The sequence below is a fragment of the Schistocerca gregaria genome, chromosome 3 (assembly GCF_023897955.1).
Source record: "Schistocerca gregaria isolate iqSchGreg1 chromosome 3, iqSchGreg1.2, whole genome shotgun sequence".
Lineage (NCBI taxonomy): Eukaryota > Metazoa > Arthropoda > Insecta > Orthoptera > Acrididae > Schistocerca > Schistocerca gregaria.
Genome location: NC_064922.1, coordinates 613,911,847 through 614,200,204, shown reverse-complemented (window position 1 = coordinate 614,200,204; position 288,358 = coordinate 613,911,847). Strand labels below are relative to the sequence as shown.

The 288,358-nt window shown below is 43.2% G+C and overlaps 1 protein-coding gene across 1 annotated transcript; it reads left to right on the top strand.

Annotated features, from left to right (window-relative positions):
• The first annotated feature begins 74,141 nt into the window (after positions 1-74,141).
• Positions 74,142-276,485, top strand: LOC126354390 (proton-coupled folate transporter). The gene is made up of 10 exons (XM_050003993.1): positions 74,142-74,279; positions 156,525-156,749; positions 172,451-172,625; positions 193,642-193,830; positions 205,517-205,804; positions 214,588-214,689; positions 253,475-253,612; positions 257,904-257,987; positions 269,427-269,583; positions 275,993-276,485. The coding sequence occupies exons 1-10, from the start codon at positions 74,223-74,225 to the stop codon at positions 276,069-276,071; spliced, it is 1,494 nt and encodes a 497-aa protein (XP_049859950.1). The 5' UTR covers positions 74,142-74,222; the 3' UTR covers positions 276,072-276,485.
• The last annotated feature ends 11,873 nt before the right edge of the window (positions 276,486-288,358 follow it).

The following is a 288,358-nucleotide window of genomic DNA, read 5'->3' as shown; positions in this document are numbered from 1 at the left end:
ATTTAATGAACTTCATTCCGTGGTGGCTAATCAGTCAACGTTTAATGACACACAGGGGGAATATCATCTACTACGATCAGCTTTTGCACGCTTACAAGCTCAGTTGCGGCAAATTGCAGGGTTAATCCCGCACGTCCGTAGGAAAAGAGGATGGTTAGACGCAAGTCGCCGTATCCCAAAAACTGTTTTTGGGACCGCTGACGCGGAAGATATTAAAACATTAATGAAACGCTACGGCAGGTACAGGATAATGTGAATAGCAACCAGGGAATGCCAGATCTTCACACAACCCAATTAGAGAGTTTGGAGAAAGATGTAGTTAATAATACGCGCCAATTGCGAGCTTTGACCCTGACCTTGATGTCCCACATTAAGGCCACAGCCGCTCAACCAATCACAATTTGGGTATAATAAAGTACCGGTTGGATAACTTAGATTCACAGCTGATAATCGCTAAGCTGCCCCGTTTTCTTGCTGATAGTATTACGGAAGCACGCATAGAAGCCACGGAACTAGAGGAGGCTTTGTTGCATACAATGCGTGGGCTCCTAACCCCAGCACTGTTACCTTCGGAACAACTTCGGGAAGGATTACGGGAAGTTCAATCGGAATTTCCCGCCTCCCTGGAGCTACTGACGACATTAACAGACGAACACTTATCTCTGTACTACAGAATGGCCACTGTTACCAGTACGTAGGCGGGTGCCCTGCTGAGAATTCAAATTATAATACCATTAACATGTAAGTATTGTAAATTTGAACGTTACTTCTTGCATACATACGCAGTGAAGTGGGAAATTTTGCAGAAATTCGTACAATTAACCGTAGGCAAATACTGTTAGTGGCACGTAACAGACAAGCTCATGCGTTCCTCACTGGACAAGACTTGCTGCATTGTTGAACAGGACCAGGTACCATCTTCCCCGCGAAATTGTTACACACTGTTCCCAAATCTTGTGAGTATTCTCTATTCCGCTCTCAAGAACCAGTCGCGGAGTGCCCTAAGGAAATTATAGCAGGCACGGTGCAATTCTTTCAGCAAGTGGGTCCACATTGGGTATTTTCAGTAATGGAAAACACAGTCGTTATTTGCGTTTCTTACGAGCAGGATAAGCAAGGGAGTACGCAAAGAATAGAACTGCAGGGGCAGGGACTGTTAATTAATGGCACAAGGTGTGACATTTCAGGGCCAACTTTCCGTTTACCAGCTGTAATTACTGGAGCTACAATCACGAACAAAACACGCACATTGATCTATGTACCCAACCAACCGATGCAATTCGTCACAAAAGAAAATCTCACTCTTTTGAATAGCACATTAGACCCGACTTTGATCGCCTCTTTGGACAGGATGTTAGCAGCTCAGAATAGACGTATAACAAAGGAACATCTTTTTCAACGAGTGCATGAGTACCATAATGGTCAAAAGAACGCTTACTGTTCACTGGATCATCAACCACCGCCACCTGTAGTTTTATCTTTGTCATAGGATTAGTGTACTATCGGCTCAAGAGGAAGGTAGCCCGAATCCCACCCCTTCCAACCTTTAACCTAAGGTTCCAGACAAAATCACTGAACAGTTATGAGGCACTGCAGTAGAACGCTGAGTAATCTTTATGAACAAGGATCAGACTGAGGATAGAAGTGAATGAACACAGTGTAAATAGTGAATCAATCGCATTTTGTGGAGTTTGTGAAGGGAACTGTAGTTGTTTTGACTTTTTGGTTGAATTCGGGGACGAATTCTTTTCATACGAGGGAGGAATAGTAGAGGACAAGGGGATATATTTAGGAAATATGGTGCGAAATTGTGATTTAATGTGTTTCAGTGCGCGATGCACCAGCCTCACGGCAAAGGGCAGACGAGGCTGGCCAGCGCGTTATGCAAGTGACACAGTTTTGCAACGAGCGACGGTAAGTGTGTATGTGCGCGGTAGCCATCAACAGCCAGAACACAGCATTAGCAGAATTACACAGGCGGGGGCCACGTGTGGCGCGGTTTCGTTAGCCAACTCATCGAGAACATTCTAATAAACACGGCGCCGCGTAACCGGCGGATTCAGCAGCGGTCTGCACTATTTAAGGGCATCAGAGGTGGGCGTCGCCATCGGTTCGACCTTATGGGCGTTCGGTCGCTGTTACTTCGTCATCAGTGACGCTGTCCCCGAGGACCGGCCCACAGAGGGTGTTGCCCGCTGCTGCGCCGGCGACTCCCGGCGTTGTCAAGAGCTGCAGCATTTGCAGGAGGCGAGCTAGGCCAGGCCTCGTGCTGCTAACCTCCTGCCGCCTGAGCAGCCTCTGACCTAGCGTCACGTTTACTGGGGCTGCGCACATCAGCACACCTCCATCACAACACGAGCGGTGGGGCTGAGCTACCGGAAAATGTATTGGAAGAACCAACAATAAAGAGGAAGATTGTTAAAAACAGCCCCGACTATGTCACCCTCTCCGGTCATCCTATTACAATATGTCCACGCACTTGTGGTAGTGAAAAATGCTTAGAGCCACTTATTTCAAAGAAACATTTGTTCAATTGGTTGTGGTAATGGAAAATGTTTAGAGCCACCCACTTCAAAGAAATATATGTTCAATTGCTTGGTGTTGTGAAAAATGTTTAGATCCACCGACTTCAAAGAAATAGATTTGCCTTTACTTAAAAGTCTTTTCTTTTTCGGGTGGAACTTCACTGGTGATAGTATTTACCATGTAAGATAGTGTAATTAGCTTTTAGCAGTAGTACCTCTGCATTAGTTGTAAACTGATATATGATGTAAATTTGAATCATTTATCTGAGCATGATGTTCATTTTTTGTCAAAAAATGCAATTGTGAATAATTTATTAGGAAACTGGTGTAATGTAAAATCTGAATCACATATCTGCAAACAGCATAACGTTGATATTTTTCGTCAAAAAATCTAAATTTCAGTCATGTATCTGTAAACTTATATAGTATAAAATTTGATTGGCATATTTGTAAAATCATATTTCACAAACACTGTTAAAATGTGAATTTAATAATAAATTATCTTATTTTATTGTAAAAATGTCGAATGTTATTATTTCAACCCTCAATCAGCATTCTTTTTATTAAAACTCACCTGCGCTCACTTTCAGAGCCTTTCCTTCACGTGAGGTGAAAACGTGTCTATGAATGGTGCACGTGGCGTTACTCATCAGGTGAAAGTGCTCTCAACAGCTGCGATAGGTGGCTCAGACAGTCCAGTAGAATGCGCTTCAGGTAGAGTATCGCCGATAAACTTACTCGCTAAGGACGTGAGTGTCAAAGAAAAAAAAATACAAACATTTATATCGAATTATTTATTTCTCATCCAATTTCAAAGTAATTTTACATTCTCATAAGCAGATACAATAGCACTTTTTTTGATAAATGTTCTTGAGTTGATGGATTGATGGACAGCTGTAGAATTCCAGGTCTTGAATAGAAGCAAATTTAAACATTCGTCGCATCCAGGAGATTTTGTCCATTCCCTTGATGTAGACTATGGTGTCCATGTGATTGAATAATTTAAGCGCAGTCACCATATCTTTATAGGGTATGCCAGGATCATCCCAGTGAATTCCATGGAGAAATGAGTTAACCACTTTGCGCTCTTCCTCGTCTTAGCGCACATCGCTTGCTTGAAGGGTCTTGGTGACGAAATACCTGTACACTCCTGGAAATGGAAAAAAGAACACATTGACACCGGTGTGTCAGACCCACCATACTTGCTCTGGACACTGCGAGAGGGCTGTACAAGCAATGATCACACGCACGGCACAGCGGACACACCAGGAACCTCGGTGTTGGCCGTCGAATGGCGCTAGCTGCGCAGCATTTGTGCACCGCCGCCGTCAGTGTCAGCCAGTTTGCCGTGGCATACGGAGCTCCATCGCAGTCTTTAACACTGGTAGCATGCCGCGACAGCGTGGACGTGAACCGTATGTGCAGTTGACGGACTTTGAGCGAGGGCGTATAGTGGGCATGCGGGAGGCCGGGCTCAACACGTGGGGCGTGAGGTCTCCACAGTACATCGATGTTGTCGCCAGTGGTCGGCGGAAGGTGCACGTGCCCGTCGACCTGGGACCGGACCGCAGCTACGCACGGATGCACGCCAAGACCGTAGGATCCTACGCAGTGCCGTAGGGGACCGCACCGCCACTTCCCAGCAAATTAGGGACACTGTTGCTACTGGAGTATCGGCGAGGACCATTCGCAACCGTCTCCATGAAGCTGGGCTACGGTCCCGCACACCGTTAGGCCGTCTTCCGCTCACGACCCAACATCGTGCAGCCCGCCTCCAGTGGTGTCGCGACAGGCGTGAATGGAGGGACGAATGGAGACGTGTCGTCTTCAGCGATGAGAGTCGCTTCTGCCTTGGTGCCAATGATGGTCGTATGCGTGTTTGTCGCCGTGCAGGTGAGCGCCACAATCAGGACTGCATACGACCGAGGCACACAGGGCCAACACCCGGCATCATGGTGTGGGGAGCGATCTCCTACACTGGCCGTACACCTCTGGTGATCGTCGAGGGGACACTGAATAGTGCACGGTACATCCAAACCGTCATCGAACCCATCGTTCTACCATTCCTAGACCGGCAAGGGAACTTGCTGTTCCAACAGGAGAATGCACGTCCGCATGTATCCCGTGCCACCCAACGTGCTCTAGAAGGTGTAAGTCAACTACCCTGGCCAGCAAGATCTCCGGATCTGTCCCCCATTGAGCATATTTGGGACTGGATGAAGCGTCGTCTCACGCGGCTTGCACGTCCAGCACGAACGCTGGTCTAACTGAGGCGCCAGGTGGAAATGGCATGGCAAGCCGTTCCACAGGACTACATCCAGCATGTCTACGATCGTCTCCATGGGAGAATAGCAGCCTGCATTGCTGCGAAAGGTGGATAGACACTGTACTAGTGCCGACATTGTGCATGCTCTGTTGCCTGTGTCTATGTGCCTGTGGTTCTGTCAGTGTGATCATGTGATGTATCTGACCCCAGGAATGTGTCAATAAAGTTTCCCCTTCCTGGGACAATGAATTCAGGGTGTTCTTATTTCAATTTCCAGGAGTGTATTTGCAGCAAATTTCTCTATTATTCCACCATCTTGTGTGTACGCTACAAACACAACGTCTTTAAACACGAACTGTGTACGCTCTCCGTCATAGAATCCTTGAGCATCTGCAGTGATGTGCACTTGGTGTCACTCCATCGTCAAATGACCTGTGTGTGGGGCAGTACTTAATCACTTATACAGCTCGCTGCACAACACCTGTGAGCGGACAGTAGTTGATTACACTACCACGTAGAACTAAAGCATACATGGCAGTGTGTTGTGGGAAATTTGTCGATGATTCAGATTCGATTTGCACATCTGTAGATCCAGACTTAATTATCTCATTCTGTTTAGAGCAGTCTATTACAATGATTGGTGAAAGCTCTTTGAATTTACTTGGGCCGAGTACACATCCCACTCCCTCTCCTTCACCAACTTCATAGTAAGAAGGGCGAAACCTTGCACACATGTCATACGCTAAGCTGAATACATTTTGATTCGACTGCAGTTGTAGATTGTCATATGGGTAGAATTCTGAATTGAGGTAGACTTCGGTATTAGTCAACTTGCAGTTACTGAACACGGTCGAACCATTTGCTATATTACCTCTTCCAGCAGTCTCAAACGTAAGTATGATGAATCTTGGTGTCTCTAGATGGCTTGATGTTTTAATAGCCTATGTTTGTCTGCTCGCTGTCGGTAACACTGGGTACTCGAAAACGTCCCATGTCAGTAATAGAAATGTACCTGAATTCAGGGCTTTTAAAAGCTTCAAACGCTCCTCGTCGGATACACTGATGCGAGGCATTTTCCATATTATCTTGTTGATTGTGGTCATATTCTCCTCTTGAGCTCCTTTATTATTTACTTATTGTCTGTCGCACTCCGCATCAGAATGAATTCTTGTTTAGCGTTCATAATAATCTGCCTCGTGTCCTCAAAGTATCCCATAAGCATTTTTAGAGGTATGCATGCAGTACAACGCTTGTACTCTTCAACTGCTCTATCCTCTGGCTTGTCTATGAACCATCCTGCATTTTCTAAACTATGCAAATCTGCTGGTGATGCCGAGACTTATGTGTTAAGGTTGGATGTTATGCCTACAATGCGTATACGGTCGATCTCAGAGCCATTGAGCTCATAGCGTATCTCTTGGAAGAGGAATGCTAAAGGGTTACGCATCAGCTTGGATCCCACTGTATCGCTACCGTCAGTTTTCTTGAATGACCCCTCCAGATATACGAAACTCTTGGACCGAAGTGCGTGTGCGTCTTGGTGCTAGATGACAATCCTGATTTCATCATTCTTGTTAAACGTGGTTGAAGCGTAAGGTTCATGAGAGAAGTATTCCTGACGAATAATTCTCTCATCATACTCTACTGGATTCGTTATATTGAGTGATGACGTCTTTGCGCGGCTTCAGACCAACCGATTTATGAAACTCGTAGTTCGCAGGTGTTATCACTTTGCTGTTCATAGTGAAGTGGCGCGCTGTGGACTGCGTGTGCTTGTTTTATACCGTACGACCATCCTGTCGTAGATGTAATCGTACAATGATTTCCTCACAGCGAAAGTCAACAAGTTGATTCTTTTGGTCCACAATACGCAGCTCCAAATAGGCCAATGTCTGAGCTGTCACTGTAAGATATATTGCATTGGCAGGGGTCTCAACAATCTTATACCCCGTTTCAACTGAGAGGAAGAATCCGTAAATAGTGTGAATTAGACTGTCGTTGAGATAGGAGTTCGTTGCAATGTTATACTCGACAAGTACTGTGCTGACTTGAAGTATGTCCATTGTCTTATCCGACTTGTAAAATATACTTGGATCCTTCTTCAAAATCTGTCCTTTTGTGAATCCCAGCAGACGCCCTATTGAACCTTTCTGCTTAAAGTCAATAGTTGCATTTACAGTCCTTATTTCAGATTTAAGTGTATTGATGTTTGCACGTAGTTCAGTGTTCAATACCTTTTCCAGACTGTTTTAAGACTTCGTTTAAATCGTCGATATCGTATGCACCCGGTTCTATTTCCAGAATATCTTTTTGACCATTAATATCGAGATGAAGTTTATTGTTAGTCTCGGGATGTTGTTGTACGTCTCCAGTCCAATCAATGCAATACTCCATTCACCAGGGCTCAAATCAATTGGCAGGAAGTAATTTGCATGCAGTACAGATGATTTTCCTGTCAACGTCAAAGTGTACGACATTGCATCTGAGCCTCAACTGATGAGTGAATGTTTAAACGTCCTCCTTATGTAGTGTGCTTCTTCCGTGTGAAAGTCAAGAGAAACATGATGCATAGATGTCCGCAGAGGTGTGTATTAAAGTCCTGATAATGTCGGTAATTGTAGGGTACATGTCTTCTGTGAGTGAAGTATTATTGTAATTGAAACTTCCTGGCAGATTAAAACTGTGTGCCCGACTGAGACTCGAACTCGGGACCTTTGCCTTTCGCGGACAAGTGCTCTACCAACTGAGCTACCGAAGCACGACTCACCCCCCCCCCCCCCCCCCCCCCCACCTCCGTACTTACTTCTGCCAGTATCTCGTCTCAGGACGCTTCTGTAAAGTTGGGAAGGTAGGAGACGAGATACTGGCAGAAGTAACGGTGTGAGTACCGGGCGTGAGGCGTGCTTCGGTAGCTCAGTTGGTAGAGTACTTGCCTGCGAAAGGCAAAGGTCTCGAGTTCGAGTCTCGGTCGGGCACAGAGTTTTAATCTGTCAGGAAGTTTCAAATCAGCGCACACTCCGCTGCAGAGTGAAAATCTCACTCTGGATTGTTGTAATTGTTCTGGAGGCTGCAGTTCGCCAAATGAGACGAAATAGTAGACAGTATCCACGTCTTTCATGAAGTATGCCACCCAGTGGGTGTCGGGGCCTCCATCTAAATTCACAATACCGCATTCACCCGTTTTCCACATAGTCTTCGGTAACGTATCCCGCATAAACACATCATGAAATCTTGGTATCTTGAATTTATCTCTAACAAACTTAAGAAGGTCTGTATTTGTGACTGGTCGATCTGGTAGGACCGCTAATGGGCTTTGTTTTATTTATGAACAGACCAAGGGTTTTCCTGTAGGTTTCAAGTATAATCCTTTTCCGATGGCTGCGGATTCCATCATGCGGTTATGTCTTCTCGTCACTTCTAACTGCACTTTGGAGTTTTGTGGGTTCTTGACTGTTCGAGCAATAGCTGCAGCACCACCGACGAGGGAACCTACCGCCGAGAGCGCAGAGAGAGCCGGGATGAGAAAAGGAAAAAAACCGCCGGATGTCATGGGTATTAGTAGAACATGAGGTGCTTTAACCGATCCTCTTCTTCTTCCCGCATGTTTCTGTTTGATCGCGTTTATAGCTGCATACATCGTTATCAGGATACCGTTGTTCAAACAGTCTTTCTTATTCTTGTTCTTCTTAATATTTAGTGCGCAACGTGTAGCGTTCATAACTCGTTTGAAACTCTTCACCCTTAATCCCAACTTGATTTTTCCACGCATGGTTTTATCAACTGCAAATGCTGTGATGCGTTGACCTATCCCAATATCCTTTCTTCTCCGTATTGCCTTAGCCTTATCGGCTAAAATCCTATCTGCAATGTGACGACTTGATTGATCTTTATTTGCTGCGTATGTAATGTCGTGTTCCATACACGCTTCGTCGAGCAGATTAACTCCCTTATCGCCTCGCGCCAAGCGTTTCTGAAGCCTTGTCCCAGGCCCACAGTATTTATACCCAGGGATGTGTAATTCCACAGGTAGTTTGTCTAGAACACCAGTGCCTCCTCTAATGTGTCTTCTAGAGCGCATGTTACGCTACTGTGGTGGTTGTGGGCAATGCACGACCATTGTATAGCAAATCGCCTGCATCATTACAACTGTTTTGTGTAGCAGGAAATCCAAGCCATTTGACTAGTGCCTTATTTCCCCGACGTTTTATGCCTCTCTCCACGAAAAAACATTTGGTTCTGAGCTTTTCTGCATCTCCTCAGTGTAGAAGGAGCCTTCAATTTCTTCACCTTTACTGTCCTTCAATATGTAAGTTCTAGGATTGGTTGGTTGCACCTTTGAAACTGTAAATATCTCAGTTGACCAGTTCGGTAGGTATGATTTCTCAAATGTCGCCTTGTGTTTTGAGATACGCACCAAATCACCTACATTAAATTTCTGTTTACGTGGATCCAGCATCTTAATGCGAAAGTTCACGGAATCCATGAGTCCATTATCGCGAACATCGATTGGTCTCATTTTTATTGTGCTATGTTTGGTTCTATTATAATGAGCAATTATTTCTGGGAGGATATCTGTCCATTTGTATGAGCCGCGAAGGTTAACACGCATCCACATTCGACCTTTTATTGTTCTGTTCAGGCGCTCCACGATACTCGCCTTCAGGTGAGTGAATGTCGAGTAGTGATGTATTCCGTACCACTGCATCACTCTCTTGAAATACCTATTGTAGAACTCCCCACCATGATCGGTTTGGAGATTGTCTGGGCATCGATTCGTTCCTGTCTGAAGCAAATGCTCAAAAACATCAGCGACATTTCGACCGGTTTTTATTTTGACAAATTTGGAGTATGCATCAATAACCATTCAAATGTATTTCAAATCATTATTCTTATGTGAATATTGCCACATATCTACAAGATCAGCTTGCGACAAGTTATCCAACCCTTTAGTCATAACGTGCCTGCGAGGGTATGTTTTGCGTACGAACTACCGTCTCCACACTTATTCGATGATACCTCTCTCTCTAAGCTCCGAGATTATTGAAACAACCTCATTCGAATGAGCTGTATTACCAGCAGCGGCTGATGCCATGAGCAGCCGTAGTCGATCTGTTAGTTCGTTGGGGTCGTCATAATATATATACTGAGGGATTCGATTGTTCACGGCTTTATGCTCAATGTCCAAACCATCACCGCTGCTGCCGCCGTTGTTGTTGCTTTCGCCTTCAAGTATTGGCTTTATAATGGTTTTATATTTCTTGTTGCTCAGACTTTTCTTGAACTCGTGTGCACCAGTCATGTGCAGTATTTCACCGTACGTGTCCCTATCATTAACTGAACAATTTATAAGTTTTTTGGTTGGTCTTAGGAAAATAAGATTCATTAAGCCGGGAGTTCTGTCAAATCGTCTATTACAGATCTGTATTTTGTCTTCAGTTATAGTTATGGGATGCGCACCCAACATGTACTGTCTTCCCCTGCTAACGGCGAATGATCTATCTATCTGACCTGGAGTGTGACGAATAATGAATTCATCAATTGCAACATCCTCACCATCGTGTGTTTTTGTTTTTGCTGAGAGCTGTCGGAGAGATTCAGTGACCAGGTTGAAGGTCTCTCTTACTGTTTGCTGCCGATCCATATGCCATAACCTCAGCAGCCGTAATTTCTCACGAAACTGTTTTAAGCGCCTGAATCACTTTCTGCTTCGTCGATATCTCGCTGTATACTAATCAGATATCTCTGCGGGTTGAGGCTTTGTATATCCAGTCATTTTCTTCTTCCTCTTACTATGATCCTGATCACCCTTCTCAACATGAAAAAAGTCTACATCTATTTTCCCCCGAATAGCATCGACCTTTTCAGTTAAGTCGGTTACATTCTTACTGACTTGATTAACTAGCTCATTTAACGCATTCACCATTCTCAGAAGAGTCTGGTAATACATCTCTAGTTCTCTGCACATACCTGCAACTTTATGCGCCATAGCTTTAATTTTCGCATCCAAGTACAAGCGAATGTTCCGTTGTGTACACCCGTCTTCTCGGATTGAGATGTGGACATACGCATGAGTTTGTCCATGGTGTAGCGTAAACTGATGTACTAACCTCTCCTACCGTGCTATATATGCAAAAACTCTTGAAAGTTTCGTCTGTACCTACCATCACTCAGCTTTCTTGTTTTATCAATAACTAGAAACCCATACTGTGAATGATTCCAGCAATCTGCACTTATCTTTACAGAATCATTGAACGACATGTCCGTTCCGACATGTGCTTCGTAAATGTGTTTTAAATTCAGGTTGTCTAGTTTGAAGGCTATAATGAGGTTTGCGTTATCACTAACAAGCTGTTTGGGGATTCTGGATTATGTTTGACTTAGATAAAATACATCGGCAACCATATGACGACCGAAACAGAAATATTTTCGAATTTGGTCTTAGTTTTCCACGGCAATATCGTCAAATATGAAGACTGTGTTTGGTTTTACTTTTTCTGGTGGAGGGATATCACCGCTTTCATTGAATGTCGTGTATGAATTCCATCTACACCACGCAGTATCTCTTGCAGTAGCTGATACTTGGGTTGAAAGAGTGTTTTTGAGAATACACATATATGTTCAAATCGGACCCCATCTACACGCGTTAGCAGAGACATGAGGACATTAGTCTTCCTGCAATTGGATGGGCCTACAATAATTGCTGATATATTATCTCGAAGGAGAATTCCATTCGTCTACTTCTTCTTCAGGTCCTCATTTGAATCTACAAAGACCAGTCACTGACAACAAAATCCTTGCGGCAAGTGTGTTTCACCCAGCCCTCTACGATACTAAATGCACCAGGTACAGACATGTAGTTGACCTAAATATATAGAAAATACACTTGAAAGGGTAATAATAGTATGTGTGTTGGCATTATAGTTTGATCAGTTAACCGATTGAGCTATATTGACTACACAGAGAAAACAGCTATATATTTTACTCATGAAGAGTAAGATGATCATCATTTCCGTAAGTCGTATAGCATCGAAAAAAAATAATTGTATTAATTTTAATTATAATGAGAAAGTGGAATGAAATAAAAAACAAACATGGTTTGAGATTAGAAATACATTATTTATTTAAAAGTCATACATTAGATGTAGTATTTCAGGACTATCAGTAGAATATGTATGTATCTTCTTCGCACCTGTACAATATTTACCAAATAATACTTTTTGGTGGGCAATACATTCAGGGTGTTTCTCAATCAAACCAAAAGGTGACCCACAGTAATGTGGTTTTTGACACACGCATTTTATCTGCTTGTCTTTAGATTTAGCGGTCATATACGAACAAAGGTGTTGCTTAAGATCGTCAATATGTATGCTATGCGCACGTAGGGAGTTTAGATCATTGTATGCCGAGTTTATGCTAGGCAACCAACGATTCAGTCTCTCCGGCGCAAGACGTATGGCAGTGTCTAGATCGTATAACTTCATAACTGATGGATGTCTTAGATAAACGCAGTTGTCACCTGATTTCAGGCATGCGGTGCAGTCATCATAGACAGTTGTAATAGAAAGTGTCGCATCAGTAAGACGAATGTCTGGCGAAGAATGAGTTGGATAATATTCGGTGGTTCTCTGCTGATTGATGTAGCACTCTGCACCACATATGTGATCCCAGTCGAACTCGGAAATTGGCAATTTCACATATTCGTATACATTTTCAAGTCCATTCTAGCATGCAATCCCCAGACGTGATGCACCTCTATAGCAATGTTCATATGTTTGGATCTACTGGGAGTTAAATTGTATGTTGAGGTGAAAAGCGTGGTTGCACTCGACGTTTTCTTCTTATCTACAGTATCTGCACTCTGTGGGTGTACTATCACAGGAATGTTCAGCTGGGATGAGCCAAATGTTGGCCCCCAGCACTGACCTCCATCTTGTAGTTGTTTAACACTGCTAGCAGCAGCATTCGATGTGTCATGTACTGGTCGTGTATCCTCATCACACAAGTCGACTGGGACGGAGAGGTGCAACTCCTTGTCCTGCTCCAACAAGTGGTCCATGTGCGCTACAGGATCCCACGATTCTGCTACTGGTTCAGATGCGGTGGGGACTGTGCCTCGATGAGATGGCGGGCGAGGCTGATGAGTGTCCAAACATGTCAGTGTAGCTAGACATGTTGACGCTCGACCCTGTTGAACAAAGATGACGAAGCATTAGATAAGGGTCAATATAGTAATAAAGCTCACCTGAGAGAGAATAATGTGATGTGTGATACTTACTTTTCTATTTAATCCAGTTCTGCATGACTGTGCTGGAGTTCGACTGCTGTTGGCACTTCATGGTTCTTCTTCTCCGCCTGACTGACTGAACAAGACTGAGGCCCTAGAGCTGATGAGCTTCACAATGACGTCATCAGATACTTCAATCCTATTGGCTGAAGTCGAACACATGATTCAATTAAGAGCTCCTGTTGGCTCCTGCCATTTTCCCCACCCTAGAACGTCATCAGCTGACGTCAGGCCGCGCCCTCCGGTGGTGGCGATATGAACTAGATCCACACCATGTGTAGGACACACACTGTATATGGCCATCTTGAATAATGGTTCTTGCATAATCACCCGACATCACGGTAGCGCCCCCTGGTGGCGACGATATGAACTAAGCCAGTTGGGCTCTGGACCTCTTGGTGGACACACTGGGTTCCGCCATCTTGGATAGCGGTACTTGCATCATCACTCGACATCACGGTAGCGCCCTCTGGTGGCGACGAACTGAACTAAGACAGTTGGAGTCCAGACCCAGTGGTAAACACATCTGCTTGAAATTGGTTAAATAATAAAGACAAGTCCTTTTTCCCCACGAATCATTAGGTGGAGGGGTCGACTGAGATTAGTACAAGTGTCATTTCTTTTGCATTAGCAGCGAAACGTCAAGTGACCTATTCTCCCACCAAAATTCAAACTTGGCTCCAGTTCGTAGGAGGAATTGGCGGCCGGTTGACTTGGGTTAGTGGAGGTAGCCCAAGTGATATATCTTCTTGCGATTTTCTTTGCTTAGTAGAGATAACAGAGGTGTGGTGCATTATCCTGTTGGAATTTGAACTTTGGCCAGTTTTCTGGGGGAGGGAGGGGGTGTGGCACTCTCAAACTTTATCTTGGATGACGTCACGCGCTCTTTCCAAGTCTACACGACGTCATCGTCGCCATTTTGGATACATCTGGCGACAATGCAGAGTGGACTGAAATATACGTTGTCCCAATACTGGCGCATGTCATTATGCTGGAGCAATTAGCCTCAAGCCATAGAGAATAACAGCAATACATGTGACAACGCCAGGACAACTGATGTTGGCTGCACTCTGTGGCATTAGACACAGACAGTACTGACCTTGTCCTGCACTTGTTGGTGGTGCACAAGACCCAAGATCTGTAGTTAATTTGTATTGTCTCTTGCCCAGATGCTACCACAGAATTTATCTTTATCGCTGCACATGCAATAGAACCTCTTTTCACTATAAGGAAATTCCTCTAACCAATAGTGAACACTCACGAAAATAATAAAGCCAAGGAGCTTGCAGTGACAGCAATGATGCAACCAAATGCAAGCTGCACACAACTCTCAACTTCGCCGACTGGATCGAGTTTACAGAAAGTTACCATGAACTATGGCAACGATAAAAAATGGCTCTTAGCACTATGGGACTCAACTTCTGAGGTCATTAGTCCCCTAGAACTTAGAACTAGTTAAACCTAACTAACCTGAGGACATCACACACATCCATGCCCGAAGCAGGATTCGAACCTGCGACCGTAGCGGTCTCACGGTTCCAGACTGCAGCGCCTAGAACCGCACGGCCACTTCGGTCGGCCTGGCAATGATACTGCACTAAAACACTTACGAGCAGATCCGTGGTATGACAGTCAGTCAACATAAAAGAACCATCGCCATTCATTAAGTGGGTATATGTCTTTTGCATCAACGACACCGCACACTATTTTAATACCCTCCTATCAAACCGACAAATCACCAAATCGTGTGCAATCCATATTGCATAAGCTGCAGAGCAACGTTGTGGCTATGGACACGAGCCCTTAACACTTCGCTGGCCAGTCTATGTATGAAGATGGCACTAGAATTCTGCCACAGATTCAAATCGGCCCCACAAATATGCTGAGAAACACTGTCCAGACTCCGTGGCCGAGACGCTTACTCGCTGGGTGGACCTCTCACACTGTCCTCTTCGCTCTTAAGCACACGCCAAATCGTCACGCCACAACTCACCTCATACCCATCAACAACCTCGAGCAAAGATTTTAGTAGCCTCAAACCAGAGGGACAGATCGAACTAGTGGCTCCAGGAATTCGAAAGTCGACGTCAGCTAACCACCTCGTCTCAACACATCATCACTGACGTACAATGAAAAGAACAAACCCTGTGGGATGCATGATACTACCTGCCTTCATTGTGACTTTATAGTGCCGGACTTGATTCACTGATGGCGAGACGTTGGGTATGAAGTACACCATTTCACTGCACTTGGTAAGAAATATAGGGTTCTAAGTTTGGCAAGCGTCAAAGGCTTTGCTGAAGTCTAACAAGCACATGGTAGTTGCTCTTGTACATCCATGCTAAGCTTCAGGTCATCTGTTACCTTTATTAAGCAGTTGTTGTGCTGCAATATTTATGGAATCATGAATGGTATTGAGCTAGTGGGTTGTTGTAACTACGTACTTCATTAGGGGGCATGCACTTTATAATCAAGCCCTCAGACAGTGCAGTAAAGAACGTAAATAGATCAATAATTAGAGATGATGTTGCAATGTCCTTTTTAAGTAGCTGCTTAGCTAGTTCCCAAATCTACGCCTCAGGGAAAACACTTGTGGTTAAGAAGTGGCTGATTTTATCTGTTACAATGGGTAGTAGTCAGCCAATAACAATATACAAAGAGTTTTAAAATCTGTCATTCTTCCTTATGTTTGACAAGGAAAAATTCTTTACATTATTGATTCGTGGGAGGACAGATTGATCAAGGCACTTGACAATAGAATCTTTGTAGATGAAAAAAAAGCACCCATCTGCAGCATAAAAATTATCACACCGAATTGTATTCCACTTTTACAACACTGTGATGTTCATTTTTACCGGCAGATAAAAAAATTCACGATAAAAATTCAAAATGTTCCCTGCTTACTAAATACTAATAGGGCAACAGCTTCGAGGGATTATTCCGTAACAATACATTCTTTAATTCCTCATTAGTTTAACCTTAGAAGTTTACACCAGAATCACTCTGACACTAGAATTTTTTGTTTGTTACTATGTATGCGCCATTGCACGTAGCCAGCCCACTGCCACCAATGTAAAATCAACATTGAGTGAGACCTAGCAGAGGACAGACGTTCAAAGTAGTGAGACACTGTTGCTTAACTAATTTGGCAGAAGCAGTTTTTGAAGGGTCACTGTGATGTTGGAGTACTCATTGTGTAACTGTTCTGTTGCCGAGTGTGAAGCACATTTATGTGAAATGGCACGTACAAACGACATTTTTCTAACGGAAGATGTTATATGGAAATCACTTTTAGAAAAACTCAGTTGTGAAAGTGAAGTAAGTGATTTTCCTGATGAAAGTGATTCTAAAGCTCTTACATATACAGCAGTTACGAATAATACCAAAACGGATCGGTCTATCCAATCTTCAGACAGTGAAGTAGAAAATAGTGTCACCCACATTAAGAATGGTCACTGTTGCACTGCAGCCATCCACAATAGAAGGGCTGTGCAGTTGCCTATAACACTGTAGTCCGCATTCTAAGATTGTGGAAATAATGAATGAATGGTTTTGTTAAGAATATAGAAAAATCTCAAAAGATTTGTGTAATATGTACATTTCGTTAAATGAATAGTACAAGGGTAATTTGGAAAGTAAGTTCCATTTGGTAATGAAAAAGGAATCGAATACAGATAAAGAAAGCAATTTATTTCACAAAAATCTATAACACACTACTCTTCATCAGAGCCCTCTTAATTTTCCAGGCTTTTCTCATGGTGTGATATAAGCATGTTGTCGCCTGTTACCCTAAGAAGTTTAGGCACTCAGCGTGTGCAAAGTTTATGAAAACCTAATTTTTCAGTAAGAATCTCGTAAATTACTGTTCGTGAAATTTTTGGAAGAGCAACAGCATTAATTGTGAACCAGCGGTTTTTCTTAATCGTTTCTTCGACCGCTCTAACCAGTTCATCAGTGGACGTCCACTTTGTTCTTGATCATGAGCTTGATCGTGCACTTCCTTGTCACCAATGAAGCACTCATTGCTCCTTCTCCGTAAATGTCACAGATTTGTCAATGAAGGTCACTTGGTTTAACATTATTAGCATTCAGAAAACGAATTACAGATCTCATTTCAGGTGGGGAGAGATTTCGATAAACGGTGCCATTGTAAACTGTCACTACGAACGAGCCCAAAATGGGGACATTTCGTTCTACTTGAACGAGAGATACAACTGCGCAAGAGCAGAACAGCGATCATAACAGTGCTGTCGAGAAAAATTGAAACGACACTTTCCGAAATACCCTCGTATGTTCAGCTAATTAAAGTGTAAATAAAACTTTCAAATTTCATGATTGAAAAGCGTCTGTGGCATCTTTTTCTTTGTCTCGAATTTTGGTGGCATTAATACTCATATTGACTGAAAACGTACATGACAGTTTTGAAATGAAACTATGGCAGTTTTTCTTTTGCCTCGAATTTTGCTCGCATTAATGCTGATATTGACTGAAAAGCAAACAAGAAGTTTTAAATAAAATATGTTTAGTACACGAGCGTTAAATTTCATTGTAATATATTCTACATTGATGCTATTTCTCCAGCAATAACTGAGGGTCACTGTGACCCCTGTACAGTTCATGTGGCAATTTGAGGTGTAGGCTGCTAGAATTAGTGTTCATGTTTTCAGAGGAATGACCAAACATGCACGGATCACATCGAAACTGATCGAAGATAGAACACTCATTTTTAATGTCTACAAACTGTGCTTTCCAGTACTGCTTCTGAAAAATTCGTGTTCCTGAAAGACAGTAGCTTCCATTAAATGTGCATGGTTCTCTACCAATTTGTGCTTCAATAGCTTCAGTGGCAAATACTATCCATAATTCTGTTTTAGCACAGAGGCGATGCAACCAATAGTGAATAAGAGATTCTTTTAGAAACGGAATACAATTTTGAAGAAAGTTTGCTGTAATGATTGATTTTTTTTGTGTGTCATCACTCTTCTGACTGGTTTGGTGTGGCCTGCCATGAATTATTCTCCTGAGCCAACCTCTTCATTTCACAGTAGCACTTGCAGCCTATGTCATCATTTATTTGCAGGATGTGTTCCAACCTCTGTCTTCCTTTACAGTTTTTACCCTCTACAGTTTCCTCTAGTACCATGGAAGTTATTCCTTGATGTTTTAGCAGAATTGCTATGATCCTTTCCCTTCTTCTTGTCAATATTTTCCATATATTCCTTTTCGTTTCTATTCTACACAGAATCTCCTCATTTCTTACATTATCTGTCCACCCAATTTTCGACATTCGTGTATAGCATTACAACCTCAAATGCCTCTATTCTCTTCTGTCCCAGTTTTCCCATAGTCTATATTTCACTACCATACAATGCTCTGTTCCAAACGTATATTCTCAGACATTTGTTCCTCAAACTAAGACATTTGTTTGATACTAGCAGACCGATGCATGAGAATTAAATTTCATTATAAAATGAGAAAATAACAGGATTCTTGTAAGCTTCTTATTTCTGTTGAGGAAATATGGAGAAAGGAAGAGTTGCCATATTTGTCAGAAACTGTTTTGATTGGAAGAATATTGATATTAATAAATTTTGCTCAGAGCAACACTTAGAAGCTTGTGCAACAGAAGTAGTATTTCATAATAAGTCCTTTATAATAGTAGGTATATACAGAACTCCTTCAGGAAATTTTAAGCTCTTCATAAAAAATCTGGAAGCTCTGCTGTCCCACCTCATAGGAAAAAAAACAAGGAAATAGTGGTTGCTGGAAATTTTAATGTGGATTTATTGAAAATCTCTGTCATGAACAATTATTGCACTCAGTAAAACTATCATTCAGTTTAGCTCCTACTGTGAACTTTACTGCTAGAATTTGTAAATGCTCTAAGACTGCTATTGACAATATCTTTGCAGACAAATCTAGGGAAAAAAGTTATATCACAAAACCAATAGTAAATGGGGTATCTGATCACGACATGCATCATCTTGTGTTGAATGTTGAAACTTTTCAGTATAAAAACTATTAAAACTGAGTACAGGAGGGCAATAAATAAGTCAAAAATTGATAAATTCAGGAAATTCCTCAAAGACATGGACTGGATAGTTGTTTACAATACATCTGTATCAAATGGAAAATACAAAGCATTCAATAATAAAGTTGCCTCCACTGTTGAGAATTGTTTTCCCCTAAAGGTAACTCAACTCACACACAAGTCAAAAAATAAACTGTGGATTACACAAGGAATAAAGATATCATGTGGGACAAAAAGGAACAGCTCTGAGGTTAGAATTGTAATGCATTACAAAGAATACTGCAAGATATTGAAGCAAGTACTCCAGAAATCGAAGCAGCTTTATTATGAGAAAAAGGTAACAAAATAAAAACTGTATGGGATATTGTGAAAAGGAAGTGGAACAGAAAGCTCTAAAAATAAATAAAACTTCGGTAACAAGTACAGTTACTCTTAAACAACTACTTCGTTTCTTTACTGATAGGTTGGGGTTATCAGGTTCGGTGAACAGTGCAATGGAGTATCTGAGATAAGTCTTTAAAAATAATTTCAGTAAAATGGAAATAACACTCATATCTCCCAAAGAAGTAGCATCCATCAGAAAATCCTTAAAATCTGAGTACTGCAGTGGGTATGACAACAAGCAACAAAGTTAATCAAAGAGTGCTCACACAAGTTAACTTCTATCTTAAGTTATTTGTGTTATCAATCTCTTATCATCGGAACATTTCCAGACTGGGTAAAATATTCTGAACTTAAGCCTCTTTACAAGAAGGGGGATAAAGAGATAATATCAAACTATCGACCAATTTCACTTTTGCCAGCTTTCTCAAAAATATTTGAAAAGGTTGTGTTCAAGCATTTCCTTAAGCATCTGACTGCAAATGATATATTGTCCAAGTCACAGTTAGGATTTCTGAAGGGTTCTGATATAGAGAAAGCTATTTACACTTACAGTGAGAATGTACTTAATTCATTAGATAATAAATTAGAGGCTACTGGCATTTTCTGTGACCTGTCAAAAGCCTTTTACTGTGTGAACCACAGCATTCTCCTAAGTAAATTAGAGTATTATGATGTCACCAGCAATCCTGCAAAATGGTTTGAGTCATATCTATCTAACAGGAAACAAAGTGTGTCTTTGAGAAATACCTATGCAGTAAGCAGTCAGTCTTCATCTGGCTGGGAATTAATTACATGTGGTGCTTCTCAAGGCTCCATTTTGGGTCCACTGCTTTTTCTTATGTATATTAATGACCTCTCATCTGTTCCATTGCCAGATGCTAAGTTTGTTTTGTTTGCTGATGATACAAACATTGCAATATGTAGCAAGTCAAGTACAGCTTTAGAAATAGCTGCTGATTAAATTTTGAATAAGTGGTTTAAAACTAATTCTTTGTCATTAAACTTTGAGAAGACCCACTATATGCAGTTCAGAACCTGTAAGAGATTTCCTTCCAGCATGAGTATAACGTATGAACACATGCAGATTGAAGAGGTTAACAGTGTTAAACTTCTGGGATTACAACTCGATAATAAATTCAGTTGGGAAGGGCATACCACAGAATTACTTAAGCGCCTAAACAAGTCTGTATTTGCTGTGAGAATGATGTTAGATACAAGAGATATAAATACAAAAAACTTGCATACTTTGCTTTTTTCCTTTCTATTATGTCATATGGGATCATCTTCTGGGGCAACTCATCAAACGGAGCAAAAGTTTTTAGGGTGCAAAAGCATGTGATATGAATCATTTGTGGTGTAAATTCAAGAATATCTTGTAAAAATCTTTTCAAGGAACTTTGAATTCTAAGCACTGCTTCTCAGTGTATTTATTCCTTAATGAAATTTGTTGCAAGTAATACATCTCTATTTCCAACCAATAGCTCAGAAGACAATATCAATACTAGGAATAAGAAGAATCTACATAAAGGCCTAAAATTACTTACCTTGGTCTAAAAAGGAGTCCAATATTCAGGAACACACATTTTTAATAAATTTCCAGCAACCATTAAAAACTTGGTTGCAGATAAAGCACGGTTTAAACAGAGTTTGAAGGATATTTTGATAGGCAACTACTTCTACTCAACAGATGAATATGTTAACAGAGACTGTTAAGTCAGCTTGAGTAAAAATATCTGTTATATTTCAGTTCTGACAACACTTCATCACAACAGTCAAGATGAGGTATTTTGCATATGATTAATTTATTAAAAGTGGATAACAGTGTTTCATTCTGACAGTGTATTAATTCTGTAAATATTAGCTGTCCCAGTTTACTGTATTCTACATCTATATCTACATCCATACTCTGAAAGCCACCTGACGGAGTGTGGCGGAGGGTACTTTGAGTACCTCTATCGCTTCTCCCTTCTATTCCAGTCTCATATGGTTTGTGGAAAGAAAGATTGTCAGTATGCCTCTGTGTGGCCTCTAATCTCTCTGATTTTATCCTCATGGTTTCTTTGCGAGATATACGTAGGATGGAGCAAAATACTGCTTGACTCCTCGGTGAAGGTATGTTCTCGAAAATTCAACAAAAGCCTGTACCGAGCTACTGAGCGTCTCTCTTGCTGAGTCTTCCACTGGAGTTTATCTATCATCTCCATAAATCTTTTGCGATTACTAAATGATCCTGTAACGAAGCGTGCTGCTCTCCGTTGGATCTTCTCTATCTCTTCTATCAACCCCATCTGGTATGGTTCCCACACTGGTGAGCAGTATACAAGCAGTGGGCTAACAAGTGTACTGTAACCTACTTCCTCTGTTTTCGGACTGCATTTCCTTAGGATTCTTCCAATGAATTTTAGTCTGGCATCTGCTTTACCGACGATTAATTTTATATGGTCATTCCACTTTAAATCACTCCTAATGCATACTCCCAGATAATTTATGGAATTAACTGCTTCCAGTTGCTGACCTGCTACATTGTAGCTAAATGATGTGGGATCTTTCTTTCTATGTGTTCGCAGCACATTACACTTGTCTACATTGAGATTAAATTGCCATTCCCTGCACCATGCGTCAATTCGTTACAGATCCTCCTGCATTTCAATACAATTTTCCATTGTTACAATCTCTCGATATACTACAGTATCATCCGCAAAAATCGGATTGTGTTAGCTCGTTTTCGACTGTCTCCTGACAAATGATCAGGGTAGTAAGTATTATATTCAAACGTTTTATATTTGTATGTCATACTATCTGATATGTTCCACACCCACGAGCATCATCTCATTTTTTGAGTCTACAGAACGAAAACGGAATCTAATATAATCTGATCTTCTCTTGGCCAGGAATGCTGTTTTTTTGGCAGTGCTAGTCTGCTTTTAATGTCCTCCTTGCTCCGCTTATCGTTGGTTATTTGCGTCTTAGATAGCAGAATTCCTTAACTTCCGCTGCTTCGTAATCATCAATTCTGATGTTAAATTTCTCACTGTTCTCATTTCTACTACTTCCCATTACTTTCGTCTTTCTTTGATTTACTCTCAGTCAATATACTGTGCTCATTAGACTGTTCATTTCATTCAGCAGATCCTGTAATTATTCTTCACTTTCACGGATGTTGGCAATGTCATCAGCGAATTTTATCATTGATATCATTTGTCTTTGGATTTTAATTCCACCCTTGAACCTTGCTTTTATTTCCATCATTGCTTCTTCAATGTACAGATTCAACAGTAGGGGTGAAAGACGACATCCTTGTCTTACACCCTTTTCAATCCGAGCACTTCGTTCTTGGTCTTCCACTCTTATTGTTCCCTCTTGGCTCTTGTATGTGTTGTATATTACCTGTCTCTCCCTATAGCTTACCCCTATTTCCTTCAGAAATTCGATCATCTTGCACCATTTGACACTGTCAAATGCTTTTTCCAGGTCAACAAATCCTATGAAAATGTCTTTATTTTCTTTAGTCTTATTTCCGTGGTCAAGTGCAACAACAGAATTGCATCTCTGGTACCCTTACCTTTCCTAAAGCCAAACTGATCATCATCTAACACATCCTTAACTTTCTTTTCCGTTCGTATATTTGCTATTCTTGTCAGCAACTTGGATTCATGTGCTGCTAATCTGATTGTGCGATAATGCTTGCACTTGTCAGCTCTTGCAGTCTTTGGAATTGTGTGGATGATATTTTCCTGGAAATCAGATGGTATATGTCCAGACTCATACATTTTGCACATCAGTGTGAATAGTCGTTTCCCCAATGATTTTAGAAATTCTGATCGAATGTTATCTATCCCTTGTGACTTAATTGATCTTAAATTTTCTAAAGCTCTTTCAAATTCTGATTCTAATACGGGATACCTTACCTCTCTAAATCGACTGCTGTTTCTTGTATCACATCAGATAAATCTTCCCCCTCATGGAGGACTTCAGTGTGCTGTTTCCAACCATCCACTCTCTCCTCTGCATTCAACAGCGAAATTCCCATTGTGCTGTTAATGTTACCACCCCTGCTTTTAATTTCACCGAAACTTGCTTTGACTTTTCTGTCTGCTGAGTCTGTCCTTCTGACAATCATTTCTTTTTCGATTTCTTCACATTTTTCATGGAGCAATTTCGTCTTAGCTTCCTTACACTTCCACTTTGTTTCATTTCTCAGCGACATGTATGCCTGTATTCCTGAATTTCCCTGAATATTTTTGTACTTCCTTCTTTCATCAATTAACTGAGGTATTTTTCTGTTACCCACGGTTTCTATGCAGTTACCTTCTTTGTACCTATGTTTTTATTTGCAAATTCTGTGATTGCCCTTTTTAGAGATGTCCATTCCTCTTCAGTGGTACTGTCTACTGAGCTATTCCTCATAGCCATGTCAATAGCGTTAGAGAACTTCAAACGTATCTCGTCATTCTTTAGTACTTCCGAATCCCACTTCTTTGCATACTGATTCTTCCTGACTAATCTCTTAAACTTCAGCCTACTCTTCATCACTACTACATTGTGATCCGAGTCTAAATCTGCTCCTGCATAAGCCTTGCAATCTAGTATCTGATTTCGGAATCCCTGCCTGACGATGTTGTAATGTAACTGAAATCTTCCCGCAACACCCAGCCTTTTCCAAGTATAGTCCTTCCTCTTCTGATTCTTGAACAGAGTGTTCTCTATTACTAGCTGAAATTTATTGCAGAACCCAGCTAATCTTTCTCCTCTCTCATTCCTAGTACCAAGCCCATATGCTCCCACATCCCTTTCTCCGGTTCCTGTCCGCGGCTCGTGGTCTCGCGGTCGCGTTCTCGCTTCCCGAACGCAGGGTCCCAGGTTCGGTTCCCGGCGGCGTCAGGGATTTTTAACCTGCCTCGAGATGAATAGGAATTTGTATTTATCACATGGTTTTATCATCATTCATGAACGCGGCGGGAATGGACTGAGTAAAAGTAGGGAATTTGTATGGGCACTGATAACCGCGCAGTTGAGTGCCCTGCGATTCGAAACATCACCATCATCTTCTGTTCCTTCCCCTTCCAGTCCTCCATGACTATTAGACTTTCATATCCCTTTTCCTGCTGAATTACCTGTTCAATATCCTCACATAATTTCTCAGTCTCTCCATCTTCAGCCTGCGACGTTGGCGCGTATATCTGACTCTTTTGACACAGTACTACACAAGCGACTCGTAGTGAAATTGCATGCTTATGGAATATCCGCGATGCAGAGTGCCTCTCTTGCAGAGTCTGCCACTTGAGTTTGCTAAACATCTCCGTAACACTATCACGCTTACCAAATAACCCTGTGACGAAACGCGCTGCTCTTCTTTCGATCTTCTCTATCTCCTCTGTGAACCCGACCTGGCACGGATCCCACACTGATGAGTAATACTCAAGTATAGGTCGAACGAGTGTTTTGTAAGCTACCTCCTTTGTTGATGTATTACATTTTCTAAGGATTGTCCCAATGAATCTCAACCTGGCACGCGCCTTACCAACAATTAATTTTATATGATCATTCCACTTCAAATCGTTCTGCACGCATACTCCCAGGTGTTTTACAGAAGTAACTGCTACCAGTGTTTGTTCCGCTATCATATAATCATACAATAAAGGGTCCTTCTTTCCATGTATTCGCAATACATTGCATTTATCTATGTTAAGGGTCAGTTGCCACTCCCTGCACCAAGTGCCTATCCGCTGCAGATCTTTCTGCATTTCGCTACAATTTTCTAATGATGCAACTTCTCTGAATGCTACAGCATCATTCGCGATAAGCCGCATGGAACTTCCGACACAATCTACTAGGTCATTTATATATATTGTGAAAAGCAATGGTTCCATAACACTCCCCTGTGGCACACCCGAGGTTACTTTAACGTCTGTACACGTTCCTCCATTGATAACAACAAGCTGTGTTCTGTTTGCTAAAAACTCTTCAAAATATTCTGTAGGCTCTTACTTCGTTTATCAGGCGACAGTGCGGAACTGTATCGAACGCCTTCCGGAAGTCAAGGAAAATAGCATCTACCTGGGAGCCTGTATCTAATATTTTCAGGGTCTCATGAAGAAATAAAGCGAGTTGGGTCTCAGACGATCGCTGTTTCCGGAATCCATGTTGATTCCTACATAGTAGATTCAGGGTTTCCAGAAATGACATGGTACCCGAGGAAAAAACATGTTCTAAAATTCCACAACAGATCAATGTCAGATGTCGTTTACAGGCCACATGTCCTGTGAACAAACATTTGGTCTTTCATGCAGTGGTTTCCATTGCCTTCTGGATCCTTATGCCATTGGTCATTGTTGACTCTTCCATCCTTCGGGGCGGTTTCCCACCCCAAGGGCAAGAGAGTGCCCTAAATCTCTGAACTCTCCTCCGACCTCTTCAACAAGGCCTCTGGGCGAATGAGGGTGACTTCTTTATAAGCGAAGTTAACACGAGCTCCTCGCCAGGCGTGAAGGCTCCACAGTCGCTGTGTGATCTTACACCTTGCGGTATGTGATCGCCACACCACGCACCTGGCCGTTTTGCAAACTTTTCTGACCGTGGAGCCGCCTCTGCTCTATCAAGCAGCCTTTCAGTTAGCATCACGAAGCTGGCTGCACCCCATAGCAGTCATCTCACAAAGGAAAAATTGTTTCGCTTGAGATATACTACTCGATGATATTCTGTACGTTGAAATTGAAAATAAGAAAGGAAGTGCATGGGCAGAATTTGAACCAGTACCAACAGCATGGTACACGCGAATTCTTTTTCTTTTTTTTCCGAATGGTATCTTCCTGGCTTTCAAATGGAGGGGTGGGGGCAAACTAGGAGTAGGCAGGGGCTACATCCCGAGACCTGACCAACACGTCTTGTTCCCTCGCCCAGGAAACAAGGGAAGTGTAGGGAAGTTGGAGTTGAGGCACCAGCACATGAGTGAGACAAGTATTTTCATTTATTTTGTTTACTATTATTTTTCAATTTTTTAAATATACAGCAGAGCGCAGCAGAAACCGACGTCGCGAGGGAGAAGGAGCGGCACCCTGGTCGCTTTGCTACACTCACTTGGTCGAAGCACCACTAACTTCACGTGTATGGGAGGTACGCATAAGACTTCAGCATCGATTTTCTTCAAAAGTAGCGGCTGTCGCATAAAAAGCTGCTAGCCACATACTCAGGACACGTCCCTCTAGAACCTAGAGCATACATAAGACTCTTCAAAATGCGTGATTGACAGGTATAATGATCCTTGTGCCTCGGCAGTAGGTCACATATGTCTGCTGCCGGTCCCACGTTTCTGCTGCGCGGAGTTGCCTATCTGTCACCCGCAAGTGTATCTCCTCCGGCGATCGTGTAATCTTTGTTTTCAGTAATGACACTGTGCATTTACCACAACCGCCACGGGAGGCCATGTACAATAATATGGCGGTATGGTAATACAGGTTGGGGCAAATAAAAGTTGCTGAGAAGAGTGGGTACGATTGGTAAGATTGGATGGGAGAGGAAAAGACCTACAATTACTTCCAATAGGATAGAGCAACTGCCCATACAACCAGCCGCACCTTGGAACATATGTTACACAGTCATCACGGTTGACAGATTTGTTAGCAGAGGTCAGTCCTGTTGCGGCTCCATCTGGCCTCCTGGGTTACCTGATTTGTCAGCGTGCAATTACTTTGTATGGGGAGCCCTCAAGTCCAAGGTGTATCACAACACTCATAGTCTTCAAAAACTGCAGCAAAAATCCCAGCAACTTCGCTTCGATTTGCCTAAGCAACTTGTTGACCAGCATCCAAAAGTGCCAAGAGATGAATGGTTGTCAGTTTCAACATCTTTCTATAGTCAGATTAGTATTGCATTGTCTTCCCTCTGCTTGTTTCTTTGTATCCTGGAAGCCTGTTCTCTGGTACACTTTTATTTGCCCCTCCCTGTGCAACACAGGTGTCACATCTCACGACACTGTGCTTTATACAAACAATACGTTTACAGGCCGTTTGTTCCAGACATCACCAGAGGGCAGAGCTTCACAGAAGAGTGCGCACCAGAATAACTGCGGCCCTGCTAGTGCAGTACAAACAGCCCTCCAAATCCTCGAACGCCATGTGCTCCGCCTCGCCTTCCGCATCCGACTTCCATCCCCACGTGCATGCTCTACGACCTCATCCCTTACCCCCACCTTCTTTTTTTCTTGAACACATCCGCACTCTATATATTGTCCTCTGCCTTGATTCCCCTCACCCCCTGGTTTCTCCCATCCTCTCCACCCCCAACCAGTTGCCGCGTCTTTACCGTTTTGTCCCACCCCCTCTCCATCTCCACACCCTCCATCTCCTTTCCCAACACAACTTCCACCGTCTACCCCTCCCGGGCGATGAGCTTCTCCCTGCCATCTACCCTTCCTACCAACTCTAACCCCTTCTTCCTGCCTCCTTCTCTGGGCTCCCTTTCCTCCCCCTCCCTCCTCCTGAGCGGCTTCCCCCTCCTACTCCCCCTCCATCTCTTGTGCCTCCTTCCAGTGTCTCTGCGCTCCCTCCTGCCCTGCCTTAACTCTTCCTCTCCCACCCCACGTGTCTCCTGCTTCTTCGTGAACCCACTGATGCCCCTCCTCTCTTCATCCCGCCACTTCCCCAGCTGCCTCATGCTCTCCCCTCCTTTTCCATACTCTCTGACCTTTTCTCTCAGCAGGTCCCACCTGGCAGTTTTATTGTTCGTTGTGTGTTCTCCAAGTGGGTTTTAAGTGTGTTACTACTGTGGCCGGCTTTTAACCTGTGCCTGCGCATTCAGTGTCTTCTCTGTGTTTTAAGAATCTCCAACTGTGTTTTTTAACTTTCTGGTGACTTTTTTTAACTGTCTCCCATGAACGTCTCCATGTCAGTATATATTTTACCTCCATTTTCTCCCCTTACTCTGTTTTATGTTCCCCTTTTTTTATCTCCTTATGTATGTATCATTTTATTCTTGTTTTAGTTGTAGTGTCACTCGGCTAAAGAGCAGCGGATTGTGCCGCTGACAGCCCTCCCCTGCCCATATGGGGACAGGGGAATGAAATCACAATAAAGAAAAAAATAGAAACTCCAGAAAGCCAGTTCCAACTCTAGTTACAGTTCGAGTAGCGGTTCGAGTTACAGTACAATACAGCACAGTGCAATCTCCGAGACAAGCCAGAGTGCTTCGCTCTACTTGGCACTGTCATCGTGGCTATTCTACTCCATGCTGCGCAGTCTCTCATCGGACGCCGTCCTACAGCTACACGGAATGACGAATCCAGCTGATCTGCCACCACAACAGTAAACTTTACATTTAATTCTAGGGATCACGTATGATCTTTCAGTTGCAGTTTTTGAGACAAGTCGTTGTGAATTAGAGTCGTCAATAAAGTGTTCGTATTGTAACTTGAGAATTACCTTTTACCACAGCAAGCAACCACACATACACTGAGGTGACAAAAGCCATGGGACAGCGATACATGCATACACAGATGGCATTTAGTATTGCACATGTTGTTGTTGTGGTCTTCAGTACTGAGACTGGTTTGATGCAGCTCTCCATGCTACTCTATCCTGTGCAAGCTTCTTCATCTCCCAGTACCTACTGCAGCCTTCATCCCTCTCAATCTGCTTAGTGCATTCTCTCTTGGTCTCCCTCTACGATTTTTATCCTCCACGCTGCCATCCAGTACTAAATTAGTGATCCCTTGTTGCCTCAGAACATGTCCTACCAACCGATCCCTTCTTCTAGTCAAGTTGTGCCACAAACTCCTCTTCTCCCCAATGCTATACAATATCTCCTCATTAATTACGTGATCTACCCATCTAATCTTCAGCATTCTTCTGTAGCACCACATTTCGAAAGCTTCTATTTTCTTCTTGTCCAAACTGTTTATCGTCCATGTTTCACTTCCATACATGACTACACTCCATAAAATACTTTCAGAAACGACTTCCTGAGACTTAAATCTATACTCAATGTTAACAAATTTCTCTTCTTCAGCAACGCTTTCCTTGCCATTGTCAGTGTACATTTTATACCCTCTCTACTTCAACCATCATCAGTTATTTTGCTTCTCAAGTAGAAAAACTCCTTTACTACTTTAAGCATATTATTTCCTAATCTAATTCGCTCTGCATCACCTGATTTAATTCGACTACATTCCATTATCCTCATTTTGCACATACAGTGTATAAAAGGGCAGTGCATTGAATTCAGGTGATTCATTTGGAAAGGTTTCCGACGTGATTGTGGCCCCATGACGGGAATGAACAGACTATGCACGAACAATGGTAGTTGGAACTAGATGCATGGGAAATCGTAAGGAATTCAATACTCTGAGACTCACACTGTCAAGAGTGTTCCGCGAATACCTAATTTCAGGCGTTACCTCTCACCCCAGACAATGCAGTGACTGGCGGCCCTCACTTAATGACTGAGAGCAACGGCGTTTGTGTAGAGTTGTCAGTGTTAACAGACAAACAACACTGAGTAAAATAACAGCAGAAATCAATGTGGGACGTATGGCAAAACTATCTGTTAGGACAGTGCGGTGAAATTTGGCGTTAATGGGCTATGGCAGCACACTACCGACGCGAGTGACTTTGCTAATAGCACGGCATCACCCGATGCGTCTCTCCTGGGCTCGTGAGCATATTGGTTGGATCCCAGGCGACTGAAAAACCGTGCTCTGGTCAGATGAGTCTCGATTTCAATTGGTAAGAGCCGTGCTACAGTTCGGTTGTGGCGCAGACACCACGATACCATGGACCCATGTTGTCGACAAAGTACTTTGCAACCTGGTGGTGGCTCCATAATGGTGTGGACTGTGTTTACTTGGAATGGACTGGGTCGTCTTTTATGCTTGTCCACTTGGACACCATTTTAAACCGTTCATGGACTTCACGTTCCCGAACAACGATGGAATTTTTATTGATGCCAATGTGCCATGTTATTGGGCAATAGATGTTATGAAATGCTTGAAAAACATTCTGGACAACTTGAGTAAATGATTGGCCACATAGATCGCTCGCCGTGAGTCCCATCGAACATTTATGGAGCATAATTGAGAGGTCAGTTCGACACAAAATACTGCACTGGCAACACATTCGCTGTAGAGGGCAACATGGCTCAATATTTTTCCAGGGGACTTCCAACGATTTGTTGGGTTCTTGATATGTCGAGGTGCTGCACTACACTGGGCAAAAGGGGTTCGACACGACACTAGCAGGTATCCTATGACTTTCGTCACCTTAGTGTAAAGCACAGAATAGAAAATTGCCCTTGTTAACCGCCGTTGTGCTTTTGTCTGCTTAAAAGAAACTTGTCGAAAACTGTGTGCTGGCTCCATGATTTGGGGCTTCCTCCTCCATAATAAAGTGTGCTCACAGGTTTTATGACATTCAGACCCTTTCATAGACTAGTTACTTAAAATAGCTCAGTCTTCTGAATTCACACAGAATACTGGCAGCTCGCGGGAGACTCAGTCAGCAGTGTCTGCCGTCACTAATGGTGTGATGGTAAATACTTCCTGTAAGCACAAAAGGAAATCTAATGTGCCCAGGCTGCTCAGATAAACATGCTATGACACGCCAACGCATGATGGACCAGCTCGCTTCAAAACCTGGACAGAATAGAAAAAAGCAGTGCACGTCCAACTTAAGCCCCATGAAATCTTGTACAATACTGTGATGTCATTCCAGTCTCATGACAATATGATACGTGCTGTGACAGTTGATGGTAAACAATGAATCAGACAATGACACATTTTTCAGACATTGTTTATGTGACCTGTTTAATAAATGACAGCGATCCTGCCTAATAGTCAGGATGAAATAAGACCAGTAGTACTTCAGAAGATATGTTTGATATTTTTAACCATCCTAATGACGTGTATCAACTTACAGCTAAACTGCTACCGATATTATACAAAATCGTTGGCTATAAAATTTCCTCTGTGTGGTTTCACTTTTGTAAATGATTCTCCTTTCTGAATCGTATTGTTAATGAGTTCAAATGAATTTGTGTGCACATATTTGAACTTTTGTAGAGGATGGCCATTATTCAATGTTGCAGTAGTGACACAGCGTAAAAATGGGTCACTCATTAGTGCAATTATCTCATAAGCTATAACACAGAACAACATATTTCACTTTCAGGACTTGTGCGTTAATATATCTCAGGTGTGCTGAGTCTGAGTCTACAGACTGTTTCCAAGCATCAAATCAAGATTTTTTGCAAAACAGAGTTTATTGTAATCTCAATACACAAATAAAATGGTTTTAAGACAAATGTCTTTTACATATTTTCAGTGAACTAATAATGTATTCACTTCATATGTGATTGATTATTGCAATACTGTGAATTTCACTCTCTCTTACAAGCTATTGGTTAATAAACAAAAATTAACATGTTGTAAATTAGAAACTTGTACATCAAACCATCATGGCATACTTGTCACAGAAGTACACTGAGGTTTTAGAGACAACTTATTTTTCACAAAGCATGCAAATTATAGAAGCAAAGAAATACTAGTACTTTTTCCAATGTGAAACTTAATTCATTTTATTTTCAAAAATATAGTTGCATAGCAGCTTCCTGATATCTGTGCCTGTAAATATACCTTCTGTCAAGTTTGCAGTGCTTAAACCTAGAAACGTTTCACTAATGTACAAGAAGCAATCCCATTCCTTATCCAAGGCCTTGACAAATTCTTTCATGAGCCTGGAGAGGAGGTAAGACAACATCAGACATCTCGATAATACTTTTCTACTTAATGTTTTTTGAACCAATGTTCCATTCTCTCTGGGCTGTTCTTTCTTAATCCAGTGGTGTGCCCTTGCTGGGCTGTTCACTCGCAAATGAAACATGGATATTTGGTACAAACTAGCTGTTCACCCAAAAACAGTGAGATATGTTTAAAATCTCCACACACTTGTCATTTACATTCTTCATATTTTGTCTTAGTCAACAGTGGTTCCAGATTTTGATAAGACCCTGTGAATCACTGAGTAACAAACTGGAAGTTAACCATAAGTACTTTCTTCAGGAGGGTTCTGGCTTAAGGAGCATTTACGAGTAAAAATTCCAGGATGAAAACCAAGAACCTAGTTTCACAGTTTTCCCCATCCAAAAAATCTCATTTTCCTATATCGAAAAAATAAATTCGACATAAATTCAACGAAAACAAAATGACAAGAAAGTTGAACTATTTAAAAACCTAGAAAATTATAGTTAAGAGAATATTAATTTAATTAAAAGAAAACACAAAATTTATTTAACATCAATAAATGAATTGGACGATCTTTATTTCTTTATTTAGCTCAGTAAAGAAAATCTAAATTTACAATTTTATCTAATTTATCATCATCATTTGTGAAGATGTTAGTATATCAATCTGGAAGAGTGATTTTATGTTTATCATCTAAAAGTAATAAGACTTAATCACCAAATTTGTTTGATAAAGTCTCAAATTTAGAAATAACATAAGATATGTGTTTATTGAGTGCTAATAATTTAGTTCTTCTGAACAACCATTACTATAATTGTTAAGTTCAGATAATAAACTCTCAATGCTATCATTAATGTTCCTTTTTATTTATATAGATAAAATATACAGAATGAAAAATTAAAACATTTCAAACAGTTTGCAGAACGTTTAAATTTTTGAGAAACTTAAGTTCTGTCTGACTGGAAATATTTCAAAAGGAAATGAAAACAAGAAGTGAAAAGTTCTTTAATTTTTTAAATCTTTTATGTAGTTAGAAGCTTTCAGTAAGTATGCTATGTTTCAAATGGGAAGTTAATTGGTTTTACCATATATAATAACTTATGAAATTGCACCACTGGATGATTTTTATTAAAATGCACATGATTCCATTGTTGTTTCGTAAGTAGTTAAAACGATCATTCTTCTAGACATATTAACTACATGAACTGGCTAATTTTGAATAATATTGGATGCACTTGCACTTGCGTCATTATTTAATTGAGGTTTTCTTTTAAAATCTCTAAAAGAATCGTACGTTTTTAAGAAGTTATATGGTGGTTTCAGATTCCATCATTCTTAAAGAAAAACTTCATTTCTTTCATTTTTAACATAGATATTATGTAATTTAACACGATCAAATAAAGAGGAATCAAATAATTGATAAAGTGAGGTATATCAAATACTGTGTAATTATAATAATTATTAAGATGTAGTACAACATTTTTTTCCCCTTAAACCAGAAAATTCAATTGCTGTGAGATTAAAGAAAGAATTTTGTGATTTTTAAGTCTTTCCTGTTCTATTTCAAATCAATATTCAAGTTCATACTTAACAATAGGAACATGCATTTCCAAGATTTTAAAAACAAATGTACTTTCTCTTTGAAGTGTAGAAGTATGATTTTCACGATTCCAACAAAGAATACAATCTTCTTCAACTTTTCTCGAACTCCAAGTAAAAATGACAGTTAAATCACCTTCAAACATAATTTATTTACAATCTATAAAAAATACAACAAATAACTTCGTTTTGTTCAGTTTTAATTTTTCCATTGTTAAGAATATGTCCTTCTATATTTTATTAATTGTAAAGGGAAGAAGTTGATCGAATAAGAGTTCAGGAAGAACAGAATCATGTTCGGTTCTAGATAAATATTATTTCCTATTTTAACTGCAATAACACCAAACAATTTTAAACCATGATTATCAATTAGTTTCACATTGGGTTTTCCATAACTTGCTAAAAAGTCAGTCCCATCTGTCATGAATAACATCGAAAGTCATATAAAATTGTACAAAATTAGGACGAATCCATCCCTCATCTATATTCATATTAATTTCAGTTTCCTATTTAGGAAGATTTTAAGTTTTTGTTTTCTCACTAACAGGAAATGAGTAAAATCTATAACTTCCTATTGGGTTCATCATTCATTATGGAAAAAATGATTAATTCATTTCTAAAACAACTGTTACATGAGAACCATTAAAGTCAATTAAATTATCATTTTCATCAGTTATATTAAATTATAAATTCTAAATTTTGAATAGTATCAAAAATTGGGAATTTATATATGGGAGTTTGGTTCATAAATTTCGGTAAATCCAAATAGAAAATTAGGTTTAAATGGAGCAACAATATTAGTTTCTTGTTGAAAATGATCATTATTTTTAACAAACATTCCATCAGCCAAATTCAAATTTAGATTAATTAAATCACATAGGCTGATATTCGGAAATCTTCAGCAACAGTTTTTTATTAGGTCCAATATTTTGATTATTAAATCCTAATACACTCTCAGCATTATCTTCTTTTATATTCAGGTATAATTATGATAAGTTTTGATGACAATTCTATATAGAAGTTTATCTGCTGTGATATGAGTATTTTGATTTTCTAAATTTTTCAAATTATATTGACCAACAGGAATTTATATTTTTTCTCCATCACAGAAAGATTTTAATATTTATCGATGTAATGTTTGGAGTTAAAAAAGTTGAATAAAAAATACTAGTCAAATGTTTTTATTAGTTTCTCTGGTTAGAACAATTAATTGTTTTTATGAACAGAAAAATTATCACTCATCTGAAATAATAGACTCACTTATATTAGTAATGTAAAAATGAGAGATTGGGAAACAAACATGAGAATTCCAGACAATAAAAATAAAAACAACATCGAAAACACATACCAAAAATCTATTTTATGTGCTGTCATTGGACCAAGTGGTTGGGGAAAAACAACATTATTGAATGATGATTAACATTTAGATGTGGATGTTTAAATTGGAAAAATTCCATCATTTGTTCATTTATTACAATCGTTTACATCAACCAAAATATCAGAAATTTATGAAAATATATAAAAGAATTGAAGATAAAATTAATGAAAAATAGTTCCTCAGTTACTTAGTTACTTTTATTAAAAGTTATGATCAAATTATTTCGTTAGATGAATGTGAAGATAATACAGACATAGTTTTTTATAATTTACTTCATTAAAATCATGATATGCTTAGAGAAATATTACTGGAGGAAGACATAAAAGAATAGGTTTTTTATTTAGCTCAAACTTATTCAAAGATACCAAAACAACTAATTAGAGACAATAATAATTTTCTAAATAATTTTAGATGAGTTGATAAAGATTAAATATTTATCATTAATTTGTTGCTGGTGATTTAGAATTTGATGAATTTAAAGAAATATGTAGTAAATATTGGAATAAAGATAAATTTTATTTTATAACAATAGATACGAAAACATTATTGAAGGTAAGTACAGAGAAAAAATTTAGGGTTTTTTTTAAACGCTGAACATTTATATTGAATATAAAAATTAAACATAAAAGTTGGTATTAAAAACGATTATCTTATTTTATTTTTAATATATGTTTGGAAACTATGATCTAGAAATACTTAAAAATGCCAATGAAACAAAAAAGGAAGGAACAATTTAAAAAAACAAGAGTTTAGGAAATGGAAAAAACAACCAAGAACTGAACATGATAATTTGCTACAGAATTAGCAAAGCAGCTGAAAAATGAGGTGAAAAAGTTTCAAAAGCAATAGAATAAACCAATTGAAAAACAAATGATTTTTTATAAACAACATTATTTCAAGAATTTAATTATTGTCCAACAATTATACATTGTGAAAGTGATAAAAGAGATTTTACATTATGTGAATCAGAAATAAATAATCTGACACAGAATTACCAAAAAGTAGGAAAATTAAAAGAAAAAGAAATGAAATATAAGTGGAAGAATCTTAGACGTTACCAATCATAGTGAAGACAATGTTTGTTGTTAAGACTTGTTGATACTTTTAAATATATCAGAAAAATGCCAACAGAAATCAATGACTCCAAATTAAAAACCAGTAACGAAGAATATGAAGGAACAGATGAATTAATTAATTATTAACTAGAAAATAATAACTATGCATAATTTTAGTACCAAATTATGTTTTCTCAGTTTACAAAATTGTGCAAAAATGTTTTCCTATTCAAATAATTATATTTGATTCAAATGTTGTATATAACGAAAGTAATTCAAATACCTTGGAAATTTTCAAAAACTATTTAATTTTTTACTTTTTAATTCATCTAGAATGCAATTCTTTTATTCTCGAAAGAATTATTTCTCATAATTTTTCATTTCATTTTGATTTAATTATTAAAGGCCAAATGATATGAATTAATTATATTGTCAATAATCGACAGATGTTAAAACAATATTATTACAATCAACTTTATATAATTTGTGTTTAAATGATCTAATGAAATGAATTTTTCTTTACTTTGTCAGTGAATATTTTTTATAATCATTGAAAGTGATTTCATGTTTCACAACTGATTTCTTAACTTCTTTAGATTTTTCTCCTTTTTTGACCAAGTTTAAAAGCATACAGCTTTGATCTTAAGCTACTGTTTCTACCATAATTTTTCTATAGTTTTCATCTTTCATTTTTCCTAAAACATTTCTATTTACTTGAGGCAGTTAATAAATATTAACAACTAGATAATCACTTGCATCAAATTCGTTTATCATTGATTTCATATGTATATAATAATCTTTGGTTCTTTTATTGTAAATGAAAGAACTAGTAACCATGTAACATAAAATCAACATTTTCACCATGTTTTAGTTTCATAACATTGTAATGAAAATAATACATTTTTATTTCAGTATTTTCTAGCATATTCACTACAACATAAATTGGTTTACTGAACATTTTTTTAATTTTCTTCATATTAACTCAACCTAAATTTTCTGAAATAACTGTAGTACATTTGTATTTTTGATTTGAAATATAATTCACATGTTGTCTTTGATCTGCTATGATTTTAAGATGTTGTCTATTAGTAATATTTTTAATTGTTTTTCCAATTTCTGAATTATTAATTAACTTGTAGAAATCTTATCAAAGTCGTTATTTGCGTTTGTTCTTTTTCTGTATTAAGATCAGTATTTCTTCTCCGAATGATAAGTTTCTACGAATTTTCTTTAATATTAATCCAAGATTTATAAATTGTTTAAGATTTCTGTAAAGAATCACATATTTTTCTTTATTATTTGAAGTTGTCAATAATTTATTTCCCACTTGATGTGCTAAAGGATGATCTTTATTTACTTCTGCAATATAACCATATTTATGATCATCTAATATTCCAAGTATTTTTTAGAATTCAAATTTTCTGATTCTACCCAACTAAAAAATTTTAAATGGTAAAAATTTGCACAAACAAAATATATTTATGTTTAAATAAGCAATATAATTTTAAGGTTTTTTGGGTCCAATTTTTTCACATATTTGATATTTCACTTTGCGTAACTTCTAATACTTTTGAGAAATTCCACCTCGGATTTCTTTTTCAAAAAATAAAATCATACCATAATGAAAAAATAAATTTAATTCTACTTTTGCAATTTTTGACATAGAATCCCAAGATAACGCAGGAGTGGTAAAATACTGACATGAATTTAATTTATAAGTTTTAAAACTTATACTTCTAATACTTTCGAAATATGTGCTAAATTTAAAACATCAGATTTATTTTATAATTTTGTATATTCGTCTAAATTTTTAATATTGAATTTTTTCCAAACTGTTTTTGTAGTTTTATAATCTTCATGAGAAATAAAATCGTTGTGGAGTTTTGAAATAAACATCCTTTTCCTGTAATTTTTCTAAAGAATTCGTTTTTTGTAAGTGTAAACTTTTTTTTGATAATTAAATCTAATTGTTCATCTCAAAATATTTTGCTGTTTCTCTAAATTTTTCTTTTGTAAGATTTATCAATACTTGAAACCATAAATTTAATATATCCTAAAGTCTTAAAGTTAATCCATCTTCAACACATTAACTAAAAGAAGAATATTTTTTTTTATTATTTGGATTTGCATCAATATCTTTATTGTGTATTGCTAATTGTTTGATAAATAATTGAACATTATAATTTCTTAAATAATGAATATAAACAGAAATATATTTTGGTAGTTAAGATAGCAATCTTCATATGCAACTCCACGATATTTACCTGTTAAATGATATTGCTCTTTTACCTACCTTTCAACAACAGTAAATTCTTTTTCACAAATTTTTCAGTTGAGTACATCTCTTTAGTCTTTTTCATTGGAATATTTCGTGTATATATTGTAGCAATTTCTCTTAATTCTCCTTTTATCGCTGCAAGCAATTCTTTACTTGTATAAATAACTAGTTTTATTAAGATCTGTTAGAATATTTAACATAATATCTGGATGAAATTGGTGAATGTTTTTGATATTTGTTAATATTAATTTTTCAGGATTTAGGTGACAAGTTTGAATACTTTTTAGCACACATAATGATTTTGTAATGAATTATTATAATTTTTAAATTCTGTTTTATGAGATTTAAAAGGCATATTTATTTTTACTTCTCTATGTTCTTTACAGTAGCTTTCATAAATGTCTAACTTTTCTTGTGAATAAAACTATGTCAAACATCTATCATGAAGAAAATTTATTGCGTAGCATATGTTTGTTAAAGTACTAATTAATCTAGAAAGATCTTTGATCCAGTAACAATGTGAATTATTTTTATCTCGAATTAAAAGAAGTTTACATGTTTCTCTTGTTTATTTTGTGAATGGATATACAACAATTCCTTCTTCTTCTTTGTCATTGCTTTCATATACGTGATAAATAATTGAAACATTTGATTTCTTTTCAAATTTTGGAATATCTGTTAGTTGAACAGCAAAATTAATATTCCTTTTTTCAAAAATTTAATGCATTTCTTATCCAATATTTTTATAACTTTTAGTTCTTTCGGAATTTTATCTAAATGATATAATGCAGATCTTATTGCTCACAGTAAACATTTTTGATCTGTGTTTTGTACATTAAGTACAGATTTTTTATCTTTAATTACTTTTGGTAAATCAGTATAAGAGTAGCTATTAACATTTAATTCTCATGTATCTATATAAAAGAAAGACCAAGCAGATTTTTTCCTTTTGTTTCCTTCCACATGAGTTAATAGTTTATTCATTGATTTTGACAATAATCTCCTAAATCAATTATTGTTAATAAAACATGATTGGTTGTTTTAAAATTTAACTTTTGTATGCCCCCCAACTTTAAAATTTGAATAAAATGTAATGTTAACTTTGTTCTTCTTTGAGTTAAAATATTCATTAATTTAGTGATCATTCATTCTTTAATTTGATTACAAAGTTATTGTCATTAGACAATATTGTCTTATTTTTAATTCCATAAGTTATTATTCTTGATTTGAAAGCAGAAACTTTTCATTAATGTGTTACCTGATTTTATAAGAATCTTCATCATCTAGGAAGCTGAAACATTGTAAATTTCTCTGTTAATTTTTTGTTTAATTTCTTGTTATTTATCTAATACAAGTTATTGAAAATAATTCTCATTATCTTTTTTTCATTATCATTATTTGTATTTTTCTCAGATGTTTTGATAAGATAGATTAATTTTTGTTTTTTAACACTGTAACAATTTTTTTAGTTTCTGTTTTACAGATTTTGCAAAAATTGGTAAAGTTTTTATATCAAATCATTGTCATTATTAAATTTACCTAGAGATTTTTGATAAGGTCAATTAATAGACTTTTTCTAAGTTTAGAATAACTTTATATTTTTTCATTGTACAGATTATGATGATGTTTTTATTTATTTTACTAAATTCAATATTGTTGTCACTGTTATTAATATTGTCAACAGTATTTATAATAAGACTGATTAAATTTTCTTGATTATATTGGTAACAATTTTTTACATTTTCTGTTTTAGCAATTGAGTGAAGTTCTTCTAAAGTATTGTATTTAGTTCTATCTTCTTTGTTCCTTTATTCATTTCTTTCCTACTAAAATTATCAACAAATTCCAATACATCTTCTCAATGACAATTAAAAAACAGTCTTGATCGCAAATTTCTTTTAATCAGAGTGCCCAGTTTCAGTCCTTAAGGATCATCGTCAGATTCTGAAATAACACTCGTACGATAGAGGAATCCTTAGAGTAATGTATATATACTGAAATAAGATTACAAACTACATATACCAGGAACAGCAGGTGGACATCCATAGAGCAGGCTGCACTGATCCACAATGCTGAACTGACTGCTAAATGGATTGCCAGGGTTGGTCTTAAATAGTGCTAGTCCCACTCACTGATCTTATCTATTTACACTTGAATAACTATTTTCTTTACAGTAATTTTCTTAATCTTTATAACTCAATTTATACTTTCCTTTACTATAATTTTCTATGTTCTTAAACAGTTGAACTTTGTTTGCCATTTTGTTTTTGTTCTATGTATATAGAACGAAATTTTATTTTTAGTAATATTAAAATGTTTTCAGTTAAATGTACCTTTGAGATTTTAAATTTAATGGTTCTTACTTATAAAGAATAAAATTTATTAGATATGAGAATGTTAAGTTGGGGAAAATGAGAATTTTTTTATATAGACAAATGAGATTTTTTAATCTTATTTATAAAGATTAAAATTTGTTAGATTTGAAAATTTTTATATGAGAAATTGCTTTTTCTGATAGAGGAAAACGAGATTTTTTTTGGTTGGGGAAAATTGCAAATTAGATTCTTGGTTTGCATCCTGTAATTTTACTCAAAAATGCTATTTGAGCCCAAACTCATATTAATATACTTCTACCATATAAATGCCCATGACTAGGAGGACATTCTTTGAATTGTGTTTTGATTATCAATAAAAAGTATTCAATCAGTTGATCTATAATTAGATGGGCCTACCCTAAGCATCACTTGCTGGATGCTACTACAAACTACTGATTCATTTTCTTCTGAATAATATGGAGTAAATAGTAATTCTTGTTTTTGGAATCTATTGTGTTAAGTCTCTGCAATAAACAAATTTTCTTCTTGAAGCCTGGAACCCAAGACTCCTATAGATTTCTTTGAGAGCCGAAGATCACAAACCGGATCCTTCAGTTTTGCTTGCATTAAGATGTGGGGAAGTTTGAAGTATCATCTGGTTCACAGTCACTACCTACTTAACTGTTGCAGACTTCTGATTAAAATATACCCTCCATGCGGCAAAATTGCCTGTCCTTTCTCAGACAGGGACATCTGGACAATGGGATGAGGGGAAAATAACAGATAGAATGTTTGGGTATGTCATGTTGTGCCTGTTTCTGGCTTTATAACCTGTCAGACAGCAGTAACAAGAATGTTTGAAGGTTACTTTGTTCACGCCATATCATGGGTACTCCAGAGAGGAATGTATTTCTTGTTTTGTTACACATTGTTGAAGTTATTAGGTACAAGACCTGCATACTTCATGTGAAGCCCACAATTTGACCTTGTCCCCAAGCTGCACATCTAAATAAGCACAATAGGCTTTCTTAAAAAATGCAATGTTCTGTCACTGCTTCACAGGAGTACAATTGTCTGCACACATAATAGAAAATATTTGTAATATTTTTGCACCCTCTATGTGAGATATTGAATTAATATCTGGAACTCACTATTTCAAGATCGAACAATGCTGTCACACCAAGGCAAAAGAACGATTTAAGAAAAACATAAATTTGCAGGTATTGTAAAACAAGAATTTTCAGAAAATTGTACATGAAATTCGTAAACTGTAATTTCTTAGGAAACATGATGTGATAGGATTTTTCTTAGTTAAAATATGGATTCTATCCGGAAGTTTCACTCTAGAAACGTTCAGAAGTTCTATAGTGTGAAAACAGTGTTGCCCAATGTTATCTAACAACAAAATGTCCTGAATGTTTTCTGTAGAATTCTTGGGGAACTATTCGAAATAAGGATCATAATTTTTTTTCAAAAAGTGCCAAATAACTTTTTTACAAGATTAAAATTTCGTCGGGAAATATTTTCCTTGAACTGTTCGAATTTTGTACAGAGAACTCCTGAACTAAAACGTATCTATCAAGAACTGTGAAAAAAATGTATATTTCCCTGAAGTTGGATGCTAACTTCACAGGACTTACAATATTCTGCAATAATATTCGATGAGGACATTAGTTTGCATAGTTTGGATGTACTGATATGCCATAATCAAAGCTGCTTTGTTGCCTACTGGTTGGTTATCTGAACATGCTCAAGAAGATCGGAATAACAATACCCGGCGTTACCGAGACTATTTTACATGCAAATAGAAAACAATGCATGTCGCATTCTACCGGTCAAGAGAATGACAAGTGGAAAGGATAATTAGATGTCACCTGAGTTCAAGGATAAGCTTTTAAAGCTATTTTCCAGTGGACAACCCAACAGCAAGCCTTCTGAAGGCAGTAATGACACAAGCAACGAATGTGGCTATGAGATCCACATCTACATCTACGTGATTACTCTGCAGTCCACAGTTAAGTACCTGGCAGAGGGTTCATTGAAACACCTTCCAGCTCTTTCTCTATTGTTCCACTCTCTCGAATGGCATGTGGGAAAATGAGCACTGAAATCGTAGTGTGCAAGGTCTGATTTCTCTTATTTTATCATGATGATCATTCCTCCCTATGTAGGTGGGTGCCAACAAAACAGTTATACAATTGGAGAAGAATTTGGTGATTGAAATTTCATGAGAAGATCCTGTTTTCATGACTGCCGCCCAAATTCACATATTATATCCATGGCACTCTTTCCCTTATTCCGTGAAAATACAAAATGAGCTACCCGTCTTTGAACCTCTTCAATGTCCCCTATCAGTCCCATCTGATATGGATCCCACACCGCAGAACAGTACTCCAGGAGTAAGTGGACAAATGCAGTGTAAGCAGTTTATTTAGTAGACTTGGTACATTTTCTAAGTGTTCTGCCAGTAAATTACAGTCTTTGATTTTCTATCCTCAGAACATTATCATGTGATTGCACCAATTTAAATCATTCATAATTGTAATTCTTAAGTATTTAGTTGAATTTACAGCCTTCAGGTTTGTGTGATTTATCTTGTAACCGAAATTTAGCTGATTTTTGTTAGTACTCATGTAGATGACCTCTCAATTTTCATGTTGAGAGTCAACTCCCACTTTTTGCACCACACAGATATTTTGTTCAAATCATTTTGCAGTTGGTTTTGGTCATCTAATGGGTTATCAAGATGGTGAATGACAATTTCAGCTGCAACCGATCTAAGTAGGCAGCTCAGAATGTCTTCTAAATCGCTTATGTAGGTCAAGCACAGCAGAGAGCCCTATAACATTTGCTTGGGGAACACCAGAAATTACTTCTGTTTTACTCAATGACTTCCTGTCAGTTACTGAGAACTGTGACCTTTCTGAATCGAGTTGCACAATTGAGGCGACACTCCATAGGCACACAATTTGATTAGGAGTCTCTTGTGAAGAACCGTGTCAAAAGTCTTCTGAAAATCTAAAAATATGGGATCAGTTTGATATCCCCTGTCAATAGCCCTCATTACTTGATGAGAATAGAGAACTAGCTGTGTTTCATAAAAACAATATTTCCTGGATACATGCTGGCTATTTGTCAATAAATCGTTTTCTTCGACGTAATTAATGATGGCCATGCACAGTATATGTTCCAAAACTCTACTGTAAATCTGTCTGTAATAAAGCGGATTACTTCTATTTGCTTTCTTTGGTATTGATGTGACTTGGGAAACTTCCCAGTCTTGACGTATGGATCATATGTCCAGCGAGCGGCCGTACATGATTGCTAAGTATTGAAGTATCAGGATACTCTGAAAGGAACCTGACAGGTATCCAATCTGGTGCGGAGTCCATGCCTTTGTTAAGCGATTTAAGCTGCTCCGTTACACCGAGGACATCTGCTTCTTAGGTACTCACGTTGGCAGTTCTTCTTGATTCGAATCCTGGAATATTTACTTTATCTTATTTGGTGAAGGAGTTCTGGAAAACCGTGTTTAGTAACTCTGTTTTGGTGGCACTGTTATCAGTGACATGAGCATTGTTATCGTGCAGTGAAGGTTGCTAGATCCCCTCGCTTCTAAACTGATACAATTATTGCTGAGCTTAGCCGCGAGTACGTAGAGGGTGGTACATGGGACGTACAGTATGACTGGTCAGCATTTCCACCCGGAATTTGCGACTGTAAGCCGGATCTTCCTTGATCCGCCTTGGTGGGTCGTGTCGTCGGATTTCCTCCTACCTGTGCGCGGTCGTCCCGTGCAGATTCTTCATTGGTGCATTGGATGTCTCTGTCGGTGGAAGCTAATCATCTAAAATTGCTGTCGATCAACTTTGGGGTATTTATTTACTCGAAATTAACATTCAGAATGCCGTAATATCACTTTCATTCCTATTAGATCAATAATGAAACACTCATGCCACGAACTACTCGTAACCGAGAGCATGGCTACCATCGAACAAGACAGGAAGAGCTCTTAACGCCGACTGCCGACTTTGGCGCGCAGTCCGTATCTCTTACTAGTTTAGTCATAGTTCGTGGATTTCCGATCATATTCGTACTTACTAAGATATGCATTTGTTAATGAACGGGTGTGAATTTTAACGAGGCAAAATTATAATAAATAGTTTTAAACATCCAGAGTCTCCTCCTAGTATTCATCTTGTCATAAATGACTTTAATTATTAAATATAAATAAACAAAATCGGTGACTTTGGCACCAAGATAGCGACACTTCCCTTCATGTATACATCCCAGGCTAACGCTTGTTGCTGCGGTCCAGCGCCGAGCCCCACCCCACTACGCGCGACATATGGTCACTTCGTCACCTAGCCAGCCAGTGTGGGAAATGCTCTCCGATTCATGGCCGGCTACGGACTACAGCACTTCCTAATTATCGTGAATACATCAATGAGAGACAATAATATATTAAAACTGGTAAAAATGTCTTCCTCACGTAAGAGGCACCGAACATGGTGTTGATTTTGTCTTGCTGCTGGTATACTTCTACAAATGGCTAGACACTCTTTGGGTTTTCAACGAGATTCAGAGACAGAGTTTCGCATTTCCCATTGTAAGTCGCGCTGAATTTCGAGCTCCTATAAAACCTCGCCAATGCTAGTGATTTTGCTTCTTTTTAAATTTGGCATGCTTTTGTCGTTGCTTCTGCAAGAGTGCTCCCGACCCGTTTTGTGTACCATGAGGGATCAGCACGATCGCTTATTAATTTATTTTATGCATATATATCTCAACTGCCGTTGACACGATTTCTTTGAATTCAAACCACATCTGGTTTACAGTTACAAATTCAGATCGGAAGGGGTGAATACTGTCTATTTCACTGCTGAAAAAAAATTAGTACCCCCCTTTTAGAGGGGGTTTATTATTGTAACAGTGGATATGGAGTACATGGAGTGATTACATTTGCAGATCAACAGCACAAACGGTTCTGGGATATTCACCCATGCTGAAACACCCTTGTTAGTACATGATGTAGCCTCCTCAGGCGGCAATGCGGGCGCTGACTGGTATCCAGTCGATCGTAGAGATGGCGAACACTATCATGGGATACGTTATGCCACGCCTACTCGGGTGGTTCACGTAGTTCTGTAAGAGTTATTGGCTGTTGAATCGCAAAACTGGAGCTGTCACATCCAACACGTGCTTGACTGGAGAGCACGCTTGGTAAGCATTTTGAGTTTCACTGGGAGTGTGTGGGCGAGCATCATAATGTTAGAACAACATATCACCTTCCTGTTGGAAGAACGGAAAAAAGAACGGGTCGAACAACATTTTGCCCGTAATGAGAGCTGGTTAACGTCCTCTCCAGGAACACCAAAGGTGAATAAAGGTTGTAGCTTATCGCATCCCTGACCATTAGGCGTGGGGCTGGTCCTGTGTGTCTTTGACGAATGCATTCTACGAGACAGTGCTCGCCGGGTCTACGTCGTACGCACAAACAACCACAGGCAGAATTTACTTTCATCACTGAAGACCACGGTACACCACTGCATCTTCCAAGTGATTCTCTGACGTCACCAATCGAGATGTGTGCGTCCACACCGCGGCATGAGTGGAAGATGGGCTAGAGGTGTGCATGCCCAGTGTCTCACTGCTAATAACCAATTCACAACAGTTCATGTTGACACTTCTGGGCACACAAGCCCTCTTATTTACGCTGTGGTAGCTGTACGATGTTCCACAGCTGCCCTTGCAATTCGACGGTTCTGGCGGGCGTCTGTGCTGCACTGACGTCGAGAACCTCACCTACGGATGTGAGAATGTTCACATGGCCACTGATAACAGCATTGTTGCACAACTGACGCAGCGCGTTGTAATGGTACTTGAATTACGTAACCATTACGGCACCTCAACTGAACCTCTCGATACCAGTAATATTCTACTGTGTTTCTGTAAAGTAGTTAACATATTTCTAAGACAACATTCAGATTTGATTTCATTAATGTAGAGGTACTTTGATACATCGATATGTTTATGTTGCAATGGTATTATTCTTATGTGTATTCTTTCTTTTGTCACTATGATCTTTGTCGTACTTGTAACTCTGAATTTTGGGCGCGTAAGCGATTATTAGTTAGTTGTTAGAGAGTCGGACCTTGAGAAGGTCAAGTCTTGGACGTCATGTTGGAAAGACGCATATTGTAGTCAGCTTATAAAATGTGAACTTTAACAGTGACTGTGAGGAAGAAGTTTTCAAGTATGTTTTGTGTTGTGAAGTAAGGTTTTTGTGTTATGTGATATTGCAATAAAAGCAATTAAAAGGAAGTGTAACTTAAATTCGGAGTGCTGATTATTTTTTTACATCACTATTGTGCTAACCTTGAAAGATTTAATCTTCAAGAATGGTTTGTGAAGCGCATCTACAAAACTTTTGAATATAGCACAATAAAACCTCGGCCTCTGTGCATCCGAGATTGGAATCATCACCACCTAGATTTTCGACGATTGAGCCATGATTTTTCAACGAGAGATGAGTGCCTAGTTTTTTCATTATTACATGAAATGACTTTATTAACTGTGCTCTAATGACACCTGCCACATAATAACTTTGTTGTTGCCCGAAAATGCAGTATTTTGCAGCTTGAGCAACACCACAACCATTATTAAATTTTGACCTTTGTTGTGGTAGGGTTGTTAGAGTGTCAGCTCGTGTAGCAGTTCTCTGATCCTGCCACCTGGAAGGCCACAATTTGACGCCTTTCAACCTCGCTCAGTTGGCTGTGGGAAATGTTAGTGCTTCTTCAGGGCATGGTTGCCAGCTTGCTTCACGCGTTTGTACCACACTGAGCCCTCTGACATGAACATTCCCAATTAAATGGTAGACAAAGGTGGCGCTCTGGTGGCTATGTAACTACACTATCTGTTGTCGGACAAGGCCGGCCGGAGTGGCTGAGCGGTTCTAAGCGCTTCAGTCTGCACCCGGGCGACCGCTTCGGTCGCGGGTTCGAATCCTGCCTCGGGCATGGATGTGTGCGATGTCCTTAGGTTAGTTAGGTTTACGTAGTTCTAAGTTCTAGGGGACTGATGACCTCAGTTGTTAAGTCCCATAGTGCTCAGAGCCGTTTCAACCATTTTTTTGTTGCCAAACAGCTTTGAAACCTTTACCAGTACATCTACTGTCTCCCATGTGGCTTACGTTGTCATCGGATCAAAAACCGTGTCGTCCTTCTGCGTGTACTAATTTTTTCCGGCAGTGCAGCTCGCTTAAAAAAGGTAAAATACTGAATAAAACATTCCAGTACACTAATTTTGGCTTCTAATTCGTTATCAGCGAACTCGCATCACTTTACAAACGAAGTTTTACACGAATGCTCTAAATTTATACACTACTGGCCATTAAAATTGCTGCACCAAGAAGAAATTCAGATGATAAACGGGTATTCATTGGACAAATAAATTATGCTAGAAGTGACATGTGATTACATTTTCACGCAATTTTGGTGCCTAGATCCTGAGAAATCAGTACCCAGAACAACCACCTCTGGCCGTAATAACGGCCTTGATACGCCTGGGCATTTAGTCAGAGCTTGGATGGCGTGTACATGTACAGCTGCCCATGAGGCTTTCAACAAGATACCACAGTTCATGCAGAGTAGTTCCAATGGCTCTGAGCTCGATGGGACTTAACATGTGTGGTCATCAGTCCCCTAGAACTTAGAACTACTTAAACCTAACTAACCTAAGGACATCACACACATCCATGCCCGAGGCAGGATTCGAACCTGCGACCGTAGCAGTCGCGCGGTTCCGGACTGAGCGCCTAGAACCGCTAGACCACCGCGGCCGGCTCATCCAGAGTAGTGACTGGCGTATTGTGACGAGCCAGTTGTTCGGCCAACATTGACTAGACGTTTTCAATTGGTGATGCATCTGGAGAATGTGCTGGCAAGGGCAGCTGTCGAACATTTTCTGTAACCAGATAGGCCCGTACAGGACCTGCAACATGCGGTCGTGCATTATCATGTTGAAATGTAGGGTTTCGCAGGGATAGAATGAAGGGTAGAGCCCCGGGTCATAACACATCTGAAATGTAACTTCCACTGTTCAAAGTATCGTCAATGCGAACAAGAGGTGATCAAGACGTTAACCAATGGCACCCCATAATCGCGCGGGCAGTACTCTAGTGTGGCGATGACGAATACACGCTTCCAATGTGCGTTCACTGTGATATCGCCAAACACGGATGCGACCATCATGATGCTGTAAACAGATCCTGGATTCATCCAAAAGAATGACGTTTTGTCATTCGTGCAGGTTCGTCGTTGAGTGCACCATCGCAGGCGCTCCTTTCTGTGATGCAGCGTCAAGGGTAACCGCAGCCATGATCTTCTGCAAACGTCGTCGAACTGTTCGTGCAGATGGTTGTTGTCTTGCAAACGTCCCCATCTGTTGACTCCGGGATCGAGACGTGGCTGCACGATCCGTTACAGCCATGCGGATAAGATGCCTGTCATCTCGACTGCTACTGATACGAGGCTGTTGGGATCCAGGTCGGCGTTCCGTATTACCTTCCTGAACCCACCGATTCCATATTCTGCTAACCGTCGTTGGATCTCGACTAACGCGAGCAGCCATGTCGCCATACGATAAACCGCAATCGCGATAAGCTATAATCCGACCTTTGTCAAAGTCGGAAACGTGATGGTACTTATTTCTCCTCCTTACACGAGGCATCACAACAACGTTTCACCAGGCAACACCAGTCAACTGCTGTTTGTGTGTGAGAAATCGGTTGGAAACTTTCCTCACGTCAGCACGTTGTAGGTGTCGCCACCGGCTCCAACCTTGTGTTAATGCTCTGAAAACCTAATCATTTGCATATCACAGCATCTTCTTCCTGTAGGTTAAATTTCGCGACTGTAGCACGACATCTTCGTGGTGTAGCAATTTTAATGGCCCATAGTGCAATTTTATTCCGCCAAATTGGATCCGCCATTTTGTATTTTGTAATTCCGATAGCAGATTCCCAATCAACGACCCATAGAATCTAAAAATAATAGTTCGGTAGGACAGTATATCCATTCTTCTATTCTATCCAGGTTTTGCAGCGAGATGGCCCACTGTGCAACGTCTGTCTCCTCAGAACAACAGGCTAGACGCTAGAGGCACACGAACAGGGTAAAGAAACTTCAAATGTTTCCGAACATTGTCTTTCGTACCTAAATTTCTGAGGATTTCAGAGTTTTTCATCTGAACGGAACTTCAGTCAGAGTCGATTACCTTCTTGGCCTCCGTGTTCCCACCCACAACAGTCGCTTATACGTCTTTAGTGCGGCATTAACGGTCACATTAATAGTGTGCCAGTGGTCAGCCAAATGGCAGCATAGGCGCGGGTTGCAGAGTCTTTGGTGGATCTGGTCGAAGTTCGCCAAATGCAGTGCACTCTATTGAAATATTAACTCATAGGGAAAAGGAGTGAGCTTATCAAAGTATTAACGCTACAAATGAATGGCTTTGATGTCGCTTTTTAGGTGTATACTGGTGCATCTTCGTCTGTCATAACAGTTATATTTATATAAGAATATACAGCCTACAGCTGCAGGTTAACTTTATCGTTTACCTAGGTTTCAACGTTAGTAATAACGTCTTCTTCAGAACCTGCAAAAAGTTAATATTATAATGTGCTAGTAAATAACATGGACAATCATCACACATAATCTTATACACGCCTGATCTCGCAAATAGTTCTGTCTCTGTCTGGGAGTCAAAATCATTAAATATCGTTAGTGTTGACAACGAATAAATATACATTGAAAATCGAAATTATTATCCACCAGCAGATACGTGTTCTCATGCTAGAACTTGATAATACATAATGAAATCTTTAGTGCCGGGCCAGGATTCGAACCCATTCACGTGCAATATGTGGAGATGTTGAGGAATCTGCAGTTTTGACAAACAACAAATTGTAGCCGACCTTTATTATCATGAAGGGATCAAATTCCGCGTTAAGGGAGGTCTGAGTTGCATTCCCAGTTCAGAACCTATTTTATCGACGTACAGAAGCTCAGAAAAAAGATGGAATAAGTGTCCTGTGAGCCTACATAGCGTTTGTTTCGTCACTAGAAATAAATACCTAGTATAAGAAGGGTCACTGGTGATATCGTTTCTACATGTCGAAACTCCAGACTTTATTGTGGCTCAATCTAACGTCTACCTGGTAGAGAAGGAACATCATTTTTATGGTGAATTTCAGACCACAGTGCCATTATATCTTTTTCACTTGGTGTAGCCAGAAGAGAATGAAATCTGAATCTCCCTATCTAAAATCATTGGCCAAAGCTGAAATCTAACCCAGATATATGAAGCCATCATCATCCCAACAGACCAACAAATCGGCTTCTGAGTGGCTCATTTTTCTATCTAACGCCGGTGTGTCACACTGGCTTAGACATCTGACACACAGGCTCTCTGTATCAATATGCAGCATGTTCAGTAAATTCATTTACTTGGTTGACCGAATCACCATGAACTAGCTGCCTCGGCTACCCAGCACATACATTCAACTTTATTTTGTAATCACCAAAATAAAATCACGTAACTGCCACCAACACAGAACTTCCAACAGTGTAGGATGCAGAAATTTAAATAGGAAGTGTTCCTTTCCACTTGTGCTACTCTATTGCGATATCTGTTTGTTGAAAACATCGTGCAGTGCAAAAGAAAAGGTATAACTGTATGTCTCTCATAAGTACTCACCTGGCCATATGCTTTATCGCACAGCGCTGTGGAATGCAGAAGTACTGGGGAACTTGTTGTTGACTTCTGGAGGTGCTGCAGCTACATGTCGGATGGTAAGTATCGCGTACGGTAGCTAAGAGCCCGCGAGTTCCAGTACACTCACTGCTAGATTTTTTTAAAACGCAATTCTACTGTCTGTTAAAGTTATTAATCTAATGGAACTTGTAACATAATTCCCTTCACTTCTCAACCCAAAATAGTCGCATGTGGGGAAAGGGCTAACTTCTGCAACACTTTTTTGTTTTCAGGTTTAATAGACAACCAGGCAGCAGATGTCTACATCTACATCTACATTACTACTCTGCAATTCACATTTAAGTGCTTGGCAGAGGGTTCATCCCACACCGCGCAGCAATATTCTAACAGAGGACGAACGAGTGTAGTGTAACCTGTCTCTTTAGTGGACTTGTTGCATCTTCTAAGTGTACTGCCAATGCATCTCGAAACTTTTGTATTATGTATGGGTGGAGCGCATCGTGCCAAATTACGTCGGAAAAGTATTTTCTACATTACCTTGTCGTCTGGTGGTGACATTTTATTCTTCTTAAAACCTTGGTTAACAACTTTAACTCAGAACAAGTTTTACACATGCATGTAATCAATAAACTGCATGTGCATTTTCAGACTGTTATAGATAACATCAGAGAATTCGCATATATCGTTGATGATTAATTTCTCTCTCATGTTTACTATTGTTTTAACAACACTAAAAAAAAAACCTTACGAAAATTGTGAGCTGTATTATAAGAAATGTAATAAAGCTAGCCACAATAACATTACGACGAAAGTCTGATGTAATAAAACTGAGTATCTGTACACAAGCGTGTCTCTGTCGACACGAATTGGTAAAATACTACTTCCTTAGATTTTGATGGAGTCTGTGTTCAATTGGTATGCTGTGTCATACTCAAGAGGTATGAAAATGTGGCATTTCATAAATGAAGTTATGGATTCCTAGCAACCCAAAACATGCTTGTCGGCAGCGAAACGAGGCTTTTCCTGTTGTGCAGCATTGTAAGTTTTTCACCGTTGTACTATGAGCCGAAAGTATTTTCTTGCGATTTCCTTATCGATGTTTGATCTGACTGTTTGTAGCTCTTTCACAGAAGGGATAAAAACGCTGCACTCGGTGAGACTGGAACTGCGAACCATAACAGACGAATTTTCACCGGTCAGCACGTTACCACAGAGCTGGCGGAGAAGAATGTCTCCGAGTTTCCTTTTACGAGACCAATAGTGCCTAGAACTCGTAAACCGCTATTTGAAGGACGAGATTAGTTGCGATTTCCAGGTGCAACGACTTTCCTGGGCTGAAAACCGTAAATTTACACTCTTTTGTTACACCTCAAGCGATAATAACTCAGATTATTCGATGGAAATGACAGGTAAAATCAAGTGAACTTTGAGACTTAATTCCGTGCACACCAGGAAGTAACTCGTCGATCACAGAGTTGCCAAACATACAGTGCCTTGTTGCCCAATCTCAGTTACAATACCAGCAGGAAGAAGAAGAACCGATGTGATCCTACGCCGGGCTGGGAAGTGACCATAACTGGTGTCTCCAAGTCGCGGCTGCTGCGGCCTGGAATACGTAATGCGTCTGATTCGCGTTTCTGTAACTAGGTTTAGGGACTGGAGCGTGCTTACTAATAATACTCAGAACTGACTGCAAACTACGCATCATAAATCAGTAACTCTCATAGTTGTTTTTATATTTCTTTCGTAAGTGTACTCAAAACTAAAAAACTCATTCACAGACGTTTTCGTGCCTCGCCGATAGTCGAATGTATGTGTGTGTTTGTGTGTGTGTGTCTGACAGAGAGAGAGAGAGAGAGAGAGAGGGAGAGAGAGAGGGAGAGAGAGAAAATCAAAAAGAATGAGAGAGAGAGAGAGAGTAAAAAATTGTAAAGAAATTGAATCATGGTATGTAAAGAAATCTTTCATTAAAATGACACATTCCACATCATTACGAAATATCGTATTCATGACCTATGAAACAAGAATTAATCTTATGTATTCTAATCTAGTCATATCATACTGATGACTAGCCATAAAGAGTCATGAATTACCGAAATTTTTGCCAATACCAGTAACCAAACGTAAACCTGAAAATAAAAATCGACAATTTTTGTAATAAACTGGGACTTCTATCAAGACCCTTTCGTCCCTGTTAACTAACCGCGAAAGATGTCTGATATACCTCTATTCTGAAGTAACGAAGTGTGCATGCATTTAAAGATGAAGTGCATGATGTGAAGTTCTGTGACAGAGTTAGGAACCATACATGTAATCGGATTGTTAACTAAGTAAAATCAAATGTTACGAATTTTTTTTTTTTTACCTGCTGCTAGGTGTTTTAATCTAAAATAAGGATACAAACTTTTGTGCCTAATGACAATCGATCTGCACAACTACCGTGCATCCACGAATATAGCTTAAGTATCAGTTGTTTACTCACCAATAGTAACATGTGTGCGTGTTTGAACAGAAATAACGGCACCTGTTGTGACTGTTGGCAGCACATGGACAGAAATTAAAAATGCATGTTAATTTTCACTAACAGGCACGTTATAGGGCTTGAAATGAAATTATGAATATTTTTGTACCGTATCAGATTCGAACCCACATACTTGCGTTTCGAGGAGACCTAGAGAAGGTTGCAGTCTTGAGAAAAGGAACGAAATGATTGAACTACACTGTTCCGAGAGATTCAGATCCTCGAAAGAGGAGATACGAATTCGAATCACAGTCCAGCACCAAATTTTTCAACGTCTCTATTTCATTCAAGTACAAGTAAAGTAAGAGCCCTATTCCTTAAAATGGATATCGATTCATCAAACAAAATAAAATTTTCTAATGTAGTAAGTTTACTGGCGACTGTATTTCTGTTTACAAGGACTTCCGCTATGTCATTTCCCAACGTAAACCGGCTCTGCCCAGTTGTTAATGAAGGAACGTGATGTTTAATGCGGATTCTAGATTATAACGTCTTTCTATTGATGTTACCAGGGCTAAAGTAAATCTGTTTGTGCCTCTTAAAAGCAAATGCCTGAACCCACGCATTGCACCTGTGATAATTCGTACCGCCAGACCATTGTGGCGACATTTCCCAGCCCCAGGAGTGTGCTGTAACAGATTATGTGTTCAGGTTACAAAATATAGTCATGGTGGAAAAAAACGCGAGTCTATTACATAGTTAAGTAGAATCAAGCTTCTGAAGCGGAGATTATGCTATTGTCATGTCAGCAGGATGTAAAGACTCTTCTAGGAATCATAGGCTCTCCGTGAAGCCATTTTGAAATTTTCACAAATTTTGCAAATTTCTTAGTTCGAGATAATCCACTGGGAAGTGTGACGTTACCGGATAATTCGATTATTACCGTCATTATTACTATTATTTTCTTCATACCGCTGCTGGAACACTGTACTTGAAAATCATTTGATGCCTTTTGGTCATTATAGAAGTAGTTTCCCAAGAACAGGTTCTTTCCCTGTCTACGAAAACCTTATCATGTTAATATTAAACATCAGTAAATACTCGTAGATTACATTAAAACTAAAGCAATTGATGAAGACATTACTTGATAACAAAAACGCCCTGCCTTTCTTCATTTACTTGCGCCTAGATATGGCCATCGAGTACTGCCAAAGCATAAGGCAAGAGATCTTACTGCCTTCAGATACACGTCGCTGGCAGTTCTTCCATATGATTTGGTCGACATGACCTGTTTCACGTTGTGTATGACAGACAATGTTTAAGAAAATCAACTGTTTTCCTTTGCAATAAACAGAAAGATTTTCATTCTAAGCTATCCAAGTACAAAGTTTTCGCAGTATTAGTTCAAATTTAATATTCGCTTCTGTAATGTAGGAAAGTATTTCCCAGTTGCAAAACCCGCATCCAACTCATTGACCTTACACTTAGTCGCTGACCATAAATTCTAGCTCAGAGTGACACCAGATTAAGTAACCTAATGTAGCGAAGACTGTTCGCCAGTGCTCTTTCTCACCGGAAAATACGCAGTTCACTCATTGGGCTCCATAAGTACACTGCAACAGTAATTTCTGTGTGTATGCAATGCATACTCATTGTAGAACATAGTGGTGCTCTCTCTTCCAGTGCTGTATGCAATATGCCTGACCTAAACGGGCCCTTTGTCATTACAGGCCCTGGGTAGTGCGACATCATACTGACGACAGTAATGTGCTTATACTGGCAACCTGACTGTTCGTTTTACCTGATTTTGTAATCATTCAAATAAAATAACATAACCTTCCAGTGGGAGACATTTCGTCCCCCTTTTCTTTCTGTGAATTTTGTCAGTAAGCTTTTTGCCTTCCAACCAGTGAAATGCGGTAGAGTACGGCCGGTAAGTGATTCACAAACCATGATTTAGTGCCGTTAAGACGATTTATTTAAACGTCATAAGACTGCACATAGGTGCAACCGATTTCGAGGTGCAAAGTGTTTGTTATCTTACTTTTGTGACAGGTGGGCATAAGTGATTTCCACAGACTTTTTATTGTACTGAAATAATCTTTTGTCACAAAGCAACAAGGGAAGTGTTTTATTCGTATATATTTTGTAAGGAACTGTAATCGTGATGGAAGATTATATACCTGAATGTTTGACACAACGGGTAGGAGGAAACGCTGCATATTAACCAAACCCCGCTCTTCCTCTCCATATCCTCTTGTGACACGAGCACGGGATTCTCCTTGCATACCGCTACAGAGCTGTCCCTAGCACAGCTGAGAATTGTCAACATCGTCACAAACATTAGGCAACACTGTGGCAGTGCAATCACTTCCGCGTATGGTACTGAATTGACTCGCTAAATTCACTTGATTTCCCTTTCCATTTGAATGACTCGTGCTATATAATCCTCATGTAAACTAAGACACTGAGACAGAAAATTCAATTTTTTGCCTAAAGAAATGCTATTCTTCACATAAGTGGCAAGTTTTATTATCCTTCACGATGCTTTATGAGGCTGAGCGACCAATACCATGATGAGAGTGGCGTAAAGGTAGCAGGATGTCCGTAGCCCGGTGGTACCGCCCGTATCTCGTGTCAGAACGGCTCAATCAGTCGTCAGTTTTAACTATGGTAGGGACCAGCGTGTGCGAGCTTTTCTTTCTGATATATTTTATGGAGCTGCGAATTTACAGAAAATTCTGTATCGAAATTGGAAGAAAACCTTTACACATCAAATCCTCTTGGTAGTTCGTCTCAGTAAGTTGTGTTAATGGTCATAGATCTTGGCTTTCTGACTGCCAAGTTGCTTCGCAGTACCAGTGTCTCCGAAGAAATTCGAATCGACCATCAGCGATATGAATTTCAATATTGTTCTTCACTTAAGACTCACATGCCATGGTGATAAGTATGAATGAAATGAACTTCTTAATTACTATACGGCCTCTATGCTAAATTTCCACAGTAGCAATTAGGAACTCCCTGCAGACGTTTGCTAACAGTGGCTGTAGCAGCTTACTTTTTCTCTGGGTAGCTTCAAATATGGGCAATTTTGTCGCCTTAAATCCAATTGAATATTTTAAGTATCATTTGTGAACAGCGTTAAGTTCTCCATTAATTAAGCTATAGACCTCAAAACAAGCAATTTGCCTGAGTAGCTATAGAGCAGGTTCTGATAGGTATTGACACAATCCTTTGCATCCATTTACCATAGAGAATCAAAGAAAGAAACCAAACACATTGTGTTGCATTTACTCTCTGTACCTTGACTAAAACATATGAATCCATGACAATAATAAATTATTTGAAGAACCTCCCGTGCAAAGAAAAAGAACAGAATGTGACGCTTTAATTGTAGTGCACTGGATCAGAAACAATGAAATTAATTGTGTGCCACATTGATGTATTGCACTCTAGTATAATAAAATACTAATCAAATAAAAACGGTTTTGTGCCTCCTTTGCTATCAAGAGTGAAACACAAATCGTAGACAGATTTTATGGGTCACCTCTCAACAACATTAAAGCATTTTACATGATCGAGAGTGCAGAGTGGAGCAGACGTTGTCGGCAGAAGGCGAGACAATGCAGTGCCTCAGCCCCCGCCGGTAGGCAGTAAACGACTCCCAGAAAACAGACGCATGCGGTGTTCAGAGGCAGATGGTCGGCAAAGAAATCTCTCGCTAAAACATTGTTGGACCAAAGTATTATTACCAGTGTGACAGAAAGCGAAATCTATTAGATTCGCTCGAATTACACTCATAACTTCAGCACCGAGAGGAAAGGGGGGATAAAAACTTTGTCGACGTGTGCTTTTAGTTACTAGACGTCGTATTAGCTAGTCTCGCGTTTTACCTCAAGACTACGGTCGTTGACAAGAATAAAGTACTAAGACTGAAGTCAAGACTTCCTCTGGGAAGTGCCGCAGTCTACAATGTTGCCAGATCGAGCATATTGCCAGACATTGGATTCTGAGAGGAGCACGACTGTATTGCCCACCTAACGTGAACGATTCGGCGGCCAATTTTTTGCTCTAAGACACATAGTGCACGCTGAAGACCCATCAGAATTAAAAAAAACAAAAGTAGTTTATAAGAGCAACGTTAACTATAGGTTTCGAAGCATTCATAGTATTGTATACGTGTATGTAAACGCCTTCCAATGCTCACTCAAGGAAGACAAGGTTACACAGTCTAGCTTCAATATTATAAATTCGCCTCAGTTTTCGCATGAACTGAGGTTGGTAACCATTTTGAATATTTAACAGTACTGTACCCATTGGTGTTTAACTCGTTTTCAACTAATGATTCCCACAGCTACAGGAACACTACTTCTAATACCTCACAGACAAAATACTTATGCAGTGCTATCAGACGAAAAGATCAACCTGACTCAAACTGTGGGAAGTTTGTTTTATAACCATAGTACCTGGATAATGAGCTTTTTCCTATTTGAAATGTCTATGAACGTTGCTCCTTGAGACGATTTAAGACGAAACTAAATTCCCTCAGCTACGACAATGTTTCTAGCATTTGTAGACTAGAGACAGCTTTTGACAATGTTGATTGGCATACTCTCATTCAAATTCTGAAGGTGAGAGGGGTAAAATACAGGGAGCGAAAGGCTATTTACAATTTGTACAGAAAGCAGATGGCAGTTATAAGAGTCGAGGGGTATGAAAGGGAAGCAGTGGTTGGGAAGGGAGTGAGACAGGGTTGTAGCCTATCCCCGATGTTATTCAATCTGTATATTGAGCAAGCAATAAAGGAAACAAAAGAAAAATTCGGAGTAGTTATTGAAATCCATGGAGAAGAAATAAAAACTTTGAGGTTCGCCGATGACATTGTAATTCTGTCAGAGACAGCAAAGGACTTGGAAGAGAGGTTGAACGGAATGAACAGTGTCTTGAAAGGAGGATATACTATGAACATCAACAAAAGCAAAACGAGGATAATGGAATGTAGCCGAATTATATCGGGTGATGCTCAGGGAATTAGATTAGGAAATGAGACACTTAAAGTAGCAAAGCAGTTTTGTTATTTGGGGAGAAAAATAACTGATGATGCTCGAAGTAGAGGGGATATAAAATGTAGACTGGCAATAGCAAGGAAAGCATTTCGGAAGAAGAGAAATTTGTTAACATCGAGTATAGATTTAAGTGCCAGGAAGTCGCTTCTGAAAGTATTTGTATGGAATGTAGCCATGTATGGAAGTGAAATGTGGACGATAAATAGTTTGGATAAGAAGAGAATAGAAGCATTCGAAATGTGGTGCTACAGAAGAATGCTGAAGGTTAGATTGGTAAATCACATAACTAATGAGGGGGTATTGAATAGAATTGGGGAGAAGAGGAGATTGTGACACAACTTGACTAGGAGAAGGTATCGGTTGGTAGTACATGTTCTGAAACATCGAGGGAACACCAATTTAATAATGGAGGGCAGCGTGGAGGGTAAAAATCGTAGACGGAGACCAAGAGATGAATAAACAAGCAGATTTAGAAGGATGTAGTCTGCAGTAGGTACTGGGAGATGAAGACGATTGCACAGGATAGAGTAGCATGGAGAGCTGCATCAAACCAGTCTCAGGACTGAAGACCAAACAACAACGACAAAGAAATCGTCTTAACGGCACTAAACCATGGTTTGTGAATCGTTTACCGGCCTTACTCTGCCGCATTTCTCTGGCTGGAAGGCAAAAAGCTTACTGACAAATTTCACAGAAGGAAAAGAGGGACGAAATGTCTCCCAGTGGAAGGTTATGTTATTTTATTTAAATGATTACAAAATCAGGTAAAACGAACAGTCAGGTTGCCAGTATAAGCACATTACTGTCGTCAGTATGATGTTGCACTACCCAGGGCCTGTAATGATAAATGGCCCATTTAGGTCAGGCATATTGTATATAGAACTGGAAGAGAAAGCACCACTACGTTCTACAATGAGTATGCATTGCATACATGCAGAAATTACTGTTACAATTTACTTATGGAGCCCAATGAGTGAACTGTGTATTTTCCGGTGAGAAAGAGCACTGGCGAACAGTCTTCGCTACATTAGGTTACTTAATCTGGTGTCACTCTGAGCTAGAATTTATGGTCAGCGACTAAGTGTAAGGACAACGAGTCGGATGCGGGTTTTGCAATTGTGAAATACTTTCCTACATTACAGAAGCGAATGTTAAATGTGAACTAATATTGCGAAAATGTTGTACTTGGATAGCTTAGAAAGAAAATCTTTCCGTTTATTGCAAAGGAAAACAATTAATCTTCTAATACATTGTCTGTCATACACAACTTGAAATAGGACATGTCGACCAAATCATATGGAAGAACTGACAGCGACTCGTAGCGGAAGGCAATAAGATCTCTTGCCTTATGCTTTGGCAGTACTCGATAGCCATTTCTATGCGTAAGAAAATGAAGAAAGCAAACGCTTTTTTGTTATCAAGTAACGTATTCATCAGTTACTTTAGTTAAATTGTAATCTACGAGGAATTTCTGATGTTTGATATTAACATGAAAAGGATTCTGTAGGCAGGCAAAGGTTCGTGTCTCCGTCACAGAACTACACATCATGGACTTCATCTTTAAATGCATGCACACTTTGTTACTTCAGAACAGAAGTATATCAGACATCTTTTGCGGTTAGTTAACAGGGACGAAAGGGTCTTACGGTAATCCCGATTTATTAAAAAAGTTGTCGACTTTTATTTTCAGGTTTAGATTTGGTTACTGGTATTGGCAAAAATTTCTGTAATTCATGACTCTTCACGGCTAGTCATCAATATAATATGACTACATTACATTAGGTTAATTCTTGTTTCATAGGTCATGAATACGATATTTCGTAATGATGTGGAATGTGTCATTTTAATGAAAGATTTCTTTTTCATACCATGATTAAATTTCTTTACAATTTTTTACTCTCTCTCTCATTCTTTTTGATTCTCTCTCTCTCTCTCTCTCTCTCTCTCTCTCTCTCTCACACACACACACACACACATTCTTTTTGATTTTTCTTTTCTCTCTCTCTCTCTCCCTCTCTGTCAGACACACACACAACACACACACACACACACACACACACACACACACACACATTCGACTATCGGCGAGGCACGAAAACGTCTGTGAATGAGTTACTTAGTTTTGAATACACTTACGAAAGAAATATAAAAACAACTATGAGAGCTACTGATTTATGATGCTTAGTTTGCAGTCAGTTCTGAGTATTATTAGTAACCACGCTCCAGTCCCTAAACCTAGTTACAGAAACGCGAATCAGACGCATTACGTATTCCAGGCCGCAGCAGCCGCGACTTGGAGACACCAGCTATGGTCACTTCCCAGCCCGCCGTAGGATCACATCGGTTCTTCTTCTTCCTGCTGGTATTGTAACTGAGATTTGGCAACAAGGCACTGTATGTTTGGCAACTCTGTGATCGACGAGTTACTTCCTGGTGTGCACGGAATTAAGTCTCAAAGTTCACTTGATTTTACCTGTCATTTCCATCGAATAATCTGAGTTATTATCGCTTGAGGTGTAACAAAAGAGTGTAAATTTACGGTTTTCAGCCCAGGAAAGTCGTTGCACCTGGAAATCGCAATTAATCTCGTCCTTCAAATAGCGGTTTACGAGTTCTAGGCACTATTGGGCTCGTAAAAGAAAACTAGGAGACATTCTTCTCCGCTAGGTCTGTGGTAACGTGCTGACCTGTGAAAAAGCGTCTGTTATGGTTCGCAGTTCCAGTCTCACCGAGTGTAGCGTTTTTTCCCTTCTGTGAAAGAGCTACAAACAGTCAGATCAAACATCGATAAGGAAATCGCAAGAAAATACTTTCGGCTCATAGTAAAACGGTGAAAAACTTAGAATGCTGCACAACAGGAAAAGCCTCGTTCCGCTGCCGACAAGCATATTTTGGGTTGCTAGGAATCCATAACTTCATTTATGAAATGCCACATTTGCATACCTCTTGAGTATGACACAGCATACCAATTGAACACAGACTCCATCAAAATCTAAGGGAGTAGTATTTTACCAATTCGTGTCGACAGAGGCATGCTTGTGTACAGATACTCAGTTTTATTACATCAGACTTTCGTCGTAAGGTTATTGTGGCTAGCTTTATTACATTTCTTATAATACAGCTCACAATTTTCGTAAGGTTTTTTTTAGTGTTGTTAAAACAATAGTAAACTTGAGAGAGAAATTAATCATCAACGATACATGCGAATTCTCTTATGTTATCTATAACAGTCTGAAAATGCACATGCAGTTTATTGATTACATGCATGTGTAAAACTTGTTCTGAGTTAAAGTTGTTAACCAAGGTTTGAAGAAGAATAAAATGTCACCACCAGACGACAAGGTAATGTAGAAAATACTTTTCTGACGTAATTTGGCACGATGCGCTCCACCCATACATAATACAAAAGTTTCGAGATGCATTGGCAGTACACTTAGAAGATGAAACAAGTCCACTAAAGAGACAGCTTACACTACACCCGTTCGTCCTCTGTTAGAATATTGCTGCGCAGTGTGGGATCCTCACCAGGTGGGATTGACGGAGGACATCGAAAGGGTGCAAGAAAGTGCAGCTCGTTTTGTATTATCACGTTATAGGGGAGAGAGTGTGGCAGATATGATACACGAGTTGGGATGGAAGTCATTACAGCATAGACGTTTTTCGTCGCGGCGAGACCTTTTTACGAAATTTCAGTCACCAACTTTCTCTTCCGAACGCGAAAATATTTTGTTGAGCCCAACCTACATAGGTAGGAATGATCATCAAAATAAAATAAGAGAAATCAGACCTCGAACAGAAAGGTTTAGGTGTTCGTTTTTCCCGCGCGCTGTTCGGGAGTGGAATAGTAGAGAGATAGTATGATTGTGGTTCGATGAACCCTTTGCCAAGCACTTAAATGTGAATTGCAGAGTAGTAATGTAGATGTAGATGTAGACATCTGCTGCCTGGTTGTCTATTAAACCTGAAAACAAAAAAGTGTAGCAGAAGCTAGCCCTTTCCCCACATGCGACTATTTTGGGTTGAGAAGTGAAGGGAATTATGTTACAAGTTCCATTAGATTAATAACTTTAACAGACAGTAGAATTGCATTTTAAAAAAATCTGGCAGTGAGTGTACTAGAACTCGCGAGCTCTTAGCTACCGTACGCGGTACTTACCATGTCACATGTAGCGGCAGCACCTCCAGAAGTCAACAACAAGTTCCCCAGAACTTCTGCATTCCACAGCGCTGTGGGATAACGCATATGGCCAGGTGAGTACTTATGAGAGACATACAGTTATACCTTTTCTTTTGCACTGCACGATGTTTTCAACAAACAGATAGCGCAATAGAATAGCACAAGTGGAAAGGAACACTTCCTATTTAAATTTCTGCATCCTACACTGTTGGAAGTTCTGTGTTGGTGGCAGTTACGTGATTTTATTTTGGTGATTACAAAATAAAGTTCATTGTATGCACTGGGCAGCCGAGGCAGCTAGTTCATGGTGATTCGGTCAAGCAAGTAAATGAATTTACTGAACATGCTGCAAATTGATACAGGGAGCCTGTGTGTCAGATGTCTAAGCCAGTGTGACACACCGGCGTTAGATAGAAAAATGAGCCACTCAGAAGCCGATTTGTTGGTCTGTTGGGATGATGATGGCTTCATATATCTATGGTCTGGGTTCGATTTCAGCTTTGACCAATGATTTTAGATAGGGTGAAACAGATTCCATTCTCTTCTGGCTACACCCAGTGAAAAAGATATAATTGCATTGTGGTCTGAAATTCACATTAAAAATGATATTCCTTCTCTACCAAGTAGACGTTACATTGGGCCACCATAAAGTCTGGAGTGGTGACATGTAGAAACTCTATCACCAGTAACCTTTCTTATACTAGTTATTTATTTCTAGTGACGAAAGGACGCTATGTAGGCTCACAGGACACTTATTCCATCTTTTATCTGAGCTTCTGTTTGTCGATAAAATTGGTTCTGGACTGGGAATGCAACTCAGACCTCCCTTAACGCGGAATTGGATCCCTTCATGATAATACAGGTCGGCTACAATTTGTTGTTTGTTCATAACTGCAGATTCCTCAACATCTCCACATACTGCACGTGAATGGGTTCGAATCCTGGCCCGGCACTAAAGATTTCATTATGTATTATCAAGCTCTAGCATGAGAACACGTATCTGCTGGTGGATAATAATTTCGATTTTCAATGTATTTTCATTCGTTGTCAACAGTAACGATATTTAACGATTTTGACTCCCAGACAGAGACAGAACTATTTGCGAGATCATTGTACGTTCAAGACGTTATTCCGAGCTGCTGGTGGAGAAAAATTCGCTAGCTGACGTCTCTTTGTGTGTAGTCAACAACGAACAATGATATGTGTGGAGCACTATTCCCAGTCAGCACTGAACTCTTCGTCATATTATTTATAGTTCAAACATGCTCTCATGTCGCTGCTGGTGCAACAAACCCATATTTTACGTTTGTTTTCTCTGGAATATAACAGCGATAGGTACCGGGTTGGAGTCCTGAGAAGGAAAAAAAAATTATGTTTCGTCTCGTCATTTCAGTTAAAACATCTAGCTACTGCCGAGAAAATCTGATATGTCACAGTTGATTGTGCTACGATAGCCAGTCGATTAGGTCCTGGGTTCGAATCCCTGTCCAACACAAAGCTTTACCTCGCGGCATTGCATGTAAGTTACTTGTTAAGAAGCATTATTTAACATCTCTCACAGTCCGTTAACACGGACAATAGGTACTGGGTAAGGAATTCGCGTCCGTTAAAAATGTTTGCGTTATGTTATTTAAAGTAGGTATTTGCTAACTGATACTGTCTGAAATCGAGGTGTATCACTCCCTGTATGCCTAATCAGGAATGACTGTTAGTTTCCACCAGTCACGAAATCTTTGCTTAGTCTGCATGACCTGGGTTTGAATCCATATGCAGAACGAGACGGTGCGTCGTATCATTTGACGTTGATACATATTCTCAACTAGCTGCTCGTGAATAACTAAAACTTTTAATGTCATTTTGGGTTAAATAATAAGTAAGGTATGCTACTTTGAAGAGGAAATCATGAATACGACGAACTTACTACGTGCATTACCTATCTTACGTAATAATGAGAGTGGTAACATTTCAGGTATGTCGTTTATTGTAATAAATGTGAGCTTACATGCGTTAAGAACAGTTTTACCTGTGATAAGGTGTTCCCTGATATTTGTAGTATGGTAGTATTACTTTACATCTTGAGTTATTGCGATACAGAGCAGTGTTTTCTAGTGCTGCCTTGTTGGAACCATTTTCAATAGTCAAACGACTGTACCAAGAAGCTATTAGAGGACCTGCTAGACAGCTGCGTTATGTGGGTTGCATGCGAATCAGGCGAAATGCAATTCAGGTCGTTCGGGTACTTTTGAGCAAGACTGTACCTGCTATAGGACTCGTGGCAATTTGTGGATAAATACCGACAGGTTGTTGTTTGTTCGCTTTAACCTGTGTATTATTTACACGTATATTTCGAGATCCGGTAACATTTTTTTCTAAAAGATTGCGGATCCTAACTTCTGCGCCTTGTAGGTTAATGTTTACCTTGTTCACTATTTCATTTTCTTTTTTCTGAATGGATTTTTCTACTACATCTCTGTATAACTTACAATCGGTTGCTAACTTCTCTGCAATGCTATTACTGTTTTCTAACGTACCTGCTTCAGCTTGACTAATGATATCACTTAGAGTTTCATTGATCTTCTTTCTCGCCTTCTTAGCATATGCTGAGTCAACTTCTAATGTTGCTACCCTTAAAGTAGGCTCTTCTACAGCTAGAGGTACACTTTCATAGTCTTTGTTTAGTTTGTTAACGACAGTGGTTACCTTTTTTTAGTGTCGAACACAACTGGTTCTGTGAGGCTTCAATTTTTGTGTTCGCGTCTGGGATTTTCTTTATCTGTTGCTGTACTAGATCATGATGGTCGTCAAAAGAATCTGCCTCCTGTTTTAACTCCGTAATGTTACTGTTAACTTCAGAAAGTACCTCATGCTTTACTTGTTTTTTCACATCATTCAATTTTTTGACGATTTTAGTGCGAAAATTTTTGGGTGTCATCGAACTTCCGTAAGACCGCGTCTTGCAAATCCTTGAATATTTGTTCTTGTTTCATTGTATTTAGATCGTGTGTAGCAGTGTTTTGTTGCTGTTTTACAGTGTTCATATCCTGTGTGACGGTGTTCAGATTCTGTGTGAAATTATCAATTTTGGTATTCATGTCTTGCATCATATCACTGAAATTGGTGTTTATATTATCTAATTTCGTGTTTATATTAGATAATAACTGCCATAGCAGTTCGTCAGTTGTACTACTGTGGTTGTTGTCAGCTGTACTTTCCAAGTTAATGTTTGTTTCGTGAACAAGTGGTGTTTGTAACATGTTATCAAGATTCATATTTGTGACGCTCTCCAATGTTTCACTCATGAGCGGTATATCGCTTCCGGAGATGCGTGACATTGTGTCGTCAAATGTAAACATTTTGTCGTCAAAGTTATTCTACTGTGGAGCGTCGCTATCATTTGTCACAGCTGCGACACCTATCTCTAACCTACTTACACTTTCTGCAGTATGCATACTGGCGTCTGAACTTAACTTCAGTTGTTCGATCTCGCAATTCTACGCCATTTTGGCTGATTGTGTTTTCGCTATTGCTATCAACAATGGACATATATTTTCCTGCCTTGTTGTACGAATGTGTAAAAATAACAAATTCGCTGTTGTTGTTGTGGTCTTCAGTCCTGAGACTGGTTTGATGCAGCTCTCCATGCTACTCTATCATGTGCAAGCCTCTTCATCTCCCAGTACCCACTGCAACCTACATCCTTCTGAATCTGCGTAGTGTAGTCATCTCTTGGTCTCCCTCTACAATTTTTACCCTCCACGCTGCCCTCCAATACTAAATTGGTGATCCCTTGATGCCTCAGACCATGTCCTACCAACGGATCCCTTCTTCTGGGCAAGTTGTGCCACAAACTTCTCTTCTCTCCAATTCTATTCAATACTTCCTTATTAGTTATGTGATCTACCCATTTAATCTTCAGCATTCTTCTGTAGCACCACATTTCGAACGCTTCTACTCTCTTCCTATCTAAACCATTTATCGTCCGTGTTTCACTTCCATACATGGCTACACTCCATACACATACTTTCAGAAATGACCTCCTGACACTTAAATCTATACTCGATGTTAACAAATTTCTCTTCTTTAGAAACGCTTTCCTTGCCATTGCCAGTCTACATTTCATACCCTCTCTACTTCAACCATCATCAGTTATTTTGCTTCCTAAGTAGAAAAACTCCTTTACTACTTTAAGCATATTATTTCCTAATATAATACCCTCAGCATCATCCAATTTAATTCGACTACATTCCATTATCCTCGTTTTGCTTTTGTAGATGTTCATCTCATATCCTACTTTCAAGACACTGTCCATTCCGTTCAACTGCTCTTCCAAGTCCTTTGCTGTCTCTGACAGAATACAATGTCATCGGCGAACCTCAAAGTTTTTATTTCTTCTCCATGGATTTTAATACCTACTCCGAATTTTTCTTTTGTTTCCTTTACTGCTTGCTCAATATACAGATTGAATAACATCGGGGATAGACTACAACCCTGTCTCACTCCCTTCCCAACCACTGCTTCCCTTTCATGCCCCTCGACTCTTATAACTGCGATCTGGTTTCTGTACAAATTGTAAATAGCTTTTCTCTCCCTGTATTTGACCCTGCCACCTTCAGAATTTGAAAGAGAGTATTCCAATCAACAAGCTTTTTCTAGTCTACAAATGCTAGAAACGTAGGTTTGCCCTTCCTTAATCTAGCTTCTAAGATAAGTCGTATTGCCTCACGTGTTCCAACATTTCTACGGAATCCAAACTGATCTTCCCCGAGGTCGGATTCTACTAGTTTTTCCATTCGTCTGTAAAGAATTCGCGTTAGTATTTTGCAGCTGTGACTTATTAAACTGATAGTTCGGTAATTTTCACATCTGTCAACCCCTGCTTTCTTTGGGATTGGAATTATTATATTCTTCTTGAAGTCTGAGGGTATTTCGCCTGTCTCATACATCTTGCTCACCAGATGGTAGAGTTTTGTCAGGACTGGCTCTCCCGAGGCTGTCAGTAGCTCCAATGGAATGTTGTCTACTCCGGGGGCCTTGTTTCGACTGAGGTCTTTCAGTGCTCTGTCAAACTCTTCACGCAGTATCGTATCTCCCATTTCATCTTCATCTTCACCTACATCCTCTTTCGCTAAAAATGGAAAAATTTCGCACGTTAATTATTACACTTGACAGTTGTAATTTACACGATGTGAAGGAGAGTACAATTGCATTATTATTAAAAGTTCTCCACGTACAAAATTATTCTACTGTTCATTCACTTTACCTTGAGTCATTTCGCCTTTTTTCTGTGTCCATCAGTATATATATTTGTCGTCCTCTGAAAGCTTCTCCTTCTTGTTAAACTTGCGAAAATATGACCATGGACTTCCTTTCCTACATTTCAATTGTAGATGCAGGCAGCCGACACCAGGGAACATCAGTGCTTCTCAAGATGATATAAAACATAAAGGGAAATCCCACACAACTTGTCTCCATTTCACTTTAACAAAAATACGTAATACTGTTATTAAGTCTTCTCTTATTCAGAATCACATATAATACAAAACAGTCGTAGCACGTCATAATCCGAGCAATACATCTTAATCACCCGCTTACATACGAGAAAGAGAAACAAAATCATGTACAAAAAAGTGAATAATGTTTTTGTTCATTTGTCTGTGTCTTGCTGCTCTTTCATAATTAATGTCTTTGCCGACACTTATGGTAGGTCTTTGATTCTGTCATTATAGCTGTTGTATTTTGTAATAAATTTTAACTTTACTATATCTGGGCAGTCTTTCACCATGTACCTACACATCCTCTGGGAAGGAGAAACATTTGTTCATGGTAGACATGAAATGTTTAAACGAACTGTTATTCCGTGTGCAAAAAACTACACAAAGACATTAACTATTACATTGTGATGTATATGAAAAGCAGTAAGAATATTGCAGGATAATCTATGTTTGGAGAACAATGAAAACAATAGAAATAGATTTTCAAGATTATTTTACTCTGGTTCGAATCTTTATGAGAAAGACGTGGGTGGAGGCGTATGTGTTTTGTAATGTATTTCTGTTAAATACACTCCTGGAAATTGAAATAAGAACCCCGTGAATTCATTGTCCCAGGAAGGGGAAACTTTATTGACACATTCCTGGGGTCAGATACATCACATGATCACACTGACAGAACCACAGGCACATAGACACAGGCAACAGAGCATGCACAATGTCGGCACTAGTACAGTGTATATCCACCTTTCGCAGCAATGCAGACTGCTATTCTCCCATGGAGACGATCGTAGAGATGCCGTTCCTGTGGAACGGCTTGCCATGCCATTTCCACCTGGCGCCTCAGTTGGACCAGCGTTCATGCTGGACGTGCAGACCGCGTGAGACGACGCTTCATCCAGTCCCAAACATGCTCAATGGGGAACAGATCCGGAGATCTTGCTGGCCAGGATAGTTGACTTACTCCTTCTAGAGCACGTTGGGTGGCACGGGATACATGCAGACGTGCATTGTCCTGTTGGAACAGCAAGTTCCCTTGCCGGTCTAGGAATGGTAGAACGATGGGTTCGATGACGGTTTGGATGTACCGTGCACTATTCAGTGTCCCCTCGACGATCACCAGAGGTGTACGGCCAGTTTAGGAGATCGCTCCCCACACCATGATGCCGGGTGTTGGCCCTGTGTGCCTCGGTCGTATGCAGTCCTGATTGTGGCGCTCACCTGCACGGCGCCAAACACGCATACGACCATAATTGGCACCAAGGCAGAAGCGACTCTCATCGCTGAAGACGACACGTCTCCATTCGTCCCTCCATTCACGCCTGTCGCGACACCACTGGAGGCGGGCTGCACGACGTTGGGGCGTGAGCGGAAGACGGCCTAACGGTGTGCGGGACCGTAGCCCAGCTTCATGGAGACGGTTGCGAATGGTCCTCGCCGATACCCCAGGAGCAACAGTGTCCCTAATTTGCTGGGAAGTGGCGGTGCGGTCCCCTACGGCACTGCGTAGGATCCTACGGTCTTGGCGTGCATCCGTGCGTCGCTGCGGTCCGGTCCCAGGTCGACGGGCACGTGCACCTTCCGCCGACCACTGGCGACAACATCGATGTACTGTGGAGACCTCACGCCCCACGTGTTGAGCAATTCGGCGGTACGTCCACCCGGCCTCCCACATGCCCACTATACGCCCTCGCTCAAAGTCCGTCAACTGCACATACGGTTCACGTCCACGCTGTCGCGGCATGCTACCAGTGTTAAAGACTGCGATGGAGCTCCGTATGCCACGGCAAACTGGCTGACACTGACGGCGGCGGTGCACAAATGGCGCGCAGCTAGCGCCATTCGACGGCCAACACCGCGGTTCGTGGTGTGTCCGCTGTGCCGTGCGTGTGATCATTGCTTGTACAGCCCTCTCGCAGTGTCCGGAGCAAGTATGGTGGGTCTGACACACCGGTGTCAATGTGTTCTTTTTTCCATTTCCAGGAGTGTATAGCAAACTCTTCAGAAAGGTGTGCACAACAAAATCAACACATTTTGGAAAACTCCACACGCCCAGCGAAAGCCTTCCGCAAATGGATGTGGGGACACGAATGGGAAGCGATCGATGCGTAAATGTATCTGAAAGAAGATCTCTTTGCTGATCCGCGATAATGCGCTCAGCGACATACTGAGTTGGTACAAGCCGCAATCACGGGACACAAACGCGGGAGTCCGTAAATGTAATTATTGATACGGTTGCCAGTGTATCCGTTTTGGACTACTACCTGTTCAAACGCGTCACTCAGATGCATAAGTTGCCAACATTGCCAGATCAAAATTGTAGTATTACATGGATGTATGCAGCGAATTCAGTCAGGTACAGGCCGGGCCGTCCTTCAAGAGGGAAACGAAGCAATCAAATGCCAATTCGTTGTTGTGAAAATTTGAGCGGTTCCCTGTATCCTAGGCTGGGAATTTTTAAGAGAAAGGGACGCAAAGATCGACCTTTCTCGAGCTGTATGCTCATTTATGAGCGAAGGAAGGTTAGTCGAACTGGCAATGATAAATACGACTGCTTTATATGGACAGTATTGCAGAAGGCTCAAGGTAACCTACATGAAATCCAAACTACTGTACACAGTCATTGACTCTACTCGGGAAAACTACCCATGCAAAACTGAAAACGTCGGAAGTCAAGTCGAGTCCCTAAGAAATAAGATAGATGCAAAGGTCACCGAATCGAGATATCTCCATGATAAACAGCAGCAACAACTAGCGCTATTATTGAAGCACTATGCAGTGGTATTCTCCGGCAAAGCGGGGATAATTAAGGGAAACATTTCCGATATGCAAGTCAAACCTCATGAGACCTATTGTTGTGCTATCTATTCAGTATCGCGGAGTAAAAAGGAGGCAGTGTTTCAGGAGATACAACGTATTATTAAATGGGGGAAGATAGAGACTTCCTTGCCTCTCTATAGCAGTCCGTTAGTCACAGTCCACAAATCTGATGGCAGCATACGCGTCGTGCTTGATGCGAACGATATTAATAAGATTGTTGTACCACTGCGAGTCAGACCTTAAAATGTGGAAAAGAGATATAAAAATTTCAGGGAGTACAGAATTTTACGAGCTTTGGCTTAAAAGCCCCGTACCGATGGGTCTTACTGCCGGAAGTTTTTAGGAGGTTTACTGCCTTCATTTTTGCTGGTCGAAGTTAACCAATTTCGAGTCTTGCTTGATGCGAACGATATTAATAAGATTGTTGTACCACTGCGGTGCTCAATGTGAGCGCCGGAGTGTTCAGTGCGGTCTTAGATACAGTCATAGGTACTGACTTGCTAGATACGGTAACACTCTATGTTGACTACTTACTTATAACTACAATGTCACGACCAGAACATTTGGAACTCATAGATTGTATTCTGAAGAGATTTGCCGAGGCGAGAGTCCGACTGAACTTAAAAATTCGAAATTTGGTCAGGAGGAGATAGAGTTCTTGGGTAACTTTATCTCGACTACAATTTATCTTACCCAAGTACAAGGAAATAGTTAAAAGCTTTTCTAGCCCTAGCGTCCTTTTTAGGCGTTGTGTGTCAGCACAGATGGTGAACAATGGCGCATTGTTAAGCGTGCTAAGGAAAAACACACTTTGGTTTTCCTTTGAGGAGTGTGAGACAGCCTTCGACAGAATCAGGAGGCTCTAGTCAATTCTGAACTACCACATCATCCAGAAGTGACGAAAGACTTTTATGTAGCGACGAATGCTTCGATCCATAGGTTATGAGGGTGTTTGTTCCAAGTCGACCAAACCTCGGGACAGACTGAAGTTAATTTTATAGAGTCTGCAAGTCGTGTTTCTCCAGTTGTAAACGAGCATATCCTGCAACCGAACTCGAAATATTGTCTATGATTTTGGCACTACAGAAGTACCATTACTATGTTTATTGTAAACACGTAGTTGTCTTCTGCGATTATCTAGCCCTGAGTTTTATCCTGTCGCGCAGGCTGTTACATGTCGGGCTAATCCGGTGAATATTAGCCGTGCAGCATGATGACTTCGAAGTAAGACAGGTGAAAGGAAAGAAGATATGGTGGCAGATGCTATGTCGCGTTTGCCGCAATGGTTGCCTGAATTCACAGAACGTGTCTAGCAATCATCCGAATATAAAATCCTCTTGATCCAAGATGGAAGTCGGAGACAAGTATATCTGAGAATGTTTAGGAACATGAGGTACCCACAAGATGCAGATCGCTATCTCAGAAGATAAAAGATCTATTAAAAAGTAATCCAGAAAGTGACATTAGGAAGCAATACAAGTTCCAGAATAATCTTTTATTCCATAGGTAGGAAATTAATATTTTAAACACACATTTTCTCTGAATATTTTTCCCTTTACCACCTTTAGGACGAAGACCTATACAAAAATCACATTGTTTTACCCGCCCCCACTCGCATTAACATTCAACGCATTTTGCACTGTATTAATTTCCTTGCACAGTTCACTTTGGATTTCGCCTGGGGCACGAAATACCACTGTTTGATACACACCTATTTTATATCTCTTAAATCAAGCGACATTTTCGTAGTGTTCATCCCAACACATTATAAGGAAAGATTTCCTACATCGGACAAACACTGTAGTTAGAGATGTGCTCATAATTTCGTTAATAATCCCCACCCCCCTATGACATCTCCAGTGTTGGAAAAATCATTCAAGTTTTAGAAAAGCGAATGTAACTGAGGTGCGATACACGTAAAAAAGTTGGGCCATCGACGACGAGTACATATTTTCGGGCAAATAGTTTACTTTTTTAATTTGGTGTTTTCTTTTCGGAGTATATTGCCAAGTATTGTCTTTTCTTTCGTATTCACGGAAGTACAACTAGTGATTCTGTAATGTTCTTCATAAGTTCCAGAAATGCTATCGAAAGTGTCAGCTATGTAGGCCATCTCCGTACCGACGCCAGATTAGAAATCCCTTGTCATTCAGTTTAACAGGAAATGTATGTGATTTTTAAAGCCGATCATATTAAACAAACACGGACACCTTCCGTCCATGAATGCTTCATCCGATGGATTTTCCTAAATTGTCACCTTACCGTAATATCAAATGTGATCCAATTAACTCAGCACACGTTATGTTACTAATCTTGTGGAAGGCACAGAAACACAGTTTCGCCTGCGAATTCGTTATTTTCATAATCTGTATCCTTTCCTGCAGCTGTACAAAGGCTGCATTATTTTGCGTTGCGTCTTTTGGGACACCTGAAACGACGTCGTGGACCAGCAACGTTCTCTGGTGATCTGCATCGTTGGCGTAACGTCCGCCAGCTGGCAGCACTGTGGCGCCCGGTCAATATGGCGCCCATCTCGCAGTTCAGTCCGAGGCTCGGCGCGAAGCGGCGGCAGTCGTGCAAAAGTGGGCGACATGCAGAACGGTGCCAAAGCAGACAAGGAGGACGACGTGGGCTCCCACGCATGCTCAGTGAGTACCTGCTTGTGCGCAACAGGTGGCGTCCTGCAGTCTTCGGATCTGTAGTCTTATTAGATTTACGATGTGCTGACCCCCTGGCTTATGTAATACTGCGGCACCATGTGACACGGTTGCTATGGAAACATGCTTAAGCAATTAGTTGTGCCATCGAGGGTTTTTCTTATTATTGTAGAGGCACGAATTTGTTTTCATTCTTGCTGCCAGTTTTCCAAGAGGATACCGGTCATGTACGCATATTTTCCACAAATTAGCGCAGCTGTTACAGGTACCGTAACTTTGCGACAGCACATCTGAGAATAACGTCACATAATGATTACCTTTCTACTGCTCGAATTTATCGTTTTAATTCACCGCGGTTGCTTCACGAAAGACATTTATGCCTTGCAATGTGTTCCGTTGAAGAGCGCTCCGCACTGCCGATTGTTGACTTACTGCCTTTTAATCCAGTTTTTCTAAACGCTTGTTTCTACATAAAATTTCTCTGCCTGCTGTCATAATCCTTGTTTGTACGTAAACTAGGATTTCCTCGTTAGTATTATCTGATATAGGACAATCAGCCGCCAACGAGATTAAGCTTCTCCGAGAGAAGTTGTGAAGCAAGCAAATCTAAACATTGTTTTGAAGACTTATCTTCGCTATTTGCTCGATTTCAAGCATCTTACAGTTAGCATTGTATACAGCTACAGTATTTACTTTGTTTGGATATTAAAGCCTCTTGATCTCCCACCGTTTTGCCGCTTTTATTTCTTTTTATTCAAGGGAATCTAGTTGATATAACACTCCGTCGATCCATCTGAGATGGCAGCGACTAACATGCCAAGAAAGACATCGACATTACTGTGTACGTATACACGTAAACAAATACACTTTTCGCGTACGCTAAGCTTTCACATTTTTATCAGGAACCTATTGCTCCACAATTAAATTAAGATTTTCCCAACTCGCAATTCGGACGAAATTTGTTGGAAGTTTTCTATGGTTGTAAGGCAAATGCCGAAAATGGAAGTTACCTCTCAGACATTCCCAATTGGGACTCCCTCAATCCCACTACCTGCTCGATTTAAGCCTGATATAATACGAAAAGGAGAAAAGAAAGAAGGAATACGGTCTGAACCTCTATTAAAAATATTACGCTTTATTTTCTATAATCATTCACATTATACGAAATGAATTCCTTGAAATTTTTGCTCCTCATGCAGAACAATTATCGTCTGGCGTACGTAACAGAGAGCACCAATTGTCCATTGGTAGCGTTGCCTTGTAATGAAAATGCAATTGACCCGATGATATTGCGAATCGAGAGGACCTGATTCAATAAGATAATTTATATTTTAAATAAAAAAATAATGTAAAAAATTTTAATGTCTATACAGCAAATCTTAGTACACAATTAAATGAGTATTTTTGGTTGTTTTTTACAACCATTTGCAGATTGTTCAAATAGCAAAAAGCGGTGAACATGCATTGAAAAAAACACCAGCATTAGCTGTAGTTATGCAATGACATGCATTTGTATTATGGGCCTACAAAACTAGAACAATATGTAGTCAAAACTTCATCGTGAGCGAGCCAGTTTGTAAACCATAATCGGGCAAGGTGACGGTAATAAAGGAGGAAAATGAACTTTGCATTAGTAAAAACATACCCATGATTTTTAAGTGTACAGCAGGCGTTGTAGTGAGAGTAGTATATGCGAGTATAACAAGAATTGTCAGCCGTACTGAAAAAAACAAAATTCTTAGAATTACCGAGACCGGTGTGTGAGGTTAGTGACAGCACTGGCCTGTGATGCTAAATCTACATTATTGTGCTCCTTAAAAGTAGTTTAATAGTTTAGATGTTTCTAGTGGCTCAGAAATCCTGGTTTGGATCATAATTGCTATGTCTCGCTGCGATGTGGAAAGAGTCATTTAACAATGAAAATAAGACAACATTTATTTGATTGAATCAGCTAGCCGAGCGGTTGTAGGCGCTTCAATCTGGAACCGCGCGACCGCTACGGTCGCAGGTTCGAATCCTGCCTCGGGCATGGATGTGTGTGATGTCCTTAGGTTAGTTAGGTTTAAGTAGTTCTAAGTTCTAGGGGACTGGTGACCTCAGATGTTAAGTCCCATAGTGCTCAGAGCCATTTGATTGAGTCAGCCTAGGCTGACCAGATTTAAAGGAGAAAAAACTGGGACACTTGTGTTTATACTTAACTTCATTCTCGTCAGTTAACATGATATTTTGAGATCGATAATAGGCATATGACAATGCAGTATGTGAAAAATCCACAGCAAGAATGTATCTTCATTTTGTGAATTGGAAAGGAAAACGTACGTACGAGGGTAATCCCAAAAGTAAGGTCTCCTATTTTTTTATAAGTGCATAAAGCTGTTTATTTCTACAATGGTTTACATCAGTTTACAGATTGAAAATTTAGCTATTTTTCGACGTAATCACCATTTCTGTCGGTGCATTTTTATAGACGCTGTGGAAGATTTTGTATGCCCATGTCATACCAGCTCGCCGCCATGCTGTTCAGAAAGTTATGAACCTCTTCTTTCACCTCGTCGTCGGAGCTGAATCGCTTTCCGGCCAAATGTTCTTTAACCTAGGGGACAGGTAATAGTCACTGGGCAGCAAGTCAGGACTATAGGGTGAGTGGGTGATTACGTTCCACCGAAACTGTTGCAGAACAACGGTTTGCCGAGCGATATGTGTGCGAGCGTTGTCATCGAGAATGCGCACGCCCTTGCTCGACATTCCTCTTCTCCGGTTCTGAATTGCCCGTTTGAGTTTTTCAGAGTCTCACAGTACCTGTCAGCGTTAATTGTGGTCTCAACGACTCAGCTCCGACGACGAGGTGAAAGAAGTGGTTCATCACTTTTTGAACAGCTTGGCGGGGAGCTGGTATGAGATGGGCATATAAAAACTGCCACAGCGTCTACAAAAATGCATCGACAGAAACGGTGATTATGTCGAAAAATAGCTACATGTCCAAGCTGTAAACTGACGTAAACCACTGTAGAAATAAACAGGTCTATGTACTTATAAAAAAATAGGAGACCTTACTTTTGGGATTACCCTCGTACACTACACATAAATAATTCTTTTTCTTCAGAAATAAAAAAGACTGTTATACAGTTTTTATTGTATTCGTTTGGGCATATTTTCTGCGATGTTTAGTAACTTACTGGGTACTTAGGTACAATTCATTAATCCTAAAAGCTATGTAATGTCAGTAATCAGATAAAAATTACATATTTCTTACTAAATTTAAGATTTCGTTTGACTGCAGACTGTCCGGGCAAGCGCGCAATACATGCCAAACAATATTCAGTACGTATTGCTAATACACGCTGCATCGCGCACATTCTTCACAAATTTAGCTTCCTTATGGTTGTAGTCCCGTTAGGAGAGATGGATTACGTGATGCACCCTCATACCTCCTTTGGTTTCGCTTTACTTGTCTCGAAGGTCACAAAGTGAAAGGTCAGAAAGTTAGGTAACATCTGCATTTCTTTTCAACATATCGCCTACTCTTTTTTTTAGGATTAAGACTGGTTAAACCAAATGCGGTAGGCTTGTATACTGTGAAAATTTATGTTTATATAACGTTCTTCTTCTAGGAAATTTGTTTTGCACAAATAATTATAGTGGAAAATATTATTTCACGCGTTTTGTTTCTCGATTAAAAATCGGAACAGTTATATATCCCTATTGATTTTCTCATGGGACTATATTTATGTAAACCGTGACGTCTGGTCAGCTTACCATTGCTCCCCTTCCGTTCCAACCTCATCACATTTTTCTTAGTTGATTTATGATATAATGTGTACAAATATGCACCAGTACAGCTTTTCTGAATATACGTTGGATTTATAGTCACCACACTCAGGATTTCAGGAGGACACAGTAATCACATGATTATCTTTTACATTAATATTAAGCTATCTTTATTGTTTTATAAGAGATTATTTATGTTTAATTTAACGTACTGTATACCGCCCCCTTCTCTCTCTCTCACACTCATTCACACACACATACACACACACACACACACACACATACATACATATTATAGAATTATACCTTCTGAAAATTTTATACTAAGTAGAAGGAGGCTGAGTTTGAATTTAGTTGTATTATTAAATTATCCACTTCGCTAGGGTGATGGTCAAGTATTATTAAGATTGAATAGCTATAGCGGATATACATTCAAGTGTTAGGAAGTCTTTTCTGAAGGCATTTGTCTGGAATAGAGGCCTGTATGGATGTGAAACATGGACGATAAACAGTTTAGACAAAAAGAGAATAGAAGTTTTCGAAATATGCTGCCACAAGAGACTAGATTAGATTGGTCGCTCACGTAACTAATGTGGAGGTACTGAATAGAATTGGGGAGACAAGAAATTTGTGGCACAACTTGACCAAAAGAAGGGGTCGGTTGATAGAACACATTTTGAGACATGAAGGGATCACCAGTTTAGTATTGGAGGACAGTGTGCGGGGTAAAAGAAGTACAGAGAGACCAAGAGATGAATACAGGTCTTTAGACTGAAGACCACAACATACAAACTGACTCATTTCTGTGCCACACTAAGACTGAGTGATGGGTTGTGTTACGTCGTGGCTCCTCCTAGTGTTATACGTGTGATTGTTAACTACCGTCGTGTTTTCACAGGATCTTGTGAGTTTTACTGCTGCTAGATCGCAATAACAATCGAAACCTCTCCACCATTCACAGTGCTTCTCTTATAGCGTCTGCCACTGCGGTTGGGTGAACATCTCTGGAAGAACCCCTCACGAAAGGCGCCGCTGTTCCTTGGATCTTCTCTACGTGCTAAGTCCAGACGAAGGAGAAATTCTCAAGAATCGGTTGACGGCTTGTTTTCTAAGCTTCCATTTGCTTAGGCTTCTACCAGTGTATCTCAGTATTACGTCTTATATCGCTCTGGACACAAATCTCCAGATTTTTTAACGTCACCTTGGACGGCTACTCCTTGATACTTTAACACTGATGCTGTTTTCAGTGAGTCGTCCACAGTTGTATAACTGAACAATATAGGGCCTTTCCGCCTATTTATACGCAATCACTTAAAATTATTTACGTCGATGGCCAATCCCTGTATAAAGCGTCGATCTTGAGCAGCTCTTCCTCCGTTTTGCTACATATTTCGTACGTTGCATCTCCACTATACACAACATCATTCGTGAACGACTCAAGGAGCTTTCGTTGTTATTTAGCAATGGTTCTATAGGAGCCCTTTGTGGTACGCCACGCTTCTTTCGCAAGCAACGATTTCTCTACGATAACAACAACGTGCTAAGATCTAACGGCTGGGAAGTATTCAGTACAGTTACCAGCGGCGACAACAATTCTACGACGAAGTATTCTTCTGTTTCCACAACGGTTTCATGCACCAGCTGCCTCATATGCTATTAGAGGAAGAAATCCAGACATGTGATGTTAGGTTCAGATGGTTCAAATGGCTCTGAGCACTATGGGACTCAACTGCTGTGGTCATTAGTCCCCTAGAACTTAGAACTACTTAAACCTAACTAACCTAAGGACATCGCACACATCCATGCCCGAGGCAGGATTCGAACCTGCGACCGTAGCAGTCGCACTGTGATGTTAGGTGACCTGGATGGACAGGCCATAGGTCTACACTTCGCTGGTCCATTGATTCCCAAAAGTGACGCTCAGATGACTACTCAGAACAATGCTGGAATTGGCTTGCGCCTCATCCTTTAACTAACAATGATACATCCTCCAGCACTCCTGGCAACACTTTTTCCACGAAGATGCGATATCTCCGTCCGTTGCGGCGGAGTGGAAAAATGTATGGTCCAGTCAACCTATAACCGAGAATGCCGGCCCACACATCAACACCGAATCGCTTCTGCACGACGTCGAGTATCTCGTGGATTCGAATGCAAATTGTGGATATTTGGATACGCATTCCCAGGCAGCGACAGTGACAAAACAGCTTACGTCAGCACCACTAACAAAATGTTCCATTACATTAAAAGTTGGCTTCAGAGGCCATATCTTCTTTATTGTTATTACTATTATTATTATTATTATTATTATTTTATTATTATTATTATTAGCTGGTGTCCCCTTTGTAGAACGATAAGCAGATGATTTCAATCTTTCTTCGGGTTCTTTTTATTTTCCCAATATTTCTTCATTTTCTCCCCGAAGGCCTTCTTTCTTTCTTTGATTCACTTTGGTCGGTACGGTTTTGGTTCCATCTCTGGAACAAACTTCCACTTATCAGTTTTGCTTCTGAATGTATCTCTGTCTGATGTGTTTTTACTTTTGTCAAATCGTTCTTAACGTCACTTACCCATGGTATTTATGCTGTAAGGGATGTCACGTAATCCAATAGACGTTTAGTTAGTCTGTTTCCTGGTAATCTGTCTAGGTGTCCTTAGAACTTCATTTGTCTGTTTCTTATGTCAGTTTCGGTATTTGATACTTTTTCTGCTGTCTCGATGGTTTGCACTTTATCTATCTAGTGTGTATCGTGGTTCCAGAATTTTTCTAACAATCTTTCTCTCTACTTTCTTAATTTCTTGTAAAACTAATTTTCGATTTAATGAGAGTGTTTCACTTGCATATGTCACTGTCGGTTTGTTTTCTGTGTTGTAGTGTCTGATACTGGTGTCTTTTGACAGGCATTTTTTGTTATACAAATATGAAACAAGTCCAGACATTTTCTTCATTTTCTGCAATATGTTTTTTGTGCTATTTTCTCAAGTCCTGTTGCTTCAATCATTTCACCGAGGTACTTCAAGTGCTTGACTCTCTTGATTTCTTGATAATTTGTTTTAAGTTTCGGAATATCTAACTTGGAACATATGAATTTAGTCTTCTTAAAGGAGATTTGCAGGCCAGCCTTCTCTGCACATTTTTCGAGGGGCTCGATTTGTTTTACTGCTGTTACAATCGCCAAGTCATCTGCAAACACTAAGTATGGAACGCTCAATTTTCCTTACCTCTTCCTAGTTCGACTGGCTTCCAAAAGTTTTGTTTTCTTAGTTTGATTTCCCGTTCTTTCCTTACTTTGTCTAAATCTATGTTTGATAATACATCTCCTTGTCTTGTTCCTGTTTTAACTAAGAATGGTTCCGAAATTCCATCTAAGAATTTAATTTTTGGTTTAGTTTCTCACGGTGTTTGATCAGTTTTCGAGTTTTGGTGTCTAGTCCGCGTTCTTCTAGAATATTGCATAGAGATTGTCTGTCTACAGAAACGTGTGTTTTTTTGGTTTCGACCTGATTGCTTCAATTTTAAAATAGTTTTAAGGTTAAAGGTCTGTTCCGGGCACGATCTATTAGGACGAAAGCCTGCTCGGTAATCTGAAATTGTATGTTCTAGCTGTTCTTGCGCTCTCTTTAGAAGACATGCGGATAAAGTTTTGTAAGTGAATGCCGCAAGTGAAATGCCTCTGTAGTTGTGTACATCTGATCTCTCTCCCTTTTTGTGCAATTGATGAATTAGTGCACATTTCCAATCGTCCGGAATTTTTTGTGTCTGCTAAGTTTCGTGGATGATTTGAGTGATCTCTTTTAAGGAATTTCGGTCAAAGTTCTTCAGTAGTTCAGCTACAATTCCATCTTCTCCCGATTTCTTATTATTTTTGAGCCTTTTAATGTGACTACAAACTTCTTCTTGGGTTGGCGGTAGTGTTAGTGCCAATTTTCCATTTTGTTTCCTGGGTTAGAGGTTTCGTGAAGTGTATCCTTTGATTTGATTTGCAAACGTTTTGTGAAACTCTTGTGTTGTGTGGTTCCTAAAGTCTTCTTCAATTGAGTTTAATGGTTCATTAAGATGTTTTCTTTCGGTTTTGTCTAAGTATTTTAGATGTTTGTTTTCTAAATCCGAAAAATGTTTCTTGTGTGGTTTCTGATTTGTCGCAATTATAGCTTAAGAAAGCTCATTGTCTCTTCCATTGCATTATCACAATTTCAATTCCACCATGAGTGATTGGATTTTTTCTTTAATGGGGTCATTTTTCTTGCCTTCTGCATAGATCAGTTCTGTTACTTTCTGTATAATTTTCGTTTGGAAATCTCTTCAGCTGTTTGTAGGTTGTTTTTCCCATACTTCTGTAGTTTTTGATTTTTGGATTTTTTCAAATCAAATTTGGGAATTAGTGGTGTTTTCTTTCGGCATTTCCTTTTTGGCGTGAATTTAGTTTTATCTCTGGTAAGATATTGGTCAGACTCTACATTTGCCCCTCTGCGGACTTGAACGTCGTGTATTTCTTTGTGGAAACCATAGGAGATCGCAACATGGTCTATTTGAAATTCACCTAGCTGAAGGATCGGGGATAGCTACGGTTTTTGCTTCTTAGGGTTCTTTCGAAGTGATGTTGACATGATGTTTAGATTGTTTTGTTGGCACAACTCGATGAGCCTGATACCATTCTTGTTCGTGAATTTGTGTGCAGAGTAAATGCCGACTGTTTTTTTTTTTTTTTTAATATTCCCCCTCTTTCCCAATTTGTGCGTTGAAATCACCGAGAAGATTGTTTACGTCCTCCTTTGGAGTCTCGGTCATTATTATTATTATTATATTATTATTTCTATTATTATTATTATTATTATTATTAATATTATTAGAATTCCGGTTGTACCAATGAAATTTTCAGTCTGCCTTTAATATAGTCGATTACTGGGTGTTGTGTGATGTTCTTAGGTTAGTTAGGTTTAAGTAGTTCCAATTTCTAGGGACTGATGACCATAGATGTTAAATCCCATAGTGCTCAGAGCCATTTGAACCATTTAATATAGTCTTCATCTCTCAACTATGTGAGGGTACCCCAGGAACGTTAACTGTAGGTCCCCTTTTCTCCTGTAAATGGGGTATATTGCAGATACGCAAATCGCCGAAGTGGCATCTATTTGAAAGACTTGCACTAAGCCATTGGGCCACAAAATTATTATTATTATTACTAATGATGTTACAGATGTGAAGGAGGCGCCGAAATATATGTAAATTGATTATTATAGAATAAAAAAGGCTACAAAATTCAATGTCTAGGTCAGATAATACAACCTTATGCTTCAGACAAAGAATCTAACCTAGCATGGTCAAGGAAAATGGAGGTGGCTTTTAAACTAACAAGAAACCTATAGAACAAGGAATCTGTTTCCATAAAATAAAAACTTCAAACTACATACTCTCATTAAACCAGAATGCCGTTATGCGTCAGAATGCCTTTCGTTAAATACAGCTAAACAGTCAGGTGAAGTAGAAAAGAAGGAAAGGAAAACAACCAGGAAAATCTTGGGGCCAAAATATGAAATAGGAAATGGAAATTAAGAAGTAATAAGGAAGTTTATGAAAAATAGAGCGAATATCAGACACGATGAGGAAGAGAAGAGTTGCATTCTATGGACACCGAAAATAGCTAGATGAAAACAACACAAGAAAAAGGTTTTTAGCTTCTTTGACAGAAACCCCAAAAAAACAGCGACGTGAATAAAAAACGGTAAAGCAGACCTGAGGGAAATGGAAATAATAGAGGAAGAAACAGAAAAAAGAGCAAAAGTAAAAGGTTTCAAGGTCTTCCTGGAGAAAACAAAGAAAAATACGGGTGCAATATGAACAGAAGAAAGAAGAGAAAAATATAGGTAAAGAATGAAAAATTACTAAAAAGAAAGAAAGAAGAAAGGAAAGAATATATGTTATTTCATGTGGTCGTTAGTATAACAAACCACTTTTGAAAAAAATTACTAATGATCACGTCGCAGACATCTTCTTGCAAGAAAACTACTCAGTTTGTATCTTAATCATCACCATCATCATCACACTACCGCCACCATCATCACGATCACCATCGTCATCTTTATCAGCAACTGATGTGCACTACTGGGTACAGACCTCCTCTAAACTGTTTCATGTCAACTATAGGCTTCCATTTTGCTCCAGCATATTTTCCAATCTCGTTTTCCACGTAGGATCAGCCAGCATTCTCTACGCACTGCTAAGTACATATCAGATGTAGTAGACATCTGGCATAGAGTTTGAATGTCAAGAACTGACTATAGAATCTCAGTATTTTTCTTTTACTTATTGAATCGTTTTAGCCGCCTATGAGTTACGATTATGCAGTTGCTTTCATTGTTTATTTTCTCTTTCGCCTGTGTTCTTCATTCTCCGAGTTACTCCTGCTCTTTTTTTCTGAAAATACTCTTTGCGTTCCTCTTACTTTCTCATCGGCTACATAAACCATTCTTGTAATTTTTACTTAGAAATTCTCTCTGTTTCGTGTATATTCTTTACTAATCCCACATTTTCCTAGATCTTGATGTACTTTTTTACCCATAGACCTGCGTCTTTTCTGTTTTCTGACAATCAACATCTTATTTATAACCCTCCTGGTTTCATTCTTTTACTGTAGCCATAGAAATCCAATCTTCCTTTCCCAAAAATTGTATTTGCAGTGTTTAGACATTCAGGTGTAGCCGCAGTACTGTAGGATCTCAATCTGTCGAGAAAACACAGAGATTTGGGTTCATAAGTGTTTGGCATAGTCTGAGTGCTGTCTCCATCTCCCAAACGGTGCATTCTTCCATCTCATACCGATAAAGCAGAAATTGTGCTCTTTGCTGATGATGCAAGCATCATAATCAAGTCTGAAATAAAATAACGAGCAGTACCTTAAATATTCAAAATTATTATTGATTATCGGTAAATGGTCTATCCCTTAACTCAGAAAAATCACAGTTCAGTTAATCTTGTACATCAATACAATATACCACAGGGAGAAAAACTAGGTGAAACTGATAGTTCAAAATTCCTCAGAGTGCTTATTGACCTGAACTTGAATTGGAAATAACATTTTATAGATCTTCTCCAACGCTTGAGCTAAGCTACATTCGCTCGAAATTCCGAAAATTAGCTTATCTTGCGTACTTCAGTTCTATGATGTCATGTGGAGCAAGTTTCTGGGGCAATTCCATGCGCAGACCACGCCGTAAGAATAATATCAGATGTCTGTAATCGAAATTCGTGCAGGTAACTGTTTAAAAAACAGTACATTTACTGTCTTTTGGAGTTTTTTGTGAAGAATCAGCCATTATTTGAAAGTAATAGTAGTGTCCAGAAACATAACACTAGGGACGCACACAGAGGAGCGCAGAATGCAACCATAAAAGTATTTGACCACCTCTCTTGTTAATTAAAGATGTTAGCAGGTGATGAATGGCTTAAAACCAAATTTAAATCATTTTTACTTGACAAGTCCCTCTATCTCCTAGGTGACTTTCTGAATGGATAGTATAGGTTACTTTAAGAGAGTTTTGCTGTTTATAAATACGTTAAAAATCTAGTTATGTGGATTGCCAGTACGTAGCCATGTTTACGCAGAGAAAATGTTTCTTATTTGCGAGCCTACTGGTACCTTACACAGCATGGCAAGTTGTCGCAAATATGATACACAGAACATGAAATAATGGAAATAAAAGCTTCTTCTACTACTTCCTTGCGGGTTAGCCCGCACTGCCACAAGCGCCGCCCGCGTCAGTCAGCCCGTACGCTATTCGTTCGTTTCTTTCGTCAGTCGACTTGACTGAATCGAGTTGCCGAGTAGTTGCACTTTCCTATGTAGCACGCGCGTCCATGTAATCGTAGTTTATACATTTGTGTCTGGCACATAGGCAGCTAACACGATCAGTACCTACGAGGAATGTCGCGATCATCCTAGTGTAACTGTTTTACATCGTAAGATGGCATTGTCTTGTATGTGTGTACAATCTGTTTAAACAACACTCTCCTGAACTTCGCCCCCTCCTTGAGGTTCTTTTGCACCCGCCACTGCGCCTCTTACACTCACCTCGACTGTTCTCTCCTCACGAAGCTCCAGCTCACGCAGCTTCTACCGGAAGCCGACGCGTAACGCGCGCAGGTTGCGATTTTTGCGCCGCGTCTGCATTTTCACTGGTGAGCGAGTTATCTGCAGCTCTAGGATTTTATGAGCCAGTTCCACACGCTGTTACCGGGCGAAGTACGCAGCGGATCAAACACTGGGCGCGCATTCGGGACGAAAGGGTTGCAAAACCCCGTGCACCCATTCACCTCTACATTTTCCGTGGTTTCCGTATATTGAGTAAGGCAAATGACGGAATGATTCCTTATAAAATGACGAGGATTATTTCCCTCCCCATACTTGTCAGATTCAAATTTGTAGTCTGTTTCTAATGATCGCTCGTCGACAAGGCGTTGAACCACAATCTTCCTTTATTTTGGTGCAGCCCTTAATTTTTGACGTCTGCCTTCTGCCGCATATTTGTTACGATCAGTTAGTGTGACCTAAATGTTTATACGACATCATCTCCAGTTTTCATAGCTGGAGCCTGATGTTCGGCGTGGGTGGCCATTCATCTGGAACATGTAGAGGCATAGAGACACTCTGGACTTTTATACACTACTCGCCATTAAAATTGCTACACCAAGAAGAAATGCAGATGATAAACGGGTTTTCATTGGACAAATATATTATACTATTATACTAGAACTGACATGTGATTACATTTTCACACAATTTGGGTGCATAGATCCTGAGACATCAGTACCAGAACAACCACCTCTGGTCGTAATAACGGCCTTGATACGCCTGAGCATTGAGTCAAACAGAGCTTGGATGGCGTGTACAGGTACAGCTGCCCATGCAGCTTCAACACGATACCACACTTCATCAAGGGTAGAGACTGGCGTATTGTAACGAGCCAGTTGCTCGGCCACCATTGATCAGACGTTTTCAGTTGGTGAGAGATCTGGAGAATGTGCTGGCCAGGGCAGCAGTCGAACATTTTCTGTATCCAGAAAGTCCCATACAGGACCTGCAACATGCGATCGTACATTATCCAGCTGAAATGTAGGGTTTCGCAGGGACTGAAGGATAGAGCCACGGTTCGTAACACATTTGAAATGTAACGTCCACTGTTCAAAGTGCCGTCAATGCGAACGAGAGGTGTAACCTATTGGCACCCCATACCATCACACCGTGTGATACGCCAATATGGCAATGACGAATACACGCTTCCAATGTTCGTTCACCGCGATGTCGCTAAATACGGATGCGACCATTGTGATGCTGTAAACAGAACCTGGATTCATCCGAAAAAAATGACGGTTTGCCATTCGTGCACCCAGGTCTGTCGTTGAGTACACCGTAGCAGGCGCTCCTGTCAGTGATGCAGAGTCAAAATTAACAGCAGCCATGATCTCCGAGCTGATAGTCCATGCTGCTGTAAACGTCGTCGAACTGTTCGTGCAGATGGTTGTTGTCTTGCAAACGTCCCCATCTGTTGAATCAGAGATCGAGACATCGAGACGTGGCTGAACGATCCGTTACAGCCATGCGGATAAGATGCCTATCATCTTGACTGCTAGTGATACGAGCCATTGGGATCCAGCACGGCGTTCCGTATTACCCTCCTGAACCCACTGATTCCATATTCTGCTAACAGTCATTGGATCTCGACCAACGCGAGCAGCAGTGTCGCGATACGATAAACCGCAATGGCGATAGGCTACAATCCGACCTTTATCAAAGTCGGAAACGTGATGGTACGCATTTCTCCTCCTCACACGAGGTATCACAACAACGTTTGACCATGCAGCGCCGGTCAACTGCTGTTTGTGTATGAGAAATCGGTTGGAAACTTTCCTCAAGTCAGCACGTTGTAGGTGTCGCCACCGGGACCACCCTTGTGTGAATGCTCTGAAAAGGTAATCATTTGCATATCACAGAATCTTCTTCTTGTCGGTTAAATTTCGCTTCTGTAGCACATCAACTTCGTGTGTTGCCATTTTAATGGCCAGTAGTGTATAAATAACGTGTTCTATAACGAGCATGACGATGGACTAGGTAAATATATGGAAACATCAAAAATACAGCACATTATAATGCCTCCTACTGGGTAGGAAACCCGCTGCCATTCGAAACAGCTTGCAGTCGTCAGGCAATAGATGAATGCAGGTCGTGTGTGATTTTCAAGGGAGTCGTATACCATTCTTTCTATAAAATAATGGTAGGTTCGAGTCATGTTGATGGAGGCGGAGAACGATCACGTACCTTTTTCCACAGTTTACCACACAGGCTGATTAATATTGAGGTCGCGTGACCGTGAGGCCAAGGGAGTTGTGATAATTCGCCCTGGAGCTCGTAAAACCAGTCCTGGATGATGTGGGATGTGTGTCGTCTTGAAACACGGCATCACCAGTGGGGAAAACGCTGTAGCATGGGATGGACCTGATCAGCCAGAATGATCACATAATGCTTGACAGTAATGCGACCTTGCAGAGCCCATGGAATATGACGATATGGCTGCCCAGTTCATTACCGAACCCCGGCGTTTCACTCTTGTGAATTAATCTCGGCCACACGTTTGAAACAGTGTGAAACAAAACTCATCGCCGGCCTCGGTCGCCGAGCGGTTCTAGGCGCTTCAGTCTGTAACCGCACGACCGCTATGGTCGCAAGCTCGAATCCTGCCTTGGCCATAGATGTGTGTGATGTCCTTAGGTTAGTTAGGTTTAAGTAGTTCTAAGTTGTAGGGGAATGATGACCTCAGACGTTAAGTCCCATAGTGCTCAGAGCCATTTGAACCAATCAAAACTTATCCGACCAAATGGCTTTGTACTCTGTAGTGTAGGATGTATGCCCTTTGGCACCACATTTTATACGTTTGCATCACTGATATGTGGTTTTGGAATTCAAGGTCATTCTTAAAATTCCTTACGGAGCTCCCTTCGTGTCATTTTGGTGCTGACGAGGTTCATGAGTGCGACATTCAGTTCTGCAGTGATTTTTGCAACCACCGGCCTCTCATTTTACGTCGCACTTCAGTAATCGTCCATTACGATCACTCCGCATAGTGACTTAGCGAATGATGTTTTCCTGCTTTCCACGTATGTGGCATAAACCTTCGACACAATGCGTTTTGAAACACGAATCGCTTCGGTTACTTTGGTTACCGTGCGATCACCAACAATTTGCCCACGTTCGGATTCACTAAGCTCCGGCGTAATGCACTCCCAACTACACAGAACACTGTCTGGCCGCGACTGACGCTGCACAGGTGCCGCTCGTGGTGAAATACAACAGCGAAAACTTGCAGACTTGGCTAGCATCTGCATTTGTGTCCAGGGGTGCCTTTCTCGCGGTTTCTCCCCCTTTTCCTGTTCCAGTCCGTATGATCCGCGGGAAAAACAATTGATCGCTAGCCTCCGTATCAGCTGAATCTCTCTAATTGTACCTTCACAGTTTTTTTTACGTGATATACGTAGAAGGAAGCGACGAATCGGTTCAATCTACACCCTCGGAATTTTAACAGCAAACGGCACTGTGATTCACAAAACCTCTCTTTTAGCGTGTGCTACTGGATTTGGATGAGCATCTCACTGTCTATTCCGCACTTACTGAACGAAGCCGTGACGAAACGTGCAGCTCTTCTTTCGATCTTCAGTATTTTCTCTGTCAGTCCCGTCTGGTACGCGTGTCAGACTGAGAAGCAGTATTCGGCTTTCGGTTCAAACGAGCGTTATGTAAACTGCCTCCTTCGTAGGTAGACTACGCTTCCTGAGGATTCACCCAATGATGTGAGTCTGGAATCTGCCTTTCCGACGATTAATTTTATTTAGTCAGTACTCTTCTTGTCACTCGGTATGGATACTACCAGATACGAGGGTTGGAACTTAAATAGTGGCAACTATTTATTCACAACCGATACAAAAGAGTTACATTTTTTCTCCTGTTACTGTCCTTCAAAGTAGTCACCGGCGTTGTGCAGAACCCGTTGCCAGCGATGTGAAAGGCGTAGTATACCATTAGCAGAGCCTGCGAATGGAGCGGTCTACTGACTGTCGAATCTCTGGAACAGTTCTGAATCGAATCCCGCGAAGTTTTTCCTTCATCTTCGGAATCAAATCAAAGTCACAAGGACTTAAGTCCGGGTAGTATGGTGGATGGTACAGTACTTCCCAGTCCCATCGACCGAACAGAGCAGCCGCAGCTTGCGCTGTATGCGCCCGCGCATTGTCGTGCAAAATGATGGGTTGCGCAGAAGTGTCGCCGCTTCTTTCGCAAAGCTGGTCGCAGGTGATTCTCCAAAAACGATCAGTAATACTGTGCATTGACGGTCTTAGCGAAAGAAGCGGCGACACTTTCTGCGCAACCCAGCCACCGTTTTGCACAACAATGCACGGGCGCATGCAGCGCAAGCTGTGGCTGCTCTGTTCGGTCGATGGGACTGGGAAGTACTGTACCATTCACCATACTCCCCAGACTTAAGTCCTCGTAACTTTGGTTTGATTCCGAAGATGAAGGAACCACTTCGTGGCATTCGCTTCAGAACTGTTCCAGAGATTCGACAGGCAGTAGACTGCTCCATTCGTACCATCAGCAGAACAGGCTCTGCTAACGGTATACTACGCCTTCCACATCGCTGACCAACGGGTTCTACGCGACGCTGGTGACTGCTTTGAAGGACGGTAAAGGTGCAAACATGCAACTTTTTTGTACCGGTTGTGAATAAATAGTTGCCACTATTTAAGTTCAAATCTACGTATTTAGTGGATGTGACTGCTTCCAGTGATGGTTCGGCAATAGTGTAATCATAAAATAACGGGTCTGTCCGCCTGTTTGGAGAGGCAGACGTAAATATAGCCACACCACGATACACGCATGCTTGAACTGCCATAAATGGCAATGCTAGCCAAGCTGGCAGGTTGCGCTGTTGTATTTGACCACGAACGGCAATTGTGCAATATTTTCAATACATTTCAAGTGTCAGTCGTGATCAGAACCGTGTTCTGTGTAGTTGTGAATGCGTTAGGTAGGAACTAACTGAAATCGAGCGTGGGCAGATTGTTGCTTCTTGTGGAGAGTACTTCCGAAACCAAGGTAGCGGAAGATTCATAGCGCGTACCCGGAGAGCGGAAAACATCATCAGCTAAGCCCAAAGCGTAAGGAAGTTTGTGTTGAGTGATCGTGTCGGACGACCAGTGAAAAAGATTACGGTTAAAAATAAGAGGACGCGAGCTGCAATAGCCGTTGCAGAGCTGAATGACGCGTTCGCGAACTCTTGACAGCATCAAACAACTGGAAGAGAGCTCCTTATGAGGGCACTGCAAGGCGAGCTGGTGCTGCAGAACCACTCGCCACTGTGCAAGTCCCCATAATAGGAAAACGTGGTGCCGAAGCATAAAACCTGAACTATGGAGCAATGCAAGGAAGGCATTTGGTTGGGTGTGTCTTATTTCACACTGTTTCCAATTTCTGGCCGAATTTACGTCCCAGTGGTGAAACGTGGTTCGTGTTCGGTGATGATTTGGACAGCCATGTCGTGATATCCCAAGAGCTGCATAGTTTCCTGGAAGGTCGTATTACTGCCAGGAATGTGTGATCATTTTGGCTGATAAGGTGGATCTCACTGTACAATATTTCTTCTTCAATGGTGATGCCAGTTCCAAACCGACAGAGAACCTGTTCACACAACTCGCTCACCGTCCAGAGCTGGTTTCGTGAGTACGAGAATGTATTGTCGCATTTCCCGGGGCCACAAAAATCTCCAGATCTCAGTATCACTCAGCGCATGTGATCTAATTTGGAGAGCAGGCTTCGCGATTGTTATCCCCCTCCATTATCGTTTCCTGAACTTGCCGCTATTTTCCAGGAAGAGTGGTATAATATTCTCTTGAAATTAATACAGGACCTATATTTATCCATTCCTACACGACTGGGAGCTGTTTTGAGTGCCAGTGAATTTCCTGCAGGGTATTAGGTATGGTAACGTGTTGTTTTTTGGTCTTCCTACATTTTTACATCACCTGTATGTACAATACTTTACATATGTTTATGGTGAGGGTCAACTACCATTTTTTGCGCTAAGCGCCGATCCTGTGCACGTCTTCTCGTATTTCGCGACTATTTTGTAGCGTTGCGACTTCTGTGGGTATGCAATAACAGCACCCGTGAGCAGCCTCATGGAGCTTCCGACATTATTGATAAGATCAATTATGTCGGACACCGGTGCTGATCACAATAATATGACTGTGCCGTTTGCAATAAAATATCAAAAGACACACATTAAAAACAGCTTTGCATCACATCGGTTCCGAGAGTTCTGGAACCTGTACAGAAAATTGGAACAAAAACAATATAAACATCATTTCCGCACTTTTTATTGCTCATGAAAACCACACATTGCATGTTGTGCCACCATACAGCGAGACCTTCATAGGTGGTGGTCCAGATTGCTGTACACACCGATACCTCTAATACCCAGTAGTACGTCCTCTAGAATTGAGGCACGCCTGTATTCGTCGTGGCATACTATCTACCAGTTCATCAAGGTACTGTTGGTCCAGATTGCCCCACTCCTCAACGGCGATTCGGCGCCTGTATTCGTCGTGGCATACTATCTACAAGCTCATCAAGGCACAGTTGGTTGTCCCACTCCTCAACGGCGATTCGGCGTAGATCCCTCAGAGTGGTTGGTGGGTCACGTCGTCCACAAACAGCCCTTTTCAATCAATCCCAGGCATCTTCTAATCTGGAGAACATGCTGGTCACTCTAGTCGAGCGATGTCGTCATCCTGAAGGAAGTCATTCACAAGATGTGCACGATGGAGGCGCGAATTGTCGTCCATACTATCTACCAGTTCATCAAGGCACTGTTGGTCCAGATTGCCCCACTCCTCAACGGCGATTCGGCGCCTGTATTCGTCGTCGCATACTATCTACAAGCTCATCAAGGCACTGTTGGTTGTCCCACTCCTCAACGGCGATTCGGCGTAGATCCCTCAGAGTGGTTGGTGGGTCACGTCGTCCACAAACAGCCCTTTTCAATCAATCCCAGGCATCTTCTAATCTGGAGAACATGCTGGTCACTCTAGTCGAGCGATGTCGTCATCCTGAAGGAAGTCATTCACAAGATGTGCACGATGGAGGCGCGAATTGTCGTCCATGAAGACGAATGCCTCACCAGTATGCTGCCGTTATGGTCGCACTATCGGTCGGAGGATGCCATTCACGTTTCGTACAGCCGTTACGACTCCTTCCATGACCACTAGCGGCGTACGTCACCCCCACATAATCCCATTCCAAACCATCAGGGAACCTCCACCTTGCTGCACTCGCTGGACAGTGTGTCTAAGGCGTTCAGCCTGACCGGGTTGCCTCCAAACACGTCTCCGACGATTGTCTGGTTGAAGGCATATGCGACACTCATGGGTGAAGAGAACGCGATGCCAATCCTGAGCTGTCCATTTGGCATGTTGTTGGGCCCATCTGTACCGCGGTGCATGGTGTCGTGGTTGCAAAAATGGACCTCGCCATGGGCGGCAGGAGTGAAGTTGCGCATCATGCAACCAATTGCGCACAGTTTGAGTCGTAACACGACGTCCTGTGGTTGTACGAAAAGCATTGTTCATCATGGTGGCGTTGCTGTAAGGGTTCCTCCGAGCCATAATCCGTAGGTAACGGTCATCCGCTGCAGAAGTGTCCCTTGTGGGGCCTGAGCGAGACATTTCATCGACAGTTCCTGCCCCTCTGTATCTTCTCCATGTCCAAACAACATCGCTTTGGTTCACTCAGAGACGCCTGGACACTTTCCTTGTTAAGAGACCTTTCTGGCACAAAGTACCAATGCGGACCGATCGAACCGCGATATTGACCGTCTAGGCATGGTTGAACTACAGACAACACGAACCGTGTGCCTCCTTCCTGGTAGAATGACTGGAACTCATCGGCTGTCGGACCCCCTCCGTCTAATAGGCGCTGTTCATGCATGGTTGTTTACAGATTTGCGCGGGTTTAGTGACATCTGTGAACAGTCAAAGGGACTGTGTCACTTGACCTACAGTCAACGTCTATCTTTGGGAGTTCTGGGAACTGGGGTGATGCAAAACTTTTTTGATGTGTTTAGTATAATTTCAGTACTTGGAAATAATTTCTACTGGTTGTCGATGATGGCGCGATCTGACATACTTCGTCGTGTGATTACAAAACCTTGAACTGGTTCTCGGGATGGGCAAGATTCAAACCGGCGCTTGTCCATCTTCATTTAGGCGTCTGCAGTACGACGTATGGTATTCAGTCAGTGAAAACAAGAAAGAAATACAGTCCGGACGTGGGATGCAAGTAATTATAGTATATGAATAGAAAACGACGGTGCGAAAAGAGAAGGAAAATAGAAAGAGTAAGGAGTGTAATTTCCAGTTTTCAGAACGAGATCGAAAATTCAATACATCAGTTCTTTACGGCTATTTAGCAAATTTTACACAGATATTGCGCTCGTGAGGTCTGTTTGGCGTGCAAGGTGTAGCTAGCTGGCGGTAAGCGGAAAGTCGCGAATTCACTGCTGGGGGCTGACCATATGATGCGATAACGCAACTTTCGAGCAAGTGTACGTAACCCCCCAGATCTAAGGTGACAGTTAAGAAGGAAGGCGAAAATTTGGGAGAAACAACAGAATGTTGCATCTGCCTGAGCATGTTATTCTTATAACTACAGTACTAAACGGATTGTTTAATATCCTGCTACTCTAATTATATGAATTCCGTGGAAGTAAAGATTGTATTGCCCCACGAGTTTGTAGCTCAAACAAAAGCACTCGATAAGAGGCCTACTCGTGGAAAAAAACCTCTGCACACTTCTTACTCCTTTTGTTTAAAATCCACCTGTGCTGTTCATTACACAACGGACAGATGTTCAGATGTTGCACCAGTCGTCGCCCCGCCCCCCCCCCCCCCCCCTCTCCCTCACACGGCCTTTACCTCTTATTTTCAACATAGTTTTAAACTGATAACAATCTGCTCTCCACAGTCTCAAGAAGATTTGAGTAATTCTGCCGGTGATAAGAACCATTCACCTTTGCTCGTGTCAGTTTTCGCCTTCCTCAGAAGGTGCTTATCTCCAAGTCATTACAATGCCCGGAACCGCTTCAAACCGGTTGTAAATGAAATTTGCGCGAGTAGATAGAACTCGTTTCATTCAGTCACAAGGTCCATATTAAGCGCTGATGACTGAATCTTTTTGCGTAGTAGCCTAAATCTGCCACGAGACTGAATTTGTGGCATTCCGTGCAATTGACAAGGTAAGGACAGGATCCACCGACGTAAGCGACTGTGACAAAGAGCAGATTGTCTTGGCCGGGAACATCGGGACTCGCAGCTGGGAAAGGCGATGCTGATTGGCATGCGAATGCTAGTCTATGGAGGATGTCTGAAGAACGGCAAGACGACGAGGAGCGACCGGGTGTTGGACACCCACGTTTCATCACAGACCGTGGACATCGGAGGCTTGCCCGCTCTGTAAAGCAGGATAGGCGGCGATCTGTGGCGAATCTGGCGACAGAGTACAGTGATGCTACAGACACCAGTATTAAGGAACACGCCGTTCAGCGCACACTGCTGAACATGGGGTTCCGCAAGCAGACTGCCCCCAAACGGTCCCAATGCCATCGTAAATGGGATTGCAGTGGACACGAGATCGTCGAGACTGGACCGTTGATCAATGGAAACGTGTCGCCTGGTGGGATGGTACAAATGGCTCTGAGCACTATGGGACTTAACTTCTGAAGTAATCAGTCCCCTAGAATTTGAACTACTGAAACCTAACTAACTTAAGCACATCATACACATCCATGCCCGAGGCAGGATTCAAACCTGCGACCGTTGCGGTCGCGCGGTTCCAGACTGTAACGCCTAGAACCGCCCGGCCACCCCGGCCGGCGCCTGGTGGGATGGATCACGTTTCTCGTTACACCAGGTCGATGGTCGTGCCCAAATACACCGCCACCCAGGAGCACGCCTGCTAGAAATATACTCAAATCTTCTTGAGACTGTGGAGAACAGATTGTTATCAGTTTAAAACTATGTTGAAAATAAGATATAAAGGCCGTGCGAGGGAGACGGGGGGGGGGGGGGGGCGACGACTGGTGCTACATCTGTCCGTTGTGTAATGAACAGCACAGGTGGATTTTAAACAAAAGGAGAAAGAAGTGTGCAGAGGCTTTTTTCCACGAGTAGACCTCTTATCGAGTGCTTTTGTTTGAGCTACAAACTCGTGGGGCAATACAATCACGGACGCAGGACAGTGGTCGCAGTATCATACTGTGGGGAACATTCATCTAGGTTATCGTGCGACCTGTAGTAGGAATCGAAGGCACCATGACGTCTGTTAACTACGTGATCATTATTGTGGACCACCTCATTCCTTCATATTTGAAGTCTTCCCAGACGGCGATTTCGTTTTCCAGCACGATAGCTGTCCGTGTTACAAGGCCAGTGGTTTGAGGAGCATGATAGTGAACTCACGTTGATCCCTCCGCCGCGAGATTCGCCTGATTTGAATCGATGGCAAATAGCCGGGATGCTACCGCACGCCAGCTCTGCGCCTACAAACCGTCGGCACGTAATTTACGGGAATTGAGTGGCTTGTACGTAGGCGTCTGGTCTTACATACAGGCTGCGGCAAGGTAACGTCCTGATTTGACAAACTCAGTAAAACCAATTTTATGAGTCAGAATTTTGTTTTATTTTGTTTATAATGTAGGTACAAATCGAAAGTTTAGTTTTACACTTCATTTTTCAGTGATGAAGCCTATGTTCAATTGACCGGATGCGTCAACAAACGGAACATTCGCTACTGGGCCGACACCAATTCCCGAGAATCGCTTCAAAGGCCTCTGCCGTTATCGAAAGTCACTGTGTGGTGTGCAGTTTTCTCAGCTGGGATTGCACGAATTATTAAGGCGCTAATGAGGATAGGCTGCTTGAATGTCAAAAAGAGGACAAGAAAGAAGACTGCAACTGACAGAGAACACGAAGAAGCAATTCTGGCTACGATGCCAATGAATCCGCACAGTGGCACGAGACATATTCTGAAGGAATGTGGAATCAGGTGGACGTCATTCGTATATACATCTTCATCTACATCCATACTCCGCAAGCCACCTGACGATATGTGGCCGAGGGTACTTTGAGTACCTCTAACGGTTCTCCCTTCTATTCCAGTCTCGTATTGTTCGTGGAAAGAAAGATTGTTGGTATGACTCTGTGTGGGCTCTAATCTCTCTGATTTTATCCTCATGGTCTCTTCGCGAGATATGCGTAGGAGGGGGCAATATACTGCTTGCCTCCTCGGTGAAGGTATGTTCTTGAAACTTCAACAAAAGCTCGTACCGAGCTACTGAGCGTCTCTCCTGCAGAGTCTTTCACTGGAGTTTATCTACCATCTCCGTAATGCTTTCGACAGACGCATCGACAGATTTTCCATCCCTATAATTTGTCACTACATCAGGCACTAGACGATTCTGATTTCTAATGTCGTACATAATTTTGTCGGTTTGTCCTTCAGCAACTGAGAGACGACCCAACATTTTCCAACGTGTATTTTTTACGTTTACTAACCACGCTGATGTAAAGTTTCGTAACACGCACTACTGGGCAACAGAAAATCCATAATGACTTCGTCAGGGGCGACATCAACGGCCGTGGAACGCAAACGTATGGGGCTGCATCATAGCAAACTACACTGTGGGACCATACTTTATCTCAGGCGTTCTAAGTGGACATTCGTACGCTCACTTTCTGAGGAACATTCTGCTGGTTCTTCTGGAAGAGGTACCACTGGATACTCGACAGTGTATGTGGCTGCAACACGACAGTTGTCTAGCTCACTCGTTCCTTGTTGCAACGCAAACACTGAATGAGAACTTTCCTTGCCGTTGGATAGGACAGAATTCTGTTGTCAAATGGCCTGCGAGGTCCCCCGATTTGACTCCGTTTGATTTCTTTCTTTGGGGAGCACTCAAAGATGCACTCTATGGCGAAGCCTCAATAATGCCAGACGATATGTGTCGTGTAATCGCCAGTGCATGCTCTACCATATCGTTCAGTGTAAGGTCATCTGTTCATCGTTCTTTCGAACGGCGATTGCAGATGTGCCTTTCAGTCCGTGGTCAACAGTTTGAACACATCCTTAAATAAAGGATAAATTTATATTTCTGGAAGACAAAATTTATGTTATGTGATTTGGGTGGTTACCAAATCATTGTTAGTAAATTGTTTATTTCATTTACTTGTGTACGAAATTGCACTGCAGTGTCAAATAAATCGACAGCGTCTACTGCAAGTAGCTTTTAACACTGTCGTTACACGCTTAGGTTCAGCGTGAAACGACACTTCGTTAAGAAGAATATTTATTTTACGGTGTACAAGCGGTCACCGTCCGCCCCCAGTAGCTGAATGGTCAGCGCGACAGACTATCAATTCTAAGGGCCCGGGTTCGATTCCCGGCTGGGTCGGACTCAGGGACTGGGTGTTGTGTTGTACTAATCATCATCATTTCATCCCCATCGACGCGCAGTTCGCCAAAGTGGCGTCAAATCGGAAGATTTGCACCCGGCGAACGGTCTACCCGACGGGAGGTCCTAGTCACACGACACTTTTTTTTAGTCACCAAACTATTTTTAATAAAATGTTTGGTTCAACGAGTATATCCCACATTACATCAAATGGTTCAATTGGCTCTAAGCACTATGGGACTTAACGTCTGAGGTCATCAGTCCCTTAGACTTAGAACTAATTAAACTTAACTATCTTAAGGACATCACACACATCCATGCCCGAGGCAGGATTCATACCTGCTGCCGTTGCAGCAGCGCGGTTCCAGACTGAAGCGCCTAGAACCGCTCGCCCACAGCGGCCGGCCCATATTATATAATTTAGAGCAATGTAGACGGAGACAGCTGCCCGACAGCATGCATTTTACCTCTAAGAAGCGGGTAGCTACGTTCAGAAATCTTCCTTCTAACATTCAGATATTTAATACAGTAGTTTGCTTTTTGCAGCGTATAAAACCTCATTATTTTTGAAGAATGAACAGTTGATTTCTCTGTTTTAGCTCACGTAAATCTGGGAGGATACACAAATGTCAATTAGTTTTCGTAAGTTTTTTTGTGATATGCTAGATTCGAGCATGTGCCGTATTTCCATATACAACATTCGTAGGTGAACCTGCACATAGGTCGTAAGTTGGTTCAAGGGAAATAAAGCTTTATTCTCGTGGCGCAGGCCTACTTTAAGGTACACAACTACGCAGCCTGCTTGGCGGTGTTTGCACCGCAAATGCTGTTTCCTGCCACCCTGCTCTCACCGTCTGGGACATTTCTCGAATTTTTTTATTACAGCGTTCAACGTCAGTATTAAGAAACACTATAACGCTGTAACTGTCTTCTCGAGGGCTATCGAATGCACTTATAAAAAGTATATGGTTCCACAAAGAAAGTACTTACTTCAGTATCACAGTTGATACCAGCGCTAAATCGTTACTCAAACAAAAACATTACGTGCCCCTTGACGTTCTAACATTCGACGAAAACCGCGTTTTGATATGTGTAACAGTTCACGAAATAAAATGGGTGTTACGTCTTACGTTTGCAGGGCTATTCAAAAAGAAGAAACAAAGTTCAAACATTTATTGCTTCCAAATAACAAGAGATACACAGTTCTAACGTTGCTGAAAAGCGAGCACCATGTGTTACACGACAAATATCAAAACGATGACTCATTTCCTGCCCCACACGAAGAGGCTGGTCTCTGTTTATCGAATTTGCAGCTTCAACAATGCGATGTCGCGAATTTCAAGAGCGTCGGGCATAGGGGGATAAAAACGCGGTCTTTTACGTAATCCCACAGATAAAAGCCACAAGGTGTGACGTCTGGAGACGTGGGAGCCTACCGGCAGTGAAGTTCTTCTTCTGCTCCTCCTCTTCCAATCTAATGTCCTGGAATGGTGTCACTGAGGTAACGTTGGACGTGCTTATAAAATTTGCAGAAGGGTATAAAACCGGACATTTTATTATGTTTGTCGGCATTGTCAACGTCGAAGACAAGCGATTTGTCATACTTTTTTATATTAAGGCTTGAAAATCCTCCAATTCAAGATCGCAAATAATTTTTTATTTGATTGCTAGTTTCGCCTACACACCACCCATCTTCAGATTTAAGATATAAAACTGCGCATGAGAATAAAGAAACGAACAACAGCTTATAGGAATCACATTACGGATCCAAAATACAAAACTGCACATCAAATTAGAGCGAAGTTCTGAAATGAACGACAGGAACTGGTGTCACGTATACGAAGCAAAATAAATAAATAAATACTCTATGGTCTAATGTTGATGGCACCTTCTTTTTTTCCTTGTGCCTTTAACCCGCGTCAGCGCAGGGTGGTATGATTATTAAACGATTCGGCATGGTTAATTTAAAGGGTGGCCGGCTGCCCTTTGTGTCGCCAATCTGTTACACCACAGTACGGAACTTGTGCACCCCACTTGTATGCTTTCAGTGTCATTCATGTGAAAGAGAACGAAAGTGTTCTAAATGTTTACGAATCGTGTAACTGAGGGGGAACTTGGGTACCAGCCCAGTATTCACCTAAAAGGCTGTGGGAAACCGCCGAAAAACCACACCGACCCTCGTCGCTTATCTGCCGGTGCACTTCACGTTCGGAAGCGGCCCTTTAACACGCACGTCTGTCTATCTCGAAAAGAGATTAGAAGGTGAGCATTAACAAAAGTTAAAAAATGGCAATGAAATGTAGTGTAATTAAATCAGGCGACGCTGCGATGACTAGATTAGGATGTGAAACTAAGTGTAGTAGATGAGCTTTGCTATTTTGGCAGCAAAGTAAGAAACAATGGTCAAAGCAGAGAACATTCTTCCAGCTACCGCACTTCATTAATTCTCATTCCATTTAATTGAATTCAATCCATTTCTCATTTCCAGTTTTCGAACCTACCTACGCGATTAACAGATGTGCCATTACAACGACCACTTGGACTCTGGATTTATTTCTCGATGACAGTATCCTCCGTGGTAGCTAAGTAGTCCCCGCTCGGAAATCCGAAATTGGACCTATTGTACCTCAGGAATATTTTACCCAAGAATGCCATCATCACTTTACCATCAGCTCATCTGCCTGACATCGGGAGAAATTACGGCTGTAGTTTCCCCTTGCTTTCAGCCGTTCACAGCACCTGCATGCCAAACCCATGTTGGCTAATCTTACAAGGCCAAATCAGTGAGCCACCCACAGTATTGCCCCCTCAACTACTGAGAAGGCTGCGGCCCCTCTTCAGGAACCACACGTTTGAACCACACGTTTGTCCGGCATCTCCACAGATACTCCTCGGTTGTGGTTGTACCTACGATACCGCTATCTGTATCGTTTCTGATAAGTTATTTAATGGTAAGACAGAGATTTTGTACCAGATTTTACACTCCAGTGTATTTTCATTGGCAGATGTGTACTTTTACAATAATGTATTGGTTATGAACTGTAAAGTCAAACTAAAGGAATTGCAGTAAGGTGGGAAAAATGGAAAAGGAACCTACATAAATTGAATGAATCAGAGGTTGTTGAGAGTTTCAGTAGGACCATTACGTAGCTCTTGAAGATACATTTACGTTCGGGCCATGTGGCACCGAAACTCTGGAAGCAATTCATCGACTACATGAATAGCGTATATCCAAATATCCCGCCAATGTGGGGACAGTGACGGGATATTTGGATATATGCTGCCATTTTTAGATGTTTTAGTTGAACGAAAACGGTATGGGCGGGTCGGCCACTCTCTACACTACAAGATGACGTACACTGATCTAAATCTCAGGGCACAGAGTTTTCACCTCCCTATCAAGAACAGATGTTGTAGAGTTACAACTGTTTGTGACAAGAACCACCCCTTTTCCGAGGCTAATCATCTGAAGTCCGTATTCTAAAGAATGGCTGTGGGATTCGAGACGTCAAGCTAGCGCTCTAAATAACTAAGACGCAAAACTGGACGGGACGACCTGTCTATTATGCTTCTTCCTTTCTGCAGTGCTACACCTAGCAAATCAGGCAGGGTACTGTGATGAAGAGGCATAAGATACACTATTGACCATTAAAATTGCTACACCAAGAAGAAATGTAGATGATAAACGGGTATTCATTGTACAAATATATTATACTAGAACTGATATGTGATTACATTTTGAAGCAGTTTGGGTGCATAGATCCCGAGAAATCAGTACCCAGAATAACCACCTCTGGCTGTAATAACGGCCTTGGTACGCCTTGGAATTGAGTCCAACAGAGCTTGGATGGCGTGTACAGGTACAGCTGCCCATGCAGCTTCAACACGAGACCACAGTTCATCAAGAGTAGTGACTGTCGTATTGTACGAACCAGTTGCACGGCCACCATTGACTAGGCGTTTTCAATTGGTGAGAGATACCAAAATTGTGCTGGCCAGGGCAGCAGTCGAACATTTTCTGTATCCAGCAAGGGCCGTACAGGACCTGCAACATGCATTATCCTGCTGAAATGTAGGGTTTCGCAGGGATCGAATGAAGAGTAGAGCCACGGGCCGTAACACATCTACTGTTCAAAGTGCCGTCAATGCGAACAAGAAGTGACCGAGACGTTTAACCAGTGGCACCTCATACGATTACGCCGGGTGATACGCTAGTATGGCGATGACGAATACACGCTTCCAATGAGCGTTCACCGCGATGTCGCCAAACACGGATGCAACCTTCGTGATGCTGTAAACAGAACCTGGATTCATCCGAAAAAAATGACTTTTTGCCATTCGTGCACCCAGGTTCGTCGTTGAGTACACCGTAGCAGGCGCTCCTGTCTGTGAAGCAGCGTCAAGGGTAATCGCGGCCATGGTCTCCGAGCTGATAATCCATGCTGCTGCAAACGTCGTCGAACTGTTCGTGCAGATGGTTGTTGTCTTGCAAACGCCCCCATCTGTTGACTCAGGGATCGAGACGTGGCTGCACGATCCGTTACAGCCATGCGGATAAGATGCCTGTCATCTCGACTGCTAATGATGCGAGGCCGTTGGGATCCAGCACGACGTTCCGTATTACCCTCCTGAACCCACTGATTCCATATTCTGCTAACAGTTATTGGATCTCGACCAATGCGAGCAGCAAGGTCGTGATACGATAAACCGCAATCGCGATAGGCTACAATCCGACCTTTATCAAAGTCGGAAACGTGATGGTACGCATTTCTCCTTCTTAGAAGAGGGATCACAACTACGTTTGGCCAGGCAACGCCGTTCAACTGCTGTTTGTGCATGAGAAATCGGTTGGCAACTTTCCTCATGTCAGCACGTTGTAGGTGTCGCTACCGGCGCCAACCTTGTGTGAATGCTCTGAAAAGCTAATCATTTGCATATCACAGCATCTTCTTCCTGTCGGTTAAATTTCGCGTCTGTAGCACGTCATCTTCGTGGTGTAGCAATTTTAATGTCCAGTATTGTATATTTTCTGATCATCCAATAAAGGAGAATTTATTAGATTTCATGTGAATGCAGAAGCGTCTACAGCGGTCGGTTTATCCGTACCGTTACCGAACGCTCCGCAGAACACCAGCGGCACATTAAAAATCGAGAATTTGATACATCAGTAGTTGGTGGACGCAGTCTCACATATAAATACAGAATAATGTATGTTAAAACTAAAACCTCGACCCAAGCTTCTACATGGGACTCTGGTATTAATGAAGCCGTAGAAATTAGAGTGTACGTCACCAGCTTCAACTGGGACAGCGACTATGAACTTGTTAGCACTATGTGAAAGCGACTTCTCGACGCTGAAGAGACAGAGAAATTCGCCGAACTGTTTACGGTCCTACGATAGCGCAGGCTCCACGAATGCAGACACCTCTGGCAGCATGACTTAATGATGACTTACGCCGATCAGTCACATGTCGTCCGTGGGCAAGATATGGTCATCACAACTGCTGACACGACAGTCAGTTTTTTATGGAGAATTTCGTAGAGAGATTGAGGTTTTATCCAGATTTGACGCAGCAAATAAACCAAGAACGTTTTATACGCGGATGTCATCGCGAGAAACTTCAGTCTCATACGCAAAAGGTGCTCGGACCAACGGCTTCAGCATTGTTGATTTTGAAAGCGAGACATTACGACATTACAAATATTTGCATATATCACATTACTGTACGTGTCTTTCCAACAGCTTTTACACTCAGCTTAATAAGAGAGAGTAGTACTCACACCCTAAAGGTTCCGTGCTGACGTACTACTAATAATAATTTCGTGTGACTCAATGACCTGGTTCAAGTCTTTCTGTTGGATCCACTCGACATCCCTAACCCACCACAGTTATCCAAACGCAGAATGGGGATCTACGGTTTAACGTGGAATTAGGATCTCGTGCTGTTTCTTGCGAATATTCATCTTTGAGAGGTGAATACTAGGTTAAAACGAAGACTGATAGGGGTCCGATCGAGATTCTATCTTGCGTCCTGTCGGTTTCCAGGCAAGCGCTTTATCTCAAGACCACCAGGCCGACATGTATGTATATAATTTATCTATAGGTTTTCTGTGTGAGTTTGCGAGCATCAAAATATGTGACGTAAGTGGCCGTATCTGTTGATTGTCTTGACTTAGGAGCTTAAACGTTTTACACCGCCAAGGGAGAGATCCTAGTATATGATAAATTGTCAATTTGGTGCCCAACCGTTCCTAAGAAAAAGGAGCCTTAACATTCGGATATACAGAAGGACGGACAGGACAGTGATCCTAAATGGATTACACGTTTACTGATTCAGGTACGGAACCCGAAAAAGACTTACTTTGCTTATTGTCTCAAAAATACATTGGTTCATCCACATCCATGGTCTCCAAACTATTGTTATGTGCATGACAGATGGTACTTCCCGTTATACGACAATCCGTATCCAGAGACCGGAAAGTTGCACAAGTCACACCAATGCCCAAGAAAGGAAATGGCAGTTATCTGCTGAATTACAGACATATCACTAACGTCGATTTGCAGTACAATTTGGAACATATACTGTGTCCGAACATTATGAATCACCTCGTGGAAAATGATTTATTGACATCTAGCCAACACGGATTCAGAAAATATCGTTCTTGTGAAACACAGCTATTTATTCGCACGAAGTAATGAGTGTTATCGACAGGGGACGTCAAATTGTTTCCATGTTGTTAGATCTCCAGAAGACTTTTGAAACCGTTCCTCATAAGCGGCTTCAAATTAAATTGCTTGCCTATGGTATATCGTCTCAGTTGTGTGACTGGATTCGTGATTTCCTGCCAGAAGGGTCACAGTTCGTAACAACTGACGCAAAGTTACCGAATAAAACAGAACTAATATCCGGCGTTCCTCAGGGAGGTGTTGTAGGCCCTCTGTTTGTTCCTGATTACATAAACGACTTACGAGATAATCTCAGCAATCGTCTTAGATTGTTGCAGATGATGCTGTCATTTACCGTCATGTAAACTCGTCAGATGATCAGAACGAATTTAAAAATTATTTAGAAGGCTATATCTATGGTGCAAAAAGTTCAAAGAAGGGCTGCTCGTTTTGTATTATCGCGAAATAAGAGAGAGACTTCAACGGATATGATACTCGAATTGAGGTGGCAGTCAAAAAATGTTCAAATGTGTGACATCTTATGGGACTTAGCTGCTAAGGTCATCAGTCCCTAAGCTTACACACTACTTAACCTAAATTATCCTAAGGACAAACACACACACCCATGCCCTAGGGAGGACTCGAACCTCCGCCGGGACCAGCCGCACAGAGGTGGCAGCCATTAAATCAAGCGCTTCCAAAGCACTGCGGCAGGACCTTCTCATGAAATTTCAGTCACCAAGTGTCACCTCAGAGAGTGAAAATATTTTTTTGATGCCCGTCTACATAGCGAGAAGTGATCATCATAATAAAATAAGAGAAATCAGAGCTCGCACGGAAAGATTTAAGGGTTCGTTTTCTGTAGTGGAACGGTAGAGAAGTAGCTTAAGGGTGGTTCAATGAAAACTCTGCCAGGCACTTAATTGTGAATTGCAGAGCAATCATTTAGGTGTACATGTAGATTTGATAGGTTTTTTTCCGCGTTCCAATCGTGTATATAGCGCGGGAAGAATGATTGCTTAGATCTCTTTGAGAGCGCTGTTATTAGTCAAATCTTGTCTTCGGGTCCCTGAGGTAGCATTGCCCAAGTACCTGTAATGCAATCACACATTTCTCAATACTAGTTCTCGAAGTTTTATGAGCAGCCTTTCTCAGGATAGCTGACGTCGAACATCAAATGTCTGCCAGTTACGGTTTTCAGCATTTCCGTGACGCTCTCTTCCCTTCTTTGTATACAATCAGTATCGTCTGATCTATTGCGTTCCACGCACTTGACCACTGTTCTAGAATCATCTCTATCCTTTGCAGAGTGATAGACCAAATGTTGAGGGAGACATTAGAAGACAAAGGAAACATTCTGTAACACGAACAGGTGAACTGCCTACTATTTAGAAGAAGAACAAAGTACTTTTCATCAGGGCGAAATCAGTGAATGTTCGTCAGCCCCCCATTTAGCCATCTTAGAGACTGTGAAGTTAACACATCAGCTCACACAGCTTAACACGTCGTCAGGCTTCGCGTAGCAAGAGTGACAGTATACCAATATTGCAGAATACCTGAGTAATCAACATCAAATATTCATCTCTGAGAATAAAGACGAGGAGGCACAACTGAATAATATTCAAAAGCATCGACGATAATAAGTTAGGCCAGTACGTGCCGAGCAAGGTTTTGAGGGCTGTGACAGACGCACAGTGCCTCAGTAACAGTGTTAGAAAGTTGCTACGAAACCAAAGAGACCAGCATCACAAATGTAAACGAAGTCAAGCCTAGTTGACAAGCAAAAGTTGAACGAAACCAAAATGAAAGAAGATCAATGCGAGGAGCGTTCAGTGAACGGCAAAATAAAATTTTGTCAAGAGACATGACTAAGAATCTGAAGACGTTATTATGTTACGTAATGTTAGTAAGCGGAGCGAAATCATCTGTTCAGTCGTTCTGTGAACATACTGGCACCGAAATGGAAGATGACGGGGAAATTCAGTCTTCCCAAAGTGTTTCACCGTGGAATATCGTAATACGATTCCTCCACGGATGCCGAAATGGCGGGTATTGAGATAAGTAATCGCAGAACACAAAATCAATTGAAAACGATGAATAGTGGAAAGGAGACTGGACCTGTTTGGAACCTATGCGATTTTACATGGAATACGTGAAAAACGTGCTCTCTTTCTATCGGTAGTTTCTCGTACGTCGCTGGACTATCGTAGGGTACCTAGCGGCTGATAAAGGCACCGGTCATTTCCGTTTCTAAGAAGGGTACTATGATAAATGCCCAAATTAAACACCTATGTTGCTCGCGTCAATCTGTTGTATAATTATGGTATATTATATTGTATAATTATGGTTTTATGCTCACGTATTGCGACGTTTTGGGTGAGGGGGAATTTCGTCTATAAAAATTGATATGGATTCCGTGAACAGATACCTTGCGAAACCCAGGTCGCCCGGTTCGTCTGTGAGATCCAGAGCACCGTAGATAAAGGCTGTTAGGGTTGTGCCGTGTTCCTAAACTTCAGTACAGTTCCATAGAGTGGTTTCGTAAGCAAAATACGAGTTTACGAACATAGCACGCGATCTGTGATTGGATGCAGGATTTCTAGCAAACCGAGCTCAACACGTTGCTCTCAATGGAGCAAAATAAACAGATGTAAATATAATTTCGGAAGTACCCTAAGTAAGTGTATGGCATTGTTGCTGTTCAGAATGTATATAAATGACGCAGAGGATAGCACTGGAAGCACCATGAGAATGTTCCCAGGCGCTCCAGTTGCATGCGTGAAGGTAGCAAAGCCAGAATACTGTAACGAACTGAAGAAAGAACTGCAGAGCATCTATTATTGGTTCAGGGACTGGCAGTTGAACCAGAAGGTAAACTAAATTTAACGTATTACCCATAAACAGACGAAGACATCCACAACGTTTTATATGAACACGCCGCCGTTTAACTGTATTGTTGTTTATTTAATTACGATCGAGGTTTCGGCCTTTTATGCCATTTTCAAGTGACTGAGTTTATGCCGTTAACATTATTGCAGGACAACAAGCTCAAAATTGGCCATAAATTAAGAAGAATATTCGCTCCCCACGAAATGCCAGGAGTAAAATCATCATCTTGTAAAAAGATCAGTAAATATTAGTGGGAGCACGTCATATTTAAAACAGGTTTACTTTGTTATGTAAAAGATGTACACATATCCTTGAATCGTAATGATGTTATATTATATTTTTTATATATAAACAACAATACAGTCAAATGGCGGTGTGTTCATTTGAAATTTATCGTATTACTGTTGCTCAGAAACATCAAAAACTGTTTACATCCACTACTGTTTGAGTACACCTCCTTCTTGTGCTTTTTCTTTTGCATTTATCCCGTACCTACAAGTGGTTGGCATGGTTATTGTTGGATTTGACATTGTTAATCAGAGAGTGACCGAATGCCCTTCCTTTCCCACCACCCTCTTACTCCCTGGGACGGAATTTGTGTACCACAGCTGTCTTCGTGTAGTATTATCCCTGCGAACGTTTTCTAATTGTTTGCGAATTGTGTAACTGAGGGAGAATGTAGCTATCAGCCCGTTAATCATATAGCTGGATAAGGAAAACCGCCTAAAAATACATCCAGGCTGGTCGTTACACCGGCGCCGTAGGTAATCCGCCTTCGCCTTCATCAGGCGACCGCCGCTCCTGCCCGAATCCCGGAAACAGCGTGCAGGAGGAACCATCTGGAGTGACCTATTGTGGAATGACATCATGTTACAAACAGCGGTAAGAAAAGATGCCAGGCAGAGATTCATTGGAAGAGTCTTGCGGAAATGTAATTCATGCAGGAAAACAGTGACTCACAAAACATTTGTTTGAACGATCATATATATTATTTCTGAGGTCAACAGCTCTTAATCTCAACACATACTTTTATTGTACAGGGATGAATGAAGTATTATTAGAAAGGGTTTTTAACAGGCTCGGCACATTGCGAACCGATTATGAGCTAAAACTTTTTCAGTAAAATTCTTACATAAAAGGGATTTTTAACGGGCAATATGGTTGACCGGCTTCATCACCTACATTTTACGAGGCTAACTTATTAATCACGAATAAGAGACCTCAGTTGATGTTATTTTATTACAAATACTATTTTATTTGTTTTAAAGTACTTATTAACTGAATAGCGTGTATAAGCATTGTCATATATAATAACCATGGCCGCTGCGGTATCTTATTATCTCTGCCTGTCTTACAAGTAGATTTTTCTAAATGAATATACTTTCCGAAAAGATAAACATATTTCTCATTGTCGCCTTGAACTGTTATTTTCCTATTGCTACTACAGCCTAAGAGCGATTAAAATCTGAAAATACTGTTAGAGATTATTGTGGTCTTAGTGATATACCAGATAAGATGAGAACACTACGTTCTAACCCAGGGCTTAGTCTGTATATAATGCATGTTTGTAACAAAACTCAATAAATTTCGAATTAACATTCAGCTGATTGACACCGGGAAAGCCGTTGTAATACCACGGATAAACTTAACACCATTTGATTCAAGCATGCCTATTACGCTGACAACAAGGCAGTTTCTTATTAAAACTGCACTTGAGGCAGGGGACAAACGCTTCAAAGAACAGACTGTGTTTACCAAACCCCGTCTTTATTCACAGACAACTGTATCTAACCATTTCAAGGGTAACGAGACAAACACACCCCTTAAAGAAAACATAAAACAAAAAGGGAGACCAAGACTAAGCAGATTCAGAAGGATGTAGGCTGCAGTAAGTACTGGGAGATGAAGAAGCTTGCACAGGATAGACTAGCATGGAGAGCTGCATCAAACCAGTCTCAGGACTGAAGACAACAGCAACAACAAAACAAAAAGTGCACGAAGATTACATTCTTACCTCAAATTTCGTTTGCACCGAGGTATTGTTATGCTGTGTAAAGGAATTTTTTTTTTTTTTTTTCAAAATTATGTGCATAGAGTTGTATATACAAGCACTTATCATAAGTTCATGACTGTTATTTCGCGTCGTTCGGTTCATTCTTAGAGTTGATTTCTCTTAGGCCCACAGCTATCCTTATCCCAATGATTACACTTATTCCAAATACCGTCATTACTAAAAACTATAAAAGTATGAAAGTTTCGCAAGGATGCCATGGTTCTTGACTATTGCTAATCGCTCTGAGACTCTGATCATGTTTGGTTAATACACTCCTGGAAATGGAAATAAGAACACATTGACACCGGTGTGTCAGACCCACCATACTTGCTCCGAACACTGCGAGAGGGCTGTACAAGCAATGATAACACGCACGGCACAGCGGACACACCAGGAACCGCGGTGTTGGCCGTTGAATGGCGCTAGCTGCGCAGCATTTGTGCACCGCCGCCGTCAGTGTCAGCCAGTTTGCCGTGGCATACGGAGCTCCATCGCAGTATTTAACACTGGTAGCAGGCCGCGACAGCGTGGACGTGAACCGTATGTGCAGTTGACGGACTTTGAGCGAGGGCGTATAGTGCGCATGCGGGAGGCCGGGTGGACGTACCGCCGAATTGCTCAACACGTGGGGCGTCAGGTCTCCACAGTACATCGATGTTGTCGCCAGTGGTCGGCGGAAGGTGCACGTGCCCGTCGACCTGGGACCGGACCGCAGCGACGCACGGATGCACGCCAAGACCGTAGGATCCTACGCAGTGCCGTAGGGGACCGCACGGCCACTTCCCAGCAAATTAGGGACACTGTTGCTCCTGGGGTATCGGCGAGGACCATTCGCAACCGTCTCCATGAAGCTGGGCTACGGTCCCGCACACCGTTAGGCCGTCTTCCGCTCACGCCCCAACATCGTGCAGCCCGCCTCCAGTGGTGTCGCGACAGGAGTGAATGGAGGGACGAATAGAGACGTGTCGTCTTCAGCGATGAGAGTCGCTTCTGCCTTGGTGCCAATGATGGTCGTATGCGTGTTTGGCGCCGTGCAGGTGAGCGCCACAATCAGGACTGCGTACGACCGAGGCACACAGGGCCAACACTCGGCATCATGGTGTGGGGAGCGATCTCCTACACTGGCCGTACACCTCTGGTGATCGTCGAGGGGACACTGAATAGTGCACGGTACATCCAAACCGTCATCGAACCCATCGTTCTACCATTCCTAGACCGGCAAGGGAACTTGCTGTTCCAACAGGACAATGCACGTCCACATGTATCCCGTGCCACCCAACGTGCTCTAGAAGGCGTAAGTCAACTACCCTGGCCAGCAAGATCTCCGGATCTGTCCCCCATTGAGCATGTTTGGGACTGGATGAAGCGTCGTCTCACGCGGTCTGCACGTCCAGCACGAACGCTGGTCCAACTGAGGTGCCAGGTGGAAATGGCATGGCAAGCCGTTCCACAGGACTACATCCAGCATCTCTACGATCGTCTCCATGGGAGAATAGCAGCCTGCATTGCTGCGAAAGGTGGATATACACTGTACTAGTGCCGACATTGTGCATGCTCTGTTGCCTGTGTCTATGTGGCTGTAGTTCTGTCAGTGTGATCATGTGATGTATCTGACCCCAGGAATGTGTCAATAAAGTTTCCCCTTCCTGGGACAATGAATTCACGGTGTTCTTATTTCAATTTCCAGGAGTGTAATTCCAATCCCAAAGAAAGCAGGCGTTGACAGATGTGAAAATTAGCGAACTATCAGTTTAATAAATCACAGCTGCAAAATACGAACACGAATTCTTTACAGACGAATGGAGAAACTGGTAGAAGCCGACCTTGGGGGAGATCAGTTTGGATTCCGTAGAAATATGGGAACACGTCACGCAATATTGGCCTTACGACTTATCTTAGAAGCTAGAATAAGAAAAGGCAAACCTACGTTTCTAGCATTTGTAGACTTGGAGAAAGCTTTTGACAATGTTGACTGGAATACTCTCTTTCAAATTATGAAGGTGGCAGTGGTAAAATACAGGGAGCAAAAGGCTATTTACAATTTGTACAGAAACAAGATGGCAGTTATAAGAGTCAAGGGACTTTATGTACACCCTGTATTACTCCGTTCAGCTTACGGCTCCCTGAACTGCACACAACGAGAAAATGAATGAAATTGGAGCTTATTAGATTTACCGACTATCTTTCTTCCCACGACCCATTTGCGGATGGAGCAGCGAAAGGGAAAAAATAAGGTGGTACCCGATGCAGGCCTACCTTCCACTACTTGTGGAGACAGACGTAGACGTATTGTGGACACACTATCCGTCAACGGCAACGACGCAATATTTAATATGTGGTACTAGTGCAAGGATATTCCTCTGCCACGTACTTCGTAAGAGATTTACGAAACGTGAATGCGGAGCACCCAGCCGGAAGGTCGCTGCTTTTCATTGGTAATATTGCGCAACCGCAGCAACTTGCTGTTACGTCACAGCAGGGTCGGTGCCACAGTGGATGTGCTCCAGAAAACAAACAGCTGATAGCAGATAGCGCCGACTAAATCAGCTCCGATCTGTTCTTGACACGCTGCGGTCAAGGCTGGGCAGCGGAGCGGCTCTGGCCGGCAGCTGTCCCCGCGCGGTTCTAGGCGCTTCAGTGCGGAACCGCGCTGCTGCTACGGTCGGAGGTTCGAATCCTGCCTCTGGCGTGGATGTGTGTGATGTCCTTAGGTTAGTTAGGTCTAAGTAGTTCTAAGTCTAGAGGACTGATGACCTCAGATGTTGAGTCCCATAGTGCTCAGAGCCACCTGAACCATTTCCGGAGCGGCTCGGCGGCGTGGCGGTGCGTGGTTTGACCTGTGCACTCGGCAAACATGTCGTGGGTGATTACTCACGCGCCGTTATCAGCGGGCGCGCAGCACAGCGGAAGTAATGCCAACGTTCCCGCACACCACGTGGCGTTAGTACGGCTGCTTGCAAGGGAGTGTAATATGGGACGAATCCGCGTGGTATTTTGAGGAGTAAACGCTGAGACGCGTCTGAGGTCCTTCGGTGGCTTCACCGCAGATTTAAACGTAGCCAAGGCATCGTAGACGAGCAAAACCTGAACGAGCCCAAAACTAGGAAAGGAGAGTCAGTCATAAAGCGTTCAGCGAATTTGAAATTAAATTATATCTTCCGATGTGACAGAAAATCCTAAGAAGTCTTGGTCTTGTAGAGAAACAATAAACGGATCCAGACACTCTGTAACCCTAATGGCATCGAAACTAAGGAAACGGTCGATATAATAAATACCTCTTTCTAAAGCAAAAGTCACACAATAATTTTTAAACGAACGCGCCGCCATTTGACTGTATTGTTGTTTATCTAATTACGACCCAGATTTCGGCCTTGATGTTCTGCAGTTTATATCAATGATATAAACTCAATTACTTGAAAATGGCATAAAAGGCCGAAACCTGGGTCGTAATTAAATAAACAACAGTACAGTCAAATGTCAGTGTGTTCATTTAAAAACCTTTCTCTAAAATCGTTTCACCGAGGGAGACAGAACTGCAGTTACTCCTTTCCGTTGTCATACGAATGCCAAAATACAGAAACTGAAGGAAGTGACTGCCGAACAGAAAATCACCTAAAATCACACAACAGAGCAAAGGCGACTGGACCTGATGGGATGAGTACCTGTACGATTCTACGTAAAGTATGTGAAAGGACTTCCTCTTTATAGCAACGGTGTGCCGTAGGTAGCTGGGGGAGCGAAGCGTTCCCAATGATTGGGAAAATTCGCAGGTGATTCCCATTTTCAAGAAGGGTCGCAGAACAGACGACAAAAACAATAGGCCTATATCGCTGACGTCAATATGTTATACAATTTAAAAACACGTTTCATATTCGCGTTTTGTGACATTTCTCGAGGCGGAAAATCTCCACTGCAAGAATTAACATAGATTTTACAAACAAAGCGATCATGTGAAATCCAGTTTGTTCTGTTCGTCCATGTTAGTCAGAAGTCAGTAGACACCAGCGTCCAGGTTCCTTCTGCATCTACGGAGCGAGGTGGCGCAGTGGTTAGTACTCTGGACTCGCATTTGGGAGGACGACGGTTCAATCCCGCGTCCGGCCATCCTGATTTAGGTTTTCCGTGATTTCCTTAAATCGCTCCAGGCAAATGCCGGGATGGTTGCTTTGAAAGTGCACGGCCGACTTCCTTCCCCGTCCTTCCTAATCCGATGAGACCGATGACCTCGCTATTTGGTCTCTTCCCTCACATAATCCAATCCAATCCTCCTACATCTGCGTCTACACGGATACTCTGCAAATCACAATCAAGTGCCTGGCAGAGGGTTCATCGAACCACCTTCACAATTCTCTATTATTCCAATCTCGTATAGAGCGCGGAAAGAATGAACACCTATATCTTTCCGTACGAGCTCTTATTTCCCTTATTTTATCGTGGTTATCGTTTCTCGCTATGTAGGTCGGTGTCAACAAAATATTTTCGGATTTGGAGGAGAAAGTTAGTGATTGGAATTTCGTGAGAAGATTCCGTAGCAACTAAAAACGTCTTTCTTTTAATGATTTCCAGCCCAAATCCTGTATCATTTCTGTGACACTCTCTCCCATATTTCTCGACAATATAAAATATGCTGCCTTTCTGTGAAGTTTTTCGATGTACTCCGTCAGTCCTATCTGGTAAGGATCCCACACCTCGCACCAATATTCTAAAAGAGGACGGACAAGCGTAGTGTATGCAGTCTGCCTAGTAGGTCTGTTACATTTTCTAAGTTCCGGATTTATGTGATCCTTAACGGAGTATAATAGGACAGCAACTGTTCACAAGACACAGGGTGTAATGGGTACAGGTGCAGATATTTCTGTTGGTGACTGAGGACGGTTTAATGAACAACATTATATCATTATTTGTGTCATTTGTAAACAAATAATTATAGCCATTATAAGTCGTATGTTTTTAGATTGATTAGTAACTCGAAGTATATGTGGAAAGAGCAAGCCATTAATGCTTATTTTCCACTGGGCAGCAGGTCAGATGTTGAAGTGCGTACGCGTGGGTGCATAACGGTTAGTCTATACTGTCACTTAGTCACTTAGTGATGCAGTACGACCATTTCGAAAACAACAGGGCATAAAGTGTATGATGTATTTGTGGGAAGGCGGCTCGATGTAGAGAAAAAACTAAAAACACACTGATGTCCGTACATGTTAAGGTACCACATGTAAAAATATCTGCACTTACAACAGTTACACCGTGTATATGTATGCAGGATGTCTCTCTTAAGAGTTGTCACCGAGCGAGGTGGCGCAGTGGTTAGCACACTGGACTCGCATTCTGGAGGACGACGGTTCAATCCTGTCTCCGGCCATCCTGATTCAGGTTTTCCGTGATTTCCCTAAATCGCTTCAGGCAAATGCCGGGGTGGTTCCTTTGAAAGGGCACGGCCGATTTCCTTCCCCGTCCTTCCCTCACCCGAGCTTGCGCCCCGTCTCTAATGACCTCGTTGTCGACGGGACGTTAAACACTAATCTCCTCCTCCTCCTCTTAAGAGTTGTCAGGCGGATTTTCTCTGGCGTTTCAGCAGATTTTTGCACGTTAATTTTTGTATTGTGAAGCTGGAGTACGCCCGAGCAAACAGTGCTCATCATGCCTACCTACGTCGACGAAAAGCATCAGTTTGTTTCCCGTTGCATACAAAACGACTTATGAAGCGAAATTATAAGTGTCAGTTCGATAGAGCAGTCCAGATTAGTCTAGTGAGATTTTTGTTTTGTCGGCATGTACCAACGGGGACATAAAAACAGAAAGAATGTGGAATGCTTCGGCAACGACCGGACTTCCCGGTGGGCCGCGCTGCCGCTACCGCCAAGGATGCAGCACTACTGAGCTGCTGCTGAACTGCTGTCCATTTTCACGTTTTACTGTTCGTCTTAATACATATCGATAACACAGATATTGACCCAGCTTAATTTGGGAATGGGCATGAGCTTGGAGTATTCTGATTTAAAAACAATTTTGTTTGTCATGAAAAACACTGCTGACACTTGTAGTCGTATGAGAGAGGTGACGAGCAGTAATTGTGTGGGCTGGCTCCAGCTGCACAGTACTAAAATAAAATTGCAAATATCTGCTGAAACACCAGAGAAAATGCGCCAGACGACTGTTGCGGTAGCCATCCAGTATATATTTACATATTACTAAATTAAAGTCCGCCGCGTCGTTTTTCGGTTTGTATGCGAAGGCTACTCTCAGAAACTACTCTAGGGAGTTTTATGTGGTTTTTACTGATGAGCAGACTGATTTACGAGGAAGGTCTGTGCATGTGATTTATAGCCACTATCCAGACAACTCCTGCAGCCATAGATACTTAGCGCTACCCGTGCGAAACCAGGGCTGGTTGCTAGAATTTGGAAATTTGTGGTAAGGTCTTACGGGACCAAACTGCTAAGGTCATCGGGCCCTAAACTTACACACTACTTAATCTAACTTAAACTAACTTACGCTAAGGACGACACACACACACACACACACACACACCCATGCACGAGGGAGGACTCGAACCTCCGCCGGGATCACTCAGATAGATAGTAAGCTGTCGTGGAAAGCCCACGTTCGGGATCTTGTTCAAAGACTTAATACAGCCATTGCTATTCGAATGGTATCAAGTGAGTGATCGTTCGACACGAAAATTAGTCTACTTTGCTTATTTTCATTGGCTATTGTCGTATGGTTCTTCCCGTTCTAAAAGGATATTTTTGGCTCAGAAACGGGCGGTTCGGGCATTAAGTGGTGTAAGTTCGCGAACCTCTTGTCGACCCCTGTTCACTAGTTTGGGTATTATGACATTGGCCTCTGAAACACCCCCGATTAAATTCCTTCATTGAGTTTTGTGTAATTTACCGAAGCCGTCAAACAGTTAATTATTATGATTATATGACCGTGTGCTTAATGGATGAAAGGCTATCGGTTTTTCTGCTGTGGTTTCGGGGATATTTCAACCGAGTGCGGCTGTTTTGCAACTGAATAGTGGAATGATTGAAAGTTTGTCTATTATTAAGGACCACAAAGGTTGCGATGTACAAACTAATATATATTTCCTACTAACACACAAATGCTGAGGCAATTGCTACCTTCGCCTTACACGTCTAATCACAGTTATATCCTTTTATTGGTTGTTGATTTTCAGTAATTCGCCACACTCAATGCTGATGGTTAACATTCACAACAATCCTCACTGCAGTCCATGGTTGTTGCTGGCCGACGCGGTTGACGCGAAACACGTAATTCGGCACTTGTCACTTTCTGTTTCATATCACTCGCGAATCGGTATTAGTGAGGTCAACCCACGACGATCAGCGAGACGTGCTCACTCGTCATACTCCGGTGAATTTGACTCGACCACCATTCTTACCCGTCTTTCCCGCACTCCTTTTCACTCGACACTCTCCCATACTACTCTCGCTCTACACTCGTCTCTTACTGCCTCCTGCAGCTCTCGACAATCGACTCCTGTCTACTATTCGACTTCGGCGTCGGATACTAGCATCTATGTTCGTGGGATCACGGATTCCTTACATCTCTCAACACGTACATTCATTATTGTCGTTTCTTGTTACCAATATTAGTTTATTCCCAAGAATAAGCAACTTTCACTCGGTTAATACTCGGCAGAAATCAAACCTGCATTTGGATCGTACTTCCTTAACTCTTTTGCAAAAAGAGGTGCAGTATACTGCTGCATCCATTTTCAATAAGCTGCTTTGTTACACCGAGGGTATCTACTTCCATGTTTCTTATCTTGGGAGTTGTTCTTGAATGGAATTCAGGAATATTTACTTCGTCTTCTTTGGTGAAGGAGTTTCGGAAAACCGTGTTTAATAACCCGAGGCACTGTCATCAGTGACTTCACCGTTGTTATCGCACAGTGAAGGTATTGATTGCGTCTTGTCACTGGAGTGCTTTATGTATGACAAGAATCTCTTTGGGTTTTCTGTCAGATTTCGGTGATAGAGTTTCGTTGTAGAAAGTATTGAAAGAATCTCGCACTGAAGTACGCGCTATATTTCGTACTTATGCAAAACTTCGCCAGCCTTGGGGATTTTTAAATTTGGCATGCTTTATTCATTGCTTCTGCAACAGCGTACTGACCCGTTTTGTGAGCCATGGGGGGTCAGTACCATGACTTATTAATTTGTGTGGTATATATCTCTGAATTGCTGTCGATGCTATCTCTATGAAATCATTCCACAACTTTTCTACGCTTACATGATCAGATGGAAAGAGTGCATACTGTCGCTTAAAATGGTGTGAAGAGCATTTTTTTCAGCTTCTTTAAATAGATATACTTTGCGTTTCTTTTGATGGTTGTAGGAGTTACGGTATTCAGCCTAGCAGCTACTGCCTTGTGGTCCCTCATCCCTGTATTCGTCACGATACTCACTATTTGTTGTTAAGAGGTCAAGTATGCTTTCGCAACCATTTGCTCTTCGAGTGTGCTCATGAACTAATTGTTCAAAATAATTTTCTGAGAAAGCATTCATTACAATTTCGGATGACTTTTTATGCCTGCCGCCGGCTTTAAACGTATAATTTTTCCAGCATATGGATGGTAGATTAAAGTCACTATCGACTATAATTGCATGAGTGGGGTACCTATTTGAAATGAGACTCAAGTTTTCTTTGAACTGTTCAGCAACCTTATCTCCTGAGTGGGAGGGGGGGGGGGGGTCGATAAAACGACCCAATTAATAGTTTAGTCCGATTGTCAAGTATAACGTCTACTCATACTACTTCGCAAGAACTATCTACTTCAATTTCACTACAAGGCAAACTACTTCTGGCAGCAATAAATACTCCACCATCAACTGTATTTAATCTATCCTTTCTGAACACTGTTAGATCGTTTGAACAGATTTCTGCTGAACTTATTTCATGCTTTACCCAGCTTTCTGTACCTATAAATATTTGAGCTTCAGAGCTTTCTACTAGGGCTTGGAACGCTCTGGTTCTTTCTCAGCACAGCTACGACAATTTACGACTCATTGTGTTTTGCCTGCCCCCTTTTAGACCGACGCCCTTTCTGTGGTTCCCTGAGGCACTCTAACCTAAAAAACCTCCCAGTCCCTTCCACACATCCCCCGCTACCCGTGTAGCCGCTTCCTGTGTGTAGTGAACTCCTGACCTATTAAGTGGAACGCGGAAACCAACCACCTGATGGGGCAAGTCAAGGAATCTGCAGCCCATACGGTCACAGAACTGACTGAGCCTCTGATTCAGACCCTCCACTCGGTTCTGCATCAAAGGACCACAGTCGGTTCTATCGACGACGCTACAGATGGTGAGCTCCGCCTCAATCTCGCAAGCAAGACTGGCAGTCTTTACAATTTTCGCTAGCCGCCCAAAACCAGAGAGAATCTCCTCCGATCCAAAGCGAGATACGTCATTGGTACCGACATGAGCCACCACCTGCAGTTGGCTGCACCCTGTACTCTTCATGGCATCCGGAAGCAGCCTTTCCACATCCGGAATGACTCCCCCCGGTATGCACACGTTGTACACACTGGCTTCCTTCCCCTCCTTGGCAACCATGTTCCTAAGGGGCTCCATTACCTGCCTAATGTTGGAGCTCCCAGCAAACCCACGCTCTGTGAATGCCCAGACCTTGCGGGCCGAGAAGCTTCCTCTGGAACAGGGCGGACGACTGCATCCGGTTCAGAGACATCATCAGCCAGAGATAACGCCCGAAACCTGTTCGTCAAACGAACCGGGGAGGCCCTGCAATCCAGCCCCCCGGAAAGTTTTTCGCTGCCTGCAAGACTGTGGAATGATCTCCCACTAGACCACGGGTGAGGAGTCAACCTCAGTGCAGGCAGTACCCGGGGTGGCCACAGCAGCCAAACGAAAGGGGGACACATGGGACGTGCTCGACGTCTCTCGCATCCCCACGTCCGGCCCCCCATAGTGATGCTCTTTGGAAGCAACCTCAAGCTGTGTGATGGAAGCCAATGCAGCCTGGAGTTACGAGAAAAAGGGTCTCCAACTCATCTCTTATCTGTACACAGCAATTACAGTACCTATGCCAGCAGTCGCTCGTAAAAATATACAACAAACGAACGGTGTACTTGGCTTATTAGCAGCAGGAACACGAGGTGCTCTCTCAATGACGGTCTATCTCACCGACGATACTCTACACCCCGTTTTGTTACCTTTCGTGGCAAGGCATCCTGGGCTCACATTTCAGAAAGATGATGCCCGTCTGCACATGGTGATAGTTTCTATTGCTTGTCTTCTTGCTTGCCATAACCGACCTTGGCCAGTAGGGTCGCCGGCTCTCTGGCCAATTGAGAACATTTGGAGCAGTGTTGGCAACAGCTAAAGAAAAAAAAAAGAAAATGAGTCGACTCTACAGATGTAAATGATAGCGCGATCAATCGTAAGTGTCATGTTACGTTTTCAATCTTCTATGGCTGGTAAATTAGGAGAGAAGATAACCTTTGTTTCCCTAGGTCAGGTCGCGAGAACCAACACTTGAAATGGATTCTTAAGCCATTCTGCTGCCTACATTGCATATTATGCATCAGAGCCACGAGGGAAAAGAGGCACGTTAATGCTTCCAACCATTATTCTCTCGCGAAAAAGCCATTTTAAGCTTTATCTGCTGGAGTAGTGAATGGCATTCCAGTGGAAAACGGTTACCAGATTAGTGCATACATTTTCTGCGAATCTTTTATGGGCTACTCGAGAAGTTGCTTTCCTATGGAGTGAGACAACAGTGATAAGACTCTGAACAGTCATTTATCTGTAAATAGATTTCAGCCGTCCCAAAGCCCATATTATTGGGTAGCTCGTTGTTTCATAAGTGGTCCTCTGCAGAAACCACAGGAGACATGAAGTGCGTCAGCACAGTGGCGGGCGAGACTGTAAGTAATTCTAGTGCCGGCGGCAGCCTGTGTAGTCTTGCTGGGTCGTCGTGACCACGCTTATTCTCTTGTGATTGTCGCCGCACAAGAGTCAGATTCTCATTGTGCGCGCCCTCGCGGTCAATTACACGACTCGAGGCGGATGATCGGCTCTGCTTCACATCAGTTCCTCGCAGTGCCCACTCGCTCGGTGCGTTCTTTTGCGTCATTCAGCAATTGAATCTTCAGTGTAAAACCTCTTAAATCTACCGTTGCAAACGCCACAAATAAAATTCTGGTGGATTGATGGAAAGTTTTCATATTACCAAACTTTTGTTCACTTTACGAATCGTTTTTTCCCGAGGGCATGCAGCTTTACTGTATGGATAAATGATGATGGCGCCCTCTTAGGTAAAATATTCCGGAGGTAAAATAATCCCCCATTCGGATCTCCGGGCGGGGACTACTCAAGAGGACGTCGCTATCAGGAAAAAGAAAACTGGCGTTCTACGGATCGGAGCGTGGAACGTCAGATCCCTTAACCGAGCAGGTAGTTTAGAAAATTTAAAAAGGGAAATGGATAGGTTAAAGTTAGACATAGTGGGAATTAGTGAAGTTCGCTGGCAGGAGGAACAAGACTTTTGGACAGGTGAATGCAGGGTTATAAACACAAATCAAATAGGACTAATGCAGGAGTAGGTTTAATAATGAATAAAAAAATAGGAGTGTGGGTAAGCTACTACAAACAGCATAGTGAACGCATTATTGTGGCCAAGATAGACACGAAGCCCACGCCTACTACAGTAGTACAAGTTTATATGTCAACTAGCTCTGCAGATGATGAAGAAATTGAAGAAATGTATGGTGAGATAAAAGAAATTATTCAGGTAGTAAAAGGAGACGAAAATTTAATAGTCATGGGTGACTGGAATTCGAGAGTAGAAAAAGGGAGAGAAGGAAACATAGTAGGTGAATATCGACTGAGGCTAAGAAATGAAAGAGGAAGCCGCTTGGTAGAGTTTTGCACAGAGCATAACTTAATTATAGCTAACACTTGGTTTAAGAATCATGAAAGGAGGTTGTATACATGGAAGAATCCTAGAGATACTAGAAGGTATCAGATAGATTATATAATGGTAAGACAGAGATTTAGGAACCAGGTTTTAAATTGTAAGACATTTCCAGGGGCAGATGTGGACTCTGACCACAATCTATTGGTTATGAACTGTAGATTAAAACTGAAGAAACTGCAAAAAAGTGGGAATTTAAGGAGATGGGACCTGGATAAACTGAAAGAACCAGAGGTTGTACAGAGTTTCAGGGAGAGCATAAGGGAACAACTGACAGGAATGGGGGAAAGAAGTACAGTAGATGAAGAATGGGTAGCTCTGAGGGATGAAGTAGTGAAGGCAGCAGATCAAGTAGGTAAAAAGACGAGGGCTAGTAGAACTCCTTGGGTAAGAGAAGAAATATTGAACTTAATTGATGAAAGGAGAAAATATAAAAATGCGGTAAATGAAGCTGGCAGAAAGGAATACAGATGTCTCAAAAATGAGATCGACAGGAAGTGCAAAAGGGCTAAGCAGGGATGGCTAGAGGACAAATGTAAGGATGTAGAGGCTTATCTCACTAGGGGAAAGATAGATACTGCCTACAGGTAAATTAAAGAGACCTCTGGAGAAAAGAGAGCCACTTGTATGAATATCAAGAGCTCAGATGGAAACCCAGTTCTAAGCAAAGAAGGGAAAGGAGAAAGGTGGAAGGAGTATATAGAGGGTCTATACAAGGGCGATGTACTTGATAACAATATTATGGAAATGGAAGAGGATGTGGATGAAGATGAAATGGGAGATACGATACTGCGTGAAGAGTTTGACAGAGCACTGAAAGACCTGAGTCGAAACAAGGCCCCGGGAGTAGACAACATTCCATTAGAATTACTGACGGTCTTGGGAGAGCCAGTCCTGACAAAACTCTACCAGCTGGTGAGCAAGATGTATGAGACAGGCGAAATACCCTCAGACTTCAAGAAGAATATAATAATTCCAATCCCAAAGAAAGCAGGTGCTGACAGATGTGAAACTTACCGAACTATCAGTTTAATAAGTCACAGCTGCAAAATACTAACGCGAATTCTTTACAGACAAATGGAAAAACTGGTAGAAGCCGACCTCGGGGAAGATCAGTTTGGATTCCGTAGAAATATTGGAACACGTGAGGCAATACTGACCTTATGACTTATCTTAGAAGAAAGATTAAGGAAAGGCAAACCTACGTTTCTAGCATTTGTAGACCTAGAGAAAGCTTTTGACAATGTTGACTGGAATACTCTCTTTCAAATTCTAAAGATGACAGGGGTAAAATACATGGAGCGAAAGGTTACTTACAATTTGTACAGAAACCAGATGGCAGTTATAAGGGTCGAGGGACATGAAAGAGAAGCAGTGGTTGGGAAGGGAGTAAGACAGGGTTGTAGCCTCTCCCCGATGTTGTTCAATCTGTATATTGAACAAGCACTAAAGGAAACAAAAGAAAAGTTCGGAGTAGGTATTAAAATCCATGGAGAAGAAATAAAAACTTTGAGGTTCGCCGATGACATTGTAATTCTGTCAGAGACAGCAAAGGACTTGGAAGAGCAGTTGAACGGAATGGACAGAGTCTTGAAAGGAGGATATAAGATGAACATCGACAAAAGCAAAACGAGGATAATGGAATGTAGTCGAATTAAATTGCGTGATGCTGAGGGAATTAGATTAGGAAATGAGACACTTAAAGTAGTAAAGGAGTTTTGCTGTTTGGGGAGCAAAATAACTGATGATGGTCGAAGTGGAGAGGATATAAAATGTAGACTGGCAATGGCAAGGAAAGCATTTCTGAAGAAGAGAAATTTGTTAACATCGAGTATAGATTTAAGTGTCAGGAAGTCGTTTCTGAAAGTATTTGTGTGCAGTGTAGCCATGTATGGAAGTGAAACATGGACAATAAATAGTTTGGACAAGAAGAGAATAGAAGCTTTCGAAATGTGGTGCTACAGGAGAATGTTGAAGATTAGGTGGGTAGATCACGTAACTTATGAGGAGGTATTGAATAGGATTGGGGAGAAGAGAAGTTTGTGGCCCAACTTGACTAGAAGAAGGGATCGATTGGTAGGACATGTCCTGAGGCATCAAGGGATCACAAATTTAGCATTGGAGGGCAGCGTGGAGGGTAAAAATCATAGAGGGAGACCAAGAGATTAATACACTAAGGAGATTCAGAATGATGTGGGTTGCAGTAAGTACTGGGAGATGAAGAAGCTTGCACAGGATAGAGTAGCATGGAGAGCTGCATCAAACCAGTCTCAGGACTGAAGACCACAACAACAACAACGAATCGTTATTTCCAGTGCCATTGCAATTTGTATCTTTATTCAGTACAATTAACTAGAAAATATTCAAGCTTTGTATTACTTACTTTCTCACTCAGTGAAATTGGACTTAGTATGTAGGCCATTATTTCTTATCTATTGCGCGGCAGTTACATGAAGAAATGTCTTTTCGCTATCATAAATAATAAAGCTCTTACAAGGTGATAACGTTCGCAACACAATTTGTGGAAAAACGTGATTGTAATTAACTGAGAACAAACACTTGTTCGCTTTCCGAATCCACAGTATTAACCTGTTTTAGATAAACCCTTAGCCAAACGCCACAAGCACATAAAGGCAAATTCGTTAAAAAATCCTGTAGCTAACAGTCCAGAACCAGTTTGTATCTGCTCCGAAACGATTCAGTTGACCACTAGACCCAGATTACCACCGTCTCAGTTAGCGGCTGGCAGCTCACCAAGAGTTGCGTATTGCCACTTTCGCATTACTGTTTGGAAATCAATTGTTTTGGATGCACGGAGGTTCAGTCATTTATCTAGAAAAACTAGAATTAACGAGAGCAATATTTCGATTACACCCTTAATTATTTCGCTCAATGTACTACCAGCCAAATGGATAATCAATTTCTTTTCAAATTCGAAGGTATGTTGCATTGTTGTTTTGCTTTACTCTGCTTGATCTAAAGTGGAATGACCACATAAACTACCTGTAGGAAAAAGGGGATGCCACGTTAAGACTGAATGGAAGATTTGTTTTGTAAATAAAACCGCCTTTTATTGCAGCTCTGTAATTTATTTCTCTCAGACGCTATTCGCCTTTTTTTTAATTCTAAGGCATCTTAAGTGGGATCTCGAACGGAAGAATGTAAAGGGGATGGAATTCGTCCACGAAAGCGTTCTTAAATAACAGAATTCAGTATGCTGTCCTCGGCGGCGAGCGTTCGTCAGAGACAGGGGTACCATCAGGAGTGCCCCCGGGATGTGTGATAGGACCGCTGTTGTTCAGAAATGGCTCTGAGCACTATTTGACTTAACATCTGAGGTCATCTGTCCCCTAGAACTTACAACTATTTAAATCTATGTAACCTAAGGACATCACACACATCCATGTCCGAGACAGGATTCTAACCTGCGACCGTAACGGTCGCGCGGTTCCAGACTGTAGCGCCTACAACCGCACGGCCACTCCGGCCGGCTGCATATCTGGTTTGCAGTATTCAGTTCGCCTTTACACCCTCCAACCGCAACACAACTTTCCCACTCTGCTGAATCGGTAGTCCGAGGGCGCAGGTATTTTCTGACCATGGGCAAACTAATTAAATTTGCTTATAAGATAATTATTCTGTCTATTCCTATTATTTCGGAAGTTAGAAAAGGAAAAAATATCAGCACAGAGAAGGACAAAAAATTGGCGCCATAATAAACTGACTTGCTCAATTTGTGAAACTCTTTCTCGACTAAATAAACCAACCTTTAGGAAATTGTTATCATTTATTTGTTTGTACATGTACATCACATCTACCGATTTTTGTTCCATTCGGATACTTTCTTCGTAGTGCGTCGTTTCTTTTTATTTTTTCCTTTCCATCGTCCGGTGTCAGCTGTCTACATGACTCAAATATTTGTTTTATTTTAATTGTGTGGCCGGATGATCTTCCTGACGCCTCAGTCGTCAGTTAATCTAAGGGAGGGAAACTCCGTGCATAACCTGTCTGTGAATCGTGGAAACTTTGTTCTGTGCGTTATTGTGCTCTAACGGTTTGTATATTGTATCTTACGAGGGGAGAGATTGGCGACCAGCCCAGCAGATGCGTATTCAGTGTGGAAAATCGCCTGAAAACTACGCTCAGGCTCGTTGATCGGCCGCGCGGGTTCACACTGGGCGTGAGTCACCCCCACGTCTCCCTTGTTGCGTGTTAAACAGCTCGTATACGAGCACATCATCATAAGTGAGCTTTAGCGAATGCCGGGAAGATTCTTTAAAAGTGTCATGTCCGCTTGCTTTATTATTTTTCCGTCTGTGATGATCACCTCACCAACGTAACAGAAAACAGTGATACATCTTTCTTTCTTCCTAGTGCATTTCTGTGGGCAGCACTGGATTTAGCCCGTGAAAAATGTAATCGCTGTAAGTGATTTAAGCTGAAGAAATCACATCGGTTTAAGAGGAACATACGTAGTGGTAACTGATAGGCCGCGCTCGCGTGAAACGAACAATAAAATAAATAAATTAGATTGCGTAAAGCGGAGAGTAAGGATGCTACACATCGAAATACAGGCTGATATGAACGACTTTAGATAGTCTCATTCCTGTAAATTATTCGTATGCTGCGAAAAGCTTAGAGTTAACAGAAGATACTACTGTACATACAGGGTCTTACAAAAAGGTACGGCCAAACTTTCAGGAAACATTCCTCACACACAAAGAAAGAAAATATGTTATGTGGACATGTGTCCGGAAACGCTTACTTTCCATGTTAGAGCTCATTTTATTACTTCTCTTCAAATCACATTAATCATGGAATGGAAACACACAGCAACCGAACGTACCAGCGTGACTTTAAACACTTTGTTACAGGAAATGTTCAAAATGTCCTCCGTAGCGAGGATACATGCATCCACCCTCCGTCGCATGGAATCCCTGATGCGCTGATGCAGCCCTGGAGAAAGGCGTATTGTATCACAGCCGTCCACAATACGAGCACGAACAGTCTCTACATTTGGTACCGGGGTTGCGTAGACAAGAGCTTTCAAATGCCCCCATAAATGAAAGTCAAGAGGGTTGAGGTCAGGAGAGCGTGGAGGACATGGAATTGGTCCGCCTCTACCAATCCATCGGTCACAGAATCTGTTGTTGACAAGCGTACGAACACTTCGACTGAAATGTGCAGGAGCTCCATCGTGTATGAACCACATGTTGTGTCGTACTTGTAAAGGCACATGTTCTAGCAGCACAGATAGACTATCCCGTATAAAATCATAAATTGCTCCATTGAGCGTAGGTGGAAGAACTTGGGGGCCAATCAAGACATCACCAACAATGCCTGCCCAAACGTTCACAGAAAATCTGTGTTGATGACGTGATTGCACAATTGCGTGAGAATTCTCGTCAGCCCACACATGTTGATTGTGAAAATTTACAATTTGATCACGTTGGAATGAAGCCTCATCCATAAATTTGCACTGAAATGAGGATTGACACATTGTTGCATGAACCATTCGCAGAAGTGTACCCTTGGAGGCCAATCAGCTGCTGATAGTGCCTGCACACTCTGTACATGGTACGGAAACAACTGGTCCTCCCGTAGCACTCTCCATACAGTGACGAGGTCAACGTTAGCTTGTACAGCAGCAACTTCTCTGACGCTGACATTTGGGTTATAGTCAACCGCACGTAGAATTGCCTCGTCCATTGCAGGTGTCCTCGTCGTTCTAGGTCTTCCCCAGTCGCGAGTCATAGGCTGGAATGTTCCGTGCTCCCTAAGCCGCCGATCAATTGCTTCGAACGTCTTCCTGTCGGGACACCTTCGTTCTGGAAATCTGTCTCCATACAAACGTACCGCGCCACGGCTATTGCCCCCTGCTAATCCATACATCAAGTGGGCATCTGCCATCTCCGCATTTGTAAACATTGCACTGACTGCAAAACCACGTTCGTGATGAACACTAACCTGTTGATGCTACGTACTGATGTGCTTGATGCTAGTACTGTAGAGCAATAAGTCGCATGTCAACAGAAGCACCGAAGTCAACATAACCTTCCATCAATTGGGCCAACTGGCGGTGAATCGACGAAGTACAGTACATACTGACGAAACTAAAATGAGCTCTAACATGGAAATTAAGCGTTTCCGGACACATGTCCACATAACATCTTTTCTTTATTTGTGTGTGAGGAATGTTTCCTGAAAGTTTGGCCGTACCTTTTTGTAACACCCTGTATATTTACGGCTATTAAAATAGCAGTTACCAGTCCCGGAAGATACAATAGGTTTCCGTAGCCAAGGGGTAGGGTGCCTGCCTTGTATTGCGGAGAGACCAGTTTGCTACTGCCGCGGTTTGGGGTCCAGCAGCCTTGGCTATGTTACGCAACACGCAGCACATCACCAGCTCCACCAGCTGGCAGCGTATTTCTTTTGCATCGGTACAGTTATGCGAGCACGCGAATGAGTCGAGTTGCAGTGCTCCAGTATCTTATATCATCTCGAACTACATCTGCAATTGTAGATAGTATAAACCGCTACACAACAGGTAGTGGAAAGTTTACATCGTGAAGCATTAGTCCAATATTTACGAAAATTCGTGGAGATGTATGTCACTAATTACGTTTAATGCTATTCAGAACATCAGGATGAAGTCTGACCTCCGATGGCGCGAATACTCTCTTGTATTCGATGCCCCATGCAAGGAAACAGCCGCCGAATGCCTCTACAGGGATTTCTTGCCGTGCGCGAAACACATGCTTCGCCAATTCATGAAGGTTACGAGCTGCAGACTGCTACGAAAGTGTACATCTTCCCAACGCTTCCCGGACATGTTCTATGATTGACAAATTAGGGGATCGGGCAGCTCAATCAAGAATGCGAACACTCTTAAAGGCATTTTTGACGTGAAATATTATATTAGGTATTGTATTATCCTAGTGGAATATGCGATTTGGTACCTCGGTCATGAAGGTGATGACAGGAGGCTTACCGTTTCTGCCACATAATAGCTAGCATTCACTTTCCCTTCGCCAATTACCTAGTCCCTGTTGATCCATTTTGGATACGGGGCAGCGGCCTGTCGAATATTTACTTAGATAAATCGGCAAATAGCCGTATGTTTTGGTTGCGGTATCTCAGTAATGCCATCTACAGACCCATATGCAGGCCATATAAAGACAATCAGATCTATCGATGCTTGCATAACTGGAGCCGTCATTATCTCGATTTCGTAAATTCGCTTTTTGAGCGTTTACTTCGAAGACTTGACAGAATCTCCAAGTTATTATTTCCAATTTTGGCCACTAGGTGTAAATCTGGCGCTGTGAGTACAAGAAAGACGTATAGAAATGATTTCATACGTAACGGTTTAGAAACAGGATGTGGACAGTAAAGGCCAAATAAGTTAGAAAGGCATAGCGTTCATTTTTTTTACTAACCACTGCTTACATAAGTTGTTAAAAATGAGCACCGTAGACATCGACGAGATGCTGCATCCGTAAAACAACGTGATCAACAGCGCCAGATTCGCACTTGGTGGCCAGAATTGGAACTATTTTTTCTGCGTAAATCTGTTCCACAATAACACATTAGCATATCTAACAAGTTTCGCTAAAAACTAAACTAAGCTCCATCCGCAAAGGCTTTGGAAGGCCCAACGGAACCGACCGGCCGCCGTGTCATCCTCAGCCCACAGGCGTTACTGGATGCGGATATGGAGGGGCAACTGGTCAGCACACCGCTCTCCTGGCCATATATCAGTTTACGAGACTACTTCTCAATCAAGTAGCTCCTCAGTTTGTCTCACAACGGCTGAGTGCACTTCGCTTGCCAACAGCCCTCGGAAGAGCGGATGGTCACCCATCCAAGTGCTAGCCCAGCCCGACAGCGTTTAACTTCGGTCATCTGACGTGAACCGGTGTTACCACTGCGGCAAGGCCGCCATGCGATAATTACAGCCCACACTGGACCTCAGTGAATGGCTACAAGTTACCACCCGGTAATACAGCAGACTGCCTGTGCTATCTATTGGTAGGACGCTCCAGTACATCTCGTGCCAATGATCCGATCTTTATCAAAGCCCGAAAGATTGCGGTAAGTTACGTGTGCACCTCCACTAGGCAGCCTGTCTTATGATCTCTACCTCAAGATTTACCTCAGCGGCAGACATACTCAGTAGCCATCATGTAGTCACACCACAAATCATCTCTAAAAATGGCCCATTTCTATACTCAGTATACGTTCGCACAAGGATGAAATTTAAACCAACGTATTCCACTGGAGTGGAAATAATTAAGCAACAGTTTGGAAATGGTCTGTCACGGTATTCATGGCGTAACTCTTCCAATTTTCGTCAGCGTATTTTAATTTTTTCCCATCCACCTACTTGTTTGGCCTCATACTCTATCTGTCCGTACCTTGTCGTACTCAGATAGCCACTTTATATCGAGCACTCGCGACGTCCACGGCTACCTACATTTCATATCGTAACCTCAGTCTGCGACTTGTTTCTCCATCTTCTGGTTCCTTTCTTTAACTATACGTAGTCAACTTAGTAAATACCAGTTATGCATCCCTTCTTTTACTAAGAACTTTTCCAGGACATCTCACCTGTCCTATGAGAACGTACTGAAAAGTAACGACTCCGATGTTTTTATGTGAAGACTCTTTAAGGTTTTTAAACAAAGCAAGCGTTATTAACTTTATACGTGTTTATTCTTCATGTCTACATATTTTCAGCCCTGTGCCGCTAGAGGGCTCCAAATTGTAGAATGTAACATGGCGGTGTGTTACGTCACTATGTCGGTGCGTGAGGAAGTTTCGAATTCGAAGAGTTCGTCCACATATGGAGCACCCTCTCGTTCACCATGACAGTGCCAGAGCGTACACGATCGCTGCTACATCTACCACAGCCCGACGCCATGGATTCACAGTCATCGATGACACTCCGTACAGTCCCGACTTGGTCCCATCTGATTTCCTTCTCTTTCCAAAACTTAACGAACAGCTTCGACTACTCGAATTTGATAATGATGAAGCCGTGCAAGGAGAGGTGAGGCTGTGCTTCCGTCAAAGAAGTCAGATATGAAACTTCCTGGCAGATTAAAACTGTGTACCGAACCGAGACTCGAACTCGGGACCTTTGCCTTTCGCAGGCAAGTGCCCTACCCGCGAGAGCACTTCCCCGCGAAAGGCAAAGGTCCCGAGTTCGAGTCTCGGTCCGGCACACAGTTTTAATCTGCCAGGAAGTTTCATATCAGCGCACACTCCGCTGCAGAGTGAAAATCTCATTCTGGAAACATCCCCTAGGCTGTGGCTAAGCCATGTCTCCGCAATATCGTTTCTTTCAGGAGTGCTAGTTCTGCAAGGTTCGCAGGAGAGCTTCTGTAAAGCTTGAAATGTAGGAGACGAGGCACTGACAGAAGTAAAGCTGTGAGGACGGGGCGTGAGTCGTGCTAGGGTAACTCAGAGGTAGAGCACTTGCCCTCGAAAGGTAAAGGTCCCGAGTTCGAGTCTCGGTCCGGCACACAGTTTTAATCTGGCAGGAAGTTTCATATCAGCGCACACTCCACTGCAGAGTGAAAAACTGATTCAAGTCAGATATTTCACAGTGACGGCATCAACGAACTAGTCTCTCGTTAGCAGAAATGTTTTCATCGACAGAGTGACTACGTCGAGAAATAAATATGTAGATATGAAGAATAAAGATGTAGAATTTTACTAACGTTTGTTTTATTTTAAAGAGTTTTCACATAAAAAATTCGGAGGCATTACTTTTCCCTCGTATTACTTTTCACGAAGTGTTTTATTCGTCTATTGAGTATTTAACATTTTTCCCTTGACTAAGTTTCAAATTCTTCAGCTTTCTTCGTCTGCGTGTTCCCTATCGTCCACGTTCACGTCCACTACAGTTTCAGCAATTGCGGTACAGACTCCATGCTTTTATTTGACTACTGCTCTCTTCGGTGCTGAATAAATCTCTGGCTTTTCCTCTGTGCTATTTCTCTTACTACTACAAATTAACAACCGGAGACAGTTCTTCACAAAGGCGGTAACAGCGGAAGAGAAACACGGTATAAAACCAACTGCAATGAAAAATTATTAACATGTTTCATCATTAGCACCAGTCATCTGACATCTGCTCGTCTGGACATTCCCCATACGTTTTGTAATGTCACCAACTTTCCTACCATTACTGTATATGTCGGCTCGATATTTTATTATCTCTTCGAGTCCGTGGACCAGCTACCAACAGTTTTCCTTGGTACTTGTTCCATCCACCTCCAGTTCGCCTTCACTGCGGTGTGAGGGGAAGGTTGCTATCGATGGACTGGCTTTATCGATGGGTCGGCTCGATTCCTCTGTGGAGATCTACAGTAGTTGCATTCTAGAGATCATTAAGTGCACTCGGTTGTGCCAAAGATTCACAATCTCAGAAGCGAGTTATTCCACGAAAACACAGTGGAAAAATTTAAGATTTGCGCTTTATTCTTGTAACTGACTATATTAAAGCTTCAGATGTATTACAGGTATGGTTATAGTGATTAAATTTCTGCAACCATGACTGAAAGGTACAAGTAATTCACGTCATTCTGTCATATTCTCAATATAAAGTTACGTGCTGTGGACGGAGACCAGGTGTTGTTAAGCGATGCAGTGCGAGTGGCCTTCATTTTTTTTTTGTTCGAAGGTGACGTTTCTACTTTTAGCCTCCTTAGTTTCGAATATATGTTATTCGGTTTGAGATGCCAACAAAAATCGAAAATAAGAAACGTCTAACGGGTTGATACTCATTTAGACGTGTGTAGTATTCAGCAGCCATTACACCACAGCCGCGCGGGGTAACCGCGCGGTCTCAGGTGTCTTGTCACGGTTACGGTCTTCGCGGCTCCCCCAGTCGTAGGTTCGAGTCCTCCCTCGGGCATGGGTGTGTGTGTCGTCCTTAGCGTAAGTTAATTTAAGTTAGATTAAGTAGTGTGTAACCTTAGGGATCGATGACCTTAGCAGTTTGGTCCCATAAGACCTTACCTCAAATTTCCAGTTTTTTATTACATCACAGCTCATTCACGAGAAGTGCGTAGCTCAGTGAAGGAAACCAGCCCGCGTTAATGAGACGATGACACACCATTTTATTTCTGGAATATTTCATTAATGGTCAATATTTATGACTTCTGTGTCCACTACAGTGAAATGCAAAACATAATGTTCAAATTACACTGAAAATACAATATTTATTACAATATCCAAAGGATTTTATTGCACTTTTTCGTTAGGTGGCTCATCGATAGCCATTTCTCCCTAACTGCTTCTTCTGCTCCAGTCTGTTCTCCGAGCCATTTGTTCTTTTTCCTGTCTCTGCTAGTAATTCCCTGATTCTCTGGTCGTGGTCACTTTGCGGGATGTGTATGGAAGGATGTAATATGTTGCCTGATTCGTCTTGGAACGGAAGCTCTTAGAATTTTAACTACAAGTTTTCCTTGTAAGATCTGCCGCTAGCATTTGATGGACTTCTCCGAGACGTTACAGCGCTTAACTAAACGAAGTTGTGATGAAACGCGTCGCTCTTCTTTGCGTATTCTCTGTCTCGTCTATTGATTCTACACGGAGACTGCCTCAGGCTGGCGAGCGTTCTCAAGAATGAGGAGAACGGGAGTTTTGTGATCTATGTCTTTCGTGTTTGAATTGGCTTTGCTTGGGTTTCTTCCTATGAATCCCATTCACGCCTTCCCTACAAACAAGCCTTGAGCTCACTTCGGATTCATAGTCGTAGATATTTTACAGTTGTTGCTGCACCCAGTGACATGACCGCCGGTCATGTAACCGAACAATAATGTTTCTTTCCCACTATTAAGGCCATGCGCAAACCAAGTGCACTTTTTGTGAGTGGGCTCAATGTGTTGAGGATTATTCCAATGGTTCAGATGGCTCTGAGCACTATGGGACTTAACAGCTATGGTCATCAGTCCCCTAGAACTTAGAACTACTTAAACCTAACTAACCTAAGGACATCACACAACACCCAGTCATCACGAGGCAGAGAAAATCCCTGACCCCGCCGGGAATCGGACCCGGGAACCCGGGCGTGGGAAGCGAGAACGCTACCACACGACCACGAGCTGCGGACGATTATTCTAATGAATCTCACTCTAGGATTGCGTTTCTTACGATTTGTTTAATGTGGTATTTCCACTTTAAATCACTCCTTACGTGTAGTCACATATACATTCAATGGCTGCGACTTTTCCAGTGACTGTTCATCAATCGTTTAATCAAACAATAACGGGCTTTTCTGCTTGGATATATGCAATACGTTACGTGTGTGTTCGTTGAGGGTCCACAGCCAGTTTCTACAGCAAGTGTTGTTCTTCTAAGGGACTTCCTGGTTTTCGCTACTGTTTTTTGGCGGTGTTACTGTCCTCAATACATCATCCGCTAACAGACCCATGCAACCTCTGACATTATCCGACACATCAGTTATCAAGCTTATCCATTACAGTTGTTCTAGAACCCGTGACTGTCTATTCAATATAAGTACATAGTACTCACTTTTTTTTCAAACAATCGTTTACTCCATAAACCGATTTTCGAGCCTTTACAGCCTCATCTTCTGATAGTTTATATCGAAGTTACGCGTTTATTTCCATGCTGAGTACTGGCTTGCGACAATATGGGGGGTATGTAATTGGTATCCACCTGGCAGGTTCCACTGTGATTGCTAATTGGCTGCACATCGCTCACTTTTCACTTTGAATATAAGTACATAACGACTGTCACTATAAATCGGCGAATTAGGATTCGCGTGACCGATGCTTTCGGAATGTAGGCTGATTGGCGTATAGGATGCTACTTTGTGCCAGATACATCATTATGTCTGAGATCAGAAAATGTATATGACTGTAAAATACATGGACATAAACGAGCCTTGTTGGTAGTTCTATGGATTACATCTGGTACCTCTCTGGTAGACGATGATACTGTAACGATTCAGCCATGGATGACACATTATCAGTAGCTTCGGGTCTGACAGTCTCGCACTCTCTCTTATGAGCTGATTCTTCTTCCCTAGCACTAACTGTTTCTCCGTCAGCGAAGTAGATAAAGATTTTACGAGTAGTCAAGTACAGATAACCTTCCTCGAAAGGCACGTAAGGAAGTAAGCAAGGCAAAGTTTTTACTTATTTTGTTCTTCGTTATTGTCCAAGCCTGTATGGCACCTGCTTGGAGGAGCGTGTTAGCCACCGCCCCAAAATGCAACGTGAATAGGAGAGAGACGCGTGGAGAAGGTACCCCATCGATGAAATGTGTCTTTGTGAGTTGTGGTATCACGTCATTGCCTTACACTACTTGGGGGATCATGTTGTTAACCGGGAGAGCACTTGTGAGGGGGGGGGGGGGAGATAGGGTTTAAATGCTAACATTTTTGAACAAATCGTTTTATTCTATCCTGAAATCCTAAAAATGACATATTGTACCTTGTGGAGCAGCTGTATAATTTATTTTTAATTTTAGGACCGGTGTCTGTCAGAGGCCGTTTTCCAATACAAATTTTTGTTAATAACAGTTGCTTTACTTCCAGGGTGATTATAAATAAAGTTAAAATTTAAAACCACTGTAGAAATAACACCACTGGTTAGAATGACGTCAAATTGCAACGGATTGTTATCGGAGGAGGAGGAAAACGTATGGCGGAAGAAAAATAAATAGTTACAAAATGTAGCAATAGATGGCGCTGTAAGCATCTTATCTTAATAGTGGTCGACTACAAATGACAAATGAATCATACAACAATGCCTAACGTGTTCGTTTGACGTTAAACAAACTGTACTACTCAGTGTGCATGGGTGTACAGGTGTGATACCGTCAGTTACATAAGCCCATCCACCACCGCGAGGTCATATCACTTCGGTTGGGAAAAATCGGTTTTTAACTTCCTGAGGCCAAAAATCGCATAAAAAGCATCACTCACATAGGTTTTTAATTGCTCGGAGACCAAAAACCGCATGAAAAGCATCAATCAAAATCAAATCGGATTATTAATTTCCGTGTGACTGGTCAATATGCTGTTCACCGTTTGCAACAAGTTGAAATCGAGAAACAGCATGTTCCACAACTGATCGAAGTATTTCCGTAGTCACGTTCCGAATGTGTTGCGCAATGCGTGCCTTCAATGCAGCTAAGTTTGCAGTCGGGACACTGAACACAATGTCTTTCAGAAAGCTCCACAGCCAGAAGTCTCACGGATTAAGATCAGACGATCGAGACGGTCAGGCTGTAGGGAAATGGGCGCTGATAATTCTAGCATTTCCGAAATGGCGCTTCAGCAGCTGTCTAACTGGATTTGCAATGTTCAGAGGTGCGCCATTTTGCATAAAAATGATCACATCCACACATTCATTCTGTTGGAGACCGTAGCGGTCGCGCGGTTCCAGACTGTAGTGTCTAGAACCGCTCGGCCACTCCGGCCGGCCCACTGTCCAGTGGCATCGCTCTTTACATCTCCTCAAATCGCGTAGCACTGACTACGGAAGTGTGTAATTTATGAAGAGCTGCTCGATCGTTGTCCCCGTCCATGTAACTCTCGTCGCACTATCATTGCGCTAGCTGGACTGCTGGGAGCACTTTGGATCTTACGAGCGATTCCTCCGCAACGTTCAGCGGTCCCTATCTATCAGTACATTTGGTCTGCTGGGTCTTGGTTTAGTTGTCCTTGTTCCTTCGTGTTTCCACTTCACAGTCACATCACCGACAGTCGACTTGGGCAGTCTTGGAAGCGTTGAAATGTACCAAATGTATCTGTTATTGAGGTGACAGCCAGTGACTAGTCCACGTTAGACATCACAGAGCTCACTTGACCGACCCGTTCCGCTGTTACTGCTTTTCTGGTGGCAACACAATACTCCCTACTTCCTTTGATGCTAATGGTCGTTTCCGCATTGCTGACAAGGGGAACTCCCCATCGCACGCCCCTCAGATTTAGTGGTAAGATGGCCCAATGAGTAGCCCGTCAAAAACTGAAAACAGGTCAAGCATAAGAAGGTGTACTGAACAGTGAAAAAAGAAGCAAAGGAGAAACAGTGAACGGTCCAGGCGCAAGATCTGCAACATCGAGGGAATTTGAATAGTCCGGGCGTAGTGGTTGTGTGGTCACGGTTTGGACTGCTCAGGGGGAGACCCGCGTTCAAATCTCCCTCGTGCCCAAATTTAATATTTAATAATTATGAACTGTCAGTCCGGTCATTGATGTATCTGTTCGATGTATTCCTATTTATGTCCGTGTCGTGGTGTAACGTCTGTTTGAAATAGCGAGGTGTACGGAAGAGACCTCCAGACGTACGTACCTCCTATCTGTTCTACACAAGTATCACATGTTATGACTCTTACGTTCCGTTTTGGAAGTTTTGACTCTTGAATTCCTTTGTTGTAACATAGGTCACACCCGTTTATTTGTTGTTTTCATTTCTGAGAGAGATATGCATCTCCGCGTTCACCACATTTTCTTGAGACGGTAATATATTCTTACCACATGACTCATATTCTGTAACCAATATATATGTGACAGTTGCCAAGACTACGGAAGGATAACAGACACGTCAGTGACCGGACGGAGAATTCATAATTTCATGAAGAAAGAAAGAAAGAAAACGTATGGGGCACGAGAGAGATTTGAACACGGATCTCCTACTTTGCAGTCCAATCCCGTGACCACACAACCACGACGCCATGATTCTTGCAGTTTGCTCGATGTTGCGTTTCTTAAGCTTGGACCGTTCACTGTTTCAGTTTTGCTTCTTTTCTCACAGTTAAGCACACCTTCCTATTTTCATGCTTGATCTAGGCGATTTTTCCACTAAACCTATAAGGAGGGTGCTAGTGGGGGGGGGGGGGAGAGGGGGGTGTCAGGGAGAGTTTTCCAAATGAGTTAAGTCCGGATACTGCTGATCAAACAGTGCACGAGAGACAGGAAACCAAACAGGAGCACAGCATGTCAAAATGACGTAATTATGACTGTAACGAAAGTGAAATCAACGCACACGGGTGACTGCTAGATGGAACAACGGAGTTCTTTGCTGAATTCCAAGAGCTAAGAGCGAGACGACAAGGTAATGGAAGATGGGAAGACTAAGTCACGTCAGAAAATGTGTATGTAGGAGCAGGACAAAAAATGGTTCCAATGGCTCTGAGCACTATGGGACTTAACTTCTGAGGTCATCAGTCCGCTAGAACTTAGAACTACTTAAACCTACCCAACCTAAAGACATCACACACACCCATGCCCGAGGCAGGATTCGAACCTGCGACCGTAGCGGTCGCGCGGTTCTAGACTGTAGCGCTTAGAACCGCTCGGCCACTCCGGCCGGCAGGAGCAGCACAGATACTTGTGGTTAACTACCATAACGTATGAAAAAATTTAGTGGACGCTTTCATGCACGAGCGAATGCCAAATAGATGATGAAGTCTTTATCAGAGACGTGTTAGCAGCGCGTAAAACGGTCTCTTAAAAAATGTCTGGATGTAAAACCTTTGAATAACCACCATTAGAGGCGTGCCCGCTTTGTATCAGGCGACTTCCGTTTCGACTGAGTTCCAAGAGGTTAGGAGCTAAAAGTTCCGTGTGGCGCCCTTGCGACGAGCCCCTGCGTGCGTGGGCGAGCTCAGCAGATAAGCCGCGGTGTGTGCCGGGCTCACTCCACGAGCTGCAGTCAGCAGTGTTTTGCGGAGCGGAATTTGCTGTCGGCTATTATGGCTGTTGACTAGCAAGCGCTGCAACACCGCGAGAAACAGAAAGAAATAAACATATAGCAAAGCCAACTTAATTGAGAAAATTGAAATTTAAGATACAAAAAACAGATTTGTGAATATTCACCTGATACTTACTTGAAAGAGATTGTTAGCCGGGAGGTCCCATTCGGGGGGGGGGGGGGGGGGGGTTCGGCCGCCGTATCGCAAGTCCTTTTTAGGTGGGGGCACATCGGCGACTTGCGAGTCAATGACTATAAAAATTATGATGAAGGCCGTACAACACCAGTCCCCTGCCCGGGAATCGAACCCGGGCCCCTTGCGTGGTAGGCGGTAACGCTAACGCTAACGCTACACTACGGAAGCGGAATATTGGCGTTAGTAACTGATGCCAACAGGTAGGCTCAAAACAAACTGTAGCAAGTGAAGAGGTTCACCTCTCAGGAGGCACGGGGCTCTAATCCCTATCCAGCCATCAAGACTGAAGTTTACTTGAAGTGTCTGAAGGTAGAGCCAGACTGTTCTATTAAATAAGGTCTTTATTTCCTCCCTCAGACTCTAGAGCTCATAAACGCTCTAACACCCCTTTTCTATATTGCTTCCAAGGCACCTCACGAGAAATTTCTACGTAATAACACTATTTCGCAAAGCGGTAAAGATTAATTCTAAACCGTTCGCATGGGATGTCATACCCTCTTTACGTTATTCTGTCGTAATTCGTTGCTTTGAGATGGTGAGCTTGTACTGTGACGCGCGCGCTTCATAGACATTTGCATCTGCGGTTAATGCATGATGCGGACGAGTAATGCGCTTATTCGAATAAAGGAAGAAATATGGTACAGTTACATTACTGTCGCTGATATTCTCCAATCAATCACTGACATTGTATTCCGACATCATACAGTGTCACATTGTCCCTGCGTTTCAGGCATCGGTAAATATATTGAGCAACTTGTAGTAGGAAATCAGTGAGATGCGGAACTTGCACACCTACAGTTGGGGTGTGTTCAAGTGATGTTTTCAGTCTAATTTGTCTGCTATGGCTGTTTCAGTATTTGAGTGTCATAACACCAACCATCTCTTGCCAAATGCAGTACCTTTTTCATAAACTACAGCTTAAACCACACTTCACTCTCAAACTGGCTTGGTGCCTGAAGTGGTCGAAAAATGTGACTTCGAAGAGACAGAATATGAACAGGATGAGCCATTTGAAACCTAATTATCACAGTGACGCCGCTAGGTTCCTCGGTGCGGATGCCTGCTTCCATCACGGGCATAGGCCCACTTGAGTAACACTGTACGCCCGTAGGGGTCAAGTAGTTACATTTATCAGCACATATGTAAATAATATTTCTCGAAGTATCACCATTGGGCACGCATTTTTCTTCTTCTTCTCTTTCTTCAGTCTTTGACCGATATCGGCGCAGGGTCGGCATAGTTATTAACATGTCTGAAATGGTTATAAATGGTTAATTTAAGAGGTGGCCGGATTTCCTTCCTGTCGCTACCAAGTTACCAGCCAGAACAGAACGTGTGTATCCCAGCTGTCTGTGCGTAATGTTATTCATTTAAAAGTAAACGAAAGTCTTCACAGCGTTTGCGAATCATGTAAATGAGGCGGTACTACGGTACCAGACCGCTATTCACGTGGTGGTATGTGAAAAACGGCAAAACCCACCATATCCACACTTGACGACACACGGACCTTTGCCGTTCATCCTTCGGACGGGTTCTGTTCGTGACCGTCGCGCCTTCGCGTCCCTAGAAACGGCGATTTTAACGTGGACGGCTACTCGTGCAGGTAGGTATACCTGCGCGTTCTTAAAATGTGTTATCTGCACTGAAGCGTCAGTCTGTAGCAATCCTGGGCGTGTGGGGTGTCGCATTGTCCTTCCACACCCGTACGCGTCCATCTGCCTGATACAATTTGAAACGAAACTCGTTTGACCAGGCGACATGTTTCAGACACACCGTCCCTTACATCGCCAGAAAAGGCCTCAGGGAGTAACATAAACGGTGTCAAAATGAAAACACCACGTGCCTTAGGGCGTTGATTCCTACGTATTTCCCGGCCGAAAATGAAATTCGCAATGCAACAGGACGACTTTTTCCACAACCGTTGACACTGCTGACACTTCCCGAGCGATTCAACCCGTCTCTAACTACATCGTGGGCCTCCATTGCCAGTGAACTTGATCGCACTCCTTTCGAAAGTAGCGCGACCGCAATTTTTCCTCTGTTATAGAAGGTGGAACCACTAAGGACTGTTCAAAACCGTACGACGAAATTTGAACGTGATCAGAGCAGCAAACGGTGTTTATTCTTTTTCAGCTCTCCTGTGGTGCGGTCATGAGGGAAGAGGGGGGGGGGGGGGTTGCGGCATTGACACATCGGTGAATAAAACAGTAAAGAGTCCCTGTAAGGCCTCCCAGTACGGCAACACCTTCGGTGCCGACCGCGCATCTTTATTGGTCACATTAAAATGCGCTTGTAGAGAGACAGCCAGTCGCTGATTACCAGATTCCAGCATGACAGTAATCCCTTTCGACACCCTTCGTGTTTCTCACGCGGCTTTAAATTGCTCAGCAAAGGTGGAAGTGCGCACTGAGGGTGTCGCCGAACAGCGGGAAGCGGGGAGGGGTGTCTTAGCGGGGCTCTTTGCCTCGCGCCAATATTGCACTCCTCTCTCCCGCTTCCATTCCATCCCCCCCCCGGTCCCCTCTGAAACAGGGGATTTCTGATAACGTTCAAACTTCGTCAAATGGTTTTGAACGGTCCCCAGTGGTTTCAACCTGTATACCAGAGCAAACATTGTGGTCGCGCTAAACTCCATACGGATGCGACCACGTTCAGCGGGATTGAAGGGGCACGATGTCCTGTTCTTAAGAGAAGAGCTGAGTCGTCTGAGGGGAGTCAGTAGTGTTAAAGTTTCGAAGGTTGTTAAGAACGTCGTCTTGTTCCTCATCGCAGTACTAACCGTCGTTTTCGACCGCGAAATGTGTGACAGTCAGCGACTCAAGCGAAGGGGTGGCTTCATAGACGCCATTTGTGGGGCCCATTGACACCTTTTCGTGCTGATACTGAGCGGCGGTGTGTCTGAAAATGTTTTTCTCGGCCACCCATAAGAAAACTGCGTCACTTTATCGCTCCCCATGCGAGTCTTCGCAGAGGTGTCAAAAGAGGGGGTGAAATGTGGATAAGAGGGCGTGTGAAATCCTTCCCATCGTGTGACACGGCCACGGTGGCGTTGGGTAAAATTGTGGTGAAATTTGATGCCAATGTGACGCCATTAAACCACCTTATACCTCCCATGAACTTTTGAGCTCTGGCCCTGTTTTCGCACGTGTCGACACCTTGCTGCCTGAAGCCTGACCGAACCCGAGAGTGACTTCACAGGGAGCGGCCGCAGTGGCCGAGCGGTTCTAGGCGCTTCAGTCTGGAACCGCGCAACCGCTACTGTCACAGGTTCGAATCCGGCCTCGAGCATGGGTGTATGTGATGTCCTTAGGTTGTTGTTGTTGTTGTTGTTGTTGTTGTGGTCTTCAGTCCTCGGATTGGTTTGATGCAGCTCTCCATGCTACTCTATCCTGTGCAAGCTTCTTCATCTCCTAGTACCTACTGCAGTCTACATCCTTCTGAATCTGCTTTGTGTATTCATCTCTTGGTCTCCCTCTACGATTTTACCCTCCATGCTGCCCTCCAGTACTAAATTGGTAATCCCTTGATGCCTCAGAACATGTCATACTGACCGATCCCTTCTTCTAGTCAAGTTGTGCCACAAATTTCTCTTCTCCCCAATCCTATTCAATACTTCCTCATTAGTTATGTGATCTACCCATCTAATCTTCAGCATTCTTCTGTATCACCACATTTCAAAACCGTCTATTCTGTATTTCAAATCGATACGTTTACCCATTCCTTAGAAAAACTGATCGTACTAGACCAACGGTCAGGCCGTTACTATGAAAGCTTGTTGCTTTCCAAAATTTACGATTGTATGTCAACGCGAAGTACTCAATAGTTCTTAATTAGTGGGTTTGCGAATATCAAAACATGTGACATAAATGGCCGCCAAGTGACCGTGGACCGTAGTAGGTATATGGGATAAATTTCAGCTTGATACGTGTACCTGAGAAAAAAAAGTTTTTAACAGTCGGACAGACAATGGACAACAGAGTGATCTTATAAGGGTTCCATTTCTAAGGACTGAGGCACAGGATCCTAAAAAATACAAATATTTTAACGTGTGATTTTATTGTCAGGAGACAAGAGTAGTTTAGAAAATAAGTTTTGTGTTTATTATGAATGTCAAGGAAATGATAGAGACCCTACAGATCATAGAAGGTTGGTTAGTGAAAACATCTAAATGAAACTGTTTCAGTGAAACAGACAGCATATCTCGCTACACTGGAGAAAGTATATGAGGACTCCAGCGTTTTCTAACTGCGTGAGGACGTTTCGACGGCTGATGCCGTAAAACTATCCACAAGTCTCTGGTTACTGACCACAGGGACGTAGGGCACTACCATGAGTAATAACGAACTGTCCTCGAGATAGCGTCCGTGTACATTGAGAGTGCAAGAGTCACTAATAACAAGTGTCATCCATCTTAGTAAATTAACGAAAAGCTCTACGTATGGCGCGCATTATCGGTGCTTCGTCGGCTGTAGTGGATTAGAAGCTCATGACACCACAAGGTGAGTTGCGTAAACGCCTATCTACGGAACACGCGTGTGCAGGCCCACACAATGATCCTCTTGTACACGGACACCACTCAGCTGCAACCTTCTCAGGTGTGTTTTTGTTGCTGCTGCTCAACAACGCGTCATTGTCGAGGAAATCTTCTCACAGTGCAAAGACTGCACCGTAGAGTTTCTAAGGAAATGATCATCAGTGCCCCTATCACTTGTAAAGAAAGGCCTCCTGCGAGTACGTAAACAAAAAGAAAATAAGTGATTTAGGCTTAGGTACTATCCGGAAGGTACACTGCAAAACATTAAAATTAAGACACCATGAAGACAGCATGAAAAAACTTCACATTTGCATGAAATGTTGCTGAAATGCTTGGATTTTGAAAATTTTATCATTTCAGTGCAAGTGCACGAAACATAGGGGTAACTCCTTCTACTTTCTGTAAATATGATTGCCAAGGGGTTTCTCATTCATAAACGGCATTTGAATGTTGGTTATTTGTGAGAAGGTCATGTTAAACCAGTGGCGGATACAGAAAAACCTAAAGGAGGGGGCGCTAAAGATATCTTGAGCTACCTTTACTTTTACCGCAATAATCACATGCAAAGTTTAATTCTCGAATAAACACTTTATTCGCACTCAAAAATGCAACACTAAGACACTTAGAATTAAGACACGGTCACACACCGCGTATTTCTAATATCACTAAGCACGACACTGACTGAGGTCCGTGGTAATGGCCAATAATCGCAGTTGTTAACTTTTTATCATGTTCAAGTTATCGCGACGATTGTGCCCTTCGTACTGACTACCTGGCAGCGACTCTGCTTCCCTTAGATATATGGCTCGGTTGTTTCGAGAATATTCGCTGCCTGAATGTTCGCTTCCCTACTTTTATGGAGTGTGAACAAATACCTACTGTGAAAGCGACAAGCCAACATGTACCTTCCCGCGAACCATACGCGACTGGAACAGAAAAGGGAGGTAATGACAGTGGCACGTAAAGTGCCCTCCGCCACACACCGTTGGGTGGCTTGCGGAGTATGAATGTAGATGTAGATGTATAATTTAAGGGCGAGTTTTCAATGATAACGTCATTGGTCAATTTATGTGTGTGGAACTTATCTTGTCGATTCCGTTCTTTTCTAGTGCGTTCGGCAGAGGGCCTCTATAGTAACAATGCGGTTTTAGGAATCTTCTCGAAAGTCACTATTACCGGAGATATATGCGTCAATAGTTTCCCATAACTAACTCGTATTACGAGTTATGTATGGGAAACTATTCTTACATTATTAGTAAAAATATTGTTACGAGTCTCGTAACAATATTTTTACTGAGAAATTACTATGAATTACTATTATTAAAACTTCACAATCAACTGATCACTCTCACTCTTGACTAATCTTCACACTTGCACTTGCTACAGCTAGGACTTTTTGCTTATTCGTTCTTCAGTCTTAATATTTCTGCTTCTGAATGTAAACTAGCTTCCTATTCGGCGAAAATTCCGTGTTTATAACGTTACGTATTGGAGGTTCTCTGTACAAGAAAACAGTAGAATATTCGCGACTTTTTTCGAACAAACGCCTGACAGAATAACGTATCGAGATCACTAGAATGGCCGCGACTTTTCTCGTAGGTATGTGTTAGCTATCTATGTGCCAGACAGAAACGCATAAAATACGATGACGTGGACGCGTGTGCTACACACGAAAGCACAACTACTCGATAACTCGATTCAGTCGAGTCGACTGACAAAAGAAACGAATGAATAGCGTGGCTGGCTGGCGGAGGCGGCGCGGGTGACAATGCGTTCGTTGCGTTCGGCCCCGCAAGGGGGGGGGGGGGGGGGCACTCCTCGTATGTATCCACCACTGTATTATACTGCGTGTAAAGTGGAGGAATGTTTACCAGCACAATGATAGTCAAAAGAGGCAGGATTTTGGCGTATCGAAACTGTGGTTTATTGTTCCTCGATACTGCTGCTGTCACTGAATCCGATTCCACGACTGTCATGTGAATATGGGATTCATAGGTTCAGGAGGGCCATAACAAACGCCATGCAGGATATCTACGGCCCAGTGCGACTGGTGTCCGGCAGGACTGACAGTTTCCGGATTTATTACTTTCAAATGTTTGCTAGGAAATGACAAAATAAGAGGTAGAAAACAGATAAACTGAAATAAAAAATACCCACTATTGTTGTTCAATGTGGCATCCAGTAGGATAACTGCCCCATTTTGGATTTCGTGCCGGTTTACTATTATGATAACTGGTCTCTGAGTTGTTGAAATTATAGGAGAAGGAAAAAACCCTTTAGCACAATGGGGTTATTTTGAATTTCGCATATTTTTTTGAATTTCCCACTATTTAATACATTGGCTTGTGTCAGAAAAGTGGGGGAAAGGGATGGGGGAAATCGGGCAATGTTGCGTGACATCATCGATCACATTTTTGAGAGGAAAGGGGAATTTGGCAGCAATACAGGCTGTGCACGAACCGACCCAGTCACACTAATCCTGTAAGGATCGTGAAGACAGATTACAGTCATTACACGACGCACAGATGCCTGTAAACAGTCGTTCTTCTCACGTTCCGTACGCGATGGGAACGGGACGAAAACCCTAACACGTGGAGCAATATTAAGTGATACCTGCCATGTACTTTACAGTGGTTGGTTGCAGTGCCATGGAGATGTAGAACATTACCATATTCATTAACATGTTTTATGTATTTAATTCTTTACTTAAATACGAGCTTGAGCTCCATCTCTTGATCTCATATTTCAAGGGACGTAAAACCTCAATCTACTTTTCATTTCCTTCAAGATTATAACTTAGGACTTCTTCTGGGCGGTCTTTCGTCTCTGATTCTTTGCCTGTACTGTTGTTTTCTCATTAACAGGATATAAATTTTCATAATTACGTACGTCCCCATTTCTAATTCTTCTCGTGCATTCCTACACTCTTTTCCAGAATCTCGTCTTTGCCGTCTGCATTCTGTCATTCTTCCTTTGTTATATCCGACACTCTCTTCCATACAGCAACTACACCGTCCCCGTAGTCTTATAAAATTTCACTTTTTTGTCTTCTGGAGTTTTATTGTTAAATGATCTGTTTCTTGTCCGACACATCGCTTTAAGCCTCTGCAGCTTTTTTATCATAATCATAGTTCGAATATGTTGCACAAATATTTAAAATGTGACGGCTGATTTATTCAATGATCACCAGCAACAGTGGCAGTTATCTTGACTTCTCACAAGTACTTCTGCCAAGGATTAACAGTATTATCACATATGAGCTCACTGCTGTCGTTCAAAATGTGATCTGTAGACAACAGCGCGCCTACGTGTCAAATTTGAAGTATTTACTGATCATTATCAAAATTTGAAGTATTTAGTGATCAGTCTGACTTATAGATAAATGTGGTGGTACTCGCAACAAAAACGTGTACACGTGACTTAAGATCTAAATCGTGTAAATGATACATTAAGTTAAAGAAGTGAGTGCCAGTGCTCTACTTGTGTGACGATATGAAACTTCCTGGCAGCACTAAAGTTTGGATGGTAGGAGACGAGGTACTGACGGAAGTAAAGCTGCTTGGACGGGTCGTGAGTCGTGAATAGGTAGCTCAGCTGGTAGAGCACTCTACGCGAATTGGAATCTCGTTCCGGCACATGGTTTTAATCTGTCATGAAGTTTCAGTACAAGTGGAACCTCTAACCGAACTTTAAGGATGCCTGAATATTATAAATAATCGAAAAGACAGTCTGTGAAACCCTAGTAAGAAGCTTCTCACCTGTACTTCCGGGCTATCCGGAATTACGTATAATTTCGCAGCGATAAGCACTGTCCAATGTTTTACAGTATAATTCTCTATATTAATGATAACATCTGTACCTTGGGAACAGGTTTTGTGAATCTTTGCCATGTAAGTCTAATATCTACGAGGATTGTGTGAAAAATAGCTTGTCAACACTCCATCGTCATGTGAGCAGAAGCCAACGAGAACTCTTCGACATAAAGGGGCATCAACCATTTGGAGTGTTATCACGGTGTTCAACAACGGGTGCGGTTGACCAGATGACTGTTAAACTGATTCAGTTATTATGCAGATGGATTGCCAAAGTGATGCCCGTGATTCAGTGTGGTGACGACTTATGAGATTATCCCACATGGTTTGTCATCAACTTCCCAGGACCTGGGATGTTCCTGCTCTAATTTAGGTGACACTGCGTCGTACATGACAATCGAGTTTATACAGGGCGCGTCAGGAAGAGTGCTCATTATCCAGGGATACGACAGGAAACGATCATTCGAAGCAAAAAAGTCTAGTCAACGTGGGTTCAAAAACGCATACCTAGAGCTATGAACACTTCTTCATCTTCGATACTGCGAAACAAATCTCGTCTACTGCAAGTTTTTTGCTTTTCGTATTTTTGGAAGAGGTAGTACGGAGAAACACAAGGCAAAATTATCAAGTAAACGTGAGGTCTAAAATACATATCTCATATGCTACGAGCATTTGTTCAGTAGAAGAGACATATTTCACAATAGCGAAGATGGAAAAGTGCTCATAATTGTTAAGATAAGCATTGGAGCCCATTTTACTAGCTCTTCTTGCTTCGAATGAGCGTTCCAATCCCTGAATATTGACCGTTCCTGCTGGGATACTTACGGACTGCTACAGATCGTCTTCTATACTGAACAACCTATTCAGCAAATTATATTGCAATACAGTGCAAGTATATGGCACCTATGCTACGTTCAGCTCAACGCAGTGGACGCTGTTGAATGAAAAATAAAAAATATATACAAGTAAATAAGTAAATAAATAAAATTAAATATTTTATTTTCGTGCAAGAATTATATTGTGAATCGAAATGAGTGTGCTCCCTGCCACCGTTGGATAAGCAGCTGCAGCAGCAAGTCGTATACTCTTAGCTCACTTATTTGTTGCATAGCTTAATTCTTAATTTCTTTGTGTGTTTTTGGTATTTGCATTGTTTAATTCATAAATTTCGGGCGTATTATAGTATTTGAGAGTTGCAGCATCGCGTTTTAGTACCTGGATAGTGTAAAATCGCGTAGTCTCCTTCCGCCGCCGAGCAGTGTGTCAGCAGTGTGCAAGTAGCAGCATTACTGCATTTACTAGGCAATCTTGTATTTTAATAACCGTTTAAATTTTGTGTCGAATTGTTTGTGCTCTCTGTAGATTAGTTCAGACGTTCTTTGCACAACAGTTTTTAGCATGGATAGGGACCGCAACTGCTGTGTTCGGATGCAGGCTGAGTTGGCATCCCTTCGCTCCCAGCTTCAGGCAGTGTTGGCTTCGGTCACACAGCTTGAGGCTGTTGCCAATGGCCATCACTGTGGGGGTCCGGATGGGGGTTTGTCGGGGACGGCCAGCTCGTCCCATGCATCCCCCCATAGGACTACAACTGTGGCTGCCCGGGATACTGCCCACATTGAGGCTGACCCTTCACCTGTGGTAGAGTGGGAGCTCGTCTCGAGGTGTGGTAGGGGGCGAAAGACATTCCGGAGGGCTGAACGGAAGGCCTCTCCAGTTTGTCTGACGAACCGGTTTCAGGCTCTGTCTCAGGCTGATACTGATCTTCGGCCTGACATGGCTGCTTGTCCTGTTCCAGAGGTTGCCCCTCAGTCTGCAAGATCCGGACGGTCGCAGAGGGTGGGCTTACTGGTAATTGGGAGCTCCAACGTCAGGCGCGTAATGGGGCCCCTTAGGGATATGGCAGCAAGAGAGGGGAAGAAAACCAATGTGCACTCCGTGTGCACACTGGGGGGAGTCATTCGAGATGTGGAAAGGGTCCTTCCGGATGCCACGAAGGGTACAGGGTGCACCCATCTGCAGGTGGTCGCTCATGTCGGCACCAATGATGTGTGTCGCTATGGATCGGAGGAAATCCTCTCTGGCTTCCGACGGCTATCTGATTTGGTGAAGACTGCCAGTCTCGCTAGCGGGATGAAAGCAGAGCTCACCATCTGCAGCATCGTCGACAGGACTGACTGCGGACCTTTGGTACAGAGCCGAGTGGAGGGTCTGAATCAGAGGCTGAGACGGTTCTGCGACCGTGTGGGCTGCAGATTCCTCGACTTGCGCCATATGGTGGTGGGGTTTCGGGTTCCGCTGAATAGGTCAGGAGTCCACTACACGCAGCAAGCGGCTACACGGGTAGCAGGGGTTGTGTGGCGTGGACTGGGCGTTTTTTTTAGGTTAGATGGCCTCGGGCTAGTACAGAAAGGGCAACAGCCTCAAAGGGTGCGGGGCAAAGTCAGGACATGCGGGGGCCAAGCAGCAATCGGTATTGTAATTGTAAACTGTCGAAGCTGTATTGGTAAAGTACCCGAACTTCAAGCGCTGATAGAAAGCACCGAACCTGAAATCGTCATAGGTACAGAAAGCTGGCTGAAGCCAGAGATAAATTCTGCCGAAATTTTTACAAAGGCACAGACGGTGTTGAGAAAGGATAGATTGCATGCAACCGGTGGTGGCGTGTTTGTCGCTGTTAGTAGTAGTTTATCCTGTAGTGAAGTAGAAGTGGATAGTTCCTGTGAATTACACTCCTGGAAATTGAAATAAGAACACCGTGAATTCATTGTCCCAGGAAGGGGAAACTGTATTGACACATTCCTGTGGTCAGATACATCACATGATCACACTGACAGAACCGCAGGCACATAGACACAGGCAACAGAGCATGCACAATGTCGGCACTAGTACAGTGTATCTCCACCTTTCACAGCAATGCAGGCTACTATTCTCCCATGGAGACGATCGTAGAGATGCTGGATGTAGTCCTGTGGAACGGCTTGCCATGCCATTTCCACCTGGCGCCTCAGTTGGACCAGCGTTCGTGCTGGACGTGCAGACCGCGTGAGACGACGCTTCATCCAGTCCCAAACATGCTCAATGGGGGACAGATCCGAAGATCTTGCTGGCCAGAGTAGTTGACTTACACCGTCTAGAGCACGTTGGGTGGCACGGGATACATGCGGACGTGCATTGTCCTGTTGGAACAGCAAGTTCCCTTGCCGGTCTAGCAATGGTAGAACGATGGGTTCGATGACAGTTTGGATGTACTGTGCACTATTCAGTGTCCCCTCGACGATCACCAGAGGTGTACGGCCAGTGTAGGAGATCGCTCCCCACACCATGATGCCGGGTGTTGGCCCTGTGTGCCTCGGTCGTATGCAGTCCTGATTCTGGCGCTCACCTGCACGGCGCCAAACACGCATACGACCATCATTGGCACCAAGGCAGAAGCGACTCTCATCGCTGAAGACGACACGGCTCCATTCGTCCCTCCATTCACGCCTGTTGCGACACCACTGGAGGCGGGCTGCACGAAGTTGGGGCGTGAGCGGAAGACGGCCTAACGGTGTGCGGGACCGTAGCCCAGCTTCATGGAGACGGTTGCGAATGGTCCTCGCCGATACCCTAGGAGCAACAGTGTCCCTAATTTGCTGGGAAGTGGCGGTGCGGTCCCCTACGGCACTGCGTAGGATCCTACGGTCTTGGCGTGCATCCGTGCGTCGCTGCGGTCCGGTCCGAGGTCGACGGGCACGTGCACCTTCCGCCGACCACTGGCGACAACATCGATGTACTGTGGAGACCTCACGCCTCACGTGTTGAGCAATTCGGCGGTACGTCCACCCGGCCTCCCGCGTGCCCACTATACGCCCTCGCTCAAAGTCCGTCAACTGCACAAACGGTTCACGTCCACGCTGTCGCGGCATGCTACCAGTGTTAAAGACTGCGATGGAGCTCCGTATGCCACGGCAAACTGGCTGACACTAACGACGGCGGTGCCCAAATGCTGCGCAGCTAGCGCCAATCGACGGCCAACACCGCGGTTCCTGGTGTGTCCGCTGTGCCGTGCGTGTGATCATTGCTTGTACAGCCCTCTCGCAGTGTCCGGAGCAAGTATGGTGGGTCTGACACACCGGTGTCAATGTGTTCTTTTTTCCATTTCCAGGAGTGTATTATGGGTGGAGGTTACACTCAACAACCGAGCTAGGTTAATAGTTGGCTCCTTTTACCGACCTCCCGACTCAGCAGCATTAGTGGCAGAACAACTGAGAGAAAGTTTGGAATACATTTCACATAAATTTTCTCAGCATGTTATAGTCGTAGGTGGAGATTTCAATTTACCAGATATAGACTGGGACACTCAGATGTTTAGGACAAGTGGTAGGGACAGAGCATCTAGTGACATTATACTGAGTGCACTATCCGAAAATTACCTCGAGCAATTAAACAGAGAACCGACTCGTTGAGATAACATCTTGGACCTACTGATAACAAACAGACCCGAAATTTTCGACTCTGTAAGTGCAGAACAGGGAATCAGTGATCATAAGGCTGTTGCAGCATCCCTGAATATGGAAGTTAATAGGAATATAAAAAAAGGGAGGAAGGTTTATCTGTTTAGCAAGAGTAATAGAAGGCAGATTTCAGACTACCTAACAGATCAAAACGAAAATTTCTGTTCCGACACTGACAATGTTGAGTGTTTATGGAAAAAGTTCAAGGCAATCGTAAAATACGTTTTAGACGGGTACGTGCCGAGTGAAACTGTGAGGGGCGGGTAAAACCCACCGTGGTTCAACAACAAAGTTAGGGAACTACTGCGAAAGCAAAGATCTTCACTTCAAGTGTAAACGCAGCCAAAACCTCTCAGACAAACAGAAGCTAAACGATGTCAAAGTTATCGTAAGGAGGGTTATGCGTGAAGCGTTCAGTGAATTCGAAAGTAAAATTCTATGTACCGACTTGACAGAAAATCCTAGGCAGTTCTGGTCTTACGTTAAATCAGTAAGTGGCTCGAAACAGCATATCCAGACACTCCGGGATGATGATGGCATTGAAACAGAGGCTGACACGCGTAAAACTGAAATACTAAACACCTTTTTCCAAAGCTGTTTCACAGAGGAGGACCGCACTGCAGTTCCTTCTCTAAATCCTCGCACAAACGAAAAAAATGGCTGACATCGAAATAAGTGTCCAAGGAATAGAAAAGCAACTGGAATCACTCAACAGAGGAAATCCCACTGGACCTGACGGGATACCAGTTCGATTCTACACAGAGTACGCGAAAGAACTTGCCCCCTTCTAACAGCCGTGTACCGCAAGTCTCTAGAGGAACGGAAGGTTCCAAATGATTGGAAAAGAGCACAGGTAGTCCCAGTCTTCAAGAAGGGTCATCGAGCAGATGCGCAAAACTATAGACATATATCTCTGACGTCGAACTGTTGTAGAATTTTAGAACATGTTTTTTGCTCTCGCATCATGTTGCTTTTGGAAACCCAGAATCTACTCTGTAGGAATCAACATGGATTCCGGAAACAGCGATCGTGTTTTGCGTGTGAGACCCAACTCGCTTTATTTCTTCATGAGACCCAGAAAATATTAGATACAGGCTCCCAGGTAGATGCTATTTTCCTTGACTTCCGGAAGGCGTTCGATACAGTTCCGCACTGTCGCCTGATAAACGAAGTAAGAGCCTACGGAATATTTTGAAGAGTTTTTAGCAAACAGAACACGGCATGTTGTTATCAATGGAGAGACATGCACAGACGTTAAAGTAACCTCTGGCGTGCCACAGGGGAGTGTTATGGAACCATTGCTTTTCACAATATATATAAATGACCTAGTAGATAGTGTCGGAAGTTCCATGCGGCTTTTCGGGGATGATGCTGTAGTATACAGAGAAGTTGCAGCATTAGAAAATTGTAGCGAAATGCAGGAAGACCTGCAGCGGATAGGCACTTCGTGCAGGGAATGGCAACTGACTCTTAACATAGACAAATGTAATGTATTGCGAATACATAGAAAGAAGGATCCTTTATTGTATGATTATATGATAGCGGAACAAATACTGGTAGCAGTTACTTCTGTAAAATATCTGGGAGTATGCGTGCGGAACGATTTGAAGTGGAATGATCATATAAAATTAATTGTTGGTAAGGCGGGTACCAGGTTGAGATTCATTGGGAGAGTCCTTAGAAAATGTGATCCATCAACAAAGGAGGTGGCTTACAAAACACCCGTTCGACCTATACTTGAGTATTGCTCATCAGTGTGGGATCCGTACCAGATCGGGCTGACGGAGGAGATAGAGAAGATCCAAAGAAGAGCGGCGCGTTTCGTCACAGGGTTATTTGGTAACCGTGATAGCGTTACGGAGATGTTTAGCAAACGCAAGTGGCAGACTCTGCAAGAGAGGCGCTCTGCATCGTGGTGTAGCTTGCTCGCCAGGTTTCGAGAGGGTGCGTTTCTGGATGAGGTATCGAATATATTGCTTCCCTCTACTTATACCTCCCGAGGAGATCACGATTGTAAAATTAGAGAGATTCGAGCGCGCACGGAGGCTTTCTGGCAGTCGTTCTTCCCGCGAACCATGAGCGACTGGAACAGGAAAGGGAGGTAATGACAGTGGCACGCAGAGTGCCCTCCGCCACACACCGTTGGGTGGTTTGCGGAGTATAAATGTAGATGTAGAATGAACCTGATGATAAATTCTCTGTGACTTATAACTGAGGTGAGCAAGTCGTAGGTTACTTTCTAATATCGTGTCCGGCCTTTGTCCTGGCGTAGTGCAGCCCTATTCATGGACTCAACAAATCGTTGGAAGTCTCCTACAGCAATACTGATCCATGTTATATCTATAGGCGTCCATAGTTGCGAAAATGCTGCCGGTACAGGATTTTGTGCACAAACTAACCTGTGGATTAGGTTCCGCAAATGTTCGATGGCGTTTATGTCGGGCCATCTGGATGGCCAAATCATTCACTCGAATTGTCCAGACTGTTTCTTCAAACAAATCGCGAACAGTTGTGGCCCAGTGACCTGACATCGTTGTTTGGGAACATGCAGTCCATGAATGGATACAGATGATCTCCAAATAGCCAGAAAGAACCATTTCCAGTCAATGATCGGTTCAGTTGGGCGAGAGGGCGCAACCCATTCCACGTAATCACAGCCCACACCATTATGGAGCCACCACCAGCTTACACAGAGCCTAATTGACACCGTGGGTGCATGACTTTGTAGCGTCTGCTTCACACTCGAACCCTACCATTAGGCCTTACCAACTGACACGGGGATTCATCTGACCAGGCCACGGTTTTCCAGTCGTCTAGGATCCAGCCGATACGGTCACGAGTCTAGGAGAGGCGCTGCAGGTGATATGCTGTTCGTAAAGGTGCATGCGTCGATCGTCTGCTGCCATAGCTCTTGAACGCCAGATTTCTCTGTACGGTCCTAAAGGAAACGTTCGTTGTACGACCCACACTGACTTCTGCGGTTATTTCACTGAGTGTTGCTTGTCTACAGCTCCGCCAATGCATTGCCCTTTTGTATTTTATGTATACGATACTACCGCCATCTGTACGAGGGGCGTTTGAAAAGTCCGAGAGACGACACCATCGGCGCGTATTGAGATCATGTTTAGTTAGTAGCATCTTTTTAAAGAACGCACACCAAGTTTCAGCCATATTGGTCTATTTCTTTGTGTTTGGCATTCGTGTGAATTAAGGACGTCGAGTGATTGTCAAAAAATGGACGAAAAAGAATTTCGTGTGGTGATTAAACATTACATGAAAGGCAAAACGCCTCGGGAGACTAAAGAGAAGCTTGATAAACATTGCGGTGACTCTGCACCTTCGAGTAGAACAGTTTATAAGTGGTTTCAAAATTTTCGGAGTGGCTATATGGGCAAAAGTGATGCTGAACGTTCTGGACGCCCTGTGGAAGGTACGACTGCAGAAATCATTGATAAAATCCATCATATAGTGATGGATGACAGAAGCGTTAAGGTGCGTGAGATTTCTAGTGCTGTGGGCATCTCGAATGAACGGGTACATAATGTTATGCATAAACATTTGGAAAAAGGGGTCCGCCATTTGCTCACGCTTGACCAAAACGAAATCGTGTGAAGTGTTGCAAGGATTGTTTGCAGCCGTTCAGGAAGAATCCGCAGGACTTTAAGCGTCGTTTTGTCACTGTGGATGAAACGTGGATACACTAGTATACTACTGACACCAAAGAACAATGTAAACAATGTGTTACCAAGGGAGAATCTGCACCAAAAAAGGCGAAGACCATTCCTTCGGCCGGGTAGGTTATGGCGACTGTCTTTTGGGACTCACAAGAGATAATCCTCATCGACTATCTGGAAAAGGGTAAAACTATTATAGGTGGATATTGTTCATCATTATTGGACCGTTTTAAAACCGAGCAGCAAGAAAAACGCCAGCGATTGGAGCGCAAAAAAGTCCTTTTCCATCACGACAATGCACCACCATACACCTCAGCAGTTGTGGTCGCCAAATTAATGGAAATAGGATTCCAACTAGAATCACATCCCCCCCTCCCCCTATCTCCAGACTTGGCTCCCTTGGACTACTGTTTGTTCCCCAATTTGAAGAAATGGCTGGCGGGACAAAGATTTTATTGAAACGAGGAGGTGATTGCAGCAACTAATAGCTATTTTGCAGACTTGGACAATTCCTATTATTCGGAAGGGATCAACAAATTAAAATAGCTTTGGACGAAGTGTATACGTCTCAAAGGAGACTATGTCGAAAAATGAAAAAAAAATTACCCCAAACACGTAAGCAGTTTTTATTTTTGCACCAACTTTTCAAACGCCCCTCGTATATGTGCACATCGCTATCCGATGACTTTGTCACCTCAGTGTACAAACCACTGTATTTTTACATCTGTTAATTCTTTGGACTGCTTATGTTGTTGATTTGTGTGTGTGTGCTATCCAAAGCTGAAAATGTAAATTTATGGCGATACTCAGTGTTACGTTCAGCTGGAACATCTTGTAGCTTATTATTGTTTAAACTTTTCGGTGTATGGATGCGTGACTACGTCGATTTCCGTTTGCAGGAAGATGACATCAGATATGGCAGAGAAGGCGGCTGCTGCGGGTGGGTGTCGGCCATATCTGTGGAGCCGGTCATGTTCCTCTACATGTTCGCCTTCATGATCACCTCTGTGGTCGAGCAGGCGTTCTTCGTGGACCGCGCCTGCAGGGTCGACCTCCGCCTCTCCGACGAGATCTGTTCTAATCTGCAGAACGAGACGTTCAAGGATGACAACACAGAGGTGCAGGTACTGGCTCGTCACCTTCTTCATCTACGTCTACATAGATAATCCGCCGTTCTCCGAAGTTCAGAACACAATAATGATAAGAGACAATAGCAGTCAAAAGAAATATCACTATAAGGCCGTTTCACACTGGTACGCTAGTGATGGTCACCGATCACAGGTGTCCGACACCGCAGATATTGCCAATTTATTAGTTAGTGATATCGACTAGTACAGTGGTAACAACTAAATTTCGCTAGCGTTTTATGGAGCGAAAAAAATTTTCAAATGTGTGTGAAATCTTGTGGGACTTAACTGCTAAGCTTACACACTACTTAACCTAAATTATCCTAAGGAAAAACGCACACACCCATGCCCAAGGGAGGACTCGAACCTCCGCTGGGACCAGCCGCACAGTCCATGACTGCAGCGCCTTGGGCCGGCCGGTGTGGCCGAGTTGTTCTTGGCGCTTCAGTCTGGAACCACGTGACCGCTACGGTGGCAGGTTGGAATCCTGCCTCGGGCATGGATGTGTGAGATATCCTTAGGTTAGTTAGGTTTAAGTAGTTCTAAGTTTTAGGGGACTGATGACCTCAGATGTTAAGTCCCATAGTGCTCAGAGGAATTTGAACCATTTTTTGCAGCCTCTTGGACCGCTCGGCTAATCCCGCGCGGCACAGCGCCCACAAAGAGATCTACGCAATCATTCTTCCCGCGCCTACATACACGATTGGAACGGAGAAAAAACCTATCGAAGCTACATGTACACCTAAATGATTGCTCTGCAATTCACTATTAAGTGCCTGGCAGAGATTTCACTGAACCACCCTTAAACTATTTCTCTACCGTTCCACTATCGAACAGAGCGAGGGGAAAACGAACACTTAAATCTTTCCGTGCGAGCTCTGATTTCTCTTGTTTTATTATGATGATCACTTCTCGCTATGTAGACGGGCACCAACAAAATATTTTCACACTCCCGCGTGGCATGGCCCGAAAATTAAGATACTAAATTTGAAAAAAGAATATACAACTTAAAATGTTGTTTTTCTCATCCATGCTCTTCTCATTGAAATCAAGCACAAACTTCGTTATAATTTCTTGCCAAGCTAACGTTTTCATCATTTTGTTGCTATAGTCATCGCTTTTCACATCCTAAGTAGCAGGACGACTATCTACTTCACTTATAAAATCGTCCATGTTGGCCGGCCGAAGTGGCCGAGCGCTTCTAGGCGCTATAGTCTGGAACCGCGCGACCGCTACGGTCGCAGGTTCGAATCCTGCCTCGGGCATGGCTGTGTGTGATGTCCTTATGTTAGTTAGGTGTAAGTAGTTCCAAGTTCTAGGGGACTGATGACCTCAGAAGTTAAGTCCCATAGTGCTCAGAGCCATTTGAACCATTTTTTTCTTCCTTGTTAATCAAATCTAAACTCACGGCTACAGTGTGTACAGTATAATGTACACTGAATCTTTCGCGTCACTGTCTCAGAAATCACTGCCTGTCGGTTGGCAAGTCTGCGGTGCTGTGTCTGTGCTCTGTGTCCCGGTGCGAACACTCCCATTGAAACTAATGCAAGTCCGGCGGTGACTGTTGTGAACGCAGTGACCTTGTCCGTCACATGTGGCGAGGGTGAGTCTCTGCTGGGTCACAGTGGCTCGGTGAGGCAGTGTAGTGTCCCTGTGTGAATGCTCCAGTTCAATCGAATGTACCACTGTCACCAGTGTCCCAGTGTGAAACGGGCCTAACACTGCTCAACAGTTAGCAAGAGGCGATCGTCTGCCGTCCTGTCGTGGTTTTTAGGATTGGACTGTGTATATGAGAACACCGTTTCAAGATATGGACATTATTGTTGTTGTGATCATCAGCCAGGAGACTGGTTTGATGCACCGTTCCATGCTAGTCCGTCCTATGCCAAACTCTCCATCTTTAGATAACTACTGCACCTATGTCCAGCTAAACATCCTCACTATAGTCAAAGCGAGGTCTGCCTCAAGCATTCTTTCCTCCACAGTTCTTTCCATTACCAAACTGACCATATTCTGGTGCCTCAGCATGTGTTATCTCAAATTACCCCTTCTTTTAGTCAAGTTATTTGCCAAATTTTTCCTCGGAATTCAGTACCTTCTCATTAGCTATTCGATCTGTCCATCCGATTTTCACCATTCTTCTATAATGTCACATCTCAAAAACTTCATTCTCTTGTTGTGAGTACTGCCTACGTTTAATTTCTGTGAGAGGCTGCACTCGAGACTAATACTTACAGAAAATACATTCTAATACTTTAAATTTATATTCACTATTCACAAATTGCTCTTACTCAGAAAAACTTCTCTTGCTATTGCCAGACTGTATTTTTGTATTCTCTTTACTTGTGCCATTTTCAGTTATGCTGCTGCTCAAATAGTAAAAATTATCTACTACTTTTGGTGTCTCATTTCGTAATTCCCTCACTATCGCCTGCCTTAATTCGACTATATTCCATTACCCTTGTTTTATTTCTGTTACCAGTCTTCCAACCTTTTTTCAGCAAACATTCCGTTCAACTGATCTTTCAACCACATTGTCGCAGCCGAATGTTAAACTTCTTATTTTTTCTCTCTGAGCTTTAATTATTTTTCTTAATTTTATCTTAATTTTCTTTACGATATGCTTTAGGTACAGATTGAATGACTTGTGGGAAGTGCTAAAAGTCTGTCTCTCTCTCTCACTCTCTCTCTTCTCAAGTACTGCTTCCCTTTCACGTCCTTTGAATCTTATAACTACAGTCTTGTTTTTGTACAGTTTTAGACACTCTGTATTTTATTGAAATGTTTCCATATGTAATGGATTACGAACAGGAGACCGAGCTAGGTGGCGCAGTGGGTAGCACACTGGACTCGCATTCGGCAGGACGTCGGTTCAATCCCGCGTCAGTCCATCCTGATTTAGGTTTTCCGTGATTTCCCTAAATCACTGCAGGCAAATGCAGGGATGGTTCCTTTGAAAGGGCACGGCCGATTTCCTTCCCCGTCCTTCTCTAGTCTGATGAGACCGATGACCTCGCTCTTTGGTCTCTTCCCCCAAACAACCCAACCCCAGGAACGGGACGTGGGCAGAAAGAGCCAAAGAAGTGGGAAAGGTATAATGTTGGTTTTATTATTAACCACTACTTACACGGTCTGTTCAGTACGATCACGGAAGATGTCGAGATGTTGTACAGCGCCAGATTTTGACCTGGTGGCCAAAATTGGAACAAATTTTTTTCGAGTATAAATCGGGTCTGCATTAAGGCACTAGCCCATGTACCATGCTTCGCTACCATATGATAATTAAAGCCCACAGTGGACCTCTGGGAGTTGCTAACCTTTAATCATAATCCCTCAGTAGTTATTACACCACCTGTATCAAAGGTTACAGGAATTTCTCACTATAGATGGACTTATGGCAACAAAAAACAGAAAGTTTACAGAAAAAATGGTATTGTGGGATGACGAGAGGATACCCCATACGTGCCAGATGTTCAGTAAAGAATATATCCAAAGGAGACCGTAATTGAAGATTCCCACCTATGTATCATATTTTCGTTTGTTGTCGAATTCCTCTCGGTATATTATCCGCAGATACCGAATTATTTGAGCGCAAACAGCAGAAAATCCTCCTAAGCAAGTCCTCCAAAAACATTATTGGCACGCTATGTGGAATTCACGTCCTGTGAACAGGCCGCAAATGGACGCCCTTTACTTTTGCAAGGTGCGCTGACTTTATGAAGAGACTGTCATCTATGAAAATTAAGTAGAGCTTCAGAATACCGTGGATATGTTGTACACATCATTTCACTACTCCTATTCAATATTGATTTTCTGACCGCATCCCAAGCTGAGTTGCCGGGCGGAGTGGCCGAGCGGTTCTAGACGCTACAGTCGCGAACCGCGCAACCGCTACGGTCGCAGGTTCGAATCCTGCCTCGGACATGGATGTGTGTGAGGTCCGTAGGTTAGTTAGGTTTAAGTAGTTCCAAGTTCTAGGGGACTGATGACCTCAGAAGTTAAGTCCCATAGTGCTCAGAGCCATTTGAACCCAAGCTGAATTCGCTAAGTGTACCTGTACACTTGCCATAAAAATTGCTGATTGCCACCAATACAGGGTGTTTATAAGCGAATGGTGCAGTTTTGAACATTAATCATAACCCTTCAATGCGTGCACCGTTGGTCACAAGAGAAACATCTACACGGGCATCCAATTCTTCCCTTACTCGGCGTAGCGCGTTCTTCATGATGGTCTACAGTGCATACTTTATCTGATGCCACACTTCCTCAAGAGACGGAGGCACTGGAAGCACATACAGGGTGAAAATTATTTAAACCGACAAACTCTGGGAGGTTTTAGGGGATATCAAAACAAATATTTTCCCGTAATGTCATTTTTTCCTATGAGGATTATTTAAACCGGTGGAGGCCGCATTACGCTCTTCATTTGGTTGAGGTCGTATTACGATCTTCAGTTGTTAGAGGGCGTATTACGCTCTTCAGTTGCAGGCAACTGCTGTCCACCAGTGTAGTAGTGCATTGTCTTTGTTTACTAATGGAGCGACACACCTGGATTGAGTACACTGATATGGTTGGTACATACTATGTAGCGCACCACAGTGGACGAGATGCACAGCGGGTTTATCAACAACAATGTCATAATCGCCGTATTTCGCATCATAGGACCTTTGCTGCCGTGTACCAAAGTGTGGGTGAGACCTGGTCATTTAGCAGATTACCTGGACAGGGACGCCATCGCACGGTAAGAACGCTGCAATTTGAGGAAGCTGTCTTGCAGCATGTGGAGCGGGATCCTTCAATCAGCACTCGTGCAACTGCATGTAACATGGGGACGAATCAGACGAATGTAAGAACAGTCCTTCGAGAGCAGTTGTTACGTCCACTTCACTTACAGCGTGTCCACAACCTGGAACCAATTGTTTATCCACCCAGAGCACAGTTTTCGCGGCGGTACCTGGAACAGTGTGAAATGCATCCTACATTTCCATCCTCTGTGTTGTTTACCGATGAAGAAACGTTCGGGCGTGATGGAGTCTTCAACATGCACAATTCGCATGTTTGGAGTGAGGATAACCCATATGCCACAGTTACTAACGCTCATCAGGTGCGGTTCTTCGTTAATGTGTGGGTCGGTTTTGTTGGGGACTGTTTAATTGGGACGTATCTGCTACCTAGGCCATTAAATGGCAGGCACTATTACAATTTTCTCGCCAGAGCGTTGCCGGGAATTGCTGGAAGACGTCCTGCTCCCTGCAACACAATGCATGTGGTTCCAACATGACGGGGCGCCGGCACAATTCAGTCGTCGTTTACGTCGATTCCTGGACCGACGGCTGTACAATGGCCTGCTCGATCCCCATATATGTCCACTCTGTATTTTTGTGTGGGGAGAGATGCGCAACCTTGTTTACGCAACTCCTGTTGCATCAGAAGAGGATCTGATTGCCCGGATAGTAGCAGCAACAGGAACAATTCAGGATGCTCCTGAGGTTTTTTCCAGTATCAGACAGGACATGATCCGACGGTGTAACCTTTGTTTACGTGTCAATGGAGGCGTTTTTGAAAATCTACTGTAATTGAAATTGGGTTGCGTTAATGTGTGAAGACGGCTGACGTTCGCGACTATTATTTAATCCGTTCAGAGCCTCAATGAGAAAAGGGAATATAGCATTTTCAGTGTTAACCACTTCTAAAACCAAACTGTACATTTGACAGAAAATTATGTGAATTGAAATGATCAGCCCTTGTATATACAACAGCATTTTCAATAACTTTAGCAAACACTGATGACATAGAAATAAGTCTAAAACCACGAGGATGGTTCGAAAAGGAGTCGGAATCACCACGAGAGGTCAGCGCTAGCGCAGCGAGTAGTTCACGTGATATTCATTGGACTGTTGCCTGTAAACACGTACCACGTCAGTGCTCTTGGAAGAGAGCTGTGGCGGTGACGCGGCTCTGTTGCTGTTCCCGCGTAGTGATTTGCGAAGATGGCAAAAGTCGAGATTCGAGCAGTGATTAAGCACTACGTAAAGAAATGTATGAAAGCAAAGGACATTCTTGCCGATTTACAGAATACACTGGGGGACTCTGCCCCTTCATATTCAACTGTTGCCAAGTAGACAAATGAATTAAAATTTGGTCAGGAGAGCTTAGATGATGACCCGCGCAGTGGTCGACCAAGATGTGTCACTACTCCAGAAATCACTGCAAAAGTGCACAAAATGGTCATGGAGGATCGCCGATTGAAAGAGCGTGAAATTGCACATGCTTGGCAGATGTCATCCGAAAGGATGTATCCACATTTTAACTGAAGAATTAGAAATGAAAAAATTATCTGCAAGATGGATGCCGCGACTATTGACGCTGGATCAAAAACATGTGCCATCGCCATGGCAAAATTACACTAACTGAGATATGAATTGTTGCCACACCAGCCTTATTCACCTGATATGGCTCCGTCAGACTTCCTTCTCTTCCCAAAACTGAAAATTTTTGTTGGTGGACGAAGATTCACTGCAAACGAAGAATTGATATCCGAAGTTGACAACTACACTCCTGGAAATTGAAATAAGAACACCGTGAATTCATTGCCCCAGGAAGGGGAAACTTTATTGACACATTCCTGGGGTCAGATTCATCACATGATCACACTGACACAACCACAGGCACATAGACACAGCCAACAGAGCATGCACCATGTCGGCACTAGTACAGTGTATATCCACCTTTCACAGCAATGCACGCTGCTATTCTCCCATGGAGACGATCGTAGAGATGCTGGATGTAGTCCTGTGGAACGGCTTGCCATGCCATTTCCACCTGGCGCCTCAGTTGGACCAGCGTTCGTGCTGGACATGCAGACCGCGTGAGACGACGCTTCATCCAGTCCCAAACATGCTCAATGGGGAACAGATCCGGAGATCTTGCTGGCCAGGGTAGTTGACTTACACCTACTAGAGCACGTTGGGTGGCACGAGATACATGCGGACGTGCATTGTCCTGTTGGAACAGCAAGTTCCCTTGCCGATCTAGGAATGGTAGAACGATGGGTTCGATGACGGTTTGGATGTACCGTGCACTATTCAGTGTCCCCTCGACGATCACCAGAGGTGTTCGGCCAGTGTAGGAGATCGCTCCCCACACCATGATGCCGGGTGTTGGCCCTGTGTGCCTCGGTCGTATGCAGTCATGATTGTGGCGCTCACCTGCACGGCGCCAAACACGCATACGACCATCATTGGCACCAAGACAGAAGCGACTCTCATCTCTGAAGACGACACGTCTCCATTCGTCCCTCCATTCACGCCTGTCGCGACACCACTGGAGGCGGGCTGCACGATGTTGGGGCGTGAGCGGAAGACGGCCTAACGGTGTGCGGGACCGTAGCCCACCTTCATGGAGACGGTTGCGAATGGTCCTCGCCGATACCCCAGGAGCAACAGTGTCCCTAATTTACTGGGAAGTGGCGGTGCGGTCCCCTACGGCAGGGCGTAGGATCCTACGGTCTTGGCGAGCATCCGTGCGTCGCTGCGGTCCGGTCCCAGGTCGACGAACACGTGCACCGTCCGCCGACCACTGGCGACAACATCGATGTACTATGGAGACCTCACGCCCCACGTGTTGAGCAATTCGGCGGTACGTCCACCCGGCCTCCCGCATGCCCACTATACGCCCTCGCTCAAAGTCCGTCAACTGCACATACGGTTCACGTCCACGCTGTCGCGGCATGCTACCAGTGTTAAAGACTGCGATGGAGCTCCGTATGCCACGGCAAACTGGCTGACACTGAGGGCGGCGGTGCACAAATGCTGCGCAGCTAGCGCCATTCGATGGCTAACACCACGGTTCCTGGTGTGTCCGCTGTGCCGTGCGTGTGATCATTGCTTGTACAGCCCTCTCGCAGTGTCCGGAGCAAGTATGGTGGGTCTGACACACCGGTGTCAATATGTTGTTTTTTCCATTTCCAGGAGTGTATTTTACAGGCCTGGAGGAAACTCATTTTCGAGATCGGATCAAGGCCGGGAACTTTGTTGGACCAAGGACATTAATCTACCAGCAGATTACATTGAAAAATAAGAAAAAATCTGTGATGTAAGTACTTTTTTTCTGTTCCGCTCCGAGAGCTTTTCAAACCACCCTCGTATCTGCATTATCTCTTTCTCATTTTTAGCAATGTGGCTTCACTACTGAATACTTTAAACGGTCAGGAAACTGAGCATTCAGAAATGAAAAGTTACAGATACGTTTAAGTACTGGGAGAACATATGCAGAACACTACTTAAGTATTCTGTTAGGTATCCCGTCGTATCCATAAGTGTCCTAGGTCTAGCGATTTAATTGTTGACACAATTTCCCCCTTGTCAGTATCATGAAGGAGTATTTCAGATAACAGTCTGGGAAAGCTGTTTTCTAAGAGAGTGATATGATTCCCTGTAAGATATAAATTTTTATTAAGTTCACCCTGCTATATTCAGGAAGTAATTATCAAGTACAGTACATATATCCGGATTATAAGTAACTGAAACGCTTCTACTACTTACTGACTTTGTATCCTGATCCTGGTGCTGCTGACCAGACACTTCCTCCACGACTGACCGTATGGTTTTAATTTTTTCCTGTGGTTAGCTACTCTACTCTATTTGTGTACCATATGCTTTTTGCCTTCCTAATAACATTTTTATAAAAGAAATAATTCAGATAGTGAAGGGTGACGAAAATTTAATAGTCATTCGTGACTGGAATTCGGTTGTAGGAAAAGGGAGAGGAGGAAACGTAGTAGGTGAATATGGATTGGGGGAGAGAAATGAAAGAGGAAGCCGCCTGGTAGAATTTAGCACAGAGCACAACTTAATCATAGGTAACACTTGGTTCAAGAATCATGAAAGAAGGTTGTATACATGGAAGAACCCTGGAGATACTAAAAGGTATCAGATAGATTATATAATGGTAAGACGGAGATTTAGGAACCAAGTTTTAAATTGTAAGACATTTCCAGGGTCAGATGTGGACTCTGACCACAATCTATTGGTTATGACCTGTAGATTAAAACTGAAGAAACTGCAAAAAGGTGGGAATTTAAGGAGATGGGACCTGGATAAACTGAAATAACAAGAGGTTGTACAGAGTTTCAGAGAGAGCATAAGGGAACAATTGACAGTAATGGGGGAAAGAAATACAGTAGAAGAAGAAGTAGTAAAGGCAGCGGAGGATCAAGTAGATAAAAAGACGAGGGCTAGTAGAAATCCTATGGGTAACAGAAGAAATATTAAATTTAATTGATGAAAGGAGAAAATATAAAAATGCAATAAATGAAGCAGGCAAAAAGGAATTCAAACGTCTCAAAAATGAGATGGACACGAAATGCAAAATGGCTAAGCAGGGATGGCTGGAGGACAAATGTAAGGATGTAGAGGCTTATCTCACTAGGGGTAAGATAGATGCTGCCTACAGGAAAATTAAAGAGACCTTTGGAGATAAGAGAACCACTTGTATGAACATCAAGAGCTCAGATGGAAACCCAGTTCTAAGCAAAGAACGGAAAGCAGAAAGGTGGAAGGAGTATATAGAGGGTTTATACAAGGGCGATGTACTTGAGGACAATATTATGGAAATGGAAGAGGATGTAGATCAAGATGAAATGGGAGATACGATACTGCGTGAAGAGTTTGACAGAGCACTGAAAGATCTGAGTCGAAACAAGGCCCCCGGAGTAGACAACATTCCATTAGAACTACTGACGGCCTTGGGAGAGCCAGTCCTGACAAAACTCTACCGTCTGGTGAGCAAGGTGTATGAAACGCGAAATACCCTCAGACTTCAAGAAGAACATAATAATTCCAATCCCAAAGAAAGCAGGTGTTGACAGATGTGAAAATTACCGAACAATCAGTCTAATAAGCCACATCTGCAAAATACTAACACGAATTCTTTACAGACGAATGGAAAAACTAGTAGAAGCTAACCTCGGGGAAGATCAGTTTGGATTCCGTAGAAATATGTTATTTGGTCTTCAGTCCTGAGACTGGTTTGATGTAGCTCTCCATGCCACTATGTCCTGTGCAAGCCTCTTCATCTCCCAGTACATATTGCAACCTACATCCTTCTGAATCTGCTTACTGACCTTACGACTTATCTTAGAAGAAAGATTAAGAAAAGGCAAACCTACGTTTCTAGCATTTGTAGACTTAGAGAAAGCTTTAGACAATGTTGACTGGAATACTCTCTTTCAAATTCTAAAGGTGACAGGGGTAAAATACAGGGAACGAAAGGCTATTTACAATTTGTACAGAAACCAGATTGCAGTTATAAGGGTCGAGGGACATAAAAGGGAAGCAGTGGTTGGGAAGGGAGTAAGACAGGGTTGTAGCCTCTCCCCGATGTTATTCAATCTGTATATTGAGCAAGCAGTAAAGGAAACAAAAGAAAAATTTGGAGTAGGTATTAAAATCCAGGGAAAAGAAATAAAAATTTTGAGGTTCGCCGATGACATTGTAATTCTATCAGAGGCAGGAAAGGACTTGGAAGAGCAGTTGAACTGAATGGACAGTGTCTTGAAGGGAGGGTATAAGATGAAAATCAACAAAAGCAAAACGAGGATAATGGAATGTAGTCGAATTAAGTCGGGTGATGCTGAGGGAATTAGATTAGGAAATGAGACACTTAAAGTAGTAAAGGAGTTTTGTTATTTGGGGAGCAAAATAACTGATGATGGTAGAAATAGAGAAGGTATAAAATGTAGACTGGCAATGGCAAGGAAAGCGTTTCTGAAGAAGAGAAATTTGTTAACATCGAGTATAGATTTAAGTGTCAAGAAGTCGTTTCTGAAAATATTTGTATGGAGTGTAGCCATGTATGGAAGTGAATCATGGATGATAAATAGTTTGTACAAGACGAGAATAGAAGCTTTCGAAATGTGGTGCTACAGAAGAATGTTGAAGGTTAGGTGGGTAGATCACATAACTAATGATGAAGTATTGAATAGGATTGGGGAGAAGAGAAGTTTGTGGCACAACTTGACCAGAAGAAGGGATCGGTTGGTAGGACATGTTCTGAGACATCAAGGAATCACCAATTTAATATTGGAGGGCAGTGTGGAGGGTAAAAATCGTAGAGGGAGACCAAGAGATGAATACACTAAGCAGATTCAGAAGGATGTAGGTTGCAATATGTACTGGGAGATGAAGAGGCTTGCACAGGATATAGTGGCATGGAGAGCTGCATCAAACCAGTCTCAGGACTGAAGACCAAATAACATTTTTAAGCACCTTTCAACACTGTTTGTAATGGGCTACTACAACTCGATTATGACTGTTTCTAATATTTTTTGATGTAATTCCCACTTGTTGTATGTTACATTCTTATCCTCCAAGTCAATAACTCAGCCCGCCAGTTAGTGCTAATATCCTGTTTTGAACGTTCTAACGGATGCAACTTTTAAAGAGCATGAGAAATCTGTTGAGAAAAGCATTATATTTATCGTCTAGGTTATTGGCACTATTAAATCCTGTCACTCTTGTCCCTCAATGAGGTGGAAAAAGGTCTCACCTGCAACCAGATTAGCTTTTCTCAATAGTTTATAGTTATATGTAACGTGATTTAGCGCAAAAGCCTGTTAGAGTTAAAATTTGAGCATCATGGTCTGAAAGGCCATTCATATTTTTGCTTATAGAATGTTTCCCTAGTAATGAAGAACGAACAAAAATGTTGTGTATGGTTGTGCTGTATTCCCCTGTACTACCGTTGGAAAGAATATAGTTTGCATCAGATGATACGAATTAAAGAGATCTACCAGCAATCTCTTTCCTGAACACTCTCTTACCCAACTAATGTTGAAGTCTCCACTTACAACTGATTTTTGTATTTTCTGTGAAGTGAACCAAAAAGCCTCTCCAGCTTGAGCAGAGGTATTCTGAAACCAGAGTCAGGGAACCTGTAAGTAACAATTAGAAGTTAAGTTCGACTAAATTCAGCCACACGTGCACGACATTCAAATACCTTTTCCATGCAGTATGACCGACTCGAATGGAATACCGTTTTTCACGTACTTCAGAGAACTCCCAGAAAAAGTGCCAGCTAACTTATTTCCTATAAAGAAAGCCTCTGAATTGTCACATTATTTAAGAAGTGCACTGAGATACGAATAATGTCAGAGCCAACTTCTTTAAGCAGTTCACCAACTTCATCTCTAATGCCTTGTATATTTTGATGAAGTACCCAAATGCCCTCATAGCTTGAACACCTAACCTTTGTAGAAAGTGGTTCCATTGTTAGAAAGACTTCCTTTAAGCAGGAATACCTATCAGCTGACTTCAATCTAAAGTGGTGCAGCTCTAACACCAACTACTACAGGAGTTATCCCATGAGTGACCCCACCACACGCCATTACGCTGTCACCTACAGGTTTTGCCAGTCTCCCCCTCCCGTGCCTACTGAAGTGCAGGACGTGCATAGTGAAACCCGCTCTGCTGATAGACTCAGCTGTAAACGACAGTCTACATCTACACCCATACTCCGCAAGCCACCTGACGGTGTGTGGCGGAGGGTACCCTGAGTACCTCTATCGGTTCTCCCTTCTATTCCAGTCTCGTATTGTTCGCGGAAAGAAGGATTGTCGGTATGCTTCTGTGTGGGCTCTAATCTCTCTGATTTTATCCTCATGGTCTCTTCGCGAGATATACGTAGGAGGGAGCAATATACTGCTTGACTCTTCGGTGAAAGTATGTTCTCGGAGCTTTAACAAAAGCCCGTACCGAGCTACTGAGCGTCTCTCCTACAGAGTCTTCCACTGGTGTTTATCTATCATCTCCGTAATGCTTACGCGATTACTAAACAATCCTGTAACGAAGCGCACTGCTCTCCGTAGGATCTTCTCTATCTCTTCTATCAACACTATCTGGTACGGATCCCACACTGCTGAGCAGTATTCGAGCAGTGGGCGAACAAGCGTACTGTAACCTACTTCCTTTGTTTTCGGATTGCATTTCCTTAGGATTCTTCCAATGAATCTCAGTCTGGCATCTGCCTTATCGACGATCAACTTTATATGATCATTCCATTTTAAATCACTGCTAATGCGTACTCCAAGATAATTCATGGAATTAACTGCTTCCAGTTGCTGACCTGCTATTTTGTAGCTAAATGATAAGGGATCTCTCTTTCTACGTATTCGCAGCACATTACACTTGTCTACATTCAGATTGAATTGCCAATCCCTGCACCATGCGTCAATTCGCTGCAGATCCTCCTGCGTTTCAGGACAATTTTCCATTGTTACAACCTCTCGATACACTACAGCATCATCTCCAAAAAGCCTCAGTGAACTTCCGATGTCATCCACAAGGTCATTTATGTATATTGTGAATAGCAACGGTCCTATGACACTCCCCTGCGGCACACCTGAAATCACTCTTACTTCGGATGACTTCTCTCCATTGAGAATGACATGCTGCGTTCTGTTATCTAGGAAATCTTCAATCCAATCAGACAATTGGTCTGATAGTCCACACGCTCTTACTTTCTTCATTAAACGACTGTGGGGAACTGTATCGAACGCTTTGCGGAAGTCAAGAAACACGGCATCTACCTGTGAACCCGTGTCTAATGCCCTCTGAGTCTCGTGGACGAATAGCGCGAGCTGGGTTTCACACGACCGTCTTTTTCGAAACCCATGCTGATTCCTACAGAAAAGTCATTATATTCGAACATAACACGTGTTCCAAAATTCTACAACAGTGCTTGTGAAAACTAATTTACTTTTTGTTTCTTGGGTTATTAATGGTTCATATGGCTCTGAGCACCATGGGACTTAACTTCTGAGGTCATCAGTCCTCTAGAATTGAGAACTACTTAAACCTAACTAACCTAAGGACGTCACACACATCCCTGCCCGAGGTAGGATTCGAACCTGCGACCGTAGCGGTCACGCGCGTCCAGGCTGTAGCGTCTAGAACCGCTCGGCCACTCCGGCCGGCGGTTATTAATGACTGGAATTATAAAATAAGTGATGTACTGGGTGATGCCTAATAAATTACTTGTAAAACTGGTGGCGTTACCTACATATTTTCAAATGGTGGTAGCAGGGAAGGGTACGTTTCCGGATACGGGTTCCAATTCCAAATATTGTCTAATCAGTCCCCTCTAAAATTCCTAGAAGTTTGTAGGAGGAATGTTAGAGCACCCTGTATGATTCCAGTCCACAGGTTTATATAGAATTATTGCTGGTGATCTGAGGCGTGTGTGGCGTACGGTATTTGTCATTACAAACGTGGGTATTGAGGCACTTAAAGAAAAGCAACTTTGGTTGAACCAGGCGTCGTCCATGAACAGTAAAATCTACAGGAAGTTCTCACTGCTGTGCTGCGTTGTACAATCCATTGGCTGAGCTAAATTCGTCGTTTAACTTCACTTGGTTCCATTCCTTATACACACAGTACAGCAGAAGTTACTCCCCTGTTGTGCACAAATACCCTCCTAAGTATACTCTCAGAAGTTGGTATTTCACTGGCAAGTTGAAGGAACCATATTGGATGAATCTTCCCACACACAATCCAGTATCATCTTCTCGAAGTTTACTGTGTGAGAGTTTCATTTTGAAAATTTCGGCCAGCTCTGTTTGGAACAATTTAGTTTCTCGTAAGTTTCCATACATGGTGATAAATTTCTTTCAATATGGATAACACATAGTGTGGATCTTTCTTCTGTACATGATTGCGGCTTCGGTGTACAATATTTCTGCTGATTCACACATTAAATGCGTCATCTTAGCCAACCACTCAAGATCTGTTATTAGTAGTATACTCCAACGTGAAGTTTGTACATTACTTTGCAAGACAGCGCCAGAACGTCAATGCGGTAGGCTATTGTTTACCCAACTTGCACCCCAGGTGGAACCGTAGTCCAGAGTGTGTATGTTATTCTGAGGAAGGACAGGAATACAACAATCAGTCGCAATCCCACTGGTTTTTATAATTTTTGCTTATCCAGTTTTCAGCTATAAATAGCCATCTTCAATGCAAATGCTCTGAAGACAGCTATTTGCAGCTGCAATCTGGACATACAAGAGTGATAACTCACTCAAAAGCACTGAAGATGGCCATTTATTGCTGAAATCTGAATGTGCAAGAGCAAAGCCGGTTCTGGGCGCTTCAGTATGGAACTGCGCGGCCGCTACGGTCGCAGGTTCGAATCCTTCCTCAGGTGTGGATGTGTGTGATGTCCTTTGGTTGGTTAGGTTTAAGTAGCTCTACGTTCCAGGGGACTGATGACCATAGCTCTTAAGTCCCTTAGTGGTCAGAGCCCAAAAAAAAAAAAAAAAGGTTGGGATTGCAACTGATTGCTGTATTCCTATCGTTCCTTATCAGCAACTCTTTCTTGCGAAACTAAGCAGTTTCCAAAGCTCGCCACACCTATTTCTCAGTCTGGATTTCGTGTCGCTTGAAATATTCATTCCTTACCTTTAGTTTCTTATCTCAGAGCACTTAGCTGAGGAACCTCTATCGTCTGTATAATTCTGACCCTAAAGGTTTGGCATGCCTTGTCACTTGATGAGTAACCAGATATCTGCACAAGTGTGCACACGTGAACAATGTCACTTTGCGTTGGGCGTCCAGTCTTGCTCGCAACTGGGAGCAGTTTTCAGAGCCCTCTCATCACAGTGGAAGTCCTGACCTGATGCTTTTCGCCGTGGCTGTGTGCAGGTGGTGGTGTCGACGTTCTTCCAGTGGAACCAGATCGTGTCGCACGCGCCGCCCATCCTGATGGCAACGCTGCTGGGCGCCTGGAGCGACCGCCACGGCCGCAAGGGCCCGCTGCTGCTGGGGCTGGTCGGCAAGCTTCTCTACTCGGCCGCACTCGTCCTCAACGCTTCGCAAGGTCAGCCAACAGCACAACGCCATCTGCAGTCTCGTTGACTGATGCTTTCCCTTGTGTACGCTCTTTCTACAGAGGCCGTACTGATTGCTTTGATAGAAACCTCTTTCCAGGTCGTATATGACGGCAGCTGAGTTGAGATCTTCTTCGGTTATTAGTCGAGTCATGGCGCCGTGTTGTCGCAACGTTTCGGTGAGCTTGCTACTCGTTATCTCCAGGCGAACTGTCGGGTTCATATCTAAGTCGTTCCTCTAAAGCCTCTGGAGCACAGAATCGCGCGCCGAGTGCCGGATGGGTGGACCAATCGCATGCCTCCTGAAGAAATATCGCGGCCAGTGGTGGGGATGGAGGTCAGTACTGAGGCGGTGGTGCTGATGGGGTTCTGGTGCCGAATCGTGGTGCTGCCCGTGTATTCAAGGAAGTCGGCAGGCTAGATAGGCAGCACCACGACTCAACGCCCGGACCCCGAACATCCCATAGGAGCGAGGGGACACTTCACCACAGGCCAGTACATGTCTTAAACAGGCCCGAAGTTAGCCCACTCGTTAAAGGCCAGTCAGCAGTCCTCCAGTGGCTATAGAGGAATGAACTGGACATGCAGGTGATGCTTCGCTGGAATATTTATATATAATTGTATGGTGTCTACAGAGGTAATCATTTTCTTACAGTCAGATATAAAACATGTTTGTCATTTATGTACTAAGAATTATATATATATATATATATATATATATATATATATATATATATATATATATATATATAAGGGTCACTTAGAGAGTAATGCATTACAATTTTTTCTTCAACAATTTTTTATTGAACATAATGAGAATTATACACACGAAAGAATGGTGTTTTATCTACACACCTTCCTCCAGTGCAAAACAAAGGCCCGCATACCCTGTCAGTATCAGTCCTTGTCCTGGTGGTGGAGTCAGCGCTTCACTGTTTGAATCACTTCCTCATCGTCCTCAAAATGTCTTCCACTAATAGCATCCTTTAATGGCCCAAACAAGTGGAAGTCCGAGGGGTCTAGTTCAGGGCTGTCAGGTGGGCCCGCTGCAAATCGCGGAGCTCCGCCAAACCGCCTTCTGGTGACCTCACCCTCCGTGCCCAGCGACTAACTGTACTTCTCTCGACAGCAGATGCTCCGTAGTCTTTGCAGAAGTGTCAGGCCTTCAGCCGTGATCACAGTGGCATTTTTTTTTTACATTATCTGTATTCCCCCCCATGAACCATGGACCTTGCCGTTGGTGGGGAGGCTTGCATGCCTCAGCGATACAGATAGCCGTACCGTAGGTGCAACCACAACGGAGGGATATCTGTTGAGAGGCCAGACGAACGTGTGGTTCCTGAAAAGGAGCAGCAGCCTTTTCAGTAGTTGCAGGGGCAATAGTTTGGATGATTGACTGATCTGGCCTTGTAACGTTAATCAAAACGGCCTTGCTGTGCTGGTACTGCGAACGGCTGAAAGCAAGGGGAAACTACGGTCGTAATTTTTCCTGAGGGCATGCAGCTTTACTGTATTGGATAAATGATGATGGCGTCCTCTTGGGTAAAATATTACGGAGGTAAAATAGTCCCCCATTCGGATCTCCGGGCGGGGACTACTCAAGAGGATGTCGTTATCAGGAGAAAGAAAACTGGCGTTCTACGAATCGGAGCGTGGAATGTCAGATCCCTTAATCGGGCAGGTAGGTTAGAAAATTTAAAAAGGGAAATGGATAGGTTAAAGTTAGATATAGTGGGAATTGTGAAGTTCGGTGGCAGGAGGAACAAGACTTTTGGTCAGGTGACTACAGGGTTATAAACACAAAATCAGATAGGGGTAATGTAGGAGTAGGTTTATAATGAATAGGAAAATAGGAATGCGGGTAAGCTACTACAAACACCATAGTGAACGCATTATTGTGGTCAAGATAGATACCAAGCCCACACCTACTACAGTAGTACAAGTTTATATGCCAACTAGCTCTGCAGATGACGAAGAAATTGAAGAAATGTATGATCAAATAAAAGAAATTATTCAGATAGTGAAGGGTGACGAAAATTTAATAGTCATTCGTGACTGGAATTCGGTTGTAGGAAAAGGGAGAGAAGGAAACGTAGTAGGTGAATATGGATTGGGGGAGAGAAATGAAAGAGGAAGCCGTCTGGTAGAATTTTGCACAGAGCACAACTTAATCATAGTTAACACTTGGTTCAAGAATCATGAAAGAAGGTTGTATACATGGAAGAAGCCTGGAGATACTAAAAGGTATCAGATAGATTATATAATGGTAAGACGGAGATTTAGGAACCAAGTTTTAAATTGTAAGACATTTCCAGGGGCAGATGTGGACTCTCACCACAATCTATTGGTTATGACCTATAGATTAAAACTGAAGAAACTGCAAAAAGGTGGGAATTTAAGGAGATGGGACCTGGATAAACTGAAAGAACAAGAGGTTGTACAGAGTTTCAGGGAGAGCATAAGGGAACTATTGACAGGAATAGGGGGAAAGAAATACAGTAGAAGGAGAAGTAGTGAAGGCAGCGGAGATAAAAAGACGAGGGCTAGTAGAAATCCTAGGGTAAAAGAAGAAATATTAAATTTAATTGATGAAAGGAGAAAATATAAAAGTGCAGTAAATGAAGCAGGCAAAAAGGAATACAAACGTCTCAAAAATGAGATGGACACGAAGAGCAAAATGGCTAAGCAGGGATGGCTAGAGGACAAATGTAAGGATGTAGAGGCTTATCTCACTAGGTGTAAGATAGATGCTGCCTACAGGAAAATTAAAGAGACCTTTGGAGATAAGAGTACCACTTGTATGAACATCAAGAGCTCAGATGGAAACCCAGTTCTAAGCAAAGAACGGAAAGCAGAAGGTGGAAGGAGTATATAGAGGCTCTATACAAGGGCGATGTACTTGAGGCCAATATTATGGAAATGGAAGAGGATGTAGATCAAGATGAAATGGGAGATACGATACTGCGTGAAGAGTTTGACAGAGCATTGAAAGACCTGAGTCGAAACAAGGCCCCCGGAGTAGACAACATTCCATTAGAACTACTGACGGCCTTGGGAGAGCCAGTCCTGACAATACTCTACCATCTGGTGAGCAAGGTGTATGAGACAGGCGAAATACCCTCAGACTTCAAGAAGAATATAATAATTCCAATCCCAAAGAAAGCAGGTGTTGACATCGAGCACATGCGATGTGATGGGATGAAAAGTGACTCGTGTGAAACATCATCCAGCAAGTCTTGCAGAACTATGTGAACAAGTCGAGCAGACGTGGCGTAACGATCCAGGACAATATTCGCCATCTTTATGATCCATAGGATGGCAAGTCAGTGCCTGCATTGCCACGTGCAGAGGCTACACCATGTACTGCTATGGGGGTTTTAACATGGGTCTGTACAACGTACCTCAGAACCGCTTGTGTTGTTATCTGTAAATGTAGCCATTTCGTATACGCCTTATGCATTACTGAAGAAATAAATCTTGAGTGAAATGAAAACCTCTAAACGATTGAACTAATTTCTTCAATCACTATATAACCATGTCGGAATCGTGCAATGTTGCGTATATGTTGCAGCAACCCCCACAAACGAACACTTTTTGATCACCCCTTATGAAATATAAAGAATACTTAATGGCGATTTCAGTATTTAAACATAAATTAAAATTAGTTTTTATATAGTACTTAATTTTTTAGTGTGTGTCTTTTGCAGTGGTTTGTCCAGTGAGATCAGGCATTCAGTTGTTTGAGTCGTTGCTGCTAGTACATTGTCCCACATCCCGCGTCCCTTGGAATTTCCTGTGTGTGTGACTCCGTCGCTATGTGTTGTGATGTTTGTTCTGAAGCGCCACAGTGGTATTGAAGATTTTCAGCCATTTACCACTGAAAGAACATAGCTTCTGTTCAGGCGGCTCCATTATCTGCGAGGCAAACTTGGTAGTGGTTTCGTTGGATCTGTTTAGTTGTGTTTCGGGAAGGATGCCCATTTTGATCTGCATTATTCTTTCAGTCATAGGTGGGTGGAGTGTGGTTCAAGAGAGGTTTCCTAGATTGACCCCCAGTACTGGGCAAGGAACTCAGTGTATTATTTATTGGCAGATCTTTGGAGGAATAGACACGGCTGAACTTGCTCCACCCTTAAGTCATCTGCAGTCGTCGCATAAGGCGAGGAGGAGTAGCACCCGGGAGAACATTTAGCCATGATAGAGAAGCAGTTTTTCTAATCAAGCTATTTCTAATTTACAATCTTTTTGTGCGATTTCGAGGTGCTTTTTACAGGTGAGGGAGTGATCCCTCATGAATATAATGGACGAGGAAGATATACATCGGGGTGCTGTGGGAACATTACGTTAGGTCTCTGCTGCCGAGAAGGTTTCATCTATGAAATTCGCCGAGAAAACATGCATTCCTACATGCAGTTGAATTAATCGTAGTTCTACATAATTGTGATTCCCAAGAATAAAAGACGAAAGGGGAAACACTTTGTGCACTAGTGTAACTCCTCCCGCGCCCCCTCCCGCCCCGTTTTCCTTTTCCAGTTGTGAATGATACGTGGGCAGGACGACTGTCGTTGACCTCAGATCTCTCTGATTTTACGCCCATGGTCTTTTCGCGACATTTATATAGGGGGACTCTTGTAGGACAGTACGCTCTCAGAAGTTCAAATAGTAAAGCACGCCATCATGTGCAGAGACTCCTGTAGCGTCTGCTAGTGGAGTTTGGTGAGCATCACCATGACGCTTTCACGCTTTCAAACCAACCTGTGATGGGATGCACGGCTCTCTTTTATTTTCTCTATTCCTCTTCCAACACTATCTCGTAGATACCCCAGAATAAAGAGTGGTCCTCAAGTACCAGTCGAAACATAATTTCATTAGCTACCTCCTTCATGGTTGGACTGCACTACCTGAGCATTTGTGCAATAAATTCATCACCATTTACACGAGGTTGACTAAGAAAGCAAAATTTAAAAAAAAAATGAATTATTTGTCAGGGATATGTAATACAAAACTGAATCGCCGTTCAACCTAATGTACTCAGCGTCCACTGCAACTTGCTTGAAAAGCACCTCGATCCACAAAGGAAAAAGTCCGTGCTGAATAAGGAAAAAAATGTTGTTTGAGATTCAGGACGACTACCTTCACAGGGTGTGGCATACGTCTTCATCATAACGACCGTTATTGCCCCCTCAGTTGTTCTTGACAAGCCCAAACATTTTATAACTTCTCTGGAGATGGTCTAAGATGCGGAAGATGTGTTACCTGTGACTATCGCAACTGTCGCACACGCCACGTGTTCTTTTGTTTCATCAGAACACTGCAGGTACAATGTAATAGCTTCCATGTATGTCCACGTCTGCTTACATATTCCACAGGCCGCCATACAGTGCATGATGAAGGCTGTGTCGTACCACCCCTTGGCATTCCGTGTAATGTCACCATATGTAGGCGAGTTATTCGGACACCTAGTACTGGTAGGAAATGAATTCACTTGAGCGGTTGATCGCTAGCTGGCGGGACGAGGGCAGAAAAGCGACCCGTACTGCCCTGCCCACTCAGGATAAGGCCAAACAGTGCTTTTGCGGAAAAGGGTAAAACTTAGTGCAGTGAATTTGGACGATGGTCGCTCGCTTACTCGAAGAACAGACGGTGCACTAGAAGTGGCAGACTGTAAGACAGTCTGAAGTATGGCTACTTACAGCTCCGGGAAATTTTATAATAAATGTCAGTTAAATAATACAACTTTCAAAGCAGAAGAAATAAAAAATCGGGAACAACATGGACAGAAGAAAGGAAGAGACTTCATGGGGAGAAAATGAGGGAATACTGGAAAAATAGGAAACAACAACAAAGGGAGAAGAGGAACTCAAGTTGTTAACGTGATCCTAGTTGGTCAATAAGATTTTACAAAATATAAAACCAGCAAATCTAAATGCGGCTGTGATCTCAGAAAAATGACGCACATCCAATGAAATAATTTCAATAACTTAAAAATTAGAGAAGTTAATGTCGTACACTAACTAAATATTTGCTGAAGAAACGTACAACTGACAACTTTTAAACGCTTCAGATGACAGCATTGCACTATAGCTGTCTGTCCTGAAAGCTATACGTCTGTATTTATTTTATTTATTAATTTATTGTCTTTTATATCTGATTCGTTGTGTCAATTTTTCCTGAACATCGTATCGTCCACAATAACACAGCAATTCAATGCTGCATGAATAGCTCATATCTTTTCATACTTGTGGAGTTAGTAAGGTAAAGGTTACTACTTTGCCAACAACTTTATTAAAATATGACTGCAGTTTATAAAAGAAATCAGTGTAATTTAAACGCGGACAGTCGCATTTATTAGCTGATACCGCTACTGAAAAGAGTGCCAAAAGATGCGTCTATCAAGGAAACATAAATAATAGCATAAACAGTTTTTAACAACATTTTGTTATCATTTAACGTGAACACACTTGCGTAAAAGTTCTGGCGTATTTACTTATGAAAAAATCTTTTATTTATAGTTATTGTGAATGATCTGAGTGTGGCAATGTTTGTAGCATTTCTTTAATTAATTATTGTTTTAATGTATTGGTTAAGTGCGGAAAGTTGTCAGCTTCAGTCAAAATCATGTCTGTAGAACACAAGAATGATGTAATTTTGGCGTGAATGGCCTTCTTCCAATAAGAGTTACAATGGCGGAAAACCACTGGAGTCAAGTGAAGGGAGGCAATTTTTGAATGGTGCACTCAGTGGAGCGATTCTGGACATTTTTGCACCGCTTCTGGAGGAAGGCAGATCTTCTTGTAGGATAGTGCAATATTCGATCGTGTGGGTGATTGATTTTCGGTCGTGTATGTGATTGATTTTTAATGCTGAATAGCCACTACAAGATTTTTAACTTTTGGTTTTTGGGCACTTTACGTTGAGATCTGATGGAAGGCAAACCTATATGTGGTAACGTGTGATTCAGTCGTGTCGGCGACAGATTCTGGGCGGTGAATGGCAGCTACAGTACTTTAACTTTGGCTCTAATTTTCGCGAGGTCAGAATGTGCTACTATGCAGAAACTTACCTTTCCTGCTTGCATTACAGAATTGAGAATAGATAGAGTATGAATTCCTACTCGTTACCTGTCATTTGTTAACTTATTAATCGTCATGCTAAATTCTGAATTATTTTGAGTTGGCGAATATACACTCCTGGAAATTGAAATAAGAACACAGTGAATTCATTGTCCCAGGAAGGGGAAACTTTATTGACACATTCCTGGGGTCAGATACATCACATGATCACACTGACAGAACCACAGGCACATAGACACAGGCAACAGAGCATGCACAATGTCGACACTAGTACAGTGTATATCCACCTTTCGCAGCAATGCAGGCTGCTATTCTCCCATGGAGACGATCGTAGAGATGCTGGATGTAGTCCTGTGGAACGGCTTGCCATGCCATTTCCACCTGGCGCCTCAGATGGACCAGCGTTCGTGCTGGACGTGCAGACCTCGTGAGACGACGCTTCATCCAGTCCCAAACATGCTCAATGGGGGACAGATCCGGAGATCTTGCTGGCCAGGGTAGTTGACTTACACCTTCTAGAGCACATTGGGTGGCACGGGATACATGCGGACGTGCATTGTCCTGTTGGAACAGCAAGTTCCCTTCCGGTCTAGGAATGGGAGAACGATGGGTTCGATGACGGTTTGGATGTACCGTGCACTATTCAGTGTCCCCTCGACGATCACCAGAGGTGTACGGCCAGTGTAGGAGATCGCTCCCCACACCATGATGCCGGGTGTTGGCCCTGTGTGCCTCGGTCGTATGCAGTCCTGATTGTGGCGCTCACCTGCACGGCGCCAAACACGCATACGACCATCATTGGCACCAAGGCAGAAGCGACTCTCATCGCTGAAGACGACACGTCTCTATTCGTCCCTCCATTCACTCCTGTCGCGACACCACTGGAGGCGGGCTGCACGATGTTGGGGCGTGAGCGGAAGACGGCCTGACGGTGTGCGGGACCGTAGCCCAGCTTCATGGAGACGGTTGCGAATGGTCCTCGCCGATACCCCAGGAGCAACAGTGTCCCTAATTTGCTGGGAAGTGGCGGTGTGGTCCCCTATGGCACTGCGTAGGATCCTACGGTCTTGGCGTGCATCCGTGCCTCGCTGCGGTCCGGTCCCAGGTCGACGGGCACGTGCACCTTCCGCCGACCACTGGCGACAACATCGATGTACTGTGGAGACCTCACGCCCCACCTGTTGAGCAATTCGGCGGTACGTCCACCCGGCCTCCCGCATGCCCACTATACGCCCTCGCTCAAAGTCCGTCAGCTGCACATACGGTTCACGTCCACGCTGTCGCGGCATGCTACCAGTGTTAAAGACTGCGATGGAGCTCCGTATGCCACGGCAAACTGGCTGACACTGACGGCGGCGGTGCACAAATGGTGCGCAGCTAGCGCCATTCGGCGGCCAACACCGCGGTTCCTGGTGTGTCCGCTGTGCCGTGCGTGTGATCATTGCTTGCACAGCCCTCTCGCAGTGTCCGGATCAAGTATGGTGGGTCTGACACACCGGTGTCAATGTGTTCTTTTTTCCATTTCCAGGAGTGTATATTGTGATCACAGAATGGCATTAGTTTTTTCGCGTGACGTGTATTTGGCTCGAGGATTTCACTACCATTCTCGTAATCCTCTCAACGCAACTTAACTTCATTTCACAACTATATTCTTCTCTCAATGCTATAACTGTTATAACTTATATATGACCACTTTCCATTTTATTATTCAACATAATTGTCTCATGTCATCTACATCGATTACTAACGTTAGAATAGAAACCTTTTAGTTAATACTTTAAATTGTCTTTATTTAATATGTGTTATTATTATCTTATTTCATTAATTCGTCATTCTAGCCATTGCATAGAATGATTGGCTTCAGGATCACAGCTTCAGTTTACTATTTGCAGGGAGTTTGCAACTGAGCATGAAAGCAGACATGTGCAGCTCGATCCTAGGTCATTATCGAACTATTCGTTTTAAACAAAGCCATGCACGGCACAGTTAACTAAATTGTGAGCAAACATCAGGTAAAGTCGCAATTGTCTTGCTAGTATGGTACGGTCGCTAGAGAGTCTGCTACTAAGCAGAATATGTATTAGGTAACGTCGCACTGGGTCGGTTGTAAATGGAGCAAGGGAAAGCGAATGTCTAGATTCTTGCGTTCAAGCATATCGCCTTTTACAAGTTAATGTAACTCTTACCTGTTAAAGAAGAGTTTCACGTGTCGACCTTGTATTTGGATGCACTCATCTCTGCGAAGAGGAACCAGTTCTTTGAGACACTTCGAGTTCATGTTGCAAATGTTGACAAGACTGTACAATTCACTGCTCCACCTCTGCAACCTCACCAACGGGAATGCTGTCCACATTGAGAAAACCCCGGCGGCAGTGTACATACACACGGCATAAAAGAGCGGTGCTTTGGCGAAGCTGTCATTTGTATTCACGTGATTTATGTGAAAAGGTTTCCGACGAAATTATGGACGCGCGAGAGGAATCAACAGACTTTCAACACGGAATGGTAATTGGAGCTAGACGCATGGCACATTACATTTCGGAAATCGTTAGGGAAAGCAATACTCCGAGATTCACAGTGTTACGAGTGTGCCGAGAATACCAAACTTCAAACGTTACCTCTCACCGTGGACAATGCAGTGGCCGATGGCTCTCACTTAAAGACCGATATCAGCGACATTTGTGTAGAACTGTCAGTGTTAACAGACAAGTAGTAATGCGTGAAATAACCGCCAGTGTGGGACGTACGACGAACGCATCCGTTCGGACAGTGCGGCGAAATTTGGCGTTAAAGGCCTATAGCAGCAGCGGACCGATGCGAGTGCCTTTGCTAACAGCACGACTTCGCCTGCTGTGCCTCTCCTGGGCTCGTGACCATATCGATTGGACGTGGACGACTGGAAAACTGTGACGCGGTCAGATGACTCGCATTTGCACCTGGTAAGAGCTGATGGTAGGGATCGCGTGTGGTGCAGACCCTAGGAAGCCATTGACCCAAGTTGTCAACATGGGACTGTGAAAGCTGGTAGTAGCTCTATAATGGTGTGGGCTGTGTTTACATGCAATGGACTGAGTCCTCTGGTCCATCTGAACCGATCATTGACTGGAAATATGTTGGGCTACTTGGACACCATTTGCAGGCAACAATGATGGATTTTTTATGGATGGCAATGCGCTATGTCACTGGGCCACAACAGTTCGCAATTGACTTGAAGAACATTCCGGACAGTTTCAGTGAATGATCTGGCCAAACAGATCACCCGGCGTGAATCCCATCGAACATTCATGGTACATAATCAAGAGATCAGTTCGTGCAGAAAATCCTGCACTGGCAACACTGTCGCAATTACGGACGGCTATAGAAGCAGCAAAGCTCAGTATATCTGCAGGTGGCTTCCAACGACTTGTTGAGCACGTGCTATGTCGAGTTGCTGCAAAAGGAGGTCCGACACGATGTTAGAAGCTAATCCACGACTTTTTCTCATTTTTGTACATTTGTAGTAACTATGACATTGTTTTATAAGGGAATCAGTGATGGCCTGCAACTGAACGTTCGTAATTTTCTCACAAACAGCTTATTAATGGGCCCACATATAGCGAAATGTTTTTGCTTCTGTTATCATACATGTTGTGTACGATTTCGTATATAGCAGTAAGGAGATGTGGAGTACAGAGTGATGCAGCAACTTTGTCGCAGGAAAGCTGGACGGGGACGAACAGAAATATTAGTGAACAGATTAACACGGTAAACAGAAGATTTACTTAACTCGTATTTCTCCAAGCATACGAAGAATCATTACAAATAATGCAGCCAGAAACAGAGTCCAGCTCATACGATAGCCACAAGGATGAGGCTCACTGCACTAAAGCGCGAAGAGTGGAGTCAGAGCCGCGATTAGGCGTCAATTGCGCAGTATCACGTAAGAAGAAGCTCTAAGTGCGAGTGGGGATGTCTGGCTGCCGCCGCCATACTACACACATCAAAAAAAGTTTTGCATCACCCCGGTTCCCAGAAATCCTGAAAATAGACGTTGACTGTGGCTGTTATATCGGAGATGTCACTAAACCCGTCCAAAGACGTAAACAACCATGCATGAGCAGCGCCTGCTAGACGGAGGGGGTCCGACAGCCGATCAGTTCCAGTCATTCCACCAGGAAGGAGGTGCACGGCTCGTGTTGTCTGTAGTTCAACCATGCCTAGACGGTCAATATCGCGGTTCGATCGCGTCCGCATTGTTAGTTTGTGCCAGAAAGGGCTCTCAACAAAGGAAGTGTCCAGGCGTCTCGGAGTGAACCAAAGCGATGTTCTTCGGACATGGAGGAGATACAGAGAGACAGGAACTGTCAATGATATTCCTCACTCAGGCCGCCCAAGGGCTACTACTGCAGTGGATGACGGCTTCCTACGGATTATGGCTCGGAGGAACCCTGACAGCAACGCCACCATGTTCAATAAGGCTTTTCGTGCAGCCACAGGACGTGTTACGAGTCAAACTGTGCGTAATAGGCTGCATGATGCACAACTTCACTCCTGACCTTCATGGCGAGGTCCATCTTTGTAACCACTACACCATGCAGCGCGGTACAGATGGGCCCAACAACATGCCAAATCGACCGTTCAGGATTTGCATCACGTTCTCTTCACCGATGAGTGTCGCATATGCCTTCAACCAGACAATCGTTGGTGCCGTGTTTGGAGGCAACCCGGTCAGGCTGAACGCCTTAGACACACTGTCCAGCTGATGCAGTAAGATGGAGGTTCCCTGCTGCTTTGGGATGGCATTATGTGGGGCCGGCTACGCCACTGGTGGTCATGGAATGCTGTACGATACGTGATTGCCATCCTCCGACCGATAGTGCAACCACATCGGCAGCATACTGGCGAGGCGTTCGTCTTCATGGACGACAATAATTCGCTCCCCATCGTGCACACCTTGTGAATGTCTTCCTCCAAGATGACGGCATTGCTCGACTGGAGTGGCCAGCATGTTGTCCAGACATGAATCCTTTCGAAGATGCCTGGGATAGATCGAAAAGAGCTGTTTATGGATGACGTGACCCACCAACCACGCTGAAGGATCTACGCCGAATTGCCATTCAGGAGTGGGACAATCTGGACCAACAGTGCCTTGATGAACTTGTTGATAGTATGCCACGAGTAATACAGGCATGCATCATTGCCAGAGGACGTGCTACTGGGTATTTAAGGTAACAGTGTGTACAGAAATCTGGACCACGACCTCTGAAGGTCTCGCTGTCTGGTAGTACAACATACAATGTGTTCTTCCCACGAGCATTAAGAAGGGCAGAAATGATGTTTATGTTGACCTCTATTCCAATTTTCTGTACAGGTCCATCTCTCCGAACCGAGGTGATGCAAAAATTTTTGATGTGTGTGTATTACAGTGGCAGAGATCGCACGAAGTCCAGAGCAGCAGGAGGTGTGGCTTAGTGGGCGCGCACCATTGGGTCCGCCAGATCCTGCACGACCACTATCGACGTCTGACGCAAACTTGCAATTCCGTTGTCAACTCTGACGCCCTAGCGTGATATCGATACATGATACCACAGCATGTTTCTGTTGCATGCTTTCACTTGTGTCAGTTTTCACTGTTACCAATGATTTACCTGCATATACGATGACTTCTCCTTAGGTATAATCTGCGCTGATTGTCGAAGCGCCATACATTATTTCATCAAAAGATCAGGACACTCCTCTCTAATGTGGATGGACCTTCCATCATAAAAGGAGGCGGAGAGTATCCTATCAACAGAAAGGCAGTAGCAGTAGAATGAGTCGGTCAGGAGTGACTTCAGATGTGGACTCGTGATTGTATTTCACTATAGTAACAAAACCATCAGGGTCATTTCAACCTTTCTAAAGCTTCGCAAGTCGTCTGCCGTGATTGCGAAGTGGAAACGCGCAGGAAAAACCTGAGGAAAACCAAGACCAAGGGAACTCATACAGGCCTGCCCATGGACAGGAACCTTCGATCGGTGTGGAGGATGGTTGTAAAATTGCACAAAATCTGCAGAAGGAATCACCTGTAAGTACCGAAGTGCTACCAGCAGACCAGCTACCACAATGGCTGCCTGTAGGGAGTTTAAAACAATGGGGTACAATGATCGAGCAGGTTGAACAGAAACGGCACCCGACAGTGTGTGACTGTAAATGAATGATTTGTAGTGACGGATCACATTATATCTCGAGACAATCTGACGAAGGGCTTCGTGTTTGGCGAAGTCCTGCAGAACTTTACCTGCCATCATGTGTAATGCCAACAGTGAAGTACAGAGGAAGGGGATTTATGGTGTGAGACTGTTTTTCGTGGTTAGGCGTGGCCCTGTACTGCGGGGAAGAAAACGCTAAAAGTGGAGGGATAGGAACACATTTTATAACATTGTGTAGGCCTACAACATACAGTAGAGGAACAGTTTAGAGATGATAATTTTTTTATGCAGCGTGACAAAACACTATTAGTATAGCAGCATATGTCGGACAATGATGATCTATGGACAGTACCATTCCTGATATGGACTGAATCCAGTGGAACACCTTTTTAATGAATGAGAACGTCTACTGCGCTCCAGAACACAGTGTCCAGCGTCTTTAGATTTCTCTGGTTTATCTTCTTCAGGATGAATGGGCTCCCATCCCTCCACAGACATTCAGACATATCAGTGGATGTGTACACAGTGGAATTCAACCTGTCATAGGGTGAAGAGTGGATACACGCAACACTAATGTTCAGTGATAGATATGTCCTGATAGTTATGCTCGGACAGTGGACATTGCCTGCGAGAAATTGCATTACAATGCGATTATTGTATGCTAATGGCTCAAAATTTCACAAAGCTATCGGTAGTGCTTGTATGGATGCATCATATATGGTAGATCACTTGCGTGCGATAGGCAAAGGCCCTGGGTTCGGCTCCCAGTCCAGCTCATAGTTTTAATCTGCCAGAAAATTTCATATCAGCACACATTCCGCTGCAGACCTGCAATTATTCTTGGAGGCTCTCCAAATAAGGAGATAAAGTGTCAGGAGTAACTATTGTGATTATGTTGGACTCTGGGTCTCTATCATGGCTGCTATAAAAAATGGAAGGTAGAACTTAAAGCGTAATCTAATAACCGTTATGTCTTCTGTATTTTGAGAGATGCAAAGATACTAACTTATTGGTATTTTTATGGGTGAAGGCACATATCAGGATTCAAGGTAATGAGATGTCTGACCAGTTAGTACAACTGGCGATGCGTGATAATAAATACCCATACTCTCGGTTCTGTGTCACTTTTAAAATAAAAATTCAAGGAGAGGAAGACAGAAATAACAAGGCAAATACACAGCTTAGAAGGACGGCGCTGTGGGTAAAACTATGATCTGTCTCACACGTTTCCATGACTGGGAACCAGGAACGATTTTGTGAACTAGTTAAGGCAAACTGACACGTCACTGAAAGGAAAAACGTGCGTTTCTCTCACCAGAAACTCAACGTTATTTCACAAATGATCGCAAGGTTTGTATATTAAAATTCATATGATCTTGGGTAACACATTCGTTAACTATGCACAAATCAGCAATTAAGATTTGGTATATTTGTGTGCCCTTCCTGCACCAAAGAACTAGTTACTTCTGTTTGACCCTCATTCGGCTCTGTGACGGGTCGGTTGTGAGGGGAACGGTTCTGTATCCATCAGGTGTATCTAGTGATTTGTCACGTACACCGTGCAGCTCCAAAACTATCTACAGAGGAGGTAAATTCACATAAAACGCGCCAGGCAGGATGAAGGTACCCTGAAAGACTAATAAGGGTATCCACTTACCGTGAAAATTATTTCTAAGGGAGGCAGTTGCTGACAGGTCCATTATAGAACCGTCATTTTAATAACTCATTGTTGTAAAATGACACGAATTACTTACAGAAGCGTGGAAGAAATGGTAGAGCCGACTTGAGGAAAATCATTTTCCGTTCCGGAGAAATTTAGGAACACGCGAGACAATGCTGATTCCATGCTACAACCCAGTCTCATTCCCTTCTCAACCACAATTTCCCTTTAATGCCCCTAGACTCATGTAACTGCCTTCTGCTTTCTGTAAAAGTTGTAAAAAGCCTTTCGCTCACTGTATTTTACCCTGCTACCTTCAGAATATCAAAGAGAGTATTCCAGTCAACATTGTCGAAAGCTTTCTTTGGCTCTACAAGTGCTACAAACGTGAATTCACCTTTCTTTAACCTATCTTTTAAGGTAATCGTAGGATGAGTATTTCCCCGCGTGTTCCTCCATTTCCCCGGACTCCAAACTGATCTTCTCTGAGGTCGGCTTCTACCAGTTTTTCCATGCTTCTGTAAATAATCAGTGTTAGTATTTCGCAACTATGACTTATTAAACTGATGTTTCGGTAATTTTCGCACCTGTCAGCAACTATTTCGCTTGGAATTGGAATTATTACATTCTACTTGAAGTATGAGTATATTTCACCAGTCTCATACGTCTTGGACATCAGATGGAAGAGTTTTGTCATGGCTGGCTCTCCCAAGGTTATCAGTAATTCTGAAGGAATATCATCTACTCCCGGAGTCTTGTTGTGATTCAGAGCACTGTCAAATTCTTCTCGACGTATCATATCTCCCGTCCCATCTTTATCTACGTCCACCTCTCTTTATCTCTTTGTCTTCAAGCTTATCTCCCTGGTGTAGACGCTCTGTCTCTATGTACTCCTTCCACCTTTCAGCTTTCCGTACTTTGCTTGCGACTGGTTTCCCATCTGGGCTCTTGATATTCATACTGCTGCTTCTCTTTTTCTCAAAGTCCTCTTTAATTTTCCTGTATGACGTATCTATCTTTCTCCTAGTGAAGTATGCGTCTAAACTCTTAGATTTGTTCTCTAGCCATTCATTCTACTACTACTACTACTACTACTCCGTCCGAACAGGCCTTGGAGGGCCCAACGGTTCCGACCGGCAGCCGTGTCATCCACAACCCACAGGCGTCACTGGAAGCGGACATGGCGGGGCATGTGCTCAGCACACCGTTCTCCCGGCCGTATGTCAGTTTACGAGACCGGAGCCGCTACTTCTCAATCAAGTAGCTCCTCAGTTGCTTCACAAGGGCTGAGTGCATCCCGCTTGCCAACAATGCTCAAGATCCCTGTGTGAGCGATACATACGGTCACCCATCTAAGTGATAGTCCAGCCCGACAGCGCTTAACTTCGGTGATCCGACGGGAACCGGTGTTATTGCGTCAAGGCCGTTGGTTTCTAGCCATTCCTGCTTAGCCATTTTGCACTTCCAGCCAATCTTATTTTTTAAGCGTTTGTATTCCCATTCACTAGCTTCATTTGCTGTGTTTTTATATTTTTTTTCCTTTTATCGATTACATTTAATATCTCTTCTGTTGTCCAAGGTTTTCCACTAGGCCTTGTCTTTTTACCTATTTGATCATCTGCTGCCTTCATTATTTTATGTCGCACGGTGAGGACGCACGGTTAGAGGCACCATATCACTGACTGCGCGGCCCCTCCCGCCGGAGGTTCGAGTCCTCCCTCGGGCATGGGTGTGAGTGTTGTTCTCAGCGTAAGTTCGCGTTTAAGTTAGTTTAAGTAGTATGTAAGTCTAGGCACCGGATAACCTCAGCAGTTCGGTCGCTTAGGAATTCACACACATTTGAACAACTGAACATTGTTTCAGCTCTGAAAGCTACCCATTCACGTTCTCCTGTCTTCCTTTCTCCTATTATAGTCAACCGTTGCCTAATGCTTCCCCTGAAAGTCTCAGCAACCTCTGATTCTTTCAAATTATCCAAGGTACCATTTCCTTAATTTCCTACCTTTTTCCAATTTCTTCGTTTTTAATATACAGTGCATAACCAATAAATTGTGGCCAGAACCTTCCACTTTCTCCAGATGTCTTCCATGTATAAAACCTTCTTTTATGATTCATAAACCAAGTGATTAAACTTCCATTTCATTCGCAGCTGATCTCCATGATCAACATCAATAGGAAATAAGATCCCCCAAAAGCGTAAAATTTACTCTTGTATTCTCTGTGGCATGGAACGAAACAGCCTCCGAAAGTTAACAAGAAATTTAATCTATGCCTGAAACAGTTGTCAGTTAACGAAAATTGTCGGATTGAGCTTTGCAGGAAAGTATACATCTTCCCACCACGTCCCAAACAAGTCAGGGAACCAATCAGGTCAGCCATGGATGTGCACATTCCTCAAGGCGTTTGTGGTGTGATCTGCAGCGTGGGGTGTTGAATTATTCTGTTGCGATACACGTGAAGGATACGCCAACAGTGTTAATCATTACTGACACATGTGGGCGAACATTCAGACTCCCTTCAACAATTACCAAATTGCCCCTGTTGTCATGTATAATAGTTCTCCACTTCATGACTGTCCGTCCCCTGTAGCTGAGACAGACTATCAATCCTCAGGGCCCGGGTTCGATTCCCGGCTGGGTCGGAGATTTCCTCCGCTCAGGGACTTGGTGTTGTGTTGTCCTAATCGTCATCATTTCATCCCCATCTACGCGCAAGTCGCCGAAGTGGCGTCAAATCGGAAGACTTGCACCAGGCGAGCGGTCTGCCCGACGGGAGGCCCTCGTCACACGACGTTGTTATATGCTTCATGACTCTCAGAGTTTGGGTGAGAACAACTGCTTCCTGTGATTTAAATCTACATCTATACTTTGCAAAGCACTGTAAAGTGCATGGAAGAGAGTAAGTCTCATTCTGCCAATTATCAGGATTCCTTCCCGTTTTATTCACGTATTGAGTGCGGGAAGTGTGATTGTGTAAATGCCTGTGTGCGTGCTGTAATTATTTCTGATATTCTCCTCACGATCCCTATGTGAGCGATACATATGGGGTTTTTAGTATATTCCTGGAGTCATCATTTTTTTTAATGTTCTTGAAACTGCGTAAGTAGACTTTCTCGGGATCGTTTACATCAGTTTTCAAGAGTCTACCAGTTCAGTTTCTTCAGAATCTCTCCCATGGGTCAAACAAAGCTGTGATCATCCGTGCTGCCCTTCTCTGTATACGTTCAGTATCTCCTGTTAGTCGCCGCTTGGTCTAGGGCGCCTTGCCACGGTTCGCGCGGCTCCCCCCGTCGAAGGTTCGAGTCCTCCCTCGGGTGTGGGTGTGTGTGTTGTCCTTAGTGTAAGTTAGTTTATTTAGATTAATTAGAGTGTAACCCTAGGGACTGATGACCTCAGCAGTTTGGTCCCATATATACTTATCACAAATTTCCAAAAATTTTTCTCCTGTTAGCCGCATTTGGTATTGGTCCTACACATTTGAGCAGTATTCTAGAATGCTTCACACGAGTGATTTGTAGGCATTCTCCTTTGCAAACTGATTGCATTTGCCCAGTATTTCACCTGTTCGTCTACATACACGTTTTTGTGGATCTAACCACTAAAAATTGAAGAAAGACTCATCGCCGTGCACCGCAGAATGCCATTCATTGTCACAGCTGTCACTGTTTCTACACCATAAACATCTCTGTCGTCTGTGGCATGGTGTCAGCGGCAAATAAAACATCACAACCTAGTTTCCAGTAATCTGTTACCGGCGGTTCATGGTGGCGCACTGCATCCAGCTTTAGCCCAGATTTTAGCTTTTGTTACCTGTCTGTTCGTCAGAGACAGTCGAACGGTCTTGTCAACTTTTCGTGGTGTTCTCTTTCTAAACGGATTCGTTGCTACTGTATCTGCCACACTGTTGTCCTGAGCCCATCTCGTCATCACCCATTATGCAGTCATTGCACTACAGCTGACTGCTTGTGTGATCTGTCGATGTGATGCTTCCAAGACCCTCATGGAAAAAAAATTCAATAAGCTGCATATGCACGTCCATTTGGCATGCTATGCTGCCATCTCCACTTGTTCCATGCTGTTAGACACATGCATGTGCTCACACCATTCTTCATCTGTAGGAATGGCTTTCTTCGGTACTGGAAATTTGAAATTTAGCTTGTGTAAGCATTGAATTGGAATCAATATGTCAGACTTCGTCCACCCCGATAGCTGAATGGTCAGCGTGACAGACTGCCGTCCTAATGGTCCCAGATTCGATTCCCGGCTGGGTCAGGGATTTTCACCGCTCAGGAACGGGATGTTGTGTTGTCTTCATTATCATTTCATCCCCATGCAGCGTGCAGGTCGCCCAATGTGGGGTCGAATGTAATAAGACCTGCACCAAGGCGGAAGACTTGCCCCATAAGGTGCTCCCGACAAACGCTCATTTCCATTGCCATGTCAGACTTCCATGTTGGCTGTAGTTTGACTAGTAGAATCAAGCTTCATTATTAATTACACTACTGGCCATTAAAATTGCTACACCACGAAAGAAATGCAGATGATAACTGGGTATTCATTGGACAAATATTTTAGACTAGAACTGACATGTGATTACATTTTCACGCAATTTGGGTGCATAGATCCTGAGAAATCAGTTCCCACAACAACCACCTATGTCCGTAATAACGGTCTTGATACGCCTGGGCATTGAGTCAGACAGAGCTTGGATGGCGTGTACAGATACAGCTGCCCATGCAGCTTCAACACGATAGCACAGTTCATCAAGAGTACTGACTGGCGTATTGTGATGAGCCAGTTGCTCGGCCACCATTGACCAGACGTTTTCAGCTGCCCATGCAGCTTCAACACGATAGCACAGTTCATCAAGAGTACTGACTGGCGTATTGTGATGAGCCAGTTGGTCGGCCACCATTGACCAGACGTTTTCAGTTGGTGAGAGTTCTGGAGAATATGCTGGCCAGGGCAGCAGTCGAACGTTTTCTGTATTCAGAAAGGCCTATGCGAGACCTGCAACACGCAGTCGTGCGTTATCCTGCTGAACTGTAGGGTTTCGCAGGGGTTGAATGAAGGGTAGAGCCACGGGTCGTAACACTTCTTAAATGTAACGTCCACTGTTCAAAGTGCCGTCAATGCGAACAAGAGGTGTCCGCGACGTGTACCCAATGGCACCCCATATCATCACGCCGGGTGATACGCCAGTATGGTGATGACGAATACACGCTTCCAATGTGCGTTCACCACGATGTCGCCAAACACGGATGCGACCATCGTGGTGCTGTAAACAGAACTTGGATTCATCCGAAAAAATGACGTTTTGCCATTCGTGCACCCAGGTTCGTCGTTGAGTACGCCGTCGCAGGTGCTCCTGTCTGTGATGCAGCGTCAAGGGTAACCGCAGCCGTGGTCTCCGAGCTGATAGTCCATGCTGCTGCAAACGCCCTCGAACTGTTCGTGCAGATGGTTGTTGTCTTACAAACGTCCCCATCTGTTGACTCACTGATCGAGACGTGACTGCACGATCCGTTACAGCTATGCGGATAAGATGCGTGTCATCTCGACTGCTAGTGATACGAGGCCGTTGGGATCCAGCACGGCGTTCCGTATTACCCTCCTGAACCCACCGATTCCATATTCTGCCAACAGTCATTGGATCACAACCAACGCGAGCAGCAATGTCGCGTTACGATAAACCGGAATCGCGATAGGCTACAATCCGACCTTTATCAAAATCGGAAACGTGATGGTACGCATTTCTCCTCCTTACACGAGGCATCACAACGATGTTTCACCAGGCAACGCCGGTCGACTGCTGTTTGTGTATGAGAAATCAGTTGGAAACTTTACTCATGTCAGCACATTGTAGGTGTCGCCACCGTCGCCAACCTTGTGTGAATGCTCTGAAAAGCTAATCGTTTGCATATTACAGCATCTTCTTTCTATCGGTTAAATTTCGCGTCTGTCGCACGTCATCTTCATGGTGTAGCAATTTTAATGGCCAGTAGTCTAGTTTCCGTTTTTTAGCTTGGCTGCCTAATGTGAAACTTTCGTGAAACGCAGCTACTGAGGAGACTAATGGAGCATCGACGTTACGTCTGTTGCAGCGGACTGGCCGCTGTCGACGGTGCTGTGGTCGGCGGCGCTGCCGAGTGCGTTGACGGGCGCCGACGTGGCCATCTTCGCCAACTGCTTCAGCTACCTGGTTGACGTCACCACCAGGGAGCAGCGCACCCTGCGCGTCGCCGTCCTCGACGTGGTCTACCTCAGCACCATGCCAACCGGCATTGCTTTAGGTCAGGGGGCTGGCCAATTATGAAAGGATTGTGTCACCTTTCGACTCGACTCTAGAAAGGTGGTGGTGGTGGTGGTTAGTGTTTAACGTCCCGTCGACAACGAGGTCATTAGAGACGGAGCGCAAGCTCGGGTTAGGGAAGGATTGGGAAGGAAATTGGCCGTGCCCTTTCAAAGGAACCATCCCGGCATTTGCCTGAAGCGATTTAGGGAAATCACACTCTAGAAAGCTTTAATGCCAAACAGATTGGCCAAACACCGGTTAGCTACAGAGTCACAAGAGTAGTGGTACCTTGACAGGGTGGGTCTGACTCTGAAACGTGCTGGACGTGGTCAGTTGTAGCACAGGTCAGGCAGCTGACCAACAGAGATGTCGTTGTGTCACCGTTGGCGTAGGAAGCCTCTCTACTTAACAGACTGGCTGTACATTGTGGGCTACAGAGTCACCAGAATAACGATAGGTAGATGAGGTGCAAGTACTGAGACGTGTGAACGTGAGAAACCTCGGCACTGTGCACAAAGGGGGCATTATAGGTTAGGTTAGGCAGTTAAGACAGAGATGTATTTCCTTTGCCGTCGAACTACGTAATCACCAGACTAAGAGTACCTGGAGAAGGTGACTCCCACAAGTGCTGAACATGGTCAACCTCAGCACTATGCCTATTGGGTGTCTCGAGGTCAGGTGGCAGATGAAGTGCGGTAGAATTGTGTCGGCATGGAAGACTGCTGTAGCGTGCATTTCTAAACAGATTGCCATTCTATAGAGCTACAGAATCACTGTGTTGCAACCACCTATGTAACAGTATCAAGACGAAGCGGACATGTAATGAATCGTGCTGATAGGTTTATTCAGGTGGACAGCTATATTTTATTCATTGCTTTCACCAGCTGGTGAAGTAATAGCGATACAGATTCACATAGCGAACACAGCGATCGCAGTGTCAAATGGAAGTTTAGTACGTTTAAGATCCAGGGTTTAGGATATCAGAGAAATGCACTGATTTTTTAATCGGCATCCCCTACTCGTATGCGGACACTTCAAGCCATGATACGAGGCACTTTCTCTTGCTGAAAGGTCCTGCCCTCCTCAGGAACGACGATCATCTCGTACAGACAGATGGGGTCTGTGAGGATGGACTAGTTACCATGTAGCTAAGCAGTACCTTTCAGAAAGGTCAATAGACCTCGTGAAGCCCTCGACACCATTTCCCAGGCTGTAACTCTGTATCAATTGTTTCTTGTTCTTCCAGAAGTTGTTTTAGAGTGTTGGTCCTCCAGCGTTTCTCACCGGAGAACAGGGACCATCAGTCCCACGAAACAGAAAGCTTCACTTGTACGAAAAAGCAGTTCTTCACTGTTCACCGCAGATCAGTTCCTGTCCTGTTTAGCAAAGAGCTGTCTGGTTTAATGATATGGAAACTGAAACTAGTACACTCTCTCTGCCAAAGAGATTGCACAGAAACTGACGGTGAAGAATTAATAGCAACCAGAGGGCAAAGAAGGGCAGGCAAAAACGATACCTTCAATAAATTTCAGGCAGAGGCTGGCGAATGATCTATCAAAAAATTCTACGCAATTCTGTTCATATGCGAAGTCAGTGAATGGAACTAAACTTTCCATTCAGTTTTTGAGTAGCTAATGTGATTCAAAAAAACGATGAAAGAATAGTGGATCCTCAGTGTATACAAAGACAAGTAGCATGGGTTTTACTTACGGGTGAGTGACGCAATTGTATTGTAGAAAGTTCTTGTTACAAAATTTCATAAACTTGCTTTAGACAAGAAATCTGAAGATAATATTGTTTTCTTACTGCTTGTAAGACACAGTTAGTAAGCATTTACTGTATATTGCATTCTTGAATGAGCTACACAAAAACGTTAACATATCACATCATGGAAAGCCCTTCCTGTTAATCACTGGAAAGCCCTTCCTGTTAATCACTTGCCGAATGAATATTGAGAAAGAGATTTCTGAAAAAAGGGAAAACCTATGCAAGTAGCGTGGATGGTGGACAACGTATTTTGAGCAGATTATATCCACTTCTAACTCCAGTTCGTCCTTTGCTTGATAACATTCACATTTTTAAGCAGTTTGCGCTAATTTTAATAATTATCTTGTACGTTAGAAATGGTAAGCTTATAGGTATGCAGTATGTATGTTCTGCCGCAGTCTCTTATTTTCAAGTTTATCAACAATTCAGTGATATTAGAGCGTAGGATTTTGCGGCCAGAGTCAATTTCAACGCAGCCCTTCTTGGTGTGTAACCACGAGGTACACTATCTGATCAAAAGCATCCTATTTATCGTATATAATGCAGAATTGATCATTAGATGGCACAAGAGGCTGACTAGCCAGGCCGGCCGGAGTGGCCGAGCGGTTCTAGGCGCTACAGTCTGAAACCGCGCGACCGCTACGGTCGCAGGTTCGAATCCTGCCTCGGGCATTGATGTGTGTGATGTCCTAAGGTTAGTTAGGTTTAAGTAGTTCTAAGTTCTAGGACACTGATGACCTCAGAAGTTAAGTTCCATAGTGCTCAGAGCTATTTTTTGACTAGCCCGTATAAAATTAGGCGGGGAGTATTGTGTTGTCAGAGGAAAAGCAATAACAGCAGAATGGGTCAGCCAACAGAGCTCAGTGACTTCTAACGTGGACTAGTCATTAGATGTCACCGAAGTAACAAATCCATCAGCGACATTTCAGCCTTTCTAAGACTGCCCGAGTCGACTGTTGGTGATGTGATTCTGAAGGAGAAACGCGAAGAAATAACCACAGCTAAAGCAAGGTCAAACAGACCTTACGTACTGACAGACAGAGACCATCGAGTGTTGCGGAGGGTAATTGTGAAAAACCGCATGAAATCAGTGGAAGGAATCACTTGTAAGTTCCGAAATGCTATCAGCAGTCTAGCTACCACAATGATTCTGCGCATGGTGCTAAAAAGAATGGGGTGCAATGGTCGAGCAGATTTTCATAAGTCACACGTTACTGTAGCGACCGTTGCAGTGGTCAAAGAGCGACGCCGCTGGCTAGCGGACGACTGGAAAAGAGTGATTTGGGGTGATTAATTATGCTGCGCTGAGGTAACAAAACTCACGGGATACCTCCTACTATCGTGTCGGATCTCCTTTTGCCCGGTGTACAGCAACTCGACGAGGCGTGGACTCAACAAACCGTTGCAAGTCTCCTTCAGCAATATTGAGCCATGCTGTCTCTATACCCGTCCATATCCGCGGAAGTGTGGCCGGTGCAGGATTTTTTGCACTACCTGACCTCTCAATTATGTCTTATAAATGTTTGATGGCATTCATTTCGGACGATATGGGTGGCCAAATCATTCGCTCGAAATGTTCACAATGTTCTTCAAATCAATCGCGAACAATTGCGGCCCAAGGACATGGCGCATTCTCATCCATAAAAATGTCATCGTTGTTTGGGAACATGAAGACCATGAATGGCCTTAAATGGTCTCCAAATAGCTGGATATAACCATTTCCTGACAATGATCCTATCGGATTCCATGTAAACACCGCCCACATTCTTACAGCGTCACCACCAGCTTGTACAGTGCCTTGTTGACAACTTGGGTCCATGGCTTCGTGGGGTCTGCGCCACACTCGATTCCTACCATCAGCTCTTACCAACTGAAACCGGCACTCATCTGACCAGGCCATGGTTTTACAGTCGTCGGGCGTCCAATTGGTACGATCACGAGCCCCGAAGAGGCCCTACAGGCGATGTCATACTGTTGGCAAAGTCACTCGTGTCTGTCGCCTGCTGCCATAGCCCTTCAACGTCAGGTTTCAGCACTCTGTCCGAACGGATACGTTCCTCGCGCGTCCCACATTGATTTCTCCGGTTGTTTCACTCAGTACTGCTGTCCGTGTTTTTCGTGGCGAGGGTGTGATCTCCTTGTTGCTCTTACGAAAACGCTGATTGCGAAGGATACGAACAGCATTTAGAGCAATGTGTACTGCTAACAGCAGAGGAACAGTTGTGATAATTATATTACCGTGGCAAGGCACCGTGACATTAAGCAGCATCTGTGAAACAATTTTTTGTGGGCGGTAACGGTCATGAAATTGATTGGCCAGCCCGGAGTCCCGAACTGACCCCAGTGGAACACCTTTGGAATGAGTTACAACATCGACTTCGCTCCAGCCCCAGCCTCTAACATCACTTTCCTCTTCTGGTTTCGGCTCTTCAGGAAGTATGTGTAGTGACTCCTCCACAGACAGATATCTCACTGTAAGTGTCCCTGGTAAGGGTCAAGCCTTCATAAAGACGAAAGGTTGACACACCCCATATTAGTGTCCATTAGTAGGTATCCAGATACTTTTGATCAGTTAGAAAATGTAATAAAATTACCAATTTAACGACACGTCACACACCCGGCAGGACTTTTGTTGAAATAGAACTACGTTACTGTCATCTCCTGTCAGATTAAACTGTAGTCTGCACAGATACGTGAACTCGGAACATTGCCTTTTGGTGGAAACATTCTGTCTGACTGAGCTATACAGGCAAAACTCATGGACCGCCCTCGCAGGCTTACTCCTGCTAACATATTTTCTCCCACTTTTCAGACGTCGCAGACCGCCACTCCTGGAAGAAAACTACTGCATTGTTCCATTTTTTGGTTCATTGTCTTCCTCCGCAGACGTCAAACAAATAATTTTCGCTGTTCCTTTCGTATAATTTTTCCTCTAGCTGTAATCATTTCTATTGAAGTGTGCCACGTGTTTCACCCTAAGTTTGAAAATGATGGTTAGAGAATTTTATTTAGGTACCTGGCACTTGCTAGCTGCGAAACGTTCGTGTAAACAAAATTGGAAAAGTCACAGTTCATTGGCTCACATTCACATTATATAGGAGGTGATCTAATTATCCTTGGTACTTTTCCACTCTGCGATGCCAGATATCGCGTTAGTACTACATCCTTAAAGTCTATGCAGATGTACGAATTTATATCTCGTACAAAATAGATACGTGTTTCATAGTTTTACTGACCTTCAAAGTAGTCACCGGCATTGTGTATAAACCATTGAAAGCTATGTGGAAGTCGCAGGATACTCTTAGCAATGCCAGTTGTGTTGACAGTTCGAAAAAAATGTTGAAATGTGTGTGAAATCTTATGGGACTTAACTGCTAAAGTCACCAGTCCCTAAGCTTACACACTACTTAACCTAAATTATCCCAATGACAAATACAGACACCCATGCCCGAGGGAGGACTCGAACCTCCGCCGGGACCAACCGCACAGTCCATGAATGCCGCGCCTAAGACCGCTCGACTAATCCCGCGCTGACAGTTCCAGCGGCGCAGTCTATTGCCCGACGATGTTGTAGCAGTTCGGAAGCGAATGCCGTGCAGTGTTTCCTTCAGTTTAGAAATCGAGTTAAGTCAGGGGAGTGCAGTAGGTAGTATAGCTCTTAGCAGCCCCATCAGTCAAACAAATCAGTAACAGCTTGCACTTTACGTTCTTGATAATTGCCCTGCAAAATGGTGGTCAGGTCCTGCAGAAAGTGTCATCGCTTCTGTCTCTATGCTGTTCATTTTTGGAACACAACCTACGACCAGCTTAGAGACAGAAGTGATAACGCTTTCTGCAGGACCTGACCATCATTTTGCAGGGCAATGCTCAAGAACGTACAGTGCAAGCTGTTACTGATTTGTTTGACTGATGGGGCTGCTCAGTGCTGTACCACCTATTGCACTCCCCTGACTTTTAAGCCCTCGTAAGTTCAACTCGATTTCTAAACTGAAGGAAACACTTCACGGCATTCGCTCCAGAACTGCTTCAAATTCGTCGGGCAATAGACCGCGCCGCTCGAACTGTTAACACAACTGGCACTTCTAAGAGTATCCTACGACTTCCACATCGCTGGCAACGGGCTATACACAACGATAGTGACTACTTTGAAGGTCAGAAAACTTTGAAACACGTATCTATTTTGTAAGAGCTGTAAATAAATAGTTGTCACCATTAAAGTTCCAACCCTCGTATATTTTCTCCGTAGTGTACACTAGAGCACGAAATTCGTTAAAAGAAGGTGACATTCTTCCTCTTGTACTATACTTATTTTCTTGCTTCACGACTAATTTCAAGCCTTCATTTTTAGGTTTTTTGTGTATAAACGCAAGACAAATTGTACAAATTGTAAATAGCCTTTCGCTCCCAGTATTTTACCCCTGCCATCTTCAGAATTTGAAAGAGAGTATTCCAGTCAACATTGTCTGTCAGAGACAGCAAAGGACTTGGAAGAGCAGTTGAACGGAAGGGACAGTGTCTTGAAAGGAGGATATGAGATGAACATCAACAAAAGCAAAACGAGGATAATGGAATGTAGTCGAATTAAGTCTCGTGATGCAGACGGAATTAGATTAGGAAATGAGACACTTAAAGTAGTAAAGGAGTTTTGCTATTTGGGGAGCAAAATATAACTGATGATGGTCGAAGTAGAGAGGATATAGAATGTATACTGGCAATGGCAAGGAAAGCGTTTCTGAAGAAGAGAAATTTGTTAACATCGAGTATAGATTTGAATGTCAGGAAGTCGTTTCTGAAAGCATTTGTATGGAGTGTAGCCATGTATGGAAGTGAAACGTGGACGATAAATAGTTTGGACAAGAAGAGAATATAAGCTTTCGAAATGTGGTGCTACAGAAGAATGCTGAAGATTAGATGGGTAGATCACATAACTAATGAGGAGGTATTGAACAGAATTGGGGAGAAGAGGAGTTTGTGGCAGAACGTGACTAGAAGAAGGGATCGGTTGGTAGGACATGTTCTGAGGCATCAAGGGATCACCAATTTAGTACTGGAGGGCAGCGTGGAGGGTAAAAATCGTAGAGGGAGACCAAGATATGAATACGCTAAGCAGATTCAGAAGGATGTAGGCTGCAGTAGGAACTGGGAGATGAAGAAGCTTGAACAGGATATAGTAGCATGGAGAACTGCATCAAACCAGTCTCAGAACTGAAGACCACAACAACAACATAAACGCAAGCACACTACGCTACCTCAACGAATAGGGACGCTGCCATTTTAATGAATATGGCATATTTTTCTATTACAGGTAGTTGCAAGGGGGGGGGGGGGGTTGGAGGGAAAAGGGCGAGGGATAAAAATATGGAAACGTGATTATGGAGGTGGATAGCGGTCACGCACCCTTCTCTACAAAATAGACCACAAATGCTCAATAAAACTGAGAGCTGGTGAATATGGTGGCCCGAAGAGATGCTACAATTCAGTCTTCTGCTCACAGAACTAATCCTGGATGATGCGAGCTGTGTGAACAGTTCGTCTTGGAAGCAGAATTAAAAAAAAAAAAGGTTCAATTGGCTCTGAGCACTATGGGACTTAACTTCTAATGTGATCAGTCCCCTTGAACTTAAATGTAACTAACCTAAGGACATCACACACATCCATGCCCGGGGCAGGGTTCGAACCTGCGACCGTAGCGGTCGCGCGGTTCCAGACTGTAGCCATTAGAACCGTTCGGCCACTTCGGCCGGCCATAGAATCACCATTAACGAACATAGATTGTACCTTGCGATGGACCTGACCAGCCAAAATGGTCACAAAACCCTTGGCAGTGATGCTATTTTGCAGAGTAGCCATGGACGGGAAGCCCTCGTCACACGCCATTATTATTATTATTATTATTATTATTATTATTATTATTATTATTATTATCGAACCCCCGCCATGTTTCACCCCTGGGACGTAAACTCAGAGTGGAAACAGTGTGAAACAGGACTTATCCGACCAATTGACTTTCTTCCATTGCTCCATAGTCCAGGTTTGATGCCTTCTGCAGCACGTTTTCCTGTTATGGACATTAGCATCTCTGGTGAGTGGTTTTAGTCTCCAGTTCGCTATACAATTCTGAGCTTATGGAACTCTCTTCTTGTTGTTTACATTCTGACAGGTTTCTCGAGTGCGACATTCAGTTCTGCAGTGACTTTAACAGTTGTCGTTCTCTTCTTTTTCGTTTCAATCCTGTTCAGTGACCGTCTGTCACAATCATTTGACACACACTTTGTCTGCGTCGTGACTTAGCGTATGTTTCTCCGCTTTCCCTATTTGTATTATAAATTTCTATATGGTGCGTCTTGAAACGCCAAACACTTCGGCTACCTTGCTTCCGGAAGCAACCACCATACGAGCAGCAATACGCCCAGGTTCGAATTCCCTCAGGTCTTATATAACGCACTGACAACTACACAGAACACTGTTCTGACCCGATTAACACTTGCAGCACGTTGGGGAAACTGCACAGGTGCGTTCGTGGCCTAATTCAACAGCGCAACCTTTAGGTAGCATCTGAATTTATGTTTAAGAGTGCAGTTCTCTCGGTGTTCCCATATTTGTGTACACTACCTTTACGTTCATTTAACTAGGTTTCTACTTGAGGAGGTAACGTAGTGTGTTCTCTGTTATACAGAGAATCAGTTGAAATGGCCTAAAAGGCAGGAAATAGTTGTGCACCACTAAAATAAATACAGCAGAAGTGAAAAATGCTGCCTACCGTCTATGCAGCTAGCTGGGCTTTCCCTGGGCAAAGTCGACGAGCAGCGTGTGTCTGGTTGCCTCCACTGGTTCGTTGTGCCAAACAAAACACAGAAAGCAGTTACCTACCAAATGCGATAAAAATGGATCAGATGGCTCTGAGCACTATGAGACTTAACATCTGAGGTCATCAGTCCCCTAGACTTAGAACTACTTAAACCTAACTAACCTAAGGACATCACACACATCCATGCCCGAGGCAGGATTCGAACCTGCGACCGTCGTGGTCGCGGGGTTCCGGACTGAAGCGCCTAGAATCGCTCGGCCACACGGGCCGGCCCAAATGCGATAAATATAGTTTTCACACGTTCATGCGTTCTAAAAAATTATCCACGACTCCTAAATTTAGCATGCTTAATGAAATACAATGATTTAATGAAATACAATTATTGATTCCACTCATAGGGGAAATTCTCCATATGTGTGGCTCGTGGATACAGTATTACACGCGCAAACAAAGTTGCCACTCGGCGCAGAGGCTGATGGGAAAGACTGTAAAGGGGAAATGCCTTTACGGCCTTCCCGTCGGCCCCGCGCCAAGTGTCAACTTTGTTTGCGCGTGTAATACGCTCACAGTGCCTGAGAGCTTGAAAATTACATTCAGATGGAGAAAAATGCCATGCGTAAGTAATACAAACATCAAAAGAAACTTTGCATCAACTCAAGAACAGTCTTGCATCATCTGAAGAGAAGTTTGCATTACATTTGTATGGCATAATCACATTCTTTCTCGACTTGTGTTGACATGGTACGAAACACCTACGCCTTTGAGCTGTGTTACCTTGTAAATAACCACGTTATCGCAAGTATACTCGTTTAACTGATTGTTGGTTAGAGAGTTACATGTGTTCTTTTGTTCAGAAAACAGTCCAGGGCTTTAGTGAACAAGGTCTGGGCGTTCTGCGGTCCAAGAAGACATTTGATAGACCACGGATTGTTGTTTCATGTCAACAAGAGAAGTTGCATGGCGAATAGCTGCGAGCTTGAATGATGTGGTACGACTGCGTTCGGACCGGTGTCTGAACTTCTAACCCACTGAAACCTTGACTAGACTGCCGCTATGAATACAAATGACGTTCTGAGAGTCAGCGGGAAGCGTGTGTCCAGCCAAACTGTGCGAAACAGACTCAGAACTCTTCTCTGTATTCTGAACTGCCAGGGGAGAACCGATCCTTATGGCGAGACAAGAAACTGAACCACAGAGATGCACACAAAATTATCAAGAACGGACTATGGAAACTTGGCGCAAAGTTCTCTTCACAGATGAATGCATCCTATGTCTGATATCAGATGACCAAAGTCATCGTGTGTTGAGGGAACCTGATTATGCTGAGCGGTAGAGACACCATTTCTGTCGAGTGCAGCAATATGGCGATTCCGTGATGATGTAGCATCGTGTTGGAGGCGACCGACGTCTTTGTTGTCCATTCACGGCAAACTCAGTGTTCTACAATCCGGGGATAACATCCTCCGATCAGTAGTTGAACACTAGTCAATGTTAATAAAGGTGCCTAGACGCATCCACATTTAGAACACGACACGCCCATTGACTGTGGGTGTGCGCTTGTACATGTTGTGGCAACGTTCATGGTATGATATTAAAAACACACCATCAAGCAGTAACTATAATTTATTTATTGCCTCTTTCGTCAATTAATAGTTAAAGATATGCCATTTACTAATTTGTAAGTCATTGTCCATAGCGTGGATTACTTCTTGAATATGGCTTCTGTCAAATGATGCCCCTCTGCACAACACATTCACCTAGGCGGCATTGGAAGCTTTCCATAACTCGGCGTAACGTATTCCCTGGGACACGACGGCAGTTCTCGTGTCACAATGTGGCGTGGAGTTGCTTCCTTTGGGATTATTGGCCCTTACTTTTTCGACGTTCGCCCCCCCCCCCCCCTAGCTGAGTGGTGAGCGCCACAGAATGTCAATCCTAAGGGCCCGTGTTCGATTCCCAGTTGGGTCGGAGATTTTCTCTGCTCAGGGACTGGGAGTTGTGTTGTCCTAATCATCATTTCATCCCTACAGACGCGCAAGTCGCCGAAGTGGCGTCAAATCGAAAGACTTGGTCCCGGCGAACGGTCTACCCCATTGGAGGCCCTTGTCACACGACATTTACACTTTACTTGTTTGAGGATGACAGCGATGTAGCTGTAACTGTAACCAGTGAGCGCTGCCTAAAGATGCTGCAAGACTTCGTTCTTCCTCAATTAGGTATGGTCGATGTGGGTGTGGAACAATTATGGTTTCAACAAGATGGAGCGACCTCGCATACAGCCAGAATTTGCATAAGTAATCCACGCAATGGACAATGACTTACACATTAGTAAATGGCATACGTTTAACTATTAATTGACATAAGAGGTAATAAATAAATTACAGTTGCTACCGGTCGCCCACATCTCGTGGTCGTGCAGTAGCGTTCTCGCTTCCCGCGCCCGGGTTCTCGGCTTCGATTCCCGGCGGGGTCAGGGATTTTCTCTGCCTCGTGATGGCTGGGTGTTGTGTGCTGTCCTTAGGTTAGTTAGGTTTAAGTAGTTCTAAGTTCTAGGGGGCTGATGACCATAGATGTTAAGTCCCATAGTGCTCACAGCCATTTGAACCATTTTTTGCTATCGGACGGTGTGTTTTTAACATCCTACTATGGACGCTGCTGCACCCTGTACATGAGGTGTGACTCTAGCGCCATCGAAAGTTTCTCTGGTGCTGTTTGCTGCGTTAACTCAGCTTGATTTCCAGTTGCTAAGAGGCACGTGCGGATTGTGACAGTCATCATGTGAACATTGTGAAAGCATGTGTTGCTATTCTGATGTTTATTATTAATATCAAGCACCTTCAATGCAGCTACGTTTGAATTCAAAGAATTAATTTCTGTTAAGTTTGAACTGTTTATTGCAATTTCATTTTGTACTGACTGTTCACTAGGAACTATACACTGTTGTTTTCTAGCCTCAATAGGTTAGGCCTGAAAATGAACCAGTTGGTTCGAAACTAGTTCCCAAAGACGTGTATAGCAACTATTGACAGATTAGTTAGTAAACGTTATTGCAACGTCGTACTGTGAAAAAAGAAATGGTCGACAGTGAGAGATGTGCGGCTGTGTGCAGGCAAGTACCTGTGGGCGGGCCCGCTGCAGCGGTCGTACACGCTGATGTTCGCGGTGAACGCGTGCCTGATGCTGGCGGCCGTGGTGTACGCGGCGGTGGCGCTCCGCTCGAGGACGGCGCCGGGCCACGAACCGCTGCCCCGGCGCGCCGACGCCTGCTGCGCCGACTTCTGGGACTGGCGAGCCGCCAGGGACACGCTGGCCACGCTGGCGAGGCGGCGGCCGCGCCGGCGCAGGGCCGTCCTCTGCCTCATCGTCATCGCCGTCGCCTTCTACACCTTCCAGAGGGGTCAGTACACGGCCGCGCGCCGCTCCCGGCGACTCGAAGAGCCCTCACACGGTGCAAAGCTCCTCACTCCTCTCTTCTTATCAAGTGTCTCTTCTCGTATATTTTTGCGGCTATCGGACTCAAGAATGGGAGATTTACGTAGAGGTCACACTTCGTTGCCAAAATGACCTGACCGTGTGCCTAATACGAATACGTGTATCTTATACGAGGGAGAATTGGGAAGTAATTCACCATAATTTTTTTCTGCCCTGGTATTGCAGATGCAGTGTTCAGTCAGAACATTTGACCACCTACTTAACAGCCGGTATGTCCACCTTTGACACAGATAACAGTAGCGATGCGTCGTGGCATGGAAGCAATGAAGCCTTGGTAGGTGGATGGAGGCAATTGGCACCACATCTGCACACGTAAATCATCTAATTCCCGAAAATTCGGCTGTGACACTATGGTCAATCACATCCTAGATGTGTTCGATCGGGCTCAGATCTGGCGAGTGGGGGGACCAACACGTCAATTGGAACTCGCCACTGTTCCTCGAACCACTCCATCACACTTCTGGCCATGTGATATGGCGCATTACCTCCCTGAAAAATGCCACTCCTGTCGGGTAACATGATCGTCATGAAGGGCTGTGAAGGGGTTTACGTGGTCTGCAACCGTTGTACAATACTCCTTGGTAATTATGTAGCACTGAATGAGCTCCACTGGACACATGAATGCCCACGTGGATGTTCCCCAGAGCATAATGGAGCTGCAGCCAGCTTGCCTGCACCATACAGGTGTCGAAGATCTGTTTCTCCGGAAGATGGCGGATTCTCGCCCTCCTATCGGCACGATGAAGAAGGTACTGGCATTCATCAGACTATGTAAGACTGCCACTGCACGAACGTCCAGAGCCGATGGTCACGTGCCCATTCCAGTCATAGTTGCCGACGTCATGGTGTTAACATTGACACAGCCATGTGTCGTCGGCTATAGAGGCCGATCGTTGGGAGTGTTCGGTTCACTGTATGTTCAGACACTCGTGTACTCTGCCCATTATTAAAGTCAGATGTTAGTTTTGCCACAGTTGACCGCTTGTCCTGTTTTATCAGTCCCTCCAGGGTACGACATTCGGCAGATGTTATGGGGGGGTGGATGCCCAGCCCTACGACGTCTGGATGTGCTTTCTCCTTCGCTCATCACAGCACTCCTCGAACGCACCACAAGTCAACCAGTTTCCAAAATGCTCGTGCCGAACCTCTGGGCCATACAATCTGCTCTTGGTCAAACTCTGATGGACAGCGCACTTTCCCCATTCTACACATGGACAGCACACTCACTGATACTATATGCAATGTACGCGTGTCTGACTAGCAGTCATTCCTTGCCAGGTGATGCTGCTATCGCCTAGGACGGGTTTATGTTGATAGTAGGTCGATGGTCATAATGTTCTTGCTTGTCAGTATAATTTGAAGTTTGCGAAACAGAGCGTATTTTGAAACTTCCTGGCAGATTAAAACTGTGTGCCCGACCGAGACTCGAACTCGGGACCTTTGCCTTTCGCGGGCAAGTGCTCTACCAACTGAGCTACCGAAGCGCGACTCACGCCCGGTACTCACAGCTTTACTTCTGCCAGTACCTCGCAGTTTTAATCTGCCAGGAAGTTTCATATCAGCGCACACTCCGCTGCAGAGTGAAAATCTCATTCTGGAAACATCCCCCAGGCTGTGGCTAAGCCATGTCTCCGCAATATCCTTTCTTTCAGGAGTGCTAGTTCTGCATGTCTCGCAGGAGAGCTTCTGTAAAGTTTGGAAGGTAGGAGACGAGGTACTGGCAGAAGTAAAGCTGTGAGTACCGGGCGTGAGTCGTGCTTCGGTAGCTCAGTTGGTAGAGCACTTGCCCGCGAATGGCAAAGGTCCCGAGTTCGAGTCTCGGTCGGGCACACAGTTTTAATCTGCCAGGAAGTTTCATATCAGCGCACACTCCGCTGCAGAGTGAAAATCTCAGTCTAGAGCGTATTTTGTTTACATGTGCGGCTCTGGAAGTCAAAACTCGACCCCCATGCTACAAGGCCACAGTATTAATAATGTGATGTTCATTTACTTTTTCTTTCATGGAGTGGATGTATCAGTAAAAAGGTTGTTCTGTAATTTTTTTTAAATTTTGTATTTTAGGCATTATAATCATTTAGAAAAAAATTGATTGTTAGATACACAAAGAAACCAAACGAGCTTTCTGACAGCGACATCCAGTGAGTTGATAGATCCGTCCAACAGAGTGACTGTAAAGTAATTTACGTAAATAGAACCAACAGCGAACATACAAATGTCCTTCTATACCTACTGTATTACAACCTCTACATAACTGTAAAATGGAATTAGCGTTCGAGGCGTTGAAGAGAACCAATAGTACAGAATCACACACAGTATCTTTTTATACTCGTACCAAGTCAGCCTCAGTTTGGTAAAAAAAAAGGCGTCCTCGGCTCTCAGCCAATCAGCGATGCTATCACCATTGGCCACTCTCTCCCTCTACACAGGGTGTTACAAAAAGGTACGGCCAGACTTTCAGAAAACATTACTCACACACAAGTAAAGAAAATATGTTATGGGGACATGTGTCCGGAAACGCTTACTTTCCATGTTAGAGCTCATTTTTGTTACAAGAAATGTTAAAAATGTCCTCCATTAGCGAGGATACATGCACCCACCCTCCGTCGCATGAAATCCCTGATGCGCTGATGCAGCCCTGGAGAATGGCGTATTGTATCACAGCCGTCCACAATACGAGCACGAAGAGTCTCTACATTTTTTACCGGGGTTGCGTAGACAAGAGCTTTCAAATGCCTCCATAAATGAAAGTCAAGAGGGTTGAGGTCAGGAGAGCGTGGAAGCCATGGAATTGGTCCGCCTCTACCAATCCAGCGGTCACAGAATCTGTTGTTGAGAAGCGTACGAACACTTCGACTGAAATGTGCAGGAGCTCCATCGTGCATGAACCACATGTTGTGTCGTACTTGTAAAGGCAGCACAGGTAGAGTATCCCGTATGAAATCATGATAACGTGCTCCATTGAGCGTAGGTGGAAGAACAAACTAAAATGAGCTCTACCATGGAAATTAAACGTTTCCGGACACATGTCCACACAACATCTTTTCTTTATTTGAGTGTGTGAGGAATGTTTCCTGAAAGTTTGTCCGTACCTTTTTGTATCACCCTGTAAAGACTCTCTAGGCGGCTCCGACTACGAGCGCTCTGTGTCGCCGTGATATACCTGTAGGACGGCCGGCGGCAGCTACACGGCACAGTCTCGGCCGCTGTCTTCCGCAGTCTTCAGAGTCAGTCAGCTTTCGACTTTTCGCTAGTGCATTAGTGGCTGGAGCCTCACATTGCACGACACTCTTCAGCCGCTTCTCGTAATAGCTCTAGATTTCATTGCTGTTTGTTCTTTTGTAAGGTTTCTTTGCAACGCTTGCAGAAAGTTGCAAGTTAACAAGTTAAGTGGCGCTAATCATTTCTGTTCGTGTTCAACTTCCCTACGACAAAAGCTGCTGAAGCACACTGTAGCCCACTTCTTCTTACCATTGTGTACGAAGTAGTTCACAACAGTTTAAAAAGTAATGCCAGTTTTCTTATTGAAAAGGCACCGAACGAAATGTCTGAAAACGTCAACAAATCGGTCATGGCTGGTGGATTATAACTTAAATTTTGACAAATCTCCATAAGTACGTTTCAGTACTTCTTATAGACCCTCACAGCTAATGGAGAAATATTATTAAATGATAAGCTTGAAAGTAATAATGTCAACTTCTTCAAAAACTTATGCAACACTAATTTTTTGTATTATTAACAGAATAGTTTTCATTAAGTATCCATGTAACATTCTCCATATTGCCAATACGTCTAAATAAAAGTCCTCATCTTCACTACAGGTATATATTACTGTGTTTGAAACTGTAAGTACCCTAGCTTAGATTTTATAACTCTCTGGAAAGATGTTAGCAATCTTTGAAAGTGTAAGTAGTTTATCTTGGATTTTAAAACTCTGTGGAAAGATGTAGACGAATGTTTGTGAAAATGCTAAGTTGTGATTTACCTGTTACTGTGCCCTGTGTGCCAGAAAATGAAATCGTCAACAGAAATGTAAGTAAACATATTAATATATTATCTAATCACGCTATTCACGTAATGTACACACTGTAACAGATTTATCCTTCCACACAGGTTTATTTTTCGATTCTTATCTCCACTAGCACACACAGCTAATGTACATAACCTATCAGCTGATGTATAAATAACTGTAAAATGCACGTGATGATGGCATCATGCTGCCGAAATGCATTGTGCTAGTATAGTATTAGTAAAAAGTGACTGCAGCAGTATGAATTGTTCCACATAATCTTATAATACAGTCGCAGACCTCAAACAACATCCATATTACATGGATACATTGAAATTTCCATGGATGTTTTCATGGGGGTTTTCTTGATCGAAGGTGGTTTCTTTGGGATAGCCGAATCTTGATGGATAGGGAGTTGTATGTTGCCTTGTATGCGTTTAAACTCACGGAGTAATCCATGGGGTGGAATGTGGCTCAGTAGGGACAACCTTTCGACGGCGGTTGATGTTAATGTACCACTGACAGTTCTATTGTGTTGTTCAGCTTTATGCTTGTGCACTGTTGAGTTGTACAGGAGCACCACATTCTGCAATAGAATAGACAAGTCCAGGTGCTGAAGTACGGAGAGTTTCAGCAGTGGAGCCTCAGGCTGTTCCGCACAGCTTATGTAGAGTGTTGTTCCTAGTTCGTATCTTCGCAGCGGTGTTTTCCAAATGCTTCTTGTAGGACAGTGTTTGATCCAATGTAACTCCTAGATATTTTCGGTGTTGATTCTACTGAAGTAATCTGTCATCAAAACAGACCTGGAGCTGTCTAATTGCCCCTCTGTTGCACAGTTGAAAGTACTCTGTCTCTGTCGTGGTGGGGTTTGGGTCCAGTCTCCATCTCCGAAAGTATGTTCGCGTTATCGCCAGATGAAGTTAACATGGTTTCGCTTTCTTCAAAATTTCGATATCCCACTGCCAGCATCCAGTCATTGGCGTATCCGAACTTGCGAGATCTAGTTTCAGGTATATTAGGGATGTACGGATTAAAAAGGAGTGGTGTGTGGACAGATACCTGAGGTAGTCCATTTTTTAGCGTCTTTGAAGAGCTCTGGTCGGAAATGATCTGCCAGCACGCTATTAATAAGTTGGACTGTTTCTGTACGTGGGATAATTTGAATGAATTTTTAGAGAAGACGGTGTCTCCATACTGTGTCATAAGCTGCTGAGAGATCTATAAATGCAGCTGATGTTTTTAAATTATTTTGAAGGCCTGCTTCTTTGTAGGCTGTGAGCGACATTACCTGGTCTGTACAGCTTCTTTTTGGACGAAAGCCACTTCGTTACCAGGAATCTTCTATAGATCCCTCTTTCAAGAAGATTGTGTATTAAGCTAAGAAGGGCTATTGGATGGTAGCTTTTCGACTCATTGCTTGTTTTCTCAGTTGAAGGATAGTGATGACTTAGGACTTTGTCATTCGTTCGAGATTCTCATAATGATATCAGTAAAGATTCTGCTATCCATTTTTGGTATATTTCCACAGTTCAGGAGTAAAATTTGAATGAATTCCATCAGGCCTTGATGCCTTTCCCTCTTTAGCTTCTTTGAGTGCCATTGTTATTTCCTCGACGCTAAATAACTGGGAAAAAACAGTATGGTAGGGGCTAGATGTCTTCAAGACCATGAATTCATGTTTGATATGGACGACGTGTACTTCGACCCCGTGGAGTTCTTGAAATAGTCACAACGTCATTCGAAGTCCTGTCTGGTTCAAGACCACTTCACCTCCCGCATCCTTAGGATTTCCGCCTAGCTTTCTTAAAGTTGCTCAGACTGCTCTGCTAGATCTTTTGAAGTCCGATGGTCAGGACCCTTTCTGTCCATTTCTCAAGTCGAGCATTGTGCAAGTTACGTCACAGATTGTTAGCTATCTCTCTGTCCCCTCCTTGGAGGAACTCCTTGTATAATTCTTCGCAGTGAGCATTTCATCCTGTATATAGTCCTTTGGAACCCTCTAGGGTGGTCTTTGCTCTTGTGAACCTCTGTTAGTTTTCTATAGTGGATGGCACCAAGCCTCAGTATTTGTCAAGGTGATTGGAGTAGTTCTTCTAGTCCACCTTCTTAAAATACCACCTTGGAGGAGGATAGAACCTGATCAGGGGTCTGCTTACTCCGTTTCCATTAGAGCTGGTCGATGCTGGCTGTGTGGGACGTCTAGAAGTATTCTGCAGTTCGCTTGCAGCGGTATATTCTCATCGTCTTTGCGTACGACGCACAAATCAGAATTGTATTCTACGTTCCAAGCTCCTAGTTTAAAAGATCCCTCCTCTTTTGCATAAAATTACTGAAATAGATTGTCATCATCGGCCCAGCTCGCTAAGTCCTCCAAATAGAGCGCTGGGTGGGGCAGTAGCGCCAGAGTTTCAGATGTCCGTCCGGTGGCGGGGATTGTATATCTTAATGATAGTTATTTCTCCCACTTTGACAACGACCTCGAGAGTATTGTTAGTGTTGGGTGTCTTAAGCAGGTCGGTATGTTCCATGGAGGATCGAACATGCATAGCGACCCCTGGAGTATGGTGATATGTGGCTCCAAAAAATCATATACTGGTATTTTCCCTCTTTTGATGATACGATGTAGGATATTTTCCAAAGCACTATCAGAGGAGTTTTCTAAATAGAATATTAACTTTTAATGTGAATAAATTGTTCAAGTATGTCTTTTCTATGTGTTTTATCCTTAAAACTGTGTTTTCCCGGTCAGGTGCGACAGAATACTGGTACGGTGAACTAAATTCACTTTTTTACGTTTTCCATATATAAGAAACACTTTTGTTTTTTTACTATCATTGTGTGATGTAGTACTGTTTCTTCTATCCAAAACACATACGGAAGCGTAGCTGAATAATAATCATAAATAATAAATATACTACTTTTGGACTTGACTAAGACTTTTGTTTGTGTACGCCATAATATTATCATGTAAAATTTAAAAAAAAAATATTATAGAACAGTTAGCACAAAGAATTCATTGTTTTCATCTCATATGCATGACAGAAAGCAGAATGTATATTCCATGTCGGTCAAATAGTAATAAGTATTCAGAATTTAAAGCAATCATTCAAAGTTTGCTGCAGGATTCTATTTTCGGTTACACACAAGTGAGAAAAGCATAGGAATAAAACATAATACCAGTTTTCTTATGGAAAAGGCACCAAACGAAATATCTGAAAACCACAACAAATCAGTCATGGCTGATTGATTATGATTTAAATTTTGACAAATCTCTATAACAGAGCCTCACAAACTATAAAATAGCGTGCTTAAACTGTGAAATGCAGGAAGTAGAATTTTTGAAGTTTTTGTTACTGCAGATAGTAGTCAACCTTAGCTGGGAAATCCATACCCTGGAATTAATGAAGCGTCTTAGTCAACTAAATTTGCGTTGTGCATGTGTATGGTTATAGGTGGTTAAAAATGAAGAAACTAGCTTATTCTGCATATTTCCCATCTTTAATCAGTAAAGGAATCACTTTTGAGGAAACTCAGATTCCAGAAATTGTGTTTGCAGAATGCAGAAACGAGTTTTAATAACTATATCTCGCTTTCTAGGCTTATAAAAGTAATATGATGGAGTTTGAAATTGATTTTAAGAATTTTATATTGGAAAATAGGTTTTCCTCAGTTGAAGAGTGTCTCGGAGAAACTAAAAATTGATGATGTATGGTGTTTTATAATTACCATTAGTACTGTAATATAATGTTATTTCATAGTGTTGATTCATTTCGTTGTATTGCACCCAAATAAAATGTACTTCTTTTGACTCAGTTCTACGTCTGGTCCGAGAGATCCCTCTCTGGATCGATGGAATACTGCTATCGTAATGTAGGGGTAAATGTAAATAGTGTTGTCCAAAAATTTTAGGATAAAAATTATACATACGCCAGAGGATCCTAAAACGAATATTGTGATGTAAACAATTAACCCTGGTCAATGAGTAACAAGAATAGAAAACCATAGCAACTGTGCTAAGTGGCAGCCATCATTCACAATGAATTCATAAAACTTTTCCACACTGTCTCAATTATGCCTGTAGTCTGATGCAGAATGTGACAGACAACCAGGACCATAGCAATAAGTTCTTTTTCAGTTTCTACTGTGATTTCAAGCGTCAACGATCTCATTTAACACCACAGCAAAATATCCGTCATGGACACATCAGTGACAATTGTGTATTTATCAAGATAGCATCACGAACACACATTTTTCATTCACAGTCTCATATCCGTTGAAGCTTGTGTTTCCAACAATTGGTTCCTTATCTCAAAATTCTCGGTTTATTTCCCTCCAATATCCGCATAATTTCGACCACAAAGGAGTAATGCGCCACATATAAGCAGTATTTCGTCATTTAAAATTCCAGTGCAGACACTTCAGTGATGTATAACCTAGAACTGGCACGTTGTTGACACATTGCGCAAGGATGGCAGGCACGCAAGAATTTCCATTCCGGACACGAGTGTTCATAATGTTCAACGTTCAACCATTTTATTGTCAATAAATAGATCTCTATATTATTTTTACCACCTCAGTTTATAAGCCACTTCTTTGTTTAGTAAATCTGACTGCTAGATAAATGAGCAAGGCAGCCTGGGCAACAAACTAGCTGTAAATTTTGTGTCGCTGTTGTGTTCCAGATGAGAAGAACATGATGTACCTGTACACGCAGCTGGTGTTCCACTGGTCAGCTGACGTGTACAGTGACTTCAAGACCTTCCAGTCTGCTGCCTACGTGTTGGGTGAGTAATGCTTGGTTTTAAAGCTCCATGCCCATGTATCGTCGTTATAGGGGTGTGCTGTTATGGATAGGAAACCTCCTTCTATGGAAAAAGACTCGGGAATTAATTGAGCGTGGTTCAAATGGCTCTGAGCACTATGGAACTTAACATCTGAGGTCAGAAATCCCCTAGACTTAGAACTACTTAAACCTAACTAACCTAAGGACATCACACACATCCATGCCCGAGGCAAGATTCGAATCTGCGACCTTAGCAGCAGCGTGGTTCCGAACTGAAGCGCCTAGAACCGCTCGGCTACAGCGGCCGGCTAATTGAGCGTAGTCCATGATTTGTTGCGTGACAGCTGTGTATCAGATAGGCCCTCATTCTGATTCAGCCTCACATTTCACTTCTCCGAGCGCTTTTAATTTTGCAACATTTCTTAGTTCTATTAATGTTTTTGAAACTCAGCGTAGGGATTAGCATATAACTTTCAGAAAAAACATCGACTACAAGGAAGAAATCTAAGAATTGCAGGTAACCACCTGATTCTAAATTTGTGCAACAACATCAATGAACATTTTAATGAAAAAATTAATAACCGCGTCTTTTATATTGTGACATGTCGCTGTATCCTGCCATGTTTGTGACTCATGAATTCGTTGGTTCCCAGATTTCATACAGGGTGAATCACTTAAAACTTGCTGCGCAAATATTGCGCAAATAGAAAGTGCTGTTGATGTGCGGTTTTCACAAAATGGATTGGTAGTCAGGAGCTCGTATTTTTAACCAATGAAAAAATTGTAATAATACTTAGCAAATGTTTTCTTTTGCAGACATACGCTTTTTTAAATAGAACTGGGCCTATTGACATTAACAGACTAAAAGTAGGGTAAATCAGAATGTCAGTGGTGTTTGTCGCAGGATTCTAGAGCGAGTCATTTACGAGATATATTATTTTGAAAAGTTCCCACACCAACACTTGGGCAATGCCTTGGTAGCACACACTAAAGAATAACACAAGTGTATACATCAGTTGTGTGGATTCTGACCAGTAACGAGATTGTATTGCATATTGTGTTCAAAATAACCACCGGAAGCGGCAACACACGCTTCCACTGCTACGGAACAAATGCTGCACACATGCTAGTATTTCAGCGGAGATGTCCGGGCAGGCTGCAGTAATACGTCGTTGCATATCATCGGGTGCAGTTGGTATGTCCTTGTAGATAATGGCTTTCAACTTTCCCCGCAGAAAAAAAGTCTACAGGCGTCTAGTTCGGGGAGCGAGCTAGCGAAGCTACAGGTTCGCTGCATTCAATCAAACGTTTTGGAAACAATTCGTGGAGATGCTGTAGTACTTAGTGCATTATTTTAGTACCACAGGTTTCTCCTAATCCGCAGAGGAATCTCTTCTAGCATCCGTGGAAGCTGGTCTACGAGGGTCACTCCAAAAGAAATACACACTATTTTTTTTTAAATTCATCTTTTACTCTACCTGTTTGAAAGTTTTACAGTGTGTAGATAAATCCTTTAGGAACAATATTTTCATTTCTCCACGAAATTTCCATCCCTCTCAACTGCTTTATGCCTTCTTGGAACCAGCGCCTGTATACCCGCACGATAAAATTCTGGACCAACCTGTTGGAGCCACTGTTTGGCAGCGTGCACAAGGGAGTCATCGTCTTCAAACCTTGTTCCACGAAGATAGTCTTGCAGTTTCCCAAAGAGATGATAGTCACATGGAGCCAGGTTAGGACGGTAAGGCGGGTGTTTCAGTGTTGTCCATCCTGGGAACCCACCTGGCACAAACCTTTTTCAACGCCAACACTTTCAGTATTCTGCAAACACTTCCTTCCCCTATTCCAACGTAGCGTGACAATCCGTTCACTGTGATGCGTCTGTCAGCAGTCACCAATTCGTTAACTCTCTGCACATTGTCTGGAGTGTGTGCAGTACGAGGCCTGCCACTGCGAGGAGAATCCTCAATATTGCCGTGCACGCTTTCATCATGTAACCTGCTTGCCCACCGACTAACTGTACTGCGATCGACAGCAGCATCTCCATACACCCTTTTCAACCTCTTGTGGATGTTTCCCACTGTCTCGTTTTCACAGCACAGGAATTCTATGACAGCACGTTGCTTCTGACGAACATCAAGTGTAGCAGCCATCTTGAAGACATACCATAACGGTGCCGTTCACGGGAACGAGTTGAACTAAGCTTGAAAACAAGCGGGAAGGATGTATCTACACACTGTAAAACTTTCATATATGCAGAATGAAAACTGTATTTTTACAGAAATAGTGTGCATTTCTTTTGGAGTGACCCTCGTATTAGGAGGCTGAAATACTTATGCATTTTCAGTGTTCCGTCTACGAAAAACGGGACTGTGAGCAGACGGTCCACAATCCCACACCAAACATTTGCCCTCCATGAACACTGGGGTTCCAGTTGACAAAGCCAGCCGCGTGGAGTTACGCGAGAGGTCTAGGGCGCTGCAGTCATGGACTATGCGGCTGGTCCCGGCGGAGGTTCGAGTCCTCTCTCGGGCATGGGTGTGTGTGTTTTTGTCCTTAGGATAATTTAGGTTAAGTAGTGTGTAAGCTTAGGGACTGATGACCTTAGTAGTTAAGTTCCATAAGATTTCACACACATTTGAACATTTTAATGAAGCCAACGAGGATTGTCAACAAACCAACAGTGCATGTTTCGGCGGTTTTACCTGGCCATATTGTTAAATGTGGCTTTATCACTAAACAAGATACATGGTACATCTGGAGTATCCTGTCGTAATGTCCACATACGGAATAAAGACGGTTCTCATATTCGTTTTCATGCAGCTCTCGCTGGAGGGAGATGTGGTAGGAATGGAACCTATGACGATGCAGAGTGCATAGGTCACATGAGTGATTCATGGCACATCCTCGTGCGAGTGCGATGAAGCTAACGTCAGATCAAGGGCAACAGCAGCAGTAATGGCCCCCTCTTCTGTCGTCACTTGTTTTCTTCTGTTGCGTTGTCTAGCTCTGTTACACTACCACTTTTACGTAACTGGTTGAAGAAGTTGATAAATAACTGCCGAGATGGTTGACGTCTTTGGGATATCTTGTCGCACACACCGACGAGAACCAACTGCTCTATTCATACTCTCTCCATACATAATGAACATTTGGACTTTTTCTCCATTGGTAAATCCCATGGTCCACTCACGACCTACTGCTTGGACTGTCACTAAATGACTAGCAAGTCGCAGTGCTTTCAAGGAACACACAAGCAGACATAACATCGTACCTAGCAACTATGCAGGCTGAATTGCTCATAACAAGCGTCAGTGTGGAAACTTTTCAATATACATCTCCTAAACGACACACACTAGAATCCTGCAACAAACACCACTGACTTTCTGATTTACCCTGCTTTTAGTTCGTTAAAGTCAGTCGACATTATTCCATTTAAAAAAAGTGTCTGTTTGAGCAAAAAAAAACGCTTTCTAAGTATTATTGCAATCTGTTCGTTGGCTAACAATATGAGCCGCTGACTACCAATCCACTCTGTTAAAACATTGTATCAGCAGCACTTTCCATTTCCGCAATATTTGCGGTGGAAGTTTTAGGTGATTCTCACTGTATACTACTACGGAACTTCACAAGCAAGGTATGTCTATGCGTTCCGTTGCGCTGAAGTGTATGCGTAGTATAAACTAGTAGTACAACTGGAACCTTCAACTGGAAGAAAGGTAAACTGAATCCCATGTTCTGAAATTTTAAAAGTGTGTGTAGTTTATCAAGCAGAGATAAATTAATATCTCTATTAATTTCTAAACATAGATTATTTTGTTATTTACCAGTTACTGAGTGTAACTCGGTGGCTAAGTGCGCGTCACACAGTGCGTACAAAGTACGAGGGAGGTAATGGCGTAAATAAAGCTGAGAGGGATCATGAATCCTACCTGGGTAGCTCAGTCGGTAAGAGCGTTTCCAGCGAAAGGCAAAGGTTCCGAGCTCGATTCCAGATTCGGCACACACTTTTAATGTGCAAGGATGTTTCAACAAATACAAAGTTCTGGAGACAGTACCCACTTCTTTTTATAATTTTTTGTCCCTGTCCTACTGAGATATCTGTGTGAAAGGCTGTGTCATTGTTCGAAATACACGTTAAACTGTGCGTCGCGCTATAATTGGCAGGGTGAGTCAGTTCGCAGGCCGCAGGAAGTAAAGGGCCTTATCAACTCCAATAAGACCGTGTCTGAATCACCTGTTGTGACGTATATACAACTCAAGTACTGATCCCTTTTGTGTGTTTATATGGGTGTGCAAAACTAAAGTAATAGTGTAGCTAATGACACCCGTTCTCTTCTGGCCGGAAAAATCCACGGCTTTCGTTATCTTGTCCCGGACTAGCCAATGGACTGAATTTTGCCAGAAATGTGTGGAAAGCTGTCTGTTGTATAAAACGAGTCCAGAAAGGGGCCTAGTTGACCACTCAGTATATCTGATATTTCCTCGGTAGGGGGTTTGGTTACGGTGTTCTTTCTGTGAACATGACAGCTGAAAAGTTTTCTAAAGTGAGAACTAACTTGAACGCCAGTCATAGGACAGATTCAAAGCCTGCGTAATTCGATGCCACAGGTGTAGAGGTTTTTATCGCAGTGCGTCGCTAAACATCGGATTCGGGCTTGGAAGTTCATTTTATTTCTCAGTGCATTTAATCACGTATTTATTTCCGTGTAGGTCATATGTCGAAAAGGATATTTTTTGTTATTGCTTCTTGGCGATGCAAATTTCAGAAACTGGAATATTCACCTTAGTCTAAATTTGTACAACACCAATAATTCCGCCTAATACCCATATTTTTAGTCTTTACAAGACGACCGCTCATGTCAAAACCGATACAGTTTTGTTTGTCATTTACTACGTCCCTCGCTATTGCAAATAAATGAGAAGATAACGGTCTAAGTAAGCTTTTATCTGAATCTCCCATTTTGCTTATAACTCATGAAGTACAGAAAGATCGAACTCTTACCTTCTTCGCAATGCTGCATTTATAACAGCTTTCTCGTATTAGTCATGTGCATACCCGAATATGTCGCGTTCTTTCAAACGTTTCCAGTGCTCGAATAATTTATTTCTTAGCACAGACACTGGTTTAGATTATCACAGTGCTCTGCAGAGCCTACCTCGTGTCTCCCTCCGAGCGTGGTCTCGTTGGCCCATGTCCAAGACGAGCGTGCATTATTGACCCGAGAGGCGAAGATGCTTGTTAGGTACCCTGTAGAAACTGCTAAGGCCTCTATTGAGTTCTTGTGAAGTGCTGAATAATCTGACACAAAAATAACAATAAGATACCTAATTATGAGAATTGCAAATAACTGCCTGTAAGATCCAGTAAAGTTTGAGTCGCTTCAGAAGATACTGTCTTAGTCGTAACAGGCTGGTTGAGTTGTTATTCCTTGGAATGCTCGAGTTGCTCCGCAGCGTTGATTGGATCTTTATTTGAATTCAACACTTCAGTATCCAATTGTGTTTAGGTTTATGCACACAGCCATGTGCAGGCATTTTTAAGTGTTGTCAGTCTTAATGCCGAGGACAGCACGGTCACTTAATGAAATGTAGACATTCGAGCAACATGAGTTTAGCCGACAATGACCTGCTGAATTTAAACTTAAAATTATGAGGTGGCATGAAACAAACCTTAAATTGGCATATGCTTGGATATGCATGTGATCAGTACTTCAGTGCAGCCACACAAAATGCGAGAAGCAACACTACGCACATTACATCCATACTCATACATATTATAAAAATGTATGTACACTATGTGATCAGAAGTATCCGGAATCGTGGCTGGAAATGACTTACAAGTTCGTGGCGCCCTCCATCGGTAATGCTGGACTCAATATGGTGTTAGCCCACCCTGATTGAACGTATACCTGCGAGAGTGGAAACTGTCATTAAGGCTAAGCCTTGATTAAGAGCTTCTACTCTCGCAGGCATACGTTCAATCAGGTGCTGGAACGTTTCTTGGGGAACGTCAGCCCATTCTTCACGGAGTGCTGTACTGAGGAGAGCTATCGTTGTCGGTCGGTGAGGGCTGCAAGAAGTTGGCGTTCCAAAGCATCCCAAAGGTGTTCTATAGGATTCAGGTCAGGACTCTGTGCAGGTCAGTCCATTACAGGGGTGTTATTGTCGTGTAAACACTCCGCCACAGGCCGTACATTATGGACAGGTGCTCTATTGTGTTGAAAGATGCTATCGCCATCCCCGAATTGCTCTTCAACAGTGGGAAGCAAGAAGGTGCTTAAAACATCAGTGTTACCTGTGCTGTGATAGAACCACGCAAAGTAATATGGGGTGCCAGCTCCCTCCATGAAAAACACGACCACCCCTCCCCTCCATCCTAGCCTCCCCTAGCCCACCTGGAAATTGGCAAGAAAAGGACTCAGTCTGTGGAGGACTGCTGGATGGGACATATAAATCTTTATTTTGTATGAATTGCTCCTCTGCCCAATTTGGAAAGTGACAGGAAAACGATTCATTCTCTGCTGGGCTCCTGGATAGAATGGACTTAAATCTTTATTTTGCATGCATTGTTTATTTGAGTAATTTGAGTTGTCATAGACAGTAGCTCCATCCCTGTGGCCATCATGAGGTCCGCCAAGTGATCTAGTTCACAACACTGCCACCAGACCGCACTGTCGGCCCTCCCCATCACCCCTCCCATGACGTAATCCAAGATGGTGGTCTGGGGAAAAGTGATGGGGAAAATTATGCAGTCTATGTCTAGCTGCTGGACTGGTAGGATAGACATAATTCTTTACTGTGTCCAATGAATCAGATGTCTGTGCTGGAGAAGGAGAAGTTTAATGGGTATGTTAGCTGTAATCATGCAGGAGAACTGTGTCAATAGCAACGATATTTGGTGAAGACGAATATGTTTTATCAAATAATGAAGATGCAGCAGGATGGGGCTAAGTTGAACCTTGCAACTCATGTTGATAAATGAGCTACATATGCCTCTAAATGCACTTTCAAAAAGTTCGCTGCACAGTAGCTCGCCTCAGCTTTGCGATGTATACTGCTAACTTGAACACTGACTCTAAAAAGATCATGGCACACTTCTGAAACCACCCCTGAGACACTTTGGGAACTTTTGTGTGAAATGCCCTTGTCACTGCGCACAGAATGCTTCAGGAGTTACTAAATGCTACTGAATAGTCTCTAAATACACTTTCAAAAAAGATCCCTGCACAGTAGTGTGGGTCACTTTTGCGATGTGTAACGCTGCACTCGAACATGGACCCTAAAAAGATCGCTGCACACTTGTGAAACCTCCCTCAGACACTTCACACGCTTTTGTGGGAACAGATCCCCAAACCGATATCAGCTGCAATGTCCGCCCCGATTGCTGAGTGTCAACGTGACTGATTGCCGTCCTACAGGCCCGGGTTCGATTCCCGGCTGGGTCGGACATTTTCTCCCCTCGGGGATTTGGTGTTGTGTTGTCTTCATCATCATTTCATCCCCATCCGGCACGCAGTTCGCCCAATGTGGCGTCGAATGTAATAAGACCTTTACCAAGGGAGCCGGACCTGCCCCATAAGGGGTCTCCCAGCCAATGATGACAAACTCTCATTTCCATCAGCTGCTGATTTTACAACCCCAAAACGATGATATTGGGAAGTCGCAATAAATATGTCTGTAACTTTCAACAGGACGCTAACCACTTTTCTAGTTTTCGTTGCTTGTTTGAAGACACTGCGAGAGAGAGAAAAATTTCCGAGTCCCGCAGTTGCTGTGGTGTTCATCTCTTTCTCGAAACGATGAGTGGACTTAGTTTATATTTCTTGCTGCTGCTGGAGCCCAAGACGTTATTTTGCTCACTTCTAGAAGCTCACTCTGGTGTCAAAGCACAGACGGAAAAACTAGAACAAGTACACAAACAGAATTCGAAGACTGTCCTACAGACGAGAAAAAGGCTGGAATTTTTTCGGTGAATTTTCGGCGTCCTGCAGCTGTTGGTTTGGAAATGCTCAAAAGTCGCAATGGTGGGTGAGGGACAGCATCCCTCCTGAGCGAACTAGAGGGGGATAGTGTGCTTGGACGTATCTCTGAACACTCAAACAAAGAAGACATCATGTGACTCTCAGGTGTCACAGAACTTTCCATAGAAACCTGCCCCCGTCTTGTTAGAACGTGTCTATAGAGGCTGCTATGCGGTGCACAAGGGCTGTCTTGTGACCTGCTGACGTCATGGGACTTCTTGTGAATGGAATATTCTGATTGGTTTTTACTGAATTTACCCACCGAACTGCTGCTGCTGTCGGTGTGGGGAGCATTGTCCACGTTTTCTGTATACAGACAAATTATGAGACTTTCAGCACCAAAACTATTTTGTACAGATCGAAAAAAACATAAAGCAGTCATATTACACTAACAGTTAAACCCTGCAAATGTGGTCTGCAGATCATGAACTATGGAAACTTTCTCCAAAGACTGTTACACTGCTCTGCTAAAGTCGAGGGAAGTTGGAATTTTTCAGCATGAGACCGATCCTCTACTGCGCTATATCACCACATACCATATCTATGTAGTCAACACAATTCGTATCCCGCACCATACAAAATCATTACTTCTGCACCCTGTACATAGCTATCGGCCACCAGACACTTGTTCACATACCACAAAGACAGGCAGATCCCCTAAAAAAAAACATAACCACATGCACTATACATAGTCCTCGCAGCACTAGATATTTCCCATGAGGTTGGTCGGTCATCCACCGTGGCCAACGGTCACGAGTCAACTTTACCACACATGCTGCCCTGAAGCGTGACGAGAGTGCCCTCAGGGGACAGCAGTCACTGTCCGAACTGGTGTACAAAGGCTGGGCCAGTTCCCCTTGGCAGAAAGGCATTACTGTTTCCAGCCCTGGTCTGCTGCTTGCTTTCTGCCATCCTTTCTACAGCCATCTCCCAGACTCTGAGATTACACGAACATGTGTATTTTCACATGGTTAGCCAAAATGTCATACCATTTACACGATAGTTCTCGATGTCAAGCACATAGCAGCATGTTGCCAATCGCTTGCACTGTATAATTCAAAAGATAAAGTGTAGAAATTATATCTCTAGAAACCTGAAACTCTAATGAGCTCCATCCGAGAGTTTCCAGACTGGCTGTGGTGCCCATTCGACAGTGAGAGGACCATGGCCGGCCGGGGTGGCCGAGCGGTTCTAAGCGCAACAGTCTGGAACCGCGCGACCGCTACGGTCGCAGGTTCGAATCCTGCCTCGAGCATGGATGTGTGTGACGTCCTGGGGTTAGTTAGGGGACTGATGACCTCAGATGTTAAGTCCCATAGTGCTCAGAGCCATTTGAATCATTTGAGGGGACCATGAATCGGTAGTTCCTGAATTTATATAGGTATATAATACCATGGAGAACTTTCCGTTAACATTTTCACAGTATTCACACAGTATTGTTTAAACAGATCCTCATTAACACCGAATCCAGTTACTTACTTTATAATGTGAGCACTGTGAAGTATGTATATCGTGTGCTTCTTGGCTAGCCGGGCGTCATGAGGCGCGATGTTAAGAATGATGCTGGAAATGCAGTAATGTCTCGTGGTACGAAATCTAGGAAAAATGGAAAGATTATACCCAAAGCTTTATGTTAAAAAAAAGTAGACCATCAAATTTGGTAGACCTCACAACTGTGTTATTCAGTTCCAAACATGTTAATGCATAACAACAGTGAAAAACAGTCAATTTCGACGTCAATGTGTATACCAATGGAAAAATAAATTACGTTGTGGACTTAAGGATTGCATTCTGCATACCCCGAGAGACATTTTCAATGAAAAAATATTGGAAAAATAATTACGATTTTCTCCACCGCTCCAGTTTGCGTTGGCAAGAGTGTCGCACAAGAGAGTTACTTTGACGTACATCTACATCTACATGATTACTCTGCAGTTCACCCTTAATTGCTTGACAGAGGGTTCATCGAAGCACCTCAACCCATTTCTCAACTGTTTCACTCACCAAAGCACGGGGAAAACGAACGCTTCAGTCTTTCCACACGAGCTTTGATTTCTGTAATTTTATTATGATGATCATTTCCCGCTATGCAGGTGGGCGCCAACAAAATATTTTCTCACTCTAAGAGGAAAGTTAGTGATTGAAAGTTCACAAGAAGATCCTGCCGCAACGAGAAACGCGTTTCTCATTAAGATTGCCACCCCAATTCACGTATAGTGTCCATAGCACTTTCTCCGGTATTAATCGATAATACGAAACGAGCTGCCCTTCTATCAGTTCTACTGATGCGGATCCCATACCTCACAGCAATACTCTAGAGGAGGGGAACAAGCTTAGCGTAAGTAGTCTCTTCAGTAGAGGCCTTTTGCATTTTGTAAGTGTTCTGCCCATAATTTGCAGTCTCTGGTTTGCTCTACCCACAACATTATCCATGTGATCGTTCCAGTTTAGGTTGTTTGTAATTTTGATTCCTAAGTATTTAGTTGAATTAGTTCTAATGTGGATGAGACTTCTCATTATTTAGAGTCAATTTCCACGTTTCGTACCATACAGATATCTTGTCTATATCATTTTGCAATTGCTTTTGGTCATCTAATGACTTTAGAAGATGGTAAATTACACATCAGCTGCAAGCGTTCTAAATAAGCTGCTCAGATTGTCTCCTTAGTCGTTTACGCAGGCCAGGAATAGCAGCGACCTAAAACATTTCCTTGGGGAACGCCAAATATTACTTCTGTTCTACTCGATGACTTTGTCAGTTACTAGGAACGGCGGCCTAGCTGAAACGTATCATGAATCTAGTCGCTCAAATGAGGCGATAGCCCACAGGCACCAAGTTTTAGCAACGGTGTCAAAAACCTTCTGGAAATCTAAAAATATGGAATTAATTTGACATCCCCTGTCGATAGCACTCATTACTTCGCGAAGGGCCCAATGACTATCGTTGTACAGTGTTATACAGTCACGCCACAGCTACGAGATTATCAGATATTACGTACGAAAGTTATACAGTCACGCTACAGCTACGAGATTATCAGATATTACGTACGAAAGTAAGGACTTCGGTTTTCTGATTTTTGTCTGCGTTTCTTTATGAGAAATGGGCACTATGAAGCGGCAGGATCGCGGCCTGTTGAGGCTGCGGTTTGATGTTTCGCGGTATTGCTGCCCACATTTCTCGGTATCCCTCGACTGCCATGCGAATATGAGGCTGGTGAGCTCAGGACAGTCGTCCTCGCCACCAAGCAGCAGCCCCATGTCATCTGGCGCCCGAGAGGTGAGGCTTGTTCGCTCAGCCCTGCAGGATCCCACAGCCACGTGATCTCCGGTTACGTTTACGTCTACATTCACATCTACGTAGATTCTCCACAGCCCACCGTACGGCGCAAGGCGGAGGGTACCCCGTACCACCACTAGTAATTTTGTCTCCTGTTCCACTCGCAAATAGGGCGAGGGAGAATCGATGCCTGCGTATGTGGCCTAATTTCTCATATCTTATCTTAGTGGTCGTGCACATTCATGCCAGTAGAAGTTTAAGCGCAGTTGAGATTGATATTGGGTCGGACTGTGAAATAGTCTGGATAAAGCTGTCAATGAGACAAGGGTTGACCATTGTATTAGGTTGCTTTTATACACCACCAGCATCTGCAGCAAACATCGCAGAACGTTTCAGGGAAAATCTTGAGTACATAGGAAATGAATATCCAAATTACCTATTAGTTATAGGTGGAGACTGTAATCTAGCATCCATTGACTGGGAAAATTACATGTTTATCACAGGGGGCAGAAAGAAAGATTCGTGTGAAGTTATTCTAGGAGCGCTCTCAACATACAACCTTGAGCAATTGGTTAGAGATGGGAATATATTAGATATCTTGGAGACAAACAGACCTGATCTTTTTGAGGAAGCTAATCTAGAAGAAGGTATTAGCGACCATGATGTCGTTGTGGCTTCTATGTCAGTGAAAATTCCAAAAAAAAAAAAAAAAAAAAAAAAAAAAAAACCAGAGAAACAGTGTAGAGTTTTCTTGTTTGGGAAAGCAAATAAAAGTGTCATTAATGAATATCTTCATAGTCAGCTCCAAGCATTCACCGCTGGACGCAAAGATATTGAGCATCTTTGGTCGGAATTTATAGGTATTGTCCACCACGTCCTAGAGAAGTATGTGCCTAGCAAAACTATAGGGGAGGGAAAGGATCCACCTTGCTACAACAAACATATTGGGAAGTTGCTGAGAAAGCAGAGAATTTTGCACAGTCGTTTTAAACGTAGTCATTGCCTCGCTGACAAACAGAAATTATGCGAAATGAAAGCAGCTGTCAGAAGGACAATGAGAGATTCTTTTAGCGAATTTGGAAACAATATTTTATCTGCAGATTATAAAAATAACTCCAAAAAAATTTTTCGTACGTAAAATCTATGAACGCTACAAATAATTCAATACCTTCTCTCGCTGACAGTACGGGTAATGTAACTGATGATGATAAACAGAAGGCCGAAATTCTAAACCTAGCTTTCAAAAACTCGTTTACGGCAGGGGACTGCAACATCATTCCCCCTTTCAATTATCGAACAAACGAAAGAATGGCTGACATAGTGTTTTGTGTATCTGGGATTGTAAAACATTTAAGTTCCTTAGACGCCATGAAGGCATCTGGCCCAGACGGTGTCCCCGTAAGATTATATGTTGACTATGCTACAAACATAGCACCATTCTTATCCATCATCTATCAGAGATCATTGGAACAGCGAAAACTTCCACGGGACTGGCAGGAGGCCCAGGTCATAGCAATCTACAAAAAAAAGTAGAAAATCGGATGCACATAATTACCGGCCAATTTCACTGACATCGATTTGTTGTAGAATCATGGGACATATTTTGTGTTCAACCATAATGACCTTTCTAGACTCTGAGAAGCTCATCTGCAGAAACCAGCGCGGTTTTAGGAAACAGCGGTCATGCGAGACATAGCTGTTCCTCTTCGTGCATAGCAGGCTATACGAGGTGCATTCAAGTTCTAAGCCCTCCGATTTTTTTTTTATAATTAACTACTCACCGGAAATCGATGAAACTGGCGTTACTTCTCGACGTAATCGCCCTGCAGACGTACACATTTTTCACAACGCTGACGCCATGACTCCATGGCAGCGGCGAAGGCTTCTTTAGGAGTCTGTTTTGACCACTGGAAAATCGCTGAGGTAATAGCAGCACGGCTGGTGAATGTGCGACCACGGAGAGGGTCTTTCATTGTTGGAAAAAGCCAAAAGTCACTAGGAGCCAGGTCAGGTGAGTAGGGAATACGAGGAATCACTTCAAAGTTGTTATCACGAAGAAACTGTTGCGTAACGTTAGCTCGATGTGCGGGTGCGTTGTCTTGGTGAAAGAGCAGACATGCAGCCCTTCCGGGACCTTTTTGTTGCAGTGCACGAAGGAATTTGTTCTTCAAAACATTTTCGTAGGATGCACCTGTAGTAGTGCCCTTTGGAACGCAATGGGCTGTCCCAGAACATGGACACCATCATTTTTTCAGCACTGTCGGTTACCCAAAATTTTTTTGGTGGCGGTGAATCTGTGTGCTTCCATTGAGCTGACTGGCGCTTTGTTTCTGGATTGAAAAATGGCATCCACGTCTCATCCCTTGTCACAACCGACGAAAAGAAAGTCCTATTCATGTGGTCGTTGCGCCTCAACATTGCTTGGCAACATGCCACACGGGCAGCCATGTGGTCGTCCGTCAGCATTCGTGGCACCCGCCTGGATGACACTTTTCGCATTTTCAGGTCGTCATGCAGGATTGTGTGCACACAACCTACAGAAATGCCAACTCTGGAGGCGATCTGTTCAACAGTCATTCGGCGATCCCCCAAAACAATTCTCTCCACTTTCTCGACCATGTCGTCAGACCGGCTTGTGCGAGCCCGAGGTTGTTTCGGTTTGTTGCCACACGATGTTCTGCCTTCATTAAACTGTCGCACCCGCGAACGCACTTTCGACACATCCATAACTCCATCACCACATGTCTCTTTCAACTGTCGATGAATTTCAGTTGGTTTCACACTACGCAAATGCAGAAAACGAATGTTTGCACGCTGTTCAAGTAAGGAAAACGTCGCCATTTTAAGTATTTAAAACAGTTCTCATTCTCGCCGCTGGCGGTAAAATTCCATCTGCCGTACGGTGCTGCCATCTCTGGGACGTATTGACAATGAACGCGGCCTTATTTTAAAACAATTCGCAATTTCTATCTCTTTCCAGTCCGGAGAAAAAAATCGGAGGCCTTAGAACTTGAATGCACCTCGTAGATACCGGATCCCGGGTTGATGCCATATTTCTCGACTTTCGAAAGGCGTTCGGCTCAGTTCCGCACTGTCGCTTGTTCCAAAACGTGCGCGCTTGCGGTCTGTCCTATGACATACGCGGTTGGATAGAAAGTTTTCTGACATATAGGGATCATATGTCGTCCTGGACGGGGCGACTTCAACAGAAACAAGTGTAACTTCAGGTGTGCCCCAGGGCAGCGTAATAGGTCTACTGCCTTTACGATTTACATAAACGATCTGGTTGATGGCATTGACTGTTTTCCGATGATGCTGTAGTCTACAGGAAAGTAGTATCACACAAAAGTTGTATACAAATCAATGAGGATTGCTCCAATGGCTCCGAGCTGGCCGCGGTGGCCAAGAGGTTCTAGGCGCTTCAGTCTGGAACCGCGTGACCTTTACGGTCGCAGGTTCGAGTCCTGCCTCAGATATGGATGTGTGTGATGTCCTTAGGTTAGTTAGGTTTAAGTAGTTCTAAGTTCTAGGGGACTGATGACCTCAGAAGGTAAGTCCCATAGTGCTCAGAGCCATTTGAACCATCAAATGGCCCTGAGCACTATGCGACTTAACTTCTGAGGTCATCGGTGGCACGCGAATAGTTTACAAACCTCGCCGTTTCTGAAATACTTCCACTCTTGGCCCGAAATCAAATGATCATGCTCTTTTAGGCGCCAGATGAAATGCTTGATTTCCATCTTACGACGATTGCACTTTTTACTGCGTCACTCAACACGTTTTATACATCCTCCACCGCCAGTGCTGCTACCTGCTGTCTGACGTCCAATATAGGCGGTGGTCACATTAATGTGACTGGACTGTCTACAAAGTATGGACAGTTACACGAAACTTCGTTGCTCGTGTACCATCTTGTGCTTTGAAATGGAAGAAGATCGTCTATCACGGAAGATATACTTGCAACCGTCCTTTTTTCTCTAGTGTCTTAAGAATTTTACCTACGATGAAAATGGAGATGTTTGTTAGTTCCTAATAGCTTCTATTTAAAATGCTTTTAAGTTTAAACTGATTTTTGGTAACATTTGTGCGTAATTTGATATCATTTACTGATCATTGATGGATAGTTCAGTAATTATGTAAGAGAGAGACTATTGAATGCAGAAGTGAAAAGATTTTCACGACAGCAACACTTTTAAATTTGAACAGAATATTTGCTCCCTAGCTGTAACGTGGAACATTTTTTCACAATTGAAAAACCTTATTTTTGACGAGTAATTTTTGTAATTTCAGGAAAAGAGTAGCACATTAACAATAAATGCTATCATTTAAAAATGGAAGAACATAGTATATTAAACCCTTTCACCTATTGGTGTCTCATCAATACGAAAGTGTAGGACATCGATTATGGGTCAACAGTAAAAATACGTTTGTGCACATGAAGTATAGCGGAGAGGACGCATGATTCGATTTGTAGGATATTTGGGGGTATACAGTGTCCGGAATTTAGATGGAACTGAGCACTATGGAACTTAACTTCTGAGGTCATCAGTCCCCTAGAACTTAGAACTAATTAAACCTAACTAACCTAACTAAAAGGTTTCAGATAGATTATATAATGCTGAGACAGAGATTTAGGAACCAGGTTTGAAATTGTAAGATATTTCCAGGGGCAGATGTGGACTCTGACCACAATCTATTGGTTATGAACTGTAGATTAAAACTGAAGAAACTGCAAAAGGTGGGAATTTAAGGAGATGGGACCTGGATAAACTGAAAGAACCAGAGGTTGTACAGAGTTTCACGGAGAGCATAAGGGAACAATTGACAGGAATGGGGGAAAGAAATACAGTAGAAGAAGAATGGGTAGCTTTGAGGGATTAAATAGCGAAGACAGCAGAGGATCAAATACGTAAAAAGAAGAGGGTTAGTACAAACCCTTGGGTAACAGAAGAACTATTAAATTTAATTGATGAAAGGAGAAAATATAAAAATGCAGTAAATGAAGCAGGCAAAAAGGTATACAAACGTCTCAAAAATGATATCGACAGGAAGAGAAAAACGGCTAAGCAGGGATGGCTAGAGGACAAATGTAAGGATTTAGAGGCGAATATCACTAGAGGTAAGATGGATGCTGCCTACAGGAAAATTAAAGAGACCTTTATAGAAAAGAGAACCACTTGCATGAATATCAAGAGCTTTGATGGAAACCCAGTTCTAAGCAAAGAAGGGAAAGTAGAAAGGTAGAAGGAGAAAATAGAGGGTCTATACATGGGCGATGTACTTGAGGACAATATTATGGAAATGGAAGAGGATGTAGATGAAGATGAAACAGGAGATATCATACTGCGTGAAGACTTTGACGTAGCACTGAAAGACCTAAGTCGAAAGAAGGCCCCCGGAGTAGACAACATTCCATAAGAACTACTGACGGCCTTGGCAGAGCCAGTCCTGACAAAACTCTACCATCTGGTGAGCAAGATGTACGAGAGAGGCGAAATACCCTCAGGCTTCAAGAAGAATATAATAATTCCAATCCCAAAGAAAGCAGGTGTTGACATATGTGAAAATTACCGAACTATCAGTTTAATAAATCATACCTGCAAAATACTAACGCGAATTCTTTACAGACGAATGGAAAAACTGATAGAAGCCAACCTCGGGGAAGATCAGTTTGGATTCCGTAGAAATGTTGGAACACGTGAGGCAGTACTGACCCTACGACTTATCTTAGAAGAAAGATTAAGGAAAGGCAAACCTACGTTTCTAGCATTTGTAGACGCAGAGAAACCTTTTGACAATGTTGACTGGAATACTCTCTTTCAAATTCTAAAGGTGAGAGGGGTAAAGTACAGGGAGCGAAAGGCTATTTACAATTTGTACAGAAAGCAGATGGCAGTCATACGAGTCGAGGGGTATGAAAGGGAAGCAGTGGTTGCGAAGGGAGTGAGACAGGGTTGTAGACCATCCCCGATGTTATTCAATCTATATATTGAGCAAGCAATAAAGGAAACAAAATTAAAGTTCGGAGTAGGTATTAAAATCCATGGAGAAGAAATCAAAATGTTGAGGTTCGCCGATGACATTGTAATTCTGTCAGAGACAGCAAAGGACTTGGAAGAGCAGTTGAGCGGAATGGATAGTGTCTTGAAAGGAGGATATAAGATGAACATCGACAAAAGCAAAACGAGGATAATGGAATGTAGTCGAATTAAGTCGGGTGATGCTGAGGGAATTAGATTAGGAAATGAGACACTTAAAGTAGTAAAGGAGTTTTGCTATCTGGGGAGCAAAAAACTGATGATGGTCGAAGTAGAGAGGATATAAAATGTAGACTGGCAAAGACAAGGAAAGCGTTTCTGAAGAAGAGAAAGTTGTTAACATCGAGTATAGATTTAAATGTCAGGAAGTCGTTTCTGAAAGTATTTGAATGGAGTGTAGCCATGAATGGAAGTTAATCATGGACGATAAATAGTTTAGACAAGAAGAGAATAGAAGCTTTCGAAATGTGGTGCTATAGAAGAATGCTGAAGATTAGATGAGTAGATCACATAACTAATGAGGAAGTTTTGAATAGGATTGGGGAGAAGTTTGTGGCACAACTTGACCAGAAGAAGGGATCGGTTGGTAGGACATCTTCTGAGACATCGACGGATCGCCAATTTAGTATTGGAGAGCAGCGTGGAGGGTAAAAATCGTAGAGGGAGACCAAGAGATGAATACACTAAGCAGATTCAGAAGGATGTAGCTGAAGTAGGTACTGGGAGATGAAGAAGCTTGCACAGGATAAAGTAGCATGGAGAGCTGCATCAAACCAGTCTCAGGACTGAAGACCATAAGAACAACAACAGCAACCTAAAAACGTCACCCACATCCATGCCCAAGGCAGGAATCTAACGTGCGACCGTAGCGTTCGCGCGGTTCCAGATTGTAGCACCTAGAACCGCTGGGCCACACTGGTCGGCTCCGAAATTTAGAACGCAGTGCTGCTACCTCTGGTAGCAACAACGGTGTAAATCTAGCTGAGGGTCGAGTTGAATAGCTCAAGCTGACCATTAAAGATACGTCACTCCATGTTGCTTCAGTTGTATCCCACAGTTAATCCTGGTGAGTGGTAATGCCGTCTACACGCGGACCGTGCATTCGAACGTTGAGCGTGCCGAGTTTCTGACGTCATAGTGTGGAATAGCACGTTGGGGAGTCTTTTTGAATATTCAGGGCAATATCTAGCATTTCAGATATTCTGAACATGAGTTTGAACATTGACCAGTGAAATGGCACAACGCCCCCTACGTCAGTATCTCCCTCCAGTACAGAGTCGCGACGCGCCATCTTGGCTTTCAGTTGAAGCTCGTATGTATACATGCCGTTTCTGAGCACCAGCAAATCGGTGGTTTCAAGGCAACGGCACTCTGAGGAGCCATCAAAAATGCATTGTTCTTGGTACGATTGATATAATTAAATGAAGCTACGACTCAAGCTTTCAGGGGATGGTAACATGCTAGCTAGAATCAACGAATGTGTGAGGTATAGCACAATGAGTAGCATCATAGATTCGTAAGAACAAAGGGGTTGTGTCGATGGTCAAGGTTTACCTCGTATGGCAAAATGACGTTATGGAAAACCGGTGGCGAAGCAACTGCCGCACCACAGACCATAGACAACAGGGGTGAGCGACGCCTGCGGAGATGTGTACTGGCGATCAGACGTGCATTTGGCGAGAAACGGACAACATAGGGGCTAACAACAGTGTCTCCTCAACGACCGCTCAGTGAACGTTACAGGGTATGGATCTCCCCAGCAGACACGTGGCTCGTGCAACCATGTTGACTGCTGTTCATTGGCGACGAAGGCTGCAATTTTCACGCCATTACCGCAACTGGACGTCCACTGAGTGTCGACAGGTAGTTTATTCAGCTGAAACATGTTTTATGCGTGTACGACGTGAAAGGTCTGAAAGCAAGCACCCTGCAGCAATCGTCGGACGGGTCCAGACTGAAGATGAGTCTCTTTATGGTCTGGGGAATGTTTTCTTGCCATCGCCTGGGTGATCTCGTCATTCTGGAAGGCAGAATGCATCACCGCAGGTAAGCATATATTCTTTGGGACAATGTCAACCCTTAAATGTGGTTTTGTTTATCGCGGCGCAATGGCATTTACCAGCAAGACAATGCAACGTGTCACACAGCTCGAAGTGTACTGGTCTGGATCGAAAAGTATCAGGGGACTACTTCGATCGGGCTCTTCGCGCCGTGGGCTCCTCAATCGAGAATGCTAACATAGCTGGTCACAGTCGGTACCTTCCATAACCTCACTGAGTCTCTTCTTGCGCATTTCGCATCGGTGTGTGCTGTAAAAGCTGATTATTCGAGCTTTTGATAGGTCGTCACATAAATGCGACTGGACAGTATATAACTAGTTTCAAAGATATATAGAATTTTTCTCATCATAAAATTCGGTAACAATATCTTGCAACCAGCTTTAATATAGAATACAGTACTTAAATGTATAGAACTCCAAATATTTATCAATGCTGCATAAAATACATCCCTATGTCTCACAACAAAAAAAACTGTAGGCGCTGCTGGCCACTGCTTACGGCGGTTCCAGTGCGCATTCCTGCATGTGTTCTAAAATTGGTCATGAAAGTGAATCATCGACATAATGCATTTCTCCCGTACCTGATTTCTAAGAAACAGGGAATTCGCATTCGGTCTCGATTACCATTTATCCGTAAGTAGTTACTCGCGGATCTGCAACTGCATGGGGTGATATGTTATCGGCAGGGTTCAATTCCGGGGGTCACCAACATATTCGACGTTCAACTGGACCCAAACAGACACAGACAGAGAGAGAGATTCTGTTCGTCGCAGATAGAGCCTTCGTGTCTGCGACAGTCAGCTGAGAGTCCCCAGCTTGATACGGCCGTCGCCCACGGGGACTCCTGCCTTATTAGGAGAGAGAAAGCTGGCGGAGACCAAGGTCGGTCCTCGCCTCGCACAGAGCGGCTGGTAGCAATACTTAAGTCCAAAGCCAGAGGGCTATCGTGTCACACTGTTTTGAGTCACTCATTTTTAAAAGTAAACTTCACATGTTCCGCAGTATATATCTGTCGCTGCCCCTTTTCCCACGAAATTTGAGAGTTATTGTTGAAACGAAAACGTGTGCTGAGTAGCTTTACTTTGCATTCAACACATCTACATCGGTCTAAAACTATATCTAAAACTATACTCTGCAAAGCGCTGTGAATTGCATGGTGGAGGCTTCGTCCTGTGTGCCAAATGTTAATGTTTCTTCCCCTTCCATTCGAGTTTGGATCGTGGAAATAGCTGTTGCATAAATGTCTCTGTGTGGACTGTTAGAAGTGTAAACGTGTCTTTGTGGTCCCATCGGGAGGGATATAAAGGAGTTTGTATTATGTTTCTAAATCCCTCCTGTACTATTTCTTGGCAATCTGTTAGTGTAGGCACTGACTAAGTCTTCAGGCCACGAGTGGCCTAACGGGACCATCCGACCGCCGTGTCATCCTCAAAGGAGGATACGGATAGGAGGGGCGTGGGGTCAGCACACCGTTCTCCTGGTCGTTATGATGGTATTCTTGACCGAAGCCGCTACTATTCGGTCAAGTAGCTCCTCATTTGGCATGACGAGGCTGAGTGCACCCCGAAAAACGGCAACAGCGCATGGTGGCTGGGTGGTCACCCATCCAAGTGCCGGCCACGGCCAACAGCGCTTAACTTCGGTGATCTCGCGGGAACCGGTGTATCCACTGCGGCAAGGCCGTTGCCCTGTTAGTGTAGGGGTTGAAGAAATACATGGAAACACCAAAAAACATGCCTAATACGGTGGAGGAAAACCGATGGTATTCAGAACAATTACCAACCGTCTCGGAATGTCTCAGTTCAGATTCCATACTGTTTTCAGCAGAATCTTATACCAATCTTTCTGTAAAATAACTATGATGGAAGTGGAGAGCGATCACGCACACTTCTTTCCACAGCACACCACAAAGGCTCAGTAATATTGCGATCTCGTGACTGTGGCCAAGGGAGACATGACAATTCATCCTCGAGCTCACAAAACCAGTCTTGGACGATGCGAGCTGTGTGATCAGGCTCCCTGTCGCCTTGGAACAGTGCATTACCATTGCGGAGCAAACGCTGTACCATAGGATGGACCTGGTCAGCCAAAATAGTGCGATCTTGCAGAGTAACCATGGGGTCCATGGGATACCACGACGTGGCTGCCCAAATCTTCACCGAATCCCTGGTATATTTCACTCTTAGGAACTGAACTCCGCCACGCGTTTGAAACAGTGTGATGCAAAAAAAAAGGTTCATATGGCTCTGAGTACTATGGGACTTAACATCGGAGGTCATCAGTCCCCTAGAACTTAGAACTACTTAAACCTAACTAACCTAAGGACAGCACACACATCCATGCCCGAGGCAGGATTTGAACCTGCGACCATAGCTGTGTGATCCAAGACTCATCCCACCAAATGACTTTCTCCAATTAGTCCCTAGTCTAGATTTTATGCCTTGCGACCCATTTTCCTGTTACGGTCATTTGAACACTGATGTGTGGTTTTGGAATTGCAGGCCGTTCTACAATTATCAGCTTATGGAGTTCCCTTCGCGATTTTTTGGTGCTAACAGGGTTAGTGAGTGTAATATTCAATTCTGCAGTGACTTTAGCAGCTGTCATCCTCTTATTTTTTGTCAAAAACCTCTTCAATGACTGCCTGTCACGATCACTCAACGCACTCTTTAGTCTGCGTTGTGACTTGTGAATGATGTTTTCCTGCTTCCCCACGTTCGACTTCACTTGGCTCCGACGTAATGCACCCACAACTACACAGGGCGTTGTTCTCAACACGACTGACACTCGCCGTGTATCGAGGATATTGCACAAGTGCATTTCGTGGTCGAATGCAAAAGCGCAACCTGCCGGCTTGGCAAGCACCTGCATTTCTGTTCAAGCATGCATTTCTCGCGGTGTTTCCATATTTCTGTCCAACCCCTGTATGCTTTAGTTGGATAGTGGCCTTCTATCATCATCTGTCTTCGAGTTCAGGTTTTTCAGATAACGTTTTCAGTCAATTGTACCATAGTTTTACTTGCGATTGCTCCTTCATGCCCATTCCATTCCATATATCCAGAAACTGTTCAAATATAATGGTTCAAATGGCTCTGAGCACTATGGGACTTAACACTGAGATCATCGGTCCCCTAGACCCTAGAACTATTTAAACCTAACTAACCTAAGGACATCACAGACATCCTTGCCCGAGGCAGGATTCGGAGCTGCGACCGGTTCCGGAGTGAAGCGCCTAGAACCGCTCGGCCATCACAGCCGGCCAGAAATGGTTGCAGCCAGGGATTTTTAAGAGTTGACCGATTCCAGTTGTGACACAGTTACATTTTATCATAAGGTACTACATTTTTATCCTGTAAGAAGAGAGAAATTTGAAATTTCTTAACATTTAAAGCAAATTGAAAATCTTCGCACGTCTTTGAAATCTTATCAAGATGTGAAATAATCTCCCATGTACAGCTTTTCTTGAGACTTCATTATAGGTGACAGCATCATCTGACAAAAGTCTACAGTTACTGTTAAAGCTGTCTGCCCGGTTATTAATTTATAATATGGATAGCAAGGGTCACAGCAACAGCCTGAAGTTGCCTCTACATTTTATTTTAGGGTTCCGTAACTCAATCGGTGAAAACGGAACCCTTAATGGATCACTTTGTTGTCCGTCTGTCCGCGTGGCCGCCTGTTAAGACCCCTTTCTCTCTGGAACAGAGAGTGATATCGAGTTGAAATTTATGTCACATTAGTGGTCCACGGTCCCTTGTCGGTGTAAAGATCTTTGGCAGGAAGCGCGTGACAGTTCTGCTGGTGTGCCGGAGTGGTGCGGGTCTTAAGTCACCATGCGGTCCACTGCTGAGCAGGCAGACCTGCTGGCAGACAGAATCTCGAGACAGCGGCTCTTCCGGCAGTGCTGCCACACTCACGTAGGTGCCAGGTCAAGCTTCTAATTCAGTGCACTCAAAAGATACAGCCGTCTGTTGCGATACCTTTTCCTCAGGAACGGTTAGAGATATCAAGTTGAAATTTGCGTCAAATGCTGAGGTATACGGTTCCTTGACGGTGTAAAACATTTAAGCTCCTAATTCAATGCGATCAAAAGATATGGCTGTTTGTGTTACATACTGCTATACTCATAAACTAACTCATTAAAGCCGGCAGGGGTGGCCGAGCAGTTCTAGGCGCTACAGTCTGGAACCGCGCGACTGCTACGGTCACAGGTTCGAATCCTGCCTCGGGCATGGATGTGTGTGCTGGCCTTAGGTTAGTTAGGTTTACGTAGTTTCTAAGTCTAGGGGACTGATGACCTCAGATGTTAAGTCCCATAGTTCTTAGAGCCATTTGAACCATTTTTGTATCGTCTGCCATGTATACACTTAACTCTGTTAGCTAAAATTTGTTCTGATCCTTACTTGTGCTCTATGCTATACTGTGGTCTTTGCAAACTTCATCCAACATCATCATTCCTTTATCATCATGTGCTAGACGTTTTTCAAGGTTTGTTTCCGTCTCACAGTAGTTATAAATTTAAATGTGCAGTTCTGTATGTAGCTTGTCTCATATGCTACCGTTGACACATATAATGCACGTCCTGTCATGCATGATATAATACTGCGAGGTTTGATTGTTTGCAATCATTGTTATGCATCAATTCTTCAGCACGCCCTCAGCTGTTGTGTGAGGATTGGATTTCAATAGACAGATGTCTGTATACCACCTCCAACTGAATACGCAGCATGCATTTGGATTTGCCCATAGTGTAAAACATCAGGATCTGTCAGAAGAGTCATCAGGCCCATTTCCTCTGAAGCTCCAGCAGATATTTGCAGTTGAGTTTTTGCAATGTATAGCCAGCCCAACAAGTACTGCTCATCACATCTTTCATGCAAAGCCCAGTGTCGAGGAAAGAGTTGGTTTCTTTCGCATAATAAACTAAATGATATTTAAAGTGGAATTTTACGTGTCCATTCGATAAAAGCACTGCTGCATGCCAGTAACTATCAGTGTGAACCAGAGCGTGCTATTGTAGCTGGTGTATTGGTCATTCTTCTTGTTTTAGCGTTCATATTAATAAATCTCGATAAAACAAATATCGCACTAGTCTAATTTGGGACCTCTATCAAATGGGCACATAAAATTCCTCTTTCAAAATCGTTTTGCTTATTATGGGAAACAAACCAACGTTTTGCGTCGACAGTGGGCGTAACATGAAAGATGTGACGGTCACTCTTTGCTTGGGCCAACTCCAGCTAAACATACAAAACGTAAAGTAAGAATATCTGCCAAAACACCAGAGCAACTACACATCACAACTATCTCCCCGCAAGCATATCACATAATTTACTACCTGATGTTTCCTGCACAGTCTTAACTGCACCACGAATCGGACTATGCCTTTCAATATAGACTACCTGTTTTGTGCCCACTTGGTCATACTACGTGATCTGATCTGTAACCCAGGAGGACGTAAACATTAATGGCATGTTTGTGACAGGTTTAATTCTAGGCACTAGCCATTCTAAAAGCTTACTACTCATGATAACTGTAATTATTGGAATGCAAATAAATACTGATGTAACGTTATCCAGTATGCCGTCCTCAATCGTCAACAGAAATATCTGCACTTATACTCCCAATACCTTCTATATATACATATATTAATTTTGCTAAATGAGAACAACCTGCAGAAAATGATTGCTGAGAGGATAAGGAGGGAAAAAGGTCATCTGGGAATATGGGTGCAAATGAGTTCCAAGGGAGGTACACCTACTTGAAGGTACTACATCGTCGCCAGTGTAGGGTTAATGATTGTAAGCACAAATGAGAACACACCAGGCAAATGAGAATGTTCTGCCTGTACTAGTGTTTTAGCCCCACACTCAAGAGGGCAGGGAACTGTAGCATCAGATACCCAGCAGAAGCGGCAGTCATCCACAAGAAGCGCAGATATGGCTCGCCTGTGAGGCGCTTTGGAAGGCTGACAAGTCCCATGAGTTGGTCACCAATAATACCTGCACACAAAATGAGACTGAACTGGGACTGGTCATTCACTGCACCATAATATAGGGATTCACCATAGACCAAATCTGGGTATTGTGAAGGTTGATGATACTGCAACCTGTAGAGGTTATGTATGAATAGGATGGATGACTAAAATCTGTTCACCACTGTGGCCTGTACAATGGACCAGTGACAAAACTGTCACCACAGATTCTATAGGTAACGTGCCCAGCACATATTTTTAGTGATGTGGAGAATGTTCCACACAGCGATACGGCTTACCCAAAACTGCCAGGCCACCTACTTCTGATACGTGGGTCACTGTCAAAGATATTTAACTCCACCTTCAGGAGGGTGTATCTCCCTTAGACTGGATTTTCAGCCATATGTCGATATGACCATTCTTGCTCCTTATCCTGTCAGGGGTCGTTTCCTACAGTCTATCTCCAGTTACTACATTCCCACTCACCTGCTAGTTGAGTATCAAAATCCATCACCGAATCTGTTAAGACATTAAGCTCTTCTTTGGCGTTCTACACCTTTCCAATGCAGATCTTACTCTTTGCATCAGATTCTTTTTGTATATGTATGTAAGCACTCCGTCTTCAGGCCACAAGTGGCCCATCCGACCGCCGTGTCATCCTCAGTTCAGGATGCTGATAGAAGGGGCGCGTGGTCAGCACACCACTCTGCCGGTCGTTATGATGGTTTTCTTTGACCAGAGCCCCTACTATTCGGTCGAGTAGCTCCTCAATTGGCATCACGAGGCTGAGTGCACCCCATATATATGTAAGACTATTCATTATTTCAGCTCAGATGGTTATATACATTCACTTGCAAGAATGTATCAAGCGACTGTATGTGACCATGGTATATTATGTTCTGATTCATTTTTCATAGTCTTTAAAAAAACCTCCTGGGAGTATCTGTTGTACTGTCCTTGCTTCAGTTCTCATGTTTCATTGATAACCAAAAGCCTAAAATGTGTGTGGTCCCAGTAACCTGTGCATAAATTTCTAAATTCGTTGCAGGTCATGTTTCTTCCTGCATGTGCTTGATATATATGCTCGAAGTTCACAGCATGTTGTTTGAATGTAATAATGAGATTTGCCTTATTCATACTAGCTGCTTTGGAATTCTATGGTATGTTTGACTCAAATATAAAATTTTCACCCCCTATGTGATGGCCAAAAAAGGGATACTAATAATTTCTAATCTGCTGCTGATTTTCAGTAGCAAGATCGTCAATAATAAACACAATATTTCGATTCATCTGGTCTGGTAGGGAGCCTGCATCACTTTCGTTGAAAGTGTGGCAGTTACAATCTCAATTTCTGACAGTAAAGCTGTGATATATTACACTGCGTATGAAACAATGTTTTTGAAACTACATCTGCATTTTCAAAGTGAATGCCGTCAGGTTGTGTAAGTAATAACATAAAAACGTTTGTCGTACAGCAATCTGAAGGCTCAACCATAATAGCTCTTATATTTTCTGGCAATACTATGCATACCGCCTTTCTGTTGTTGGAGTATTATCACTGCAGTATTTTGGCGGGAAGATAGGTCAATTTGGTTACCTCCACTAACCTAACCCCCCTAACCTCCCCCAGAAAAATGGTGGGAAGTCCAAATTCCAACAGGATAATGCATCACACCTCTACTCAGCTAAGAAAATCGCAGGAAGATAAGTCACCTGGGCTACACCCACTAACCTAAGTCACCTGACCGCCATCTCTTTCTAGGGATTGGTGGAGAAAGGACCCTGGGCTGGTGGAGAGAAGAAGGAGTGTACTTTATTTATTTTGGTACAACGTATTTAGAGATGGAGTATATTTATCACAGTGATACAGAACACATGCTCCGGCATGCCACACAGCATACAGACTTAAAAACTACTCCTAAATAACAAAGATATAATGCTCTACAAACCCGCTTCCTAATTGTAAACTGTCAAAATAACGCATCACACAGCCTACAGACATACAAACCACTCGTAAATAATGCAATATATTTACTTCCAGAGAGCCAAACAACTCGTAAATTGTCAAAATAATAATCCGTCTGAAAGACTTTGCAAACATGCTTCATATTTGTCAACTGTCGAATTCATGCACCAGTCTTTATTTAAACAATTAGAGACAGCACCACCATCCAGTGTGTTCGCCAGGAGGTCCACACTCCAACTGATCTAGTATACAGTACTGCCACCAGAGGGTGATCTCAACCAGAGGGTGCTGTCGTCTGTTCCATGATGTAATTCAAGATGGGGGGGGGGGGGGGGGGAATGCTGGGAAAACGACTCTGACTGTGCTGGACATAAGTTTTTATTGTACAGGCAGTCTCCTCAACATGAGATCTGGACTCCAACTGACCTAGTACACAGTACTGCCACCAGAGGGTGATCTCATCCCTCCTGTGATGTAATGCGAGATAGTGGTCTGGAGGGGGAAAATGGCTCGAAAATGACTCAGCCTATGCTGGGCTGCTGAGGAGAGTGAGGAAGGAGTGTACCCTATTTATTTTGAACGTTTTATTTATAGATGGAGTGTATTTATCACACTGATACAAAACACATGCTTGGGGTCACGCCACACAACCCACAGACCTGTAAACTACTCCTAAATAAAGCTCTGCAGACACGCAAACAACTCCTAATTTATCGAAATAATTTCAGCACCGAGATGAAAACTGCTCCTAAATAATGCAGTACACTGATGTTCAGACACAAAATCGTAAACTGTTCAAATAACACATAGCACAGCCTACAGACCTGCTCGCAAAATAATGCAACAGACACGCAAACAATGTATGCAGACACCGTCCGCCACACCCTTTCCATTGGACCGCACAGGAGGTTAGAAGCAGTCCTGCGAAGTGATGCAGCCATCAGCTGTCAAACCACACACAGATGCCCGCAAGCATGAGGCGGTGACATCCCTTTCATACTTCACACCTGAGAAATTCCTCTCAAAATACGTGTTCACCTATGCTCTGTTGCTGACATGACCGGATGGGGCTGCAGATGCTCAAGGGGCGCGTGAGCCTTGACAGCCATGAGCCACCGCCGGACGCAGGTGAAAGTTGTTTCTATTTTCGAGTATTCAGTCAGTGTTATACTGACGTCACGGAACTCCAATGCACGCTCACGCTGCTCTCATACATGAGATGCCTCTGGGCAGCTCTTGTCTTTATCGTTGATGACAGAGTAGCACAGGGCACATTATTCCTAGCATGACATGAGACACCTGTCTGACCCTGCTTAACTGCCCAGCATGATTGATGCAACACCACGAAGTGCACGCGCATAGCTAGAAACCTTCGCAAGTGCCTCTAACAGGGTTCTCAATCTTACACTCATGTCACATGACTAAGTAAAAAATAAGAACCGAGTCGACATCGCAGAAATTACACTCCTGGAAATGGAAAAAAGAACACATTGACACCGGTGTGTCAGACCCACCATACTTGCTCCGGACACTGCGAGAGGGCTGTACAAGCAATGATCACACGCACGGCACAGCGGACACACCAGGAACCGCGGAGTTGGCCGTCGAATGGCGCTAGCTGCGCAGCATTTGTGCACCGCTGCCGTCAGTGTCAGCCAGATTGCCGTGGCATACGGAGCTCCATCGCAGTCTTTGACACTGGTAGCATGCCGCGACAGCGTTGACGTGAACCGTATGTGCAGTTGACGGACTTTGAGCGAGGGCGTATAGTGGGCATACGGGAGGCCGGGTGGACGTACCGCAGAATTGCTCAACACGTGGGGCGTCAGGTCTCCACAGTACATCGATGTAGTCGCCAGTGGTCGGCGGAAGGTGCACGTGCCCGTCGACCTGGGACCGGACCGCAGCGACGCACGGATGCACGCCAAGACCGTAGGATCCTACGCAATGCCGTAGGGGACCGCACCGCCACTTCCCAGCAAATTAGGGACACTGTTGCTCCTGGGGTATCGGCGAGGACCATTCGCAACCGTCTCCATTAAGCTGGGCAACGGTCCCGCACACCGTTAGGCCGTCTTCCGCTCACGCCCCAACATCGTGCAGCCCGCCTCCAGTGGTGTCGCGACAGGCGTGAATGGAGGGACGAATGGAGACGTGTCGTCTTCAGCGATGAGAGTCGCTTCTGCCTTGGTGCCAATGATGGTCGTATGCGTGTTTGGCGCCGTGCAGGTAAGCGCCACAATCAGGACTGCATACGACCGAGGCACACAGGGCCAACACCCGGCATCATGGTGTGGGGAGCGATCTCCTACACTGGCCGTACACCTCTGGTGATCGTCGAGGGGACACTGAGTAGTGCACGGTACATCCAAACCGTCATCGAACCCATCGTTCTACCGTTCCTAGACCGGCAAGGGAACTTGCTGTTCCAACAGGACAATGCACGTCCGCATGTATCCCGTGCCACCCAACGTGCTCTAGAAGGTGTAAGTCAACTACCCTGGCCAGCAAGATCTCCGGATCTGTCTCCCATTGAGCATGTTTGGGACTGGATGAAGCGTCGTCTCATGCGGTCTGCACGTCCAGCACGAACGCTGGTCCAACTGAGGCGCCAGGTGGAAATGGCATGGCAAGCCGTTCCACAGGACTACATCCAGCATCTCTACGATGGTCTCCATGGGAGAATAGCAGCCTGCATTGCTGCGAAAGGTGGATATACACTGTACTAGTGCCGACATTGTGCATGCTCTGTTGCCTGTGTCTCTGTGCCTGTGGTTCTGTCAGTGTGATCATGTGATGTATCTGACCCCAGGAATGTGTCAATAAAGTTTCCCCTTCCTGGGACAATGAATTCACGGTGTTCTTATTTCAATTTCAAGGAGTGTATATAGTGTTCCGGAAATAGTTAACGCTCGCTGTCTCGATGTCTCAGCTTGTATGCACGAAAATTCTTGCCCTAACAGAACCTGTTTACGAAAATAACGCAGAATTACGTCGACGAGTCTTCCTCGCGGACTTAACGTGCTACCCAGTCCATCACGGGTTATCCTTCGTGCTTTCAACACACACAAACGTTCTCTGCGCTATGTAGAGGCTTCTATATCCCAGCAAAAAGGATGTGAATGAATCGAGCATTATGATTGGCTCTTATCGAATTCACCCGCCGAATTAATGTTGCCGCCGGTATCGAAGCACCATCCGCCTTTTCTTTCTTTCTACAGATGTTACATTCAGGGGCAATAAACTATTTTGCATCGATCGCTAAAGTGCATTGGCAGTTAAACCCACAAAGTTCTCTACAGATCATCAAATACGTACAAGACTCACAAGAGTATTGAAAGCCAGGAACATACCAGTGTAACTACAATTAAATATTGCGATTGCTGCTCCATTCTGACACCAGTCGATGTACAGGTAATGTCTCCTCTTGATGGCTGTGCTTCTGGAACGAATCTGTGTATCTATAGCACACATAGCCTCACGGTTATCGATGTGCTGAATCTATACATCCCTGACGATAGGACACAGAGTCACTTTCTCTAGTCATGCCACAACATAAACCACAGTAACGTTACAATGCAATATATACACATTTTACACAACATAAGCCACAGTAACTTTACAGTGCAATATATACACATTATACACAAACAGTGCAGTTATCTTTTATATCTGTACAGCACCCAAAGAAATTATGGTACGCCTACACTCACACCGGCTATATGTCAAAATGCTCCTCAGTCCTAGGGAATTACCGTCCACCATTTCTTTCTTTCTACAGATGTGACTTTCAGCAGCAATAAACTATTTCACACTGGTCGCCGTAATGCAGGACAACTAAACCTCGCAAAGTGCCATACATATCGATTAATACGGGAAGACTCTTACTCAATTACACTGCTCTCCCACTGAGGACAGGAGCTTGAATATTAGAGCATAAAACTGATCTCCAACCCAGCAATATATCACTGCGTACCATGTCGATGTAGTAAACATACAATTTATATCCTCCACCATACAAAATCATCCCCGTTATATCAGAAAGCTGTCAGTGGACCGAATTCACTCTCATAACTGTTATGCTCGCCCCCCCCCCCCCCCTCCCCCGGGCGAACACGTTACTGTTTCTGGTCTGGACCTGCCTGCTTGCTCACATTTCTACACCCATCTCCAGACTCTGGGATTACCAGAACATATCTAATTTCGCACCGTTCGCACACGGCAGTATCCTTCCGATTGCACACGCAACATAATTCTGAAGATATAGACTGGGAATTATTTCTGTTGTTGTTGTTGTTGTTGTTGTTGTGGTCTTCAGTCCTGAGACTGGTTTGATGCAGCTCTCCATGCTACTCTATCCTGTGCAAGCTTCTTCATCTCACAGTACCTACTGCAACCTACATCCCTCTGAATCTGCTTGGTGTATTCATCTCTTGGTCTCCCTCTACGATTTTTACCCTCCACACTGCCCTCCAATACTAAATTGGTGAGCCCTTGATGCCTCAGAACATGTCCTACCAACCGATCCCTTCTTCTGGTCAAGTTGTGCCACAAACTTCTCTTCTCCCCAATCCGATTCAATACTTCCTCTTTAGTTATGCGATCTACCCATCTAATCTTTAGCATTCTTCTGTAGCACCACATTTCGAAAGCTTCTATTCTCTTCTTGTCCAAACTATTTATCGTCCATGTTTCACTTCCATACATGGCTACACTCCATACAAATACTTTCAGAAAAAGTACAAACTCGAAACTTAAGCTAGGTAGAGCGTGCTCTAGACCACTAGAGTAACTAAGACGAAAAACGAAATTTCCACCCATGAATACCGATCTTGGTGATGTAACAGATTCGAAATCATCCCTATAATTTACAAGGTCAACTAAGGAGTTTCTCATGCCTAGGCAACTGGCAAACGTGTCTTCCACATGCTAGATGCACACCCCACAATCGATCTTTTCTCAACTAAATAAAGGCGTGAAATGTGTAGAAGCAGTCAACCAAACAATTAACATGCGAGGGAATAACGATCGAGCACAAACGCACCTCCGTATTCAATCTTCTCAAATTTCCACGCATTCACGAAAGCTATCCAACACATACTAAGTATTAGTTCGTTATTCGGTCGTCTAGAGGACAACACGGTTAATTCAATTACATTCCTACACTCCTGCAGTCATCTCCAGTGTAACAGCTCCTACCGTTAACAGGAAACGTGAATCACCCCCACACAGGTCACCGGCGCTGCACACATAGGTAGAATGTTTATCCTAAGAAATTGGTCACATATATAGTTTACCCCTGTACTTACAACTGAATGTCATGATCACAGTCTCAGTTAAACAACATTCACAATGAGCGGAAGTGTCAGAAATTCACTCAGTTGAAGGCTGTGGCTCTGGAAACAGAAATATCAGTACCACTCATGACTTGACATACTCTTCCCATGCTGTCACAGTACTCTACGTCAAATCCATACCTTCCTTATGACTGAACATAGTTATTTCCTTTGCACATGTCGGAACACAAACACATAGTTTATAAGCCTGATACTCAATGCGAACATATCACACAGCCCCTACTACTAAGTAAAACTCTTCAATAACTGATCGTTGGCGATACAAAATAATACTGAGAGAAAATCAACCATGGATGGACATGTCTCTTAAGTTTTTCATGCGTGTCCTAGAAAGAGAAACGTAATCAGCCAGATGTTAAAAAAAAAAAAAAAAAAGACTCGACCCCAACAACTACTGTATGTTACTGTCACAAGCAGTCATGGTTATTCAGGTGCACACAAATATCCATGTTAAAAGCTATACTTGCTTTATAAATCGAGGTACGATATTACCTCTGAATGAGGTGGTTTTTCTATCCGGACAAATACCGAGGCAATGAACGGTGGAGTGTATATTATCAGACCAGCAGGCCGCTTACAGATAGCCCACGGCGCCAACTCGTGATAAAATCGCTCAATTTTGAAAGTTATTTGGCTAAGGAACGTGGTATGAAATAGGTATATGCGACGCCCTAACACTGCCAGGTATTTATCCAGTATGTGTAACGTATTCTGTCTCGATATCATGTCAGAGGTTCTGCTGTATATCCACCGAGTTATAGGCGATGACTGATTGAGAAGGATCACAAGCAGTAGTAAACCGTATGCTCATTGAGGTCATAAGAAATGTATACAAGCTTTTCAGATCTCTAGTGCTAAGCTATCCACTAGAAATGCTGTCTGCGATTTGTAATCAAGTCCTCCCATTCAACCACATACCTGTGCTAGATCACAGCCACAGGTGAATCATATTTCTGGTTCCCTCATATCTAGCAACGAGTCACCTTCCTCGAACCTGTCTGCTACAGTAAAATTCCAACGTTTTTTTAGTCACCCCCTACGCATCTTGCAACTGCTCCCATTCCTACAGCTTTCTGCATGTGATCGTTCCAATTGAAGTCGGAACTGTGCAGAAGGTCGGAGAAAGACATATCCACCACCTTCTGCAACTCATGTAGAAACAGAACGATCTCAGTTAGTGCAACAGTATCGTGTTTTGACCATTCGTTGGAGATGTGCGCAATGTGATGTCTCCAAACTAGATATAGATACTACAGTCTGAAGCAGATCAGCGTCCATTCAAATCAATCAGCCCAACATGTTATCATCACTATTCTGTACCCCCCAAAGGAGAAAAATTACGAACTATAAAAGCTCCACTAAATTCATCCGATATAGAAGTCACCTAGGCACCGATGCTGGCACAATGACGCATAGCTGCAGTATGGTCCAGCACGGAGAAAGAGATTTAGCAATGCTCCCCAGAACAGAATTCCTAATGGGACACTGAGTCTGTCATCGAATTTACTTGTCAAACTGCTACTGCTGCCTTTACAGGACGATCCTATTAAATATACAGCTTTTGATCCATTGCAGAGGTCAGTTTAAGGTTTCATCACCCGTACTGTAGGATAATGACCGTATCCCACAGACTGTAACTCGCAAGAGACGCTTCCTGTGAGCCTGTGTCGTTGTTTGGAACATTGTTTTCTAACATGTTTTGTACACTGCCATATATTTCGTTTTTCTGCCACGACTTCGAGGTCTGTCTCAGATCCTAAACTGACATTAAGATACTCTGATCCAGCGCATCTCACACAAAACTAGACATCTCACAGTGTAAATCATTTTGTTACTGCAACTACCATAACACACGACACACGGTGGATGATTTTAAATAGTGACAACATACGGAAACTAGAAGAGTTTGGCTGCATTGTGGGGAGTTTCCAAACTGATGTCCAAAAGTGATTGACGACCTTTACATTTAAACTCATCTGTCACAGTGACAGAATAGTTGATGGCCCTGCGTTCTCTTTCGACTGATTTCTCACATTGCACTCATGTACGCGATCGCTGTTTCGCTGCTAGCAACCCCCAGAAGTTGTCACCCATCCACAAAACTCATTCCCCAACTCAAACAAGCGCTGTCAATCAATCATTCTGTGGTAACCAACAGCGCACCAATGAACAGATGGGATGGAAAAGACACTGACGATGTACTGTAATAATAAGCAAGACAGTTGATAGCGCAAACAATTTTAGAAATTTTACTGCAACTTCAACTACAGTCTATGATGTGACAGCATGTTTCTCCAGTTTCAGTATCATAGCTAAACCACCTCTTCCCTACTTTGCGAGTATCATTGCGAATGTAGATGACTGCTCAGTACGTCCATTCAGTGTTAATTCTCGAACACATAAATCATCAAAGTATACCAGACAGCGCTCTACATATTTCTAACACCTCGAGCTTAGTGCTTAATTTACAATCTATCTCTCTGTGTATGAGAGTCACAGAGCATTCTGTCTTAGGGTAAAATTAGAGTCTAGGGTCGGTACCTGGAAGGTATTGGTAAGAGAGAACATGAACACACATACCCCTAAGGCTACAACGTTCTGCACTTAAAATGGGCTATAATGTTAGATCGCGTGCGTTTCCAACCTATCAGTCATATGGAATTTAGCGCTGTTAATATTCCAGTGTGAGAAATACTTTTCAAGCGCATGACATACATCCTTCTTCCTGGTTTCTCTACGATAAACTGTGTTATCGAAACGTAAAAGCTGGCCGCTGTGGCAGAGTGCTTCTAGGCGCTTCAGTCCGGAACCGCGTTGTTGCTATGGTCGCAGGTTCGAATCGTGCCTCGGTCATGGATGTGTGTGATGTCCTTAGGTTAGTTAGGTTTAAGTAGTTCTAAGTTCTAGGGGACTGTTGAATAAAATGGCTCTGAGCCCTATGGGACTTAACATCTAAGGCCATCAGTCCCATAGACTTAGAACTACTTAAACCTAACTAACCTAAGGACATCACACACATCGATGCCCGAGGCTGGATTCGAACCTGCGACCATAGCAGTAGCGCGGTTCCGGACTGGAGCGCCTAGAACCGCACGGTCACAGCGACCGGCTGCGAGGCTGATGACCTCAGATGTCAAGTCCCATAGTGTTCAGAGCCATTTGAACCATTTATACTGACGTTGTCGATAAGGTCCAGCCTATTTGTAGCCTTAAGGTCTAAGCTATTTCCGTTGCGTGTGGACTGCCGAACCAGGTGCCCAAGACAGTTTCTTCCCAATTATAATCCTTGTGCTTATGCTTTTGTTTCGAACTTTTATGGATGCCCTTTTTAGTGACGTCCATTCCTCTTCAACTGATCTGCAGCGTATTAATGTAGAGCTTTGTGGATATATCCTCTGAAAGTTTTACGATGTGTGTGTTCTGTATACACTGACGAGCCAAAACATTAGGACGTTTGGAACGAAATACACCACTGTTCCTGTGTATTATGGGTTCGACACTTGCTTGGTAGGTTTCTGGATATATTTGGCATTAGATGTCTATGAGCTGGTCATGTAATTAGCGTAGATAAAGGACCGCTGATTTGCGAACGTTTTGATGGCGCCCGATAGCGCTCCAAGTGTGTTCCATGAGATTAACAGCAGGCGAATTTCATCTCAGTGACATCAGCGTATGTTCACTATAGTGATCCTCAAACCACTGTACCACGGTTCTGGCTCTGGGACACGGACAGTTGTACTGCTGAAAGATGACATTGCTGTCGGCGAAGACATCAAGCATGAAGAGATCTAGGTGGTTCGCAACTGTCAGCGTGTCTTCGATGACTATCGCAAGTGCCACGCAAGAGCGGGATAATGTCTCCCATAGGGCAATACTGCTCCCATCAGCCTGCGTCCGTGGCGCGCTGATCTTTTCGAGCCACTGTTCATCTGGATGACTGCGTTGGTGGAGACGATTATCGACCTATTGTAGCAAAAATGTGATTCACTCGAAGAGCCGAGACGTTTCCATTAATCCTGATGGTCACGTTCCCACTGCAATGGTAGTTTGCGATATCGTTGGGTCAGCATGTTGATGATGTAGGGGTGATCTGCTGCGGAGCTCCATGTTCAACAATGTACAAAGAACGGTGTGGTCCCAAACACTTGTGCGTGCACCAGCATTGTCCTCTTTGAGCAGAGATGCCACAGATCACCATCTGTCGTACTTTACACGGCAGACAAGGCTCAGAACCTCACGTTCTGTGAACAGTCGTGGACGTCCAACCATTTAGCGCCTAGTAGCAGTTTTACTGTCTTTCTACCTCTTTCCATAGATTCTCACAAGAGTAGCACGTAAACATTCTAGCAGCTTCGCCTTTTTCGAGATAATTGTTCACAGGTTCTGCGTAATACACTACTGTCCACTAAAACTGCTACACCACGAAGATGACGTGCTACAGACGCGAAATTTAACCGACAGGAAGATGATGCTGTGATATGCAAGTGATTAGCTTTTCAGAGCATTCACACAAGATTTGCGCCGGTGGCGACACCTACAACATTCTGACATGAGGAAAGTTTCCCACCGATTTCTCATACGCAAACAGCAGTTAACCGGCGTTGCCTGGTGAAACATAGTTGTGATGCCTCGTGTAAGGAGGAGAAATGCGTACCATCACGTTTCTGACTTTGATGAAGGTCGGATTGTAGCCTATCGCGATTGCGGTTTATCGTATTGCGACATTGCTGCTCCCGTTGGTCGAGATCCAATGACTGTTAGCAGAATATGGAATCGGTGGGTTCAGGAGGGTAATACGTAACGCCGTGCTGGATCCCAACGGCCTCGTATCACTAGCAGTCGGGATGACAGGCATCTTACCCGTATGGCTGTAACGGATCGTGCAGTCACGTCTCGATCAGTGAGTCAACAGATGGGGACGTTTGCAAGACAACAACCATCTGCACGAACAGTTCGACGACGTTTGCAGCAGCAGGGACTGTCAGCTCGGAGACCATGGCTGCAGTTACCGTTGACGCTGCATCACAGACAGGAGCGCCTGCTACGGTGTACTCAACGACGAACCTGGATGCACGAATGGCAAAACGCCGTTTTTTTTTTCGGATGAATCGAGGTTCTGTTTACAGCATCATGATGGTCGTATCAGCGTTTGGCGACATCGCGGTGAACGCACATTGGAAGCGTGTATTCGTCATCGCCATACTGGCATTTCACTCGGCGTGATGGTATGGTGTGCCATTGGTTACACGTCTCGGTCACCTTTTGTTCGCATTGACAGTGGACGTTACATTTCAGATGTCTTACGACCCGTGGCTCTACCCTTCATTCGATCCCTGCGAAACCCTACATTTCAGCAGGATAATGCACGACCGCATGTTGCAGGTCCTGTACAGGCCTTTCTGGATACAGAAAATGTTCGATTGCTGCCCTGGCCATCACATTCTCCAGATCTCTCACCAACTGAAAACGTCTGGTGAATGGTGGCCAAGCAACTGGCTCGTCACAATACGCCAGTTACTACTCTTGATGAACTGCGGTATCGTGTTGAAGCTGCATGGGCAGCTGTACCTGTACACGCCATCCAGGCTCTGTTTGACTCAATGCGCAGGTGTATCAAGGCCGTTATTACGGCCAGAGGTGGTTGTTCTGGGTACTGATTTCTCAGGACCTATGCACCCAAATTGCGCGAAAATGTAATCACATGTCAGTTCTAGTATAGTATATTTGTTCAATGAATACCTGTTTATCATCTGCATTTCTTCTTGGTGTAGCAATTTTAATGGCCAGTAGTGTAATAATCAGCCCCTTGTCAAGGTCGCTTATCATAATGGAGTTCCTCACTAGCAGCCCATATCTACACTAAGGCGATCCTCCGTCAGTGTCTGTTCCACTTAAATACTTTTGTTACTGCGTCACATGCCCGAAACGCCTCCAGGTGGCATCCGACGTCGCGGTGGGCAGTGATCATAATGTTTTGGCTTATCAGTGTAAATTCACACGGCCTTGATGGATGGGGAATCCTGAAGGTTTCCCTCCTTCGCTTATGACGCCACTGTTCCTCTGTGTAGCGCGGTGCTTTTCCTCGTTGCAGGCGTGCTGCTCGGGGTGCCTCTGATGAGCCGCCTGCTGCGGCTGTCGGACACCACGGTGGTGATGGTGGGCGCCGTCGCCCACGCCACCGCGCGGCTGCTGTACGCCTTCGCCAGCACATCCGTCCTGCTCTACGTCGGTAAGTCGACTGCCGCTTCCCAGTCGCATCGAGATGCAACGGGGCGGCGTCTTTAACCGTAGCAATATCAGAGCGTTTTTCATAACGCACATTAGCAAGGCGGAGGGGGCTACTTTCTGCCCATCCTACATCCTAAAAACAGTTTTAAAAAAATTATTCCACTCTTGTTGACTTACTCAGGGTAAACGTTAATAAAACCGACAAACTGCAAGTACGGATTCATGTCTGTGAAATGAAGAAAAAGGGTCCTTCGAACTTGTGTCGGTTCTAGGCGCTACAGTGTGGAACTAGGCGACCGCTGCGGTCGCAGGTTCGAATCCTGCCTTGGGCATGGATGTGTGTGATATCCTTAGGTTAGTTAGGTTTAAGTAGTTCTAAGTCCGAGGGGATGATAACCTCAGAAGTTAAGTCTCATAGTGCTCAGAGCTATTTGAACCTTTTTTTTTAACTTGTGTCCCAACGTGCACAGTGTTCGTGCAATCGTCCCGGAACAAAGTAGAGAGTTGCATCGCATCCACGTCGCAACAAATGTTCAAAGTGACCTCCATGGGATGCAGTGCGTCGCATCATGGACTGCCGCACTCTTTCGCACATTCTGACCTCTCTCCAAATAGTATCACAGTGTCGTGAACATGGTGTTGAAGGGTGTGCACATCAGTAACTGGTTGAGCATAAACAACGATTTTCAAATGCCCCCGAAGGGGTTAAGTCTGTTTTCTAGCAGGCCATGCTACAGGTCCTCCGCGTCCTATGCAGAGTCTGGGGGAGATGTTGTCGAGTGTTGGGTTGTTTGGGGGAGGAGACCAGACAGCGAGGTCATCGGTCTCATCGGATTAGGGAAGGATGGGGAAGAAAGTCGGCAGTGCTCTTTCAAAGGAGCCATCCCGGCATTTGCGTGGAGCGATTTAAGGAAAACCTAAATCAGGATGGCCTGACGCGAGTCCAGGGTGCTAACCACTGCCTGTGCCACCTCGCTCGATTCTGTTGCTGAGGTATCGGCGAACTGTAATGCGGCAATGTGGTTGTCCTCCGTGAGGTAGAAACACATTCCTGATTCTGAATGGCGGAAAAAAGGCCCCGTGAACATGTGTCCTGAAATGCTTCGCTGCCACTGTAGATGGCGCTGACGAATGAAAATTCCTCTGGACACTTGCCATGTGTTCCTGTGTGTGTTGCAGGCCGTGTGATAGACGCAGTGTAGCGTAAGCAGCAGAATTGTCCGATACGTCGGGAACAAGCCGAGATGGTATTTTTGTACGACCTAGCAGATGGAAACAGTCGAGAGGGGCGCAGCTATAGCATAACAAATCCCCTCACAGGCACCAACCACATCACACAATATTTCAAGCCCTCTTTGGGCTTTTGTGTGATCATGGGACCTTACAGATAGAGAAGGTGAAGGGAGGTGGCGGGCTTTGTGTACACAAGATTTGGAGGACCGTCTTCTACAGGATATTGAGAAGACACTAATACAACTGCAGGTGTAAGCCAAGGTACGATTATGTGTAAGACAACCGCTACTATCCCTATCACCTGCAACGAGTGCTAGGATTATCAGGAGCGGGTTTCTCTCTATGAGAAGGATTTTGCCGATGGTTTTTGCACCATGGGATTTTTGTCGTCAGCCCTCTTTATGGATGAAGCAACCTTTACCAGAACTGCCCTCCTCAGTCTGCATGACAGACAGCTCTCAGGGAACTGTTGAGGCGTCTCATCAGCTTCGGTGTGGACTCAATGTTTGGACAGGGATTCTTGACGACCATGTACTTGAACCGGTTATTATTCCACAATACCTCGATGGAGGAGCGTGGACTTCCTGTGGTATACTCTGCCTGAGCTGCCTGGGAATGTGCCTTGGACAGTACGGCAGGTAATGTGGATTCAGCAAGACGGAGCACCACACCACTTTTGCATTACAGTTCGCCGATACCTTAACAACATTTTCCCTCGACAATGGATAGGAACACAGAAGCATGTCCATCATATACTAAATCCCCGTAGTTAAACCCACTGGATTTTTACCTCTGTGGCCATCTGAAAAGCGGTGTGTATACTGAGCCAGTTCATCATGTGCATACCCTTCAACAGCGTGTTCATTACGCCTATGAAGCTATTCGGAGGGAGGCCGGAACATGCAAAAAGTTTGGAAATCCATGATGCGACGTTTGAACGCTTCATTGCATTCCATGGAGACGACTTTGAACATTTGTTGTGGCCTGTATGCGATGCAGCTCTGTACTGTGTTTCAGGACGATTTGTTGCCATTTCCGGACACATGTTCGTAGGACCTTCTTCCCCGATTTCCAGTCAGGACTCCATCAATGCACTTTGTCGGTTTTACTTGAGTTGTCGTTTATTAAAAACATACATTTCAAAGCTATATTGATGTGTAACTAGGGTCCTGAAGCTGAAAATACCATTTATCTGTTAGCTACATCAACGCACTTCCAGTAATGTGTACTGCTGAGGGGAGGCGGGCGGTGTACTTTATGCCTGTCCTAAAAAAAATTCAGATTTTGTTTATTGTTGCTGACTTTTATTTTCAACATACTTCTTAAAGACATATCGATGCTTAAGTTGGAACCTTAACCTGAAAACATTGAATATGACTCTCTTTGGAGAGAGTCACATTCACTACTAAGAGTTAAATTTTGTGTTATATTTAGCTGAAAAACTTTTATGGAATCTGTAGAAGTATTTATTAAGCACAATAAATGTACTTTTCAGAATTTTAAAACATAAAGTAACCGACCAAATTACAATATTGTCAAAAAAATGAGCATAAAGTACTTTACCCCCATGGTGCTTCGACAATTAATCTATATATGTACAAAAACTGATGACTGGATATCCTAGAGTTCTCTCACTCCGTTTTGCCACGTGTAGTATCATATAGCGCAGTCTTTGCAACGTGGCAGGTCAGTCTGTCCTGTATAACTTGTTCCCTCTTGGGAACTTTACAATTGTATTTGTGTGCATCTACTTGTGATGCTAAAGTAATTAGGTTAGGAAATAAGACATTAAATGTAGTAGATGTATTTTGCTTTTTGAGCAGTGCAGTAACTGGTGATGTCTGAAACAGAGAGGGTATAAAATCCACACTGCCTATAGCACGAAAAGTATTTCTGAGAAAATGGAATCTGTTAACCTCTAACATGTATTTTTGTGTTAGGAAGTATTTTATGTAATTATTTGTATGGAGTGTAACCTCGTACTGAAGTGAAACATGGACTATAAAAAGTTCAGATAAGAAGAGAAGAGAATTTTTTTTAAATGTGTTGCTGCAGAAGGATCTGTAGATGGAGTGAGGAAGTACTGGATCTGATCGGGGAAAAAAGAAATATATAAGACAACTTGACTAAAAGAAGTGGTCCGTAGACAGGGTACATCCTGAGCCATGATGAAATCTTCAATTCACTAACGGAGGAAAATTTGTGTGTGGGGGCGCCAGGGGGGGGGGCGGTTATTATAGAAGGAGACCAAGATATGAATTTAGTGAGCATGTTCGAATCGATGTAAATAGCAGCAGTTACTTGGAGATGAAGACATTTGCACAGTATAGAGTAGTGCCGAGAGCTGCATCAAACCAGTCTTCAGACAACAGTCAATAATTTGTTCTTTTGTTCAAGACATGCAGATTGTTTCGAGGCACTATAGCGGGCGGACTCTCACATGTCTTACAAGGGACCAATTGCAATTGACTTTTTTTTTAATTTTTAATATAAATGGCTCCTGAAGTTCAGAACTCAAGTATACCTCTGCTAAAGAAGTTCGATGCACCTCCCAAAACTACTTGAGAAAATCGACCTTGAAGTTTTTCATCCATTTTAATATGATAAATTAAGGTGGTTTTCTTTCGATAAGCAATATGGCTGTGTAGAACAATACTCATTTAACGCGTGGGAAGACCTGGGTCGAATCCTGGTGTAATCAACTTTTTAAACAAAGGTGCATGTTCTATGAGCATTGACTTGTCGCCGGCCAGGGTGGCCGAGCGGTTCTAGGCGCTACAGTCTGGAACCGCGCGACCACTACGGTCGCAGGTTCGAATCCTGCCTCTGGCATGGATGTGTGTGATGTTCTTAGGTTAGTTAGGTTTAAGTAGTTCTAAGTTCTAGGGGACTGATGACCACAGCTGTTAAGTCCCATAGTGCTCAGAGCACTGGAGTGTTTCTCAGAAACAGTGGTAGGCTTTGTACTGGGACCGTAGCGCATTGAAAACACTGCGAGATGGCACCTACTGAGCTCGGCGAACAGATGACTCAATGCATTATGCTTTTGCGTTTTACAGGAGCTGGGATTGCCGGACTGGGTCCCGTCGTGATTGCCGTGCTGCGCTCAATCGCTTCCAAGGTGGTTCCGTTACCTGAAAGAGGTAAGTGTCCAAGGTAGCTTACTACACTGTACAATGGCCAATAGCGTGATCTCACAGTATCGTAAACATACAAGTGGCGTTACGTAATAATTAAAGAATGTGCCAGCTTAACAGTTCTGAAACATTAGTACAGTAGTTTAAAGTAATATCAGATGAGCTATCAACTGATTTGTAGCACAATGTTCTGGAACCAGAACCACGTAACATTCACCTGCACACCAAGCTACATATCGGACATTAATTCACTGACTGACTAGCGAAAGAGAAGACTTCAGAGAAAATAACTGGATAATCGGGCACTAATTACACGTTCAGTTGCGGAGAAGGCAACTTAATTTCTCTGTAAACTGTAGAGCGAGCAGCATTTGTGGTGAGGCAAGTGGTCTTTTTCAGAACTCTACAACTACCGCACGGGACGACTGAGAACCAGTTTTCTCCCCAGCAGTGCGCATTGATTTACGTAGATTCTGTTCATGTGTGTTTCATGAGTTAGTTATATTAGGTACTAATTTCTTAAGACACAAAAGAGTTGCAGACGTTGGGTGCAAGTGAACATTGATTTAAATGAATGGGGAAAGTTGAAAATTTGTGCCGGACGGGAATTCGAATCACTGTCTCCAGCTCACTAGGCAGATGCTCTGCCCACTAAGCCATCCTAGCGCAGTGGTCACAGCAACTGCACGGACTATCCTAGTATTCCTCCCGTCAGACCCCAACTCTCAGCTTATCACACACTACTGATGTGGTGCCCCTTGCCCATTGCACTCATTACTCGCGGCATTTCGCTGATTCCCACAAGAGTTCGGACTGAAGAGATCATTGGCCGTCCTCTCCTATATTATATACAGGGTGGTCCATTTATAGTGACCGGGCCAACTATCTCACGAAATAAGCGTCAAACGGAAAAAACTGCAAAGAACGAACCTTGTCTAGCTTGAAGGGGGAAACCAGATGGCGCTATGGTTGGCCCGCTAGATGGCGCTGTCATAGGTCAAACGGATATCAGCTGCATTTTTTAAACACGAACTCCCATTTTTTATTACATATTCGTGAAGTACGTAAAGAAATATGAATGTTTTAGTTGGATCACTTATTTTGCTTTGTGATAGATGGCGCTGTAATAGTCACAAACATATGGCTCACAATTTTAGACGAACAGTTGGTAACAGGTAGGTTTTTTTAAATTAAAATACAGAGCGTATGTACGTTTGAACATTTTATTTCGGTTGTCCCAATGTGATACATGTACCTTTGTGAACCTGTCATTTCTGAGAACGCATGCTGCTACAGCGTGATTACCTGTAAATACCACATTAATGCAATAAATGCTCAAAATGATGTCCGTCAACCTCAATGCATTTGGCAATACGTGTAACGACATTCCTCTCAACAGCGAGTAGTTCGCCTTCCGTAATGTTCGCACATTCATTGACAATACGCTGATGCATGTTGTCAGACGTTGTCAGTGGATCACGATATCAAATATCCTTCAACTTTCCCCACAGTAAGAAACCCGGGGACGTCAGATCCGGTGAAGGTGCGGGCCATGTTATGGTGCTTCGACGACCAATCCACCTGTCATGAAATATGCTGTTCAATACCGTTTCAACCGCACGCGAGCTATGTGCCGGACATCCATCATGTTGGAAGTACACAGCCATTCTGTCATGCAGTGAAACATCTTGTAGTAACATCGGTAGAACATTACGTAGGAAATCAGCATACATTGCACCATTTAGATTGCCATCGATAAAATGGGGGCCAATTATCCTTCCTCCCATAATGCCGCACCATGCATTAACCCGCCAAGGTCGCTGATGTTCCACTTATCGCAGCCATCGTGAATTTTCCGTTGCCGAATAGTGCATAATATGCCGGTTTACGTTACCGCTGTTGGTGAATGACGCTTTGTCGCTAAATAGAACGCGTGCAAAAAATCTGTCATTGTCCCGTAATTTGATTAATTCACACTAATTTTGTGATTTAGTCATAAACAAGATGGAAAAACTGAAACATACACATTAAAACCTACAAATTTGTCCTTGTACTCTTAAGTATACAGTTGCTTTATTGAGGCGAATGTGTTTCGTAAAAAAAAAAAAAAAGGAGCTGATTGGGGAAGGAGGCAACTCGTTCCCATTAAAGCCTTAAAACATTTCGATCGTTCAGTCTCATTTGGAACACGAAAACAATTTATGCATTAAATCATCTTCAGACACAGTATGACACTCACATGCAGGGGAGCTGTAAATGTTTATTCTATATAGATGGTAATGAAAAGAGGCATGGTTAAAGCGGAGTCGAATGATGGTGGAAATCGTCGATCGATCCATATGAATCCCTCGTGACCATGGTCTTTTCAGAATCTCAAGTTGTAATGCCGTATAATACCCACCTTTCGTTTATTGGGACGCATTTTACATCTCTTACCATTGCTATTTTCGATGGCTCTGCTTCACGTAAGGACTTTGTATATGGCAGTTTCATATCGAGAATAGTTCCTATAGCTGCTTCACTAAAACGTCGTCTTCCTCATTATAGCGGATGTCAGAGTGGGAATCCACCCGCAGCACTCTCCGTTTACGGCGAACATATTCCAGTACAACATTCGATATGTAATATCCTTAAGAAAATTCTGGAATTCGGACACGATAAATGTCTTTAAGAAGGAAGTTGAAAATACATACTTAATTGCTTCCAAAATTGCCAGTCTCCGCCGTAAAAACTGAAGCACTTCTACGTAGGTTGAAGGCTTAATTGACAAGGATCTGACCACATAGAAAAGCACTTGCAGTATACTCCTCCTGTGGAACTAAAAAATCTTCTCATCATTATTCCAAATTATTTATTTTACTTATATTTGTTTTATGTTTTAAGTTATATTTATCTGTTTTACATTCGATATTTTTTTGTTTTTTAATTTATCGTTTCACATAGTGTACTTTGTTAATTGAAAATAAGAAGTAACACATTATTATGACACAAATTCATTATAATACCGATGATTTGTGAAGAAATGCTAAAACATAACCTGTTTTTTACACCATGAGCACAAAATGAACGTAATTTCTTCACCAAGTATTCACGATGGAGAACACAATATAAAACAAAATTCAGCAGGATTTCAAATCGTCGTGGGTGATCCTCTAAATATCCTGATTTGTATCAACCTTATTTCAGTTCATTGACAAACCTTGGCGAAGAGAATTTATTATGTACTAGTGACTGCAGCTTGATTATATTTTTTTCAAGTGAAGATTGCTATGATAATCATCCAACAAAATTATACCTGAATATTTTCTTACTACTTTCTTCCAACATGCAAGTCAGAATACGTCCTGCTGCAGCGCTTGCCCCGTTGAGCCAGATAAATAAGTTCCTTGTTCTCAGGCACGATGCTCTAAATGGTTTTTTCACATCGACCACCTCAAAAATCTAATAATAATACAGATTTTTCTCCCTCACTCGGAAAGAAAAAATCTGATACTAAAATGTAGACTTTCACGGCCGGAAATATCAAGTCTATTATAATTATCCGGGCTGTTATGCCGTGGTCGGTTGATAAATTCTGTGTCAATTCCCAACGTTTCGTCTCCGGCTGCGGTCAGTAGCGAGCCAGTGGGTGTGTTGGACTTTCAATCGAGCGACGGATCCCCTTGAAGATGTCTCCTGCAGTCGGAGACGAAACGTTGGGAATTGACACAGAATTCATCAACCGACCACGGCACAACAACCCGGATAATTATAATGGACAAAGAAAACATCTTTCAAATATCTTTTCACCTGGTCAGACGTTTGTTTTTTCGATGCTGTACCAACGACATTTGGCCCTTCAGAAAGAGATTTTCGAATTCGCGGTCCAAACTCACCATTAGATTCTTTTAAACTATGAAAAGGCGGTTAGTCAATGTACAAAAACCATATCTGATCACATCTGGTGATTCCAAAAGGCTTGACGGCACAGGTACAGCCATAGAAAGTGTACGACTTTCAGTATTGAAAGAACTTCTTTTCGTTACAGATTGTCATTATTGGTAGGATTTTCTATTATAATAGTGAACGACTTATTATTAATTGACAAAATACACGTATGTGAAATGGTAAATTAAAAAGTAAACGAAGAAAGACGTGAGTGTAAAACGTAAAATAATTTAAAACATAAAAAAATATAAGTGAAATAAATAATTAGAATAATAATGAATGTTTGAATATTTTAACTAGGTATGTTGAATATATTCTGAAGGCACATTGTGTATAGCTTACTTTCCAGAAATGTTGTTTCAGAAATCAGCTTTATTACACATGAATGTATGTGGCTTAAACGGTTCTTTAATTTATGGTGTAGTAAAAATTTTCATTTTTCTAAATTAATTAATGGTGGTGGAGTATCTGCAAAATTTCAGATTATTACAAAGGTCGATTACACATTTTTCAGGAACGTTAATTTCGTAGTAGCATTTATATGAAAAACATTTTTATATACTGTTTCGGAGATATTCTCTACGCGAAAAATGCCAAATTACCTTTCTCATGGTGCTTTACCCCTTAAAATTGAAATTGGGTACAAACAAAAGCAATACATATTGCATTATTTTGTTCCCTTTATACATTCGCCAAGTTTCATCAGGATCGTTTATTTACATTTGGGAATGTTCCCTTGTGAGTCAAGGTAGATCGAATGTAACGTGGCCAGCTTCACGGTGAATCAAATGTCATTCCTATGAACGGAGCACGAAATTTTTCTGGAAAGTATACTTTCCACATGTACGTGGCCGTCAAGAGGGACGGTCACTAGTTTTTCAGTTTAGATTTCCAGACAGCCATTCATCGAAGTGTTCTGTTAGTAATGGCTTTTTGGCATGAAGACACGAATCGGCACTTGAATAAACACACATGCTGTAATATTTTAGTGGGTAGACTGAGTGTTCGTTCTAACTCATGAGTGTATACAGTACACAAGTGCGGGCTTAAAACTGCATCCTGTGACAAGCCTGGGAGGAAGAAAAGGACCGAACATGTTTCCTTTGAATCTGACATAGACTGTTCTTTGAGCAGCCATAGTAGTGATACTATATACAGTCCTCGAAGGAATTCCCAAGTCTCCCACCTTGTTCATGACAACCGGTAACTGAACGTGACTGTAACGTCAAGGAAAGTGGCGACGACCGATTGTCCAAAGTCTCTTTGCCTTTTCTGAATTTATATTGACTTCGAGACATCAAAATTCTCCTTTTACCATTCACTCCAGTGTTTTTACTACACAAAACAACGCGATCGGCCGATATTTGGAGACCATATTTGGATCTTTACCACTTTTCAAAACTGGAATTATAGTTGGGTCTTCCACGTTTCTTGTTGCATCCAGAACTGATTTAAAACGAACAAGAACAAATCTTTCGGTTCTTTGGGGAGTTCTGTAAGTATAAAATAATGAATGACATCAGTTCCAGGGGAGCTATCCCTCGGTGATTTAATAGTATCATTTAGTTCTTCTTTAGAGAGGGAACGAAGCAGGATATAATGATAATCGTCTTCAACAGCAGATGGGTCATTTTGGAACGGGACCGTGGGAGGAGCGAGCGTATCGACAGATCCCTCTAACCAGGCAGTGGAAGTGGGAAGACGAAGTGGCAGTCGGCTGTTGCTGAAAGCCTTTGTTTTATTCCAGATGCTTGTTATACTGATTGCTTTATTGAGTAAACAACAAAATTTAGTCCAATTGTGGTTTTTTTTCAGGAATCGCTTAACATACGCGTTTACTCTTCTCATTTCCACGAAGTTCTCCAAGACAGAATTCTGACGACAGTTCGTCAAAGCAAGTCTGCATTCTGCAACTGGTCTAGAGCTTTCACGATCCCACCAGCGGGGAACGTTGTATCGTAACAAACACTTTTTTTTTTCTGTGGAATGCTGACATTCGCTACAACTTCCATTGCGTTGGTTAAAGTTTGGTACACATCTTGTTCACTTAAGTCATGATGCATGATATGAAGTTTCTGTCAAAATGTGTCCTTATATTTCTCCCAATTGGCTTCCACCATCTGGCTCTTACTATTGGCGTAGCGTATTTGTCTAGTATTAACGATATGTTAATATAGAACTCGATTTGGAGATAGTCCTATCCCACTGAGTCTGGTTTAACGTGCCAATTACAGAGGTTAGTAAAACGTGTGGTGCAATGCGTGACATCTTTTGAAGAAAGGTTACTGAAAGTGGAAGATAGCACAGTAGTGGTTCCATCGTTCAGTGTCACCAGGTCATTCTAGTCTACAGCACCCATCAAAGCCCTGTCGTTCGTGTCTGTCATGTCCCCCACGTCCATGCTACACTGTGAGAATTCAGGGGTCCATCTATTACAAAGGGAGGCCGAAGCTGGGTTATTAAATATCTCCAGTCGTCTTCAGCAGTACTAAAGTGTGGTTCGTACACCAAGACAGTTGTAAAGGTTTTGAGAGCTGATTGTACGCTCCTGGAAATTGAAATAAGAACACCGTGAATTCATTGTCCCAGGAAGGGGAAACTTTATTGACACATTCCTGGGGTCAGATACATCACATGATCACACTGACAGAACCACAGGCACATAGACACAGGCAACAGAGCATGCACAATGTCGGCACTAGTACAGTGTATATCCACCTTTCGCAGCAATGCAGGCAGCTATTCTCCCATGGAGTCGATCGTAGAGATGCTGGATGTAGTCCTGTGGAACGGCTTGCCATGCCATTTCCACCTGGCGCCTCAGTTGGACCAGCGTTCGTGCTGGACGTGCAGACCGCATGAGACGACGCTTCATCCAGTCCCAAACATGCTCAATGGGGGACAGATCCGGAGATCTTGCTGGCCAGGGTAGTTGACTTACACCTTCTAGAGCACGTTGGGTGGCACGGGATACATGCGGACGTTCATTGTCCTGTTGGAACAGCAAGTTCGCTTGCCGGTCTAGGAACGGTAGAACGATGGGTTCAATGACGGTTTGGATGTACTGTGCACTATTCAGTGTCCCCTCGACGATCACCAGAGGTGTACGGCCAGTGTAGGAGATCGCTCCCCACACCATGATGCTGGGTGTTGGCCCTATGTGCCTCGGTCGTATGCAGTCCTGATTGTGGCGCTCACCTGCACGGCGCCAAACACGCATACGACCATCATTGGCACCAAGGCAGAAGCGACTCTCATCGCTGAAGACGACACGTCTCCATTCGTCCCTCCATTCACGCCTGTCGCGACAGCACTGCAGGCGGGCTGCACGATGTTGGGGCGTGAGCGGAAGACGGCCTAACGGTGTGCGGGACCGTAGCCCAGCTTCATGGAGACGGTTGCGAATGGTCCTCGCCGATACCCCAGGAGCAAGTGTCCCTTATTTGATGGGAAGTGGCGGTGCGGTCCCCTACGGCACTGCGTAGGATCCTACGGTCTTGGCGTGCATCCGTGCGTCGCTTCGGTCCGGTCCCAGGTCGACGGGCACGTGCACCTTCCGCCGACCACTGGCGACAACATCGATGTACTGTGGAGACCTCACGCCCCACGTGTTGAGCAATTCGGCGGTACGTCTACCCGGCCTCCCGCATGCCCACTATACGCCCTCGCTCAAAGTCCGTCAACTGCACATACGGTTCACGTCCACGCTGTCGCGGCATGCTACCAGTGTTAAAGACTGCGATGGAGCTCCGTATGCCACGGCAAACTGGCTGACACTGACGGCGGCGGTGCACAAATGCTGCGCAGCTAGCGCCATTCGACGGCCAACACCGCGGTTCCTGGTGTGTCCGCTGTGCCGTGCGTGAGGTCATTGCTTGTACAGCCCTCTCGCAGTGTCCGGAGCAAGTATCGTGGGTCTGACACACCGGTGTCAATGTGTTCTTTTTTTCCATTTCCAGGAGTGTATTTGCACAGCAGCTAATTAGATGTTGCTTGTGACTGAGCGGGTAGACTGATGCGGCAGTCAATGTTTTGCCAGTCTAGATATGTCGAATTTCCCATCAAGACGGTCCTTCCTTATGATTAAGTAATTTTTAAAGCGAACACTTGGTGGAAACATGAGCCATGTTTCGCATAACAGAACTATACCCGCCGGAATTATGAATCTTTCTCTTCGGATGCTTCCTCTGTCAAAGTTAGCTGATCATGTGTTCCACTGCAGTACTTATATAGGCTTCATAATTTAGGCGAAGAGAGAATGAAATGTGCCCGTTACGAGCTGCCGGGTATCGGTATCACTGTTTTGTCGCGTATTCTGAATGACAATGTCAGTAACATTTATTATTTAGATGAGTGCGTATTTTCTGTTCTTTCGGACAGACGCCACTCGGAATCCGCAGCTGTGATTCATATTATGTAAATATAAGACGGAGGGGGGAGAAAGCAAAGGAAAGGGAAGGAACCGATGACATCAGCTGCATCGGGACTTTGTGCGGAATCGCCGGCGACGAGTGAAAATGTGTGCCAGACCGGGACTCGAACTCAGGATCTCCTGCTTACTAGGCAGATGCGTTAACCACTGCGTCATCCGGATACAGTGGTTATCACAAATACACGGAAAATCTCAACACACTGACCGGCTGACCCACATTCCCATCCAGCGCAACCTATCCGCAATCCCCGTTCACGTCCTCCAAGCTCGCTAAGTCTAGATTTCCACACATTCATGTAATTGGTGAATACACAACCTAAAGTGCGGATGCACAATATTGTTCGAGCTGTAGCGCGAATCTAAAATTAGCGAGCATCAAAAACATGGACTGGGACTGGGGATAGATTGCGCTAGGTGGGAATGTGGTTCGTCCGGGGAGCGTGCTGAGATAGTTTGTGCATTTGCGATAAACGCGGTGTCCGGATGGTGCACTGGTTAACACTTCTGCCTAGTAAGCAGTAGGGATCCTGATTTCGAGTCCAGGTCCGACACACATTTTCATTCGCCACCGCCGATCCCACATTAATTCCCGATGGAAATGATATCGTCAGTTCCTTCCCTTCCCCTTTCTTTCTCCCCCGTCCACCTTCAGTTCGCATAACATTTGTTATGTTTTTGGTGCTGCGTTTCCTATAGCAGGCTTAGTTACTGAGACCGTTCACCTACATCACCGTGGTTGGTTACTTCCGCCTGCTACCGGAAAGGTCGGCGAGAGGAGTGTGTCTTCCGGGCCAGATCCACACATTTAGTGACATCGCTGTTCCCACCTGTTTACTCTGTATGCCTGCGACGGGCTGCGGCGGTCAAAGTTGGGTTCTGCAAATCTGGAGCATTGAAATTTGCTGCAGCAGTAATGATGCTGCCCATAAGAAATGTTGTTCTCTCTCACTAAAGGACGCACTGGTCGGCATATGAACAGTGTTCAATGCATTCCTAATGTCATTTTCGTTGAACGGCGCTACACTACTGGCCATTAAAATTGCTACACCAAGAAGAAATGCAGATGATAAACGGGTATTCATTGGACAAATATATTATACTAGTGCTGACATATGATTACATTTTCATGCAATTTGAGTTCATAGATAAACATGGGCTTTAAACCGCATAGCTTAAAAGCCATGAGCACTTGTTCAGTAGAAGAGATATTTCTCACAGTAGCGAGGATGAACAAATGCTCGTAAAGCTTTAAGATATGCATTTCGGAGCTCATTTTTACTTAACTTCTTTGGTTCGAATATTGACCTTTCCTCCTGGGACGCCCTATATAAGAGTAGCAGAACTTCAAGTATTACGGTCAACAATGCATGACCACGTTAAAGAAGTTTGAAAGTGGAAGGACTTAGACCGATGTTTGTGGATGAATTATCTGATAATGATATGAAGCAGCTAGTTCAGCCTGCCGTGTTTTATTGGCAGAATATCCGTATGCCGTGTCTTGCTGTAGTGTATTAATTTCTGTTGAATGTGTGATTTGTCGCAGTTCACTCACAAGACGTGTCGTTTTCTTGTCTAAGAAAGAACTCCATCGTGAGCAAGAGCTGGGAAGGGACTGACATAATGCTATATGATGTCATCGCAATGCCTGTTCAGGCCACATTTTTTTGAAAGGGTACGAGAATGGAAATTCTTATTTCAGCATGCATGATTAATGCTTCAACTCGAAGACAAGGGAATCATGAATCCTGTGGATTCCTTGCTATGTGGCTGAGTGAGTTCCTTCATGAACAATTTCGAGTCTGCAGGATCGGGCATAGTTTAGCAAAATGTCCGGTCCAAGTAAATGGCCACCAGGAAGCCCGGATCTTGTTACATCAGACGACTAATTACTGGAAATAATCAAATTTCATGTCGCTCAACAGTGGTATAAGACGAAAAGACTTGTGCAAAGCCGGCCAGTGTAGCCGAGCGGTTCTAGGCGCTACAGGCTGGAACCGCGCGACCGCTACGGTCGCAGGTTCGAATCCTGCCTCGGGCATGAATGTGTGTGATGTCCTTAGGTTAGTTCGGTTTAAGTAGTTCTAAGTTCTAGGGGACTGATGACCTCAGGTATTAAGTCCCATAGTGCTCAGAGCCATTTGAACCATTTTTTGAACTTGTGCAAAAGCGTTGAAGAAGACTGTCGACGCTTAACCACTGAGATGCTCTGCAGGATTTCAAGATGGATGCGAAGTTGGATAGATTTCTCTGTAAGGTACTATGGTACATGTACAAACCTCCTGGCTGTATAGATTTTATATGTAAGGAATACCATGTACAATACAGGGTGTACATAAAGTCCGCAAACACTTTCAATTATTTATTGCACAAGAACTAAACATTGTACAGATATCACACATATGTCATTTTGAAGAGAAAGTCCGAAAGTTTTTTTTTTCATGCATGCTTCGATAGCATAGTTTGGTAATTTGCCGATAGTCAGCGCCAGTCGCAAACATGGCGACTTCAGGTGCGGGACTCCCCTATCACCAGATCTCACTCCATCTGATTTTTTCTGTGGGGACACATTAAAGATCTGGTGTATGTACCGCCTCTATCACGTGATGTAGCAGAGCTCCAGGAGGGAATACTGCCACAGTCGACGATGCCATGCTGGGACGGGTATGCCAAGAATTCGATTACTGCATTGACGTCTGCTGTGTCACTCATGGTTCGTACATCGAATGTTCGTAAATAAAAACTTTTAGAGTTTCTCTTTAAAATGCAATATGTATGACATCTGTACAATGTTTAGTTCTTGTGAAATAAAGAATTGAATGTGCTCCCTGTCATTATGTACACACTGTATATTGTTTTGATGTAGTGGTACAGGGACTTACCGTAAAACTCTGTATCACAACAAAAACTGGTAGGGAGCTTAGAATCTAAAGAACAGAGAAGATATTCTGGCCCCTTCCACTGCATCTCGTACAGTATCGTGAGTGTTCAGTTGCGCCGGCTAAGGTGCTCAGGTTAATGTTAATAGATGTTGCAGACCTCCCAATGTATTGATGACACTGTGTAACAGGAGGACACGTATTCTGCAGGTAAGCTGTTCGCGCTGCTGGCCGTGGCGGACAACGCCGTGCCGCTGGTGTCCGGGGTGCTCTACTCGCAGCTGTACAACGCCACCATCCGCACCCTGCCCTCCGCCATCTTCTGGCTCACCATCGCCAGCGAGGTCGTCGTTTTCTCCTGCACTGTGTAAGTAGTGGAGGAGCAAACGCGGTACTCCTGAAATGCGGATAAGGGCTTTACATTCATTACAGGTTTCTCACGGATTTCTAACAATGATTGTCAGCGACTCTGCTGAACTATAGATCTACTGTTTCCGCTTTCCCTAAATACACTTGGCGCGTTAGCAGACGGGGGCTAGCCGAAACCATAGTGATCGAAGGTTCAGTGCGGGTTCTACACTGTGCGACAAAAAAAAAAGTGAAGCACCCGGAAGGGGAGAGGGAAAAGAAATGAAACTTTACCCATGTACATCTACATTTATACTCCGCAGGCCACCCAACGGTGTGTGCCGGAGGGCACTTTACGTGCCACTGTCATTACCTCCCTTTACTGTTCCACTCGCGTATGGTTTGCGGGAAGAACGACTGCCGGAAAGCCTCCGTGCGCGCTCGAATCTCTCTAATTTTACACTCGTGATCTCCTCGGGAAGTATATGTAGGGGGAAGCGATATATCCGATACCTCATCCAGAAACGCACCCTCTCGAAACCTGGACAGCAAGCTTCACCGCGATGCAGAGCGCCTCTCTTGCAGAGTCTGCCACTTGAGTTTGCTAAACATCTTCGTAACGCTATCACGCTTACCAAATAACCCTGTGACGAAACGCGCCGCTCTTCTTTGGATCTTCTCTATCTCCTCTGTCAACCCTACCTGGTACGGATCCCACACTGATGAGCAGTACTCAAGTATAGGTCGAACGAGTGTTTTGTAAGCCACCTCCTTTGTTGATGGACTACATTTTCTAAGGACTCTCCCAATGAATCTCAACCTGGCACCAGCCTTATCAACAATTAATTTTATATGATCATTCCACTTCAAATCGTCCCGTATGCATACTCCCAGATATTTTACAGAAGTAACTGCTATCAGTGTTTGTTCTGCTATCATATAATCATACAATAAAGGCTCCTTCTTTCTATGAATTCGCAATACATTACATTTGTCTATGTTAAGGGTCAGTTGCTACTCCCTGCACCAAGTGCCTATCCGCTGCAGATCTTCCTGCATTTCGCTGCAGTTTTCTAATGTTGCACCTTCTCTGTATACTACATCATCGTCCGCGAAGAGCCGCATGGAACTTCCGACACTATCTACTAGGTCATTTATATATATTGTGAAAAGCAATGGTCCCATAACACTCCCCTGTGGCACGCCCGAGGTTACTTTAACGTCTGTAGACGTCTCTCCATTGAGGACAAAATGCTGTGTTACGGCACTATTCGGCTCTGTGAAAGATGATTTGGGACTATGGAAGCCTGGCATATATAAAATCTTGTGTCAGTGTGAGAACGCATACATCGGTCATTCGATTCGCACAGTTTGGAGCGGGTGCGTGGAACGTTGCAGTCATAAGAAGTTACAACAGTAGGAAAAATCGGCGGTAGCAGAACATTGCCTAAACGAGGGACACGAGATGAAATTTGATGATACTAAGATAGTTGTCAGTACTTCCAATTTTTGGAACAGCATTTATGAAAAGTGAATTGAAATTATGTCAGCAGATATTTTGATTAAAAGAGACGTGGGACGCTGTACTATACCGCGTCAAAACAGAATGTTCTTTAGTGCGGCCAGCCCGAGTCTTTGAAAGTAGTCTTTGCGTGCGATATACCGTTGCCGCCAGTGTTCTACTAACAAGGAGAGGCCACGACGTTTGGAACGCGGATTTACTGCAAACTTCGTACACTCGTAGTACTCCATGAGGACAACAAAATGTATAAGCAGTAGCGCGTACTTTCTCAAGCATTGTTGAGAAAATCGAAAGATAATTTCGATCGTCATATGTCGTCAAATATATACAGTACACATGTGCGTGGCCGTTTTTATCAGGAAGCGCCGGGGGCCGGCACGGTAACTCAGCGTGTTCCGTCAGAGGGTTAGCCGCCCTCTGTAATAAGAAAACTGAGTTAATGGATCAACGACGAAATGAAATGGGTGTCTTGCGACGTCCGCCCCGAGCAGATACAACGAACGTAAACGAACAAAATAAGATTTAAAAAAAAGTTAGCGTTCATGCCTCGTAATTGCTGGGTCGCTAGATCGAGTCCTGCTCGTCAGTTTTCTTTTTTTATTTCTAACACAGTCATTTTTTTGCTATTTATATTACCGTTGTTGTAATGGGAACAATACGTGTAATCGTATGAGCTTTTATTAAATTTACAATGTTATTTGGCAGTCTACAATTTTTTATTATCACAAATAATATAGTATTCATAACTACCAACTAATAAATGGCCAAGAGCATAAAGTGATACTAAAAGTGTATGCTTGTCCTTGATTTGAGAACTCCCTTATACCTGGAAGGAGCCAGAAACGACTTGTTACCTCCAAGTTTTGACCAGCACAGACGGCTTCCGAAGGATGTAGAATTAATCGTCGCTTTCGACATTACGATTAAAAGTTGCTGTGTGGTATTTTTCGTATAAACTTGAAAAACGAATTGTTGTGTACATAGTTCTGCATAGACAGTACGTACACAGCTTTCCCACTAGAACGCGCCCTGCTAAGCACAACAGCGCAGGCGAAGCGCTCGTCCCTCTCTGCACTACGAGATGGCGCTGCCTTAGAGATGGACCAAATTCTGCTTCCGCCGATCCACGTATTAACATGTAACGCAGCCAATGAGATTGCTGCTAACGTAGAACCTTTTCTCCTCGCGGAGCACACTCGCACAGTGGTTCCTGAACACACGAGGTATTATAACGAGTGTACAGACCTCCGATTAGTCAGTCTGCATTTGTCTGCACCAGTCTGTAGCAGTCTGCATTAGTCTGTACCAGTCTATGGTCAAGTTTCAGTCTGTACCTAATAAGATTATCATATTCCTGTACATAGCCATGAAGATCTGTGTATAGACACTTTGTCACGTATCAGAGATACACTCCTGGAAATTGAAATAAGAACACCGTGAATTCATTGTCCCAGGAAGGGGAAACTTTATTGACACATTCCTGGGGTCAGATACATCACATGATCACACTGACAGAACCACAGGCACATAGACACAGGCAACAGTGTATATCCACCTTTCGCAGCAATGCAGGCTGCTATTCTCCCATGGAGACGATCGTAGAGATGCTGGATGTAGTCCTGTGCAACGGCTTGCCATGCCATTTCCACGTGGCGCCTCAGTTGGACCAGCGTTCGTGCTGGACGTGCAGACCGCGTGAGACGACGCTTCATCCAGTCCCAAACATGCTCAATGGGGGACAGATCCGGAGATCTTGCTGGCCAGGGTAGTTGACTTACACCTTCTAGAGCACGTTGGGTGGCACGGGATACATGCGGACGTGCATTGTCCTGTTGGAACAGCAAGTTCCCTTGCCGGTCTAGGAATGGTAGAACGATGGGTTCGATGACGGTTTGGATGTACCGTGCACTATTCAGTGTCCCCTCGACGATCACCAGAGGTGTACGGCCAGTGTAGGAGATCGCTCCCCACATCATGATGCCGGGTATTGGTCCTGTGTGCCTCGGTCATATGCAGTCCTGATTGTTTCGCTCACCTGCACGGCGCCAAACACGCATACGACCATCATTGGCACCAAGGCAGAAGCGACTCTCATCGCTGAAGACGACACGTCTCCATTCGTCCCTCCATTCACGCCTGTCGCGACACCACTGGAGGCGGGCTGCACGATGTTGGGGCATGAGCGGAAGACGGCCTAACAATGAGCGGGGCCGTAGCCCAGCTTCATGGAGACGGTTGCGAATGGTCCTCGCCGATACCCCACGAGCAACAGTGTCCCTAATTTGCTGGGAAGTGGCGGTGCGGTCCCCTACGGCACTGCGTAGGATCCTACGGTCTTGGCGTGCATCCGTGCGTCGCTGCGGTCCGGTCCCAGGTCGACGGGCACGTGCACCTTCCGCCGACCACTGGCGACAACATCGATGTACTGTGGAGACCTCACGCCCCACGTGTTGAGCAATTCGGCGGTACGTCCACCCGGCCTCCCGCATGCCCACTATACGCCCTCGCTCAAAGTCCGTCAACTGCACAAACGGTTCTCGTCCACGCTGTCGCGGCATGCTACCAGTGTTAAAGACTGCGATGGAGCTCCGTATGCCACGGCAAACTGGCTGACACTGACGGCGGCGGTGCACAAATGCTGCGCAGCTAGCGGCATTCGACGGCCAACACCGCGGTTCCTGGTGTGTCCGCTGTGCCGTGCGTGTGATCATTGCTTGTACATCCCTCTCGCAGTGTCCGGAGCAAGTATGGTGGGTCTGACACACCGGTGTCAATGTGTTCTTTTTTCCATTTCCAGGAGTGTATGTGAGAATAAGATGAACGTACCAAGACCAAAGGAACTACAGATTGCCAATTGTAAACAGCACCCAGAATCAAGTTATGTAATGTCTATGCTTTTTATAATTTTAATAAATGTGTGTGAAAATTAATCAAGTTCTGTGTAAAGTTGGTCACCGTCAATCTGATACTCTAAGCGTGCAAGTGGCATTTCTATCGTCTGACCTAACGGCAGAAGATAAACACGTCACGATAAGACCACGAGCCATATTGCTGACACTCGCCTACTTCGTTAGAGCGACAAGTCAATTAGTCTGATGGTGTGTGTACCGAAGGTCTTACAATACGCACACCACACGAAGTTAAACGGCACCAGCTGCATTGAATAAATGCTATGTTTCCGCACACACAAGGTGTTTTGAGGTTTTCCGTGGAAAAACAAACCTTGTTAACATTTTCAAAAACCTCTCTTTCAGCCGATTATTTTGGAAGCAAACCATGCATAACGCAGCATTTCCTTAAATATCGGCGCTGATCATTGGCATGCAGTATCGGGTTGTATTTTAATAGCGTCTCTACGAGAAGCAATTTCTCGTTCTCTTTCGATTAAATACGAACAATTTTGAAGACATGGACAAGCATACATGTTCAGTATCACTTTGTGTGTTTGGTCGTTTACTAGTCGGTAGTTATGAATATTACATTATTTGTGACAATAAAAATTTGTAGACTGCCAAATAACATTGTAAATTTAATAAAAGTTCATCCGATTACACGTATTTTTCCCATTACATCAACTGTAATATAAATAGTAAAGAAAATGACTGTGTTAGAAATTTAAAAAAAAAAACTGACTTGCAGAGCTCGATCCAGCGGTTATGGGACTTGAACGATAATCACTTTTTTTGTCATTTTGTTCGTTATTGAGCGTTGTGTTTGGTCTTTGCGGACGTCGCAAGACATCCTGTTCAAGTTCGGTAGTTGATCCTTCCATTCAGTTTTTTATTTCATCACTCGGGTGCCGGCGCTTCCTGGTAATAATGGCCATGCACAGGTGTATATCTTTGACGACATTTGACGGTCGAAATTGTCGTGCGATTTTCTCAATAACACTTGAGAAGTACGCACTATTGCTTACACATTTTGTTGCACTAATGGAGTATTGCGAGTGTACGAAGTTTGCAGTAAATCCGCGTTACAAACGTCGTGGCCTCCCCTTGTTAAGTGCGGCGCCAACAGCGCAGTCTTGGAGGGCACCTGCTGTGGTTTGCGGAGCATGCGCCGTTCACGGCACGGAGGCCTATATAGGGCTCAATTTGCAACCCTGACGTCAGTTCACTGCGGGGCTCAACAGCAGCTTCTGTTTAAGATGGTTGACAGAAGGATCTCCGAAATATTAAATCGTGGGGATATTAGGATCCGGCAGCAAACCCGAAGAGACTATCAAGAATTACTACGCCGGGAAAGCCTATGAAGTCACGAAAAAGAACTTATTTACCTGTTAGAATGTCGCAGTGGAGAGGGGAGATGCGGGGGTATCAAGCTCTACATCCCTCTCGCAGGGCTAGCAGTCTGCACGTAATTTACGCTTGTGTGAAAACAGAACTGACACACTATCGTAGGGACGACCTATGATGATGAAGCGTATGGCATTGGTGGCCTGGAGACCCCTCGCGGGGCGGTTCGGCCGCCGCTCCATAAGTTCTTTAACGCGAATGAATGTGGATGAAATGATGATGAAAGACACACAACACCCAGTCGTCTCCAGGCAGAGAAAACCCTGACCCCGCCGGGAATCGAACCCGGGACCCCGCGGACGGGACGATCTATAGGAAGGCAGGTATTGACGCAACTGAGGCCGTGCCTTGCGTGTGGATGGTTTCGGTCGGTTAGATTATTCCTCGCGAAACGAAGATTCCGAGCTCGACTCCCTACCTAGCCAACAATTTTAATCTGCCAGGGAGTTTCAAAACAGCGCAGACTCCGCTGCAGAGTGAAACGTTGATTCTGTTGTAGATTACTTCCAAATATAGAGTCACAAAGTGTTGTCGGTTTGCAGTATGTGAAGTTTCGGGATGTGTGACGCGGTAGGCAGTCTTTGTAGCGGAGTAATGTTATGGTGTTGTAGGGTCATCCGCATCTTCCTGAGGAGGGCGCCCCTGGACGCTGCCGATGTCGAGACCACTGGAGACTCCGGCGAGACGTGACAGGGCGGCAGATGCTGCCGGCCGCCGCACCGACTCCAGCAACTCGCTCCAGCAACTCGCTCCAGCTCGGTAGTCCGCCGACGCTCCTCCTCGACCTCTTCTGCGCTCTGGCTCGGCTTCTGTGCCGGTTACTGCTACAGACCAGCTGCACTGGAAATCTGTAACAGTGGGTCGACCTCTGTCTACCACGCCAGAGTTCAAACCAGTGCGATCATTCCACATTGTGACAATTTCTCGTGTACTCTCGTGTGCTCACAGAACTTTTATACCACGCCGCTACGGATGCGTGCGTTTAGGGGAAAATAAAATATTTTTAATTTTTCACAGTAGAAATGTTTTTTTATTATTGAATCTAATCATAGATTACCCTCAGTGTTTAATGTCTACAGTTTTCTCGGTAACTTACATCGCTTGCCCCGTCTCTCCATATGATTTTACCTTACCAGGTACAATTTTGTTTCCTTTGAGCTTCTGCACGTTGGGTCGTGTAGCGACTTCAGTTTCTCGACCTACTTTGTTTTATTTCTTCCGTTCACGTTATTCCTATTTTTTTCGAAAATAATTTTCTTATTTTTAACGATTTCTTTCTATTAATACCGGTTATTGAATATTTTGTCTCCCCAGTTCCTTTCTTATTTATAACTCAGTCATTGCTTGGCTCATAATTTGAGAAATATTAGCGTTGCTATTAATTTACCTACATAGCTCAGTGGGCGTATCCTGTCACAGACGGACTGAGAGAGAATTTAACATTGACAGTCAGCGACCAAAATACGTGAACCACGTAATTGCATTCGACCATTCTGCCAGCAGCCCTATAACTTATATCGTTTGTAAATAATGATATTAACTTTTTATGTTCTGCAGTCATTTACCGAAGATACAAAAATGGCTTCCGGAGATTAACGTTTTTCCAAACGTGAAAACACGTTCGAAGGTGCAACATGGTTAAAGTTAAATACATTTTGAAATAAAAGTTATTGGAAACTAATGCAGATTTCCATTTCAAGATGCTGATGAAGTCCCATAGATACAACTATTAAAACATTAAAGTAACTCAGTTCATTTACAAGTATCACATTTCCGTGGCATAAGATCATCTTCTGTTTCAAGGGACGAGGTGGTGCATTACCAATGAAGTGTGGTTAAACTGTCCAGATGATGTATAAATAGTTCTAAAATATGTAGCATTTTACTCACCATAAAATTACGTACCTGAAGAATTAACAACATATTCCAAATAGTTTTAATGTATTATAAATCACTTAAATGTGTGAAGACGAAATATTTACAAATGTTACACGAAACGCAACTTCATGACCAACAACAACAAAAACTGCAGAACATGGCGGAAACTGATTATGCTAATCTCTAGTGCACATTTCTTTGTGTTATTCTAATGCAAGTCGCTAGACTGTAGTACTGACCAAAATGTATGGTGTGTTCCTACGTGGACTATCATCTAGGTACAACACGCTCTCCTAGCTATAGATCCCTAGAGAAGTTATTTATATGGAGTGGTCATAGCAAATCAAAGAATTAAATTTGAGAACCATGCATGATTGCACCATAATGCATATAGACTCTTCTAGAATATCTGTGGAGTGAGCATAGTGTATCACACATTTCCCCATGACAAGTTGAACTGATTACCCACTCAAAGTAGGAACAAACTTCGTCACGTAAGTCATATTCCAGTTTAAAGTAGCGCTTGTTGTTTCATCATACTGCGAGTGTGGAAGTGTTAGGGCAACGAGGACGTCGCCCAACTCTCCGTTGTCGCCAAATGTATTCAAGATGGCGGAACTAACATGGCTGTGTTAGATATGAAAACATCACAATCACATCATGGTTGGAAATTCAAATTTTGGCGGAAAAATAGGTCAACTAACTCCACTAACCTAACCCCCTCCCCTCCTCATCACCTAGCCGAGAAAATGACAGAACTTCAAATTCCAGCAGGACAATGCAACACACGACAGCTACCTCCACTAACCTAAGAAAATGAAGGGAAAAAGGTCACTTGGGCCGCCTCCACTAACATAAGCCGTCTGACGCCACCTCTTCCTAGGAATTGGCAGGGAAAGGACTCAGCCTGTGTTGAGCTGTGAGAAAGAATTGACATAAGTCTTTATTTTGTATGCAGTGTTTATTGATACAATTTGAGGCAGTAGCTCTTTCCAGTGTATCCACCATGAGGACTGGAGTCCAACAGATATAGTACACAGTACTGCCACCAGAGGGCACTGTTGTCCCTTCCGTGACGTATTCCAAGATGGCGGTCTGTGGGAAAAATGGCAGGAAAAGGACTCAGCCTGTTCTGAGCTGCTCGAGAGAGGAAGGACTGTACTTTATTTATTTTGGAGCAGTTTATTTAGGGATGGAATTCACATAGTTTATTTATTACACTGATACAAAACAATCGCTCTGGTTGCTTGAGCCTACAGACCTGCAGACTAGTCGTAAGTCACCGAAATAATGCAGCACACTGATGTGCAGACACGAAAACAACTCTTTAATTACCGAAATAATACCGTATACAGCATATAGAGCTGCAAACTATTCATATATCACCGAAATAATGCAGTACACTCATGTGCAGACACGAAAACAACTCGTTTAATTACCGAAATAATACCGTATACAGCATATAGAGCTGCAAACTATTCATATATCACCGAAATAATGCAGTACACTCATGTGCAGACACGAAAACAACTCGTAAATTATCTAAAAACGCTTAAACAGCCTAAAATAATGCAGCGCATAAACACTCACTGCATGTAAAAAACACTTTCAAACTATCGTCAACTGCAATGTATCCGCAAACTGTACCAACCTGCACATGCGCCAATGCTGCCACGAGCCACCAACTGACAGACAAATGCAGGGCCACGAGCTATTGCTCTCAGGCTGCTAACAAATACATCGGTCCAGCGACGAACTAATTTCCGAGTGAATCACCCTCATAGATTCAGCTAAAAGGTTCTCGGTGCTATACTGACTTCACAGGTCATACTATAGAAATCTGTTCCAATGCTTCTTAGAATACCACAGGGTGGACTGTTCCTAGCAATCCTAATGGGACATGTGAGTCGCCTCTGGCCAGACACGTGTTTACTGTGACCAATTTCTACGTGCAAGTCCAGCATCAAGCGAGAGGTGTCTGCATAGTGGCCCACTCAAGCAGGTGCATCTAAAAGATTGTCAATATTATTCTTACTTCATATGGCTACGTAAATAAGAGCCAAGTCAACCTCTAGGAAATTGTAAAGTATCGCAGAAATAGTTTATGGTCGCTTTTGTAGGAGCTTTCATGATGTCTTACCTTGTTCACATGGAGATTCTTGTCCTAACAGAACCTGTTTACGAAAATAGCCCAGAATAACGCCAAATGCATTCCTCCTGATATTCCTAAAGTGGCACCCCATCAATCACATGTTACCCTTCCTGTTCATAATAGCTTATGCGTGTTCCTATTTTGTTTTCATTATAAAACCTATTCATGCATTATCCCTATTTGATTTTGTATTTATAACCCTATATTCACCTGACCAGAAGTCCTGTTCTTCCTGTCACTGAACTTCTCAACACCCACTATATTTAGACGTAACCTAGCCACTTCCGTTTTTAAATTTTCTAACATACCTGCCCAGTTAAGAAATCTGACATTCCGTTTTCCGATCCGTAGAACGACAGTTTTGTTTCTCCTGATAACGACATCCTCCAGAGTAGTCCCCACCTGGAGATCAGAACGGGGAACTATTATACCTCCAGAATATTTTACCAAAGAGGATGGATGCCATCTTCATATAACCATACAATAGAGGTGCAAGCCCTCAGGAAAAATTATGGTTGTAGTTTCCCCTTGCTTTCAGTCGTTCGCAGTACCAATGCAACAAGGCCGATTTGGTTGATGTTACAAGGCCAGATCAGTCAATCATCCAGACCATTGACCCTGCGACTACTGAAAAGGCTGCTGCCCCTCTTCAGGAACCACGAGTTTGTCTGTCCTGTCAACAGATACCCCTCCGTTGTGGCTGCACCTATCTGTATCGCTGAGACATGCAAGCCTCCCCACCAACACCAACTTCCACGATTCATGGGAGGGGGGATAAAGACGTACCAGACTCATAGAATTATAGTTGGTGGTGGCTTCAATTTACCCTCGGTACGTTGGCGCAAATACAAGTTTAAATGCGGAGGTATGCATAAAACTTCATCCGAAATTGTTCTAAACGCATTCTCTGAAAATTATTGCGAGCAGTTAGTTCATAAGCCCTCTCGAATATAAATGGCACATTTGACCACTTAGCAAAAAATTAACCTAAGCTAATAACGAGCATCAAAACGGACACAGGTATTAGTGAACACAAGATTGTCATAGTGAGACTGAATACCGTAACTCCTAAACCCGCCCAAAATAAACGAGAATATATCTGTTAAGAAAAGAAGAAGATAAAAATTCACTTGTTGCCTAGCTGAGAGATAACTTCCCCACCCTCCAAATTAACAATATAAGTGTAGACTAGAAATGAATTCAAAGAAATAGTATCAACAGCAGTTGAGAGATTTGTACCAAATAAAGTAAAAAAAGACGGAGCTGATGCCCACGGTACATAAAACAGGTCAGAACGCCGGTGCAGAAATAACGAAAAAAACATGCTAAATTTACACGAACGCAAGTTCCCCAAGATTGACAATATTTTACAGGAGCTCGAAATTTAGCGCGAACGTCAATACAAGATGCTCGTAATAGTTTCCATAACGAAACTTTGTCACGAAACCTGGAAGAAAATCCAAAGAAATTTGGGTCGTGTGTAAAGTATGCATGCGATAAGTCACAATCAATGCATTCTCTACGCAGTAGCAGTGGAAATACTATCGATGACAGTGCTGCTGCCGGCCGGAGTGGCCGTGCGGTCTAGGTGCTACAGTTTGGAGCCGAGCGACCGCTACGGTCGCAGGTTCGAATCCTGCCTCGGGCATGGATGTGTCTGATGTCCTTAGGTTAGTTAGGTTTAAGTAGTTCTAAGTTCTAGGAGACTGATGACCTCAGAAGTTAAGTCGCATAGTGCTCAGAGCCATTTGAACCATTTGAAAAGCGCTGCTAAAGCAGAGTTACTAAACACAGCCTTCCGAAATTTCTTCACAAAAGAAGAATTGAAAACAGCTGCCAACATGAGTAACTTAGTAGATATCCTCGGAGTAGTGAGCAACGTAAATAACTCAATAAAAAAATCTTCCTGTCCAGATTGTATGCAATTAGCTTCGTTTCAGAGTATGCTGATGCAATAGCTCCATCAACCGTGCACTCAACGAAAATTCCGTACCCAACGGCTGGAAAGATGCACATGCCACACCAATATCCAAGAAAAGTAATAGGAGTAATACACTAAATTAGAGGCCCATATCATTAAGGTTGAAATGCAGCAGGAGTTTGGTACATATGTTGTGTTCGAACATTATGAATTATGTCGAAGAGAACTGTCTATTGACACACAATCAACACGAATTTATAAAACATCGTTCTTGTGAAGACAACCAGTTCTTTACTCACACGAAGTGTTGAGTGCTATCAACAAAGGATTTCAAGTTGACTCCGTATTTCTAGATTCCAGACGCTTTTGATACCGTACTTTATTAGCTGCTTATAATCAAACTGCGCGGTCTTGAAATATCGTCTCAGTAATGCGCCTGGATTCGTGATTTCCTGGCATAGAACTCACAGTTGGTCGTAACTGACGCAAAGTCATTAAGTAAAACAAAAATGATTTCTTGCGTTCCCCAAGGTAGTGTTACAGGCCCAGCCGGCCGCTGTGGCCGAGCGGTTCTAGGCGCTTCAGTCCGGAACCACGCCGCTGCTACGGTCGCAGGTTCGAACCCTGCCTCGGGCATGGGTGTGTGTGATGTCCTTAGGTTAGTTAGGTTTACGTAGTTCTAAGTCTAGGGGACTGATGACCTCATTTGTTAAGTCCCCTAGAGCTTAGAGCCATTTGAACCAATTTGTTATAGGCCTTCTGCTGTTCCTTATCTATGTAAACGATTTAGGAGACAATCTGAGTAGATGTCTTGGGTTGTTTACAGATAATTCTGTCATTTATCCTCCAGTAAAGTCATAGGAAGATCAAAACAAATTTCAAAACGATTTAGATAAGATATTTATATGATGCGAAAACTGGCAGTTGACCCTAGATAACGAAAAGTGCGAGATCATCCACTCGAGTGCTTAAAGAAATCGGTTAAACGTCTGTTACACGATAAATAAGTCAAATCTAAGGTCCGTAAATTCAACTAAATACCTGCGAATTACGTTTACGGACTACTTAAATTGGAAAGAACTTATAGAAAATGTTGTGGGGAAGGCGAACCAAAGATTTCGTCTTATTGGTGGAACATTAGGAAGATACAAAAGATCTACTAACAGTGCTTACTTACGCTTGTCCGTCCTTTTTTGGCGCACTGCTATGCGAGAAACTTCAAAGAAGGGTAGCACGTTTTGTATTATCGATAAATAGGGGAGAGAGTGTCACGGACATCATACAGGATTTGGGTTGGAAATCATTAAAACAAAGACGTTTTTCGTTGCGGCAGGTTCTTTTCAATCACTAACTTTCTCCTCCGAATGCGAAAATATTTTGTTTACACCTACTTACGCAGGAAGAAACGATTGTCATAGTAAAATAAGGGAAATCGGAGCTCGCACGGAAAGATATAGGCGTTCGTTTTTCCGCGAGCTGTTCTAGAGTGGAGTATATGAAATTACTGTAAAAGTGGTTCGATGAGCCGTCTGCCAAACACTTAAGTGTGAATGTCGACACACATTTCAAATATCTGAAAGTCACAAGAGTGATACTTCATCTTAATTACATAGTGTTTACGTATCTCAAACCCGCTTTTGGTTTTAACCAAAGCCTACTCCAAGCCGCCATATTGGCATTTCTCTCAGCTCATTATCGGTTCTACTTACAAAAACCAATTATTGTCATTAAACATCTCACAGACCAATGCGACGGACGCGAGTTTCTTGTCAGACCCAGTCCTGTTCGTGACAGTAGCGTTTGGGGTCTGAACTTAACAATATGCTGCTAATATTGTACTAACACTCTAGCTCGCCTCGATCTCTCTCCAAGAACTGTCAAGTAAGATACTAAAAAGACATGCGCATAGTGCTAACAGGCTGTCTCTGATTTAGAATCGCTACAGCTATGAAACTTAACGACTCTGTTTATGTCCATACTGGAAGTATTCCTGAGGTGACAGAAGATTCCTTTAGGAGTTTTATACAGCTTTTCACAGTAGTGCACTCCCTCCATTTCATCTACACGTAATTGCAGCATCCACCCTCCAGTAGCACACAGGTAAGGTAGCGGGTAGCAGGAGTGTCATGACAGCATGTATTACATCGCCGTTACAGTGAGACATATGCACCCTCGAATACGTGTGTCACGTTCGGATCTTGTACCACAGGCACTCACCCTGCTAGAAGTATACTACACAGACGTAGAGAATTTAATTGTTTTTCCTGTGTAACTGCCGTGGTATTATTTAGCTTTACACAGAGAACTCTCAAAAACAGGCTTTTATCATCTTCACGTTTGCTCTATTAAGTTTCGACCGTGCAGCCGCATAAATTCCACTTCTTCTCCTGATATTTCGACCGTGCGTCGTTCAGCCATCTTCAGGGTGAGCCGAATGACTGACGCTCCAGAACTCGCTCCGTGCTTTTAAACATGCGGACTGCATCACAGCGCTTAATGCCACAGATACGCAATGCGCCACCGTAGATAGCCCATCGTCAATAGAGTGCTCTGGTACCACTGGTTTATTAAGTTGTAAGAGCCGGATGTACCTGTGGTGTTGTGTTCACCTTTCATGGACGGTCCGTGTTGTCTGTCAGATGTAAGAAAGGCCACACTCACAGGGGATCTTGTAAACCCCAGACTTCCAAAGTACCAAGTTATCTTTACTGAGGATCCATCCTATTTTTGACGATAGGCTTCCCTCATATGGCAGAAATGCCATAGGTTTAAAACTTTCCGCTTCTTCTTTGCTTCTTTATGCCCTCCTTTAGTTTCATTTGTAGTGCCTTACGCATCTACTGTAGAGAATACCCCCTGGCTTAAAAAACTCTCTTCAATTGTAGACTCTCGTCCTCCAGACTGGCACAAAGAGTACACATTGTTGCTGAAGAGAGCAATCCCGAGGACGATCTTCTGCACTTGAAGAGAGTAGGTACTCTCCGCAGCAGATACGTGAGGCACTACGAATGAAACCAACAGTGGACGTAAGAAATGCAGAATAAGACACGGAAAGTTTTAAATTCATGGCTTTACTGCTTTGTGTGAGAAGTATTTCGTCAAAAAGAGGACGGACCCTCAGCAAACAGAAAAGAAAGGTGATTCTTCGCCCTTCACCAAAGACAGCAGCACTATGGGACTTAACTTCTTAGGTCATCAGTCTCCTAGAACTACTTAAACCTAACTAACCTAAGGACATCACACACAGCCATGCCAGAGGCAGGATTCTAACCAGCGACCGTAGCGGTCGCGCGGTTCCAGGCTGTAGCGCGTAGAACCGCTCGGTCACTCCGGCCGGCCATTAAAGATGACTTGGTGCTTAGGAAGCATGGAGTTTACAAGGTCCCCAGTGAGTGTGGCCTTTCATACATTGGACAGACGACACGTACAGTCCATGAAAGATATGCACAACACAACGGGGACACCCGGCTCTTACAACCTAACAAATCGGCAGTGGCAGAGCACTGTACTGACAATGGACACTCTTTGGTGTACGATAACGTCGAAATTTTAGCTTCAACTTCATCTTTCTGGGACTCGGTAGTGAATGAAGCAATTGAAATTTGGTTGACGACGAATTAATTAATAGAGATAGCGGCTTCAGCTTGAATACATCACGGAATCCAGCACCTTCTGTAACAAACTTACAAGGCCTCGCCACAGTACAGATCGCAATGATACATCGCTATCGCAGCGTGGGTCGGTCTCGCAGCTACGGATCTAATTCGTACATATGTGACCTCTTTGCCGCCGATCAATGTCTCTGGCGCTTTGAGTATGAGTGGCGGCATGCGCAGTGGCGCGGTCTGCGAGTTTAAAGGACTTCAATCATTCGGCCGCTCTGATGATGGCTCAACGAAACACAGCCGAAATATTAGAAGAAGATGTGGAATTTATGCGGCCGCATGCCCGAATTTTAATGGAGCAAGCTATTATCAATACGCATTTGCGGTCTGTAGTTAAAAGTACGCTGCGGATATCGTACTATCGCAGTGTCAAATAAGTGCCTAGAGAAAATGAGTATATAGTGCTGAAACAGGCACATAGCACGCCACTTTATAAAATAGGTAAGATGCTATACAAAAATGGTTTATTTAACTATGTCCATTCCCTTCTTCATTTGACAGACTGATCGCTAATAAGAACTGCAGCATGGTTTTTCAATTTTCCGTCTACATCAAGGAATTTTACGTTGAAATAAGTTTCCAGCGGCTTGCATTCAATCTCAAGTAACTGCTGTCAACACAAGGACGTTTTAGAGCCTGTTGCTTGACAGAAGCAGCGCGAAAGAAGCGTACCTGCAAGTACTGCCAATAGTTCTAGACGTGGCAGAGTGCCGGTTGGTTGGTTGGTTTAAAAGAGGGGGGGGGGGACCAAACTGCGAGGTCATCGGCCCCTTGTTGCCGGTAAAACAATTACACAAGGAAAATAAGAAAAGAAAGGAGACATACAGCACAATAACAGGAGAAAGGAAGAACAACAGAAGGACAACCAACACTACTGTGGACAAAACAGGAAAAGAAAATCACAGAGAGAAGCAAGGATCAGGTAGAAGGGGTAAAAACAAGAGAGCAGATGACTGTGGCTGGCCGACCACGAGAATAAAAAGGAAAAGCCAACCACTCTACGCCACATTAAAATATCCACCCTAAAAGTATTAGAGTGGAGAACACAAAGAGACAAAAGACATGCGCTAAAACTTATATAGAACGATAAAACCCAGTGTCACGTATGAAATGTAAAACTAAATTAGCTGATCAGGCGTTGTCAGCTAAAATTAATGGCAACGAGTTCGGTAACTAAAGATTCTGTCGCTGGGCAGCAAAAGAAGGACAGCTGACCAAGATATGGGCCACTGTCAGCCGGGCACCGCACCGGCACTGAGGTGGGTCATCACAGCACAGGAGGTAGCCGTGTCCCCCGAGTGTAGCCAATGCCGAGCCGGCGGAGAACCACTGAGACCCTGCGAGAGGCCCGCATGGAGGACTGCCACACATTCGTAGTCTCCTTAGTGGCACGCACTTTGTTGTGCGTGCTCAGGTTATGCCATTTCGTCTCCCAAAGCCGCAAAATCCTGCAGCATAGTACTGAACGCAGGTCACTTGCAGGCAAGCCGATCTCCATAAGCTGTTTCCGCGCAGCCTGTTTGGCCAGACTGGGATTCCGACGTGACCTGGGGTCCACACAAACACCATCGAACCACTGGACCATTACAGGGCATCGATGGATTCCTGGATGGTCGCTACCAAAGGATGACGAGAGTAGCACTGATCGATAGCTTGTAGGCTGCTCAAGGAGTCAGCACCCAGAAGAAACGACTCCCCAGGGCTTGAATGGATGTGCTCAAGAGCACGAGATATAGCCAGAAGCTCGGCAGTGAAAACACTGCAGTCATCAGGCAAAGAATGCTGCTCAGTATGTCCTCTATGGACATATGCAAAGCCGACATCAGCATCAGCTATCGAGCCATCTTTGTAATCCACTTAGTGGCATCGGTACGCGTCAAGAATCGAGAGGAAGTGGCAGCGGAGAGCTGCGGGGTTAAAAGCGTCCTTAGGGTCATGTGAAAGATCCAGGCGAAGGCGCGGCCTAGGTGTACACCATGGAGATGTACGTGAATGGACCTCAAGTATAGGTGGTACAGGAAAGGAATCCAGTTTGGAAAGAAGGGATCGGACACGAAATGCAATTGCAAGCCCTGACGTGGGCCGCCGATGTGGGAGATGAACCGTCTTGGGTGGGAAAAGGAGCCGGTGATTTTGATGCGCAGGAGAACTAGGAACGTGTGCAGCGTAAATGGAAAACAGTTTTGCACGCCTAAACTGCAATGGAGAGACTCTGGCCTCCACGAGCACGCTGGTCACCAGACTCGTCCTAAAAGCTCCTGTCGCTAGGCGAACGCCACAGTGGTGAACTGGGTCGAGTAAACGCAATGCTGAGGGCCCCGCCGAACCATAAACCAGACTCCTGTAGTCAAGGCGGGATTGAACAAGTGCTCTGTAGATTTTGTAGCAGCAGCATAGAGCGATCTGCACGCCAATTGGTATTGCTCAGGCAGCGGAGGGCATTGAGGTGTTGCCAGCACTTCCGCTTAAGCTGACGAAAATGGGGAAGCTAAGTCAATCGGACGTCAAGAACCAGTCCTAAGAATCGATATGTCAGAGGATCGTCATTAAGGTAAAGTTCTGATTCTGGATAAACGGTACGACGCCGACAGAAGTGCATAACACACGACTTTGCGGCCGAAAACAGGAAGCTGTGGGATAGAGCCCATGACTGCGCCTTGTGGATGGCTCCCTGTAGGCGCTGCTCAGCAACACCAGTACTGGTGGAGCAGTACGAAATGCAGAAGTCGTCTTCATACAGAGAGGGTGAGACGGACGACCCTACAGCTGCTGGTAGACCACTAATGGCCACAAAAAATAGAGACACACTCAAATACAGGGCCCTACAGGACCTCATTCTTCTGGATATGGGGGAAACTGTGGGATGCACCAACTTGGACACGGAAAGTACGAAGCGACAGGAAATTCTCGATAAAAATTGGCAATAGGTCTTGGAGACTCCCCTCGTATAATGTGGCAAGGAGATGATGTCGTCAGGTGGTGTCATTGGATTTTTGTAAATCAAAAAAGACGGCAACCAGGTGTTGCCGTCTAGAAAATACTTTGGATGGCAGACTCGAGGGACACAAGATTACCAGTGGTAGAGCGACCCCAGCGGAAGCTGCCCTGACATGGAGCCAGTAGGCCACGTGACTCCATGACCCAACCCAACCGCCAACACACCATACATTCCAGCAGTTTACATAGAACGTTGGTGAGGCTGATGGGCCGATAGCTACCCGTGGGTTTTTACCGGATTTGAGCACCTGAATGACGGTGCTCTCCCGCCATTGCGATGGAAAGACACCATGAGGATGATGAGGAGATGTCGCTTGTAGTCAGATGAGAGATGTTTACTCTTCTGACTGTGGATACCATCTGG

Excerpts from the sequence above, each read along its gene's own strand:
- LOC126354390 (XM_050003993.1), top strand. The coding sequence starts at position 74,223 with ATGCAGAACGGTGCCAAAGCAGACAAGGAGGACGACGTGGGCTCCCAC. Across the intron at positions 205,805-214,587 it reads CTTCTACACCTTCCAGAGGG|ATGAGAAGAACATGATGTAC; the intron begins GTCAGTACACGG and ends GTTGTGTTCCAG. Across the intron at positions 253,613-257,903 it reads ATCCGTCCTGCTCTACGTCG|GAGCTGGGATTGCCGGACTG; the intron begins GTAAGTCGACTG and ends TGCGTTTTACAG.